The sequence below is a fragment of the Pinus tabuliformis genome, chromosome 8, assembly GCF_031772625.1.
Source record: "Pinus tabuliformis cultivar Carrire ecotype Pingquan chromosome 8, CPIR1, whole genome shotgun sequence".
NCBI lineage: Eukaryota > Viridiplantae > Streptophyta > Pinopsida > Pinales > Pinaceae > Pinus > Pinus tabuliformis.
In genome coordinates, this window is record NC_142294.1 from 1,784,356,701 (window position 1) to 1,784,645,058 (window position 288,358).

The following is a 288,358-nucleotide window of genomic DNA, read 5'->3' on the forward strand; positions in this document are numbered from 1 at the left end:
CCATGAACAGAGATGCCTTTCAGCATTTGGGAGGAGACAGCTGCCTTTAGCAATCTACCCAGCCCCTCGGCCATAAGGACAAAGAGGAAAGGCGACAGAGGGTCCCCTTGCCTTATGCCCCTAGATGGCCGAAAGGGAGAGGAAGGAGAACCATTTAACAGAACTGAAAAGCTCGGAGAGGAGATCAAATTGATAATCCATCTTGTCCAAGTGTGACTGAAGCCAAAAGCTAAAAGCATTTTTTGTATGTAGTTCCAACTGAGCTTGTCAAATGCTTTAGATAAATCTAGTTTTAGAAGCATACCTGGCTTTTTTAGAATCTTGAGAGAGTGAATCATCTCATTTGATAAGATGATGCCATCCATGATCTGCCGCCCTTCAACATAACCTGTTTGTTCCGGCGAAACGAGTAAGGGCAGGAGAGGTTTGAGCCGATTTGCAATGACCTTGGTGATGAGTTTGTAGATTACATTGCATAAAGCGATGGGTCTGTAGTTTTCAGGCTTACTTGGTTCAGCACACTTAGGGACTAATGCTATAAAGGTAGTGTTGAGGGCCAGGAGAATCCAATGCATGCTTCTTGATTCTTCCACCAGTTCCCAGACCTCTTCCTTGATTAGCTCCCAAAATTCATGGTAGAAATTGGCTATAAAGCCGTCTAGCCCAGGGGCTTTACCGTCCTTGAGCTGGTTCATGGCCTCTTCAATTTCTTTTAGAGATGTGGGCTGTAGCAATTTGTTGTTGTGCTCTTCTGTTATTATTCGAGGAATATGCTGAGTGATGGAATATGCTGAGTGATGGCCCTAATTTCCTCTTCCCTGTTTCCTGTCGGCTCTTTAAGGATGTCTTGAAAGTAGTCTGTAAATTCCTTTTCTATGTCTTCGTGGGCTTCGACTCGCTCTCCTTGTTGGTTGTTGATGAAGGTGATGTTGTTGTGCATACGCCTTTGGAGAGCTGTCCTGTGAAAAAATTTGGTGTTCTTCTCTCCTTCTTTTAGCCAGCTGATTCGCGATTTTTGTCGCCAGAGTATTTCTTCTTGTTTCCTCCGTTCTTCTATTTGATGCCAGAGGATTTGCTCTTGTTGGGACTGTTCCTCTGTTCGGCCTTCTTTAATGATATCTTGCTGTAGTGCTTCCATTTGCTTTTCCAACTTTTGTCGATTTTCCTGTATGTTGCCAAATTGTGTTCTATTCCAATTTTTGAGGACTTGTTTTAAATTTTTTAACTTTTGTTGGAATTGATACATTTTGGCTCCTTCTGGTGGCCTGTAGGACTTCCATGCTTCTTCTACGATTTGCTTGAATTTTGGGTTTGTAAGCCAGAAGGCTTCAAATCGGAAAGGCCTATTGCATCGTGTACCAGGCCGAGACCATTGGAGCATTATGGGCCAGTGGTCCGATCCTCCGTGGGGCAAGATGGATGCATTGAAGTCTCCTCCTAGATGGATTGCATTATCTGAGAGGAGGAACCTGTCTAGCCTGGAAGCAATATGATTGGTGCCACTGCGCTTGTTAGTCCAAGTGAAGATCCCATTGGTGGTTGGAATGTCCATTAGGTGGTTGTCCTGAATAAAATCTCTGAGCCCTTTGCTGTCATTTTCTAACCTTGTTCTACCACCTGTCTTCTCCTCCAGCGATTGTATAATGTTGTAGTCTCCTCCACTGATCCAGAGCGGGAACTGTCTGTGCTCATTTAGAATGGAGATTGTTTCCAATAGATCCAATTTCTGCTGTATGTTTTGCGAAAAGTATACATTTGAGAGGTGCCCGTGGATATTTGTTCCTATTAGATGAAAGGATGCTTGAATGAGGAAATGGGTGGCATGGAAGTCATAAAGAGTAAGGATCTGTGGATTCCATAGAATGGCGAGTCCTCTTGAGGCCCCTGAGGCATCTACTGACATTGAGCTGCTGCCTGCCCAAATCTTATTTCGTGCTTTTTCCATAGCGGTTGTGCTGCATTTGGTTTCTTGAAGAAAAACTAGGGAAGGTTTTTCTTGCTGTAACAAGTTCTTGATCATCCTGAGTTTTGAGGGGCTGTTGAGTCCTCTCACATTCCAGGAGATGAGCTTCATGGTAACTGGGATGTGGGTTTGTAGAACTTGGTCAACTTAGGGAATCTCCCTGATTCCATAAGTAATTCTCCCACTGCGATGGTTCGCTGTAGATCCGTTTTGCGTCCCCTCTTCTTGGTTTCTTTGAGGTTCTTTTTTCCATCCCATGGACTTCCTCCCTGTATGCCTAGATTTTTGTTGTGCTGTACCTTGGCTAGGACTCCTTCTAGCCGATCTATTTGCCAGGGAGGAATGGTATTGTATTCTTTTTGCTTGCAGGTTGTTTCAAGTTTTAGGATATCAATACCTTCTAGGATAATGTTCTTCGGATCTTGTTCCATGTTGCTAGGGGCATTTTGCTCCTCCTCCTCTGTGGTTTCCTGTAAGCTTAGCGCCAATGCTGCGTCTAAATCCATGGCAGATGCCTGTTGTTTGGAGTCCAAAACTGATTTCCCTTTGCCCGCAGAAGGGGCGCTGGGATCTGGAGCTACCTTTGAGATGTCTTCAAAAGGTGGGAGAGGAGATTGAAAAGAGCCAAGATTAGCTGAATGCTTGTGGGCTGGGGGATTGAAGGATGAAGAGGGCTGAGAAACAGATTCCAAAGGCTCCACACTAGGAGGGTCTTGGGTAGCCAGAGGAGAAAATTTGTTCCTAGAGTCTAATCTGGTTGAGGTTTCTGGGGCTGCTTGACTTTTCTTGGTATGCCTGCGGTGGTTGGGGATTTTGGTATAGCCTTCCGAATCGATCAGGGTTTCAGTGGGAAAGGCTTTGAATTGCTGATTAAGAGGGCAATCCCTGAAAAGGTGCCCATGCACATGGCATTTGCGGCAACGAAAAGGGATGTGTTCATAATCAAGAGTTTGGTTCCATTCAAAATCATCGTGAAAGAGACTTACCGAGTCTGCCAGAGTCTTGGCGAGGTGCATCTGAACGCAGATCCGAGCATAGGATGTGTATTTGCGTGTTTTTGTTTCCTCTGCTACTTTGATGAAGGTCCCCAGTCTATTGCCAATGTCTGCAAGCGTTTCTTCCTTCCAGTATTCCACTGGGAGGGAGTACATTCTGATCCATACAGGAGCCCAGCTGAAATCTTCTTTATCAGGGTTGAATCGTGGCTTCCATTCTGTGAGGTACAGTCTTGATGAGTTGAAGAAGTATGGGCCACCCTCGAATATCCTGGTTTTGTCCTCTACACAGTTAAATATGGCTGTGAAGAAGCCTTTTGGACCCAGTTGTAGTGTAACTTGTCCCTTGGGTTTCCACTTTGATGCGATCCAACCATTCAAGGCTTTCTCTGTCGGCCAAAAGCCCAGAAATTTTCCAATCAAGGCGTGATCCTGCATGTACTGGATTTCTCCATTGATTCGATGACTGGGCAGTTCTATCTTGATGCGTTCTGCCGCCTTCGGAATGCAGGTAGCCGAAGTCGCCTTTGGCTGTGACGAAGAGGCGTTTTGGCGCTTTTCAGTTTCTGAGTCTGTAGCTGCAGGCTGATCTGCATGGATCTCGTTGTCATTGGTCCTCTGTCCTTCTTGCTCTGTTTCGGGAGTGCTGCTCGGAGGGGTCAGAGGGATTTTGTTCTGCTTCTCGCCGGCGGTTGGGGTATTCAAAGGAGGGGGGGCAGAGCCCGCCCCTCCTGCTGGCTGTGCCATGAAAGGCCTTCAGCAGTGGACTGGCAGCGCAGCGTGATCCGTCAGGTACGAGTAGGGTTGCAGGGTTCGGTTAATGGCTGCAGGTGCGCAGGCATCCGTAATAGGTCAGAGGGTTAGGGGGTCATTGTCCTTCAGCTCCGGGTTGAATAGTTTAATCATCAACTGAACTACTTCCAATGTTGAGTGTGAGTCAAATAAATATTTCAACTTCTTTAATGCATCATAAGCATTTGTAATTGGAATAATATGATGACTCACCTCTTCACTTATAGAAGTAGCAACAAGTGCATAAGGTTGTTATGCTTATTCTCCCAAGTGGCTAGCTCTTTATCTGATGTAGGCTTGGCAAGCACATCATCACCTTCTCCTTCACATACACCTTTCCATAATTCGTTGACAAGAAGGGTGTACCTAATCATTTTTGGACCATTCATGGCAGTTATCCTTACAAGTGAGTACTACTCTAATGATGGAGATGAGGGAATGCATCTTCAATCTACTCCTTATTATCTAATTTGATACCTAGATAACAAGATATCTTATGCAGATAAAAGGTGATGAGAATGGAACTTATAATATAGAAAAATCAACCTCGGATATAACACTTTTTCTAAGGAAAAATAGTCATTCTTTCCATGATCAATTCTAGTAAAACTTCATGAGAACAGGCATCAGGTTTTACGTAATGAGTCATACACTAACAATTAGCATCTAATTGTTAATACCAAATACACAACAAGCTACCAACCAACGCCACAACAACCTTCCTTCTAAAATTATTGTACTCCTACACCTTAAGATTATTGTACTCCTACACCTTACTAGTCAACACCATCTCTGAATGTTTTTTATCCATCACAAGTTTCTCAAGGTGAGTAGACTAATTTTTCTCCACCTATAAATAAACCACTTATAAAAACATTTGTTCCATCTACACCACCAATATTGAGAAATGTTGATCCCATCATGGGGCCCAAACCCACGACCTGTCAGACCTTAACTAGAAGGAATGAGAGGAACATGGCATCAAAAGCAAGGTTCAAATAAGGTGACTTATGTGGGGGGGTCGATGTTTGATAAGAAACGAAAACAAAAACGCGGAGGAGGGATCAACATGCTACTATTTCACTGATACCATTAATATATTTATTACAAAATCATACCTTCTTCTCTACAATAGCCTTAGCTACGGGCTTTGCCTTTGCAAGAGCCTTCATAAACTTGATGGACTTAGTGGTGTAGTGGTCTTTCCTACAACAAGAACCTTCACAACCTTTTTAGCTATCTTCATTTTCGATGCAGGTTTTGCATATTTGGGGGAAACCTTGGGATTCGAGGCTTTCTCATAAACAAGCCAAGTGGGCTCAACAATGCTTAGAAGGAAGGCATTTCTAACACAGATTGTCAGGGCTTAGAACAAGTAATGCACATGGTAGAGAAGGTAATGTTATTGATCATACGAAGCACGAGGTTTGAGATGTGTAGAGAGTTACAAGTCAAACAAAAAAGGGAGAGTGTGTCAGACTCTAGGGTAATGCCTACCCAATCAGCCAGATGCAACAACAAGTTCCTTGGGATTCATGGTTGTATACAGAGAACCAACCATTAAAAAACACAAATACCAACAGGAACGAAGGGAGAGGAGATGACATTCATAATAGAGTTTTGAGGCAACGTTCAAGTAACATTATTCTTCTATGGTCATACCAACATATGCCAAAATTTCTTGAGCAGAATATAGAGAGAAGAAAATGATCTGAGGTGTTTTTTCCAAGACAACGAATGGCATGGAGAGGATGGCAACAGATGGTAGGACAAACATGTAGAGAACCTGAGACCAGTTTTATGATACCATGTCAATCATATGGTAACTCCCTAGGTGTATTTCATTAATGTGAACATCATTATATACATCATAGTGGTGACCTTTGGGATTCCAATTCGAAGGTCTTTTCTAACTGTTCAAATTACCCTATTTACTTTATTTACATATTTCACCCAATCCCTAAGGATTAGAATCTAACAATACAAAAGGGAGCCAATGAGAAGTATGAATAAGAAATATTAGTAGCTAAGTAGATTGCTCGAAGATAAGCCCCTACGAAGAAATTAGAATAAGAAAAGAAGAAGCCAAAGGAAGATGGACAAAAGAAAAGGGTTGAAGCAAAAGCTAAGGCTGAGAGGGGAAAGTGGAAGAAAAAGAGAGACTACAAGGCATCTTATCAATATCAAAGTTTGAGCCAATTCGTGAAGTATACACTCCTTAAAACTTTACAATAGCAAGTTCATCTAGAATGATTATTAAAGGTAATGTGCTTGTACCTACACCTATTGACCAAGTAGATTGTGATGTAGTGAAGAAGGAAAATATATATGGATAAAGAGGTCATGTTGACATATCAAGCTATTGATTTTAATGTTAGCAATAGTGGACTATAATTGGTATCTTTTGCAGGGCTAGAAATTTGAGAAGAAACCATTGATAATATTGGATCCACTTTTAGGCAATTGAGGCAACAATGAGAAATAACACTAAATTGGAAAACATGAAAAGTTATTACAAAATAGTTAATATAACCTAACAATTTAATAAATTATTCTCCTAAAAGTCAAGTTAAGTTGAACCTAAAGGGGAGGCGCTTCTAGGGTTTGAACACCTGCAGCGACGGCAGGCTCTGCATTTCTTCTGCTGCTCTCTCCAAACACTGACGGGTTCAGGTCCTTCTTCTTCACGGACTGAGGGTACACACCCTCATGGAGCACCAGTCAAGGGATGGTGATGAACCTCCCCCACAAAGCGACAATGAAAAGTTCGAGAATACGGCAGGGAAAGGAGCCATAGATCAGAATGGGGAAAATTATGCTCCAGAAAATCAGCGAGCAAAACAAGGGGAAAAGTCACCAGAAGTTCATTCTGCTACATGCAAACCAGTAGCAGCGGTTCGCCCAAGGGTTGAACTGTCGGGACATCGAATTGATGCGAGAATCCAGTTTATGAAAGATCACGCTCTAATAGGGAAGTTCATTGGTCTGTGGCCAACCGAAAGGGCCTTAAGAAGCTGGATAAACGTGAAATGGCACCCCAAGGGGCACATCACCCTACAGCTGGGGCCGAAAGGTTTTTTTACAGCTATCTTCAATTGCCTGGAGGACAGAAATAGGGTTTTGGACGGCGGACCTTACTTCTTCAATGCGGCTGGACTGTTTCTCAAAGGATGGGTGGAAAGATTCAACCCAGATAAGGTGGACCTCAGCTGTGCACCGGTGTGGATACGTCTATTCTCACTCCCTGTGGAATATTGGGAGGAAGATTCCCTGAAGGCGATCGAAAACACCCTGGGTGAGTTTATCAAAATGGCAAAGGAAACGAAAACATGCAAATACACTTCTTATGCTAGAATCTGCATTTACATGAATCTCAATCAGGCTCTTCCAGATGCGGTAAGCATTGCTCACTTTGATATTGAATGGTTACAAGCTATTGACTATGAACATGTGCCCTTTCGATGTCGAAGATGTCATGCCCTCGGGCATTTATACAGGGACTGCCCTTTAACACAGAAACCCTCCTCGGCATCGGATCAGGAGACATCTGAAGCAGATGGATTCATCAAGGTTTCGAACCGTCGGAGAGCACACAAGAAACATGCACCAAAACCAAAGGCTGCGCAAACCAGCCAGCCAGGGCCATCCACAAGCAACAGTTTTGGGGCCCTTGCTAACCAGTCGGAAATACAAACGAATGTGCCGGAGCCAGAACCCATGAACGAAGAACAGTCAAAAGGAGGAAAATCCACAATGTCACCAGCAGGTACTCAAGGTAAGGAGGCTTCGACCTCAGACAAACAGAAAGAAATATTATGGAATACTCAAGCCATGCAACTGGAGAACCCAAACCCAAATGCTCGCTCAGAAGAGGAACCAATGGAAGAACAAGATTACTCTCAATTTATGGAGGAAGAAACAGAAACAATAGACATTGGGGATCTGGACCTTCCCGGTCTCGAAAAAGCCTGCACCACAAATAACTTCGACAATATTCCAGCAGGACAGCTTAAGAACCTGGAAGAAGTCTTATCTCGGGCACAGAGGCAGAAATCTCTAGGTATACAGACAGGAGGCCCTTGGGATGGACGTTTTATTGCCAAAGATATCAAAAAGCGAGGAAGGAAAACCATTCTTCAGAGAACAATCAAGGTTGGGCAAATCTTAGTGGAATCGGGTAGGTATGCCAAGCTAACTAAGTATTATCATCCTGAAAACACTCTTTCTCAATGAAGTTAATCTTTTGGAATATAAGAGGGCTTAATGGCCCAAGGAAAACCCGAATCCTCAAAAACATGTTAAAGCAAGAAAACCCTCAAGTACTATTCTTGCAAGAGACAAAGTGTGATTCCACTGCACTTGATAAACTCGCCGCTAAATTCTGGCCTGGAAGTCATAATATAGCAGTTGATGCAGATGGCGCCTCAGGAGGAATAGCCATTATATGGGACTCCAGAGCCATGATGCTCAACAACTTTCATGCACAAAGGAACTTTCTTCAAGCAACTTTTCATATTATAGGTACAAACCAACATGGAATTTTAACCAATGTTTATTTCCCACAGGAAACACATCGAAAAGAGGAGATCCTAAACTCCATCTCGGCTCTTAACCAAAACAGACCACATCCATTATGGATCGCAGGAGGTGATTTCAACATGGTCACAAGACTGGATGAAAGAAGAGGAGGCAGATGCAGAAGTTCTCATGAAGGATCGTTGTTGAAGGATTTCATCCAGAACAACTGGCTTTTTGACCTCCCTTCTAATAATGGAGTTTTCACCTGGAACAACAGACAAGCTGGGAGCCAACAAATCGCTTCTCGATTGGACAGGTTTCTCCTCTCTGACAATGCCATTCATCTGGGAGGTGATTTTACGGCATCCATCCTGCCCTTCACAGGTTCTGATCACTGGCCCATTTCACTTCACTGGTCTAGACCCGGAAACAACACCCGCAGGCCTTTTCACTTTGAAGCCTTCTGGATGACCCATCCAGGCTTTCATGAAATGATCAACACAGAATGGAAAAACTTCCATCCTCTGCCAGGCTCCAAAATGTTTCAATTCCAACAAAAACTTAAGCACCTAAAAGGTAAGATCAAGCACTGGAATCATACCTCATTTGGCAACATCTTTCAAGGAAAAGCCAATATAGAATTGGAAATGAGGCTGCTACAGCAGAAGATCATCTCTTTTGGCAGATCAGAAGACCTGGTAGAACAGGAGAAAACCTTGGAACTGCAACTAGCCGAAAAGGAAAAGCAGGAAGAAAAGTTGTGCAATGTGGAGGCAAAAATCAAGAATCAAGTGGCTCAAAGATGGTGAGAAAAACACCAAATTCTTCCATAGTACCACAATCCAGCGTAGGATGCACAACAATATTACTCATATTCAAAACGAGCAAGGCATCAGAATGGAAAAGCATGAAGAGATAGAGGCCGAACTCTTAAATTATTTCAAGCACATGCATAAAGAACCAAACATAGACCGATCCCAGGCCATTAAAAAAATAACAGGCAATATCCCCAAACTTATTTCAGCAGAGCATAATCAAATGCTCCTCAAGCCTGTTGATCTTCAAGAAGTGGAAATAGCAGTGCGACAATTAAAAGCCGGCAAAGCCCCAGGACCGGATGGATTCACCTCCAACTTTTTCCATAACTTCTGGGACCTAATTAAGAATGAGGTATGGCAGGTGGTGGAAGAGTATCGCTCTCTTCGATGGATGTTTCCAGGGATAAATGCTACTTTCATAGCTTTGATACCCAAGGTGGAGAAGCCTTGTAAGCCGGACAAGTACAGGCCGATAGCCCTTTGCAACATAATCTATAAGCTTGTCTCTAAAATTATAGCCTCTAGGCTCAAGCTCCTACTGCCTCTCATTATCTCGCCTGAACAGTCCGGATATGTTGAAGGAAGGTAGATCACAGACGGGATCATCCTTACCCATGAAATAATTCATTCTTTGAAGATCTCCAAGAAGCCAGGTATGCTACTCAAACTTGATCTTTCCAAAGCTTTTGACAGTCTAAGTTGGAAGTATATTGAAAAGACTCTTCTAGCATTTGGTTTTGATGCTTCTTGGGTCCGATGGATTATGAGCCTCATCTCATCCTCCTTCTTCTCTGTTCTAATTATTGGTATACCCTTCGAAACCTTTCACCCTACCCGTGGTATCAGGCAAGGCGATCCCCTCTCCCCTTTCCTGTTTATCATTATGGCGGAAGGTCTAGGGCGAAGTATTAAACATGCTCAGCAAGCTGCCCGTCTCAGAGGCCTTTCCTTTCACAACTCCCCTGTTTTTACCCATCAACAATTTGTTGACGATAACATGCTTTATGGGCATCCATCAGTCCAAGAAGCCAGACAACTTAAAACTCTTCTAACCGACTTTTCAGAAGCCTCCGGCACCTCAATAAATCACTCCAAATCTCAAATCTTCTTCTTTCATACTCCCTCTGTTACCCAATCAGCCATCTTACGCATTCTAAGCTTCTCCCCTGCCAAACTCCCCTCCTCTTATCTAGGAGCCCCACTCATAGTCTCTGGCTTAAAGCACTCTTTCTGGCGAACCCTCCTAGATAATCTAGAAGTGCGACTCTCCTCTTGGACGCACAGATCTTTCAACATGGCTAGCCGTCTTGTACTGATTAAAGCTGTCCTTCAAGCCATGCCCTTATACCTCTTTTCTATCCTTGCGGCTCCCAAATGGGTACTCAAAGAACTCAAATCTATCCAAAGAGCGTTTCTCTGGGGCAGCAGCGGACTCCATCGCAAATGGGCTCTTGTCAAATGGGAGACAGCCTGTCTTCCAAAGAAAGGAGGTGGTATTGGATTAAGAGACCCCACTCACAGCAATGTTGTCATGGGAGCTCGAATCTGGTGGAAATGGCTTTCGGGCCCTCCCACCCCTTGGGCCCTTTTATGGACAGCCAAGTATGTTGGAAATTGTCCAAGGGAGGAACTCATCAGAATATCAGAGACTAGTAATGGCTCAATCATATGGAACTCAGCAAAACAGCACAAGAATCTCATACAACAGCACAGTTTTTGGGAAGTGAAGAATGGTGATCAAGCCAGATTTTGGGACGATTCTTGGCAACAGATGCCTAAACTCAGGGACCTTTTCCCTCCTAATGCTCCCCAGGAGCAGGACCTGCGCCCCCAGCTCACGGTAAGCAACTTTTGGCGCAATACCTCTCAGCAAGACTACAGAAAATGGCTCAAAGCGACTCAAGTCATAGCACAGGGGACGAGGCAAGACTAGCAAACTCTGGATACAGAATTAACAAATAGGAAAATACAGTACTCTGAGGAGAAAGACATTCTCAGATGGGGATATGAAGAAAGAGGAATCTATTCCACTAGAGAAGCATATAATATACTTGTCAAAGATCAAATACGGCTCGATCCGCTATGGAGCAAAATATGGGATCCTTCCATCTGGCCAAAAGTATCTACCTTTCTATGGCTCCTCTGTCGCAAAAGGATTCTCACATGGGATAATCTGAGAAAAAGAAATTTCAATGGACCCTCCATATGCCTCAACTGCAAAAAAGAAGTGGAAACCATTGAACACCTTATGTATTATTGTCCATTGGCCCACAAGCTATGGCAAAAAATAAACTTCCGCTGCCAAAAGATGGAGGTGCTAATGGAGACATAATAGCTACAATACGAAACTGGGACCCTCACCCCTTTCAAAGCAAAATTTTGAACTTTCTCTAGAAGCTCATCCCAGGCTTTGTAACATGGGCCATATGGAAGGAGAGAAATGGTAGAATCTTCAAAAACCAAGCCAGACCACTGGATGATATATGGAAAGTCATTACTCAAAATATTGAAGAAACCTTACCTCTTAAAACATGGTACCAAGAGGACCTCCCATCTATCCCTCAGGAACAATCAATATGGAACAACTGGAACTTTAAAAGAAAGCAAGAACAGGTGATCAAAGGAACAAAGCCTCCAAGAGATCCCTCAACGGTGAAATGGCAACCTCCTCCCAGGAATATGTATAAACTCAATTTTGATGGTGCATCAAAGGGTAACCCAGGGATTTCTGGGTTTGGAGGGATCTTCAGAGATCATAAAGGAGCTAATATCATAACCTTCTTGGGCTCACAAGGGTGGGACACCAATAACTCAGCCGAGTTAGAAGGTCTTTGGCAAGGGCTACTTCTAGCGCAAGATAGAAATCTCTTCCCTCTTCTAATAGAGGGAGACTCTCAAATCCTCATCCAAATGGTCTCAAAAATTCTACAGGGATCCCCTTCATCCAAGATCAGTAACAGTTGGAGAATGGCTCAACGGCTACTGCATATTGAGCGCTGGTTTTCTTCCCACAGAGCGATATCCTTAAAACACATACGAAGAGAAGGGAACAAAGTTGCAGACCTCTTGGCTAATATGGGAGTTGATTGTGGGCAGCATCTACACGTCGGATCACCAGCAAACTTCATCTCTAATTCTCAGCTCCTCGACTTCAATAATCTGGTGCAGAAGGAAATGTCTGAGATAGGGAAACTTTTCCCGGATCCGGGTGTCATTACGGATCCCACAGTTCTCCATGCATGAGTTTAATGCCCAGTACTGCCAGCTGCAGAGCAGCGTGGCCTCCCGGGACGTTACCTCATGCGAGCAAGGAATGGATATTAATGCGAGCTCGGGTGGTGGTTTTGCAATTAAGATCTGCGTTGATCGATGCATTATGCCTCTGGTTATAATCATGCCGATCCAAGACTTATTCATCAAGCTTTGGGCTCTGTCGCGCGGTGATAGAACTGGGTGTGCGGGAGTTGTGGGTGCTGGTTTAAATCTGGTGCATTGCTGCGGGCTCAAAGCCATCCTTCTCAAAGGTAATCTCGCCCCTGTTCTTGATTCGCGCTCTCTGTTATTGTCTGCTATTCTCATAGCGGTCCATACGCTCTGTTATATTGTGCTATCGGTCGCTAGCTCTGGCGAGCAACCCTCCTGCCTTACCCGACCCCGTCCTGGTAGTCATCCCACTCATAACCCTTTTGAATCCCACCTTCATACTGTCATCATGGTGCATTCAGGCAAGCGGCAACGCTCTGAGGGACGTCGTGACACCCGTCTGCAACCTCCAGTTGGTTTTGCCATGGAAACAGCGCCAGATTCGTTCAATCCCTCCCCTGTCCATGATGCTGGACCTTCTGTTGGCTCTGGCAGGAAACCCATTCCGAACAGTGCTTTTCAAACAACGCACTTCAAATTTCAGAGCAATCTGCACAGACCCCTGATCACCGCCCACATTACCCTTATACTCTCGGAAGAGGAAAACCTTGTCTCCCCCTTGGCTTGCATCGCCCCTGTACCCTCTCCAGGCAGTGAGAACTCCTCGGGCAAAGATGGCATGAAGAATTGGGAAAAAGAGATAAATGAGCAGGAGGCTTTTCTTAAAAATCCTCCTCCAACCGAAGACACAGGACTTGCAGCCGAGGACCGAACTCAGGGCGAGGCGGAGCATGCCATAGCTATCACTGACAGTGACTTAAGCGGAAGTGAAGGTCTGAAGACTGGAGACACTGATCGGGCTGAGAAGAAGAACAATGCACCAGCAGAGAAGAAGTAACGCCACTTGGGACTATTCCTTTTTGTATCGGCGTCAGTTTTAGGTTTATGTTCAGGTTTATATGCAAATGTCCTATCGTTTTTTTGGCTCCCAGGTGGAATTTGATGACTCTTTATATACTGGGTTGCAAAATCTTTTGTATCTCTGTGTTGGCTCAGTTCTCCTTCACGGCAAAGCATGTCTCTCTCTTTGTTTGATTTCTGGTCTCCTGCACTTTGTAACTGGTTTCCCTAGCTCATGTCTGTAATGGGGTTGTTCTGTTCTGACGAGTGCTGTTACGCCTCGATCCTATGTAAAAATATTTTGCCTTTCAGTTAATAGAAGCTAGTATTTACAAAGAAAAAAAAAAAGTTAAGTTGAACCTCGAAAGAGGAATTTTTATAAGGAGGAACATATATTCCAAAGGAAGATTGACACCATGATGGATCTCTCAAAAACACCTTCTACCCTGGAAGAGTCAATGGGAGAATGTTTATTTATAGTTTGTTTTTGATACATAAGCGGTCTTGATCTAGAGTTGTCTATATGACTAAGGACAAGATCACCGTTATTGATTATGGCTCACACTGCTGGAAGAATCTGGCTCAAGAAGCTTGTAAAATATGGATTTTAAAAGCATGTAACCACTAAAATATGGCACATGATTGAAAGAGCGGTGTCAAATGCAATTACATACCTTAGGTTTTATTAGTGACTCCTTCTTCGAATGAGATCAAGTACATAAGGGATTTTTTAATATTATCTCTCATGACCAATACCCTCTTCTTTCTATTTCTACAATTACCCTAAAACAACTAAAGGAATACAATACATAGAAGTCCTTTCAAGAAATAGTGCTACTCTAAAGGCCACTTTGTCGAAAATAGAAAGATATATTAAAAAGCTAAAGAAAAATATAGCCTTACATTAAGTTCCTCTCTATCAACATCAGTTTCCATAAACCATTTATATCAATGGCATGTTTAAAGCCTTAAAAACCTTTAATGATAGGGGAGGTCAAATTTCAATCACTAATTAATCAAATTGAAAATTCAAGTGATTAGCAAAATAATTGAGATAGTCTGTTACAATTACTTCTATTTTATTATACATATTAATATAAACCATGTAAAAAGGAATTTTTTGGAACTAAACTATATGAAATGATTTTTGCATTTTAAATGAAAATCTTTTTGATGAAATCATATCTATGTGTGTATGGTAGTGTAGAATTTTCTAAATCGCATGCATTCTTGAATTCTTGTAAAGTTTATGCCTAAGACTAATTTTGTGTAATTAATCTATCTTCTTTTTTTTAGTAGTGGCAACCGTGAATTTTATAGCTTTCCATTTTAATGGTAAATTGTCTTTTATTTACATTAAACTATATGATATTTGTGTATGTCTAACCATTTATACTATTTTATAATTATCATTTAATTTATTTTAATTAATTTCATATTCATTATTTTATTTTTTATTATTTTTTATTTCAACCATATATTTTAAATTGCAATTATATTTACATATTAATTAAACTGAGTCAATTATATATATATATATATATATTTTTAAATTACAACTATATTCACATATTACGAAATTAGAACTTAATCTTTTAATTTTTTTAAAACGTATTAAATAATTAAAACTCAATCCTTCTAATTTTTTTAAACTTTCTTCCGACAAAAAAAAACCAAATCCAATAAATTTCCTATTCTAACCAAACTAATCAAAGTCAAATACAATTTTCCTCCCAATAATATCCTACCATTTACAAAGGCGAGTGCCCCCATCAACAAGTGGATAATGCTCACCAATACGATTTATTAATTTGAATTAAAAATTAACACTTGCGTACTCTCATAAAGCTATTAAAGGTGGAGTGTTAAAATGTACATCAAAGTGCTAAAGGGGTCTTCCTCACCCCACGAGAGTCCATCACTATGACCCCTTAGTGACTCATCACAAAGACAAAGGAAATTCCGATGTGAATATAGTCTCATGGTGACTAAGCATAAACACAGAGAAGATAAAAGATGAGTCACCTATTATGACTTAATCTCACATGCATAGATAAGACTTGTTGGGAGCCATAGATATGGGAGTGGAGCGTTGAAATGTACATCAATAGGTGGAGAAGTGAAATATATTGGGAGCCATAAATATGGGAGTGGAGAAGAGAAGTTTTCCAGCCTAGTGTGAAGCAAAGGTGATGTTAGTGAGGGAAAAGATAACATTTTGCATTTGTGAAGTGATGCAAGGTTTTATTAATGTAGAGTGGTGTAAGGTTTTATTAATGATATGGGTTTTTATCATTTTGGAAGAGGATACAGAAATTGTTTTCCAATTTTGGGAAGTGAGGATGTTAGTGAAGTGAGGAGGTTAGTGAGGGAAAAAATAAATTTAACTATGTTTTGTTAATGATATTGGTTAGAGTAATGTAATATTTTTTTGTAAGTTTGGTAGGATTAAACAAGGTCGTATAGTTAGTGTTTTTTGTTACTTAGTTTAATTATTGAAATTTGAAAAGTATGAACTAATTTTCAAATTTAGACAAAGGTTACACAATAGGGTAGCTCAATTGGTGATTACCTGTTCTATTTAAGTCATGAGATTCAAAGCCATATAGGCCAAACCAACAAAGAAAATAAACATTCTTAATTCCTAAAATTCATATATATCATTACTTAGACACATTACTTAGAAAAACAAGTTTAGGATTCCTTATATTGAAAATTTGCTCTAACTCTTTATATATATGAATTAATAATACCTAGTATAATTGTTAGAATAGTGATTTTAATTTTGAGTTAAGAATGTAATTGTTTTTGAAAAAACCAATTTAATTAGTATATAAAAAAATATTTATAGTAATTTTGTGAAGAATAGTGTGGAAAGATGTTTTAATTCATTTCAAACTAAAAAAATATTTTTCTTCATTCAAATTAAAAATAAAAATAAAATAAAATAGGAAATTTCCTTAACATATCAAATAAAATAAAATATAATAAAACTTTTATTTTAAGATTACAATCTAGTTGTATATCAAATTGATGTATAATATTTTTTTATTGGTTGGAAAACAATAATGTTTTCATAAGAATTTCACTACATAAACTTTTTTTTTACAAACATATATAACCACTTTATTACATAATAAGAAATTACACAAACTTTGCAACTCTAACAAAATGCAATTTTTAATACTTAAAATGAAGTCTATATTAGATTCATAAATTTACCAATGGGTAAGGTAGTGCCAAAAATATGTTTCTAAAAAATAGAAAGAAGAAACCAAGATACCAAACTGTTGGTTTCATCCAAGGTCAAATAGCTCTCTAGTCGAGCCACATGTCAAAATCGAGCTAGCTTAGTGGTAGTAAATTGGTGAACTTTAGCCAGTTTACTCCCCATGACAACCTAAAAAGCCTTTTACAAGTAAAAGTAATTTATTTGTAATCTTTGAGATAAAAGTTTTAAATTTGCGTGAATAAATATTATTTTTAAGATATATAATTAATTAGATTTGTTTTGAATAATTAGAAAGAATAATTACCATTTTTTAATTTAAATTTAATTTTCAAATTAAATTTATATCAAATTTGTTTTTTTATTAATTTTAGATTTCATGGTTAAACAACACTACACCATAAAAGTGTGTTTATTTAACTTCATTTTCAATCCAAAAAAATATGTTGTGGCAACTTTTTTGGTTTGGTAGTTGGCCACTTGCTAGTATTTATTTAACTTCATTTTCAATCCAAAAATAATCATGTTGTGGGCACTTTTTTTATTTGGAAGTTGGCCACTTGCTAAGTGGGATTGTTGCACATAAAGGGTAAGAGTATTGTACATGAACTGATTATTTTTAGGGCAGTCGTGTAAGTTTTAAGAAGATGAAGATTTCAAATCAATCCCAATCATTTAAAAACTCAGTTTTTTTAAAACTTGTAACATTTAATGAGTATTATTATGGTGGTAACCAAAGAAAAATTTTAGGATTCTTAAATTGATTGGAGTTGAGTTGAAGATTTTATAAAGTAAGAAGAAGTATATATATTTATTTACAATCCAAAGTAAAAAACAACCTTAATCTATCTGCTATCGTCTCTCTGCAATAATTTCAAGCACGTCTATTATGAAACAAGGTAATTCACCCTATTTATTGAAATTGTTATCAGCGGATTTGATAATAGCAAATAGTTTATGGACATTGAAAACAGCAGATGCATTCATGGCAGTGTACGTTCATGTTAATGTGCTGACAACTAACGATTGTTGATAGCTGACAAAAGTGCAATGATATCACAATAAGAGTCTAACCAATAGAAATTTAAATAAATAAATAAAATTATTAATAAATAAAAATAAAATCAAATATTGTAAGGTTAACTTTGTCGAATTTGATTTAAATTTTTGTCAACTAACAAACTAATTACAAGTCAAAAACAAATATCCAATAGGTTATACGACGGGAATAATAACACGATTAATTATTCTAAACCTAATTAACTTATCCTAAGCATGATTAATATATTCTAAAGGCACATTTTGATGTGTAAGCCTTTATTATTTTCCTAAAGTTGCTTCTAACCTTTTTCTAATGCATATTTAAGCAATTAACCAAGTTTGGACACTTTGGTTAATATTCCTCTAGTCTACCTATTGATTTCAACCAAGATTAGACTTGATGGTTGATTTATTATCTAATCTATGCAACCTTTTAACTTAGTTTAATCATGATTAAACAATATGATCAAACTATACAATTTATTTCTATGTGGCATTTAAACTAGCAATTGCACCATATGTTGCAAAGGAAACGTCGTAAGGCCATAGCATAGAAAATAATAGCTTAGAAGAAATAAGTAAAAATTTTATGCAATTTTGTTTATTTACTGGCATTTCTTTTCTTTTCAATCATATGTTATGTTTCAGGGAGATTCCTACCAAACCAATATTCTAGAATATTTTGAAAATGAAGGTAATGCACAACATCTTAACTCAAAAAGATTTATGAAAATGTTCTTCATGAAGATTCAAGCAATGTTATAAGTAAATGATTTAAATGAAATATTTCATAGCACAAGTACTCGCATATCACCTTTAACTCACAATGCAATGGATAATAGTTTTTGTTAGAAGGGATTCAAGATAATATGTGTACATTTTGAGTCATTTTTATGTCAATTCTAGCATCTTGTCACAATTTTGTTTTTGTGATGAAGAGCATAGAATTTTAGGATGGTGTTCTATGTGCACTAAAATACCTACACTGTGTATGGAGTTTCATTTTCAAGATAAGTGTTTCTAGAGTAAGGAAGATTTCAAAGGTTTTCTACATTAGGCAAAAGACTAGGTTGTTCCACTTTCCATTAGCCATGTCTGTGTTGTTTTTTAACAATGTAAACTTTGAAACGGGAACTATAAACTCAAAACAGGAACTCTAGCCAAAAAACCTCGAAAAAACACCAAAAACAGTGCCAAAAACAAAAAGTGTGTATACTGGAACGATGGTTTTTTTTTTAGGGTCAATTTTGAACATGTTTTAAAAATGGCAGTGAAAACGAAATTTTCATGCAAAAAAAAAACCTTGAAAACGAAAAAGTGTTGATACTAGAACGACGATTTTTTTTTAGGGTCAATTTTCAACATTTTAAAAATGCTAGTAAAATTGAATTTTTATGTGCAAAAAAATAGTTGTTTATGAGGAAAAAATACACTAATGTTTTTGGTGGAATAACATTTTTCTTTCCTAAGTATAAATTCAACATGTTTTCAACCATAACATGCTAGATACAAAAGAAATTGGAATTTTTTCAACGATAAAATTTAAAAACCATGACGTTATGAACAAATTACATGACTAAATGAATCAAAATGTCATTATTTGTATATTGAATGAAACATACATTATATCTCTAATTTAATGTTGCATTGTAAATATTCTAAACAATAAAAATTATCATAATTAAGACATATAATCAAACAACATAAAAATGACTCATAAATTCTGATTTAACACCATATGGAAATCAAAAAATTTATTTCAAGATACGATGCAAAAATCACTTATATAAATTGTCCTAGACAACTATTCAAAATCACTCATATTTTCTTGCACACCATCAAAATTCACATCTTCAGATGAATGACTGGATGCAGACGAAGACGTTCCATATTCTTCTCTTTCTTCAACTAGTGCCCCATCTGAGTCCACATGCATGCCCACCATTTCAGGTTTCAAAATTCTTCTAGATCTATGACTGGTTTTAGCTGACTCCCATCTCAACATTGTTCCTTCTGGTAACAACCTTTTTAGAATCTCTATCGTCATAGCCAAGCCAGACACCAAGTTGGTGTATGAGACCCCTTTGTTTGTGGGACAAGAGACCCACCTCCACGCAACGATTTGATTATTATGTCTACGAAGGCATACCTACTCTAACCACTTCTAGATTTTGAACTTGTGACCTCTTAGGAGGAAAAACATGCTCTTAACCATTAGGCCTATTCATGCTTTAAGAAAGTGGATTTGATTAGCTAAAGATAGTAATATAAAAACTCACAATTATAACACACGATCACAATATATAACACACATGTAACACACCTGTAAGATTACAAATTATGATAATATGTTTGAGAATACAAGCATAACTATTTCCTTTTATGCATCTCCAATGGGAATGTAATTATGAACTAGAATCTAGCCTAGGTTTGGAGGTTGTGTTTTAAAAATTGATGCATTAATAAAGCCTATATGTGTAATCTTAAATGTATAAAATTGTATTTTATGCTATTTCAAAAAAAATGATTTGAACGTTCATTTTGTTAGGTTTAAAGGTTACATAATTTAGCACAAAATTTAACGTTGATTTCCAAGTTATTAATTTGTTTAAGTTTCCAAATATTAAAGTGTCAAAGCTCCATGATTTTTGGTAGTGCAACAAGTTGTTTATTTATCTTATTTTAGTATTGAACCATAATCTACATTACTTGCTAATTTGTAACGAACAATAACTAAGCATTAATGCCTTTCAAAGCATTTAGTGCTACTAAGTCTTCTTGATGAGCAATGCAATGAACACTTATTAAATTTGGCACAAGTTTTTTTTAATAAAATGACAAATCTTGTTTGATTAACAACCATAAAAGAAGTACCATTCGTGGAAACAGATACCTTTTTTTATGTAATATGTTGGCTTCAACTTCTAAACCTTACACTATGGTGGAAATTGTTTTTCCCTTGATATCATCTAGTAATTTTATAAGCTCAACGCCTTATGAGACATGCTCGCAAAGTCTTTAAATCCAAAAATGTAACATGAATATCAATATGTTTTTCTATTGTATGATCTTTTTATTTTTGTTTAACATAAAAAGAGATTAAAGGACTCTAAAGCATATTTCTCAATTGATCTCTTTCAAATATTCAAATTTAAATAATGGATAATCTTATTTTTGGCATATTTGGATACATTAAGAGATGAAAAAGGAACAAAGAGGCTTATGAAGGGAAAAAGATAAATCTTGTTGTGTTAGCTATAGTATGCCTATTGTGATAGCTAACTTTTGGTTATAGCATAACCATGACATTTTCACGGAAGGTTATAGCATATCCTATTATTTTAATTAAAACTTTCTTTGTTGAATCTACTTATGCATGTTTAATGGACTGTCCAATATGATGTTTTTTACAATACAACAATTTTATAGTTTTCATACAAACTATATTTGCATCTTAAGATATGGTAGTAGGTGAGGTTGGAGTGAGACCATTACGAGATGAAGGAAATAGAGGTGGAGTAGAAAAGGAGTTGAACATCCACGTGACTACCACCCAAGAGGAGAGAAGCAATGGATGATCAAGGAGGAAAGGAAATCAAATGCAACAGGTGTTGTTGGAACAAATGTGGATCCTATTTGAAATTTATATTAGTGACATATGGTAGAAAATGTTTTTCTTCTCAAGTATTCAATGCATCCCTCTAAGTGACTATTGTCAATATAGCACCAAAATTGTGGAGTAAGGTGAGGAGTTAAGCATCAATAATTTGCAGGCAAAGCATCAACATTTGTACTAATACGAGAATAGATAACCTTGTAGTGCAATGCAATTAATAGTAGGGAAATGAGATGAGGTAAGTTTCCCTTGGCATGTAAGCAAGGTCAATCTAATGTGATGTGGCTATAAAATTTAATCAATCAATTTTTTTTTAGGGAAAGTAGGGGATAGAGTTAAACAAAGCTTAAAAAAAAAGTGTTCAATATAATATGGATATAAACAATGTGCCATTATATAAATATAATAACATAGATCAATATTCATATTATAATCCCCGAATGCGGGTGGTAGATAGACATTTATGGTGCACAAGCAGGTGGGCAAACAGGCAGCCCATCTGTGCCACCGCTCGTGTGATTACAAAGAAAATAATGGCTCTCAGGCTGGCAGCATTAACCACCTGGGAATTTCAAGACATTCCTGGCAACTCCCAAAATATGGATCAGGAGACTCCACCCAGCTCCATTCAGCCCCTCAATTGTTCCTGTCCTCCCTCCGTCTCTGAACCGAGCCTCCACACTAATACTGGAAGGAGATGTAGATTATTATGTTGTGTAGACCTGGGCAATGGTATTCACCACTCCCAATCCCCTCTCTGCCATCAGCAGTCTGAGTTCCCATCTCCTTCCTCTGCTACGCCTGTGAATTCAGCGGAACCCTGTCTTCTTCCTCCCGCGGAGCCTCTCTCCATCAGCCCCATGAGATATCGCCACAGATTGAGCAGCAGGCGTGGAGGCAATCGCGGTGGTGCTCTGCGGGCCGGCTATCGTCCCCCCTCTGCTTCTTCTTCCCCTTCAGTTTCCCTGTCCCCTACCCTCTCCAATCCCAGCCCCCATGGCAGATATCCGAACACGAGAAGCGGGCAAGGAAGAACTAGCTCCAGTGGGGCACGTCTCTCTGGAAGCATCCCCCTGCACACAGCGACCAACGCCTCCTCCCAGCAAGCTCACTTCCAATTTCAAAGCACCCTGAACAAGCCGAGAATTATGGTCACCATCACCGTGGGCTTCAAGGAATTCTCTGCGTCCAATTCAGAACCTTCGTCCAGCAGGGATTTCAGCCAAGTTCCTTCTTTTAATTTCGAACCAGGGGAGCCAAGCTCCAAACTTCCGACAACAGATAAGGACCTCCCCTCAAGCAGCAATCCGCGAACTATGGAAAACGAAACCCACCGAAAGGATAAGGGCATTCAACTTGAGGACAACGCAGGTGGCGGACATGCAGAATACACAGGCTCTGAAGTCTACGGGTGGTGTCCGATTGTGGAGGAGGAACCTACCGAGGAAACCAAGCAGCTGGCCAACAAATCACGTGGCGAGCAGTAACCGGGTTCTGTTCAGCTTTGTCACCTGTCTTTTGTTGTTTTGCATCCTGTCTAGTCTTTTTACAGTCTTTTTCCTTCTTGGTTGTAATAGCTTGGAATTTTGTCCCCACTGGTCGACTAAACATGGTCAAGTCTGAATCCAGTTTTGATTTACTCAGTCTTAACTCCAATTTTTTGTATATGAGAACTATAGCCCCTGCGTGGGCAGCTGAAACTTTTCAATTTTGGGCTGGGACTGGTTTCCCCTTCTGGGGCAGTCTCATTTTCAAGTTTGGAAGAATAGAATGGTCATTCCATTGACCCAGCACCGCTGAGGCTGGAGCCTCCTTGTACATTTTGCCTATATCAATAGATTAATTTTACTTAGAAAATATATATATATATATATATATATATATATATATATTCATATTATAATAATTAAAAAATAATAATTGAAGCTGCAAAGTGAAAACAACGATAAGAGTACCATAAAGAAAAATAAATAAAATAGTGATATCAGTGACAGGCATGCCAAGCAGACAATGAATTGAATAATTGAGAAGCGGATCACGCATTGCCAATTCATGAATACAACACCCATTTCAAAAGACAGCCCAATGGAAATGGCAACAGTCAGTCTTTGTAGGTGGTAGTGATAAAAAAAACCGATTCAAAATCCGTGCTATGGCCGGAATGTTTTTATAACAGAGTTGCAGTGGCCCACAATCAATGAGTTTCCCGTGGTTTGGTATTCTGGAGGCAACAAATGTGGCACACAATACAGATGGAACTAAAGATATTCTAGGCCAGGATTATTATCTTTTTAGGAATTCGAGAGGAGGATTATTATCTTTTCCAACTTTCACTTTGGCATATTTACAATTTTTAAACATGAAGATTTTGAGACATCAAAGCCATCGGGGAAATTCTCAAAATCGCCCCGCCACCCCTGGTGGCGATTCTGAGAATCGCGGGGTGGCGGGGCGATTCTCAAAATCGCCCTGATGGCTCTGATGTTTCAAAATATACCATTTTTTGAGCCCTTATTGAATATCCCTGGTTCTGTAGAGCCTGATGGCGGGAGGTTCTGTGCACGCAGTGGCACGGGAGTGTCACACGAAAGAGCACAACAATACCATGGCCAAGTAACGCTCTATTGGACACTTTTAAATTTATAAAAGCATTTCAATGATAAGGTCAGTCCTCCATGGTTCTGGTTCCACCTTTTGTCTATATGTACCAAAGATTGAAATCCAAAATTAGTATATTCGATATAAAAAATGAGCTAGTTCTGAATTTAATCAAGGTTTCTTCTGGTGCCACGGAGCTCTAATATCTAATGAAAGCGTGGAAACTATTTGGTACAATCTATTTCAAAGTTATTATGGCATAAATTGATTTGTTTCTAATCTGTTGCGGGAGTTCTGGCTTGTTTTGGTTTCGTTAAATCTACAAAGACTTATTCTCATTTGATTCTAGTCAGGTCAAGTGTTTAGGCTTAATCAAAGACCTTTGTGTCTTTATTCCAATTTCCCAACAAAACGATCCTAATAGACGTGGTGGTTGTTGACATTCCACCAAAGTATGGCATGCTCTTATCAAGATCTTGGGGAGCAAAACTCCAAGGATCTCTCCAACTAGACCTCTCCTATGCCACTATTTCAGTCTTTGGGCAACCAAAGAGACTGTATAGAGAAACACTAATGAAGTATGTGGTAAGTAGTGAGGAAAAACCCCAAAACTTTCCCATTTACTCAATCCATTCTGATATGGATTCCTTTATATTGTTCAATGATGATAATTGCCCTCCCACTGATGAGAAGCCTTTGCCTTTAGAACAAGAAACATGCATCAATCAAGAGTCGGTTGCCCATACCTGTGAAACTGATAAAATAATTAGTGCAGCCAGCATACAAGAAGAACCACATGAAGCACAAAACCTGGGTCCGCCGAATCCTAAAATGACTAAAACTCTTAATACTAACCACAAGCAAGAAATCACATGGTATTTAGAGTTTGATGGTTCTGTTAATAAGCTAGGAGCAGGGGCAGGAATATGGATTCACAATACACATAACAGCCATGCAGAGGGTCATGCTTACAGACTAAACTTCAAATGCACCAACAACATGGCAGAGTATGAGGCTCTCTTTTTAGGCCTTAAACTGCTCAAAGCTCTAGCAGATGCAAAAGTGTCCATTCTAGGTGACTCCGATTTGATCATTCAACAGATGAAAGGTAACTTTGTTACTAATGACAATAGGCTAAGAGCTTATAGGTCTGTTGCCACAGAAATACTCAATTCCTTCACCGAATCCAAGCTTGCTAAAATTTCTAGAAGCCATAACATGCATGCTCATAGTCTAGCTACTTTTGCTAGCACTTGCAAGCTGCCCTTTGAGCCCAATTACCACTTTACTGTTGAGATAAAACACAGGCCTGCTATCCCTAACAATATCAAAGATTGGCAAGTGTTTGAGGATGATGCTCAAATCAACAATTTTCTTACCTTACAGCAAGAATTCTCAAGCTCAAACATTGATGAAGATGCCATGAATGACCCACAACAACAAATGAGCCAAAATGAGCAAACTATAACAGCTGAAGCAGCAAATCAAATGCTGCACCCAACCATTTTTTATGAGAAAAACATGCAAGAGCTGAAGCAAATGCATTTAGATGAAATAGCTGAAGCAGAGGCTGAAGTCATTGATTTAAAGGACAAATTTCTACCTGCTGGCCTCACTCCATTAGAAGACATATTTGATTCAAACGATGTCCCCAAAAAGCCAAAGATGCAGCCCTTAAACGCTGTTGTGGAAGACTGTAATATTGGGACAGCAGAGAAGCCCAAAATGATTAAACTATCCAAGTCTTTGCCTCCCGATCAAAAACCAAAATATGTTGATTTATTTAAAGAGTTTCAAGATGTATTTGCCTGGAGTTATGAGGACCTTAAGTCCTATGACACCTCTGTTATTCAACATACCATTCCCTTAAAGCCAAATGAAAAGCCCTTCAAATAGAAACTAAGGAGAATCAATCCCGTGCTTCTCCCTTTGATTGAGAAAGAAGTGAAAAGAATGTTTGAGGCCGGTATCATAGCACCCATTAGATTTTCAGAATGGGTATCCAATCTTGTTCCCAAAGGAAGAAAACGGGGGAGATTAGACTATGTGTGGACTTAAGAAATCTGAACCAAGTCTCCCTTAAAGATCACTACCCACTGCCAAAAATGGACCACATTCTACAAAGAGTAGTGCGGTCTTCAAGAATTTCTTTGCTAGATGGCTTTTCAGGTTTTAATCAAATACTTGTTCACCCGGATGACCAAGACAAGACAGCCTTTACAACACCGTGGGGAACATTTAAGTATGTGAAGATGCCTTTCGGACTAAAGAATGCAGGTGCTACCTTTCAAAGGGCCATGGACATTGCATTTGCCAAGGAAATCCATGATTTCCTAGTGGTTTACCTTGATGACCTTACTCCTTTCTCAAAATCTGATCAAGAGCACCTAAAACATTTGAGACAAGTGTTCCTAACATGTAGGAAATATGGCATTTCCTTGAACCCCAAGAAGTCTTTATTTGGCCTAGAAGAAGGCAAATTGCTAGGCCATATCATTTCAAAAGATGGAATTAGAATAGATCCGGAAAGAATCCAAGCCATTTTGCAAATCCCTTATCCGAGAAACATCAAAGAATTGCAAGCATTCCTAGGAAAGATCAATTTCCTAAGGAGATTTATCCCAAACTTGGCCGAGCTGATAAGAATGCTAAATAACATGTTAAAGAAGGATTCCAAGGTAAAATGGACGTTAGAGGCCAAGCAAGCCTTTGAGGGCATGAAATCTGCCTTAACCCAAGCCCCAGTCCTCACAAGTCCTCAATTTGATAAATATTTCATCATTTTTTCATTTGCATCTGAACACACCATTGTTGTTGTCCTTTTGCAGAAAGATGATCAGGGAAATGAAAAGCCAATTGCATTTTTCAGCCGAGCCCTTAGAGATGCACCCTTGAAGTACCAAATCATGGAGAAGCAAGCATATGCCCTTGTTAAAGCAATCAAAGATTTCAGAATTTACATTTTATATTCACATGTGATTGCTTATGTGCCAAATGTTGTTGTAAAAGACATATTAACTCAGGAGGGCATAGAAGGCAAAAGAGGCAAATGGATTGCCAATATCCTTGAGTATGACATTGAGATAAAACCCACCAAGCTGATAAAGGGACAAGGTTTAGCCAAACTGATGTCCGAAACCAATTTTCAAGCCTTAGACATTAATCAACTGGACAATGAACAGGAGCTGGCGACTCCACAGATCAGTGAAGCTTTTTTGCAATCCCCATGGTATGCTGATATATGTTATATATTGTTAAACCTGTGTGCTCCTCCAGGGTTTTCCAGAACCAAAAAGAGATTTTTAAAGATGAAAGCATCAAAATTTTGTGTCTTAGATAGTGCCCTGTTTTGGAAAAATCATGAAGGAATATTGCTGAATTGTCTAACTATGAATGAAACTGACAGTGTCATGAAAGAATTCCATGCAAGGGACTGTGGAGGGAACTTATATTGGAAATCCACTGCTGATAAGATACTAAGGGCTGGTTTCTATTGGCCCTCTTTGTTTGCTGATGTGAGAAAGTTTGTTGTTTCATGCCACAAATGCCAAATCTTTGAAGGCAAAAGAAAGCTTCTGCCTTTGCCCCTTAAGCCCATTTCAACCAAGAAGCCTTTTCAACAATGGGGTCTAGACTTCATGGGTGAAATTCACCCTTCATCCTCCAGCCAACATAGGTGGATTTTGTCACACGGAATCAGTCAATAGTGCGGACACAACCGACCTTCCTAGAAGTCTAAGACTTTCTAATGACAAACAAAACAAACTGGAGCTATCCTTCTCTAAACATGCATTATAATATGAGAAATCAAGTGTTTTGTTCTTACCTTTGTCCAAACGCTGTTGTAGAAGTCCAAGCTTTGTTGATCTGGATGAGCTCCTCCTTTTCTCCAAAACCTGCAATCACCAACAGTCAAACAATTAAATAGCACCTGATTATAACATAAAACAAAGCATATTCAACATATAGACCAAGGAGTACATGAAATAACTCATAAACAAGAAGTTATTGAGAAGAATGGACCAATTTGCATTAAAGGTAATCAAAAGGAACCATTACAACCTGAGCCTTGGTGTTGTGCAAGCTCCTTCCAGGGTCCACAAGAGTCTTCCTTTACTTTGACAAAGCTCACCCACTTCCAAATAGAACAAGCAAAGATGGCAATCTCTCCTCACAAGCTTCTAAATGGGAGTCCTAATTCCTGCAGCATTTACCCTTAGAAATGTATAGCTTTCAACCTCCCCTCCTTCTGGCCCAATGCCTGTATTTATAGTGCTCAAGAGGAGGTTAATCAGGTCCACCATCAATGGGATAATCCCCTCTTTGGGTGGGATAGCTCCCTTATTGATGGGATAAGTTCCTCTTTGATAGGAGTGCATGAACCATCTGGAGGCACCCAATACACGTCGAACAACCTTCTAGAATGCTCTAGAAATGACCACAAGTAACTTTTTAAAGATGAAACTTGCGCATTCTAACCTTTACAGGGGGACGCACCTGTCCCTTTACATACAGAGCGTCTTTGGACGCAGCTTTTGTGAACATTGGGAGCGTCCCCGCAGGTAAGGTTGAGAGAACCTGCGTCCCCAGAGATAAATACATTTATACAAGACTTTCTCTCTTTTTTGGAGTTTGACATGGAGAGCAGAGGCATAAGACTTGCCTAAGAGGGTAGCATGACTGTTGATTGAGCCATACTAACTGTAAATAGTCATGGTGACATTTTTTAGTGTAACAGATTGCCCCCTAAAGTGCGAAGCCTGAAATAGATTAGGGTTTTGTATTATCTAGGAAGGGTGAAGCGCTTTATCATTTCAAGGATTATCTCGTGGAGAGCCTGGTCAGAACCTGCAATTTTCAACACAAAATACATGTATAAGATTATATCATCACTGAGGTAGGCATTCCCATACTCAGATCAAAATTTTAACTAACAGACTAACTACTCTGATACAGGAATGATCTTGCAGTACATCACAATCATAGACTTTTGTAGACACAGTATGGACGCAGCCATCTGTTTATGATTAGTCTACTTAGATAATGAATACAAAACTCCTCGCAGCCTGGATGGTGGAAACTAGATCCAGGGTCTTCATTTCTACTTCCCGAATTGGTACGATTCTAGCCATGCGAATAAATGAGTTGATGTCGAACATGGTAGAAACCACTTGATTACAAGTCGATGATGTAAACTGTTAACAAGCGTGAGAGAGACCACCAGTAATGTCAATGGTTCTCAAAGTACCCAGTACAATCCATGAGATGTGAATGAATGAGTTGATGTCGAACATTTCACGGAATCCTTCGATCGAAAGTCATTGATGTAAACTGACGTCAAAGGCGAGAAACCTGCCATTGATGCATGTAGACTTCAAGGTACTGACGATTTCTAAGTCATCTCTCTAGATAATGTGCTGATGTCGATAGAAAGCGACCCGTTGCAGGCAAGCCCGCAACACGAAATCATTGTTCAAGTTGAAGAAATGTTGCTGTAAGGACTGACTCAGGGATGGTCAAATGGATGACAAGTATTTTGCAGATGAAAGTTTTGCTTGCAGACCTCTTGAACACATAACGACACGATAGATGGCTTGGTGACGAATAACTCAAAGTTAATCCCCGGAACCCGGTTAAAGACTTTCAAAGTGGTTTGATCAACTGTGAGGTAAAATATTTCCCAACCCAGGTGAATGAAAAAGTGTCGTGTTCAAGAGTGGTAATAAAGTTTCTTCTGAGACAAAAGGTGACAAATAGGTTCATTCTTCTCTCTTTTCCCCCACCATCTCTGGCAAGTACCTCTTTATTTTTAACAAGCTTGAGGAGGATAACATATGCTTGATTATAAGCTCATCCTTCGGACGAGTCCAACCTAGTTTAAATTCGAACCCTAGGAAGGAGTGGTTCGTTCCTGTTTGTAATTGAACAGGTCCTCTACTGTAAAAGTTTAACTAGCCCAGTATAGGAGAAACTCGGCGTTTTTCAATTTTAGAGAGTCTGAAAAAACTAAAGGAGACTCCACGTTGAACTTTTTCGTACATTTGTGTCCCTCAAGCCCGAAAAAGTATAAAATAATACCTGGGGGAACCGCTTGATCTTGCGACCAAGGAGTACTTTCATAATAGTGTCGTTGACCTGAAAAGTAAAAAGCAATCAAGGACACGTCGTTTTATTTCCGTATCGAGTTTGAAACGACAAAAACACGGCAATCTTTTCCTGATTTTACGGTCAGAAAAGAGCTATAAGGGGACCGTCTTTTAATTCCGTTTTAACAAGTGTAAAAGAAACGCTCGGCAATCTTTTCATGTTTTAGGAGTCAGAAAAGGGCTTAAAAGATGACTCTGAGGTTTCACTTTTTCGTAAGTTTTAACGAGTTCGAAAAAGGGATAAAAATGTACTCATGGTTTTCACTTTTTCGTAAGTTTTAATGAGTTCGAAAAGATGATAAAAATGTACTCATATGGCCGACTTTCAATTTAATTTACGAGCAGGAAAAGATGGAAAGAACTCGGCATTTTCATTTGTTTTACGAGAATGAAAGATAGCAAAATAATCTCGGTATTTTCATGAGTTTAACGAGTCTTGAAAATAACTGAAATTGACTCGAGATAGGTTTCATTTTTACAAAAGCTTGAAACAGAGAAAAACTATGCTTCAAAGTAGTTTCATTTTTTCACAAGCTTGAAACAGAAAGAAACTGTGCTTGATGCCCCCTAAGCATAACTACTAGAGCGCATGCCCCCCAGCTTCACTTCATTCAACCAGCTGGATGAAATGAAGTTTGAGTTACGAGATCATTTGAAAGACTCGACCTAAAACTGTAAGAAAATTATGCAAAAAACTTAAATAACTAACCTAAATATACAACTTAACATCTACGAGATCTAGTCAATCTCTCGACTCAAGTAGAGGAGGATTTGTTTCATTTTTTAACGAGCTTGACACAGGAAAAGAACTATGCTCGGATTTGGTTTCATGTTTATGCAAGCTTGAAACGAAAAAACTATGCTTGATATAAGTTCACATGTCCCCAGCATAATGACACAAAACGAGGTACATGCCCCCCAAGCTTCATTTCATTCAATGGGCTGGATGGAATGAAGCTTTACTTTCAAGATCTTGGAAAGACTTGTGGGAGTTGTTTCATTTTTTAGTGAGCTTGACACAAGACAAGGAACTATGCTCATAACTACTCGCTACAATCTACCTAACAAAAACTCTACTCTAAAAACCTTGATTCATTTTTTAACGAGCTTGACACAAGACAAGGAACTATGCTCTAAAATCCTTGATTCATTTTTTAATGAGCTTGACACAAGACAAGGAACTATGCTCATGACTACGCTCTACAATCTACCTATTTAACCTACCCTTGTTTCATTTTTTAAAGAGCTTGACACAAGACAAGGAACTATGCTCAAAACTCCTTGTTTCATTTTTTAACGAGCTTGACACAAGACAAGGAACTATGCTCCAGAAGTTCGCATGCCCCCAGCATAACGATGCAAAGCGAGGTACATGCCCCCCAGGCTTCATTGCATTCAACCGGCTGGATGAAATGAAGGTTTACTTTCAATATTTAACTTGAAAAGGGAGTTGTTTCATTTTTAAGGAGGTTGACACAAGAAAAGAACTATCCTCATACCTGATTCATTTTTTAACGAGGTTGACTCAGTAACAGGAACTATCTTCAAAACCTTACTTTCTACAATCTACCTACATAGCCTAAAATCTACCTGATTCATTTTTTAATGAGGTTGACTCAGTAAAAGAACTATCCTCATGCTAGCCTGTTTTATTTTTTAATGAGGTTGATATAGGAAAAAACTATCCTCGTACTCACTGATTCATTTTTTAACGAGGTTGACACAGTAAAAGGAACTTTCCTCGTACTCACTGATTCATTTTTTAACGAGGTTGACACAGTAAAAGGAACTTTCCTCGGACCATCCAGTTTCATTTTTTAACGAGGTTGAGAGAGGAACAAACTATCCTCGTAACATTGATCATGGCTTCCAACTGGAAGAAAGACATGTCAATGGACACACCTTGATCATGGCTTCCAAAAGGTCTTCATCCGAAGGAAGAATAGTTTTTTGGAAGGAACACATGTCAAGGGACTCAAAAGGGATAAGAACATCGTGTTCAAGTAATCCCATAGAGTTTTCCATGTCAATTACCGGATTTAAATCAACAGTGAGAGGCTCACTTACATCGGTAACTGAAAACATGGGACCGGTTGCCACATAATTAACCCGTGGCAGGGTAGATACCACTTTAGAATCAGGAACATTTAGGGGTGTCATATTATTGGTAGTTGAAACAAGACTAGGGAACGAAAGCTGGTCTACAATCACAATACTGCCATTGTGAGGGAAAGACATCACGCGAAAGAGTGTCGATACGACAGCTTTCATTGCATAAACATAGTCTCGCCCAAGGAGTAAATTGAAATCCAAGGGACCTCGAACTACCATAAGATCAATACAGACATTTTTACCTTCCAAGGTAATGGAAAAATTAGGAAGGATCCCTAAAGGTTCACTAATGGTTCTGTTAAAAGCTTTCAGATTATGCGTAATAGGCTCAAGCTGAGGGGAACCCAAAGCTTTCCAGACAGTTGAGGATAAAATACTAACAGAAGCACCTTCATCTACCTGAGTACGATGTATGTCCCTACCACCAGCCTTGACAATGATTTGGAAAGGGATGGAGGAAGGAAGACGAGGTTCTGTCAGTCTATTCCAATCAAAGGAAAAGACCTCAGTACTTGGAGGGGGTTCTGTAGAAACAGGTGAAATGCCCCCCGGCATAGAAGAATCTGATGTAACAAGAAGAACATCAGCGGTATGAAATTTACTCTCGAAAGGGAGAGTGTGATCGACCGAATGTGAAATTGAATCGACCACTTGATCAACTAATGGATCATCAACCTGAGTGACATGAGTTTCACTCTCCAATGGAAGAGTGTGATCGACTGTACTTGAATTTAGATCAATCACTCTGTCAGTTGTCGGTAGGTTGGGAGAAAGTTTACGGTAACCAGTTGGAAATTCTTGCTGTGGAACAGTAAGTTTTTCCAATAATGTTGAGGCTTCATCCATGTGAGGGCAAATGTGAGTTTGATGACTCCCTTTGCATAACTTACAAGGAAACCTAACTTTACCCTTTTTCCCAGGAACCTGATTATCACTGGTTGATGGATCAATGGAAAGTTGATGAGGTTTTTCTGACCAAACTTCCAAGACCTTTGGAATACCAAGACAATTGACAAGGAAGTGGTCACCCTTACAAAGCCTGCAAGGGTATTTGGGTTTATGATGCATGTTGGAGTTTTCCTCAACACAACTAACACTTACAGTCGTGGTTGGCTGGTTGACTTCTTTCTTATCTTGCTTCTTCTTCTTCTTCTTCTTCTTCTTCCCTTTCTTCTTCTTCTTAGCCTCCTGGTTACTAGCATCAAGGCTTTTACCAGGCGAAGAGGAAGAAATGGAGGAAGAAAAATTAGGTGAAGAAGGTAAAGGGTCAACAGAAGGTTGGTGATGTTGAGATGGTGAACTCTGTTGAGGTGAAGCATCCGGTTGAGGTGGAACAATTGGAGTACTTTGGGCCAACGAAGTTGAAAATAACCATATCGGTAAACCTATTGTAAATCCTGGTAATGACAAAGTAGCCATATAAGGAGGACCAACATTTCCAAAGTAAGGAAAAGTACTAGGATTCTCATTAGGAGGGGTTCCTAGGTTGATAAATTCCGGAACATTTGCCATTATATTCAACTTCAGTGAATTTTATTAACAATTTAAAACTAAAATTAACAAGTCACAATTCACACCTAACAATTAAAATTCACAATTCACACCTATGGTCTCTAAAAGTAAAAACAAACAAATTAACACGCGCTATCAAATCTAGGAGTCAAACCATACACAAACAGTAGCCTTCCGGACCGAAAACACTAGTTGGTGATGAAGCCCAACATCGCCGAATTCAGTACAGAAGTGGTGGGTGGAACAGTTACCCCGGCAACCTGCTTAATGAATAGACTGGACCAAGTTCCTCCACTTTAACCGTCTCGAGTGAAGTGAACCCCCCGGAAAATCCAAGTGAGTATAACCGACGTCTGCTCCAGGTACAGTGGGATCTTCCCTCCACCGTCACCTTGGGTAGAATCCTAAAGATTATGGTCACTAAGGTTACCAATGGCCACAAGTACATCTGGGGGAACAGTCTAAACTCCGACAGCACGCAAGGGCAGAGTAGCAAGCTCAATCCCCTTACCGGCTCCTTGACAGTAATCCAAGGTTTACCGATAAGTGACCCCTGGCTCCTCGACAATGGTTAATCCGAGGTTTACCGTTTGTAATACGTACTGTCTGGCGTCGTTCCCAACGAGGGAGGATGGATCCCCTCACTGGTTCGGACACGAGCTCGTGCTTCTCCTTTAAGAGGAGCTTTCCCAGAGTGTAAATGTAACAATTGGATTTGATTCTATCACAAGATCAGCTACTTGTTTGGTTTTACTGTCTTGGAGAGTTAAGTACTCACCTACTCCAAGACACTAGCCTAAGCTATGTTGGTGCTTCAGAGCCCTAGAAATGTAAAAATTACTAGATGAATTTTAATTAAGCGCTGTGTTATTAAGGCTGTTATTACTCAAATGGGTAAATGGATACGAAACCAATGGTGTTATGACCCGACTCAACTGAATGCAATCGAATATGATAATGCAATCCTTTCAATTTGATGAATCCTAACTAAAGTAAGGAGAGAGTTTCCATTCACTTCCAACAATGCAAAAAATTGATCACTAAGAGAAAATATAACAAATTCTCTAATGCACTAATTTTATCAAGAAAAACTAATGCAAATCAATTCCAAACCATTTTTTTATTTTTATTTTTGTGTAAATTCAAATCAAAGAAAGCTGATCTAAATCTACTATTGATTTTTCAGAATGTAAACTATGCAATTGTAATCTATGCACAATTCATTTGAAAAGTATGCAAATGTAATCTATGCACATTTTTCATTCATATTCTGAAAATGAGAATTCTAATTACGCAAATGTGATCTATGCAAGAGAATTCTCAAACACAAGATGATTCTAATGTAATCTAAGAACCAATCAAGTGCAAGTCGAGAAAATTGGGTGAGAGTTCCAAAGATCAAATAAAAACACTCAAAGGCGATTAACACTCATACACAATTTAGCCCCCCCCCGGCGAATGAGGGGGAAATTTTTTTTGCAAAAACAGAAGCAAAAAGATGCAAAACTGTGAAAAGACTGAGACAAACCTCCAAGTAATGACCAAAGGAAATCAAATCAAGAATTTCTCAAAAAAGAGACTCAAAACACCCAATTGATGAAAGCTTAAAGTAGAAATGCCAATGGAACAAGTTCAGGTGAAGATTCTTGGCAAGGGACTAATGAATCTGGGCAGAAAAAACTAAGAAAAAACAAAATCTAAAAGCAATTAAAGCAAAAATGGAGTTTTCCTAAATTTTTACAGGAAGACACAGGCAACCCGTTAGAACAGGGGCGGGCCCGCTCTGTGCAAATGGCAACAGCGCGTCCAAAGACGCACTGTGCAGTACTCAGAGGATGCGTCCTTCTGGAAAAGTTAAGAAAAACCAAATCTAACTAAATATAAAGCTAAGCCACCCAAATACTAATTCTCACAGTCAAAAACCAGAAAATAAAAATGATTTTCTCAGAGCAAAGTTCATACAAAGGAAAAGACTTTCACATCAATGGAGTCCCCAGTGGAGTCGCCAATTTGTCATGGCGGAAAAAGTCGTTTGTGCAGACACAACTCACCTCCCTAGGAGTCTAAACTCTCTAGCGACAAACAAGACAAAATGGAGCGATCTTTCTCTAAATACACCTTTTAAAACATGAAAACTACAAGTGTTTAGGCTTACCTTATTCCAAAACGCTGTTGTTGTAGTCCGTCCTTGCCGATCCGGATGAGCTCCTCCTTCACATCAATTCCTGCAACCACAAACAATCAAACAATTACCAAGCACTTGCATCTCATATAATAAAACATATATTCAACATGCAGACCAAGGAACACATGAAATAACTCATTAACACAAGCTATTGAGAAAAATGAACCAGTTTGTATTAATAACGAAACAAAGAAACTCTTACAACCTGGCCTTGGTGTTGTGCAAGTTCCTCCCAGGGTCCATCAAGGGTTTTCCTCTACTTTGACAAAGCTCACCCACTTCCAAGTAGCATCAAGCAAAGACAATCTCTCCTCACAAGCTTCTAAATGGGAGTCCTAATTCCTGCAGCATTTACCCTTAGAAATGTATAGCTTTCAACCTCCCCTCCTTCTGGCCCAATGCCTGTATTTATAGTGCTCAAGAGGAGGTTAATCAGGTCCACCATCAATGGGATAATCCCCTCTTTGGGTGGGATAGCTCCCTTATTAATGGGATAAGTTCCTCTTTGATAGGAGTGCATGAACCATCTGGAGGCGCCCAATACACGTCGAACAACCTTCTAAAATGCTCTAGAAATGACCACAAGTAACTTTTTAAAGATGAAACTTGCGCATTCTAACCTTTACAGGGGGACGCACCTGTCCCTTTACATACAGAGCGTCTTTGGACGCAGCTTTTGTGAACATTGGGAGCGTCCCCGCAGGTAAGGTTGAGAGAACCTGCGTCCCCAGAGATAAATACATTTATACAAGACTTTCTCTCTTTTTTGGAGTTTGACATGGAGAGCAGAGGCATAAGACTTGCCTAAGAGGGTAGCATGACTGTTGATTGAGCCATACTAACTGTAAATAGTCATGGTGACATTTTTTAGTGTAACAAGGAATATTGCTGAATTGTCTAACTATGAATGAAACTGACAGTGTCATGAAAGAATTTCATGCAAGGGACTGTGGAGGGAACTTATATTGGAAATCCACTGCTGATAAGATACTAAGGGCTGGTTTCTATTGGCCCTCTTTGTTTGCTGATGTGAGAAAGTTTGTTGTTTCATGCCACAAATGCCAAATCTTTGAAGGCAAAAGAAAGCTTCTGCCTTTGCCCCTTAAGCCCATTTCAACCAAGAAGCCTTTTCAACAATGGGGTCTAGACTTCATGGGTGAAATTCACCCTTCATCCTCCGGCCAACATAGGTGGATTTTGACTGCCATAGACTACTTTACCAAATGGATTGAAGCCATCCCATGTAGGCAAGCCAATGACTCCACCATCATCCAATTCCTTGAAACCAACATTTTGTCCAGATTTGGTTGTCCTGAGAAGATCATTACAGATAACGTTGCTGCCTTCAAATCCAAGAAAATGATCAGTTTTTGCCACAAATTCCACATTACCTTAGGTCATTCCACAGCCTATTACCCTCAAGGTAATGGCTTGGCCGAATCATCCAACAAGAGTCTGATTAACATCATTAAGAAAGTATTGGAGGAGAACAAGAAGAACTGACACAAAAAGCTTGTAAATGCCCTATGGGCAGACAGATTGTCAACCAAGAGATCCATTGGGATGAGCCAATATGAGTTAGTCTATGGCATGGAGGCCAAGTTCCCCTCTTCTTTGGGAATCCCTGTTATCAAATAGCTGCAAGAGATTCAGGCAGAACCAAATGATATCCAAAGAAGAATAAACCAAACCATCCATTTGCAGCAAACAAGAGAGCAAGTGTACGACAGAGCTCAGATTTTACAAGAGAAGCTCAAGAAAATGTTTGACAAAAGAACCAAGGCTGAAGATTTCTACATAGGCAACAAAGTCTTAAGATGGGATTCAAGAAGAGACGACAAAGGAAAGCATGGCAAGTTTGATTTCCTGTGGAAAGGCCCCTTTATTATTTCTGTTGTTCAAGGCAACAACACATATTTTCTGAAGAGTTTGGATGGCAGCACACCTGAAGAAGGCCCTGTCAATGGCCGAATGCTAAAGCACTATCATGACCCCTTTTGTTGAACGCAACACAGTTCTATATACTATCTATACATTAATATTTGTATTTTCAGCACTTTTTATAGCAGGCCAATAAGAGGGAACAACGCAGCAAATTTTGAAGGAAAGATCAAAGAAAGTTCTATTTCAGATCTCTGTTTTTGAAATAATTACAAAGAAGTGCTCAAGAAGATTTCAATATCATTACAAGCACCCAAAATGCAAGAAGCAGAGTTGTAATTTTTCTGCAATTCAGCTCAAAAGGATACTGCATATCATCTTATAAGAATTCAGTCAAAGGCATTGACAAGAAGGAGAATTTCAGTTTACAGCAACAAGTGAAGGTCAAGGCATTCTGACATGTTGTTCTTGGCTTTTCATCCTGAAAAACCATTCCCCAAGTGGAGCCACTGTTAGTCTCCTATTGCAATAGGTTTCATATTTCATGATTGACTGTTTTACATGCCAAATATGTCATCTTGTCATGCTGCAAGGTTCCATATTTCCAAGAAGTTCCATTTTGAAGAATCATACCATTTTTGAAGAGTTTTACAGTTAAGGGAAAGCCAAACAGCTTAATCTTGGCTTCCCTAGGTTTAAATTGTTTGTTTTAGAAGATAGAGAATGAATATCTGTCCAAACAGCTTAAGTTTGGCAGATGAGTAGCTAGGTAGAGAAATGAAGGAGCCCAACTGCTTAATCTGGGCCCTTGGAAGATATAAGGGTACACTCAGGTAGGAGGGCAGTCAAAAGAAAAGAAGATAATCAGGGTCTGCAAGTCCAAGTGCACCCATGCAAAAAGAAGAAAAAATGCTAGGTAAGTAGGCTGGGTAAGTAGTTTTGTGGTTGCAGAATCAAGCTATGTGATCCATTTCATGTTTTCAATTGTCATATCTATTCAGATCACAATTGTGAGGCAGTTTTTCATCTGGAGGAGCTCAAGCGAGGCATGTCTAACTCCCCCTTTTTCTTATTCCCCAAATCATTCACTAACTTCCCTAAAGAGGTCAAGATCTGCTTGATATCTCTTAGGTTTCATCATTTGTCATATCATTGGCCTAAGTAAAGGTTTGCTTTGCTTGGGAGTACTCTTATTCACTCTATAAGTCATTTTTCCCTTTTAAGTGGCCTAAGATCTCTAAACTTAGTGCTTTCTTGTCATTTTCATATTAACTTCTAACATTATTATGTAAATCCCTATCTATTTCCCCTTCCCCTTACTAAAAAGCACTAAATAGCTCCCTTGTGTACATATTCCCATCCCCTGGCACTATAGCCCTATAACATCAGTTTGGGGGAATGCTGAGTTCATTTGGGGCTTAGCATTAGCCCTTCCGTGTCCTAACCCTGGGATTAACTTAACATTTGGTTAAGTTAATAACCTCTTTCCTCACCCCTTTACCCATAACATTTCATCACTTTTACCTTCCCGCGCTCATCGTTTAAAGTTTAGTGTTAAAATGTTTGAATAAACATTAAACACCACCAGCGCATAACCCAAAAACCCAAAGTTTTGACCCCCCGCACATAAATATATTAATTTAATATTCGGGCGGGCCCCCACACATAAACCTGCCGCCAGCTCCACACTCTGTTAGCCCTCCGATCCGCCCTCCCAGATCCAACGGCCCTCGGCGATTTCGGAGCTGCCCCGACGTCCGACGATTAGCCTCCGATAGGCTAGCGATTTTCTTCACCGTACAAAGGACGCGTGTCTCCACGCGATTGCATCGGAGCCCCTCTGACAAATACCGCTCCCGTACAGAAGGCGGTCCGATAAAACCACAAACCGCCTTCTGTCTCTCCGCCCCGACGTCAGCGCCACGTCGCCTCTTACGTCACTCTTGCGTCGACCCATTGTCGCCCCGTGTCATTGCCACCGCATCTGCCTCCGTCCCTGCCACGTCACCCTGCCACGTCACCCTACCACGTCACCCTGCCGTACCGGGACCCACCACTGACGTCATCACCGAAAAGGTGCAAAAGGCGAAAATCGCAGCAAAGAATGCCCGAAGCCAGAAACTGAGGCAGTTTTTGATGCGCGATTAAAAATTGATCAAAATGGAGGGCTTCTCATGGCTCGGCTACCTGCAAAACCCAAAAATTCGCGGGAGGCAACAGGATTTCTTCATGTATGTTCACATTCAATCGACCAGCGCCGATAGCATTCTAAAGGCCACGAAAAGCATTTGCAGTAGTTACTTTTGCCTAGAAATGGCAGAAAAGGGGCGATTTGACAGTTTCAAGCATATCAGAGGAAAGATAAAGCCCAAATTCAATCAAAGAGTATCAGTGAAGCAGCAAAGACTATCAGTGAAGCGGCAAAGAGTATCAGATCGGCAATATCAAAGCAGGTCAACATTAAAGGCCTCCATCCAAGTCAAAGAAGCAGTAAAGGCCATTCAAAGCTCATCATATCGGGATTAGTGCACATTAAAGCCACCTAAAAGCGGCGGAACCGCCTAAGAGGTGCAGATAAGAGACAAGACGCAGTTATTGCAGAAACATTGTACCGAGCCACCAAAGACACCATATTAACTCATTTTGATACAGCTGCCTCCAGGACAGCTCAAATAAATATCTTCTTGCATTAATTTCAGGACAAGATTAGGTTAAAGAACTCATTTCCCTCAAATCTGTTTAAGATCTGCTGTAATAGATATTTTTGGATATTTTCTCTATATAAACCACCCTAATTCATTGTTTAAAGGGTTGGTTGGTTGATAATCCTCATTCTAGACTTGCGCTGTATATTTTGAGAGCTCTATAATCAAAGACTGCTGGAATGCTTTGGATGAAGAACTGACTGTTGTGTTATTTAATGGCCAAAGAGCGACTGTGGAATTCCCGCGCTACTACATGGCTCAATAAGTGTTTTCCTAACTCTGTTTACAGTTTATATACGTTTATGCCACCGTTGTGTTACCATCTAAATAGCAAGAAAGAAGAATAGCTTAGGTTTTGCTTGACTGCACCCTATGCTCAGTTCTTGTTATTTCTATATGTTTTCTTCGGAAATGGTTATGAATATGCATACTTAAATGATCATGTTTACCCTGTTTCTTTCACATATGACTGTTATTTAGGAATTCTTGACTGCTCCTAGACAAACTTTCATTCACCTTCCCTCTCTGTTAGCTAATGAAATATTCTTAGTTGCCTTTCATCTCTGACCTTCATTCCATCTTTATTCCAGCTTGATATTGTTCTATGTGTAGCTATCCTGCTCTGTATTCCTCTTGTGACCAAGAAAACGCAACAGCAAGCCCTAATCCGTGACTCTATGCCCAATGGTTTGAACTTCTCACTCTATGCATCCTAACTCTGCTTGAAAACATCATCCTTCCCACCAAAATCAAAAACAAAACTCATGTACACCATAACTAGCCTAAAATCAACCCAAAACAAAGTTAAATTTTAAAGAGAGAGCCCTCTCTGACTGCAGGTAGGCTAGGACCCGCAGCCCAAAGATTGGTTTGTGGTTACCTCGGCCGTATCCCTTAAGGAGCCAAGGGACAACCTGAGTGATAACACTATCGGCAACAGATCCAATGGACCAGTGGACACATGGTGAACAGTGCGGAAGTCTATCTATGATGTATTTAAATGATTTGGGAGTGCCAGATGAATGTAGGAAGTTATAATGTCTATGTAAATACACATATCTTTGATATGTAAATGATATGGGGGAGCGAAGCTAAGAGCGTTGTATAGAATATCATGAGTTTTTAATTTTGTTTAAAGAGATTTGCTGGTGTATAAATATAATTTTATGAACATCAGAACCATCGGGGCGATTCTAAGAATCGCCCCGCCACCCCTGATGGCAATTTTGAGAATCGCGGGGTGGCGGGACGATTCTCAAAATCACCTCGATGGCTCTGATGTTTCAAAACCTACCATTGTTTTGAGCCCTTCTTGAATATTCCTGGTTCTGTAGAGCCTGATGGCGGGAGGTTCTATGCACACAGTGGCAGTGGGAGTGTCACACGAAAGAGCACAGCAATACCATGGCCGAGTAACGCTCTATGTCGTTATTGCGAGCATTGTTGTTGCTATTGGCGGATCCATCTTCGGTTATGATGTCGGGATATCTGGTATATATGTAAATAATAATGCCATGAATTGATATTCACTTTCAGTTTAGTAAATAATAATGCCATGAATTGATATTCATCAAAAGACAATAATTGAAACCTGAATGAATGGATTTATTAAATTCTGTGCCTATGCCTGTGCTGTGTTGTGAATTAGTACAGGTGGAGTGACATCCATGGATCCGTTTTTGGAGAAATTCTTCCCCGCATTTTGTATTAAAGAAATATGTTTGTTTATGCGATAAAACAACTTTGACATGGTATTTATATCGAATATACTAATTTGGGATTTCAATCTTTGGTACATATAGACAAAAGGTGGAACCAGAACCATGGAGGACTAACCTTATCATTGAAATGCTTTTATAAATTTAAAAGAGTCCAATAGAGCATTACTCGGCCATGGTATTGTTGTGCTCTTTCGTGTGACACTCCCACTGCCACTGTGTGCACAGAACCTCCCGCCATCAGGCTCTACAGAACCAGGAATATTCAAGAAGGGCTCAAAAAAATGGTAGGTTTTGAAACATCAGAGCCATCGAGGCGATTCTGAGAATCGCCCCACCACCCCGCGATTCTTAGAATTGCCGCAAGGGGTGGCGAGGCGATTCTGAGTCTGATGTTCATAAAATTATATTTATACACCAGCAAATCTCTTTAAACAAAATTAAAAACTCATGATATTCTATACAACACTCTTAGCTTTGCTCCCCCATATCATTTACATATCAAAGATATGTGTATTTGCATAGACATTATAACTTCCTACATTCATCTGGCACTCCCAAATCATTTAAATACATCACAGATAGACTTCCGCACTGTTCACCATGTGTCCACTGGTCCATTGGATCTGTTGCTGACAGATCCAACAATACGATGCATCATATATCACATCCTCGTCATTCAACTTATTGTAGTTAAAAATTTCTGCCAAGACAACGTATTTTGCAAAATAAACCTATCCCGACTGATATCAAAGACTTGACCTTGCTTTTTCTAAATACAAAGAGACAATGTACATGTCATAGTTTGTTTTCAATGCGAGAAAAACTAAAACAATTTTGTTACGAACTGTATCTATGATCAAAATGACATCATCATAATTTCATAACTGAAATATCATAGTCATGCCCAGAACTTATATACCAAGACCCATAACTCGCAAACCCAGAATTAATATGTTAATCCATTGTGCGCGTAGTCAATTAATGATGTGAAGCTTATCTCTGTAGCCCTTGAACCATATCACAAAACTATATTTAACGAAACCAAAACAAGCCAGAATGTGAAGCTTATCTCTGTAGCCCTTGAACCATATCACAAAACTAGATTTAACGAAACCAAAACAAGCCAGAACTCCCGCAACAGATTAGAAACAAATCAATTTATGCCATAATCACTTTGAAATAGATTGTACCAAATAGTTTCCACGCTTTCATTAGATATTAGAGCTCTGTGGCACCAGAAGAAACCTTGATTAAATTCAGAACTAGCTCATTTTTTATATCGAATATACTAATTTGAGATTTCAATCTTTGTTACATATAGACAAAAGGCGGAACCAGAACCATGGAGGACTGACCTTATCATTGAAACGCTTTTATAAATTTAAAAGAGTCCAATAGAGCGTTACTCGGCCATGGTATTGTTGTGCTCTTTCGTGTGACACTCCCACTGCCACTGTATGCACATAACCTCCCGCCATTAGGCTCTACAGAACCAGGAATATTCAAGAAGGGCTCAAAAAAATGGTAGGTTTTGAAACATCAGAGCCATCGAGGCGATTCTGAGAATCGCCCCGCCACCCCACGATTCTCAGAATCGCCCCAATGGCTCTGATGTTTCAAAATCTTCATGTTTAAAAATTGTAAATATGCCAAAGTGAAAGTTGAAAAAGATAATAATCCTCCTCTCGAATTCCTAAAAAGATAATAATCCTGGCCTAGAATATCTTTAGTTCCATCTGTATTGCGCGCCACATTTGTTGCCTCTAGAATACCAAACCACGAGAAACTCATTGATTGTGGGCCACTGCAACTCTGTTATAAAAACATTCTGGCCATAGCACAGATTTTGAATCGGTTTTTTTATCACTACCGCCTACAAAGACTGACTGTTGCCATTTCCATTAGGTTGTCTTTTGAAATGGGTGTTGTATTCATGAATTGGCAACGCGTGATCCGCTTCTCAATTATTCAATTCATTGTCTGCTTGGCATGCCTGTCACTGATATCACTACTTTATTTATTTTTCTTTATGGTACTCTTATCATTGTTTGCACTTTGCAGCTTCAATTATTTTTTTTAATTATTATAATATGAATATTGATCTATGTTATTATATTTATATAATAGCACATTGTTTAAATCGATATTATATTGAACAATTTTTTTTAAGCTTTGTTTAAATCTATCCCCTACTTTCCCTTAAAAAAAATTGATTGATTAAATTTTATAAGATTTGTATTTTACTTATAATCCCGCCACATCACATTAGATTGACCTTGCTTACATGCGAAGGGAAACTTACCTCATCTCATTTCCCTACTATTAATTGCATTGCACTACAAGGTTATCCATTCTCGTCTTAGTAAAAATGTTGATGCTTTACCTGCAAATTATTGATGCTTACCTCCTCACCTTACTCCACAATTTTGGTGCTAAATTGACAATAGTCACTTAGAGGGATGCATTGAATACTTGAGAAGAAAAATATTTTCTACCATATGTCACTAATATAAATTTCAAATAGGATCCACATTTGGTCCAACAACACCTATTGCATTTGATTTCCTTTCCTCCTTGATCATCCATTGCTTCTCTCCTCTTGGGTGGTAGTCATGTGGATGTTCAACTCCTTTTCTACTCCACCTCCATTTCCTTCATCTCGTAATGGTCTCACTCCAACCTCACCTACTACCATATCTTAAGATGCAAACATAGTTTGTATGAAAACTATAAAATTGTTGTATTGTAAAAAACATCATATTGGACAGTCCATTAAACATGCATAAGTAGATTCAACAAAGAAATTTAATTAAAACAATGGGATATGCTATAACCTTCCGTGAAAATGTCATGGTTATGATATAACCAAAAGTTAGCTATCACAATAGGCATACTATAGCTAACACAACAAGATTTATCTTTTTCCCTTCATAAGCCTCTTTGTTCCTTTGGCATCTCTTAATGTATCCAAATATGCCAAAAATAAGATTATCCATTATTTAAATTTGGATATTTGAAAGAGATCAATTGAGAAATATGATTTAAAGTCCTTTAATCTCTTTTATGTTAAACAGAAATAAAAAGATCATACAATAGAAAAACATATTGATATTCATGTTACAATTTTGGATTTAAAGACTTTGGGAGCATGTCTCATAAGGTGTGGAGCTTATAAAATTACTAGATGATATCAAGGGAAAAACAATTTCCACCATAGTGTAAGGTTTAGAAGTTGAAGCCAACATATTACATAAAAAAAAAGGTATTTGTTTCCATGAATGGTACTTCTTTTATGGTTGTTAATCAAACAAGATTTATCATTTTATTAAAAAAAACTTGTGCCAAATTTAATAAGTGTTCATTGCATTGCTCATCAAGAAGACTTAGTAGCACTAAATGCTTTGAAAGGCATTAATGTTTAGTTATTGTTCATTACAAATTAACAAGAAATGTAGATTAGGGTTCAATACTAAAATAAAATAAATAAACAACTTGTTGCACTACCAAAAATCATGGAGCTTTGACACTTTAATATCTTCAAATTCTTGGACTTAGATGGTTATTTTGGGGAATTATGGAAAAAAAATTAGCATTATGTAATTTTTTTGGAAACTGAAACAAATTAATAACTTGGAAATCAAAGTTAAATTTTGTGCTAAATTATGTAACCTTTAAACCTAACAAAATGAACTTTCAAAACATTTTTTTTGAAATAGCATAAAATACAATTTTATACATTTAAGATTACACATATAGGCTTTATTAATGCATCAATTTTTAAAACACAACCTCCAAACCTAGGCTAGATTCTAGTTCATAATTACATTCCCATTGGAGATGCATAAAAGGAAATAGTTATGCTTGTATTCTCAAACATATTATCATAATTTGTAATCTTACAGGTGTGTTACATGTGTGTTATATATTGTGATCGTGAGTTATAATTGTGAGTTTCTAGATTACTATATTTAGCTAATCAAATCCACTTTCTTAGAGCATGAATAGGCCTAATGGTTAAGAGCATGTGTTTCCTCCTAAGAGGTCACAGGTTCAAAAACCAGAAGGGGTTAGAGTAGGTATGCCTTCGTAGACATAATAATCAAATCGTTGCATGGAGGTGGGTCTCTTGTCCCACAAACAAGGGGGTCTCATACACCAATTTGGTGTCTAGCTTGGCTATGACCTTAAAATTGGATAATAATAATAATTAGGATATAGATTGTTAGAAATTCATAATCTATAAGGGTGAAAGCATGGAGCTGGGTTACACTTTTTGGCAAGAGATGGCACATTTGGGTGGAAAAAATGATTGCTCGATTGAGCCCTTTTTAAGTGCTCGATCAAGCCGTTTGGGCACTTAAACAATGTAACCCAATGTTATTAGGAGCTCGATTTAGCCATGTCTTTGTGGTAGTCAAATGAAGGAGATTGGGTTTTAGATTTATTTTCTAGCTCAGCTAAGTTTTATTATATGGAATTGAATTTCAATATGTTATTTATTAATTTATATGTCATTGTATTAATTTACTTCATTATTTCTTTTATGCTTGATAATTAGGTACAACACTAACATTTTGCCTTCAAAAAGGAATAAATTGCATTGCCATTGAAAAAGATCCAATAAAGTGCAATTTTATTTAGCAAAGAATTAATGCTCTTCAATTTCTTCCAGATGCAATGAAAGAAATTGGGTTGAAGAAATGGGACTTTAGTGAATCACGTGTGGCGAAAAAGGCAAAGGAACCCCAACCACCATTACACGGAATGATTGGAAAGGCATACATTGGGAGATTCGCAGACATCAAAGATCCATTAGAGGAGGAAAATGAGCAAAATGAAGCAGAAAATATTGTGGAAGAAGACAATGATGAAACTCGAGAGGACGAAGAGTCTAGATTACGTGACATTGTTGATTAAATTTAAGTTATGCTTGGAAATCAAACTCATTTTTGGAAACTATTAATTAGTTATACTTGTAATGTTTTGACTTTGACATTTTATGAGAAGAATAAGCACTCAATTAAGGTTGTTATGTGTTCAATATTTGTATTATGTGATTTTCACATTCATTTTTATGTTAATCATTATTTTTTGAAAAAAAACAGTGGTTATTATTATTTTTTTACATGAAATCCATAAAAAAAAACAAAAAACAAAAAACAAGAAAACAAAAAAAACTAAAACTATTATTTAACCATTTTTAGTTAAAATTTTCCTATAAAAATTGTGATTTTGATATGTCATCTCTAGCAAAAAATTATCAAAACGTGTATTTTTTTAGTTATATTTATGTTAAAAATAGTTTTTTTGTCAATTGTTAAAAATTATTGTTTTTTAGAGACAATTATTTCATTTGGATTGAAATATTAATTAACGATGTATAAATATGTAGAATATCGAAAATTCAAAATATCGACCTTCTTCTTTAAATATGCAAAACAATAAAAACCTCACTACAAAAAAAAAAAAAAAAAAAAAAAAACCCAAGAAAATATGAAGAAGACCACTTCAAAAATTATTAAATTTAGAAAATAATTATTTACATTTCATACATTAGAAAATTTAAAGTCAAAAAATAGGTCTTTTAAAAAAATGACCTGATGCAAAATTACCACTTTTTTAAATCAGCATGAAAATCACTACCATTCTAAAACGTAATGTACATTAAAAAAAATTAAAGTGCCAAAAACTATGCTCTAAAAAAGGCGTGTGTTTTGCATCACCCCTTTTCAAAATCGGGTCACTTTTTTGTTATCTGTACAAAACGGGTAACAGTGTTAGTTCCCGTTTCAAAGTTTACATTGCTTTTTTTTTGTAAATATATTCTAAACTCTATATAATATTGTGTCTTGATCTTTAAATTGGATCCATCTCTTTGGCATACCTTTTCAACCTTCTTTTACACATTTTGAACTTAAAAATCATTCTTTTTGCATGTATTTAATAACCATCTGTTTGTCATACCTTTTCAACCTTCTTTTACACATTTTGAACTTAAAATTCATTCTTTTTTCACTTATTTAATAAACTTATTTAACACATCATATCCACATTAGTTGGTTAGGCAAATTTTGGAAATTATATTAAGCATCAAGTATTTAATAAAATTAATTAACACATCATATCCACATTAGTTGGTTAGGCCAATTTTGGAAATTATATTGAACGTATCATCTAATATTTACCATTCACCATTTCAAAATATTGATAGTTTATAAAAAAAAAATTGTAAGCATTTGAGATTATCTACCTGATCTATATTGAACATATGATCTAATATTTATCATTCACCATTTCAAAATATTGATAGTTTATAAGTTTTTTTTTTCTTTTGTTTGTAAGTGTTTGAGATGATCTACCTAATCTCTTTCAATCAAGTATATTGTATAATAACAAAACATTTTTTATTTAAAGGACTCTCTGTTGATAAGAAAAATTAAGTCATCTAAACACATTATAAGTTCACATTAACATATTTGCTTATTATAGAGGGAGTCTTTTTGTTGGCCTTCACATTTAATTGAAAATTTTAGTTTTGGTATCACTTATATTTATTGCATGATATTGAATTTGGCACATATTAACAATTAGATGGGGTGATTAAAGTTGATAATTATTCAACCACTCACTTGAAGTTTAATCCACAAGTCCTTTAGGAGTTTGGGATCCTTCATGAGGAAATTCTTCAAACCTCACTTCACTTTATCATTAGTATAAAAATGAATTTGATTTCTTTCATAGAAAATATTGTTTTAGTATAAGTGGGATGTAAAAATGAACCTCATTTATTTCAAGAAAAAAGTTAATATGATGTCCACGATGGTGATTCTTTACTTAATATACAAGCATAAAGTGTCATTGTTTTCTAGTTATCATAGTTGTTTTCTTGATGTGTTGATTCCATCTTGGGCCTACTATGGAATTTGGAGCTTAAAGTGTAATGAAGTTTGATATTTTATTAGGTGTTTACCTAAATTTGACACAAAATGTGAAGTTTATCCAAATTTCACAATAAGAAGTATGAAGTTTGTTATTTATAGACTATGGCTAGTTTGGTTATGGTTTCATTTTGTGTTCAATGGTTCTAAGCCCTTGCTACCATTAATCTAGTTGACTCTGGAATGTATGTGCTTTTGATACATAATAAATTGTTTTTAACTAAAGTAAATGCCTTAAATTAGTTCTTATTTTTTAACATTTCTTTATATAGAATTTTAATTCATATTTTTTTTTTCCTATGACAAAACATAATAAGAAAGAGATTTTTAAAATGTTGTTGTACTTGTTATATTAAGGTAGATACTTTATGCACTTTTCTTATTCACATGTTTAATTATATCACAAATATGTGATATTGCATTACTAACTTGTAATTATTGATATCAATAAGAAAGCAATTTTGGATTTTAACTGTGAATTACACAATATTCATTAAAATAATTTTTTGACATCAAAATCTCTAAGCCATCACATGTCATGTCATTACAAGGGAACCTTGACTTTAAATAGTTACTAATATGTTATTACACAATTTAAATATATACAAAATAAAAGAAATTACTCTTACATGATGTATAATATTTAATATGTATATCATCTCAAAGTATCAAAATGATGTACTATAATATGGGTATTTATACTCTACTTTAAACAAAATATTTTTTTCTAAAATGTCATCACATATTTATAGTAAGGAAATTATATAAATGTATTATCAATTAAATTTTATATTATTATTTAGTAAACAATTTGAGTATAATTATGGATTCTTAAAACTTGATGTGACAAATCATAAAAAGTATTTTTCTTGATGCCAACTTTTTTTATTTAGACTACTTTAATAGCTTAAGATTGAGTATAGTAGTTCAAGATTGGAGCACACAACCCATGTGATGCCCGTCCCTCAAGTGCATGAACCAATATACTTAAAACAAATTATTTTTTCTAAAATGTCATCACATATTTATAGTAAATAAATTATATAAATGTATTATCAATTAAATTCTATATTTATTATTTAATAAACAATTTAAGTATAACTATGGATTTTTAAAACTTGATGTGAAAAATCGTAAAAAGTATTCAAAAGTTTATAAACCTTTGTATATAAAAATATAAAGTAGAAATTTATTTAATATTTAATGATCTTCACTAATCAAATTATAAAATATTTATAAACAATTAAAAAATATTGATAATTTTAATAATTTGTGCTAATCTAATACTATAACATAATTTTTTAATTACTAGAGAAAATATAAATTTATATTTTTGAAAAATGCTTTAAAAAAAATTAAGGCAAAGGTTATACCCTATTTTTTTTCAAAATTAAAAGCAAAGCCTCAAAGTAACCTCGCAATAGTGGGAAACAGGTGAGCCACTCAGATCAAAGTTCAAACACAAGCAGGAGGATCGTAGAGTCTAGAGTGGAGATGGCAGAAACACAAGGATGGCGCCGTGCAGAATTCTGTGAAGGAGTTGGTGTCAGTTGACATGTTCTCAAAGTGTGGATTCACAAAAGGAAACACGCCAAGGCCACCAAAGTTCAAACAACAATACGACCATGGCTAATAGCTGAATTGCGCCCTCCACCTCCCACTGAGTTTTGTTTCTTCCAGCTTCCAAATAGCGGAGCTGCCAGCAATAATTTTATATTTATATATATGGGCATGCTTTGTGATCTTGCAACTCGCTTTGTAATCCTGAGGTTCTCTTTGTGTTTCCCAATTTATGGACTACAACCAGTTTTAGTTTTTACTGGCTAAGTGAAACAAAACCAAACCAGTTCTTTAACTAATCTGGAAGCTTTTAAAAATCTTTTAATGTCAAGATCTTCTTGTCATAATCAAATATTTAAATATAAATTTATTATAATTCTGAAATAGATAATAATTTATAAGTTTTGAATTAGTAGAATAATTTACTTATAAATTTTACCTACCTAGATAACCCAATATTGAGATTGAGCATAGGTGGAAGGCTTAAATCTTCTTGGAATTAAGAGGCCATGTAAAAAAATTTCATGGTTAAATTGGTTTTCAATATAACAAATAATCAAATATTTAAATGTAAATTTATTATAATTTTGAAATAGATAATAATTTATAAGTTTTGGATTAGTAGAATAATTTTCTTATAAGCTTTACCCAGCTCGATAACCCAACATTGAGATTGAGCATAGGTGGAAGGCTTAAATCTTCTTGGAGTTAAGAGGTCATGTGAAAAAATTTCATGGTTAAATTGGTTTTCAAAAGTATATAACAAATATTTAAATATAAATTTATTATAATTTTGAAATAGATAATAATTTATATGTTTTCAATTATTAGAATAATTTTCTATTAGGATAATTATTTGGCAATAATTTTATATTTATATATATGTGCATGCTTTGTGATTTTGCTACTCACATTGTATTCATGAGGTTCTCTTTGTGTTTCTCAATTTAGAGTACAACTAGGTTTAGTTTTTACTGGCGAAGTGAAACAAAACCAAACATGTTCCTTAACTAATCTGGAAGCTTTTAAAAAACTCTTAATGTCAAGATCTTCCTGTCATAATCAAATATTTAAATATAAATTTATTATAATCTTGAAATAGATAATAATATATAAGTTTTGAATTAGTAGAATAATTTTCTTATAAGCTTTACTCAGCTAGATAACCCAATATTGAGATTGAGCATAGGTGGAAGGCTTAAATCTTTTTGGAATTAAGAGGTCATGTGAAAAAATTTCATGGTTAAATTGGTTTTCAAAAGTATATAACAAATAATCAAATATTTAAATGTAAATTTATTATAATTTTGAAATAGATAATAATTTATAAGTTTTGAATTAGTAGAATAATTTTCTTATAAGCTTTACCCAGCTAGATAACCCAACATTGAGATTGAGCATAGGTGGAAGGCTTAAATCTTCTTGGAATTAAGAGGTCATGTGAAAATATTTTATGGTTAAATTGGTTTTCAAAAGTATATAACAAATAATCAAATATTTAAATATAAATTTATTAAAATTTTGAAATAGATAATAATTTATAAGTTTTCAATTATTAGAACAATTTTCTATTAGGATAATTATTTGGCAATAGGCTATGTTCTCTAAAAGTTCATCATTTGGCAATAGGTTATATTCTCTAAAAAAATAAGTGAAAAAAAATTCAAAGCAAATACAATATTAACCAAAATTTAAATAATTTTTTTTCAATTTAAAATTGAAATACATCTATCTTAATCTTATAAGTCCACAACCATAATATAGCTTCCCAATCACACATCACACATATTTGTTACTTAATAGTGTTGTCACTTAAGCACAATCCACCCAAGTGTGAGAGTGGGAAAGCCAAAGGCATTTTCAAAATTCTTGTTTGTATACAACTTGAACACTAGAAGAGTGCCCGACAAAGTGGAGAACAATAACTTGTAAAATTCCATATCAAAGCAATGAATGTTTCTTCTTTCAACCAAGATATGAAAATAAAATGCCATCTTTATACAACACTGGTTTTTGACAAAACCAAATAAAATGTTACAACAAATAGCAGGTCGGAAACATTATTGTCATAAATATCAAGGTAAATTTAAGATCGTGTAAATTTAGTCAGTTTTTTATTAAAACATTATAATTGCAATTCCTCAACGTAAAATTTAGACTGAAAAAAACTCACACAAACAAACTCTATTATTTAAAATTATAACATAAATAGATATCCACGCTGTAAAGTTAAAACATTGGGTAACAAAACCTAGAGGCGAATTAGGTACATCCACAGTTTTTGCCGGTAGAACATGACGAAACAGAGGATGAGCCCAGCGGTTAAAAGAAAAAAAAGGCTGAGGTGTCTAATAAGTTTCCAAAAAATCCAACCATCAATACAGGCGGTGGATTCATGTGCATTCCAGCTGGATCCCCAAATAAAATATCTAAAAATTCCCCAAAACGCATAAATATCTCTTTTCCAAATAGATAAATATGAAAAGTAGAGTAAAAAACTGGTTTACCTCCTTCCTATAGATATATCCCCTACCCTCATTTCATCGATTTCAATTCTTCTGTGCATGCTCCCTTTGTTTCCAAAACTGCTAATACATTTGTTGAAATCTGCAATTTGTTTTTGTGAAGCCCTGCCATTGGAGCAGTTCACCTCATTCATGGCTCCCATAGTGTCAATGTTGTATGTGTTGTATTTTCGTTAAAGGAAACCTAGAGCATTTTCCACGAGCTCAGTCTTGTCCTCCATTACTACAGAAGCAGGAAATGAAGTCCCCAAAATTGAAGCAATGGGCCAATCTTCGCGGCAGTGTCTGCAGACAGTGTACAATTTTCATCTCAGAATAGTTGCAATGAAAATGAAACGAGTGAAGCAGAGAACTCTTGTCGTCTTCCTGTGATCTAGGGACTCTTGTCGTCTTCCTGTAGCGCGTTGAACAAATGCGAGGAAGAGGCTACCAGGGTATGCGCAAGAGCCTCTGTATCATATTTTTTCCTGGCAAAGGTGGATTATCACCGTACCAAATTATAATCGACAATACCAGATTTTAATCGATTATTGTACCAAATTATAACTGAAAATACCAGATTTTAATCTGATGGTAGACGTTATTTCAATCGTCTAACATCAAAATCAACATCCCACCATTGTACACGTGGCATGATACAGACTTCATTTCACAGGGGAACACCTTACGGCGTAATAAGCTGCACACTTTTATTTGAAAAATTTCTAAAGTAATTTTAATGCATTTTTTTATCTTTTTGGAGGCATTTCAACTTGCTCACCTGCATACATTTTTCATGGGGTTTTTTCATTCTTTATTTTTCATTCTATTTTTCTTTTTCTCATATAAATTTTTTATGCCCTCTTTTCATCATTTATATATATATATATATATATATATATATATATATATATCATTTGCAGAATACAATATTATTTACAATTTCATCAACTAAAAGGAAATAGCCAATCATCAATTGAAACTATGAATCATAGGACCCTAACAGTGGCTCCAGCTGGGGATGACATCCTCCCTGTGAGGTGTCAAGGACATTTGGATCAGTAGTCTTGGTCCTTTGCCTTCATTCTTCATTCTGCATCTAAGTTGATTTATTTATTTCTGTAGATATGACAACATCTCATCAGGAGCTCATGGTCTTCTCCTCGGGCTTCAACTTCTGATGGAAACCACCCACACTGACAATAGAAAAATAGAATGGTATTCACAATGACTTGAATGGAAAGTGATTTATTCTTGAGGGAAGTAATGTTTGAGCATTCTGCCATTTACAGGTCCACCAAGCAGCTCTGCTCCAGACATATCTTTCAGAAAAAAGGCATTGTTCCCTCTGTAAGCATCAATTTTGTAAGGTCCCTTCCACAAATTATCAAACTTTCCATGCTTACCCTTGTCCTCATTTCTTGAATCCCATTTCAGTACAGTATCTTCTATTTGGAAATCATCAACTTTGGTTCTCCTATCATAATTTTTCTTGATGTTCTCTTAGATGACTTGGGTTTTATTGTAGACTTCCTCTCTTGATTGTTGCAGTTGTATGTTCTAGTTTATTCTTCTTTGCAGGTCATTAGGTTCAACTTGGGATTCTTGCAGTAATTTCAAAACAGAGATTCCTAAGGATGTGGGGAAAACATCATCTATCCCATAAACTAGTTGGAAAGGGTACATACTAATGGATTTTTTGGTAGTGAGTCTATTAGCCCAAAAAGCATTGATTAATTTGTTATTCCGAGACATTTTATTATCCTGCAACAACTTCTTGATGATATCAACCAAACTTTTATTTGAAGACTCTGCTAGCCCATTTCCCTGTGGGTAGTAGGCAGTAGAGTGGCCCAATCTTATGTTATACTTGTTGCAAAAGTCCACCATATTCTTTGATTCGAATGCAGTTGCATTATCAATAATAATATTTTTTAGGCATCCAAATCTAGCAAGAATGTTTCCTTCTAAAAAATTAATGATTACTGCATTTGTGGCTTGTCTTGTAGGTGTAGCTTCAATCCATTTCGTAAAATAGTCAGTGGTTGTAAGGATCCACTATGTTGGGCTGAGGAACTGGGTTGTATTTCTCCAATGAAATCCAAACCCCAGCGTTGGAAAGGAGTTTCAACTGCATGGGCTTCAAGGGTAGGGGTAACAATTTTCTTTCTCCTTCAAATATTTGGCATTGATTATATGTGGTGACTTTCTTGTGGACATCTGCAAACAAGGTGGGCCAGTAGAACCCAGCCCTCAAAATCTTGTTTGATGTTGTCTTCTAGTACAAGTGTCCTCCACAATCTCCCTCATGGAATTCCTAAAAAATTTTATCCACTTCATCTTTTAGCACACAATTAAGTAAAATTCCACCTGCATATTTCCAATATAGATTATTATCCAAAATGCAAAATCTCACATCCTTTAACTTAAGAAATCTGGCTTTAGTTCTAGTCAAACCTGGAGGAGCTTGTAAACTCTGTAGTACAAAGAGAATATCTTCATACCATGGAGAGGGAACAAAGGCTTTTGATACATGTGGAGTCACCTTCTCTTCCTGTTCGTCCAGTTCAGCTATGAAATTTATATCGAGTGCATGGAAATTAGATTTTGCCATCAGTTTTGCCAATCCCTAGCCTTTGATCAGCTTGGTAGGCTTGATTTCAAGATCATATTCCAACATAAAAACAATCCACTTGCCCATTTTTCCATCAGGATCAGTTTGTGTCAAAATATCTTTTACAATAGCACTAGGGACATATGCAATTATATGGGAGTGTAAAATATAAACTCTGCAGTCCTTTAGTGATTTTACCAAGGCAAAAGCTTGTTTCTCCATTATATTGTATTTCAATGAAGCATCCTTTAAAGCCCTATTAAAGAAAGCTATTGGTTGCTCTTGTCCTTCACTATTCTTCTGCAATAACACAGATGCAATAGTATGATCAGATGCAAATGAAAACAACATAAAATCTTTGGTGAAATCGGGACTAATCAATACAAGAGCAGTTGTTAGAGATAGGTTTACTTCGCTGAAATATTTTATAGCTTCAGAGTTCCATTTTATATCAGAATCCTTTTTCAACATATTTGTGATGGACCTTAATATTTATGCTAAATTAGGAATAAATCTCTTGAGGAAATTTATTCTTCCAATGAAGGACTGAACTTCTTTCTTATTCATGGGGGGTCAATTTTGAGGACAACTTCAACTCTGCTAGGATCAATTCTAATGCCCCCTTTGGAAATGATGTGGCCTATAAGTTTTCCCTATTCCAAACCAAACAGTGTTTTCTTTGGGTTCAGTGAGATGCCAAATTTCCTACATTTCTCAAAGACTTTTCTTAAAAGTACAAGTGTTCTTCCTCGGTCTTTGAAAATACAATGATGTTGTCTAGATAAATGACAATGAACCTACCAATTTCATCCACAAAGGAAAAATCCATTGCCCTTTGGAAGGTAGCTCCAACATTCATCATACCAAAATGCATCTTTACATACATAAAGGTGCCCCATGGTGTCATGAATGTTATCTTTTGTTGGTCATCAGGGTGATTAACCAGGACCTAGTTATAACCTGAAAATCCATATAGTAAAGAGATCCTATTTGACCCAACTACCTTTTGTCATATATGATTCATTTTTAGGAGGGGGTAGTTGTCTTTAAGAGAGGCTTTATTCAAGTTTCAGAAGTCTACACATAGCCTAATTTCTCATTTTTTCTTCCTTGTAGGTACTAGGTTTGAAACCCACTTAGAAAATCTAAGAGGTACAATAATTTTGGCATTGTATAGCTTCTTAACGTCCTTTTCTATTAGAGGCAATAGGAGTGGATTAACCCTTCTTAGCTTTTTTTTAAAAGGTTTTTGTTCTTCTTTAATGGGAATAGTATGTTGAATGATGTTGGTGTCATAGGATTTTAAGTCCTCATAACTCTCGGCAAAAACATCATAAAATTCTTTCAAAAGTGCAATGTATTTATGTTTTTAATGAGGAGGCAAGGATTTGGATAATTTAGTAATCTTAGGGCTCTCTGCAGTCCCTATGTTTCATTCCTCTATCCCAGCCCCTCATGGTTCAATTTTGGGCTTTTTTGCTACATCATTGAAATCAAAAAGATCTTCTAAAGGTGCTAGCCCCTTGGGCAACAAATTATCTTTTAATTGCAACACTTCTAAAGGTTATGAATCCTCATTAGCTTATTTTAACACTACTTCACTCTCTTTTATTTCTACATCATTATCTAAATCTATATGTGTACATTCTAATTCATCTTCTAATTTTAAGAAATTTTCAATTTGTTCATCATTTCCAAAAACGTGTTAGTATCTAATGTTATGAAGCACATATTGCCTTTGTTTGACTTCTACAACATATTTCCTATTTGAGTGGAAAGGCATCTTGCAGGTACTGGCTGAAACAACCAAGGCATCTGCTAAAATGTTATGGTATCGAGGTATCATAGACAAACCCTATTCAGGAAATCACTATAAAAAATCCAAAACTGCATTTCTGTAAGCCGTTAATTTGGCGTGTTTTGCAAAATATTCACCCTTAATTTGTGTTATAATTAGATCAGAATATACATGCACAGAAATCCATTTTGTTCCTAGTTTCTTTAGAATCTGCAACCCTAAAATCAGTGCCTCATATTCTGCAATGTTATTTGTGCATTGAAAATTAATTTTGTAATAATGTACTTCTGCTCTATTTGTTGTTGATTTTAAAACAAATACACCTGCCCCTACTCCATATTTACAGACAACTCCATCAAAATTCATATTCCACAAAGCTTCTCCCTCTGGATTGTCTTCTTTAGTATTAAATTTTATTATTTTTGTATTACTGACTTCGGCTTCTAAGGGTGAAACTTCATTTTCTACACAGTCATCATTGTATAAGACAAAAGAGTCCATGTCTGAATGTACTGAATAAAGGGGATAATTGTTAGGCTTATCTTGACTGTTGACCATGTACTTCATGAGTGTTTCCCTATAAAGTCTTCTAGGTTGGCCAAACACAGGAATGGTGGCATAAGTCATATCCATTTGCAAAGTGCCTTGCAGATTTTTCCCCCATGATCTAGATAGTAGCGTCCCATACTTTGGAGGTATGCCAGCTACTACGATGTCCATGACTAGACTCTTAGCAGGTATCTAAACTAGAGTGACACATAAATATTTTATCAGACCAAGACATCTAACTTTATTTGAATCAAAAGAGTACAAGTCTTTGTACGGTTTGGTGATGTCTAACCCTAATTTCTCCATGATAGCTCTGGGCATCAAATTATGAGAGGCCCCAAAATCAGGCATTGCATTGTGTAGGACTTTATCATGGATGTTCAAGCTTATGTATAAAGGTGGAACAATCCCATCTTGAGGCTTACCCTCATCTTCGGGTCCAAACACGAGTTCAAGACAATCATCAATCAAATTAACTATGTCTAACCCTTCTCCTATTTTTAAGGCTTTCATGACTTGAGACTTGTATATACTTTTGGTCATCAATTATGTTAAAGGGATGGGTATCTTTACCTTAGCCAATTCATTTTCCATATTAAAAGATGTCTGAGATCTATCACTTTCCTTGACATTTACATCAGGTTTCTTAGGAATTTCTTTTTGAGAATTAGGTTTTGGTTGACTAGAGGAAGGGGCATCATTTTGAGTTTTACTCGAAGAAGTTCCAATATATTTTTTGCATCTTAAGTTGTATTGTTTATGCACCTCCATAATGGCATTTTGATATCCTTGTTTATAGTCTTCTGATTCTAATGCGATCTCTTCTAGTTGAGAGATAAAAAAATTGGTCTTGCTCCTCTTTGGTCAGGAATATGTGATCTATCTCACTCTCTTCAAATATATTTATTTGATTTTCTTCTATTTCTTCAGACAATTCAAGTTTTTCATCCATGTAATTTTCCTGAAATGGAGGTCTCACTGGTTGCTGATCACCAGGGACTTTCTGTTCCCTTTGTTTAATCTATGGTGGGTTTCTCCTAAAGTTGGAGTTTCGATTTTGAGGTCCTCCATGGGGTTCTATAGGGGGTGTTCTATCTACCATTGTCATCCTTCGCATCATTTTTTCCATAGTTTTAACTAGATTATCTAGTTTTGAATCTGATGAAGAGGGGGCAAGTTCCTCCTTGATAATGACCTTTCTTTCTATTTTCAATTTAGCTCTTTTGGCTAATAAATTAGCCTCTACCTTAACAGCATTACCATTAGGGACTTTTGAGGTCTAAAATGGGCCTCCTAAGGAAACTATAAAATAATAGTGGAAATAATAAAATAAGATTAGATTACATCATCAAATTTTAGAGGGAAAAAAGAAAAAACTATTTTTTTCAACTCGTATTTTCAACTTATCTCCCTATGGGTTTACTCAATTTTCGAGCAGAAACACTCGTTGGATGCAAAATTTGATTCCTCATCCAATGAGTACCCATTTTACATACTTTCAGTTGACCCTACTACACGAAAAATGATAAATACATGAAAAACATGATTTCAATCACGTTTTTTCATGTATTTCTCATTTTTTATGTAGAAGGATTCATCAAAAGTATGAAACATGGGTACCCCTTGGAGGAGGAATTAAATTTTGCATCTAACGAATTCTCCCGCTCAAAATTTGAGTAAAACAGAGTCTCCAGGTCCTCTCTTTCTTCTTTGCCAATACAATTGGGCTCCCACAAGGTGATGAGATTGGCCTGATGTGCCCTTTCTGCAATAGCTCTTGAATCTGCCTCTTGATCTCATCGTTCTCCAGAACAAAGCTTCGATAGATCGGTCCATTAGGTAGCAGCGCTCCCGGGGTCAGATCGATGGAGTGCTTGACCTAAAAATGCAGAGGTACCCCTGTAGGTGAGGTGAAAATGTCCCTGTACTCCTACACCACCTTGCCCATCTATTGTTGTTGTGTGGAGGAGTCATGTCTAGAAGTCGTGACCACAACCTGCTTCTTTCCCTAAGGGTGAATCATAAGGGAAAAAAAATTTCCTGGTCTAGGAAATGATCTTATTGCATTGCTTTGCATTGATCAAAGAGATGGTGGTAGGTGGGGCTACCTCCGTTATCCTGTACAACTTATTACCCAAAGTAATAATCACAGAGCGAGGTCTAGACTCATATACAACATCTCACTTCCACAAATATGGTTGTCTTGATAATACATCACAAACTTTAAGAGGAGAAACATCACACAATACTTCATCTGTGAAGGGTTTAATGTTGTAGGGAAGGCGACATTGTTGGCTGACGCAAAGATCTCGTCCTTGAGGAAGCCACTCGATGGTGTACGGTTGTAGACATGCTGTTGTCAGAATGCCCAGCCGCTTCATGACCTTTGTTGAAATGAGGTTCTTTTGGCTCCCATTGTCGACAATGAACTATAGTAGAGAACCCTTCACCCACATCTGTGAGTGGAAGATGCGTTCCCCCTCCTATGGACCTTCAAGCTCATTCTTCTGGATCTTGGTGGTGGCCACAGTGGCACTAGGCTCTGCATCAATGATCTACTTCCCTTTATAATTCCCCTTTGTTAGGTCCCTACATTGTCCCTTTTTGACCATATATTTTGCTATGATGTCATCATTTTTCAATCTATATCTAAAGTCCATATTATGACTTTAATCCATTTTTTCTAAGCTATACAATATTTCTTGTCATTTCTATACGTTTAATTTATTTTACATATAATTACATTACCTTCATAGTTAATCATTGAATCGGATAGTTGCTGAAACAGTTATCATTGCAGTCTATGTTGCTGAAACAGCCTGGAGACTGCAGGGTTATCATTACAGGTTATGTTGCTGTAACAGTTAGAATGATGCGCAAATCCCGTTGCTGAAACAGTCGTGATTTGCATTCTAGATTCGACAGCAACAGAAGAAGATCATCAAAGGAGCTGCTACACTGGCTGTAACGATCACATTCCAAAGTCAGCATTACCATAACCATTGTAACAGCATTTTGTTAATGGGAAAACCGATTACCCTATTTTGGTATATTGGGTTAAAGATAGGACTTACAATGTAATCAATTGTAATAGATGTCTCCTCTTTAAAAAGAGGAGACATCTACATTAGAGGGGGACAGACTGCTGGAAAGTTTTGGGGAGCTGAAGAAAAAGAACTGGAATCTTTTTGTAACATGACATATTGATGGATGAATAGAATATTGTTCTGAGCATTTCTTTCTAGTTCTTGTTTCCTGGGGAATCTTGTGAGAAGGACAGGGCCCACCTTCATCACAAGATTCACCCATTATATTTTTGCAGTGTGTTAAGTGTGTTTTCTATCCATACCTTGTTAAAGTTCTGTTTACTGAATGTTGCTCATGCGTTATTGCTGAACTCTGTTTTTCCAATTGATTGTTGCATTACTTTCTTGAACTCATTTACAGTTTATCCGTGAGTGTTTTATTGGCAATTAAGTTTACAGAGTGAGTTGATAAGCATGGTAATCAGAAACAGGTGCTGAAGGTTCCTGCTTGGGGAATAGGGTCTTGTTCTCTGTTACAGCTAGTGCTTTCTTTTGTAGAGTGACTCCTTTTATTAGATTGCTCTTTTCAATGAAATCAATCATTCTTTGATAAATAGATTGTTTTTGTTGTAACTCAGAGTAGAGCTTCAGTTTGCTTAGAACAAGGTGTGACTAGTATACTTATTACTACAACTTTTACTGCTTTTGAGATTGAGTACATATAGTGCGTAGTTTCCTTTGAAATAATAGACTTCCCTAGGTTGACAATTTATGTAGCACTTAGTTGTCTAAATTAATCAACAATTAAAGTGACCAACACCCTTGTTAGGTTCTGACTTGGATTCTGAACATGCATCTGATTCAAAATCCTTTAGCTCGACCACCAATGACTATTTGTCCCGACACTCACTTGTGTTGTGAGTGGAGCTGTTATGGAACTCACACCATTTTCTCATGTCCTTATTTGTTTTCGGGTGTTGTTCTTTTCTTGCGGCTTCAACAGGTTGTCCTGGGTCACCTCGCCTTGGCTTTGGCCTTTTCTCTATGGTTTGGGGGCGCATTTTCCTTGCTTCGGATTCGCAGATCCAAAGTCTCGCTTCTTCTGTTTAAACTTTTTCTCAATCTTGACAATGTATCGGTATGCCATGTCGAGCGAGGAGATGTCCATGAACTCCATCTCGTCCTAGATATACTTGTGCAGGTAGTCGCGGTACTTGAGTTCCAAATTATGCTCATAATCCTTGATATCCAATTTTGTGTGGAGGTTATGGAAAAAATTTGTGAACTCTGACACATCTTGGTCCCTTCCCTGTCGTAAAATGGTCCACTTTATGTATTTATCTTCATAGCTTCCGACTGGGTAATATTGTTCCTTAATGGTGTCTTGGAAAGAATCCCAAGTGGGTGCGGCTAAAAACAATGAGGATTCCCTCTCGTCCTTTTGTTCACAGTAGGTTTCCCACTAGTCCTTGATGTGTGGGGTGGCTTTGAGAAGTGAAAAAGTAATATTTTCCTGATTGGAAAAGTCATGAACTAAAAAATATCCCTCCAACAGATTCAACTATTTATCTACAGTGTCTGCATTTATTTGGCCCTCAAATATGGGAATGTGAAAGTTAGCTTGTACCTTAAAAGGAGTGACGTCTCCAGAGTGGTTGTTGGATAAATATGTGTCGCCTATGGGTAGTCGTCGAAGGGTCTGGGCAAAGGTATCCATCATTGTGTTCCTCTGTTGCTCAAGGGCTTCCTCGAGCAATATTTTGATAGGATATCATGCCCCCTCTTCTTTCTTTTCTTTCACCATAATAGGTCTTCGGGGTTTTTGAGGCTGGTCTTGCAAAGGTTCAACCAAATCAAGCCATAACTCCTTATACCCTGACCTCGTTGGGGACATGCAAAGAAAAATAGAGAAAGAGCAGACTGCTCTGATACCACTGATCCGAACTTAAACATGAACACAAAAAATTACATATATAACCATAAATACAAAGATGCAACAGAAATAACACTTCATTTCATTAATATCATAATATTGAAATATGCTTACAAACAGAATGGAAATAAACTAGTTCGGGCTATGGTAGCTTATCTGTGAGAAGAGATGTTGCGGCTAAATGCCTCTGAACTATGTTACAATGAGGCTCAAGGGCCTATTTATTACTGAACAACAAGGGAAAACCCTAACCCCAGGAGATGGAACACCAAGAGTTTGTGGACCTCGTTTGGCAGCCAAATTCCTGAGGTCGTGACTTGGTCATATTATCTATGTTTTGCGCATATGATACCTTGTTGGAAAGGTCTCTCCGAGCACTACAAGATTTGTGGTAGGACCTCAAAAAAAAGTCATTTAGGGGTTCAAAATTGCTATGGAAGTTCAAGACTCGAAAAACTGCTAAAAATAGTAAATGAGGAAATAAAAAAGGAAACATATGAAATTGACTAGAGGTCTAGGTGGAATAGATAGGTGGTCACTAATATCCACCTAGATCATTATTTTATCTCTGAAATTTGACCCCGAAAAACCCTTGCGCAGGCCTCTGCACAGTGCTTGTGCAATCCCTTCTATGCACTACCCGGATCTAATCTTGAATTAGTCGTTTAGCGTGTTTCTGCCTCTGGAAGCATTTCTCATGCCCTCTGGAAAATATTCCCAACTTCTGGAACCTGAAATGACCTCCTTCCCAGCTGAATCGAATTTCCCTCTTGATATACCTGTGCAGTCCCTGCGCAACCTTCTGGGAAAATAATTTGAACTCCTCTCCTAACTCTTCCAGAACTGGAATCCTCCTTAGGAAATATGGTATTGATTTCTCTCTCGCTCTTGCTTCCTTCTAGAATGAATTCTTCATATTGAATGTTTCTCTCTAGAAAATCAATCTACTAAGGAACTCGCTCTTCCTATGTTTTTGCTCCAACCCCATCAACCTCGACTTATAAGCCCCTGATAGCTCACCAATGACCATGATTAAATCCTCAGCAATGGATAAGATCATTTCTGAGTTGATCCATGTGAGTTTCTCGAGAAATCTCATCTTTATCAATTAATTATTGTTAATTAATAATTTTTCCTAAGTTAGATTTAGGAAAAAATTAATTACTAACTAATTAACTTAATTGAGGCATCTCTAGGTGTTTTCTTTTGAAATTTTTTATGGGTTTTTGAGTTCTAATGTTTCTTAACCTCTCTAACCAAAGTTGAGACTATAACACATGCCCGATGCTACCCAACCATAAAAAACTAACACTCCCTCTTGGCAAGGAAAGTGTTCTAGACGATCACATAACATCCTCCCATATGCATTGTTGATGTTTGTCAATTGTAGAAAACTACCACTACCCACCAAGCCACTGTGCAACTTTGATTCATCTACTACTCTGAGTTGAACCAGCCTGCAACTATGTTTTTGTTGACACTGCACTGTACCCCCTGTATTGTTGCCAACTTTGCATTGCATTGCCATTGATCTCATGTTATTGTTGCTACTACAACTACTGCAATTAGGAACAAAATTCTGAATCAATTGCCATTAGAGTGGCTCTGCATCTGCTTCCTAGGTCTCTAGTTGCTACTAGCCTCTACACTGACCACTAAGTAATTGTCTACTCTGCACCCCTTAGCATCTGACTGCAACTAGCACTGCATCTGTTCATCAAGATCTGAATGTTCCATCCTCAATATTGATCCATTTGCTACATAATATTGTGGGCCTCTGTAGCAAGGGTATTGATCCAAGAGAAAACATGTGTCCTATGCTCTCCTCGAAGGATCTTGCCCATCTTTGCGTAACTCTGGAGTCTAGAGCTCAATGTCTCCCAACCTCTCTCCTAGAGGTATAACTACATAGAAAGCAAAGGCTTCTTCCAATCTAGAGGACAACTAATAAATCTCTGTCGAAGTTGTTTCCTACTCCTACTTCTCTTTCATGTCCTTCTTCCTTTGAGCACATTGGGTACTATAGTGACCAAACTAACCACACCTGAAGCATTTCATCTTCGACAAATCCTTTTTCTTCTTTTCTCCTCCCTGTGATCCTTATCCCTGACTGGGACCTTTCTTTTCATTTCCCTTCAATGCAAGGGCTATGTTCTCCTCCTCCTTCACACTCTTTGGTTCTCTGCTATTTCAATCGAGACTGCTCTTGATTAAAGCAAGTCGCACCTCCTCATACGTGAAATTGCCCACAATTGATCCTAACTTGCTAGTTGATCTCGTCTAGGAATACCTTGGATAAAAGTAGCCCGTTCCTCATTGAAATCATTGATAGCTACATGAACTAGCTCAACTTCTTGAGGTGTCTCTCCAATTGTGGCAAGCTCATTCCAGACATCTTGAATCTTGGTGAGCTAGGGAGAAACTCCTTCTCCCTTCTACATCCTAGTGTTTCTTTGCTTCTCCTTCAGGAACATCTTATGATTCTCAGAAGGATTATGATATAGTGTTATGACAACATCCCATATTTATTTGGTTGTATTCTTGAGAACAATGTGTGAGAATACATGATCTTGAACTCCATTGAGAATCAACCGCTTCACCTTGGCCATCTCCTTATTGTAGTTCTCTAGTTGTTGTGGGTCTATTGGTACAGCTACAATGCTCTTTTTGTATGTCCTCATACTATGCTCATATAGTAGGAAAGTCATGCTCGATTTCTAGATACAATAATTTGAGGCTTCATCTAACCTATCTTGATCTCGAAGTCATGTTGAGGTCATTTTCTGCAAAAATCACAATTGGAAATAAACAGGAATTTCCTCCTTCTTTCTTGGCTGCTAGCACTACTACTCACACTCCCTCGTAGAATGTGTATATTTTCCTATTGCTCCTATAACTGGAAATCACAGATTTCCCCCTTTAAACTAGATATAGAAACCCTCTGATAAATTTTTTCCTTGTGTGTTATTTCTCTTCCACCCGACGTTGATTCTGCTACTCCAAAATTGCTACAAAAACAACTGTGCCTAAATCTGCTCAAAGAAAAAAGTGAATTGTTTGCCGGAAATGCTTCTCGTCTTCACTACTGCCTGCTCGAACTACTACTAGACAAATTAAACTCTTCATGCCACCTGCAATTGGAAAATTGAACCCATGTCCAACAATTTGAATTGCCTGGCTATCCTTGTGCAAACCCAGAAGAAATTTTCTCAGACTCCCTCTGAACTGTGAATTTTCTCCCTCTCCGTCTCCGAGCCTCTGATTTGTCAAACTCGCTCTGATACCATATGAAATTTTCCTTGAAATGAAACAACTAGAATTAATTCTTCTAATTGATTAAATTATGCAGTTTATTTTGTTACAAAAAAATAATGAATTAATCACACAACAATTTCTTCACAATAAAAATGCTACGCAAAATAAAATGTTGGAAACTGAGAAATATAAATCATGCACACAAAACTATGAAGCCATTATTTTTGGAAAATTGTTCCCGAAAAAACCCAATGTGGGAACATTGGTGTAGTTGATGAAGGTTTCATTATTATTATGTAACAAAAATTTGAGTACAATTTGGATGCTTAATCTAGCAATCCAATCTGAGAGAAATATTAGCAAAATTATCAAAGGAAAATTTCCCTTATCCACAAGCAATCTGGCAATTATTTGCTCTCTTATTTCCGGCTCCGGAAAACCCTTGCATAGGCCTCTATGCAATGCTTGCACAGTCCCTTCTACGCACTTCCTGGATTTGCTCCTAAATAAGTCATCTAGCCTGTTTCTACCTCTGGAAGCATTTCTCATGCTCTCTGGAAAATATTCCCAGCTTCTGGAACCTTAAACGACCTCCTTCCGAATTGAATCAAAATTCCCTCTTGAGGAACCTACACAACCTCCTGGAAAATTAATTCGACCTCCTCTCCTGACTCTTCCAGATCAGGAACCCTCCTCTGGAAATATACTATTGATCTCCCTCTTGCTCCTACTTCCTTCTAGCTTGAATTCTTTCGGTTGAATGTTGCTCTCTGGAAAATCAATTTTAAAAGGAAACTCGTTCTTCCTGTGTTTTTGCTCCAACCCCATCGACCTCCTCTTATAATCTCTTGTTGGCTCACCAATGACTATGATTAAATCCTCATCAACGGCTAAGATCATTTCTTAGTTGATCCATGTGAGGTTCTAGAGAAATCACACCTTTCTCATTTAATTCCTATTAATTAATCAATTTTCCTAAGTTAGACTTAGGAAAAATTTAGTTACTAACTAATTAACTTAATTGAGGCATCTCAAGGTGTTTTCTCTTGAAACGTTTTATGGGTTCTGAAGTTCTAGTGTTTCTTAACCTCTCTAACCAAAGTCTAGACTAGAACACATGTCTGATGCTACCCAACCATCAAAAACTAACACTACCACCTCTTCTTCTAAAAGAATCTTATGATTGATTCTTCTATTTCTATGCAAGGCACACAACTTCTTCAAGGGACTGAGAATTTGTCTTCATCTTCCCTAAAGCTTTCTCCTGATATGCAAACTTCTCCAAAAGAGTGTGAAAAGTAATAACTTTGAGTTGGGCACTAGCTTGTAAGGATTCAAGATAGTGAGAATATGTAGGATAGAGGGCCTTAACAAAGGATATGAGAGGGATGTCCATTTTAATTCTAGTGGCTTCCACATCATGCATGGTAGCTTTAATTTATGAGGCTAGGGTCAGGGGGTAATCATCCTTCAACTCCGGGTTGAATAGCTTGATCATCAACTGAACTACTTCGAATGTTGAGTGTGAGTCAAATGAATATTTCAACTTCTTTAATCCATCATAAGAATTTGTAATTGGAATAATATGATGACTCACCTCTTCACTTTTAATAGTAGCAATACTTGCATAAGATTTGTTATGATTATTCTCCCAAGTGGCTATATTTTTATCTGATGTAGGCTTGGCAAGCACATTATCACCTTTTCCTTTATAGACACCTTTCCATAAGTCGTTGACAATAAAGGTGTGCCTAATCTTTTTCGGACCATTCATGTCAGTTATCCTTGCAAGTGAGTACTACTCCAGTGATGGAGATGAGGGAATGCATCTTCAATCTACTCCCTATTCTATAATTTTAGACCTAGATAACAAGATCCCTTAGGAAGATAAAAGGTGATAAGAATGGAACTTATAATATAGAAAAATCAACCTTAGATATAATACTTTTTTTAAGGAAAAATCATCATTCTTTCCATGATCAGTTTTAGTAAAACATTAGGAGAACATGCATCAGATTTTACGTAATGAGTCATACACTAACAATTATCATCTAATTGTTAATATCACATACACAACAAGCTACCAACCAGCACCACAATAACCTTCCTTCCAAAACTATTTTACTCCTACACCTTACCAGCCAACGCCATCTCCAAATGTTTTTTATCCATCAAAAGTTTCTCAAGGTGAGTAGACTAATTTTTCTCCACCTGTAAATAGACCACCAATAAAATCATGTGTTCCATCTACACCACCAATATTGAGAGATGTTGATCCCATCATGAGGCCCAAACCCACGACCTGTCAGACCTCAACTAGAAGGAATGAGAGGAATATGGCATCAAAAGCAGGGTTCAAATAAGGCGACTGATGTGGGGCGATTGATGTTTGATAAGAAACATACACAAAAAACACAGAGGAGTGATCAACATGCTTCTATTACACTGATAACATTAATATATTTATTACAAAATCATACCTTCTTCACCTTCTTCTCTATAGGAGCCTTAGCTATGGGCTTTGCCTTTGCAAGAGCCTTCGTAAATTTGATGGACTTAGTGGCATAGTGGTCTTTCCTACAACAAGAGCCTTCACAACCTTCTTAGCTATCATCAGTTTTGATGCAGGTTCTTCATATTTGGGGGAAACCTTGGGATTAGAGGCTTTCTCAGAAACAAACCAAGTGGGCTCAACAATGTTTAGAAGGAAGTTATTTCTAATGCAAAATGTCAGGGCTTAGAACAAGTAACACACATGGCAGAGCAAGTAATTTTATTGATCATATGAAGCACGTGGTTTGATATGTGTAGATAGTTGGTGACAAGTCAAACAAAAAAATGAGATTGTGTTAGACTCTAGGGTAATGCCTAACTAATCATCCATTTGAAACAACATGTTCCTCGGGATTCATGGTTGTATACAGAGAACTGACCATTAAAAAACACAAATACCAACAAGAACAGAGGGAGAGGAGATGACACTCATAATAGGGTTTTAAGGCAACGTTCAAGTAATGTTATTCCAATATGGTCATACCAGCATATGCCACAATTTTTTGAGCAGAATACAGAGAGAAGGAAATGATTTGAGGTTTTTTTGCCAAGGCAACGAATGACATGGAGAGGATGGCAACATATGGCAGAACAAACATGCAAAGAACCTGAGACCTATGTTATGATACCATGCCAATCATATGAGAACTCCCAATGTGCATTTCATTAATGTGAACATCATTATATGCATCATAGTGGTGACCTTTAAGATTCCAATTCCAAGGTCTTTTCTAACTGTTCAAATTACTCTATTTACTTTATTTACATATTTACATATTTTAGCCAATCTATGATGATTAGAATCTAACAATACAAAAGGGAGCCAATGAGAAGGATGAATAAGAAATATTAGTAGCTAAGTAGATTTCTCAAAGATAAGCCCCTAAGGAGAAATTAGAAGAAGCAAAGAAGAAGCCAAAGGAAGATGGAAAAAAGAAAAGGGTTGAAGCAAAAGCTAAGGCTGAGATGGGAAAGTGGAAGAAAAAGAGAGATTGCAAATCATATTATCAATATCAAAGTTTGAGCCAATTCGTGAAGTATGCACTCCTTAAATCTTTACAAGAATGATTATTAAAGGTAATGTGCTTGTACCTACACCTATTGACCAAGTAGATTGTGATGTAGCGAAGAAGGAAAATATCTATGGATAAAGAGGTCATGTTGACATATCAAGCTATTGATTTTAAAATTAGTAATAGTGGACTATAATTGGTATCTTTTGCAGGGCTAGCAATTCGAGAAGAAACCATTGATAATATTGGATCCACTTTTAGGCAATTGAGGCAACAATAAGAAATAACACTAAATTGGAAAACATGAAAAGTTATTACAAAATAGTTAATATAACCTAACAATTTAATAAATTATTCTTCTAAAATTCAAGTTAAATTGAACCTCGACAAAGGAAGTTTTATAAGGAGGAACATATATTCCAAAGGAAGATTGACACCATGATGGATCTCTCAAAAACACCTTCTACCTTGGAAGAGTCAATGGGAACATGTTTAGTTATAGTTTGTTTTTGACACATAAGTGGTCCTAATCTACAGTTGTCTCTGTGACTAAGGACAAGATCATCGTTATTGATTATGGCTCACATTGTTGGAAGAATTTGGCTCAAGAAGCTTGTGAAAATATGGATTTTAAAAGCATGTAACCACCAAAATACGACATGTGATTGAAAGAGCGGTGTCAAATGCAATTTTCCTACCTTAGGTTTTATTAGTGACTCCTTCATCGAACGAGATCAAGTACATAAGGGATTTTTGAAAATTATCTCTCATGACCAATACCCTCATCTTTCTATTTCTACAATTACCATAAAACAACTTAAGGAATACATAGAAGTCCTTTCAAGAAATAGTGCTATTCTAAAGGCCACTTTGTCGAAAGTGGAAAGATATATTAAAAAGCTAAAGAAGAATATAGCCTTACTCTGAGTTCCTCTCTATCAACATCAGTTTCCACAAACCCTTTATATCAATGTCATGTTTTAAGCCTTAAAGGCCTTCAATGATAGGGGGAGGTCAAATTTCAATCACCAATTAATCAAATCGAAAATCCAAGTGATTAGCAAAATAATTGAGATAGTTTATTGCAATTACTTCTATTTTATTATACATATTAATATAGACAATGTAAAAGGGAATTTTTTGGAACTAAACTATAGGAAATGATTTTTGCATTTTAAATGAAAATAATGTTGGTCACTTTTGATGAAACCAGATCTATGCATGTATGGTAGCATAGAATTTTCTAAATGTTGCGCATTCTTGAATTCTTGTGAGGTTTATGCTTGAGACTAATCTTGTGTGATTAATCTTATCTTATTTTTTAATAGTAACACCAAATTGATAAAAAGTTTCTAATTTCCTATTTTAATAATAAATTGTCCTTCATTTACATAAGCTATATAATATTTGTGTATATATGTTATCATCATTATTATTTAATTTATTTTTTTCTTTATTTCAACCCTATATTTTAAATTGCCATTATATTTACATATTAGTTCTATATTTTAAATTGCCATTATATTTACATATTAGTTAAACTGAGTCAATTTTATATTATTTTTGTTTTCTAAATTTTTTAAATTGCGACTATATTCACATATTACGAAATTAGAACTTAATCCTTTTAATTTTTTTAAATCGTATTACATAATTAAAACTCATTCTTTAAAAAAATAAATAAATAAATAATTCTTCCGACAAAAAATCAAAATCCAATAAATGTCGTATTCTAACCAACTAATCAAAGTCAAATTAAAATTTTCCTCCCAATAATATCCTATCATTGACAAAGGCGAGTGCCCACATCAACAAGTGGATAATGCTCACCAGGACGATTTATTAATTTGAATTAAAAATTAACACTTGCGTACTCTCATAAAGCTATTAATGGTGAAGTGTTAAAATGTACATCAAAGTGCTTAAGGGGTCTTCCTCACCCCACGAGAGTCCATGACTATAATCCCTTAGTGACTCATCACAAAGACAAAGGAAATTCCGATGTGAATATAGTCTCATGGTGACTAAGCATAAACACAGAGAAGATAAAAGATGAGTCACCTATTATGGAGAGTGTTGAAAATAGTGATATAAATAAATTTGTATTTTTATAATTATTGTGGTGTTTTAAGAATGTTGAAAATTTCATGTGTGATATTTGAAAATGTTATATATTTTAAGATTGGAGATTTTAAGATAGTTGGATATATAAATTCAGATTTTGATAAAAAAATGAAATGTTTTATTATGTACAGAATTATAATAAAACATTGCTATTTAATAATAAATAAACGTAATAATTATCAAAAAGACACAAATATCAAATATGTAATAATTAATAAAAAGGGCATGATTAAAGATCATGACTTTTGGTAAAAGGTACCCAAGGCTATATTTAAACTAAGCCTTTCAATGTCAAAATTAACATCATTCAAAAACCCATGTTATTTGTTTATGGTACTTAAAACATAGGATTAAAAAAGGAAAGGAGAGTAATTTTGATTTTACCATTAGTAGTTTATAAGATATAGGGAAAAGAAAAGAAAAAAAAGAAAATTTACAATGATCATTATTTTTAACAATAATAATATTTTCAAAATAAAATAGAAAAAGACAAAGAATAAGTTAATTTAGTATAATAAAAAATAGTAGCCTAACTTATAGAGGAAATAATATTTTTCATCGGAACAAGGGATACAATTTCAAGTAAGATTGTGATTTTTGTTGTTGTTTAAAATGTGTTTTTGAATGCATAAATGGATTCAACACTCTGAAAAACCCTTGGGGCACTCGAATTATATAGATTAAACAACTTAAACTCAAGTTAAAATTAACCAAGAAAAATGGGAAAAAACCATTTCGTCTAAAAGTTAGACTATGCCTAATCAAAATAATTAAAAGACTATATAGTTAGTATAATAATTAAAAATTAGTTTAAAAGTATAGTTAAATCATAATACAGTTTATAATTAAAGTTAGTGTAGTAATAATTAATGCGACAAATATTTTTTAAAAATTGAGTTTAAGTTGTTTAATCTGTAGAATTTGTGTGTCCTGGGGGTTTCCAAGATGTTTAATCCAATTATGCATTCAACAATCTAGTTTAAACAATAAAGAATCGCATTCTTGCTTGAAATTGTATCGTCGGATTCCGGTGAAAAATGTTATTTTGTCTATAAGTTAGACTACGCCTTATAAAAATTTAAAATAAAAATATTAAAATAATTAAAATAAAAAGAATTTAAAAAAGTTATGGAAATTAGTATTTAAAAATAAAATCAAAGTAGATCAAAAAAATGTTGTCAGTCACTAGGACAATGACAATGAGTGAGTTTAGCAAGAAGTTGGCCCAAATTAATGAATGGCAAGATGCACTTGAGAAGGAATTAAGGGAGAAGCATGCATAGTTAGAAGCACATATAACTCAAATCACAATGTAGTGCAATGTGATCAAGAAAAGCTAAAGAGATTGGTCAACAAAAAATATGTCAAATTAAAAAATCGATTCACTATATTAGGAAATATTATAATAAACCTTGCCAAGTCACAAAACATGACCAGTACACAACAAAATTATCTAGATGCCTCAAACCCTCTAAGCTCGCTTGACACTGAAGATAAAAGTGAAGTTAGAGAAGAAATGTTTGACGAGAATGATGACAATGAAAACGAAGATGCAAATGCAATAAATAATGACGAATATGAAGATGATATCAATCATGATGATGAAGAAGACAAATATATAGAAGATTATAATGTTAAAGATGATGATGTTGTACAAAATTGTTGTGAAAATGATCCAAATTATGTAAAAGATGAAAGATGATGATGTTGTACAAAATTGTTGTGAAAATGATCCAAATTATGTAAAAGATGAAATTATAGAATATTATAATTACGAAAGTAAAAGTAATGATCAAAATAAAGTTGTAGAAAAAAATGAATTGAATCAAAGCATAGATAAGATGAAAATAGACATGAGAGGAGAAATTCAAAACCAATTATATCTCGGAATAAAGATACTTGAGAAATATCTCAGGGATAAGGAACCCCTAGTACACACAAAACCATCCTCATCCCTATTGTCTGCGCTTAATCATGAATTGTGTTACCATGAAGAAACAATACTTAACACTACCAACAAGAACAACATAAGTGGGAGTGCTAATGATGTTATAACTCTTTTTGTTGTTTCCAAGTTTCATACTATTACTCCTAATATTTTTCATGAAAAATATGGATCATGCTATGGCATGTTGACTCCACCTATATCTACATTCCTAGAGGGATTTCATTACACTTTTTAATGCTAGAAGGGTGCAGCGTTAAGAAATTTATGGAGGACATATAAAAGACCATGGCAATGATTATCAATATTAATCATGATCCACCTATGAATGATTCTAATTTTAATTTAAAACAGGAGGAGGAGATAGTGAGGATATCTCATTTTTCATTGTATTTAATGGAGATGGTGGTTCATTCAGAACACTTACATTTGATCATAAAGATGGAAGGAATGACGAGCAAGAATGCATAGAGAAGTTGAGTGGATTTGTGTTGAATTTCCAAAGAGTTTTATGACATTGAACATTCAAATTATCCAAGGCAGTAAGTGATGTAAGTGTTTTAAAAGATAAGAAATGTTTAACAATTGAATGGGAAAGTATCCTTCCCACAAGAGAAAATAAATCATGATCACGATTAATTAAAGGATATCTTATTAAGTAGAGGAACCTCTTGTAAGAATAAGCCTCTTAAGAGACATAAAAAATTTATCAACAACATTCCTTGCTACCTATGCTTTAAGGACAAAGCATTTCTTCTGAGGGGAAGACAATGTTATGTGTAAAAAAAAAAATACATTGTTACGTAATAATAAATAAATGTTATAATTATAAAAAGGGGCAAGATCAAAGATCATGACCCCTTGTTAAAAGGAACCCAAGACTATATTTAATCCAAGTACTTCAATGTAAAAGTCGACATCATTCAACTATATATATATATATATATATATATATATATATACACACACACGTTGTTATGTAATATGTATATTACACGATACCTCATGAGTCTTAAATTAACAACTATCTCCTCAAGATCATGTAAATAATTTGTTTCAACATATTCCACAATAGAAGTAGAGTATGTGGTTGTTGCAAAGGCAATAGAGGATATTGTGTGACTCAAGAATATATTAGAGGATTTGCAAGATAAATTGGTTGATGCTACTCCAATTTTGTTTGAAAACACTTTTACAATCAAGTTGGAAAAGATTCCTAGATTCCATGATCAAACAAAGCACATGAACACAAAGTACCATCTAATTAGACATCATGTGGAGGCCAAACCATTGATTTGGTACATTGTTTGAACAGTAAGCAAATTGTATACATATCCGCAAAGTTCTTGGAAGGGAAAAGTTTGAAAACTTCAAAAAGATGCTTGGAATCATAAACACCCATTTAGATTAGGGTGGGGAATGTTAGATACCTAATCCTAGGGAATTATGGTGTTTTAAAAGTATCTTTTTTAGGAGAAATACAAAGATCCATACATGGATAGGAATAATCATCGAACCTATTGAAAGATGAAACCAAAGATCATCTCTCAATGTATTTATGTATGGCTCACATTAATGAAAAAATCATGTGTGGAGTTATTCAGGCCTACCTTGTCAAGACATTTTTTTGTATGATAACTACTAGAGGAATATAATGTTTAAAAAGGGAAGATATGCATTATATTACTTGGGGAGATTGGGTAAGATGAGCTTTTTATTCAAAAATATAATCTTTGTACCTGCATATAGAATTAGTTTTTGTATTGTGAATCCTTTACTTAAATTACCTAGAGTCTAACAATATTTTTTTTATGTCCAATAAGTTAATTATGTAGCAAACATACCCTCCTTTTCATAATAAATCTGTGTTGAATCCTACTAAATTTTTAAGTATGGTCAAAGTTCACCATGATCGAAATTCTATGAAAGGTAGGGTTTTCCCCCTAAGGGTTTTTTCTCATTGTAAAATTTATTCAAATACTTAAAAGATAAATTACAATTTTGGATTAATCAAAACTCTAATTGCTTAGATCACTAGAATTCCACAAATGGAGGGAGGTTGCTACACCTTTAATAAATGCCTTTTTTCTATTATCTTCCTTGACCCACAACACAACAAGTATACCATTTCCTACAACCATGTATGCTCTATGTACACTCCATGTTGAAAATGTTGGTTGTGGAGCCTAATTGTCTTATTGATTCATAGGTCTTGTTTTCTAGCCACGTTTGGACTCCAATTTTGATGGGGGGTGTAGGGGGACTTACCATTCTACTATTGTCACCAATAGGTCTAAGGTGGGTGACGAAATTTCTTTAGAGCCCTCCTTGGCAGTTCAGGGGCAATGCCCCCAAAGAGATTTTTGAAAAATTGCTTTGTAAAATATTGTAATTTCATATTCAATCTAGAGCATTAATCATTATGTCATATATCTAATGCTAGAAGCTATGTTAGGGCCTTTTTCCCTAGAAGGAAACCCTCTTTTTATGAGGGAATTGTATTGCAGTTGTGTAATATTTACAAAGTATTACAATTGAGTGTGAGGAGACTCTAAAAGAGAAAAGAGGAGGTTTCCACAAATATGTTGCAAGTTGCATCCCTTCATCTTGTTGGATGGAAAAAAGGAAGGATTAGTTATTTATCAATGGACATAGCCTAAATCAGGTGAGTCACTTATATTGGTGTCTCCTTTGTATTGTTTTAGTTATGTTTTATTCCCACATTCATTTTAATTTTATTGCTCCAATATTTTATTCCTAATAGAAAAAGAACCAGAGTTGTTAGATCCTCAAGGCAAGTGTGAACATACTCAAGATGGGGTGAGAAAAATGTCATCACCATCACAAGAAATGTGACATTTGTTGCAACATTTGTCGGAAATTTGGGGTTTTTATGTGTATGAGTGGGCTTGGTGGTTTAGGAACACGATGGGAATGCCTAGATGAGTTTACTGAGATGACTTGGGATGATTAGGCGTAACGGAGGGTGTGCACACCCAACCGAGATGACATGACATGTTGAGACGACTTGAAATAAGGTGGCATGTGGGCCTGCAAACCTAAATGGTGGTTGAAACAATTGAAGTGTGGGTGCAAATTTAGGCGTGCACAACTAACAATGGGCAAGATGAGTGACATGAGGGCACACCCAATTGATGGATCAAGCTAACATGTAGAGCGCATGCATGAGACGAGTCGTGCAATGGTGGAATTATATGATAGGTTGGATTGAGACAAAATATCGTGACAATTGGTTGAAAGCCAAGTATTGCAAGCCTTGGAATTCCTTCGACTCATATATAAATGAAATGATGGAGAACCAAATGGACATAATGGAGGAACACAACACATAATGCCACCATAGTTCTCATAACGAGATGAAGGGGAACCACACCACAACAAGGAGAAGGAACATTGATTTAAGATTTGGGGTTTCTCTTGGATGCATGGTTTCTCTTCCAACCGAGATGGTTAGGAGGTGAACTAAAGGGGTTGTGGAACATCCTAAAGCTGAAATCGATGTGCATGACCCATGCTAAGTGAAGGGATGAGTGGAAACATCCTAAGTGTGGTAATTTGGTGTTTTATTTTAATGTCAGATAGTTGACTCAGTTTGAGACCCAAACCCAGTTGTTGTAAACAATATTTTTTGTAGATTTTTATATACATATTTGTGGCAAGGTCATGCCTCACATATCTGGTGTACATTTTCATGTGATGAATAATGTGTTCTGTGATGATGTCAGTATACTTTATATGATGAATTTTAATATTGTAAATGATTTATGAATACACATATATGTGGATGTTATTATGGAAGACAAAGATACACTTAGTTTTAGATTGGTTTGAGACTCTACTATATAGCTTGTCTAGGATGTGTTAAAGCAAGTATTTATTTGTGAAGCATAGTTTGGGTGAAGTATTCCTAAGGTGGTCAGGCCATCGGTGATAAGAACACTAGTGTTGCATGACTAGAGATCACGAGGTGCCTAAAACTGTGTGAAGTCTCTAGAGGTGTAATAGGTGTTATTAGAGAAGATCAAGAATAGAGAAACTATCAAAGCACATAACAAAGCATAGTGTTGCTAGGGTGGAAGAAGTATTTTATCAAGTGTAAGTTACCGCAAAAGTGATAATGTAGTGCAACTGTGGTTGAGATGGTCATTACTAGGTCATGTAGCATTGGGTCCGCAAGTAAGGATGGCTCTAGATTGATAGAGAGGGTTTTCGCTATGGAGGAACATATGGTCTAAGTGATGCATGTTATGCAAGCACTTGGGAATGAGTCTAAAGAGGTAAGAAGAGACATGGGTACTATGAGGGAATATTTCCTTCATGGCATTAGTGAGATTGAGGGGATTACACAAATAGTGGAGCAAACCTAAGATGATGCATCATATTATTTGAAGCACTTAAAAGATGAAGTGGGTTATCTTATAGCCTTGAACTAAGAGAAAGTAGACACAACTATAGTGCTATAGAAGGAAGTATGATTGGGATCGCATATTACTTTAGTGAGAGTGAAGATTAAGGAACCGAAATTGTATGATGGGACTAGAAGTGCCAAGATGCTTGGAAATTTCTATTGGGATGTCGAGTAGTACTTGGATAAGATGAGTGGGTGCTCGGATGAGGCTAAGGTGAATGTTCCTACTATGTATCTAATAGGAACAACAAAGTTGTGGTGGATAACTAGAGTGGAGGATTTGTCATATGGTCATATTATAGAGAGGATTTATACATGAGAAGAGATGAAGGCAACCTTGTATGTGCAGTTTGGTGTAGGGAATCAAGCACAGATTGCTAAGAATTTCCTTATGGAATTCAATTATACATGAATTATTTAGGCATACATCAAGGAGTTCTCAGAACTTATGTTGGAGATTAAATAGATGTCAATTGAAGATCGATTGTACCACTTCATTAATGGATTGTAACTATTGGCACATACTGAGTTGAGGAGACATAACCTCTAGACTCTTGTAGAGGTTATCATTGCAATAGATAAACTTTTTGATTTTTGGTAAGAAGGCAAGTTTGGAAGAAAATATCAAGAGGGAGGCCATGGTGATAAGGGCAAGAAGAAGAAGGACCAAGCCTTCTAAGGAGGAAACTAAGCTAGCATGCACTGTAAGGGAAAATAAACCCCTTTCATGTTGGGTATGGAAAAGGAGAATTTAGTGAAGAGTTGCATGTTGAAGCGAAAGGTGGCTTCTTTGGAGCAAGAGGAAGCACCAATAGTTGGTGTACTACAAGTTCTAGGAGTAGCTTCTATGAATGAGACTACCACAAAACATGATCCAGAGAGGACTCAACTTGATTTTGTGAGTATGGATGCTAATGTTGTTCAGATGGTGGTTATGGTTGACAATGGGGCTATGCATAACTTTATGAGAGAGGATGTGGCTAGAGAGATTGGATTGAAATTCAAGTCAGTGCATGAATCCTTCAAGGTAGTTAATTTGGAAGAGATACGTGTGATTGGGATGGTTAAGGATGTTCCCATTCATATTGGAAATTGCCAGGGAAAGGTGAGCTTCACCATGCATCTAGATGACTATAAATTGGTGTTTGTACAATAGTTATTAATTGTAAAGAGAGAAATGCTAGTTCCACACATGGGATGCTTGTTCTTTTTATCAGGATAGGATCTAATTGTAATGAAGACTTTGAAGGGAGCTACTAGTACAACTGTTAGGATGACTTCTATTCAGATATAGGGTAGATCAAAAGTTGAGCAATGATGTTTGTGAGAAGATGGATGTGATGGATTCTCTTCTCTTCCAGCATGTGCAAATTATGACATTCTTGACTAATAGGATTGAGAGATTGGAGTTGAGAGTAGATCATTTGGAGGAGTGTGGATTGATTCTTGATGTTTCCAATGAAGACATGGTGGCACCTTTAATCTAGGAGTGTGGCCAATGAGATTTTCCTTCTTACAAGCGGGTCAAGGAGGAGATTGGTTCAAACACATGAGGCTTAGGGGTGAGGTTGGCCTTGTGACCCAGAGTTGGAGTTTCTTGTTAAAGAGGCATAAGGCAAGAACAATTCACATTGTTGATGTATCTTATAGAGAAGCATGGAGGTGTAATTATAGTAGGTTATATGGGGATTGGAGATGGAAGTGGTGGTCACCATGACTACCACACCTCACCCTCACATTGAGGAAAAAGGATTTTGGATCATTGTTGTAGTTGGATGACGAGACATACTAGTTGTGTGCCTTTGGAGTACCATACATGGGCAAAGAAGGCAATGATGGGTTACTTGAATTATTTGAGGTTCAAGGATACTGCACTTATGTGAGTGACATGAGTTCTTGTGGAGCTTGGTGTGGTGATCAGATTAGCTACCTGATTAGCAAGGAGTCACTGGAGGATCCAACACATGGAGGACATGCATGAGGAATTTCAGTAGAAGTGGTCAAATACATCATCCATAGGAGTGACACTTCATGATGCAATTATTTACTTTATGACTTAGGGAGTTATAGATTGGAGCACTACCAAGGACGCCATAATTTTTAGTGGGGGAGGATGCTAGGCCCTTAAGGCGAGTATGCACATAATTGAGATGGGGCGAGTGTAAGGACATCACCATCACAAGAAATGTGATGTTTAATGTGACATTTATAGGAAATTTAGAGTTTTGTGTGTATGAGTTGGCTCAATGGATTAGGCGCATAATGGGTGCACCGTGATGAGTTGATCGAGAAATATTGGGACAATTGGGTGCAACATAGGGTGTGCATGCCCAACTGGGATGAAACAACATTTTGAGATGACTTGAGATGGGGTGGCGTGTAGGTGTGCACACTTGAACAATGGTCGACATTATTGAAGTATGGGTGTGGAGTAAGGCACGCATAATTGAACAGTGGGTGAGACAAGTGACATGTGGGCACAATAATGGGCATTCATGCCCAACCAATGGGTCATGCTGACATGTGGAGCACATGCATGAGATGATTCATGTGATAGTGGAACCATATGAGGAGTTAGCTTACGATGAAATGTTGCGAGGAAAAACACTATGTTGCACACCTTAGCATTCCCTCGACTCATATATAAATGAAACGATGGAGAACCAAATGGGAAAAATGGAGGAACACAACCACAACTCGCATAGCGAAACAAAGGGGAGTCACACCGCAACAAAGAGAAGGAAAATTGCTTGAAGGTTTGGGGGTTTTCTTGGATGTGCGGTTGCTCCTCCACTTGGGACAGTTGGGAGGCAAACTGATGGGGATATGGAATAGCTTGAAGCCGTAGTCTGTGTGCACGATTTCTACTGAGTAAAGAGACACGTGGTAGTAATCCAAGTGTGGTAATTAGGTGTATTTTAGTGCCAATCAGGTGACTCAGTTGGATACTTGAATCAAACTATTGTAGAATGTATGTATATATATATATATATATATATATATACCTTTTTGGAGTAAGGTCGCAAACCACTCATCACATACCTTGTGTACATTTTCATGTGATGAATAATGTGTTAAGTGATGATGTTGGAATACTTTCTGTGATTTATCAATGCACATATATTTGAATGTTATTATGGAAGACAAATATACACTTGGTTTTAGACTGGGTTTGAGATTATGCTATATAACTTGTCTAAAAGTAAGTGTTGATTCAATGTGCGACATAGTCTCGGTGATGTATTGTCGAGGTGGTCAAGCCATCAATGCAAAACATGTTTATGTCACATGACTAGAGATCAAAGGTGCGCCAAAAATCATGTGAAGCTTTTAGGGGCATGATAATAATGTAACAAATAAAGAGGGACCATGAAATAAGTGAGAAACACCACTTTCTTGTGGGTCAAATTCAAACATCAAATTATTGCAATGAGAGTAACTTGCATTTACAACTTAGGTAGATATACCACATTTATAGTATTAAGAAATTATTATTATTGTTTAATAAATTCTATAAAAATGAAAATAAAATACAATTACACTGATAGGCATGTTTATATCGAAAAGAGGGTGCCAAATTGAGTTTTTTATTATAAGTATTACATGTATGATCAAGATTTAATCAAAACAATTATTCTTTGTCATCATAGTTTAATGAAGATTGTGAGTAAATTTATTAAGTTACTTTTATTTTATAATTATGCATTTTAGATTATTTGCATTATTAAAAGGTTTTTAGCTATGTAAATAACTTCCAACCCTAAGATTTGAATTCTTTCCAACCTCGTTGCTATAATTGTATTTCATGTTATCTTGTGTCCTAAGTCTATCCTTGTTCATCAACAATTTAACTTATATGGCTAGGCTAGGCTAGTCTAGATAATAATAAATTATTGCTTTCATATAAATTAAATGGTTGGTCAATCTCTATAGGCATCAATCCATAATAAACATTATGATCTCACACTACAAAGCTTAGAAAATATAAGATTGCCTAAATAATAACTTTATATATATATATAAGTAATTAATGGACATGATATCTTTTTAATTAAATTGAAAAGTAAAAATGACAAAACTACCTTTAATATAAATCTCAACCCTCTATCTTAACTACTACTAGAAATATTTATAAAGCTTGAATTTCTTAGATCCACTTCATAATTATTAATGATCAAATTAAAATTATAAACCCTTTATTCCAAAATAGATAAGTTTACCCATCAATCTAAAAGCAACTATAATTAATTATAATAAAATATATATATATATATAATCTAATTTTAATAAATTAAAAATATATATATTACAATTATGTAAAATTATAATAAAATGTTCCACACTGGATGGTTTGAAATGATAAACCACATTGAATGGTTCGAAACATGTCAACAAATAAATTTTGATGTGATTATCGTCAAAAAGATGACTCAAAAATTTAATATAGATAATAGAAACCTAACTTCAAAAATATTCCAACATATTCATTTGAAATTTTAAAATAATTTTTCATTTTATTGATTTTAAAATTAAAATAACTCCTATGAAAAATTTAAAACCCAAAATAATTAAGAAAATAAAATCAAATGTTTCAACCGACTTCTTACAATAGGTTGAAAGAAAAATAAACGACAATGTTAAAAGAAAAATAAACGACAAAATAAAATCAAATGGCTCCACCAAATTTTAATATCTTCAAATGATAAAAATAAAGGACAGACATACTTGATCGGTCGTACTCCGTCAAATAAGACAAATTGAATCCAAGATTCAAAGAGAGGGACTGTCACTCAGACTCTGTAAGTCAGGGATGTACACCATCTACGTGTATATACACCATTCCAGATGAAAGCAAAGAAAGTGTGTCCTCTTCTTGCACTAATTCAATATGAAGATATGCTTTCTTTTGAGGTTGACAAGTCGATGCACCTACCCTTAACCTGCGATTGCTGAATATTTCCCATCTCCCAAGGACGAGTGAGAAGGTTGTATGTCTCCCATGAGAAGAAGGTTGTTGGAGCTCCAGTGCATGCACCTATAACCTGCGATTCCCGAATGTTTCCTATTGTCCAGGAGGAGTGAGAAGGTTGTATATCTCCCAGAACTTAGAAGGAGAAGGTTGTTGGAGCTCCAGTGCAACAACGATGACAATAGCCAGGAGATTTTCTTCACTTATAGTGCGAGGAGTGCGGTCTGCTGGTTCCCGTTCATCTGCTGTTGGATCGCCAGGTATCAGGATGCTGACCATATTCTCTACTTCGTCCTCGTTTGTTTAAGCTTAATACATCAAAAGTTTAACTCAGCATTACGGTTTTTGTTAAGTCTCAGAATATTATTTGTGTCTCTGGTTTGGCTTTAAAGTGTGACAGCAGTAAAGTTACGGAATTCAACTTATTCTGATCTTTTCTTCGATCTCAAATTAATTCAGGCGTCTAATTTTGAGTGAAATTTTCTAAACGTGTTGAAGTATCTGTATCATATTCTTTATTTAAAACTAAATTGTGAAATCTTTAAGCCAGAAATGTCCATATTCAGGTTTTACTAGGAGTAATTTGTCCGTAGCTGCAGAAAGATTGATTTTGAGGGAAAGATTATAGTTTATTGAAATCTAAAGCCAAAATTGTGAAATCTTTAAGCCAGAAATGTCCATATTCAGGTTTTAGTAGGAGTACTTCGTACTTAGCTGCAGAAAGGTTGATTTTGAGGGAAGGTTGTAAATTTATTGAAGCCGCCTTATTGTATTCTTTAGGTTGATTTTGAGGGAAAGATTGTAAATTTATTGAAGCCGCCTTATTGTATTCTTTAGGTTGATTTTGAGGGAAAGATTGTAAATTTATTGAAGCTGCCTTATTGTATTCTTTCCTTCAAATTTTGAAGCAGTACATCTCTAAATACAGGGTCTAGTATAAATGTTGACAACTTCAGTTACAGAGAGGATCATTTTGATGTCCATGCTCAAGTAGGAATGTGCAGTAGCTATAGAGAGAAACATTTAATGTTCAGGCTTTAATGTCCATATTCAGGTTTTAGTAGAAGTACTTCGTACATAACTGCAGAAAGGTTGATTGTGAGGGAAAGATTGTAAATTTATTGAAGCCGCCTTATTGTATTCTTTCCTCCAGATTTGAAGCAGGACATCTCTAAATACAGGGTCTAGTGTAAATGTTGACAACTTTAGTTACAGAGGGTTTCATTTTAACGTCTAGGCTCAATTAGGAATGTGCAGCAGCTAGAGAGAGAATTATTTAATGTTCAGGCTTTAATAAGAGTACTTGTGTACGAGAGATTTATATTGATGTTTAGATTTCAATAAGAATACTCGCGTACAAAGAAATTCTTTTTGAGTGAGGAGACTGTAAATTTATCGATGCGCGTTATTATATTCTTCCCTTTCCTTAAGCTAAAACGGTAAAATTTTGAAGCCAGACATTTAAATTCAAGGTTCTAAGAGGAATGTTTGCTTTAGCTTTGTAGAGGTTCATTTTGAGTTTCTAATAGGAATATTTGGATTAATTACAGAGAGACTCTGTAAATTGATTGAAGTGGCCTAATTTTAATCCTTGTTTGCGCAAATCTGAGGTCGGAAATCTCTAAATTCAGGCTTTAATAGAAATATTCGTCTGTTGAGTCACAAAGAGTTTCGTTTTGTGTGAAAATTTGAAATTTCACTCTAGACATTATAAAGCCAGACATTTAAATTCAGGGTTCTAATAGGAAAATTTTCTTTAGCCATAGAGAGGTTCATTTTGAGGTTCTAACAGGAATATCTATCTGGATTAGTTATAGACCGAGAGTCTGTAAATTTATTGAGATGGCCTAATTATAATATTCTTTTGTGCAAATTTGACGTCGGAAATCTCTAAACTAAGGCAGTAATGGAAATGATTGCCTATTTAGCTACCAAGCATTTGATACCGTGTGAAAATGTGAAAATTTACTTAAGGCATTTTGAAGCCAGATATTTAAATTCGGGGTTTTACTAGGAAAGTTTGCTTTAGCTATAGAGGTACATTTTGAGGTTTAATAGGAATATTTAGATTAGTTACAGAGAGAAACGCTATAAATTTATTGAAGTGGCCTAATTATAATCTTCATTTGTGTCCAAAATCTCTAAATTCAAGATGTAATAGAATGTTTACCCATTTAGCTACCAGCAGTTTTATTTTGTGTGAAATCTTGAAAATTTAGTTAATGCATATTGAAGCCAGACATTTAAATTCAGGTTTCTAATAGAAATGTTTGCTTTAGTTATAGAGATGTTCGTTCTGAAGTTCTAATAGGAATATTTGGATTAGTTACAGAGAGAAAGTCTGTAAATTTATTGAATTTTTTTGGGTAGCCTAATTATAACCTTCCTACGTGCATATTTGACGTTGGAAATCTCTTAATTCAGGCTGTCAGAGAAATATTTACCTAATTTATAACCAAGAGAAAGAGAAAGTGGTCCTTATACTTTTGCACCCCCACCCAATGAAAAGAAACTCATACTTTCTGAAGAAGTTGCTTTGTTCATCAAACTAATTATGTATATTTTCTGAGGAGTTGCTTCATTATAATATAGGGGTATCATACATTACATGGTTGGGTTTTAATGCTTATCCTTAACCTGATTGTAGATCCGAGTTATTAAAGGTCTTAATTAAAAAGTCATGATTGACTTTATGGATAGGCCCTTTAATTGTCTAAATCTACAATTGGGTTATATTTGGTAGGTCCTAGCAAATAACCAATTGTTGGCTTGACATGCAAATCAAGATCCACTTAGGTGTCCAACAAAGGTAGTGTGGTCTAGCTCTAGTGTTTCAATTACTTGCCATAAAGAAGGTTTTACTTGAGGTGCATTGTCATCACTAAAGATATAGCAAGACTATTAATTGAAAGAGGTTATAACCATAAAACATTCAAGACATTAATATTACATCCATTTACTCCATTCCTTAATTATGCACTAATAAAGGTTGGTTGGTGTGTTTTCAATGACCTAGACATGAATTAAATTGGGATGCAAGAGAAGTACGTAGAGCCATGCTACCTTAGAAAACATTACAAGGCAGGAAGGACAAAGAAATTAAAGGGGAAATGGACTATGCTGACAACGACATAAAGATGAGAGAAAATAGAAGGTGGAGGAAAGGAGAGGGGGACTCTCTGTCATTCGATCATAATTCAACATTCAACAACAGAGTAGGAGGAACAACAAAGGAGACTTGTAGGAAGAAAAGAAAGACAGTGATATCAGTGCAATTGGAAAGATTGGTAGGAAGAAGATCTCTCCTAGGTGAGGAACAATGGTCTTTTGATTCCTTGTATATCAAAAGGGTGAAGATGGTCTTCTTCTAGATTCCCTTGATGGCTAGGGTGAAGGGTTGTTCCTTGGATTCTTGAAAGGAGGATATTTGGAGCCTTTCTTGTTGTTTGGTTTTACAATGGATTCTAGACTCCCCAAGGCATGTGGAACCATTGTGTTTTGTTTGAAGAGTGGAGACTTTTTTCTCTAGACTCCCTTGAAATTCTTGGGTGGAGGCAACAAGCCTTTGGATTCCTTGTGTGTTTTGGTTGGCTACCATTGGATACTTAAGGGTGGAAGTTGTTGGCTTCTAGATTCCCTGTACATTTGGTAACTTCTAAGTAGCTGGTGGGCGGAGGAAGGAGGCCTCCGGAGTCCTTGTTTCAGCTAGCAATTGATGTTTTATTCCCTTGAGAAAGACCCCTCAATCTTTGAAATTTGGCTGGGGGTGACATTTGCAAGTGAGGACTGACTGCAACTCTTTATTATTGGGTGGAGAGTCCTTGTCCCAAACTCAATTTCCCATACTTCTATTTTCAATTCAAGATAAATCCATGTACATGTGTATTATAACAATGGATGTATTTGTATATGTTTTAACTATTAAATTTAAGCTACATTGATTGCTTGAAATGTGCATAATTTACAGTGATAATCTGAAAAGAAAGAGACCTTGTTAAATGGTTCTTGTGACTGTGATTTTGCTCCAAATGCTCTGAATGCAAGGAGTCGTATATATATATATATATATATATATATATATATATCAATGATGTAGGCACCGAGAGTGTATAACTATGTAGGTAGTGTGAGTAAGAACTGGGGAGGTAATTTTAACCTTGTTGGTTGATTAAATACTTAACTTAATTGTTAAGCTCAAGTAATGTAAATTATGTGCACACTGGGTTTGTGGAGAAAAAAAAACCAAATTAAACATGCCAAACCAGTCCTTATAAAATCGTGCTTTGCTCAAGAGCAGACATATAAATATGCCATAGTGTTGGGGGACTGGGGTGACGTTTCCCAGAGGTTGACCCCCATAATCCCAAGAGATGTAGGCTAGAAGAGCATTCGGGCCAAGGGACTGGGATGAATTGTACTAGAGGTGCAAGAGGAACAACCAATCAGAGTCATCGAGGTGAAGGGACCGAGACAATGTGTCCCGGAGGTCCCACCCGAAGGTACAAAGGGGAGCAGGCATGGGAAGGGTCGGGATGACGTGGCAAGTCAATATCAATGAGGAGGTCGGAGGAATGGGACCCAACTTGTCATCATGTGCACATCAACAAACCCTGCAAGTGGTTTTGGAAAACTCGAAATTTCCTTCTCTGACACCCCTTGTAGTGGTTTTGGAAAAGGTGATGGACGGTGTTGGAGTGAATATGAGTCGTTGATTAATTGTTTCTTCTTTCCTCCCATTCCGAGGGGTGTGCTCCTTGTAAACATAGTGCACTTTACCTTGTCGGAGTTGCTTATGACAACTTCGTTGTTCAAATGTGCGAGGATCCACCTAGAAACTGCATGTCTTTTATGTGACGGTGGGGACCGCCAAGGCGTACTGGTAGGGCATATATATATATAAGAAAAAATGTAATCCCATTTTTCTAACAGAATAAGAAAGATTGGGTTTATCCTTATGAAATCGTGCTTTTCTCAAGAGAAGACATATAAATATACGATAGTGTCGGGGGGACTGGGATGACGTGTCCCAGAGGTTGACCCCCAGAACCCTGAGAGACGCAGGCTAGAAGAGCGTCCGGGAAACGAGGCTGGGATGAATTGTATTGGAGGTGCAAGAGGGGTGGGCAATCAAAGTCATCGAGGTGAAGGGACCGGGACAATGTGTCCCAAAGGACCCACCCAAAGGTACAAAGGGGAACAGGCATGGGAAGCATCGAGATGACGTGGTAAGCCAATATCAATGATGAGATCGGAGGAATGGGCCCAAACTTGTCATCATGTGCACATCAACAGACCCTGTAGATGGTTTTGGAAAACCTGAAATTGCCTTCTATGATACCCCTTGTAGTGGTTTTGGAAAAGGTAATGGAAGGTGTTGGAGTGAATATGATCCAAGTGGATATTGGTGGCCACTTGCCAAGTCCACTTGGAACCCCACCATTGTTTCTTTCAACTTTTCAAATTCCTTAATTGTAGCACAGTTTACTATTTTCAGCAGTTTTTTGGGTCTTGAACTTCCGGAGCTGTTTTGAGGCCCTAAACGATGTTCTTTGGGAAAACTGGGAGAAACATGGGTCCATGGACCGATGTTTCTTTTCCCAAAGTTGTGGTTCTTGGATAGATCTTTCTAACGAGATACTGTGCACGTCAAACAGAGATCGTATGCCAAAGTTACGACCCCGTGAAGTTGATGTACCAATTTACCCAAATGGGGCCCACAGTTTGGCATTTCATCTTCTAGGGTTAGGTTTTTGGATGTTTAGGGTTTTCCATTATTTCTCAACAATAAATAGGTCTGTGAGCCTTATTGTAACACAGTTCAGAGCCATGTAGCCACCACATCTCTTCTTAGAGATAAGCTACTATCGCCCTAGCTGGTTTATTTCCATTGTTGTTTGTAAGCATATTTCAGTATTTTGCATTAATGAAGTGAAGTATTATTTCCGCTGCATCTTTGTGTTTACGGTTATCTCTGTAATTTGTTGTGTTCCTGTTTAAATCCGGATCAGTGGTATTAGAGCGGTCTGCTTTTTCTCTGTTTTTCTTTGCATGTCCCCAACAAGGTTGGGATATAAGGAGTTAGGGCTTGAACTGGTCAAACCTTTGCAATTCCGGCCTCGCAAATCCCAACGACCTCCCATGGCGGATGAAAAGAAAGACGAGGGGGCAGGAGATCCTATCAAAATCTTGCTCGAAGAAGCCCTCAAGCGAAAAAGGAACGCGATGATGGACAACTTTGCTCAGATCCTTCAACGCTACCCAGGGGTGACACATCAGCTTCCAACGGCTACTCTGGAAACGCCACACCGTTTAAGGTACAAGTTAATTTTGAAATCCCCATATTCGAGGGTCAGATAGACGCAGATGTCGTCGATAAATGGTTAAATCTGCTAGAGGGTTATTTTTCTGTTCATGATTTTTCCAGTCGAGAAAAGATTATTTTTTCTCTTCCCAAAGCAGCCCCCCACGTCAAGGACTGCTGGGAAACCTACTGCGAACAGAAGGATGAAAGTACAGGCTCACTATTTTCAACTGCACCCACTTGGGATTCATTCCAGGATTCCATCAAGGAGCAGCACTACCCTATTGGAAGCTATGAGGATCAATACATAAAGTGGACCACACTGCGGCAGGAAAGGGACCAAGACGTGTTGGAGTTTACTAATATTTTCCATACCCTTCGCACAAAGTTGGGTATCAAGGATTCAGAGTAGCATTTGGTACTCAAGTACCGTGGTTGCTTGCACGAGTACATCCAGGAAGAAATATAATTCCTGAACATCCCCTCACTCGGCACGACAACCCGATATGCCGTCAAGGTCAAGAAAAAGTTTAAACAGAAGAAGCGAGACTTTGGATCTGCGAATCTGAAGCAAGGGAAAGGTGCCCCCAAATCACAGAACAAAGGACAAAGCCAAGGCGGGGCGGCCCAACACAACTCGCCAAAGCTACAAGCAAAGAACAATGCCGTGAAGCTGAAAAGGGACATAGGAAAGTGGTGTGAGTTCCATAAGAGCTCCACTCACAACACAAGTGAGTGTCGGGCCAAACAATCACTGGTGGCCGAGCTAAAGGTTTCATAATCAGATGCATGTTCCGACTTTGAGTCAGAACCCGACAAGGGGAATGACAAAGTGAAGTAGATTATCGATGCGGAGCCCAACGCCACCGTTGCCACCATGAAGATCCAGAAGAAGGAACCTGAAGATCCAGAGGAGGAGGAGCGTCTCTTCCACTCCTAGATGTGGGTAAAGGGCTCTTCGCTACAGTTCATTGTCGACAGCGGGAGCCAAAAGAACCTCATTTCGGCAGAGGTAGTGAAGTGGCTGGGCTTACTGACCACAACACATCCACAACCGTACACCATCGGGTGGCTTCACCAAGGACAGGATCTTTGCATGAGCCAGCAGTGTCGCCTTCCATACAATATCAAGCCCTTCACGGATGAGGTATTGTGTGACATTGCTCCCCTTGAAGTTTGTGATGTATTATTAGGACAACCATACTTGTGGAAGCGACATGCTGTGTATGAATCAAGGCCCTGTGCGGTTATTATTACTTTGGGAGATAATTTGTACAGGATACCAGAGGTAGCACTGCCTACCACCATCTCTTTGATTACTGCAAAACAATGCAGTAATCTCATTTCCAAAACCAGGAAATTTGTTTTCCTGATGATACGCCCTCAAGGAAAGAAAAAGACGGTGGCCACGACCTCCAGACAGGGCCCCTCCACACGACAACTACAGATGGACAAATTCGTGGAGGAGTACGAGGACATCTTCACCTCCCCCACAGGGGTTTCTCTACACTGTCAGGTCAAGCACTCCATCGATCTGACCCCAGGTGTGTCGCTGCCCAATGGACCAATCTATCGGTGCTCCGTTCTAGAGAATGATGAAATCAAGAGGCAGATTCAGGAGCAACTACAGAAAGGTCACATCCGTCCCAGTCCATCACCCTATGGGAGCCCGATCGTGTTGGTACAGAAGAAGGATGGGACTTGGAGACTCTGTATTGACTATCGGGCACTGAACAAGATCATTGTCCTCTTGGACCAACTAAAGGGGGCAAAATATTTCAGCAATATCGATTTGAAGTCAAGATATCACCAGGTACCAATCGAACCCTCCGATGTGTGAAAGATTGCCTTCAAAGCCAAGGAGGGACTTTTCGAATGGTTGGTTATGCCTTTCAGATTGACGAATGCTCCTGCAACTTTCATGAGGCTAATGGATGACATCTTGCAGCCATTTACCAACTCATTTGTAGTGGTATACTTGGATGACATCCTGATCTTCAGCTAGAGTTGGGAAGAGCACCTCCACCACATCCGACAGGTTCTTCAAACACTGCAACAACACAAGTTATGTGCCAATTTGGAGAAATGCACTTTTGGCATGTCCCAGGTTCAGTATCTGGGATACATTATTGATGAAAGGGGGTGCATGTGGATCTAACTAAGATCCAAGTCATTTGAGATTGGCCATCTCCAACCACTCTGACAGAGCTCCACAACTTTCTAGGTCTTACCAACTTCTACCACAGGTTCGTGTTGGGATTTTCTCATATCACTTGGCCCTTGAGTCAAGTCACCAAGGGAGGAGAGAAAGCAAAATTATTTTGGTTTGAATCACAACAGAAGGCATTCACAGAGTTGAAAGATCACCTCTGCACGACACCAATGCTCGCATTAACAGACTTGCAACAACCATTTGAAGTCGAGACAGATGCCTCTGACTATGCTATTGGGGCAGTCCTTACTCAACACGGGCATCCAGTGGCATATCACAGTGAGACACTTTCAGACACCGTCTAGAAGTATCCCACTTATGAAAAAGAGGTGTATTCCATTGTGCAGGCTTGCCGACAATGGAAGCATTACATTTTGGGGAAGGAAACGGTCATCCACACAGACCACCGACCCCTACAGTTCATTGAGACCCAAGGGAAATTGCAGAATGATCACCATCATAAGTGGTCCACATACCTGCAATAGTTCCATTTGAATATCAAGTATAAGAAGGGTAGCACCAATAATGTTGCAGATTGCCTCAGTCGACCACCGATCATGGCATTAACCACTGTGCTCAACTCTTGTGGGCACGAGACTTCTGATTCGCCACTTCTCTACAAAAGCGACCTAGAATTCAGCCACACATACCAAACACTCTTGGAGGGTCAGCATGTTCCAGATTTTCACCTCCAGGATGCCCTGTTATGCCACCTGCGTCACCTTTATGTTCCTTCAAGTGAGCGTTCCAAGATGATTTGGAAAGCACACTACAGTCGGGCTGCTGGACATTTTGGGTTTGAGAAATGGTGGCAGTACTGTAGAAGTATTTCTATTGGTCAAATCTTCGACAGGATGTTGGGAAGTACATCAGAGCATGCACTGCCTGTGCCATTGCCAAACCAACCATCAAGCAGCAAGGTCTTTACACCCCGCTGCCTACCCCTAGTCAACCTTGGGAATCCATCTCCATGGATTACATGTCAGGCCTTCCTTCCACTAAGCATGGAAATGACTGTGTTTTTGCGGTCGTCGATAGGTTCTTGAAGATGGCCATTATGGCTGCCTGCAAGAAGAATATCACAGTAGAAGCCATTGCTAAACTCTTCTTTGAACGAGTGTGGGTACACTTTGGGATCCCACAGTCTATCATCTCAGATCGGGATAACAGGTTCCCCAGTACATTTTGGTCTAGTCTCTGGTCGATGCTCGACACCAAACTCACTAAGTCCACAGCCTTCCATCCTCAAACTGATGGCCAGACAGAGGTTGTCAACAGGATGATCCTACACATTCTGCGCATGTACAACTCAAAGCATCCACGCACGTGGGACGAGAGCCTCCCCCTTATGTTTAGCACAGCTACAACCGGGCTCTCCATAGCTCGACTAGCCACAACCCTTTTCAGGTGGGCTTGGGATTCCAGCCACTATGTCCTATTGATGTGGCCATGCCATTTGCAGCTACTCACGCATGCTCATGTCCAGTCCGAAACAGATAAGGGAAACAAATTCATTGAGCACATCCAACATATTCGCCAATAGGTCCATGACATTCTAGAGAAATAAAATGCCAAGTACAAGCAGCAACATGATCAACATCGGGTGCCACACAAGTTTCAGGTGGGCGACAAAGTCTGGTTGCATTTGCAAAAGGAACGCCTTACCGAAGCCTATTAGAAACTAAGACCACTCCGATATGGTCCTTACACCATTACCAAGGCTATGGGAGACAATGTATTTGAGCTCAGCATTCCCCTATTCCTTGGCCTGCACCCAGTGTTCAATGTGGACCGCCTTTGGCCATACTTTCCACCATTACTAGACACATCCGACATTGCAGAACAACTCAGACCCACATAGTTAAATCCAAATTGCATGGAACAAGCCACAACTGATCAAATCATGGAAACACAGATCAAGCACACTCGCCAGCAGAATATCCAACTGTATCGAGTTGTCAAAGCAGGCCAACTCCTTCACTAGGGCAAGTGGCTCACCAGGGACCAAGTTCAACAGAAGTTTCCTCATCTCATGGAGGAACTCAATGCAAAGGGGACTATTATTTCCTAAGGGGGGGAGGAATTATCTAGGTGGATATTGGTGGCCACCTACCAAGTCCACTTGGAACCCCACCATTGTTTCTTTTAGCTTTTCAGTTTCCTTAATTGTAGCACAGTTTACTATTTTCAGTAGTTTTTCCGGTCCTGAACTTCCGGAAACATTTTGAGGCCCTAAACGACGTTTTTTTGGAAAATTGGGGGTAGCATGGGTCCATGGACCAATGTTTCTCTTCCCAAAGTTGTATTTCTCAGATAGATCTTTCTAACGAGATACTGTGCGCGTCAAACGGAGATCGTATGCCAAAGTTACGACCCCTAGAAGTTGATGTACAAATTTACCCAAACGGGGCCCACAGTTTGATGTTTCATCTTCTAGGGTTAGGTTTTTGGATGTTTAGGGTTTTCCATTGTTTCTCAACAATAAATAGGCTTGTGAGCCTCATTGTAACACAGTTCAGAGGCATGTAGCTGCCACATCTCTTCTTAGAGATAAGCTACCATCGCCTTAGCTGGTTTATTTCCATTGTTGTTTGTAAGCATATTTCAGTATTTTGCATTAATGAAATGAAGTATTATTTCCATTGCATCTTTGTGTTTATGGTTATCTCTGTAATTTGTTGCGTTCCCGTTTAAATCTGGATCAGAATATGAGTCGTTGATTTGGCGATCAATGGTTTCTTCTTTCCTCCCATTCTGAGGGGTGACCTCCTTGTAATCATCGTGCACTTTACCTTGTCAGAGTTTCTTATGATGACTTCGTTGTTCAAATGTGCAGGTATCCGCCTAGAAACTTCATATCTTTTATGCGACGGTGGGGACCGCTCGGGGGTAGTGGTAGGGTACATATATGTATAGATATATAAGAAAAAAAAGTAATCCAATTTTTAAACAAAATAAGAAAGGTTGGATTTATCAGTAGCCACCACCCCACTGGGGTAAGTAGGGTGTTGTTACACCATCTTCATTTTTTACACCCTTTCTAGTTGCACTAGAACCTTTTCCCTGTATGCCATCCTCCTTTGTACATTGGTTCACTTCTACCTTGGCATATTTTTTAAATAACTTATCCCAAATTTATTTCTTCCCTTCAAACTCTTCTTGCAAATTATTCTCCTTTGTGTTTCTCTTGAATTTTTTTTTACCACTTTGTACAACATTTTCTATCTCATGCACAACCTTTTGCAATATTGTGCACGACGCTCTTGCATAGAATGTAATAGTCTCTCCCCCACCACCCTTACAGTATCTCGGGCTACAGGTGGTGTTCCTTATTGAATTGACTCGACCTCCAAGGTGTATCTTGAAGATGGAGTCACAAAATTTCTCTTTTTACAACTTCTTCAAATCTCAAAACAAATTCCATCATCGTGCTTTGCTTGTCGAGAGCTTTTTGACGATATAAATTTTAAACAAAGTCTTTCGGTAGAAATCACATGAGAGAATTTTTTGGTCGACGCGTTTCAAACCAACAAGTGTGGTTCATCATTAGGACCAGATGATGAACCACACTTGTTGGTTCAAAACGCGTCGGCCAAAAAATTCTCTCATGTGATTTATACCGAAAGACTTTGTTTAATTCATTATGGATCACAGAAGCATGAATACAGATATAAATTTTATCTTAATTTGACTCTTGGATTGAAATTTATAACTTCATGAAGTTTGATCAATTGTATAAGGCCACATTAAGATTAGGCTACCATATGGTATCCAAGAAAGATAAATTTGTCTATTAGCAGTGTGTGGAGTTTTTATGTCGAGGAAAGGTCGTCAAGTGACAAAAACCAAAGGTGGCTTACGAGGGGCCAAATATCCAATTTGTAGATTGGAAAAGGAACCCCCACAATAGATCTATGTCGTCCTCATACTATGGTGGTTTACCAGAGTGGTTTTTTTCGCCCCCCCCCCCCCCCATCCCCCTTGCGTTAACCTTTGGAAGGATGTAAGCACTTGTAAATCATCAATCCTGTAGACTTTGCGATTGCACTACAAAAAGGAAGCTGGTAGATAATGAGGGTAGTCCTATTAGTTGGTTGTCCCGACAAATGGCAAGTTTATTGTTAATTGTCACCAGCGCTCTATTGCCACTAGTCCACCATTACCACCATCAACACTCAAGGGTTGAATTATGTTGTTAAGCGGCAGGTGGCGATAAAATCGTGTGGCATCCATGTGGCCTCCTCGTCACCTTGACAAGTCATTACAAAGGGGCTTATTTTCATGTCCAAGTCATGTCACATGGGGTTGTCACCACCCACGATTTTCAAAAATGAGAAAATACAAGGTGTAGTGAACAATGGGTAGCGTAAGGGCTCCACGTCATCGCAGTATTGCCATGTGGCACCAATGTGTAGTCCACATGGCACTGCCATGTCAACATAATGTGGGTCCACATCATCATTAAACTTCTTGTGTGACATCCGAGTAGGTCATCATGGTACTTTTCATATCAACTCTGGTGCATGGGTCCCACCAAGCTTGCCCCCTTCATGTTTGCAGTGATTTCCTAATGTATCTAGTTCATGACTGATCCAACCGCTCACCATTGTATTAGGTTTTCACTTCCCTAGATCTACGAATCCCACTCGCACTTAAAAGTAATCTGACCCCAACTATTATCCAACTATCACAAAAGTGTGCACTTTGATGTCACCCTTGGATACCAAATTCCCTGGATCCAATCCTACCTAAGGGTGATCCAACTCTGACCACATATGTGTCTTCATGTACACATGCACTCTTCACCACCTTGAATCCCAAATTCCCCAGATCTAGTTTCTTTCCACAATAATCCATATCCATCTTTTGGGCAATGCATATGGTGTGGGACCCACCACATATCATCTAGATCTCCACATTGTATTTGGAATATGGCATATCTGGGTCTATGAATAGGTGTGCATCCTCACCATACCCAGATTCCTGGATCGTCGGATATCCTTCCACACTTCAAAATAATCTGGCCTCGAATGTATCTAGGCCTTCATGTTTATATGTGCCATTGTTACTTTCGGATCCCCTGAATGCTCAGATTCATCGAATTTCTGTAGCACTCTTGAAAAATAAGGGAAAAACAAAGGAAATCTGGGTACTTTATTTAGACCAAATCACTTTTCAGGACACTAAATTTTCCGAAGGCTGAGACTAGGGCATGAGAAAAGAATCTCAAAAGTATTATACCAATCCAAAAGAAATGAAGGGGTTCCATCTGAACCCAAATTACAACAAGTCTAGAACTAAGAGAAAGGCATGGCTCTTAAGGCCATTTCAACCAACTTCAACACTATGCAAGATGAGATATGCAAGCCAATGTTATTTTGAGATCTATTGAAAGTTATTTAACTTCATCATTGGGTTAGGATTCCTTCATTGATTAGTAAGAAGACATACATGTTTATATGATTACACAAAAGGACTACAAACAATATATGTAACATCAGGAATCTCAGGCCATTAACCTAATTACAATTCTTAATTACAATAATATATATAAGTATTCATAAACTCATAGGATCATTGCATCATTCATTGTCTAAGTGACTATCATCTCTAACCAAATACTCATTTAACACACAACATATAACTCAAACTCATCACATGTAAGATAAATTAAAAGCATGGGTATGACAGTAAGCTTCCCAATTCATAAACATATAAGATAGTTGAGAACTCATAAAATAATAGGTTAACTGAGTGAACCTCAGAAAATTAGTCATAACCATATAAGTGATCCTACTATTCAAGAATATGGTAACAAGCACACATTTTCAACAATTCAATAAAACCATATATATGTGCGTGAGAGAGAGAGTTAAATTAGTTGGCAACTAAAGGAGGTAATTCGACTCTCCACCCAACCATAGGCTAGGTACCACCCTTGAGCCAAATCCAAAGTTTGAGGGGATGATTATTTAAGGGAATCACACCAAGGAGTCCACTGCCTAGGTGAATTATCTACTTCCCTCTAGTAGTAAGCACCACAACAACTCCCTTACTCTTATGAGCTTATTCATAAGGTTTGAACCAAAGATCCAGTCCAATTCAATCTTTCTGTTTGGCTCCATGAGCTCCTTGCTCTTTCTTTACCCAGCTTTATTACCAACTCCCTCCACTGCTTTCTCCTATGTTTCACATTGTTTGTTTTTGTGAGTTTTTTATTCCCTTCCATACAATCACACTCTTTCATCTATCAGTTGATGGTTTGGTTCCTTACGCCACCTCCTCCCTCTTTGGGTGAGGGCACCGTCTCCACTTCTCCACTTTGTCTTCCTAGGCTTCCATTCTCTTTGTCTCGATCCACTAGGAGGAACAGGATGGTGCCATCCCTCCCCATGTTGCTCACTCTACAACCTTTAAAAGCATGTCATTGTAGGTTGGTGGTTGGTCACATATATGTTAATGAGGCTAAATGTTACCATTGTAGGTATACCCAACAAACATGTCACTAGAAATCAACCTGCATGCCAAAAGAAACCAATATGCACACAACAAGAAAGCGCCTCAAAACCTTGGATCCATGTGTCCCTCCGTTTAGGCTAGCCAATTAAATTCACATTTAATTTATTTCATTTTTACAACATAATTTCTCAACCATCCATGGCCTCCATGTTGGTATTACATAGTCAAAATTTTAACATTACAACAACAAGGGTAACGTGATGGGTGTTACATATAAGTAGAAGAAGCAAAAAATGAGATTGTAGGTTTAGGTTATTCTCTCTTAATGCTTGACAATCAAATGATTTATACGTTTCCAAGATAAGAAATGTAGATTGGATTTATCTTTACACCACGTTTGTAATGTCCCCCAACCAAAATTTACTCTTGGGTTTGTTAGAGCATCAACAATCTTAACATTTCTTAATAATTGAATGTGGATGATCTTGAATTTATGAAGAACAATATTTCTTAAATTATTTGGAGGGTTGAAATCAACTTCCAATTCAATATTCGTTGCTAATAATATTGATTAGCTTATTGGATCTAACTTAGTTTATTTATTATTATTTGAGAATCCCCTTTGTCTTCCAAGCTAGTGACCTTCATGATTTAGAGAACAAAAAGTTTTCTCAATGCGAAGGTTGGATTGTTGTAAAATTATTCGCTGATATACCCAATTTTCCTTATTATTTCACTATATATTTGGCATTACTAATATTTTCTTTTGATGCTCCATCAAAATTTAGCATCAAAAGGGGAGAGGGAGAAAGGTGAAGGGAGCCAAATCATTAGTATATGAGTTCTAGTGTTGTACAAAAGAATGGATTCGAATGCATTTGAATCAAATTTCAACTTGTCTTATAAAATCCCTGTTAAATCCTATGTTAACCAAGTTTTGATAAGAGAGTTTCTTTGATTTAATTTACAATATTCAAATAGGTTTCTTGTAGTTATTTGATCATCTTTTTGAGTTGACAAGGTTGTTTTCATCAAGTAGGTTAACTCATCGTTTCAAGAAAGAGTTCATTGTGATTTCTTTGATTCTAGTTTAGCAAAGTCTTATTAGGTTACCAATTGTTATTGTCATTAGCAATTGATTTGTCCTCCATTTGAATATTCCAGGAAAGAATAAGATATCTTATGAAGTTTTCCTTGAAAATAAAACATGAAATTTTTTTTTTAACTAAATATTTAAAATTTGGAAATTATATCCCATAGTTTGAATCCTAATTTAGATTGAACTAATATATATATATATATATATATATATATATATATATATATATATATATATATATATTTCAAGTGGGAACACTCGTAGTTTAATTCCTCATCCAAGAAGTACCCATCTTGCATACTTTCGATGGACCTTGCTACACGAAAAATGAGAAATGCATGAAAAACGTCATCGCAATATTGCAATGAAGTTTTTCATGCATTTCTAATTTTTCATGTAGTAGGGTCCATCGAAATAATGCAACATGGGTACTTCGACGAAGAATTAAATTATGCATCCAATGAATTCTCTAGCTCAAAATTTGAATAAAACCATAGAGAGATACACTAAAAATACGAGTTGAAAAAGTAGTTTTTCTTTTTTCCCTCTAAAATTTGATGATGTAATCTAATCTTATTTTATTATTTCAACCATTATATTATAATATTCCTTAGGAGGCCCATTTTAGACCCCAAAATTTCTCTTATGGTTAGGAATAGGCATACATGGATCTCTCTCCAATGTCTATGGCCCACAAACTCCCTCCAAGAAACAAGACATGTTTCATCACCTTACCTCCCTGAAGGAGCAACTAGACCCCTCCAAATGGATTATAGGAGGTGACTTCAACATCATCACCTCACTAGGGAGAAAAAAGGTGGTAGAAGACAAATATATCAAGAATCAGAGGATTTGAGAACCTTCATAGATGAGGCAAGCATCGTGGACATGAAGACTACCAACGACCTCTTCACTTTGAACAACAAGAGAGGAGGATCGGCCCAGATTTGGTCGCATCTATATCGCTTCCTTGTGGTAGAACCCCTCCTTGTTAGTGGGAATGAACTCTTAGTAGAGATCCTCCCATCCTTGAGGCCAGACCACTGACCCATATCCCTTTCATGGAGGACCTTTGGGAAATATTTAAAATGTCCCTTTCAGTTTGAACAATTCTAGCTCTCAAACCCCAACCTCATCCCCATGATCGAAGGTCGGTGGAAAGATATGTGACACTTCAAAGGGTCCAAGATGTACATCTTTCATCAAAATCTCATGCAGATCAAAATTCCTATCAAAAGATGGAACACAGAGGAGTTTGACAATGTCTTTCAAGAAAAATAATTCGTTGAGAATGTTATGTCCACTCTCCAATAAGAAATCATACTGAATGATCTCACTAAGGAAACTAATGCCAAGGAGGCAGACCTTTCTAAGCAACTAGAGGAGAACTACAAATAGGAAGAAATTTACTTGAAGTAGAAATCCATAATTCACTTGGTCAAAGGGGGAGAATACAATACATCCTTCTTTCATAAATCAACCATCCAAAATAGGGCCACCAATTGCATCACTATGCTTAGGATAGGGGCTGGAACTATTGTAGAAAAGCAGGAAGGCATTGAACAGGAGTTGTTCAACTACCTCTCTGATGTTCTACAGGAGCCTCCTCTACAGCGAGGGGGAGCCATCAACCAAATCACTACAAACATCCCTCAACTGGTCTCTGAAAACCATAATGCAACCCTCATCAGACTCATCTTAGAATTCGAGATCTTGGAAGTCCTTAACCAGATGGTGGATAGAGAAGCCCTTTATCCCGATGGCTTCACTATTACATCCTTCAAACATTGTTGACATTTCCTAAGTAGCGAAACACATGTAATCGTGGAAGAATCGAAAAGTAATAGATCCATCCTTCCGCCCTTCAATGCCACCTTCCTAGTTAATCCCAAAGGAGAACAATGTCACTTCCCCAAGTAAATACTGACCCATAACTCTTTGCAATGTTATTTACAAAATTATAACCAAAATCATTGCCAATAGGTTGAAGCCCCTTCTTCCTCCCCTCATCTGTCTTGAACAATCATGCTATGTAGAAGGTAGACTTATTCTTGATGGAATTATCTTAGCCCATGAGACCATTCACTTTCTCGAAACCCTCAAGAAGACCGACATGCTTATGAAACTGGACGTGTTCAAAGCCTTTGATAAGCTAAGATGGGAATACATTGAATGTACTCTAAAATCATTTGGCTTCTACACCCATTGGATTCAATGGGTCATGTCACTTATTTCTACTTCCTTTTTCTCTACATTGGTCATTGGCTCCCCCATAGAAACCTTCCTCCCCTCCAAAGGAATTAGACAAAGAGATCCCTTGTACCCGTTCCTCTTCATTCTCATGGCTGAAGATCTTGGCTGAACCATAAAGAATGCTAGACTAAAAGGTTCTATAAAAGGTCTAAGTATCCACAACAACACTACTCACACCCACCAACAGTTTGTGGATGATACCCTCCTCATGAATCATCCCTCTGACCTGAATTGGATCCTAAAACACTCTCTAAGTTTTCATAACTCTGTAAAATTCATGCCAAAAGCTTCAAATTCTTACAAATATCAAGCTTATCAGAAGTATCCTCAAAATAGTTGTAATTTGTGAGCAGCACGAAGCAATGAGGACCCTCGATCAAGCGCGTAGACCATTGGCCCATGGTAACGCACGCTGTCATGAATTGGAAAAATGGGAGGTCTTTTTGAGAAACGGCGGTGGTTTCTAATATAGCGATTTGCCAGGAAAACCCCTCAAAGATGGAAAATCCCTGAGCGACCCGGACCCGAAAAGTTATGTAATGCAATGGATATCGCACCGATTCCATCAAAAGTGGGGTCCCACAAAAACTGGCAGGATATCGGAAGGGCCTCGAGCGGTAAGCGATTTCAACCGAGTCCCACTTGATGCTACACACTGGGTGCCACGCGTTTGGTGGAAGAGAGAGAAAACCGCTCACATCGGACGGGTAAATGTCATGCTACTTACCCAGCCTATATGGATGGAGATTGTAGGATCTGGAGGCTCCAGATCGACGGCGGAAATGTGATCCGATGGATGACCAGATTCAACGAGGAAAAAGACAGAGCTTTATAAAATTTGGAGTCCGAGATAGACGATGCGACGACAAAAGGTCGTGTTCGTGAGCATTCTTGAGTTAACGGTAAAAACGGTCATTTCAAAGACATCTAAGAGAACTGACACCTAGTTCGTTATGAAATAGGTGGCCACCTCCCTGCGAGGCATTACACAGTGATGATGATGTAGAACAGGGGAATTCAAACAGACAAAGGCAGGAGAATCAGATAGTTGGGAAGCTAAAACGAACAGTTGAAGGCAGATTAGCTTTAAAGCCACCAACTAACAGAGAAAGAGAACAGTTAGTTAGACATAGAAAGTTAAGAGTAGAGAGAAGAAGCCGAGCTGACTTCCAGAAGCAAAGGCAGCGTCGAGCCAGACAAAGCTAGAGAGAGAGTCAGAGAGTCGGTGTACTCCAGAGAAGGCTTGAGAGACTCAAGAAAACTCCTCTATATATGCCTATCATGTATGAGTCTCAGATTGGGCTCATATTACTGTGACTAGTAGAGGTCGAGTTTCAGTAAGGCGAGTCTGTGTACTCGGGAGACTGGGAGAATCCAAGTTCAGTCCTGCTGATTTATATTTGTTGTGTGAGGCTCAAACCGAGCTCACTATTGTAAGAAATCTTCTTTGAAAACATAATAGAGAGGCCACCACTGAAGGCTAGACCAGGAGACGTAGCCCAGGAGTGTTGGGTGAACTCCTTATTAAACTTGTTGTGTTTATATGTTTGCCTATTGTGTTTTCTCTAACTACTTCAGTGTCTGTGTATTTCGCAATCTTATCGATTCGTTGCATAAAATAACATAGGAACATCCATGCACATGAGTCTATGATACCTTATTAACTGTCTTCAATCAATTCTAGGTCAAGTGGTATTAGAGCTCTAGGTTGCTAAGGTTAGACAAGCTTGTGTTGGATTGTTGGTGAATGATAACTAGATCAAAGCTTAAATTAGGAAAGGGAGAATTGGTTGAATTTGACCCAAAAATTGGTAGAGTTTATACTAGGAGGAAAATGTCAGAAGAGACTCCTTTGGAATCAGACTCTCAGTTCTTTGATAGTTTCTTGACTATGAAAGCCATGGTAGAGGAAATGTATAGAGAATTTAAGAATGGACGGAGAGAAGATTCTTCAACTTCCCATAACAAAGAAGTAGAAGAATCTCTCGTAAATAACCATTCTAAAGGTAAAGGGAAAGAAGAAAAGATACCCACACCTCTTGATAGTCCTGAAAATAAAAAGAAGCAAGCATCTTTGATTAAATTAGATGTTAAATTTGATTTGCCAATATATGATGGAGAGTTGAATGCAGAGAAGCTGGATAATTGGATTAGGAAAATTGATGTGTATTGCAACGTGCAGAGCATCGACTCAGACAAAAGTAAGATTCAGTTGGCCAATCTACGCCTTGGAGGAACTGCCTTAGTATGGTGGGAACACAAGATGACATGAGGAAGAATGGTAAAATTCTTTCTGTCTAGAGTGAATTTGCTTCTGCGATTAAAAAGCAATTCTATCCACTAGCTTATATGCAACAAGCTATGATGACTTGGCAAACTCTTTGCCAGTTGAAAGGGCAAAGTGTACAGAGTTACACCTGTAGAAATTTTGAATAATATAACACTTATTCACAGAGATTATCCTGATTATACACTATTTTCAAAATGCATGCATAATACATAACCTCCTCTACATTGATAATCAATTTTGCAGAATTAAAAATAATGAAACATCAATCGCATGCGCACATTAACACAGTATGTACTGGGGAAAGCATACAACTAAAAACCCCCAACTATCTGTATATTATAATGATAGAGAACATGTAACAATACATAGTACAATACTCCTCACAAGTACTCAGTACTATCTCCACCTGTTACACACAAACTAGCTCAGATCTAAATCAAGTCACAGGTTCAAATCTCCTCCGCTGTTTGCCTGCCTCTACTGCGCAATCCAATGTGAGAATAGGAATGATCCAAGCTCGTTTTCCTTGGCTTGTACTGCGCAATCCTCATTGGCAATCTCAATCACTGATTGTGCAAATCTCATGCACAACTATAGTCACAACTGATAGTAGTCACCACCTCTAACACCTGTCTCCACTGAACTGTCCATGCACTAAGTTAACTGATGTATTCTTTAGTTGCTTTATGAGTTAATAATTAGTGAATTAATTAACAATTAATTCACATAACTCATCACTAATGTATTCTGCAGTTAGACTAAATACAACTAGTTCAACCAAGTTAAACTGAACACAACTCCATCAACTCCTCAATCAACTCCACCAAACTCAATCACTTGAGTTCTAACAGAAGTCCATCATGCAATAGCTCAACTGACCCATAAGAAAAGCGTATTTCCTTCTGGCAGTTGCATGTGCCACATCCGTAGCTCGAACTGAAGTGCTCTAAGAGGATAAGATAATGTTTATAGTCCAAATATTATTAAGAGCTAATAATATTCAACTATTCTATTTTTAGCCTGGCAGTATAAAAATAGACTCCACCCATATGTCTAAAAATAGAAGTCCATCTATTTTTACCAAAATGACCAATCATCCAAAAATAACATCCTGCAACTCATAGACCATGATCCATATGTCTAAAAATAGACTTTGCGCCAAAAATTACCTGCAGGCTCACTTAGTGAAGGCGACTTCTTTTCACTAAGCTCCATCATCTTGTTGCATTTTCAACACTCCCTCTCAACAAGATATGGATTATCTGCAACCCCTATCCTGCAACTCTGGAATGTTCTGCATGCAACACATTTGCTCGTTCCACTTGCTCCAACAACACTTGGAACAAAAAAAAAAACACTCCCAACTGACCACTCTGTTGGGCTAGGAACATACTCTGATGTTGAAGCTCTACCTTCTGCTGACAAGTGCTCCCTCTCTGACATCTGTGCTGCTGCAACATCTCCATGCATCTGACACCATTGCACACCTCTCTGTGCCACCTAGCACTGTGAAAAACACGTGTGCCTCTCGCATTGCTGCAGCCTGCTATCTATGCGCTGTCATGGGATTCCCTACACTTTCGCTCTCTTTGCCGCTCCATCCACATCTGTCTTTACTCAATCAGTCAGTTCCTGCTACTCCACATTGGGGCTCCCGTAGCAATGTCTCATCCAAGAGGTTGGGTACCTCAAGGATCCTACGCCTCCTCCTTGGGACAATCACTCTATATCGCCCCACCTCCTACTTGGAGGTATGGCTGCATGTGATTCCTCAGCCCACCTGGCTCGAAGTTTCCCCCTACTGGAGGTCTCTGCATGAGTAGATGTCTCTACTCGATCTCCTCTTATCTTCCCTTATTGTGGCCACTCCACAACCTCCTGAAGCTGTTGCACCAATCGTGGCTCCTACACAATCGTCTGAGACTTCTTCTGGCTCTGCATGTTGAGAGGTAATATACGTCCCTCTCAACGACCAAGTCTCCATCAGTTGCCTCGCTTCTCAAGGCTTTGCATGCATCTTGAACCTCAAGCATACAGGTTCTTGACCCGTGAACCAATCTGCTTCACCTGTCTAGTGATGATGTGTCCAAGGAAAACCTTTCCCTTACTGAAGGCTACATCATAGCCTCTATCTTCCAGCATCACGATCGACACCAAGCTTCTCTTCAATCCTGGTACATACTTGACATCGGTCAAGGTAAGGCGAGCTCCATGCTCCCTCTGAAAAATAACCGTGCCTACACCTGAGACACTATACTTTTCATCATTACCCATCGCTATGAGTATCTGGAGATCTTTCTCCACCAAAGTACTGAACAAACTCTTATCACCGGTCATGTGGAAAGAAGCTCCATTGTCAAGAAACCAACCACTTCCCACCATGGGTGAAACCATGCATGCAAAGAGTGTGAAATCCAACTCAAACTGTGAAGCAAGTGCCTCACCTTCAGATCCTTCCCCGGATCCCTTCTTGGATTTCCTCCGTGGACAATTTGAAGCATAATGGCCCACCTCATGACAATGAAAGCATCGCACTTTCGATTTGTCAACCTTCTTCCCATCATTGGAAGAAATAGATTCGAAAAGAGAAACCTTCTCCTTCCCATTCTTTGCTTTGGCAACCAAAGCACAATTTTCTTCATCAAATGCCTTTGATGAAGATCCGTCCCTAGTATTCCGCCTGATCTCCTCTTGCACAAGATTATACCAAAGTCTCTCCCATCCTGGCAATTTCTCCCGACCATTGATAGAGTCCTGATAGGAATGCCAACTCTACGGAAGACCAAGGAGAGCCAAGCTCACCAAGTCCTCATCATCGACAGTCACCCCACACTTCCCAGCTCATCCCGGCATTGGGTGAACTTCGTGAGATACTTGGGCATACTGTCTCTATTCTCACACTTAATGTTTCTGAGTTTATCCTTGAGCACCAACTTCCTCTGGTCACTCTTGCTTTGGAATAAATCTGTCAACGCTTTCCACATCAAGTATGGAGAAGCTTTTCCATGCAGGCTGGATACAATGTGATCCTTCACACCCTCCAACAGAATCCTTCGACACTTTGTTGTCTTCTTTTGCCAAGCCTCAATGTGAGCAACATCAGTAGGCTTTGGGACCTCAGCCTCTATGAAATCCTTCAACCCATTTTCATTTAACACTGCCTCCATCCTGTCTTTCCATGCAATATAATTCGAGCTGCCTTCAAGGGCATACTCCAATCGCAATCCATTGAAAGACATTTCAACTTTGACACCAAGAAAACACTGCTGCAAATTCGAATTCCACCAGCTCAAAACTCAACCGCTTCTGATCTAAAATTCGTGAGAACAAAGTATTTCTTGTACAGAGATTGACTGTATGGGCTTTCACTGGATATCTCACCTTCCAAAAGAAGGATGAATCCAGAGGCTACCTAGCCCGATTACAGACTCTACCTGAAGAAATAAAATGTAATCACTTTCTGAATAATAGATCTGATGATCAACTCTGCTCTGATACCATGTAGAAATTTTGAATAATATAACACTTATTCACAGAGATTATCCTAATTATACACTATTTGCAGAATGCATGCATAATACATAACCTCCTCTACATTGATCATCAATTTTTCGAAATTAAAAACAATGAAACATCAATCGCATGCGCACATTAAAATAGATGTACTGGGGAAAGCATATAGCTGAAAACCCCCAACTATCTATATATTATAATGATAGAGAACATGTAACAAGACATAGTACAATACTCCTCACAAGTACTCAGTACTATCTCCACCTGTTACACACAAACTAGCTCAGATCTGAATCAAGTCACAGGTTCAAATCTCCTCCGTTGTCTGCCTGCCTCTACTGCGGAATCCAATGTGAGAATAGGAATGATCCAAGCTCGTTTTCCTTGGTTGGTACTGCGCAATCCTCATTGGCAATCTCAATCACTGATTGTGAAAATCTCATGCATAACTATAGTCACAACTGATAGTAGTCTCCACCTCTAACACCTGTCTCCGTTGAACTGTCCATGCAGTAAGTTAACTGATGTATTCTTTATTTTCTTTATGAGTTAATAGTTAGTGAATTAATTAACAATTAATTCACATCACTCATCACTAGTGTATTCTACAGTTAGACTAAATACAACTAGTTCAACCAAGTCAAACTAAACACAACTCCATTAACTCCTCAATCAACTCCACCAAATTCAATCACTTGAGTTCTAACTGAAGTCCATCATGCAATAGCTCAACTAACCCATAAGAAAAGCGTATTTCCTTCTGGCAGTTGCATGTGCCACATCCGTAGCTCAAATTGAAGTGCTCCAAGAGGATAAGATAATGTTTATAGTCCAAATATTATTAAGAGCTAATAATATTCGACTATTCTATTTTTAGCCTAGCAGTCTAAAAATAGACTTCGCCCATATGTCTAAAAATAGAAGTCCATCTATTTTTACCAACATGACCAATCATCCACAAATAGCATCCTGCAACTCATAGACCATGATCCATATGTCTAAAAATAGACATAGTCTAAAAATAGACTTTGCGCCAAAAATAGTCTGCGGGCCCACTTAGTGAAGGCGATTTCTTTTCACTAAGCTCCATCATCTTGTTGCATTTTCAACAACACCCAAGAATTTCGAAAAAGAGCTTTGATACCAGGCATTTCGTTAGACTCACCTGAAACTCTGTTGAAGTATCTAGGTGGTCTACATAGTTACTTGAGACATGTTATTCTCATGTTTAACCCTACTAGCATAGATGAGGTATCTGTCCAAGCTACCTATCTAGAGGCTAGAGGCAAGAATGTCGTCCCAGAGATTGGGGGATCATCCAAATCCACTGCAAGTAAGAACAAGGAAAATAGGAAGTAGAAATGGAAAGAGAGGAAGGCTAATGCAGTAGAAAAGACCAAACCTTTCTGCACTCACTGCAAGAAGGATGGGCATGATGATGAACACTGTTGGATTCTGCATCCGGAGCTAAAACCCAAGAAGTTCAATGGCAAGAAGGAGAAAGATGCTACCGCTGTACAAAAATATTTGGGGTCAGACTCAGGTGATGAAACAACCATTGTAGCCACAGGTATACAAGGTAAAAATTCTGAAGCATCTTCTAGTAATTCTATCCAAACTATTGATAGTGAAGAAAATGAGAGAAGAAGACATGAGTTTTTTCATATTAGAGTTATTTCCAAACATCAAAAGATTGATACTTTGTTTGATAGTGGCTCACAAGTAAATTTAATTTCTGAAGCAATTGTAATGACACTGGGATTACTAATCACACCTCACAAGAAGCCATATCCATTAGGTTGGTTATGTGATAAGACAAAGCTACAAGTGACTAGACAATGTAAACTTAGGTTTGCCATTGGTTCATCATTTGTAGATGAGGTTGAGTTAGATGTAATTCCTTTGGATATATGTGGAATTGCTTTAGGAAGTCCTTACTTGTATGATAGAAAAACAATTTTCTATAGAGTGGAAAATAAGTATCAACTCACAAAAGAGGGAATAGAATATACTGTAAGAGCTCATAAACTCAAAAATAATTATACTCTCATAAACTCAGGGCAAATGAAAAGGATTGTAAATTCATGCAAGCAATTTTTATTGATGGTTGTAAAGGAAAAGAAACTTGAATAAACCAATATATTTGAGGGTTGTGATGTTAGACAACAAGTTGATTTAGAAAAATCAAGAAGCAGGTACAAGAGTTGCTCGAGAAAGGGTTCATAAGACCTATCACATCACCATGTGGATCTCCAATCGTGTTGGTGAGAAAGAAGGATGGCTCATCGAGAATGTGCATTGATTACCGAGTACTGAATAAAATAATGATCAAGAATCGTTATCTCCTTCCTCACATAGATGATCTATTGGATCAACTGAAAGAAGCTGTTTACTTTTCCAAGTTGGACCTATGTAGTTGTTATCATCAGGTCAGAGTAGTAGAGCAATATGCATGGAAGACTGCTTTCAAAACAAAGCAAGGGTTGTATGAATGGCTAGTTATGCCTTTTGGCTTGACTAATGCACCTGCCACTTTTATGAGAGTAATGAATGATGTACTCAGGCCTTTCATTGATGATTTTGTAATTGTATATTTGGATGATATTCTTGTATATAGTAAAACATGGGAAGAACATTTGCAGCATGTAAAGCAGACTCTAGATGTTTTGAAAAGGGAAAATCTCTATGTTAAATTATCAAAATGTGAATTTGGAAAAGCATCTTTAAATTATTTGCATCATATAGTAGTGGGTGGTGAATTGAAGATAGATCCCTCTAAAGTTGCAGTCATTGTAAACTGGCCTAAACCCAAGTCTGCTACTGAAGTTAGAAGCTTCCTAGGGGCAACACAATATTGGAGAAAGTTTATTGTTAACTTTTCCTTAATTGCAGCTCCTTTACATGCATTGACAGGATTGAACAGGGTGTTTCAGTGGGGAGGAAAACAGCAGAAAGCCTTCGACACTTTGAAAGAAAAGATTAGTACAACACCTATACTAGCATTACCCGATATTCAAAGACCATTTGAGGTTGAAATAGATGCCAGTGACTATGCCATGGGATCAATGTTGATGCAGTACGGTAAACCCATATGTCATCATTCTGAGACATTTAATTCTGTAGTAGTTAATTATCCCACATATGATAAAGAATTGTATGCATTAGTACAGAGTGTTAAAAAGTGGAAACATTATTTAATGGGAAAAGAGACAATTATACATACTGATAATCAACCACTTCAATATTTACACTCACAAACTAAGTTGCAACAATCAAAACACTATAGATGGATGGGTTTTCTACAACAGTTTCATCTTATCATCAGATATAAAAAGGGCATACACAATAAAGTTGCAGATATGTTGTCCAGACCAATCATAAATGCATCTACTATAATTAAGCATAACTCAGTATTGCATGAAAGCTACATTGAACAATATGCTCAAGATATAGATTTTAAAGATGCATATGCAACTTTAAGTGATGGAAACAAAGTAGAAGAATTGGATTATCATGTTAAGGACCAACTCTTGTATCATTTGGGAAAGCTATGCATTCCTCAAACTGAAAGAGTAAAGATAATTCGAGAAGCACACACTTCTTCAATACCAGGTCACTTTGGTGTAAGTAAAACAGTTGCACAACTACAAAGATTTTGTTATTGGCCAAAAATGAATGAAACAGTTTCTAGATATATAAGAGGGTGTACTATGTGTGCTAAAAGCAAGCCTAGCAATAGAAAACTAGGCTTGTACACTCCACTACCAGTTCCTTCTCATCCTTGGGAAAGTGTTTCCATGGATTTTGTTGGAGGGCTACATAAATCTAGAAAAAGTCATGACTATTTATATGTTATTGTGGATAGGTTCAGCAAAATGTGTATTTTGATACCTTGTAACAAACAAATTACAACTGCACAAACAACAAAGTTGTTCTTTCAGCATGTATGGGTTCATTTTGGATTACCCACTTCCATTGTATCTGATCGGGATTCTCGATTTGTTGGGAAATTTTGGTCGAGTTTGTGGGAATTGATGGACACCAGATTGAAAAAGAGCACAACTTTTCATACGCAAACAGATGGCTAAACAGAGGTAGTCAATAGGATAGTGATCTAGTTGCTCAGAGGATATTGCAGCAAGCATCCCAAGCTTTGGGATGAACATTTATGTTATGTGCAGCATGCTTACAACTGAGCTAAGCATTCTTCTACACAAAGATCTCCTTTTGAGACCTGTTTTGGTTTCACACCAAGGTCTCCCTTGGATTTTGTCTTTGGTAAAGACATAGCAGTTGATGGACACAATGATATGGACAAGGCAACTAGGTTCATTGAACAAATCCAAGAGATTCACTAGGCAGTACAAGAACAACTGGAAAAGAGCCAAGCCAAGTATAAGGCAAGGCATGATAAGCATCGGATTGAGCATAGTTTCCAAGTTGGTGATCAAGTCTGGTTGTATATAAGCAAAGACAGAATGCAAGGTGAAGGTAAAAAGTTGAAGCCAATAAGGTATGAACCTTTCAAGGTACTCGAGAAAATTGGTGAAAATTCTTTTCATCTTGATTTTCCAGCTTACATGCACATCTACTTAGTCGTTAATGCAGACAGCTTGAGACTATTTGAACCTTCATCGATTGAATATCCCGAAGAGCAGAGTCAATTGCCTTCCATTGATGATCTATTGCCTGAATATCTCAATGAGTTACAGGAAGATACAATTCTGGACAAGAAGGTGAGAACTATGCGCAGAGGGGATATTGCGTACCTTAGGATTGGACTCAAAGGTTCAAGACCAAGTAGTGCAAAATGGATAGAAATTGGGTAAGCGAGGAATCTATACCCTCACTTGATTGATTCTTAAAAACCAACTTTTGGTGGTCCAAAATCTTTTTCAGTGGGAAGGTCGTGATCCGAATTGGATCCTAAAACACTCTCTAAGTTTTCATAACTCTGTAAAATTCATGTAAAAAGCTTCAAAGTCTTACAAAGTTCAAGCTTATCAGAAGTATCCTCGAAACAATTGTAATTTGTGAGCAGCACGGATCAACGAGGACCCTTGGTCAAGCGCGCAGACTGTTGGCCCATGGTAACGCGCGTTGTCACGAATTGGAAAAACGAGAGGTCTTTTTGAGAATGGGGGTGGTTTCTGATATGCGATTAGTGACAAGTTGCTAATCGCATATCGCCGGGAAACCCCTCAAAGATGGAAAATCCCTGAGCGACCCAAATCCGAAAAGTTATGTAATGCAACAAATATCGCGCTTACTTCATCAAAAGCGAGGTCCCACAAAAACCGGCAGGATATCAGAAGGGCCTCGAGCGGTAAGCAGTTTCAATCGAGTCTCGCCCGATGCCACACACTGGGTGCCACATGTCTGGCGGAAGAGAGAGAAAACCGTTCACATCGGACGGGTAAATGTCATGCTACTTAACTGCCCGATATGTACGGAGACCATAGGATCTAGAGGCTCCAAATCGACGACGGAAATGCGATCCGATGGATGAACAGATTCAACGGGGAGCTAGACAGAGCTTTATAAGATTTGGAGTCCAAGACAGACGATGTGACCGCAAAAGGTCGTGTTCGTGGGCATTCTTGAGTTAACGGTAAAAACGGTTGTTTCAAAGACGTCCAAGAGAAGTGACACTCAGTTCGTTATGAAACAGGTGGCCACCACCCTGTGAGGCGTTACACAGTGATGATGATGCAGAACAAGGAAATTCAAACGGACAGAGGCAGGAAAACCAGACAGCTGGGAAGCTGAAATAAATAGTTGGAGGCAAATTGGCTTTAAAGCCACCAACTGACATAGAAAGAGAAGTGTTAGTTAGACACAGAAAGTTAAGAGCAGAGAGAAGAAGGCGAGCTGACCTGCAGAAGCAAAGGCAACGTCGAGCCAGACAAAGCTAGAGAGAGAGTCAGAGAGTCGGTGTACTCCAGAGAAGGCTTGAGACACTCAAGCGAACTCCTCTGTATATGTCTGTCATGTATGAGTCTCAGATTGGGCTCATACTACTGTGACAAGTAGAGGTCAAGTTTCAGTAAGGCGAGTCTGTGTACTCGAGAGACTTGGAGAATCCAAGTACAGTCCTACTGATTTATATCTGCCGTGTGAGGCTCAAACCGAGCTCACTGTTGTAAGAAATTTTCTTTGAAAACATAATAGAGAGGCCACCACCGAAGGCTGGACCAGGAAACGTAGCCCAGGAGTGTTAGGTGAACTCCTTATTAAAGTTGTTGTGTTTATATGTTTTCCTATTGTGTTTTCTCTAACTATTTCAGTGTATGTGTATTTCACAATCTTATTGATCCGTTGCATAAAATAACATAGGCACATCCATGCACATGACTCTGTAATACCTTATTAATTGTCTTTGATCAATTCCAGATCACCCTCAGTACAAGAATCCACAACAGTCAAATCTATTCTTGACCTCTTCTTGCTCACCTCCCTCACCTCCAACAACTTAGATAAATCTCAAATATTCTTCTTTAATACCTCCATCGTCACCTAAATGAACATCCAATGCATCCTAGGCTTCACCATTGCTTCCCTCCCAATTAAATACTTAGGCGTTATCCTCACAAACTCTACCATCAATCATTCCTTCTATCTAACCTGCTCGACAAGATCTCATCCAAACTTTAATTGTTGGAAATTTTGGGCTCTCAATATAGCTAGTAGAATGCTCCTCAAATATTTCTTACAAGCTATGCCCATCTACTTTTTTTTGTTTTAGAAACCCCTAAATGGGTTCTTAAAAGCATCAGAAATCTCCAACACTCATTCTTTGGGGGAGGAGTCGATTTGAAGCAAAAATGACCTTTAGTAAAGTGGGAAATTCTCTACCTCCCAAAGGCTCATGGTGGGTTGGGTCTCAGTGATCCGGAAGCAGTCAACAAAGTCTTGGGAGCCAAGATTTGGTGGAAATAGATAAAGCGCAAAAAGGAACCATGGGCCTAGCTTTGGAATATTAAAGATGTCGAGGAAACACCCCAGTAGGACCTCATTCATCTGACCACTCACTCCTCTGGTCCTCTCATATGGAACCTGGCTAGCCAGAACAGAACGTTGATCTAAACACATTTATTTTTGGAGGTTAGGGAGGTCATGGATAGATGAACAACAAAATTTTGGAATGACTTATGGAAAAAAAAAAACCAAGTCTAGCCAACACCCTTCCTATCCCTCTCAGTCAGGCCCTTGCCCTAAGCATTGGTTGCAATATAATTCACCAGTTCTGGTCAAACACTGAAGACAACTTTCACCGCAATTGAGCTCTGGACATCCTTTGTGAAGAGGAAAATATTGAATCCAACATGTCTCTCCTTCAACAAGAGCTAAAAAGAATCATTGGATTTAAAGAAGGAAGTGACATGCTCCGATGGGGCTACCAAAACACTGGAAGGTTCTCAATCAAGGAAGCCCACAACCTCCTAACATGCATGAATCTCCTAGACTCGGGCACCTTTTAGGCTAAGCTCTAGCACATGAATACATGGCCCAAAATCAAAACCTTCTTGTGGCTTCTCACCAAGCACTGAATCATCACTCGGGACAATTGTTGAGACTAATGTATAAATTGTTCAAACCGAACCCTAGATTAGGATTCGTTCTTGTTTTATAGGATTCAGTTCAACTTCCCTAAATGTGTGCTTGTTATATATATTCCTCTTCTAATGAATAAAGAACAGAGCGTGTACTGCAGTGGCCGTCTTACAGGTGGTGTTTCACACCTGTAAGTTGCTCAGTTGATTTAATAAGATTGATTTGTTGTATTTTTGACATGGTATTAGAGTTACAGGGTTGAGGACACATGTACCTTGAGTGGAGAGAGATCAACGTGTTTGAGGTGAAATCAACGCGGACTTTGGCGAGAAAGTCATGCTGATTTCACTTCTACCCTTACGTGATTTTTCATCTTGAGAACGGCACGAGTGCTTGGAGGAAAATCACACCGACCTTGGAGGAAAAAAGAAGTTGTGTGGTTTTCTGTGGTGGGCTGCCCTCTGAGAAGAGGACACATTTTTCTTGCAGCATAATTGGATCCATTTTTTGGATTAATGATGGGATCTGCTTGACCATGGGAGGAAGCCTACAGGTCTGTGAGGATCCAAGTCCACGTGGAGGTGTGCAATGATCAGAGGTTGGCACCTAGGTATCAGCCAAGATCTGCATGTCGATCTACTGATCTGTGTGAGAATTGTTGCAGACAGCCTGAGGGTTGTGATAGTTATTGTTTTTCAGCATAGCCGCTGTTGAAGCCGCCATGGAGCTGCACAGCAGAAGAGGTGGAAGAGGTCGCTACCATCTGGGTAAGGAGGAGGACAAGATCGCAGGAGGCCAGAGACTTGCCCGAAGGTCGCGTGGAGGAGGTCGCAATTTTCTTCGTACATTGTCAATATAGTCGTTGTCTGTCAGTATTCGTATGTCACGAAGGCGCGTAAAGAAATATTTCATCGCCTGGTTGAGGCTCGTATTTTTGACATGGTGTGGAGGTTGAAATGGTATTTTTGATAGCGATTTGTATTGGAGCCATTTTTTTAAATAATTATCGTTTTTGATAATTAAAGTTTTTCAACTCTTTAATTAAAAAAAATATGGAGGGGCGATTATTTTTAGAAAGGGAAGGAATTTGAAGTGTGTATGGGGTTTGTTATTTAAGTTTTTTATTAAAGAATTCAAGATTTTTAATTCTTTAATTAAATAAAAGGAGGGGCGATTGGAGAAAAAAGGGGATTTGGGCTCATTTCTTGGATTAGTCATTTGAGACAGTTGTTTTTTAGAAGATCCGAGGTTGTTTTTTTTAATTGTTGGGGTTGAAGTTTTTTATTCATTCAACATGAATAATCAAGTAGAAGAAGCTTAACTCAATGAAACCAACAAGTTGGATGGATCCAATAACTTTGGTTGGAAATCCAAGTTGTAAACCCTTCTTGAGGCACACAATGCATGGGTGATTGTGAATAATGATGAGGTGAAGCCAAACCTCATTGCAGGAGGAACAACAACAACAATCCAAGACTGGGACAAGCAAGAGACTAAGCCAAGATTGCTCCTGAAATTAACAGTCAAAGATTGCATTATTCCCCATATCTGTGATTGCAAGAATGAACTAGAGATTTGGAAGATGCTCAAGGATCTCTATGAGGTCAAGAACACCAATCGATTGTTGTTCTTGAAGAGCAATATTCTCTCCATCAAGATGGAGGAGAATGAGACAGTTGTAGCATTCATTTCACGGATCAAGGAGCTCAAGAACAAGCTGGGTGATATCGGTGAAGTTATGTCAGATATAGATCTGGTCATGATTACCATGAATGGTATGACTGACGAGTATCAGATGTTCATCACTGGCTTGAATGCAAGAGAAAAATCCCCCGTATTTGAAGAATTGGTAGGGATCCTCATGCAAGAGGAGGAAAGGCGACTGACTCATAAACCTTAGAGTTCAGATCTGGCCTTAATGGTGAAGAAGAAGCCCTTCAGAGGAAAGCCAAATGCAACACAGAAGAGCAGTGCAGCCCCATAGAGAAAGATTCCTTCACCCCAAGGTACATCTTTTAATAGAAATGACTCTGCGACCAAATGTTTTTATTGTCGTAGAACTGGCCATATAGCTAGATATTGCATGAAGAAGAAGTTTGATTAAGGTCGAAAGAGACATAAGCAACATGTAGGTCATTTTGTTGATGAGGAACACAATCAGAACATCAAACTGTTCATATCTGACTCTGCAGTTTTGGCTTAAGGAGGATGAAGCAGATACCTGGCTTTTCGACTCAGGTGCATCCATCCACATGACATGGAATAGACAGTGGTTTGAATACTTCAAAGAAACCAGCAATGGATCAAACATCTACCTTGGCGATGATAGAAGGTACCAAATCAAAGGTTATGGTAATATTCTTGTTGTTTTTCCTGATGGAAATATTAAACATATCCATAGTGTGATGTATGTACCAGGGATCAAAAAGAATTTGATCTTTGTTTCTACTATAACTTAGCAAAATCTGAAGGCAGAGTTTTATAAATCATATTGTGTCATTAAAGCCCTGTTGGATTGTATGAAGCCTATTGCATCAGGTATTCCTGTGGGACGATTGTACAAGCTAAATGTCAAAAGTGCACCACATCAGGTATTGGCATCATTTGCCATGACTACAGTGGACTTATGGCACCAGAGGTTCGGCCATATTAACTTCAATGATCTGTTGCTTTTACAGAAAAAAGGTATGGTCGAAGGTCTTCCTGTTTTAAAATATGCTCATATTGATTTTGATGCATGTGCATTGGGAAAGTTGCACAGAGATGAATTTCATGTGAATCCTGATAGAAAGAAGAGAGATATACTCGATCTGGTACACACAGATCTATGCGGGCATATGCATACAAGATCTTTTGGTGGTGCATACTATTTTTTACTGTTTATTGATGACTGTACTAAATTTACTTGGGTGTATTTCCTCAGGAAGAAGAGAAACACTTTTGAATACTTCAAGGAGTTCAAAAGTATTGTTGAAAAGCAGACAAGTAAATGCATCAAGATTCTTCGCTCGGATCAACGGGGAGAGTACAAGAAAGTTTGTGTACTCAAATACTGCAAAGATAATGGGATACAACAACAGTTTACAGTACCCCACACTTCTCAACAAAACGGGGTTGCAAAGAGGAAAAACAGAGCCCTTGTGGAGTGTGCTCGTAGTATGTTAAAGGGTAAGAATCTTTCTAATGGCTTTTGGGCTGAAGTGATTAATACTGTAGTATATCTAAGGAATAGGAGTCCAACAAGAAGTTTAGATTTTAAAACTCCTTTTGAAGCTTTATTTGCTTATAAGCCTATAGTTAAGCATTTGAGAGTTTTTGGCTGCAAAGCCTTTGCCCATATCCCAAAGGAAGATAGAAAGAAACTTGACCCAAAGGCCATCAAATGTATCTTTGTTGGGTATTATACATAATTTAAGGTTTACAAACTGTTTAATCCCTCGACTCATAAAGTTTTTGTGAGCAGAGATGTAGTGTTTCATGAGCAGGTTAATGATGAAAGCCATGAGAGTGCTCATGAAGAATGGCATGTGCCCTTGCTGGTGGAAGGAGGAAGTAATGAACCAAGTGACTGCAATGATCAACAACAGATGCAAGAGCAACAAGAAGGAAAAGAAAATGATCTAGCTGTCAAGCCAAGTCCAGAGAATGATGATCAAATAAGGTTTGAAGCTACCCCACCACTTAAGAGACCAGGTAGGAAAGATTAGTTGCTAGAAAATATAGGGAAAATGCTTTTATAACTAGTATGATGAATGTCGTTGAACCCTCTAGTTATAAATAAGCTAGTGAATATAGTGAATGGATTGCTATGGAAGAGGAATATGAATCAATTCCCAGAAACAAAACTTGGGATTTAGTTAAACTACCTAAAAAAAAACAACCCATAGGATGCAAATGGTTGTATAAGCCTAAATTTAAGGCAGATGGGAGCATAGATAAGTATAAAGCTAGGTTGGTTACAAAGGGGTATTCGCAGCAAGAAGGCATAGATTATGATGAAACATTTTCCCCTGTAGCTAAACTTAACACAATCAGAATGATAATTGCTTTAGCTACTAAACACCATTGGATGATTCACTAGCTAGATGTTAAATATGCATTTTTAAATGGGGACTTAAAAGAAGAAGTCTACTTAGTGCAACCTAAGGGGTTTGTCAAACAAGGGGAAGAACATTTAGTTTGTAGGTTGAAGAAAGCGTTGTATGGACTAAAACAGGTACCCAGGTCATGGTATGACAAAATTGATTCATTTTTCTTGCATCTTGGTTATAAAAAGAGCAAAAATGACCCTAATCTTTATATTGTGTTTGATAAATAGGGGAGGATTGTTTTGATTTCTTTATATGTAGATGATCTAATCATTACAGGGAATGTTGATGATCTCATTAAAGAAATCAAAGAGTAGATGTCACAAGTTTTTGAGATGAAAGACCTTGGAGAGCTACACTACTGTTTGGGTTTGGAAGTCTGGAGGGATTTTGGACAAACTTTTCTGTCACAAAGTAAGTATGTAAGGAGCTTACTAGAAAAGTTCAGAATGGATCAGTGCAAAGCTACAACAGTACCTTTACAACAGAACTTAAAACTTTAGAATGATGATGGATCTAAGGAGGCAGATGCGACATTATATGGACAACTGGTTCGGAGTCTAATCTACTTGACTACAACTAGGCCTGATTTGGCTTATACAGTCAGTGCATTGAGACAATTTATGTCAAAGCCCCTTGAGAGCCATTGAGTTCCAACAAAAGGTGTTTTAAGGTATCTTGGGAACCTTAGATTTTGGTATTGTTTATACTGAATCATGTGATGTTAGATTGACAGGTTTTTCAGACTCTGATTGGGCTGGAAATGTAGATGACAGACGATCCATAACAGGCTATGCATTCAGCATTGGATCCAGGGTCATTACATAAAGTAGCAAAAATTAGAACACAATATCCTTGTCTTTTGCGAAAGCTGAATATCAAGCTATGTGTGCAGCAACATGTGAAGCAATTTGGCTGAGGAGACTTCTCCTTGATGCTGGAGAAGAACAGAAGGTTGCAGCAGTGATAAAATGCAACAACTAGAGCAACATCAAACTTGCAAATAATATAGTATTTCATAAGAACACAAAGCATATTGATACATAGTTTCATTTTGTTAGGGAGAACGTTCAGTCAAAAGAAATCCATATTGAGTATTGTAATATTTGTGACAATGTTGCTGATATTTTTACCAAACCTCTTCGTATAATGAAATTTGAGTTGTTTAGGGAAGTGTTAGGCATATCTGTGAATCCATTTCTCCATTAAGGGGGAGTGTTGATATTAATGTAGAAACTATTCAAACCGAACCCTAGATTAGGATTTTGTTCTTGTTTTCTAGGATTCAGTTCAACTTCCCTAAATGCGTGCTTGTTATATATATTCCTCTTGTAATGAATGAAGAACAGAGCTTGTACTGCAGTGGCAGTCTTACAGGTGGTGTTTCACACTTGTAAGCTGCTCAGTTGATTTAATAATATTGATTCATAGTATTTTTGACAACAATTTGATCAAGAAAGGATTTCACGACCTGTCCTAATGTTCTCTCTGCCAAAGCCAACAAGAGGCAATGGACCCTCTCTTCATATCATGCCCTTTCACTAACAACCTTTGGCACATACTAGAGCATGGATTCCTCAAATCATCAAGGGAAGAAAATAACATTTCACAAACTCTCAAGTAATCGCCCAATGCCCCATTCATTAACCCCATTCTCAATTGCCTATGGTCCACTACCCCATCATCCTTTTTTTGGAAGTCTGGAAGGAACACAACCAACACATTTTCAATAATTCTCGTAATTCCCTAAATAGCATATGACTACTTTTCCACAAGCATCTTAAGGAATCAATAACTCTCTCTAATTGATCTACCAACAACTATCAAGATCCCTCATATGAAAAAAGAGATTTTGGCTTGGTGGAACCTCAAACCCCCTAATCTACATTGTGCATCTCCATTAAACATAATGAAATATCCTCTCCCCACTATTTGACACCCTTCGCCCCTCGATCACTTCAAGTTGAACTTCGATGGGGCTTCCAAGGGCGATCAGAGAGATTCTGGCATTAGTGGAGTCTTCAAGAATCACTCAGGGAAATCATCATAATATATAGGGGCTACATAGGTCATGAAAGCAACAACGTAGCGGAGCTAGAAGCACTGATAAAAGGCAACAACGTAGCGGAGCTAGAAGCACTGATAAAAGGCATCAACATTATTATGCACTTCCAATTCTTTCCTCTAATCGCGAAGGGGGACTCTCGAGTCATAATTCAAATAGCCCATCAAATCCTAAATGACTCTCCAACATCTAAACATGTAATCAGTTAGCACCTGGACTATCACATATAACATCTAGCTGGCCTCATTTCTCATAGGGAGGCCATCATCTTCTCCCATGTCAACCGTAGAGCAAATTCACTAGCATACTTCATTGCCAACAAAGGAGTCAAAGATTGTCAACATTGCAAGGATTGGCCGCTCTCCTCCCCTACCATTGGAACCTGGTCCCCTCACTGCCAGCATCTCGTTGAGAAGGATATCCACCCCCCAGATCCGGGTGATCGACCAACCTCCGCCACTTGCTCCACTGACAAATGACGACCTCCTCCACTTGGTGACCATCACTTCCTTCGTACCATATATGGCCACCATGCTTCTTAAATATGTCACTTCTGATCTCCCGATCCTGATATTGCATGCCCGACTTAATTTCTCACCTGCCTCCTCTTTGGGTTTATTACACCGCACCATGGACATCACACACAACTTCCCTCTAGTTTTTTTGCTCATAGGAAGGTGGTCTATCCCTCTCACTAACTTCGCTTCAACTCCCTCTGCCTCCTCTACACCAAATTCACTGCCCTCTAAACCTTATAGCTCCATCATGAGCTGTGAGGGTGTTAGAGGCCATTGTGCCAACTGAGGTAGGGGAAGAGGACATCTCCCAACCACCTTCAATGACAATGTGGAATTGGTATTGTTCAACAATGCCATCCCGCCTCATATCCGTTGCTAGGTTCTCAAGCTTGAAGCGAAAGAGGCCGGCCACAAAAGGAACACGCTCTGGGCTCTTCGCAATTTACTTGCCCACTAGCTCAAGGAGTGTGGGAAGGAAAAATCATGTGTTACCTATTGGATAGTCGAGTTTTCTACCTACCACATCCATGCCTCCAAACGTCTCTCACATGACCCTGAAATCAAATTTCCTCCCAACATCCCCTCTCCCTCATCCCCGACACCCTCGACTTCTAATTCGCCTCCCCTCAGTTCAAACTCCCCCCATCTTCATGGCTCCTGCAAGTCATTCCTCTCTTGTTCGCAGATGTCCCGAAACAGCTCCACCGTTGATAACTTCCAAGGTAATAACACTTGCTACATTATAGAGGAAAGGCTAGATGATGCAGACATCACTACCAAGTCCTCTAACATTGTTTGGGCCCATCCCCAGAAGGTTGACTCCTTTATAGGTTCTCGTTAAGTTGCTCATGTCTTTCATTTTTTTCATTACTCTCATTTATTTTGGTACCATGGCACTTTTGCTAAGGGTGGTCAGGGTGGTCAACTTGTAGGTTATATGTGTGTAATATAGCCCCAAGGGCTAGCTTAATTGGTGAAGTCCTTGTCATTTAAGCACCTTTGCTATTAAGAGGCTAGCTTAATTGGTGGAGTCCCTGTCATTAAAGCACTTCTGATTTTGAGAGATTAGCTTAATTGGTGAAGTCCTCGTCATTAAAACACATTTGCTATTGAGAGATCACATGTTCAATTCTATTGATACTCTTGGGGTGAGGCTTCGTGGTTGAGCATGTAAGAAGTGATCATTTTAGGTGGATCTACCTGTTACATATATTCTATGAACATAATAGTCATAAATCTTTTTTTAATGTATTTAACTTTTATATATATATATATATATATATATATATATTAAAATACTTTTTTTAGTGTAGATATGTTTTTTAATATATATTTAACTTTTATATTTTATTAAAATATTATAGTTCTATTATAACTATTTATAAATATATAAATTTATATAATTTAAGTGTGTATGGCATAAATTAAAAATTAACATATCAAATTTTGAAGATAAAGATAAACAATTAAAAATGAAAAATATTTTTAAAAAACTGTTGTATGCAATGTAAATTAATAATATGACTCTCGGTTTCCTCTTAAAGCTAACTCCTATATCAGAGGAAATATATATATATATATATATATCTTAAAATACTTTTTTTAATGTAGATATGTTTTTTAATATATATTTAACTTTTATATTTTATTAAAATATTATAGTTCTATTATAACTATTTATAAATATATAAATTTATATAATTTAAGTGTGTATGGCATAAATTAAAAATTAACATATCAAATTTTGAAGATAAAGATAAACAATTAAAAATGAAAAATATTTTTAAAAAATTGTTGTATGCAATGTAAATTAATAATATGACTCTCGGTTTCCTCTTAAAGCTAACTCCTATATCAGTGTTTCCTCTTAATTTTTTTTAAGCTAGTAAATTTTAGCCTCTAGGGTTTTATTGATTTTTTCTTACGAATCTCTTTGAATTTCTTGTGATTTCACGATGAACTTGAAAAAAAATTCAATAGAATTTTAGACGAATTTTGTGAAATTATTCATATTCATGTTTGAGTTAGTGCCTCACTTGAATGAATTCACCCATAAATGAAATTCAACCAATTTTGAATTTAATCAATTTTACCATCCTTGTTAGTCCAGTCTCTAGGCTATTATTTATAGATTGGTATGCTCCAAGGCCTGTCATCTATTTGCTTTCTAGTCCCTAATGATGGGTGAAGTGTCCACCCGAAACGTAGGACAAGGTAAACGTGTACACATGTCCACCCGAACATCGGGCATAATAAACCTCTACACAATTATCTTTGTAAAAATACAAGTAATTTAATCAATTTTGTTTGTAGAACTAAGTGACTTAACTTATAAGATTTCAAAATTTTAATTATTTAAAATATTCATAATTAAATTGACAAAATGAGATTTATAATGATATATTTTAAATAATATTTTATTTATAACCAAAATTTATTTTCTATTAATCAAATTTTATTTTAAAATTTATTATTTATATTTTAAAATTTGTTTTGTTTTTAATTATTATTTATATTTTAAAATATGTTTTGCTTTTAACTATTATTTATATTTTAAAAATGGATTAAATATAATCAAGATTCTAATTATTTAAATATTTATTAATAAAATAATAAAATGATATTTGTAATTGTACGTTTTTAAATATTTACATCGAAGGTGTTTCTATGATGGGTTTTGCTGAACAGATCTGAACAATCAAAATGCTTGTTTTCACCCTCTCCTTCCTCCAACAATATTTGAGCATGTGGCAATTACAACAATTAGATTTTGATTTTTTGATAGTTGACCACCTTCGTCTCGAACTCAGAGAAGAATTACTACTATTGAATTTAGTATTCTTAAAGGTCATGCAAAGATCGTGATTTTCCAGTGATTTGACGGGAACTCTCAAAGACACAAAACTTTTGTCACTACCGTGTGGGAATTGGTAGTTGGATTTTTGACACTTGATCGCCTTAGCCTCGAACTCGAAGAAGAATTACTACTATTTAATTTAGTATTCGTAAAGGTCATGCAAAGATCATGATATCCCAGTGGTTTGATGAGAACTCTCAAAGACACAAAACTTTTGTCGCTATCGCGTGGCAACTGGTAAATGGATTAAACAAGCGACCAACAAAGAAAGAGGTGAGAGGATAGGGCAGCGTAGAGCAGATGTGTAGAAGTTAATTTTGGCATGATGGACATTAAAGAACTCATAACAAAGGCTATGGCTTCTATGCCCAACTAGAAGAAGAAAAGAAAACAACAGGGATTGAACCCACTCTCCTTTGGCAAGTTTCATTTTACAAATAATTTGTTAGACACAAACGCAACACAACTACAAGTTTCTAGTACACTATCTATTCCACTGTGTGGTAGTAAGGAAAATGATGTCTTCTTATCTAGTTTACAAGATCTACATCCTGCTGCTAGATCCCTTGCAACAAAAGAAAACGATTATAACCTTGTGATTAGATTCTCTGGCGGAGATAGTGATAGTGAGGGTGAAGAACAAAGCCGGAAAGTGGATCAAAGGGAGAAATATGGATCATCGGGAGAAAATACCAGTGGTAATTCTGCAAGCCAATCACTTGCAACTTCGTCACATATGGCAACAAAAACATCACAACAAACCCCTGGGGATGCAAAATCAAATGGCTATGATGAAGAAGCAGTTAACTGCAATTCGTACCACCATGTCAAGTGCAGTGCAAGTCCGTGGGGTGACTGGAAAGGGTCCACCTCGACAATCATCCTGTAACCAATAGGCTCTTGTTGGCCATAATGACTTAATTGGCCAAAACATACTTTCTTTTTGCGTTAAGAGATAAACATAAAGCTTGAAATACTCCACCATGTTGGAAAGTCACGATGTTGTCTTTTTTACTTCAGTGGTCCATGTCGATCGCGTCCTAGAAATTGAATTATGAAGATTGTTTTTGGTGGTTATTTTAAACATATTTGATGGCAAATGATCCTTTCCTGGTCCATTTCATTCACTTCATTGACACTAAAGCAAGGTACAAATATTATTTCAAAATGACTAATAATATATTGTATGTTGAATAAATAAATAAATGATTTAATTGTAATATCAAAACTATCCGTAATTTAGACGATAATCAATCATTCAAATAACTATTAATAATGTTTACATTGAAACTTTTGACAGATTTTAAGCACATCCATTTAGTAATAATAAACTTTATTGGTGAAGAATGATTTTCCAAATATTCTATTCTTTTCATATACTTTTACACTTTTAAGAACAATGATTATTTAAGAACTATTCTATAATCTTTGAAATTGTAATTTTACAATGAGATTGCTTTTCTTTATATTTTAGAATTATTTAAAATTAGATTTTATTTTCTAGTGCAGTATAATGTAGTGAGAATTAATATATATATATATTAATTATTAGCCAATGAGATTTTTTTTTCCTTCCAACTTGGCTGAAAATAACGTATATAACTGTACACAAAACTTGACATGCGAGAGGGATTCCTGTGATCTCCATGTGAGCGCGTCAGTAGCGTACCATGGTGACTTACTAAAAAGACTAGGAAATTATAAAGTAACCTCAGTGTGAGTAAGCATCAGGACGAATTATATAAAGATGACAAAGATGGGCTGGCAGCCATAAATATTGAAATGGATGGTTGAAATGTACATCAAAGTAATTATAGAAATTTGGTTATCCTAATATGTGATATGGAAAGTAATTAAATGAGAAATGATTTATGTCACGTGTAAGACAATGTATATCAAGTTTTTTCCATAAAAATAAATATAAAGAAGATAAGGAAGTTGATTTCGAGATAAATTTTTTTTACATGGTGTGAAGCTTTATCAATGAGATGAGATTGTTGTTGTTTGCGGTTTATTTTATTTAGTGGTGTTGTTTAAATACATATATTTTTTTGAAAAATGTTTTTTTATTTTTTATTTTTAAAGGATTGGTGATTTTTTTGGGTTAAATTTTGATTTTTATTATTTAAAATTGGTTTTTTATCATGTATATTGTTTTAATATTAAGTATGGGGTATTTAAATTGTGAAGAATTTATAATTCAAATTTGTAATTTTAATAAATTTTTGTTAGATTTTGGACAATTTAAATCGAAAAATACCCTAAAACCATACAAAACATATAACAAATAGATTATGACTTTGTTTTAAAAATTTGTGAATAAGTTAGAATTTTAAATTTATTATTATATTTATATATTTTTTAAATGGATAAAATAGTTAAGGTGTATGTGATATGCTATGTGATATGGTAATTTTGGATATGCCAATCTAAATATTGTAAGTAGACATGGTTTATAAGGAAACGGTGGACGTTGATATTGCATTTTATATTCAAGAAAGATTTAGAAATTAAATTGTAGATTTAGTATTTTGAAGAAGATGATTAAATTTACATTGTTGTAATTATTGTGTTGTTTTAGAAATGTTAAAAGTTTTATGTGTGGCATTTTTGAAGTTTATTTTTAGTTTAACTCCTAGAGAATGTGTTGTCTAGAAAAAAGAAATTTATGCATTATATTATTTAGAATATTGCTTGAGATGAGATGCTTTTAGTTGAAAGATTTATGTATCTATATAAAGAATTAGTTTAGTAGGGAAATTTTTAATTTAAATCACACATAGTTTAATAATATTTTTTAATGATATAAATTAGAAATATAGCAAATGGACCCTCATTTCTACATTGTGTTAAATTCAATTGAAATATTAAGCATGGTTAGAGTTCCATCTAAATCCAAATTCCATAAATGTAGATTTTTGTTCAAGAGGGGTTTTCCAATTTGAACTAACCTTGATAATTGTAAATCAATCAAATATTAGACTATAACTTCTTGGATCCATAGATTCTATTAAGTGGAGGGAAGCTTGCTCCACATTTAGTTAACCTCTTTTTAATTAGCTTCTTTTTATAATGATGCAACACGTATACCATTTCTTAGACTGTGACTATTAATTCAGATTACTCCAATTAGACACCACAAGTGGGCTATGTATTTCATCATAGTGGCCTAGATCTTATTTCTAGGCTCAACTGCATGTAATGGTTTACTTGCATATGTTATCAGTCCAAACAAGGTAAAGCATATGTTAACCAATTTGTACAAGACCAAAATAAACATGTCACTTGGGGAACTTGAACACCATCAAACAAAGAACCATAAACAAAATAACAAATGTAATGGTTTACTTGCATATGTTATCGGTCTAAACAAGGTAAAGCATATGTTAACCAATTTGTACAAGACCAAAAATAAACATGTCACTTGGGGAACTTGAACACCATCAAACAAAGAACCAAGCATATGCTTGTACAAGACCAAAATAAACATGTCACTTGGGGAACTTGAACACCATCAAACAAAGAACCATAAACAAAATAACAAACGTAATGGTTTACTTGCATATGTTACTGGTCTAAACAGACAAAAATAAACTTAAAGCATATGTTAACCAATTTGTACAAGACCAAAATAAACATGTCACTTGCGGAACTTGAACACCATCAAACAAATAAACTGGATGTGTCTACAACCTGTCCTCTTCTCCGTAAACTAGATCGCAAACAGGGGGATTTGAACCTTGGATCTCTTAGTTTTCACATTTTTCACATTACTTCGATCACCAATTGAGTTGCCACTAGGAATTGTTAATATCTACTTAACTTATAAAAATTTAGCAATAATAATGGAAAAGACATGTTGGATGCTCAATATATGTTTCAAAGGAAAAACAATTTCATTGTTATTAATTTGAAAAGTATTATAATGAGGTGTAATTGGTTTCCAACACTTATAAAAAAAAATGTTTCCACTAAGTAGTATGGATAAACAATAATTTTTTTTGTTAAGTCTTAGGGATCTAGCCTTTTACATCATTTTTTTAGGATGATCTATTTACATGAATAATGTGGTTAGTAAATATAAACTTCAATAAAGGGATATCACCACCTTCACTTAGAAATAGAATAGAAACGTTTAACATTGGTTGTTATTTTTAAAATGTTTCACATTAAGTCCTTAATCATATGTTGTGTTGCAACATCTTAACTTTATTTACGAAATATTGTTTAATATTAATATTCTTATTATTAAAAACAAAACACTATTAAATGGAAAGAGATTTTGTAATGGTAAAAACTACTCTAAATTGTCACATGATAACCTATAGGCATATTTGACTCATGTTTTATAGGCTCACTTACTCTCTCACACACATATCCTAAAGAGGAGGAGAAGAAGGTTGAACATCAAGCATATTCAATTGTCAACCAATCAACAATTATGTTAGTGGGAGACACCACTCGCTTGCAATTGCACCCATTGGCATAAGGATAAAGCATGGGGGCTTCACTCAATGAACCTGTGACATATCGTTTATGGCATACTAAACAATACACCTAATTTGACTACATATTGAAAAATGCCTCTAAAATTCACATTATTTAACCCCCTACCAATACAAACCCAATACACCTTCCTAATTTGAAAAACCCCTACTTTCACTAGATATGGTAAGTATCCATTTTTTATTAACATTTTTATACCCTTTTATATTTTTTCATTATATTTGAGCTCCTTTTTTATACTTGCCAATGTAAAAACTCTTTACCCGCTAATATATAGTCAATATATTATGTAATTTTTACATCAATATATATACCCCAATATGAATGCACGTGGTATGGTATTGCTCCCCTAGTAAGGCCCCCGTGGGATGATGGTATGTTAAGGGTTATAAACATGATTTTTAAATTGGAGAAACTATTTTTGATTATATATATTCTAGGTTAGTGTGTAGATATTAGTAGCTTTTTTTCCCTTCAAAATTCTAAAGATCACATAAATGTCTTAGAAGAGGGCCCATGGTGTTGCAACACTACCTTCTTTATCAAAATATGGTTTCCATATTTTAACCCATCGACCATGCCTTTCATAACAACCGTCATGTGGGTGAGGCTATCTGATCTCCTCATCTTCATGTAAAATCCCACAAATTCAAGAAAGCCTTGGAAATACTCTTGGTTGACTTTTTAGTCTAATATAAGCCAAGTCCAAAAGGGAATGATACATGAGTTCAAATATATGCGGAGATAAACTTGGGTAGGATTTACTAAATAAGATATTTTTATAATGAGATGATTCTTGTTGAATTTATAAATTGAATTATGAAAATATGTTTTTCAAAGTGCATAGTTGTGAAGATACAAAGCATATGAACAATACTTGTTGGCAAGTTAAAATCTTTCATAAAAGAGAAAAGGCAAAATAACAAACATAGACTTTATAATCACCATTTTATGAGTTTTAAAGCAACTCCAAAAGAGGATGTAGTTTTGCTAAGAACTTAAAAAAATTGAGAAAGGCCTTAACCTTTCTAACCAAAACATGTGATAATTATTTTATCAAATGAAAAGATATCATAAAAATTCAAAGCTTTTAATAAAGAGTAAAGAATATTTTATAGTCATAAAATTCATTCCAAACATCAAATATGGATTATTGTTTTACCCACACAAAACATTTTTTAAAAGATAAAAATGTTGAACAAACACACATACAAACACTATAACATAAAACTTAATACTTACATTTAAATCCCAACATAGAGCTCACTACTTACCGTTATAATCCAACATAGAGCTCACTACTTATAGTTAATACAAACGCTATAACATAAAACTCAATACTTACATTTAAATCTCAACGTAGAACTCACTATTATAATCCAAGCTCACTGCTTATAATTAAAATTAGTTTTTTATACTCCATTAAAAACAAATTAAACATTGAATATACATCATTCAATTTTAACCAACAATATGAGATAATTTGAATATGAAGCCAACGTCATTGTTATTGATAATATAATCTTTATATTAAAAAAAAATTCCTAAAATGACAAATAAGACACGCTGCCTAAAATGAATAGAAAACACCACTGCCTTTGGCATTATTCTAAACATCCACCTCATTAATTATAATTAGCTTTTCAAATTCAATGGAAAGAGTTAAAAAGTGAATGCTCAATGTCCAATTCTGACCCACAATATGAGAAACAAATTATAAGTAGCTTTTCAAACTCAACGGAACATTAAGAGTTAAAAAGTGAATAAGTGAATGTCCAATTCTCACCAACAATATGGGAAAAGAAGTATCAAATAATCATTTTTTTTAAAGGTTGTGGAGTAACTTTCTCATATAATTGTTTTATAGAAATTAAACTCATATGCATTTTTAGGACTTGCTTACTTTGTTTCAACAAGATACCGTGTTTATATTTTATCTTGATGCATATATTTTTTACTCTAATAATATTTTAAAAATTATTATTTTCTAAATGTAATTTATCATAATCAATTTTTTTACATATAACAATTTTTTTTTGCATTGGGTCACATGGTGAGATGCTCCAAAGTCAAGTACCCAATTAATGCTACATTTAGAAGTATATAAACATGCTTCTTCTACTGAAGCAATAAATAAAACATATAAAACACATCACTTTCAGAAGCTACAATGGTAGTCTCACCTTCATTTGCGCTCCTTGATTTTTGTTTATGTTGATTGATTTTTGTTCCTTTTGCTCCTTTTGTTCCTTCTTCCAAAACCAACAATCCTTTTTCTTGCATGATGCTCTTCCACAGTGAAAGCAAGTAAGCATTGTTGTTCTTGATTTCGATTTACCTCTTGGTTTTAAACGCCCATGTTTGCCATGCTCAATTTTCTTTCCACGATAAGCTAATACTAGAGTTTCTCCTCCTTGGTTTTCTGCAATTGATTTGTGTCGCAACTCCTCATTCATTAAACTTCTCCTAACATCATCAAACTTCAGGGTCCCTGTAGGTGTTGAAGCGTTGATAACTACTATCAAATTCTCCCAACTATGCGACATAGAGCACAATAATAAGATGGCTCTAATCTTGTCATCCAAAATAATTTTTGACAGAGGCATGCTGACTTGTAATTATATTAAACTTGTTCAAATGCTCCGCCATTGAAGCACCTTCCTTCATCTTGAGATTATACAACTTTCTCATCATGAAGACTTTGTTCGATACTATGTTTTTCTCATATAGATCATGTAGCTTTTTCCATAGCCCTTCTCCTATCTCTCTCTAATGACATTAAAATATATGTTCTTTGACAAATATTGACGAATTATGGTGATGACTTTTCTATCTAGCTTATTCTAGTCTTCATCCACCATCGATGAGGGCTTTTTCACTACTTACTCAATCCACAAATACTGATCTTGTAAAATTAATATGTCCTCCATCTGCCCCATTCATAGGGCAAAATTAGCCCCATTTAATTTCTTCATATCACTTAAAGTAACTATCTCCATGCTCATAATTCTCCCCAAAAATAACCAAACATACACCAAAAATTAAAAAGAACAACCTTGCTCTGATACCCGTTGTTAATAAAAGACAACCAAAAAAGTTAACCGTAAAATAAAATTTTCACTCACTAAAACAAGGATTAACTTAAAATTTTTACTCACCCAAAATACAAGTCTATGTAGGGAAAAACAATAAAATAAAAATTTAGTAGATTTTTATCATTTCATATTTAATTTTCACTCACCATTTTTTTTACTAACATCCCATATAAAAAATATTCCATTACAATACTATGGGCCCAAATACCATGAATGGTAAATAGCATTACAATACTATGTGCCCAAATACCATAAATTATAAATAGCATTACAATACTATGGACCCAAATACCATGAATGGTAAATAGCATTACAATACTATGTGCCCAAATACCATGAATTGTAAATAGCATTACAATACTATGGGCCCAATACAGCTTTGACTTGATTTGGTTACTGACCTAACAAATATGAGAAAGAATAATGAAAGACAAACATGATCGTTCAAGTACCGTCTACCTATGTCAAAAGAAAGACTAAGGAAATGGAATTCGACAATAGTACCTGTCACTTCATAGCACTCTGAGAGATACAAAAATCTACGGATGCAAGTGCACGTACACCATGCCACATAAAATCAAAGAGAGTGTCGTCTTCTTGCAGTGATGATCATAGTTATCTCTATCAGGTTGACAGCTTGTGACTCCTTGCTCCTGACCTTTCTTGACACCTCAGAGATACGTAGATCACTTAAACCTGCGATTCCCGGAAATTTATATTGCCTAGGAGTCTTCTGAATATTTTCTATTGGCAAGGAGCGAGCTGGTTGGAGCTTTATTGCAACAACAATGACAGTTGCCAGGGAATTTTCTTCACTTATAGTGCGAGCAGTCCGGTCTGCTGGTGCCCGATCATCTGCTGTTGGATCGCCAGGTATCAGGATGCTGATCGTATTCTCCGCGTTATCCTTGTTTGATTAAGCCTAATATGTCAAAAGTTTAACATAGCGTAATAGTATCTGTGAAGTCACAAAATATTTCTCTGGCTTTAAAGACGTTAATATCGGGTGACAAAGCAGTCAATTTACGGTATTCAACTTATTTTGAATTTTCTGTAATCTGTGAGTGAATTCAAGAGTGTTGGAGTATTTCTCACAGTCACCTCACAACATGATCTATCTGGGAACTTGGGATTAATTGGCAGAGTTGGGTTTAAACGGGTGTTGGAGTATTTGTCACAATCAATTCACTGGAATAGATCACCTCGACTAACCACCAGACTTGGATCCACTCTGGGAACTTTGGGATTAATTGCCCACTCTAATGTTAAGGGCTTGGAAGTTTATGAAGGCAACCAAATTTTAGTGAAAGGGAAAACCTCTATAAAGCACACCAAAGGGTATAATTTTGAGTGAAAATTTGTTGAAGTAACGTTCTCATATTCTGTATTTTAAACTAAAATTGAGAATTCCTTAGCCGGAAATCTCCATATTAAAGTTTTAGTAGAATCACCTGCGTACTTAACTGTGGAAAAGTTGATTTTGAGGGAAATCTTGTAAATTTATTGAAGCCGTCTTATTATATTCTTTCCTTCAGACTTTGAAGCAGAACATCTCTAAATTCAGGGTCTGTTAAAAGTGTTTGCATGTTTAGATACAGAAACGTTCATTTTGATGGCTCAAATATGAACGTTTCCAATATTCAAGCGCAGCAAAGAGTATAACTTTGAGTGAAAAGCTGTAAATTTGTTGAAGTAGCCTTATCATATTCTTTATTTTAAACTAAAATTGTGAAATCCTTAGCCAGAAATTTCCATATTCAAGTTTTAAGAGGAGTACTTGTGTACTTGGCTGTAGAAATGTTGATTTTGAGGGAAAGCTTGTAAATTTATTTAAACGTCTATTATATCTTTCCTCCAAACTTTGAAGCAAGACATCTCTAAATTCAATGTCTATTATAAGTGTTTGCATGTTTAGATATAGAAAGGTTCATTTTGATGGCTAAAATAAGAATGTTTGCAATAGCTACAGAGAGGTTCACTTTCATGTTCAGGCTTTAATAGGAACACTTATGTATGATAGATTCGTTTTGATGTTCAGGCTTGTTGCCACAAAATTGAGCAGGCCTTGGAGAGGGGCACCTTACAAGGCTACCACTAGAACAAGAGACAACAATGGGGTAGAGGCTCGCTGTCACTATAGGCAAAAGCCCTTGCTCTTTATGGATTTTCACCGATGGGAGGAGTCCCGGTATGAGATAAAGTCACCTAATGGATGTTTTAGGGTGAAGGTGTAAGGTGACTTGATTAGACCTTCTACAAGAAAGGCACAATTTAGGTTCAAGGCTCCAATAGGAGGCAATTCACTTTCTTAATAGAGTCCTATTTAAGGAGGCACAAGACCTAGGGTTTGGTTGATGAGTTGAGTGTTGGTGTAACCAAAGGTAAAAGATGGGAGAAAAAGTTCCAATAATGTACACAAGCAAGTCCAAGGCTCGTGAAACCTTTAAAGAAGCCCCTAAGTTGAAGCAACACTAAACTAGAGTTCCCCTTGGGGCAGGGAAATTTATGGACAAGATTGAAGTGAATGCTGACCAAAAAGATAGATTTGGTGGCAAATGAAATCTCTTGATGTGTAGGCTCTCCAATACTACAACTCACCTTGCCTAGGGATTCACGTTTGTGAAAATTTCTGAATCTTTACAAATAGAAATCCTACTGCAATTACTGGTTCAGCATCTCCTACTTGTTATTTCAGCGAACAAGTTATTTAATTTATAAACAGTGATGAAAAACACTACTGCAGACTACACTGACATACATATCATAAACTGAAACAATAGATGAGACAAACACATAAGGGACACCGTTATTTTTGGACAACAAGTCCCCGGAAAAACCCAATGCGGGAAAACTGGTGCAGCAGATAGACGGTTTGTATTATTAAGCAAGCAAAATCTGACTACAACAAGTTGCCTCTCACACCGACTAACCTTTCAGAGAAATCTCGGCAGCAAGAAATACATACGAGGGTTTACCTTGTTCTCCAATTCACAATTGATCCACAAAGTGGCCTGACTCCAGTAAGCACTACGAAATCCCATCGCAATCCCTGCTTGGGCCAGTGTCTTGCCCCTAGGAGACTGCATCACCCCTTCTGCTGGATTGATTTGCTAGAGGAAGACTGTTGGTCAGCCCTCCCAGCTCAGAACCTTGCTTCTTCGGAAAAATCTCGAATTTCTGACGAATATCTTGCACTACCACTGTAAGAAACCCGCTTGGCCTACGCCAACATTATGGGAGCCCCTTCCTGGGCTGCATAGGCCTCTGCGTTGCCTCTCTGATGCCATTGCTGCCTCTCTGCCTGGTACTTTTTGGCTCGGAACTTCTTTTCGATCCAAATCTCTACTTCTGCCTCTCTCACTGCAACTCAGATCACTAGTTCGATTTTCTTAGCAAACCATGCCCCAGGAAAATCCAACTGATTTGATTTCTCGGTGTATCTCCAAGTGACCCTCAAGCCTCCTCTTATACTTTTCCTGTTGATGAATCAATGGCCGAGATTAAGTCCCTAATCAATGAAAAATATTAAAACAGATTTGATCCTCGTCTCTTTGAAGCTTCTCACCCGTATTTTTATTTTCCTAAGTTTAGACTTCGGAACCCCATTAAAAATATTAATATTTTAATAACTCTCAATCCGGGTGGAATTTCTCCAAACAATTTCTGGGTCTTGGAGATCTTATGTATTCTAGCTCCTCCACAAAATTTCGGAGCTAGAGCACATCCAATGCTACCCGAAATGAACACTCCATCTTAGCGAGGAATGTGCTCTAGCAATACTTCCCAATAGAAGCATCACACTGATCCACAACATCGGTCCTCTATGTTGCTGATGCTTGGCTTGCTACCCTTCATCCACTGCACTGTTGCATCTTGTACTGCTGCGCATGACACTTCCACTGTCATTGCTACATCTATACTGCAACTCTCTGTCAATATGCTGCATCATGCTGGCCATAACACTGCCACTGCTAACTACTGCACTACAACTCTGTTCCTGAGAAGTAAGCAACTGAAAACTCACCAAAACTGACATGCTAGTCAGTCTGGATACCTCGCAATGCTGAAGCTACCTCTGCTGCTAATCTGTACTGACCCTCTATTGCCACTGCGTTGTTGCAATCTGCTTTGTGCCTCTCGCACTGTTGAAACCTTCACTGTCCTGCTTCAAACTCTGGCACTCTAGCTCTGCCACTGTTGCTCCATCATCCCTCATACCAACTGACTCCTGTCATTCTGCTCTATCATTAAGGGCTCCTGTAGCCGTATGTGATCCAAGAGTTTGGGCACCTCAAGGATCCTGCCCCTATGTAGTCTTCCCGACTACAACTCAATGTCGCCCCACCTCTTCTCCAGAGGTGCATGAACACTCATGGCACAATCCTTGTCATCATCCTCCTTATCAGCTTTCGCTGGAGCAACTTTCGAGTTAGACTTCTCTTCCTTGCCCTTCTTCCGAGGGCACTGAGTGGCGAAATGTCCCAATTCCCCACATCTGAAGCATTTGACTTTGGTTATGTCTTTCTTTTTCCTCTTTTGATGCCCTGTCTGTCTTGTTGATGCGAGAGCTGCATCCTCCTCTTCCTCCTTCTTGACTCCTATTCCTTTACCACTACTTCCTGTCTTGGTTAACTGCCTAATCTCTTCCTGTCGAAGAGCTGCCCACATCTCCTCCCAACTAGGGAGAGAATCCCTGCCCAAGATGCTTTGGAAAAAGGTCTCCCAGTCTTCAGTGACTACATTCAGGGCAGTCTTGATCATGAACTCAAGATCTGGTGTAGACCCCACGGAAGTCAGCTGGTCTCGAATCCTTTGCAACTTGAGAAGGAAGGGATCGATTTCTCCTCCCTTCTACATCTGATACTGTCTCAGCTGGTTCTCAAGCAACATCTTCCTTTGAACAGAAGTTCCCTCATACAAGGTGGTCAAGGCCTCCCACATTTCCCTTACTGTTTCCTTTTCAGCAATATGTGGGATCACATGATCCTTGATCCCTTCCAAGATCATGTACTTCACCTTTGCTTGAGCCTCCTTGTATTTCTTAAGAGGATCAACATCGACCGGTACAACCACCACTTTCAAGACATAACCCTTGATATGATTCTTGTCCAAGACTGCCAGGATCCTAGCCTTCCAGATGACAAAGCTGGATGTGCCATCCAATCTATCTTGATCCCTTAGTCTATTAACTGCCATCCCTGCTCAAAAAAGTATAGAACATGTTTTCTTCTCCCTCTCTCGTTGCTGCCCCAGCAAGACTTGGATCTAGATTTCTTTGGCGCTAGAAATCCTCTAAGGTACAAGTTCCTTCTAGACTCCCTCTGAGTCTTGATTTCCTTCGTGGAAATCCTCTCGCCAAATAATGTCAAATCACCCCATCTCCAATCCTCCTTTGCTGCTGTTCAACAACTCGGACTTAGATTTCTTTTGGCAAGAAATCCGTTAAGGCAGTGACTCCCTCTACCTCGGCTTTGTGTCCATAGACACTATTTTGCAACAACAACAACAACGTCCCACTAGCACCGCAGATGGAATCTGCATTGCTCCTTTTGCCCCGACAACTAGCTGATCTGAGCCCCTCAGGTTATGCGCAGTCACTGCGTGAGCAAGATCAACTCCTCCTGGCCACTACATCACTCCTTCCTGGCTAAGAAAGATGATGTGGCTCTGTGTGAGCCTGATCTGCCCTTCTCTGCTTCTGCGCTGGCCTAGATAGTTGACGCAATCACTGCGTGGGCTCCTCCTAGCTATTGCGTCACCCTCTCCTGGCTTAGAATGCTGATGTAGGAACTATGTGAGCCTCTGCATCACCTCTTCTGCACTGCATAACTCTTCCTCTGCGTCTCTGGCTTTGGAACAACATTGTCACTCGGGACAACTGCGTCTTTGCAGCAGATTTGCTGGATCTCTTGGCTAGTGGCTTCAGTGTCCTATGATCTGCAATGCTCTGATACCATGTGAAAATTTCTGAATCTTTACAAATAGAAATCCTACTGTAGTTACTGGTTTAGCATATCATACTTGTTATTTCATTCAACAAGTTATTTAATTTACAAACAGTGATGAAAAACACTACTGCAGACTACACTGACATACAGATCATAAACTGAAACAATAGATGAAACAAACACATAAGGGACACCGTTTTTTTTGGACCACACATCCCTAGAAAAACCCAATGCAGGAAAACCAGTGCAATAGATAGAGGGTTTGTATTATTAAGCAAGCAAAATAGGTTGCTTCTCACACCGACTAACCTTTCAGAGAAATCTCGGTAGCAAGAAATACATATGAGGGTTTACCTCGTTCTCCAAGTCACAACTAATCCATTGAGTGGCTTGACTCCAGCAAGCATTGCGAAATCCCAATGCAATCCCTGCTTGGGCTCTTGCCTCTCGGAGACTGCGTCACCCCTTTTGCTGGATCAATTTGCTAGAGGAAGACTGTTGTTCAGCCCTCTTGGCTCGGAACCTTGCTTCAGCGGAAAAATCTCGAATTTCTGACGAATATCCTGCACTGCCACTACAAGAGAATGAGACCCTCTTGGCCTGCGTCAGCATTGCGTGAGCCCCTTCCTAGGCTGGTAGGCCTTTGTGCTATCTCTTTGATGCTATTGCTGCCTCTATGCCTGGTACTCTTTGGCTCAGAACTCCTTTCTGATCCAAATCTCTGCTTTTGCCCCTCTCACTGCAACTCAGATCACTAGTTCTATTTTCTCAGCAAACCACGCCCCAGAAAAATCGAACTGATTTGATCTCTCGGTGTATCTCCAACTGACCCTCAAGCCTCCTCTTATACTCTTCCTGTTGATGAATCAATGGTTGATATTAAGTCCCTAATCATCAATTAAGATTAAAACAGACTTGATCCTCGTCTCTTAGAAGCTTTTCACCCATATTTTTACTAATACCCATTAATATTTATATTTTCCTAAGTTTAGACTTGGGAACCCCATTAAAAATATTAATTATTTTAATAACTCTTACTTTGGGTGGAATTTCTCCAAACGATTTCTTGGTCTTGGAGATCTTATGTATTCTATCCCCTCCACAAAATTTCGGAGCTAGAGCACATCCGATGCTACCCAAAATCAACAACATCAAGCCCTAGTTAGCTCACTTGGCCTTAAAGGGGCCGAATTTAGAGAGAGAGAAACTATGGACTAAAAAAGAGTTTGATCACCAACTTAATGAACCAGTCCCTTTTCCCTTGCGAGTATGGAGTCAATTATGCTTCAAATTAACAAATAGTCTCTAAGGAGACCCAAATTTTGATTCCCTAGCAGCAAAATTCCAATAATTTCCTATGCAATGGAATATGGATTTTTCATGGGAGAGCTACGAAAATTTTAACACTAAGGACATTCATTCACATTTTATGTATGAGTAATGCATGCAATAGATAATATAACTCAACATTCAATAGTTTTTCAATAAATTAGGGCACAATTTCAATAACAAGAATCAACAATATTCTATATATTAGACAGGAAGAAGATAGATGTTCAACATTTATATGCAATTACAAAATAACATTCAAAGGTTCCATTCCATTCATCCAAAGAATAGGTCCAAAGCACCACAATCTAGTTCCAAATATCAAAATGCATCAAAGATCCGATTTTCTCCATAAGTTCAAGAGGTCGAAATGCACAAGGCCAAATATCCAAGTGTGATGTGATCATCCGATACAAATGAAGGCCTACTCTATCTATGAGGAGGTCGAGTTCTAATTTAGCTTATTAGCCCCTTAAAAGGATAAAATAATGGGCAAGCAACACTCTAGGTCACAAGTCGACCTAGTAGCAAATAAAACAAACTCAATTTTACCCACACGTGTGAGCCGAAATAGAGAATATGTTGACGTCACGCTAGCATAAGCTCTATAAGGGTTAACGTTAAGGGCTAGGGGTGCCATGAAGTGTGTAGAAGCCCCTCTAAAATCATCCTCGAGGTCTCCGTCAATATCCTTTTGTGAACCCCAATTTTGGTTTTAGGGCACAAAAGTGGTCTCATGGGTCTTTAGGTGGTAAAAGTGCTTGTCTCTGCTCCAACGTTGAAGGCTCTAAAGGTGCTACTAGCCCTCTCATATCTCAAGGTACGAGAACATCCTGCTTTGGGCCCTGGATTCAACGACCGACCCTCATGAAGTGCTAAGTTGGTTAGGGGCATGCCTGGTCCAAGTGCATCATCCCATAAAAGTCATCAATGTAGGGCAAAGTGCTGGAATGCTGTGGGTGTTGGAGGTGCCCATGGCCATGTGTGATGCTCTACTATAGCTTGGAAACCCATGGCTCTCAATGCCTCACCTGTGGGTTCCAATATACTCCTTTGAAGGACTTGGGCCCCAGTTAAGTTGCCCAAGCCATGATGAAACCACCTGACAATTACACACAATATCCAGTGCTAGCATCTACATCATTAGGTACATTTAATCAATTTTTCATCTAAGCAAACCAAGCTAGCAAGTAATGGGCAATGTGACACTTCAAGCAAGGCTTCCCTTCCAAAATTAAGGCTTTTGAACTTGCGATCGACTCCATGAGAGGCCTCTTGGCCTCAATCCTACATGTAGCAGTGGTGTCAATCCCATCCAATGAGATGGCCTCCACATCAGGTGTCCTCTCAAGTTGCCTCACCCACAATCGAAGATTGTAGTAGATGTAGACCATGTCATTAAGTCGCTGGGATCCCAACCTGTACAAGGGTCATAAATTAATAAATTATAAATAATAAAATAATAATTATAAAAAATATTATTTAATGAATTCAAAAAATTAATTGGAAATTTGAAATATTTTAAGTTTTAACCTGTTGCGCTTCTTGGTGTGTAATTTTTCAAATACACTCTAGTTGCGCTCACATCCTAAGGAGCTACGTGTTTGGCTGAGCATTCAAATGGAAAGCCTTTGGAGATTGGGTACTCTACCACCATATCTTCTCCACCATGCGTCTACAACAAATAAGATAAACACAAGAAAAAAATGAAATTTTGAAAGTTGAAGCAAAGTATGAAGTTATGGTCCACAGGGTCTTGGATAGACGGTGATCGGGTGCTCTGTTAAGGCACTCCTTGATGTGAAGTCACTGGTTCAATACCTCGCCTTGATCGGGGTGATATATTAGCCATGATGATGAAGATGTAGTCCTTACCAAGCTTACAACAAAAAGTAAAAAGTATGAAGTTATGAACTTGAAGAGACAATGAAATTTGAAACAAATTAAAACATACCTGGCATTTTAGTCTTCCTATCAACCACAACCATGTTAAACCTAAATGTGCCACCTTCCATCCTATATATCTCCATTTCTTTGGAGATTTTTGCACGTTCTGTTGGAGATGGCACCATCCTCTGAACACAAGTGAAGAATCCATCTATGACCTCAGAATCAAATAAGAAACTATAGAAGTAAGCAAATGCGGGTTCAGGGAGATCCCTGCAGCATGAATGGGACTGTTGTAGCTCCAAATCGCACCAACAACACAAGTGTTGTAGGGGAGATAGAAAGCCTCCTAGAGACAACCTCTGGGTTGATTGTAGACCAGTGCCTAGGACATATTAGAGAGAGGAGTGCTAAAGAGATAATCTGTGAGGTGTTTTCAGTACTCCAGAAGGTAATAGGATGGGCTTGGTTCAATAAGCCTTCATTGAGGTAGTTTCAAGCCAACACATGGATCCAAATGTTGGGGGTATATTGGGGCAATCTCAAAGAGAAATGGCCTCTTCTTCTGGTGGCCGACACGCTACAATGAGACAAATTAAAACTGAAGTTGTAGAAATGGTGGAGAGGAGGGAAGGAAGGAGGGAAGTAGATGCATAGGGCTGTAACAAACATAATCCTAAGCAACAATGTTCCAACAAAAATATGGATTTTGATGTATAGGGCTATAAACAACACAGAATCCTAACTGAAGATTTTCCAATAGAAATATGGAAGAGGGAGGAGGTGGAGTGATAGAAACAACAGAGTACTTATTGAGGTTTCATGCCTATGATGTGGGTACCTCTATCACCAAACAGTGTGAGAAAGGCTGTGCTCATACAGGTACTGCAGGTTAATCTAATAACACAAGTAAATCTGTAGTTACTATGGGTATTGTAGGCTATTGAACAACACAAGTAAATTTGTAATACACACGGGCACTGTTCTCTATTCAGCAACCAGCTAAGTTGCAGGAAACGTGGGCAGGGGGTCCGTTTCCCCAGGGGAAACGAAACGAAACTCGTTTCCCCGTACCGTACGGCCTGGAAACGCGTTTCCGGCCGTACGGCCACGTTTCCTGAAACGGAAACGTGGCCGTACGGCCGGAAACGCGTTTCCAGGCCGTACGTGCCACGTTTCCCCAAAAAAAACACTTGTTTAAAAAAAAAAAAAAATTAATTTGTTTTTAAATTTTTTTAGGGTTTCCAGGTAGTTCTAGAAACCTATTCTAAAGTTATAAAAGAGCAGCTTGGCTCATTCTCTCATCACATCATTCATGCTTTATGATTGCACATATATATAATAATAATTTTTAAATATTTTTAATATATATATATATATATTATTATATATATTCGCGTTTCCCCGTTTCCAAAATTTGGGGAGGTCGCGTTTCGTTTCGCTTCCCGTTTCGGAAACTCGTTTCCGTTTCCCCGTTTCGTGCAACTTAGGCAACCAGGGTAAATCCATGAACCAAGGAGAAACCAACAATCTCATTACACTATTTCAGAGAAGGAAAAACAACTTATGAAATGAGGTTGCAGAAGGGAAAACATACTGCACATCGATCATGCTTGGAATCAACAGGGAAATTCCATTTATATTAAAGGGTCGAAATAACCAGTCCATACATTCAACACGATATCAGTGAACCCCCCATGAAAAACAAATTGAACCAAAATGGCATCTCATAATTCAAACCCTGCGGGTGAAAAATTCTGGAACCAGCCAACCCCCAAGTTAAAGTGTTGCTTCCCCCTTTTTATAAGAAGAGGGGGAGCTGGAATTATAGTTTACAAAATATCTGAGCCAGAGCTCCAGCTGTCTGCTAGACTAGCTGTCTCGGCCCATGTAAGGTGTTGTTGCCCAAAACGATTACAATTGGGATTCGATCCCTTCTTGGAAATAAACAGAAATTAATGAACAGAGAAAGAAAATGGAAAGAGGAAGGAGCAGGTGTCCCTCTGTTGTCCCTGTGAAGGTCTCTGGTCAAGCCACATCTCAGCCATGATGCGCTCCCCCTGTTGCTCGGCTGTTTTTTGTCAATTCTGCCTTCATTGTGTGAACAACTGGTTTTGTGGAATAGGGAGTGGGTTGCTGCGAATGCCTGTCGTGGAGAAGGAATGGAGTGCGTCCAGGCAGTCCTTTGCCGTGTATTGGAGTGGAGCTCCATGTCGAGCCATTAAGTCTTGTTGAGCCTCCCCATACTGGTTCACCGCTGCACCAAGCTTTATTCAATGCTCCAGCTGCTGACCCATACGCCTTTACTATCCTGTATTGTGCTCTAGGGGCCTTGCTGTAATAAGGACCTTTACCCTTACAAACACTACAGAATGGTGGTTTTCAATGTTCCTTAGCCCCCTTAAGTTTGGCCCCTTATACTGTTGTTTTCCTCATATGAACAGGGGCTGCAACTAGGGGCTTAGCCTTCAGGCGCTAAGACCTTTAGACCTGTGTCCGGGGACTGTTTTCGTTTGTTACTGGGAATCCCGCACCTTGGAGATAACCCGCTCTTGCCTTTGATAACACCCATTGATACCTACGATCACCGATCTGCGGGATTGGGCCCACCAACTGTATTGCAATCGCGATACGGGAGAGGGAGGGACTTCACGTCTTTTTTACATCACAGGCCGACAGTCTAGACACGAAGTCCTCATGAGATATGACAAATAAAATATCGCATCTGGGAGGATTCCCCGCATATCTCAATCGCAAGCCTAGAGACTTTGGTGTGGGAGTGCTTTCACTTGTGCGATCGCCGATCGCCAATCTACGAGGGGTGACGTCATCATTGCCATGTGTCACCCTGTGAGTGATGACATGCATCACTCGGAAATGCTGTCGTAGGACCCCTGAAAATGCTGAATTTGGGTGACATGTGTCCTCTGTACTTGCCGCGTCACCTTTCGTACTGCCACGTGGAGGAGAGAGAAAGGGTTCGCCTGGCCTTGGTTTTTTCATGAATTCCTTTGTTAAATAGAATCGGCCCCTCCCCGACAATTTAACACTGAATCGCAAATCGGCAATATCGCAAGTTTTTTAAAGTTAGAACCTTGCTGCCATGCCGATCGCCGATATGCGGGATTTATTGTGAAGTTGCGAGACTGCGGGGTCGCGACACTGCGAGACTGCGGGGTCGCGGTACTGCGGGACTGCAGGATCGCATCACTGCAGGGTCGCAGTACTGTGGGACAGCGAGATTGCGACATTGTGGGACTGCGGGGTTGCGGGATCGCGAGATGGCCGATGTGCGATGAGATTGGCTCCCAGACCTCCTATTTGCGATTTTCTTTAAGTCTCTTCTCCTTGTCTTCTAGCTTTCCATGGGTAACTTCAACAAGACATATCTCATGCTCCAGAAGTCCCTTTTTGGACTTCCATATAACTTTGGAAAGCTCTTTTAGAGCACTATGCAGCGGAGAGGGTCTGATTAAGCTCTGATAGCTTATGTGGCTTGGGAAATGGCTTCAACCTTCACTGCTCTTTCTTACCCTTTTCACAGCTACAAGCATATTTAACAGTGAGTGACAATAGGGACGATGGAGTGTATTTTTCCATCGCTCTTCAATCACTTCCCATAGGAGGAGTTGTTTCTGAAACCCCTCATCCCTCTTATCATCATAGTAGGTCCAAATGGATTCTTTGGCCCTATCCATGGCCTCATACAAGTAGCCCATTGCAGGCTTGTCTCCATCAACTAATCGAAGAACCTTTACCAAAGGTTCAGTAATGCTGCACAACTCCTGCACTCCCGTCCAGAAGCTTTCCTGGTATGAAACTAATCTACATATGGCCTCTCCCTTTGGGTTGTGGTTAAATACCAAAGCACACCACTCATCTAAAAGAAACATTCTCTTCACATTCCACATAGAATTCAAGAGGGATTGAAGAGATATGAAACTGGTGGCAAACCATGTAATGGCAGGGCACACCAACTCCTTGTCGTTGGTGAATGTTCTCATCAAATAAAGCATAAATGTAAGATTATATATAAATTTTGTAATTCGTTTTGATGACTCAACAATATCCTTGACAAAAGGAATTTTTCCTATGTCCTCCAACATCAAATCAATGCAGCGTGCATCACAAGGTGTCCAAAATAACGTAGGATGCCTCTCCATAAGCATTTTTCCAACAACATAATTTGCAGCATTGTCCGTTATGACTTGGACAACATGTTCTGGACCCATCTCCAAAATGAACACATCCAACAAATCACAAAATAACCGTGCATCTTTGAAATGTGCACATGCATCAACATATTTCATAAACATTGTCCCCTTGGGACAGTTAACCAAGAAGTTTATAAGGCTTCTACCCTTTTGATCGATCCAACCATCTGACATCACAGTGCATCCTATGTGTGCCCATGATGCCCTAAACTCCTCCAATCTCCTAGTGCAGTCAACTTTTTCATTTTAAAGAATGCGAGCTCTAAAGTCATCATAAGAAGGGACTTTGTACCCTGGGCCACCAACAACAATAGCATCAACGTGGCTGGAAAATTGGATTGTTCCTTGCAACGCTGAAAGGAATATCACTCCAAAGAAGAAACTTGCCCAACAACTTGTCATCTTCTTCTTTCTCCTTTTCTTTAATAATTGAAGAGATAGATGGTTGTGAATGAGGTGTGGTTCTGGGAACAAAAAATGACGAGGCAACTACAGGGTTGGTTGTAGATACTGGTGCTAAAGTAGAACCAGTACCACTCTCATGTTTACCGCCCAATCTTGACACTCGTCTCCCAGTCCTTGTTAGTTGACTCTTCAGAGTTGCCTTGGACAATTTGGTTTTCTCTATTTCTTCTAATGATTTGAGGGCTCTTGAGATGATTTATGGATTTGTATTTGTGCAAGGCCCTATCTCATGTCCAGGAATTTGTACAAGGTGATACTTCAATTTGTATACCCCCCTATCATATGATGTCCACATAACTTGCAAGTCAAGTTTGATCTATCAAACCCTCCATTAGGTTCACCAAATTTCCACAGAGGGTCCAATTTTCTTGGCATGTTTGTAACTTTGTTGAATTCTTGAGTTTTAATGTAAGATGAAGTTTGAAGTTGAACCTAGGGCACAAGAAGAATTGCAAGTTAAAAAAATAAAATTAAAATTTACATACAACATATTGAATTTTTGACAAAAAAAAACCTCAACTCAATGCAACAATAATGGAAAAAATACACATTCAAACCCAAGCAAAAATGATGGAAAAAAACTAGGGCACAAGAAGAAATTAAACTTATAAATCTAACAATCAAGTTTTTGCATTTTTGACCAAAATAAACCCTCTCCACTATATGCAACAAAAATGAAAAAAAACACAATCAAATCCAATAAAAAATCATTGAAAATAAATGGGTGATAGAAACCCAAGGAAAAACAAGAAAAAAACAAAAAAAGGGGCCAAATTTGATGCCCATACCTGAAAACCACGCTTTGTTGAAGAAACTTGGTCCAAACTTGAATTTTTCTTGCTTGGGATGCTAAATTCCTTCACTTTTCTCCTCTCTTGCCCTTGTAGATGACTTCTCCTCCTCCTTAGCTCTCACTCTTGCCCTCTGTCTGAAAAAAATGACAAAAAAACCTCAAAATTGCATTTGTAAGTAGTTGTTTTCGGCGGTCACGATTTTTAATAACCAGATCTTGATTTTTTTCGCGATTTTTTGAAAATAAAAAAATCACCAAAAAAATCAATGATTATATCGGTGCATCGAAAAAAACATTGGTATCCCATACCATGGGTGGGATGTCGATGATGCTTTTAGTCTATGTGATTGTGGGCTAGTGGTGTCATGTTCAAAGTCACCCTTTGATCTTTTAGATTTGCATTAGGCTTCCTCCTCTTCCCTTATGTATTTGGCTCTTTGTTGTGTTGACACACTTCCACATGTTTTGGTTCCTATCTGCTTATTTCCATCCCATGTCATTTTCCCACAGAGATGTTTTTTGGCACGAGCGTATGAACCCATGAAAGTGATTTTGCAATGGGGACATGTAAATTTAGTGGTTCCACCCCCTTTCCATCCTGAAAGTCTAGTAACATATTTCCACTAGTGAGTTTGGTCAACTTTGGTTTTCTTGCCATCATCATCTCCACTTTCATTATCCTCCTCCTCTTCTTCCTCATGGTACTCCTCTTAAGGGTTTCCTAATCCACCATTACCCACTTCTTCATCATCTTCATCATTTGTCTTCCTTCTGCTCCCCAACACCATCATAACAAAAAAGGGAGGCAACAAGAGAATTCCAAGCCATATACCCATCATGTTTGGTGGAGTTATAGTTTCTTGCCTGTAATAAAATGGAGGAGGAATGGGAATGGGAAAGAGAGAAGAGAACATCTTTCATTCAATAATGAACATATAAAAAATCCAAATTCTATATGGAAAAATAAAAAGAATTGGATTAGACTCTGCCTCTTTGGCTCTCCAATGGTCCTTTAATCCCAAGCTCCAATCTCCCTTGCAAGCTCCTTAAGCTCCTTAAGCAAACCTCTCAATCTTCCTATCACTCACCTCCTCAACTCAAGCTCCAAAATCCCTCTCTTTCTCTCTCAATATGCAAATGATGCATTGTGGGAGGGGAGGAGGCCTTTTATTTCTTTTGGCCTCTCCCCTCCCTCCACCACAAATAAATCGTGCATGCCTCTTTTTTGTGGGGAGTGATATTTTGCAAGCGGGAGCGATCGGGAGTGATGAGTCCCATATCGCTCCGCGATTTAAAAATTCACTCTAGAGCGAACGAGAATGGTATGAGAGCAATCACTGCCCGACTGCTCTCTCTTTCGCTCCTGGAAAGGTAGGGAGCTATGTTTTTTTCAAGGGAGCTCACTCCCGAGGTCGCTTTAGATCTGCTCTTGAGTGGAGCACGCTTCGGGAGCGGATTTTGGGGGGGGGGGTTAGCCCTGAGTATAACAAAAGAAAAATCAATAAAAGGCAAAAGGCAAATGAAGAAGGGTGGGAAAACAAAGGCCAGTGTAACTCATGTACCACGATTGCTCCCTCCTACATTCATACACCCAAGTATGTGGACAACCCTCATCATTACCACCCTTGAACCCATCTCATTTGGCCTTGAGACCCCTGTGTCCCCATCCATCTCATCATTATCCACATGACACCTACCTTTTCAATTGTGTACATTGGACATGTCCTTCGCTTTAGGCGCGGGGAACACCTAATAGGGTTGTTTATTAGCCTGTCCTACCTAGGGAGGTAAAACCATTACACGCTCAAAGCCCCAAATTTGGAAGGGAAACCCACTATGAAATCTCATTTCTGCCCTTGATTAACAAGCTTATTCACTCAATTGCACTAATGAATTATTGTCTGAAGGTGAGGCGACACATTTGATCTTATACAAGATTACAGGTGGGATTTCATCTTGGACTTGGCCTCCCTATACGGGATCCAAGCCCTTCGGAGGATCATGATTGCATTTGTAGGGTGAGCGTTGAGAGCCATGGGCCTCCATTCATGTAGAGCATTGATTGCCACACCAAGGGCTTTTTCAATACCACTATTAGCTTGTTCGTTGCACCAATTATTCGAGAGATGATGCACTTGGACCATAATGCCCTGGTCGGCTACACATTGCACTTGACACTTGGTAGTTGATCCAAGGCCCAGAGGAGGTTGTGTCTTTCCTAGGGAGACATGGGAGGGCATGTGTCATCCTTGAGCCCTCATTGATGGAGCATCAACATTACTTTGAGCCACTTGAAGACCCATGAGACCCATTTTGAAGCGCCAAGACCAAAATAGGGGTCTTGGAGATGTTTTGCAGGATAATGGGGATAACACCTTCTTTAGCATGATTTTTGAGGCCCTCTGCCAAAGTTATAGCACAAGAGGCCTCAATCTCGCCTCTCTAAGCCTCTTCACATGCATGACGTCGACGTTGCATGAGCTAGAGAGAGGGATAAATTATTTTTTAAAAGTTATCATGGTTGGCTTGTAACCATGGGTGGGTTACTTAGCATCTTAGACATGTTACAGGGGCTTGTTCATTTGTAGTTCGACCTCATAGGTCTTGTATATATTTGGGAGACCTCATTTGAGATCTCACCATCACTCTTTGGATTTTTGGCCTATTGGTAAATTCAAACCTACAATTCGTGGAGGATTTTTGGTGATTATAGATGCATTTTGATGTGTGGATCATTCTTGTCTTCTTTTGGAGCTTCTAAATGGCTTTGTTATGGATGGATATATTTTGCGCTATCTTGTAAGTGCTTTTACATGGTGAAATTCTGATTTTATTAATGTCTAATGCATGGAATAATGTCTCATTCTTGTTAATGTGCCCTAATTGTTGAAGTATTGTTTAAAATTGTAACTATTGGGAATTTTTGCATGTGTTACATTTTTGATAGTGAATGAATGAATGAATGTTCCTAGGGGATTATTGCATTTTATCCTTGAAACTCCATTAACAAGTGTCTAAGATGTATGGAAAAAGTTTGCAAAAAATCGGGATTAAATCCTAAAATTGTGATTTTTTCAACAAAACGATTTAATCCACCAATTTTTTGCAAATTTTTCAGAAACGAAAAAATCACGATTTATTCATTATATGCTCGATTTTATTGGGAGTCGACCGAAAAAGTCAGCCATCTCTGCTAAATGTGGGATATGACAGTGGTGTTTAAGGGCTATCATATAGTGATTTGATAAGCAAAATTACTATGAGTTGCCACTACTGTTAGAGCTGTTATATAATGGATTTGACGAGGCAAATTTGCTGTGAGGAGGTTGAACAATAAGGGTTTTGGAAAACTAGTATTCAGTGTCTTGGAAGGGCCAACCCATTGTGAGTTGATGATATACTTTGATGCTGATTGTACAATGATTTGGTGGTCAAATCCACTTGAGAAGTAGATCTAGTTAGGGCTAAGTATATTGTGTATTTTGGAGCAGCAAATACTCAGTGAGCAATTGATGGCAAATGAGGCAAAGGCCCTGCCAAGTGTCAAGGACAAAAAATGCAGAAACGGTTGATCTAGATGGGCTACTTCAACAAGTAAGCTATATGTTTGTTCTTGTCTATTTCTCATTGGTTAGATTGCAGATTTGATGTTGCAGACTACAAGCCCTAATGGACTGTGGATACTCTAGATGTTAAAAAAATAAAAATTAAATGAATATTTTTGTGTTTTTTTTTAAATTTTACCGACTTTTTCAAAAAACTCCAGACTTTAATGAGTTTTTCAACTTTTGGACCCTTGCCGATTTAATCCCAACTTCGACTTTTTCCACATTGGTATAAATATCTAATTGGGTAGTGAAAATTTGTTCCTTTTGATCTCCTTGAAGAGTGAATTTCCCATATCAAGATCATTCATGACTCCAAACCTCCCAAGGGTCTAGGCACTAGTCAAATTTTCTTGATGGTCACCAAAAATTTGAATTATTTCTCTTTTAACCTATATTTTCGTCCTCTTAAGGATAAGGAGGCCATAGCTAGGGCTTGGTGTGAAATTCAAGGAGGGCACTCTTTCAACAATCTAGGAGCCTAAACATCAAGATTAGGTGTAGGACTACCTCCTCACAAAATTTGGTGGGCATCCACCTAGATTTCATCCATAAATTTGAAAGCCCTAGTTTTCACACCAAGAGGGAACCCTAGTAGGCTAATCCTTCAACTTGGGGACTCTTTGAGGCAAAATTTTGGTACTTGGTGATGTAAATATATCATTGCTTCTTCTCTACCCTGTGTTCATATTACCTATACCCTGTGTTCTATCTCAACCCTAGGTTTTGTGTAGCCTTATTATAAAGGGGTTTTTCGTGGAAGGTATTTCTAGCCTCTCCCAAGGCTTGCACCTTTGTTGAAATTTCCATTGAATGAGCTACCTTCCCTCACTCCAAAGCTACCACGAAGACATTTATCACAAATGAATAATACTGGGACTCCTCCCATCGGTGAAAATCCGAGAAGAGTAGAGGACTTGGGCTATGGTGATGTGGGCCTTTGTAGCAAGTGTTGTTGTGCCCTCTAGCTTTTGCCTCTTCACAAGGCATGCTAGTTTGTGCATCAACAGGTCCCATGGCTCATCTAGAGGCTTATGTCAACCAATAAAGGATCAAAGAAGGTCCCCAAACACGCAATCAAGAAATCACCTTTAGCTGATGTAAACTAGCCTGTAAAATAAGAAATTGTAGTAATCGACTAGCTTATAATAGTAGAAAATTTAGCTCCGGAAACTATGATAATAAAGTGAAAATGAAGGCTAAATATAAGAGTAAACATAAGAATTAATTACAACAATTTTTTTTGGTTAAAAGACATAACAACAACTAAAATTCTAGATGTCAACCCTAATTTATGGTCGGAAAATGCACTTAACATGATACTTTTGTTTTTCCAGTATATTTCAAACGATTTCTAATTCTAGTGCAATAACATACAAGACAATAAATGCTGAAAATATATGAATTTACTGTAATTAAGCCTTAATCTCCCTTAAAACAAGTAAATAAAATGAATTTTAGAGTTTAAATGATTGACAAAAGAATATAGAAATGGTGCCTTTCTCAATCTAGAGCTAATGGATTCTAGGAACAAAAAACTTGAAAGATTTGTAGTAGATTCAAGATTCAAAGATTAGAGTAAGTCCACTCACTTATCCCTAGGGTTTGAATTAAGTCTCTCAATCTTCAAAAATGAGATAAAGGAAGGAGCTCAATTCCTACTTTCTTAATGTCTTGGAATAAGGGTTTGTCAAGGAGAGATAATAAAAACAAAATACTATTCCCACTTGTTTAATACTTAATTACCATCATCCATATAGCAATAACCAAGATAAAACAAGTCTACTTACTAGGTTTATCATGCATTCATCCAAGCTTCACCATAAGCCATCTATGAAAAGAGTGCAAAATCCACATTAACAAAACCTTGAACAAATTTGCTGAACTAATGACCTATAACAAACTAGAGAAAAGATATAATCCAAGAGAAGTATGTCTCTTGTGTGCACAATCAAATGAAGGCTAGCACTCCCCTATGTATACTAGGGAAACCAAGAACTTAGCCTAAATTAGGACTAAAAGCCTTAAAAACATAAACTTCAATGATATAAGGTGGGGTCTCAAGCCGACCCCCAAAGTATCCTTGAAAATGAAAATCCAGTGAAAAATACCCTTGGAAAGGCTACACTTGTGAGTGTAGACATGTGACATTATCTCCAAAAGACACGCCTCTCCTCAAAAGGTGCAACAAATCATCGAAATGCATGTCTCCTCATCTAAGGGTCATGTCTCATTATCAAAAAGTTGCCCTCTATAAGCTGAATGTCTTCCATCCAAGTCCCCACATCATGTACAAGGCTCCAATTCACCTCATATATGCGATGTCCTAGCACCAAAAGGCAACATCCGAGGTCTAGAGGATGGACGAGTGTCTTATTAAGTGTGTGTAGTATCATTCATGAAGTGTTAGAGAAACATTATTAATGTCCTTCAAAGGACCATGACCATTTCTGGATCATCATCAAACGTAAGCTCAAGGAATCAAGTAAGATCAACTAACATGAAGACAAGAATCGTTGAAGCATAAAAAGTGGACCACATTTAATGTCAAAGCCATATAAGTATATATCACACTAAGTATTTTCTTCAAACCTCACATGATTTTAAGACCTCATACATGTTGCTAGATATAGGTATGGGAGGGTCATCAATTACCCCTATTAGGTGCTTCCAGCGCTAGGGGGAGGAACAATTTTGAAGCCAACCCTTTTGTCAATAGGTATAAGTGATATGATTACGGGTGGACTTCATGAGAGGTGTCATAAGCAAGAAACATGGGTTATGCAAGACCTTTATCCATGAGTGCCTTTGTAGAGGGAGCGCTTGCATTAAATGAGTTACTATTGCTGAAAAATCTAGTAGGCCTTGAGGAGTGAAACCCTACAAAGCATAAGCTAGACCAAGAAGAACCAATCGGGTAGTGGCTCACTGTCACCACAACCAAAACTCCCTACTCTTTATGGATTTTCATCGATGGGAGGAGTCCCGATAAGAGAGATCACTTATAATAAATGTTCTATGGTTAATGCGTGAAATGATCTCGCTAGGAACTCTTTACAAAAGACACAACTTAGGTTCACAATGAAGCAATTCCCTTTCTATGATGAGACCTAGAAAAGAGGGCACAAGACCTAGGGTTTGATAGATTTGATAAGTGTTGGAGTAGCCAAAGGTCAAGGCTAGGAGAAAATGTTTCTTACAATGTATATCAACCATGCCAAGGCTCATGAAACCTTCAAGGAAGCCCTTAAGTTGAATGAAGGAGAATTCGTCTTGCCTAGGGATTCACACCAAGCCTTAGTTTCCCAACTTAGCCTTGAAAGGGGCGAATTTGAAAGAGAGTAAATATGGAGAAAATTTGAGAGTGATCACCATCAATTTGGACTAGTGCCTTGTCCCTTGGGAAATGGAGTCTAGCATGATAAAGATTAACCAAAATTTTACCTGAGGTTAGAATTTGATGCCCTAGCAATCAAATTTCAATCATTTACCTAGTTAATGGAAAAATAAAATTTATAGGAGAGCTACTAGGAGTTCACCATTAGGACAATTCATCACATGTTATGTATGAGTAAGGCATGCGACATTCATCTAGATAGCATTAAAATTAATCTTCAACAATTAGGGCACAATTTAGCATAACCTAGAATCAATAATTCCATACATTAGACATCAAGAAATAAATATTCAACAATAGAGTGTACTTAACAAATAACATGCAAGATTTCCATCCATTAGACCATAGAATAGCTCCACAAAATATCCAATATTTAGCTCCAAATATCAAAATGCATCCAAATATCGCCAAAAATCCACAAGAAAGCAAGTGCAAGTACCTCTAAGGAGGCTGAAATTCCAATGTGTGATGATGAGAGATCACATTGAAGTGATCTCTAATTTATGTGTTCTACCAAGGTCTATTTTAGTCTACAAACATCTTAAACAATAAAATAATGGGCAAACTACAAGAAAGGTCACAACCCGACCTTGTAGCTCTCATAAAAACATAAATATCTCCACATGTGTGAGTCAAAAAGTAAGGTAATTGTCGATGTCATGCTAGTGGATTTCCCTTCTAGGGCTTGCGTTGGGGGCCTTGAGTGTCGAGACAGGTGGGTAGAAGCCCTCTAAAATCATGCTCTATGGGTTGGCCCCTAAATCTCTAGCAAAATCCTTTTTGTGCCCTGGTTTTGAGCTTGGGACACAAAATTGGGTCTTATCGGTCTCCTGGTAATGAATAAGCTTGATTCTTCTCCAACATCGAGGGCATTGAAGGTGGTGCTAGCCCTCCCATGTCTCATGGCATGAGACAAACCTCATCTGGGCCCTAGATCATTGCCTGACCCTATAATACTACTAAGTCTGCTGGGGGCATGCTGGTCCAGGTGCGTCATCCCATAAATGATATAGGACAAAGTGTAGGAACTTTGTGGGTGTTGAAGGTGCCCATGGATATGAATGATGCTCTATAACTGTCTAGAGTCCCATGGCTCTCAACGCATCACCTATGGGTGTCAATATGTCCCTCTGGAGGACTTGGACCCCAGTTAAGTTGCCCAGACCTATAAATGGAACCACCTGTCAATTACACACAATATCTAGTGTTGCAACTTTTAGCATTAGGTACATCGATCATTATTGCATATAAGTGAACCAAGCTTGAAATAAATATGCAAATTATCACTTCATATAAGGCTTCGCTTCCAAAATTGGGGCCTTAGTCATGTAATGGTGTTACCTCCCTAGGTAGGAGTGGTTAATTGAAACCCTATTTGGTGTTCTCAATGCCAAGGGGAAGTGACATATCCTTGGTCCACCCTTTAATTGATAGGTTCCATGTGAATAATGATGGAATGGAGGGGAAAAGACTTCATGGCCAAGTGCCATGGTCAAATGGACCGATTGTGATGGAGTACGTTGTCTTGAATGTATAGATGTGAGGAGGGAGAAATCGTGGATGCATGAGTTACCTCGGCCTTTATTTTTCAACCCCTCTCTATGCCTTTTACTTTTTCTTAATTCTTCTTAGTATTGCTACTTGTAGCTCAAGGAATGAGAGCTTGCTTTGTATAATGTATGGTAGTTATTACCCCTTTTAGGATGGGGTAGTTTGTCACCCTTCAGGAGTTGGGACATGTAAAGGTTCCTCGTCTTCTATGAGATAGGGCAACATTGGCCCATGAACCAGGTGATGGCCATATGAATGAGGTAGAGCTCATGCTTGGCTTTTGCCCATGTGCTAATTCGTAAGTCCTGACCATCTCTTGCATTTTGATTTTTCTTGTGGCCATAATATGCTCTTTTTGTGTCTTTTAGCTGCATCAACCTCCCAGGTTACATTTCTAGGCCCTACCGAGTTATGAGGATGTGTGGGAGCCAGATCCCAAAAAACCAATAGTCAGTTGAACCCGAAGAAGGGAGGTGGAATAGAGGCTTGTAATGTAAGATGGAAAGTGGTAAGTATGGAATAGGGAGAGATGGGGCTATGCTAACTCAATCATGGTTTCCCAAGTAGTGCCCCTCTTATGCCCATAGGGCCATTATGGAAGGTCCCATTGGACTAGGATTGAAAATTAACCCCTCGTTTGAGGTGAGGGAACAGGATCATGACCAAGACACTTCTCTCTTCCAAGTTACCCCATAATCCATGTCAAAATTCCCAAATACAAACAAGCATAAGCACCCGATTGCAAAATGAATAAAGTACCTTTTGATTGGAAGCCCACCTTCCAACATGTGCTCTTGGAAAATGGGCGAGGAGACATATGACTAATGCAAGTGGCAGAGATAAGGATGGCACATCACATCAACTACAAGGTAGCTGCTAGGGGTTGTTGGCTGTCGATTGGAAGAGATGAATAGGAGAAAAGTTTCTCCTAGGGGTCACCCACTTTTGGTGGGTAATAGTTACCCTTTCCTCAACATTGGTTTTCCACCCTTTACATATCCTTTTACTTTGGTTTAGTTATCTTGCTTTATAAGTTTCATTGAGTTTCTTTGGAAACTCCCTTTTACAATGGGTAGTTCATTGCTCAGTAGGGGTTGGGATGTTTATTCAAGCCCTTTTTACTTTGGTAAATCATGATATGCATGTGACTAGGGTGATGGCCTCACATGAGGGGGTATAACTCAACTTAACTTAGCTTTTAATCATAATTCAACCCTTGCCACATTTTTTCATTTCAACATTTGGCACATGGTCTTTATTTGTTTGTCTTTTTAGCTATGTCAACCTCTTGGATTTTCCAAGCCCCTCTTCTCATAGGATGAGACAAGTAGGGAACCAGCACAAGTGATTTACAACAACCAACCCAAAAGAGAGGACAATAGGGAAACAGTTAGATGGTAGTGTTAAGGATGGAGGGATATGGATACACTATCTCTATTTAGGCCTCGTATTTGTGCCCCTTCCTAAATAATGAAAGAAAAGACCAAGATGGTTACATTGGACTAGAAGGAAAAGATGATGACCAAAGTGAAATAAGACGACAAGTATAATCTCCAAAATCATGATCGATTATCTGACTTCAACCCATTATCGTTACTTGAATGCGTAAAACATTAAATGTAAGCATGTTGTATGAAACAATGGCTATGTACCTCGCAGTTTCTGACCCTTCTTCATTAGACTAGTATGCTAATCAAGAGAATGAGTTAATCAATAATGAGTGAGAGGCATTTGAGGGGTTGCTATCTAAAGGGCACATAAGGCTATTGGCTAGTGTGAAATTTTCAACTGTTGTAGCAATTAGAAATTATTCTTCTAACTAAATATTGTTATGTGTAGCTTATTTTCTCTTATGTCAAACAACGAATAAAATCACTACTGTAATTTTCACCAAAAATAAAATGCACTGCTGAAATAAAACTGGAACTAAGAAAATAGAGCACAAGACATAATAAAAATGACATTTTTATTTTTGGACAAAAGTCCTCGGAAAAAACCAATGCAACAGATGAGTGTTTTATTATTAATATTCAACAACAAAAATATGAGTACAAAATCAGGGTGTCAAACTGGCAATCTCACCTGAGAAATCACTGATAAAATTATCTGAGAGAATTTCCCTCTCTCCACATGCAATCTTGGCCTGATCTAGTCTTAGAATCAACTCCCAGTTTGCCTCTGCGTCAACCTCCGCACAATATCTCACACACTGCTCAAATGTGCCTCTAAATTAGATGTTTTGCCTACTGATGCCTCTGAAAATGATTCGCTTGGTATTCTGGTGAAAATCTCGGCCTTTAGCACTTGAATCGATCTCCTGCTAAGCTAAATTGCACTGCCTTTTTGAGGCTCTACACAAGCCCTTGCGCAACCTCTTGTGGAATAACTCGACCTCCTCTTGCTGACTCTTCAGGGACTAGAAAACTCCTCCAGAATCTCTCTGTTGTTGCTCCTCAATCTTTGCTACTCGATCACTGGCTCAAATTCTTCCCTACTTGAATCTCTGCCCTTTGGGAAATTTGATTTGCCTTGATCTCCCTTTCACTCGATGTGTCTTCTCCATCCCCATCGTCCTACTCTTATAATCTCTCGTTAGTGAACCAAGGACCATGGTTAGATCCCCATAAATGACTAAGATCATCTCAAACTCAATTTGTGTAAGTTTCTAGAGCATTCTCACATTTCCTTAATTAATTGCTATTAATTAAGCAATTTTCCTAAGTTAGACTTAGGAAAAATTCAAATAATGGTTAATTAATTTGATTAAGGTGTTTCGCAAGCTTGTCTCCCGAAATCTTTTATGGGTTTTGAAGATCTCGTGTTCGTAGCCTCTTTGACACAATTCGAGACTAGAACACCTGTTGGATGCTACAAAAACTAACAGCTAGGAATTTGCATTGTGAGAGAAAAAATTTCTCTTATGGTTACCCTTGTACATACATGGGTAATAGGATCTGTTGCCTCAAAATCTAGCAAGTCTTCTGAGGGGAGCTCACAAGACAAGGACTAGACCAAGTGACAACACCACGAGGTGTGGCCCATTGTCACCATAGCCACCACCTCCTGCTCTTTAGCAGATTTTCATCACAAGGGAGGCTTACCTACGTAGGTCACCTAATGAATATCCTAAGTTTAGGGTTTGGAGGTGATCATGATAGGCTAAGGATAGGCAATCGACTTAAGAACAAGGATCAAATTAGCAAGGATAAGGTGAAATGTGCCATCCAAAGACCTATTTTAGGGCTTAAGTGACCTAGGGTTTAGTGAATAAGCAAGGATAACAAGCATATAAAGGTACACAAGAGAAAGGAAAGACTGGATTAGATGAATATGATTAATTATTTGGGACAATAAGCCTTCAAGAAGCCCCAAGTTGAATCCTAGGACTAGATTAAGGTTTGCATAGGGTTTATGATGTCAGCCCTAAAATAGAGATATTTACCACAGGAAAAGTATGATTTTGAGGTGATGAATTATCAATAGTTAATTTTATCATAGGGTTGTACTGTTCTTTGCTTTGATAATTGCATTTCTTCATTAACACATTAAGTTCACCCCATAACATCATAACATTATTCAGATTTACATCATTATTCATCATGATATGCAACTATGTAGAAAGAACAAAATCATCATCATCAATGCAGCGAAACATAAAGGAACAATAGAAGAAAAGTAATCACACATAGAGATACCAGGATTGGTCGGAGAGTAGGGCAAAACCCACTATGGGGAAAACCTTGCAAATTCTTCTTCTTAGATTGTCATCAAATAATTCAGCAATAGGGAGTACAATGATCCATTACTTCATCTATGCAACTAACCAGCAAAGCAACTACAACATCCATGAAATGAACCCAACAATATATATGCTCAAAGCTCTGATTATGAAGACTATGATGAACTGTCATTGTCTGTAGTCAACTGCTGAACCTTGAGGTCACTGACCGAAATCTTCGGAAGACTGAGATTTCATCTTTTAGATGTCGATCGCACGGAGGAGGTGTCATGCGAGCGACTATAGCTTTCCTAGTTGCTCCCTTAAGCCTGGCATGCGAGCGACTGGGGTCAAATTTGGACTGCGGAAACCCTAAACGCCCAGTCGCATGGATGGAGAGTTGACCGTGTGATTGGAAGGCTCCAGTCGCACGGATGAGCTTCTGTGCGTGCAACTACAGTTGAATCCTTCCTATTCTGTCCCTACGTTGGGGCCCAAAACCCTAAATTAGAGATGCGAGCTTTAGACCCTACAATTTCACCTCAGAGCGAACTTGATCCTCCGTGGACGAGCCTCAGACCTGTGCGAGCCAAAATCAAGATAAAAGAGTCTCATCATTGTGTCCAAATGAGGTAGAGGGCACTTGTATTTATAACCTTTCACGATTTTCCACTTTGCTTTAGGGCCGACCTTATCAAATGTGCACATGTGGGTTTTTCTTCATAAGTACACTTTCCCTTATTCGATTTGAGTGATCTTTAGGTCGATTTTGGTCCTCTTGAAAAGAGGAATTCAATGCAATCATTATCTCTATTAGGTGAGCTGTCCAAAGTGGAATTTGACCACAATTGCATATTTTTAACACTCTCTCTCAACTAGGGAGAATTCCACTTGCATCATGTCACGTGTATCCTGTCATCAAATCATATTCAGTGTCAATTATCTCATCATCTCGTATTATCACTAATCATCTCAATTGATCTCTTGCTCATTCATGCTTATCACTTGATTGTCCATGCTCATATGCTGAATACTCTTGAATCTAGAAGAAGAATTTCTCATCGGAGGGGAGCCTAAGCTACCACCTTCTATTCGTCGGGATACTAGCCGTTGTTAGTGGGCTATTGCCCGGAATCTCTGTCAATGGGCTAGTTCCCAAAAATATCTATCAGCAGGCTACTACCTAGAAATATCGGCGGGGAGTCAAATCTATGATCCACATCAACATAGGAGAGCATATGGTCAGGGAGAACATCTCAAATTGGAACCACATCAGGAAGCTACTACTCAACTCAAAATCTCATGAGGGAGCTACTACTATGACCCCATATCGAGCAATAGGTGATATAGGAGAGCTACTACTCGACCCGCCTTATTGTCTATTGATCTTCCCATTAATGACCCTCAATAGTCATGTGGTAGAACACCTGCATCATAATCCGAGCTTGGACGAGATACTCGACTTACCAAGAGTAAGGATCACATGCCTCCAAGCCTCCTCAACCCGTTGGCCAGACGAGGAGGGACAATCCCAACAAGCCCTGCTTGTGGGTATGATGCCAACTAGGGTATACTCTGCAAAGACCAAGATAGGGTGAGATACTACTCCAACCCTATGGGTAACAGATAGGGGTGATACCCTATTGTCCAGAGTTCCCTCAACCCCAGGAGCCCTCTATCTCAATTCCACACCCTAGGAGCTCATAGAGGGGAGGAAGAACCACGGTCAAAGCTCGTGCTTCTTCCAATTTAACCAATAATCCATGCCCAAAATGCCCAAATGAAAAACAAGCATAAGCACCTGATTGCATAATGAAAAACATACCTTTTGGATCGGATTGCCCACCTTCTAAGACATGCTCTCGATAGATGGACGAGGAGACATACAACTGATACAGGGAGAGGAGATAGAAGCGGCACATCACATCGGCTATGAGGTGGCTCTCAGGGCTTGCTAACTAAACAAGATGAATAGGAGCAAAGCTCTCCTAGGGGTACCCACTTTTGGTGTTCAACATCTAGCTCCAGCTGGGACATGAGCTCATTGTAGAGCGCATGATCCGTGTACTCGAATAGGGAGGTCACAGAACTCCAACAATCTCCTGGGACATAGACTTGTGCCCTGCACCATAAACCAAGTATTGGAAGCATGTGCACTGGTGTGCTTGTATCACCCATGTTTTTCATGAAAATAATAAATCCATACATAAAAGTAAATCTATTCTAAGATGCAATACTAATCTACAATGAGAACATGATATGATGATGTTAGCTATGCAAACATGATATGCAATGCATCTACACTACCAAGTAATGCTAGCATACTATGCAGAAGCTAAGTATAATCATATACCCAATGTGACCAACATATTATGAGATCCATATCATTCCTCTTATCCTTATTATCAATCATGAGATAAATCCAAGAGCAGGAATAACATAGTCATATGCAAGATCACAAGGGTGGGAGGTGGGAAAATAATCTGACTATATTCTATGAAAAGAAACCATGAATGCAAGGGAAAAAGGAGAATCATGCATGCACCATCGAATCATTCCCTCAAGTTTGAATATACAAAAGTGAATGATTAAGCTCAAGCACTCCTCCTGAAAATCCTTCTTTGTGATGCAACACTTCATGGTGTCCTTAGGGACACGATAGGAGGGATGAGGGAATGGCTGGCATGGAGGATTACAATAACTAGGTTGTTCATTACAAGGATCATATTGAAAAGATGCAACCAACATAGGCTCATTGTTCACAAGACTAGGGTCCAAGGATGGCTCAAAAATATCAAAGATCATCTCTTCTTGATGACATGGAATATAAGGCAAGACAAGGTTCCTATCAGCATCATCATTGGTATCATAAATTGGATTCTTGTCGAAGGAATGGCCACTGACATCCCATTTCCCTTCTTCTACATGAAAGAACTCGGAAAGATCAATTTCCAGGGGATCAATGGGATTAGCCTATTCAAGGTCTTCAATGAGTGCATTATCATTGATAACATCCTTGAAAAGGGAGGGGCTATTCTCAACTTCATTCTCCAAAGAGCCATATTCATTGGGATCCTTATCACACTTCTTCTTAAAATCACCCTCAATATCTTCACTAATGCTTTCATCTTGATGATCTAGAAAGCATTGTTTCTCATGATGTTCTTCTTCAACTTCTTCAATATGGCAAAGAAGGCCCTCTTCTTGGAGAGCAACAATCAAGTTTTGTATAATATGCTCAACATGACTGCTTGGTCCCTAATACTTAAGGTTTTCTTCAACAAGAACACTAATGGAAGGATACTCTTTGGTCGACATTGTTTAAGCCCAATCCCTTTGATCTTCGCCAAGGGAATCAATGAAAAGCCACATGAGAGCATCTTCATGAATCATGTTGATTTTAGAAGCGTACTTGAGGAAATTGACAACATGGTCCACGAATGAAGAAGGGATCTCCATTGAATTTGGGGGTATTTTTCCTATACTTTGCATCCCATCTATATGGATATCTAGGAATTTCCTCGACATCCAACACAAGGAATATCTTATGTAGACCCCAGTGAACCATTGCCTTGAGTCTCGCATAACATACAAACTAGGTGTCACTAGGGGGAATTTAAGATGCCTTGAGAGATGCTTGCTCCACCCTACAAACATTGACTTTGAGGTTCAATGAAGAACAAGGGCTTTGTTCTTCCAATGGAGTCACCATAAAAGATATATCTTGTCATTAGGGAAAAAGGTAAATACTTCATAAGAGTAGACTTTCTTCTTCCCCAACAAAAACACCATAAATGTTACCACAAAATCTAGTAGGCCTTGGAGAGGGAAACCCTACAAGAAAAGAGCTAGACTAAGTGCTAATAATGGGACAATGGTTCACTGTCACCACAACCGAGGGCCCCTACTCTTTATGAACTTTCACCGATGCGAAGAACCTCGGTAAGTTAATGATAACCAATAATAGATATTCTAGGTTTTTACGTGCAAGGTGATACATGAGGACCTCTCCAAGGCCTGCTAGATTTTGTGGTAACATTCCCTACCTTCATAGAGGTGGCTAATCATCAACCCTATTAGGTGCTTCTAGCCCTCAAGGGGAAGTGATAGTTCCAAGGCCCACCCCTCAATGAATAAGTGTTAGTGGAAATGTATGATAATGGAGTGGAAAAGGCTTCATGGTCAAGTGCCATTGTTAAAGGGACTAATGGGGTGTCCAAATCTTGAGTGTATGAGTGTAAAGGAAGGAGTAATCGTGGAGGCATGATGTACCCCGCTCAACCTTATTTTTCCACCCCTCTTATGTGCCTTTTACTTATTCTTGATAAGGCTATGTATTACCACATATATCTAAAGAGTTAGAGCTTGCTTTTTACGGTGTAGCATTTATATTCCTCCTTAAGATGAGACAATTTATCGCTCATCAAGGTTGGGAAATGCAAGGGTTCCTCTTTTGATGTAAGGAGCATCATGTGCTTAGGAACTAGGTGATGGATAATGATGAGGGCATATCTCATGCTAGGCTTTTGCCCACGTGCTAATCTTATGTTCTAGCCATCTTTTGCATTTTGATTTTCTTCTTTTTCTTTTATTGTTGCCATGATATGCTTTTCCATTAGTTTAGCTGCATCAGCCTCTAAGGCTATAGTTTTTCAGCCCTACTCAAGGAATGTGAACATAAGTGTGCCAACTCCCAAAGAACTAATGACAAGTTAGACCTGAAGAATGGATGTGATATATGGGGCTTGTAATATGTGATGGAAAGTGTTAGTTATGCTATAGTGGATAATGAACACACCATGTCAATTAGGTTTTTCCAACTAGTGCCCCTCCTATAAGGATAAGGCCTCAAGGGAGGTCACATTGGACTAGGGCCAAAGATTAACCCCCTTGGTAAAGTGAAAGAACAAAATTACAGTCAAGATCGGTCAATCTTCCAAATCACCCCTTTATCCATACCAAATGCCCAAAACAAACAATCATAAGCACTCGATTGCAAAATGTAAATGTACCTTTTGAATAGCAACCCACCTTCATCCAAGTGGTAGTTGTCAGATGGGAGAGGCATATGGGTTGATGCAAATGGTGGAGGAACATGGATTTTCAATGTCAAATAGTGGTTGTCAGGCGCTGTTGGCTGGTTGTCTATGGTTGTCAAATGTAGGAGAAAAGTTTTTTCCTATGGGGTTACCCGTTTTGGTGGGTTACAGGACCAATGATGAAATTCGCAATGGAAAGAAACACCCCCACGTAGTAGTGGAATGATGAACTTCTTGCTTTGGTGAGAAGCATTGACATTTGCTCTGAATTCATAAGTGCCTCTCCAGTCATCCAATACAACTCCTATTCCTTGATATGACACAAGGTCGCATGGTAGTTGGAAGGAGTGCTCGAAGAGAGGTGGTCGAGATTTCTATGCAAAGAAGAGGTCATGAGGGAGAGGGAACAACAATCGACAATTAGAGGTACACGATCTATTAGCAATGGTGTGATCTAATCTAGGGAAGTCAATCGTGGAGTTACCAATGACTAATCAGTTCTTCCTATTGTTCAATGGAAATTGGTTGTATCTATTTTGCCAAAGTCACACGCTAGAACAAGTAACAACCACAAGCCTTGGCCTCTTTAGAAGTTGTGTAAGTTCACTAACTAGTTCTTCCTATTGCTAAGTGGAAATTGGTTGTCTACTTTGCCTGAGTCACAAGCTAGAACAACTACAAGCCTCGACCTCTTTGGAAGTTGTGTGTGGTCTGGAGGAACTGATCTAAACAAAAATGACTCATTTCGTGATGCTAGTAAGGTTGATTAAACTAAAGGCTTGAGTCATTATCTTGCTTGTGGGATATTTGAACTTTCTAGGGTTTGATGGAGCGAGTAATAGTTGTTGCTTGACCCTTGTGGATGAAACAAGTCGAGGAAGCCAAGTTGAAAGATGAAGAACAAAAATGTGTAGGTGACATGATGTTGTTGGTTGGTATTACTAAATATTCGGATGGAAGGAAAATACCACATTGTGGCAACCACCTCAAAGTGATTATTGCATTGGCTTTGGAGTTTTGTTGGTTAGGCAATGGTGAAATACCATGGAAATGGGACATATATATTGAATTATGCTATAAGGCAAAAAAAGGTCATGGTGAAGTATAATGTGTCCTTGAAATTTGATGGGGTTTGTAAAACAAACTTATTGAGCCTTGTGAATTCAATTTGTGAGTGCAAAGTTTGTTAGAATTGACTACTCTCACAATTGTTTGGTTAAGTATGGAAGCCCCAAGAAAAATATTGCGCAAGGATGTTGAAGATTGAATAAAGAAACTGAAGATGCAAACGAATATTCCTAGTGTATGGACGTCTCCAAAAAAAATATAGGTAGAAGCATTTGATCATATGTAACATTATATTTTGCTATTCTTTTGTAGTTTCCTTTGTAAGGTGTGTTGTAGCTGAAAAGGAAATTTAGTTACGTGTTTCGTTCACTCTAATTGGTCCTTGATGAAAGACTATACTTCACCAACCAATGGATAGAATAGTTAGGATTTAGGGTGGATATGATTGCTAGGGATTTATGATAACTTCTAGGTTTGAGTTCAAATGGAAAAATCCCCAAACACATGCTATTTAGAAATCAATAGGAGAGTAAAACACACAAAATGTTTTAGATGATTTACAATGAAAGTGGGTGATAGAGGATAGGATATTAGTGCCTTAGCATGCCAATATATTTTTGGGGGCATATGGAGTTAAGGAACAACAATCTTGGAGAGAAATGGAGATGGATGTGGGTTCAAAGAACCAAGGGAGACTAACCAATGTTCCATAAACCTCCAACCCTAGTGTCTTGCAAGCTTCAAGGATGGGATAAGAGAGCGAGCTTATAAAATATTAGTGCCTTAGCATGCCAATATATTTTTGGGGGCATATGGAGTTAAGGAACAACAATCTTGGAGAGAAATGGAGATGGATGTGGGTTCAAAGAACCAAGGGAGACTAACCAATGTTCCATAGACCTCCAACCCTAGTGTCTTGCAAGCTTCAAGGATGGGATAAGAGAGTGAGCTTAGCTTAGGTCATCCCAAAAGAAATTGATGAGAGGTTCAAAGAGGCTTAGAGCATATTTAGCCTCAAGGACTAGGATGGACTAGCTTGTGTATCCTAGAGGCTTGAGCTAAGCGACTTACGATTTTCAAGGATAAATAAGGGAGAGAGATTAACTTAGACCACCTCAAGGGAACTTAATGGAGAACCTTGGTCAAGGAGAAAAAAGAAATAAAAATACCAACAAAACCATAGTCGATGTTAATAACCCTTATCCATCAATAATAAGCATGATTGGAAGAAGATAACTCACTTTGAATAGCTCATATCATCAAAGTTCCCCAATAATCATCCATAAAAAGAAGTTTCTCCACAGAAACTAAGCCTTCTCATTAAAATATATCAATATCCATTAAGAAAAGAGAACCATCCAAATCAACAAAATCCTGCAAAAGGCCACTCTACTCATTCCTCCATAGTCAAATTTAAGAAATAACATAAAATTTCAGAAATTTGAGATTTGTTAAGGGGTTTCTCCCCCAATTTAAGCATGAGAAAATGAGAGGAAGTGCACCTTTATTTATAGAGGAGGTGTTTGACTTCCTTCTCAATGGATTATTAATTTCCTAGACTAAAATCCCCTATTCTAGCCTATGGACAGGAAAAATCTTCAACAATTCAATATTCTAAAATAATACAATTTAGGGGTATTAATGCTACATGTTCAAAAATAAAGGGCCATAAGCCCACAAAAGGTGCTCCGTCTGCACAAAATAAGGGTAACAAAGGGGTCTTCGGTGCACAATTTAGCCTCTAAAGGCCCTTCAACATTCATTTTCCTTTGATTAATCTTCAAAACTGCTATGGAATTATCCAAAGTGGGCACACTAGCCCAAATGAGTGACTTAAACTTGCATACAAATTAGCCCAATGATCTTCAAATACCCCAAGGGTGGAAAAGTGGGCATCCCCATTTCCATGTTGGCATCCAAGACTTCATTTATATGTGGAATGATGGATCCTGAAAGCAAAGTGACCCCTCAAGGGTGTAACATGACATACACCACAAATCTCCTCCTGTTCTTGGACATAGGCTTACAAACAAGAGTCAGCCCTAACTCAAATCAGGTCAACTCTATCAAGTTTTGCATCAGGTCAGCTCAATTAGACCCTTTCGTCCCAGCCACCACTTGTAGGTCTGCTTATTAAAATCCATATTAATATTAATTGAAATGCTGGTTGGCTCTAGAGCCTCTGTTTTAAAATAAGTCACTGCACTTATATCTATAGCATTACCTCCCTTTCTCTTTCCCTTAACAAAAAAAAAAAACTAGTTAGCTGGGCACTCTGTAATATCTGTGGTTTTGTATGCTCTCGATGATATTTCCTAAGCTGCACCTTTCACACAAATTTGTCCTGTAATCCCAGTCCGAGGCCGGTTCCGTTGAGCTGTTCATGCTCCCTCTAAACAGCATTTCCAGAGACACCAAGCCAACATCCAAAATTCTTCGTGTCAAATTTTTGTTCTATTCCAAGGTCAAGTTCTCTGGGGAATCCCTTCAGCCTGTAAACACAGTCCACACCTTATTTACTATACACCCTTGCAGAAATAGGCACTCCAGACGATTCAGCATTCTGGTGAAGAACTTCTGTCTCTGTTCATTAAAGTGTTTGCTGAAACATTTTATCCAGATGGATCGGAATCAGGCATTGCAATGGGCTGCCAACCGCTGCTCCAGGTCATCCATGTCAAAACCTCCAGCTCCTTGGGCTTTCTTTTTAGCAACCTTCCTTTTAGGTGCTGAGGATAAATGGGAAGCAGTATCTATTCCAATTCCATCCAGCATCTGTTTGGTGAGCTCCTTGGTTTCTTGGAAATTCTTGCATCACCTTAGCCTGCATCACTGGCTTCATTTTCTATTCATAGCTGTCCACCTTTGAAATTCTTGCATCACCTTAGCCTGCTTCGCTGGCTCCATTTGCTTATTCATGTCTGCCATTGCCTTACTGGCACCTTTCATCCCTGTAGCAACAGAGGTGTTTGCATACATAGCCTGTGTATGTGTTGCCACTCAATGAAAACATTCCGCTTGAAATATTAAAACTTCCTTCAAATAGTATCTTCAGGGAGCCCCAAAGTTACCCAACAAATTTGTGGGTAACAGCCTACAGGTCTTAACCCCCCTTTTGATTCTTGTCACCTTGTAACGTCTCTATTTTATTTTTCCCCTTGAAATATTAAGACTTCGTTCAAATAGTATCTTGAGGGAGTCCCAAAGTTACCCAACAAGTTTGTGGGTAACAGGTCTTGACTCTTAACCCCCGTTTTTATTCTGGTCTCCTTGTAGCATCTTTATTTTATTTTCATAATCATTTTCATTTATGGGATTTTAATGTTATAATCATTTTCATAATGGCTATTTTAATTTGAAATCATTTTCACAACAACTAGGTTTTTAATTAAATATTTATTCAATTAACTTCCTTTCCTTTTCTTCAATGGTAATTCTTTTGCGCTTTTAGCACTCTTTTTCAAACACTTAACCTTCAGTTGTCCCTGTTGATGGGTGGAGTATACATTTAATATGTGGAAATTTCAAAATTTCCTACATGGTTTACTTCTAGAGGCTCAACAACAACCATTATAATTTATAAGCAACTTGGAATGATTTTGGATGTTGATTTAGTTAAAGAGTTGGAGAATTGCTATGTTGGTATGACACATGGTAGCTTAACAATTACAGAGTTCGACTTAAATGCTTTATCAACAATTAGACATGTTATCAACTGATTTAGTGATCTCGACAAGCTCCTCTCGAGGTGCTAAGGTGGTATTACATAGGATAAGCACCCACTGTCACCTCGGCACAAATACCCACTCTTTAATCCCAACTCCTACTAAATGATATGGGATGTTTCCCTAACATGCATATGAAACTTAACCAAACATGAGTAGACCAGTGCCCAGTATTGATGTCTGAGGTGAAGGTATGAGGTATTTTCTTGTTTTCTTTACTGATCTAGAAATAAAATACACCGCAGAAATAACACGGACCAACAAGCAAAATTTTACTCAAACCTTAATTATTAAGCTCTAATAACTGCAAATGACTGAGTGATGAGTACACTTACCAAGTATAAGATGAATTTGTTGTTTTACCATTGGATAAGTGGCTATAAGTAGACAAATACCTTCTTGTTCTGTATTTTTAGGCTTGATCAAGCCCTTTGTCTGAGGATATTTGTAGGATCTGTGTAATATTGTATTGTAATAATAAAAATCCCAAGGATCTATTAGTTTTCTAAAGATAAAATTCAGTCCAAGCTAGGAGAAAAGAAGAACATAATATTTTTGTATTTTTATTTTTTATTAAAATAGAAAATAAAAGAGGTTTAATTTTTGAAGTAAGATCATTTTTATTAACGAGGCTTACCTCGGCCTTGCTTTTACATTCTAGGGCACCAGATTGTGATCACAACCCTTTCTTTGTCAGTTAAAAATTTTGACTAGATAATGGGATTGGACTCTTTAGTCTAGGTGACTATCACACCCAATCTAGTCTAAAATAGTGGTACAAGCTTCTAAATCCGATCTGGAAATATTTCTCTTTTGGAAATGTCTCCAACCATTGGGTCAATGACAATATACAATGAAATCTTTCCTTTATTGAAGGAACCCTGATAAGGGTTTTTCGAACAATTGGGCTTGATTAGCATTGTACATGGAAAAAGGTGAGATGAGGTCTAGCACCTTGATCCCACCTTACATGTAACTCATTGCCCCTCAATGGATCAACCTAGTAATCTTGCAGTGACCTGGAAATATCTGTCTATTCTAAGAAACACTATTACAGCAAGCTAAGAAGAAAAAGCATAGAACAATCAACCTACAATTTTCACTGGAAAATAATTTTATTAAAATGGTATAAATGTTCTCACAGTTCAACAACAACCTTTTTCGGTAGAGGTTCTAGTCCTGTATAATTTTTCTTGTAATGGCTATTAGATCCCTCTCCCAAAGTAATATTTGTTTACTTGTCATCCACAAGATCGGAGACTAAGTCATTGCATGATAATATTTTTCTGCATTAAAATAATTAATTACCCACAAGGGGCTCGACTTGACTTGGAGAAGCAACATTGTAGCCTAGGATTTGCACATGTGGCTTGATTTGACTTTGATTGAGTTAGATAAGATGAATGATAGCCCAACGACTAGGTTAGGGGGCTCCCAATGACTAGTTTGACTCACTTTTTGACTTCCCACATGTGAGCTTGAGAGTGTGTTGATAGTCCATGAATTGGCTTGAGGAGAGAACACCTTGCATGACGAGGGAAGCATTTTGTTTGAGGAAGGTGGTCCACATTTTGGAGATTCCAACGAGCTCTTGCTTGACTAAGTTTGACCTAAGGTGTTACATCCATGCCACCCTCAATATTCTCATGTGCAAGATGGAATTTGTCATTTTTGCTTGCATGGGTGTTAGAACTCCAATGTTTTATCGATTTTGGTCTCTCAGAGGTTTTCTTGTGTGTTAGGAAGCTCCATGCAATGCAAAACATCTCACATGCAACATAAATATGCTTTGCCACCTTTTGCTTCATGCATTCCTATGCCCACATCCCCCTTTCTGACATAATTTTGGATGAAAAATACTCTCTTTTGCCAAAAAATCAACATGGTATGTCAAGCATGCATCATGCTAAACAAATGAGTTCTTGTTGAATTTTGGACCCGGGAGACTTGTGCATTTGGATTCATGAAGTGACTTGGGAAACATGAATTTTGCTGTGAACTGTGAGACTTTCATGTGGAGAACTAAATTATGTTGTACCATGGTCAAGGAGATACATACAAACTCTTATCACACATGACCATGTGTTAAATACATAGGTGCACTCGAGACATGGGCTGGACAAGCCCTACATAGGTTGATCACCCCTACAAAACCAATGGCTCCTCTAAGCCATGTGTCCCAACAGCTCCATTTCAAAGCCTCCAATCCTATCATGGAAAAAACGAAATTGAGAGTGGAGACTAAAGGGACTGGGTATGGCTGACCATAACAGGCCTAGGATACCATATATATAATCATCACATGGTCTATAGGGCTTTGGACTTGCATCTCTCTGGTCTTACAATGGTGTTGTCTTGAAAATATAGAGTACCTCCCAGAAGGTAACAAGATAAAATATAGTTTTGCAGCTAAGGTCTCCGGAGAAGTATCATCTGTAATGGAGATTGAATCTCTTGATTGCACTGAGTGGGAATGCATTCCTACCAAATCAGTTTTTATATAAATATCAATCTCTTCCATAACATGTGTCTATAAAGTGCCTTTCTTCACATATCTGATATCCCGATTTCATTTTTATTTGTTTTTAATGCTTTACTGTTTTGTTTTGTTTTGGTTCTCGCATATGACAGTGGTGAGTGCTTACTAATTCCCCTAATAAAGTAAATTTTTGTTTGTCATGTAAATTTTGCAGAGGAATTAAATCATGTAAATTGAAAAGCTGCAAATTTCCAATTGTTTGTCACTGACTCGCTATCATATTTTATTATTACTTCTGTTATTTATGTTGTATAAATTTGTATAAAAGAATCACGAGTGCTTATGCAAGGTGTATTTCTGAAATTATCTCTTTACTGTGGTTGATGTAGCTCTATCAAAACAAGCATCCACAAAGAATTCCAGAATTCAGAGATTTGGAACAGCTGCAAGTGCTTTAGAGGAACCTATAGCACCACCTGTCCAAGTGAAGTACACGCATCTTCTTATTGATGGACAATTCGTTAATGCAGCTTCTGGCAAGTTTTTAAGATTAAAGTCTACCTTGTTCATTCAGTTCTGTCTTAATGATTTGGGTAGCTGCTAGAGGCAACACATTCTGTTTTTCTCTCATATAATCTATGTTGAGTTGTTATTGCTTGATGATGATTTATTTTCTTTCCTTGTATTTTCTATCCTGTCTTCCACCATCATGCAGTATGGCAGTGTCCTGTGTTTTCTGCACAGATGTTCTTCGGAGCAAGCATTTCCTTCCCTTTAAACTACGTGTTCTGTTGAAGTTAATTGTAGTATAGTCCAGATTTTTAACGTCACAGCCATGCTATAATGAAGATGCATGGAATGTGTCAAGACAGATTGATTTCAAAGAAGCTAGAGTATTTCTCTTATGCCTATTGCAAAAAAATGGTACTAACAATTTTTTGTTGTGATACCAGGAAAAACATTTCCAACCTTTGATCCCAGAACAGGGGATTTGATTGCTGATGTGGCTGAAGGCGATGCAGAAGATGTGGACAGAGCTGTAAAGGCTGCACGAAAAGCCTTTGATGAAGGCCCATGGCCAAAAATGACTGCTTATGTAATTTCCTATTTTGTTAGTTGAAAAAAGTAAATTTTTTGTGTTTTCACCTGGTTGATGTGAGTGAGAAATGCACACTGTGAAGAACAATAGAGTTTGAAAAAGTCATTTTATAGTGTTTGAGGACTACTATATGTCAAATGCATTCTGTTGCTTCTCCATGAATTTCTTTGATTTCTACCTTGTGCCAATATGGGTGTTTAGGTTTTGAAGAAGGAATAGTGCTTCTGAGTCTTTGACAAAATTATATGACCATGCTTCAGGAAAGATCGTGTATTATGTACCGGTTTGCTGACTTGCTTGAAAAGCATAATGATGAGATTGCAGCTCTGGAAACATGGGACAATGGGAAGCCTTATGAGCAAGCATCCTTGGCCGAAGTGCCAATGGCAATACGGATATTTCGTTACTATGCAGGTAAGATGCTGAAGCATAAAACCTTGTGATGATGAGGTGATTTTAATTTTATTCTGCAATGCATTAGTTTAGACTCCATGAAACTGTAGCAAACTTGATTTACTTGTTTTAGTCAGTTACTGCATTGTTTTCAAGAGGTTTTGTACTAAAAAGGTTTTAATTCTTATCTGTACTATTTGAAATATTTTACAGGTTGGGCAGATAAAATACATGGCCTTACAATTCCAGCTGATGGACCTTATCATGTTCAAACTTTACATGAACCTATTGGAGTTGCAGGTCAAAATGTTCCTTCGAATTTTCCACTGCTTATGTTTCTTTCAAGGTCCTTATCATGTTCAAGCTTTATGTTAACGTATTGGAGTTGCAGGTCAAATCATTCCTTGGAATTTTCCATTGCTTTTGTTTTCTTGGAAAGTGGCTCCAGCACTAGCTTGTGGGAACACTATTGTATTAAAGAGTGCTGAGCAGACATCATTAACAGCTATTTATGCAGCAAAGCTTTTCCATGAGGTATGCTCTAGCAGATAGAATTCTCATGTCATTGGTCAAAATAATGTTATCTCACACTAGTGCAACTTCTGCTTGCTTTAAATTCCTTTTTTGAAGATATTCCAACTCAAGATTCCATGTTTTACTTGAAAATGGTCTCAGTTGTGCTAACTGTACACCATTGCTGTCAGAAAACATTACTCGAAAAGAAAATAGAAACTCTCTGTGAGGCATGGTGTCACAGAAAATTGGAGCATGCTAAGTTGTCAGGTCTTAGGTTCATTGTATTGGAAATACCAAGGGTACATTATGATGTTACTTAGGAGTGAAATTCCAACTTAATATTTATTCTTGGGCATCCTTTGATTCTCTAAAAGCTAGACCCTACTTTCTTGATTTGTATGTGTCCAGAATATAAGCATCATCTTATTTACAAGTCACATTTTCTTTGACTAGTAAGCCCTTTTCTTAGTCAAAGTGAAAACAGTCTGGTATTTTTTCATAATTTGGTAAATTTCTTAGAAAATACTTGTAATTTTATCAAATTTACACTGAAATATTTCATGTTTAGACATGTCTAAATTTTATATACAAGATGTGAGAAATGTCTAAGTTCGTTACTAGTCTCTTAAATATATGATAACGGGCAAGTTTGAATTAAAGGGGCAAGAGATAAGTATATGGTTTGAAAGATGAATATCACAAGCCTAATAATAATGTGGAATCTCAGGATAACCACAATATTGAATCTCTTATAAATGTTATTCTTGTTTTGTTTCAGCTGAAATTGTCTCAGAGATCATGAGACAATTCCTAGCAAATGTTAAATTTTGACCTTCTGTAATGACTTTTAATTCTTTGTGCAGGCTGGACTGCCTTCAGGAGTCCTGAATATCATTCCAGGATATGGTCGAACTGCAGGAGTTGCAATTGCAAAACACATGGATATTGATAAGGTCTGTGAGCATCTTGAATGTATTCTCCCATTTACAAAAATCTAGAATAGCTAAAGAACTGCGATAAATTTATCACATAATTGCATATATCTGCCAAATATGTGTGGCTTAGACTGACTTGTTTAAATACATATTTGTTGATTATCTTTAATTCATCTTGGGTGCTCAATGGATAATATTTCGACCAGGATTTATGTTGGTAGTGGGAAAATTAGGATATTTGTTATTTAGTATATTAGGAAGCCTTTTTGGGTGTTCAGATGGGAAGATTCTGTGGGTGCTAATCCAAGAAGACTATAGGTTGTAGAAGAAGCTTATATGGCATTCTAGAAGAACTATAGGAAAAGCATGGCTATAATGAGTCTCATTGAAGTTGGGGTTGCAAGGTTCATATAATGAGCTCCCATGAGGTGTTAGTTTTTTAGGTTATTTTGGAAGTGTTTACCCCATGTTTGGGGTGCTTCATGATACTTGGGATACATGTGTATGTTCAACCCCTTGATGGTTTGAGATGGATTGGTGCACATGAGATGGTCCGTGATGGATTTGCACAATGGAGATGGCTCGTTCAGTGATTGCTTGACCTTAGTTAGGTATTGGCTGTTAAAGAAAACTATAACTACGCTTGGTATTTGTAAATGTAATTTTAATCTTTGTACTTGTCAAGAAAAAGAAATATTATTTTTGTAAATTATGCGAATGAGTTTCTTGCTCATTCATAGGTCTAGGAAAGTGAAAGAATCAAAGTCATGTTAAAGAGCTCTTCTTGAGCATGAATATGGGTCAACCTTGTTGGGTTGTGTTATATTCTTTCCACGACTAGCCCACGTAGTTAACTGGGGGGTTAGAAGGGGGGCAGAGCCTCCCTTCATTGTGCCGATTGCATAGCAGGGGGTTTGAGGGGTGCAGGTAACCCCACTCTATGGGGTCCAGGGCAGCGCCCCGGTAGATTTTGGTTTTGGACTCTATGTTAGGTTGGGAGGACCTACCTATGGTTTTTTGCACATGGTTTTGGACGCGATGGTTTTCGGTCCATGGTATTAGATGCTTTGGCATGTATAAATATGTATTGTAACATTGAAAGGAAAATAATGAAAAAAATCAAGCTGGTAGTCCCGGTTTTGGGATCCAGGGGAAGATCTCTGTGTATATGTGTTTTATGTGTTATGCTCTCGGATTGTTTATTTTCTGTGTTTTAGAATTCACATGCAAGTAATTTCTGTACCGAGTTAAATCTACATTTGGTATCAGAGCTGTTTTGGCTTCAAGGGAATGCCTTTGTTGCTGAGGGTTTTTGCTCGAGCCTGTGGTAGACCTTGTTCAGTGGGAGATCTGCGAGATCAATTCTGGTGGTGAAAAAAGATGGCGAGCAGTCGAAAGATAGAGATCGAGAAATTTAATGGTCAGAGTTTTGAGTTGTGGAAACTCAAAATGGGGGATCTGTTGGTGGATAAAGATCAGTGGATCGCACTAGATCCGAGTACTAAACCAACAGGAGTGTCCGATGAAGAATGGAAGAAGTTGGATCGGAAGGCAAAGAGCACAATACGATTGTGTGTCTTAGATTCAGTATTGCTGAATGTATCAGGGGGAACTACGACGAAGGCTTTGTGGGACAAGTTAAGGACCTTGTACCAAGTCTCTGGTGAATAAACTGTTCCTGCGGAAAAAGCTGTATAACCTGAGGATGAAAGATGGAGACTCGGTGACAGAGCATCTGAACACATTTAATACTGTGGTAAGTCAATTATCATCTGTTGATATTAAAATTTCAGATGAAGATAAGTGCATCAGTTTGTTGTGTTCTCTACCAGATTTGTGAGATAGTCTGGTTATTGCAATAGGTAACAATGCAACTGCCTTGCATTTTGATGAAGTAGTCTCATCCTTACTGACGGAGGAAATGAGACGGAAAAATATGGAGACCCAGAATGGTGATGCCTTATCTGTACGAGGACGGTCCCAGAACAGAAACAAAAATAAGTCATTGAGTGGGACGTCTAAATCTAGAGGGAGATCTAAATCTCGAGGAAAACTTGTAAAGGTGGTGTGCTGGAAATGCGAAAAGGAAGGGCATTACAAAAGGGACTGTAAATCTAAAGCTCCTGATAAAGGAAAGGGATTTGATGATGCTCCTTCTGCAGAGGCGAAAACCACCTCAAATGAAGGTGGGGATGTGTACTTGGCTTCTTCAAGTACACATGTAGATCATGAGGCATGGTTGATTGACTCAGGTGCATCTTTTCACTTCACTCCTCATAGAGAGTGATTCTGCGAGTATGAGAAATACAATGGTGGTGATGTCTTCTTAGGGGATGATAGGAAGGCTAAAATCATTGGTTGCGGAAAAGTAAAGTTTAAGTTGTAAAGTGAAAGGGTTAGAACACTTTTGGGTGTTCTGGATATTCTTGCATTGGCCAAAAATCTGATTTCTGTAAGCACACTGGATGATGCAGGTGTAAAAACAGTGTTCGAGAAGGATACGTGCAAGATGATTCGGGGGGCACTGGTATTGATGCGGGGAGTTCAAATTGGAACTTTGTACAAGCTGCAAGGTAGCATTGTTGTTGATGGGTGCAACAGTTCCGTGGTTCCTGAAAGTGGAGCAGAAAATCTAGTGGTCTTTGGAGAGAAGACTATGTTGTGGCATCAAAGTCTTGGACATATTGGAGAGAAGGGCCTTCGAATACTTCATGGTAGAGTTATGGTAGAAGGTAATGAGTAATAGCTCTCTGGATTTTGATTTCTGTGAAAATTGTGTATATGGGAAGTAGAATTGGGTGAGTTTCCCTTATGGTAGCAAGAGGGCGAAATAGATATTAAAACTTGTGCACAGTGATGTGTTTAGACCTGTGAAGGTTCCATCACTGGGTAAGTCTGTGTATTATGCATCATTTATAGATGACTTCTCAAGGGATACATGGATATATTTCGTTAAAAAGAAATCTGAAGTCTTTGACAGGTTTAAAGAATTTAAAGCTCTGGTGGAAAACCAAACAAAGAAGAAGATAAAGGTGCTGAGGACAGATAACGATGGAGAGTTTTGCAGTAGAGAACTTGAAGAATTCTGTAAGAAGTGTGGTATAGCACGACAAAAGACTATTCCATATACACCTCAGCAAAATGGAGTTGCAGAAAGAATGAACAAGACGTTGATGGAAAGGGCAAGAAGCATGCTCAGTGGTGCCGGGTTAGGACAGCAATTCTGGGTAGAGGCGGTGGAGGCAACATGTTACCTGGTCAATAGATCACCTTCATCAATGTTGAAGGATAAGACTCCACAGGAGGTATGGACTGGTAAGAAACCCTCTCTTTCACATTTGAAGGTATTTGGATGTGATGCATATGTACATGTTCCAAAGGATAAAAGAACCAAGTTGGATAGTAAATTTGAAAAGTGCATCTTTATTAGGTATAAGGATGGTATAAAGGGTTATAAGTTTTGGAACCCAGTAACAAGGAAGGTTGTGTACAATCGAGATGTGGTGTTCAGAGAGGTGAAAGATGTTATTAAACATGAAGTCCAACCAAAGGAACCTGAGAAGATAGAGTTTGAGCTTAAGGAGGAAGAATCAGACTCTACAGTAGAGGAGGAATCATAAGATGAAAAGCCACAAACTCCGGGTATGAGAAGATTAGTTCGAGAAAGAAGATAGCCAGAAAAGTATAGTCCATCTGCTTTCTGTTCAAATTTTGCTTTATCTGTTACGGATGATGATCCCAGAACTGTGAAGGAAGCAGTAGATTCAGAGGATGGCAAACTCTAGAAAGAGGCCATGGTTGATGAAATTGCATCTTTGCACAAAAATGAGGCTTGGGATCTGGTGGAGTTGCCGGTTGGAAGGAAACCCATTGGCAGCAAATGGGTGTTCAAGAAGAAGACAAATGCGAAAGGAAAGGTGGAGAAATACAAAGCTCGGTTGGTAGCAAAAGGTTATTCCCAGGTGCTAGGAATTGATTTTGGTGATATTTTTTCTCTTGTTGCCAAGGTAACTTCTATTAGATTACTTTTATCTATTGTTGTTGCTTTTTATTTTGAGGTAGAGGAGATGGATGTGAAGACGACATTTCTTCACGAGGATCTAGAAGAGGAAATCTACATGAAGCAACCTGAAGGCTTTGTGGTGAAAGGTAAGAAAGAACTGGTATGCAAGTTAAAGAAGTCTTTGTATGGGTTAAAACAGTCACCAAGGATGTGGTATCAAAAATTTGATACATTTATACGGGGACTTGGCTTCACCAAAAACAAAGCAGATCACTGTGTGTATTTTAAATTAATTGGTGACCGTGTTATTTATCTGGTTTTGTATGTGGATGATATGTTGTTGGTTGGAAATGACAAAAAAATTATCCAGAATTTGAAGACCCAATTGTCCTCCAAATTCGACATGAAAGATCTTGGTGCTGCAAACTATATTTTGGGCATGGAAATGAAAAGAGACCGAGAAAAGAGGAAGCTCTGGTTAAACCAGATGAAGTATGTCGAGGCAATACTGCAGAGGTTTAATATGCAGGATAGTAAACTAGTGAAGGTTCCTATTCCTGTAGGTGCGAGGTTATCTGCTAAACAGTGTCCTAAGACACAAGAGGAGGAAGAGGACATGTCCCGTGTTCCATATGCAAGTGTAGTCGGTAGCCTGATGTATGCAATGGTCTGTACTAGACCAGACATTGCACATGCAGTGGGAGTATTGAGTAGGTTTATGTCAAAACTAGGGAAGGAGCACTGGACAGCAGTGAAGCGGGTTTTCAGGTATTTGCATGGCACTAGTGATTATGGTTTGTGCTACTAGGGAAGACCAGGATTGGACAGAGTGTTGGATATTCATGGCTTTGTTGATGCAGATTCGGCTGGAGATCTGGATCAGAGAAGATCTACAAGTGGGTATGTGTTTAATCTATTTGGAGGTGCAGTTAGTTGGATGAGTAAGAAACAATCTATAGTGGCACTATCAACTATAGAGTCAGAATACATGGCAGCCACTCGTGCAAGCAAGGAAGCAGTTTGGTTGCGGAGATTCTGTTCAAGTATGGGATTAGTACAAGGAGCTATAAGGATAGACTGTGATAGCCAAAGTGAAATTTTCTTGGCAAAGAACTCTGCATATCATTCAAAGACAAAGCACATTGATGTTTAGTATCACTTTGTGAGGGATATGATAGAAGACAAAAAGGTGTTGCTGGTAAAGGTGGACACTTTGAAGAATACTGCAGATGCATTGACAAAATCTGTGAGCTTTGAGAAGTTCTCTTGGTGTAGAGAAACTATGGGCATTGCAGGGTTGGATAAATGACTAAGCTCTCATGTGGCCCCTTGTGGAAAGAAAACAACAAGTGCGAGAATGTTGGGTTGTGTTATATTCTTTCCACGACTAGCCCACATAGTTAACTGGGGGGTTAGAAGGGGGGCGGAGCCCCACTTCGTTGCACCGATTGCATAGCGCGGGGGGTGCGAGGGGGGGGGGGTTCACAAGGGGTTTGAGGGGTGTAGATAACCCCACTCTATGGGGTCCAGGGCAACGCCCCAGAAAATTTTGGTTTTGGACCCTATGTTAGGTTGGGCGGACCTACTTATGGTTTTGTGCATGTTTTTCGCACATGGTTTTGGACGCGATGGTTTTCGGTCCATGGTTTTGGACGCGATGGTTTTCGGTTCATGGTATTGGATGCTTCCGCATGTATAAATATGTATTGTAACATTGAAAGGAAAATAATGAAAAAAATTACGCTGGTAGTCCCGGTTTTGGGATCCAGGGGAAAATCTTTGTGTATATGTGTTTTATGTGTTATGCTCCCGCATTGTTTATTTTCTGTGTTTTAGAATTCATATGCAGGTAATTTCTATACGGGGTTAAACCTACAAATCTAGTGTCAAGTAGCCCTCCAAGACAAGCACCATCCTCCAAAGAAGAAGACTACAAGAAAAACGATGAAGAGAACATCATGTCAGCCTCAAATATATATATATATATATATATATAAATGTCATGTCGGCTCATATAAAAGACACAACGATTCACTTGGTCAAGTTGGCTAAAAAATGGAGACATAACCACTATATATACCTAGTTAGGGTCACCGCAAAAGAAGAGACAAGAACTCGCATTTTCTGAGATGATTCGGTTAAGTACAGGGACTGCAATCCACATTACAGGAGAGTAACAATTCAGACTCATCTACAAACTCGGGTAAGGACAGAGACTCAGATTCACCGTGATTGTTGGATGTTTATAGGATGGGATCCTCGTAGTTAGGGTGGCAAACAGTGAAACAATTTCGGATGTATACCACAGAGGTATAGTCTTGGCATGGGTGTAATGAAGAAGGTCTCGGATCTCTGTCTCGACATACCTTATGAACAATCCTCACAATGACACACACTGTCTCAGCATACAAACTGTCTCGACGCAATACTCAATCAACATACTTAACATAGTCATGTTCTTGACATAATAGTCTTGATCATAATCCTACCGAAGATAAGGTCATAATGAAGAACGATATGATGACCTCATTGATATGGTGAAGGTCTCTATGGAAATACAACAGTGATGACAATAGTAATGAAGATCTCAACAGTACAGTGAAGATGATCTCAGCAGTGATAAATAAGAAGATTGGTGTCTTGGTCTTGGAGTGGCATAGAAGGTCAAGTGTCTGTGAAAATTCCTACACTCTAAGAAATCCCTACTGCCGCAAATTTGAATCTACTTCACCTATGTGATTTTTAATATACATTAACCAAGTATTTCCTCTGAATACTAAAGCAAATTACTTCTGCAACCTACACTAATTAAATATTTGATCTCATGAAACAAAAAACATAGCAAAGAACAAGATACATAGGACACACATATATTTGGACACAATATTCCCCGGAAAAACCCAATGTGGGAAAACCTATGCAACAGTTCTGAGGGTTTATTATTATGCAGGAGAAATACCTGAATACAAATCTAGGATGCTCATCTACCAATCCTTTACAGAAAAAATACTGGCGGAAAATCTGAGCGTGTTTTACCTCACTTCACCCGACAGAATTCCGGCAAATCCGGCACAAGACAGGCTAACCCTGGCTATTTCTGCGTTGGATTTGTGTCACCTTCTCTGCCCTCTGTGTCAACTCTCCCGGCTGTTCCGACAGTTCTCGACAGTTTTAGTTGTTCTGGCAGTTCTGGATTCTGCGTGACAGGCAGCTTTTCTACGTCATCTCTCCCGGCTACTGCGCTACCTCTGCGTCAGCTCTCCCACAGTTTCGACAGTTCCAACGGTTCTGGATTCTGTGTGACAAGCAACTTTTCTGCGTCAGCTCTCCCGGCTTCTGCGCTGCCTCTCTACAATCTCTCTCTGCCTCTTTGCCAGTATTCTCTAGAAAGTAATTCTTCCGAATTCTCTCTGCCCCTCAGCGGCAAGATCTCCCCAATAGCTTTTCCTCCTGAGAACTTCCCACCTCATAAAATCGATTTCCTCAATCTCTCTGTGTGTTTCCAAATGAACCCCAAGCTTCCATTTTATACTTTTTCTGTTGAGATTTCAAAGGTTGAGATTAAGTCTCTAATCAATGGCTAAGATTAAAACATGATTTGATCCGCCTTTTACATCATTCTCACCCATATTTTGATTAATACCCATTAATATTTTAATTTTCCTAGGTTTAGACTTAGGAACCCCATTAAAAATATTAATTATTTTAATAAAATACAATTCAGGTGGAATTTCACCAAACGGTTTCTAGGTTATTTAAAACTCATGTGCCTTAGCCTCTACAACAATTTTCAAGGCTAGAGCACGTCTGATGTTACCAAAAACTAACAGTGTCATGGTCTTGGTGTTCGTTAATTGGAATCTCTATAAGAAGAATTATGTGCGGGTTTTCCTCTCCAAGAGGGAGAGGTTTTGTCCTTGGCAGAATGCCAACTTCTTGTGTTCTTGTCTCTTTGTTTTGGTAGCTATTTGATGAAATAAGAAACACACACTCTAATAATGTCAAAGAGAAGATTGTGCTAATAAGAAAGTAAAATGCCTCACAAATAGTTATCAAGTCAAAGAAGAATCTCATTAACTACATGTGCCCTAGATTCTTCAACATGGTATCAAAGCTAAGGTGTTGGAGTCAAAAGAAGGGCAACAAAAGAGACATACAAGGATCAGTCTTCAAGAAAGTCATGAAAGCAAGAGCTTTGTCAAGATTAAAGGATGAGTCTACAACAAGTAGTCTACAATAGCAAAGACTTTTATCTATATAATCAAGGATACAACCTTCAACGGTCTATACTACTTATAGTCTCGGTGCTATGGTATTGAGATCTTAGTGCCACAATAGGATTAAGCAATCTCAGTCAAAAAATGAAGTTTAGATTACAAGTACTCAAAACTTAGGGTCATGGCAACAGTTTCAATGCCTCTCATAGTCTTAATCTTGTGTCATACCATAGGGATCTCAATATAGAATTGTTGAATTTTTTAAGTCTACCCGTTAGAAAATTAATCTGTATTCTGCTAGTTTATTTCTTCTACTTGTAATTTATGAACAAGTTATTTAAAACATTTAAATACCGAAATAAACACAATACAGTCACAACATCTACAGATCATCAACTGAAAGAAAACAAGCACACAAGTGACACCGTTAATTTTGGACAAATGTCCCCGGAAAAACCCAATGAAGGAATATTGGTGCAACTATTCTGAGGGTTATATTATTATGCAGTCTTTCTGAATACAACAGGGTGCCTAACTAGCTCACTCGACAGAGAAAAATACACAACAGCAATACCTCTATGTTTGGAAATAGGTATTCAGAAAACTTGTCCTATGAAACCCTCTCCAGCAACTCTGAAGCTCAGCGCTGGCCCTTTTGGCCTCTGCGTTAGCCTCCTACTGACTTGCGTCAGCCCTCGGAGGCACTGCGCAACCTCTAGAACCCTCTGCGTCACCCTAGTAGACTCTGTGTGGATGACACAGTCCCTCTGGCCTTTGCATTGTCTCTGCATAGCTTGGAATGGCTGTTGCTATCGTTCTCTTTGCCTTTGTGCTGGTCTCTCAGTACTGTCTTTGCCTCTCTACCTCATACTCACTGCCCTTTGCTGTCGATCACTGATTCAACTTTGCTTAGCAACCCCGCTCTAGCAAAATGAATGACTGATCACTCTGGTGTATCTTCCAACTGACCCTCAAGCCTCTTCTTATACTTTTCTTGTTGGTCCATCAATGACCAAGATTACATCTCTAATAAACGACTAAGATTGGATTTGGCTTGATCCAAGACTTTTGGAACCTTCTAACCTAGTTTTATATTAATACCCATTAATATTTTAATTTTCCTAAGTTTAGACTTAGGAACTCCATTAAAAATATTAATTATTTTAATATCTCCGAAATCGGGTACAATCTGTCCAAACCATTTCCGGGTCTTGGAGATATCATGTGCTTTAGCCTCTCCACCAATTTTCATGGCTAGAGCACATCTGATGCTATCCCAAATCAACACTCCCTCTTATCAAGGACTGTGCTTTAGTAATACTCCTCACTGAGAATCACATTAATTATCTGGCACTGGTACCTATGCTGATGCTAGGCCTCCCCGCCCAACATCCTTTGCATCGTTGCATCCTGTACTATTTCCCGTGGCCGTGCCACTGCCACTGCTGCTTGTAGCCCTGCCATTGCGACTGCTGCATCTGTATGAAAACTCCTTCTGCATCCGTGCTGCTGCTGGTCCATTCTCCCAACACTGCATCTACACTGCAACCCCCTCTCATCATGCTGCATTGCGCTACTGCACACTGTTACTGCACTGCAACTCAATTACTGAGACGTAAGTAATTGATCAACCCAACATCTGGCATCCCTGTTAGGCTAGAAACACTCTCGACGCTGAAGCTCCCTCTATCGCTATCAAGTGCTCCCTCTACTGACCTCTGTGCTGCTGCAACAACTCCTTGCATCTCACACCGTTGCACACCTCTCTGTGCCATCCTGCACCGTTGCAACACTCCTGTGCCTCTTGCACTGTTGCAGCCTGCTAACCTCGCGTTGCCCGGGGACTCCTGTACTGTAGCACTCTTTGCTACTTCATCTACATCTGTTTCTACCGACATCCACCAGTCCTGCTACTCCTCTTCAGGGTTCCCGTAGCAAGGTATAATCCAAGAGGTTGGGTACCTCAAGGATCCTGCCCCTCGTTGCCTGTAGTCCTCTTGACTACAGCTCGATGTCTCCCCACTTCTTCTCAAGTGGTACATGAGCACTCATGGCACAATTGTTATACTCCTCAACTTCTTTCTCCGCCTTCGCTAGTGCTGCCTTAGAGTCAGAAGCCTCTCCCTCACTCTTCTTCCTCGGACATTGGTTCACATAGTGACCCAGTTCCCCACAACGGAAGCACTTGACCTTGGAGAGGTACTTCTTCTTCCTCTTCTTCTGCTTTCCCGCAGATGCCAGAGCCACATCCTCTTCCTCTTCCTTCTTGATCCTGACCCCTTTGCTGCTACTTCCCATCTTGGTCAGCCGTCTGATCTCTTCTTGACGAAGAGCCGCCTCGAGTTCTTCCCAATCTGGAAGACGCGCCCTACCCACTATGCTCTGGAAAAACGTCTCCCACTCCTCAGAGACTACGTTACGTGCGGTCCTCACCATCAACTCTTGATTCGACGTGGCCCCTATGGAAGTCAGTTGGTCATGGATCTCCTTCAATCGATCGAGGAAGAGATCTATCTGCTCTGACCTTAGCTGATTCTCCAGGAGCATCTTCCTCTACACAGAAGTATGCTAGTATAATGTCTTCAAAGTGTCCCACATCTCCTTTGTCGTTTCCTTCTCGGCAATATGTTGGACCACATGATCCTTGACCCCATCAAGGATGATGCACTTTGCCTTAGCCATTGCCTCCTCGTACCTTTCATTAGCTACCGTATTAACTGGGATAGCCATTACTCTCAAGGCGAAGCCCTTGATACAATGTTTGTCTAGAATGGACAAGATCCTGGCCTTCCAGACCACAAAGTTGGACGCTCCGTCTAGCCTATCCTGATCTCTTAGCCCATTCACGACCATCTCTGTGCTCTTCTTTGTCGACTCCTCTGAGTCTCTCTACTCCCCGCCTGTAAGTTCTCAGTTTGACTCCTACTGAGTCTCTCTACTTCCCGTCTGGAAGTTCTCAGTTCGACTTCTGTTGAGTCTCTCTACTTCCCTTCTGGAAGTTCTCGGTTCGACTCCTCTGAGTCTCTCTACTTCCCGTCTAGAAGTTCTCTTCTGGACTCCCTCTGAGTCCTAATTTACCTCTTCGAATTCCTTCTACCAACCGTCAAGTTGCCCCTCCAATTGTCTGTGCAACTGCAACACTGATCCAGATTCCTTGGCTAGAAATTTGCATCGGTAGCAACTCCCTCTACCTTGGTCTTGCCCTGTTAGGTACTGTTCTGATCACAGTACTCCACCAGCTTTGCTCCCGCAAACTGCCCACAGCTACCTTCGTCCCAACAACTGAAGGATTGAGCCTCTTGGCTATGTGAAATCCCGACACTGACAAAACAATTCCCTCAGCCAACTGCGTCAGCCTTCCTGGTCTCTGCATGAGCTTGTTTTTTCCCTCCTCAACCTTTGCGCTGGCCTCTCTCAAGCCTAGACTGATGACACAGTCCCTTTGTGTCAACCCTTCCTCTGTCGCTTTCTGCAAGGATCAACTCCATCACTCGAGATTTCTTTATGTTGATAATTACTTATGATGTCTTTATATTCTTATTAACTTTCTTATGTTCTCTTTTATCTTTGTTCATCAAGCAATTACCAAAACCAAAACGCAACAATCAAGGACACCAGATGTAGGCACTCAACTAGGGCTAAAACCTGTATATGGGGGAAAAACTAGTCAAAGAACTCTTCTTTCAATATTTCAAGATGAGATGGAACAAGACCTTAGACCAATAGACCTTCCTCCTCCACCAAGTCCGCCTTCCAAACTGATTCAACAATATTCAATAGTCTCTTCTTGTCTAGCAACTTCAACCCAACAATAATCCAAAAATTTGACTTCCTAGCTTCAGAACTTTGACCCCCAACAACAAAATTTCGGCCGGGCAACAGAACAAAGGTTTCAACCCTTCTAGCAGTTTAGTAGCATCACATGTGTGTGAGAGAGAGATAATTTCGACTTCTTATGCTTGACATAGACCTCCTTCTCCTTCGCTAGCCCTTTTCACCTTCTTCCTTGAATTTTGCACTTTTTATTGCCCCAACAATTGTAGATCGAACTTGGTGAGTGAGTCCTCCAAATGAGGTTGAGTTGTTGCCTTTATATAGTAGTTTTTGCCCCTCAGTTTAGGCCGACTTGGTGGAGGAGGCCTAGAAGACCTAATTTACATGAAAATAAATTTCTTTCTTGACAAATAAATCCCAAGAAGGGTTCTTTACATTATGACATGGACAAGGACACTTGACATAAACCCTAGAGGCCTACAATGGAGGCTTTGACCTATAAACAATTGACCCAAGCATGAAACCCATGCTTTAATAAGTCAATTTCTTTAATAATAAAATTTCTTTTTTTTCTTTTGATAAATACATTACATCATGACTCAAGTACAATTATGAAGACTGACACTAGTTACATTCTTCAACAAGCCCCAATAGGAAGATCTAGACCTTACGGAAACAAGAGATCAACCATAATTGTCACCTCAATGGCTTTTCTCCAACTGTTTAGTGGTGAATAAAACTATAAGGGAGGCTTCCCTATATATAGCACCTATCCAACAAGAAGGATGTAAGATGATGGAAGGTCTAATGATTGGGATAAGGTACTGGTGGAGCCAAGAAGGCTAATACACTCTTTACCAAGGTTCAAATAATTTATAGACCACTTAAATAGATTAGAGAGCTGTTATAAATTAGGGTTTGATAGATATTTGACAATATATCATGCAATGTCATATAATAATCTGAACAAATAGCCTTACAAGTGTAGAATGACAAAGTAACAAGATATCAAAAAGGCACACAAGGGTTAGGGTATGCAATTGAGTTTTTATGGTTGAAAAATACATAAAACAACAATAATAAGGATGATGTCAGCCCTAGTATTAGGGTTTTGTTATGCAGTTAATTTTAAATTTTGATTTTTTCCAATTATTAAATGAAATCCCTATCAAGAGGAAAATAACACATCAAAAAATTATTATTTAGCACAATTTCAAGAAAACCCTAACCCTAACCCTAGATACCTAGAAATAAGAGAGGAGAAAATAGCTATAGAGGAAAGGTTGATGAACACCTCCTAAACTAGTGCCTTGATCTGAATGGGAAATGGAAATTTTTAGGGAAAATTTCTTGAAGACGACATTGATGAAAAGGGTGTGAGGGCAAGAGCCTCTTCTTACAAATCTAACGGCTGCCTTAAATGGGAGATTTTAAGTTCAAGTGATGCACATATCAGATTTCTCTTGAAGGATTCGAGGAAAACATTCTCACATAACATGAAAAATCAAGATTTCAAGGTAAATATTGCATTTTTAACATGGCTCATATAGAAATCCTAATTCACATATAATAGCATGCAAAAATTGAAAGATAAACAATCAAATTTCCACAAGAATCTCTTCAATCTATCCCAAGAAACTTCCTCATGCAAAAATCCTCCTCAAAAAGCCAACTCTCACCATGAAATTACATTGTGGTCAAGTAAAAGAGAAAACAAGAGCCAGTGCGCACTTTAGAGAAGAAGAAGCGTAATGAATGATGATCAAGAAAATGAAAAGTGACTTCCCTGTATTTATATGAGGGTAAGCAAGGAATTTTTTGATAATTTTACAGACAAATTGGGAATTATCTGAGAGTAGAAAGACAAATTGCACAATATAATTAGTGGATGTTTGATATGACAGTGGAGGAAGGTCATATCATCTGAGTTTTTCGTAAATGCTTCCAAAACCTTCAATTGTTGCTGAATGAAGGTTGTTCTACCCACTTGCAAGTCAGTTGACTTGGTTCCCTCTGCAATAAAATTGAAACAGCTATTTTCTTCCATAACATAATAAAGGCCTTTAGACAGGTAAACTACCCACTCATAATAACCAGATGGCAGAAAGGCAAGCAGTGCCCTTGCTGTATCATTTAGTGCTGTAAATTACCACGATGTTGTCTCTTAAAGTTTTGATTGGTCTTGTACAAAGGGTTTTCACTAGTTCGTCAATGCTATCATTTTTAAGAATACTTTTATGATTTTCAGTTTTAAGAATACTAAATTAGTAATATGATTTTCATATACAATATTAGTTCTTAAGGCAACAGTTACTACTACGCATTCTAAAGTTTTTATAAATTTGAATCCTTCCCTCTGATCTATGAGAATTTTATATGCCTCCATCTATGATATCATTATATGCACTTGTAGGCTAACCCTATTATAGCATTTGAGGATGACTGACTCGGCTCTATTTTGGTCCAGCTTGCCTTCACAGGATCAACCGAAACTGGTAAAGCAGTACTAGAGTTGGCTTCTAAGAGCAACCTTAAGCGAGTGACATTGGAACTCGGAGGGAAGTCTCCATTTATCGTATGTGAAGATGCTGATGTTGACCAGGCTGTTGAGCTTGCACACTCTGCTCTATTTTTCAACCAGGCAAGGATTTACATCTCTCATGAGTATTTTATCTTTGGCATGTTATTCAATATTTTGACATGTTTATCAAGTTAATTCTTTTCTGCAGGGTCAATGCTGCTGTGCTGCATCACGAACCTATGTACATGAGAGTATCCATGATGAATTTGTAGAAAAGGCAAAAGCACGGTGTTTAAGTCGTGTTGTTGGTGATCCCTTTAAAAAAGGTGTTGAACAAGGTCCTCAGGTAGGCTGTTTTTGTAGTTGCTGCTACAAAATTCCCTTTGTTATTATTAATACTTGTATGTTAGCTGCTGCAGGAGCGGGAGGATAAGTCTTAAATTGAGACCTTGACTTATGCTTTGTCCTTGAATTTTCATTGCAATTGTACCATGCTCATGTTCATCAGAACCATTTTCATCATTTATTAGGGGAGAGGGCCTAGAAGTTGAACGGGGTCAAATACTTGTGAGGGAAATTGTGTGGATGGACCCCAAACTTGGGTGTATTTATAACTATTTCTTGAAAAACTTGCTACTATCATAAGTTGCACATGAAGTGCCTTTATGTGCATGCCATTGTTGACGGTATTAATGTTAAAATAATATTTACATGTTTTTGTCTCCCCATGGGACTACCTGGTGGTTGTCTCACTGGGATGTTAGGCCCTCCACCCTGTTTCAAATCCAAGGGGGGACACCATGGCCTGTCATAGTAAGGCTGGAAAGATAGGCATTCTGTTGGATTCTGGTATTCCAGCTCAGCGCCAGTTTCCAGTGATTGCCAGACATCTTGGTCCTAGGCAGAACTATGAGTTTCTGATATATGTGGCTTGTGGGCTGTTGCATATATTTGGGGAGGTTGCTAGTTCCCCATGAACCATTCTAATCTTTGAAAACAATATTTACATGTTTTTGAAAATATTTATCACAAAAAACTTTCTTTCTACATTTTGAAATAAAGTTATTATCTTCACATTTTAAATTTCTTCATTGCTCACACGGCACCATTTTGAACACGTCACACCCCCAAGACAAAATATGGATGTAAGGAACAGGACAATGCATATGTTGGAAGTCTAAAGTGGCTCCGTATAAATGGTACATGTCCCGAAAGTTAGTGTGCTCAAGTACCGGCTCCTCTCCCCTACGTTTTCCAATTGTTCCTTTACAAAATAGCTTGACTGATGAAGTTTTCTTGCTTGTAGAGATACAAAACCGTGACTACTTTACTTACTGCTAGCATGTTGGGAGGTGTTGTATTATAGGTTTTGTTTGCAAGCGTTTACTTCTAAGTTCAAATGTATTTTTCTTGTAGAGAGTGTTCTTGTTTATATCCAAGTGCCATCATACTTCAATGTGCTGGGTGGCCTTGATTTGACATTATTGAGAATTTCTTTTGGAAAACTGCAGATTGACCAGATGCAGTTTAACAAAATTATGAGTTATATTAAGGCTGGGAAAGAGAGTGGTGCAAAACTTGTAACAGGGGGAGAGCAAATTGGTACCAAGGGCTTCTACATTATGCCCACAGTTTTCTCAGAAGTTCAGGTATCGGAAAAACATTTCATGGATAATTGCAAGTCTTTCGGCTATTGTTTTCATACATGATTACATTTTATTGGCTTGATTCTTTTTTTTCAATTCTGAACTGGATTTTAAATCTCAAAGATGATTTAAGTCGATACATAGTCGAGATCAGGTTCTCATGAATTTGTATGCTACTGTTTCCAACCGCTGGAATGAGACCTCATAACGGGAGTGAGGGTGTTTTCAGTTCTAACGCATTTTTTCCTTTACTACTTACGTTACGTGAATGAGGTTGCGGTACTTATGTTGCCTCTATATGTGACAAAAACAGGATGACATGCCCATTGCCACTGAAGAAATATTTGGCCCTATACAATCAATTTTGAAATTCAAGTAAGTAATTATGATGGCTGAAATGACGTTGAACATCTTGATTTCAGAATGTAATGTTCAAAGGTTCAGGCTTCTTTTGAAATGCAATCGTTCTGTAGCGTAGCTCAGCTGCCTACATCTTCAAAAGTTTTCTGAGGGCATATGTGGTAGTAGGTTAAACTTTCATAGCTTGGATGGTAAAGAAAATATTGTTTACATGATGATAACGAAGAATTACCGGGCCAACGAATCTGGAGGAAGCCAATTGAGCTTTATTCGCTTCTATATTCAATAGTCCTCGCGTTCTTTGCTTCTTGCCATCTAAATTTTGATGGGGTTTTATGTGTACTTAGCCATATTTGTGCCTGTTTGTTGTCATGGAACTTTTTATACCCATTCAAGATTTTGACACTAACTATTTTTGGTGGCGTACCATTTACTGCTATCTTTGCAGAGATATAAACGAAGTAATAAAGCGGGCTAATGGTACTGATTATGGCTTGGCAGCGGGAGTCTTTACAAAGAGTATGGATACCGCAAACACCCTCACTCGTGCGTTACGTGCAGGATCAATCTGGATTAATTGCTTTCACATTTTTGATGCCGGTATACCTTTTGGTGGCTATAAAATGAGCGGCACTGGAAGACAAAAGGGAATATATGGTCTCCAAAGTTACTTACAGGTTAAAGCCGTTGTGACTCCTTTGAAGAATCCAGCATGGTTGTAGGCTGTTACGTTCCTTCTAATATATTTGATGTATACAGAACATATTTAATCCCTTGTGCTATTGTCAAGTCAGTCTACTTTGAAATAAACTCTCTATTACTAGAAATGTGTTACCTTCAGAGGGGGGGTGGGATGGTTCGTTTAGCTAGGCATCCTATAGTAACGTCTCTGTAAAACTGTGTAGATTCAGACGTTAGAACTCTGTTTAGCTGTGCATCCTATAGTAACGTCTCTGTAATACGGTGTAGATTCAGACGTTAGAACTCAATTATCTTGTCCATATAAAATGTGAAATAAAGCTTGCCACGGTTTTTGCAACTTCTATGTTTTCTGCACTGACAGGCAATCATGGTTTGAACTTTGGCTTTCCACTAGAGTAAATCAAGTTGTTTGAAATGCCAGTCTTTTATGATTTTGACTTTTTCTGGTAGCTCAAAATAACATGAAAGGAAACTGCATTTTGTCACTAAAATCTGGCATTAATCATTTTGGATTTGATAGAGTTTGCAGATATTAATCATCCACATCGCAAAATCGGGCCATATCTGCAATAAAAAAAGTTTTAACAAACCAAAATTGCAATTACATAAATATTTAATGGTTGGGTTCCAACAAACCAAAATGCAATTCCACAAATATTTCGTTAATGGGTTCCGATGATTGCAAACAGGAAAAGGTCTAAATAGTAAAACTAGCTTCTTTATTTGAAATATTATTGGCTAGTAAATGCTTTGACTTGTTTCATCCTCACTCCTGGACCGAGTATTATTTCAAGCCACTATTGAGGTTTCAATGTCACCTTCATTCCCATTAAAGAAATGAGATATGCAGATTAGGAATTAAAAAGAGCACCGTAACTTATATGCTATTTATATTTAATTAATAATAAGATATACAAATAAATATATAAAGAGTGGATATGATAATGTTATAGAATAACTGAAAAAGTTGGCACATGATATTAATATTAACATGATCTAGCTCATAGTATTATATATCATGATCTAGGTGACAGTATTTTACTAGTGGTAGATCATTTTTCAATAATTGGAAAAATAATAAAAATTAAATGATCATATTATAAGTCTCAACCTAGTTTACAAAAATAATAAAAAATAATGATCATACTATATGGTTAGCCTAGGCATAAACTTAACCTAATTTAAAAAAATAATAAAAAATAAATAATAATATCATGATTTGTCCCTTTTCAAAATTCTTTGGAAATGAATTTTGATGGAAGGAGTTAATATGTCCAGTTTTTAACTTCATAAGATTATCTCGAGAGTTTTCAAAATTCTTTAGAAAGAAAATTTGATGGGAGGAGGGAATATGTCCAGTTTTTAACTTCATAAGATTATCTCGAAAAGTTTTCATTTAACTCCATGTGGCCAATTACTCTATTGAAAGCTTTTCATCATTAAAATACAATGAGCTATCTCAAAAGTTTTCATTTGATTCCATGTGGCCAATTAATCTGTTAATTAAAATACGAGTGGTACCATTTAGTAGTTACCATTGAAAGAAATTATATAGCCCGTCACATTGGAGGATGCTCAACATCCCAATGTTGTTAGGAGAAATCAGCTTTGTAATCTTTGTTGATTTTGGATTTGCTTAGCATGGCACAAATGTTGTAAATTAAGAGCTTTGCACTTCTACTCTAGCACCTAGCCTCGTGGAACAAAGGGGCTTTAAAATTCTCTCATGTTTAGTGTTGTTGTTTTCGATTCCTAACATTTTCCCTTTATGTAGCAGTATGGTAATTAGTTTCTAGGTAGTTTGCAGGCTTATTAAGCGAAAGCCAACTTATTTCATCCAATAGAACGACATCAACTTATTTAATCTAATAAAACTGCATCTACATGAACGCTTATAAGACTTGAGTTTAATATGTCCATTTCAGTGGGAGTTGGTTTTGTAATTTTATGCTTAGATGTAGGAGAAAACTGTGTTCTTGGAAAGGCAATTTAACATGGCCAGAAATCTGTAATTAAAGCTTTTTTAAACAAATTGAAGCTTTCTTAAACAATCTTAAACTAAATCATTCTCAAATGCAATTTAACATTTTCAAAGAATAGTATCTTTCTTTAAATTTCATTTTTTTTTAATCAAAGTAGCATGGGTACTAACCCAGAGAGTTAGGGAGCTTGTACTTATCATATCCTTGGCCTCTTTTGGGAGCTTGTAGGGAGTGCTCCAAAAATGGTGGGTGTAATATTGTTTGTTGGAGATATTTTCAAGAATACGAGTGGTGTTGGGAACTTTAGGGCACTCCTTGTCACTAACTTCCAAGGGCCATTATGACATTCAGTGTTTAAGGTAACATACTCCCCATTTGAAGAACGCTGCGAAAGGTCAATACCTTTTCAGTTTCAAGAATCTAAACGCCCTAAAGACCTAGATAGGGAAATAGGGAAATACAAGAACTAGACTCATCCAAGAAGCACATAGAAAGCCACAACTTCCACTCCTTGTCACTAACTTCAAGGGCCATTATGACATTCAATGGTTAAGGTAACATACTCCCTATTTGAAGAACGTTGCTAAAGGTCAACACTCTAAGACCTAGATAGGGAAATAGGGAAATGTAAGAACTAACTCATCCAAGAAGCTCATAGAAATCCAAAGGCACATCTGAGAAGCATATATATCGTATAACTCAACACTCAACTTCTTCTATGGAAATATATGAAAAAAAAGTGTGTCACCAACTTCGAGGCCCATTGTGTCATATAATGATTAAGGTAACATGTGCCTTAATTGAAGAATGCTACCAAATGTTAATACCTCTAAAGTTTCCAAGAATCTCAAGACTACCTACACTATGAGATCTAAACAGGGAAACTGCAAGATCTAAACTCATCAAGAATTTTATAAACACGTAGAAAGCCAAAGCTACTTCTGAGAACTTGGTTCAGAACTTTTTGAAGAATGGAGAGTAAGTTTCAAAGTTGGGCAAGGCATCGAGAGAGCCACAAGATGTCAAGAAATGATTTCAATACACTTGAGCGACAAGGAAAATGTGAGCTACATGATGTCAAGAAATGGTTGCAATGCACATGGCCAGCAAGGAGATAATTTGATAACGAGGATGATGTTTTCACCTTAAACTTTTTTGTTTGTATGGTAAAATTGTATGTTTTTAACTAGAAAATATAGTTTTACGTGAATGAACTAAATATTTCTACTTGGCTGAGAATATCATAGCTATGTGTATGGTAATGAGTTCATTGAGTATATTAGTTATGATGAGTTCCATGCTATGTTGAGGGATTGGAAGGGAGATTTCCTTAAACTTCTCTAAAATTAAGTATTGCTGCTTGGGTGAGAATATCATAGCTAATTGTTGGGTGGATGGTAATGAGTCCATTGGATATATTAGCTATGATGAGTTCCATGCTATGTTGAAGGATTGGAAGGGAGATTTCCTTAAACTTCTCTAAATCTAAATATTGCTTCTTGGGTGAGAATATTATGGCTAATTGTTGCGTGGATGGTAATGAGTCCATTGAATATATTAATTATGGTGATTCTATGCTATGTTGAGGGATTGAAAGGGATATTTCCTTAAATTTATCTCTGGTTATGTTGTTTATATTTCTCAATATTGAAAATGATACTATGTATAAATGAGTAAGGCATAGTGATGTTGTTGAAATGCAAGATATGCAATTGAACTGGTAAACATGTTGAGGGATAATATGTGGTTGGATGTGCATGAAGATATGCTTCAGTGTATGTGTGGTATGCACAATGTGGTATTGCATGTTGATTAATATTGGCATGTTGTTATATGCATAATTATGGCATGATGTCTTATATGGTTGTTTTGTTATAAAACCATGAATGGTTGATGTTGATGATGTAGCTAACCATGACTATTAGCCTCTTGAAAGTATGGCATGATGTCTTATATGGTTGTTTTGTTATAAAACCATGAATGGTTGATGTTGATGATGTAGCTAACCATGACTATCAACCTCATGAAAAAGGATACGGGTATTCTTATTGAGAGGTCGATGAAGGGATCTTGTAATTTCCCATGAGACATTAACTGGTTACGTAATATCAATGATGATAATGGCAGTCATAAATTTTAAAATTATTGCCAATATTGTGTGTGCTTCCTTTAGGTATGATTCCCTATCTTAATTGATATGTTTGTTTGAGCACCTAAATGCATATATATGATTTATATTTGGGTAAGGGTGTGGTAAAGGTAAGAAGCCTCGTATATGTGAATATCGTCTAGAATCTTTAAATGCATTCATATGATAGTATGTCATTATTAAGCTAGTTAAGAGGTGTTAACCACACTAAATGAATATTTATACTCATGTTATGAATTTGAATGATATGTGAAGTTATGTCATTGTTGGACTTGGGAAGGTCCTATATCACTACATAGGTAAACAATGATATCCCTACTTACATTAATAACTAAAACCTTCTTTTCAACATTGTGAAAATAAAAGAGTAGGACAAGCTTCCCAAGGCATCCTTTATCATAGAAATGAAAGGTTTTCTAGTATTCCTAATGGATTGTTTGACGAAGGAAGGACATATAAATGTGGTGTTTAGGTGAAGAGGTTAGTGTCCATATGGGTAGAAAAAAGTGGTGTTTCAGTGAAGAGGTTATTGTCCATATGACTAAAAAAGTGTAGGGCAAGTGAAAGGGTGATGTGTAAAGGTATTGGTTGAGCCATTCAACTTGTCATGGTAAATCACATTGGATGACATTATGGCATTTTTAGATGATTGCATTGTATGGATACATGCTTATGCTAATGATGAAATCAAGTAATTAAATGTCATAGAAGGGTTTCTTGGGGCACCACTGAGCAGAGAAGGGAAAGGCCTTTTGTTACTCTCGATGGATTGTTAAATAGTGAAAAGAGTGTTCTGAAGCTTGAGCTAGTATTTGATTGTGTTATGTCAATGCTTGTTTATGTTGGTAATTCTTATATAGTGAGTGGTATTCCATTGTAATTAATATTTAACTATGGGGAAAGATTTAATTATTGGTGTGCCATAATTTTATGACCATTTCATGTGGTGGAGTGAATGTTTCAATGAATGAGTATTTGTAATTTTTAAGTTGAATGGAAGATATGTTGAGTAGAACATAGTTGCAAGTAGAATATCTTAGCTCTACTAATGAGCATAAGTCCATAAGAGCATGAGACTAGTGACTTCTAGATGTAAAGTCAAATCATTATGATAAGGAAATTTCATCGTTGTGAAATCCAATTTACACACGAACAAATTAAATTTCTAGTTGGACTCTTTATGGTGGCATCTCATGGTGTTGATTTTTCACAGGATCTTCTCACTGATAATTACTTATGATTTTTTACATCAATCTTTTCTCGTATTCAAATTCATCATAAAACAATTGCACAAAAGATCTCTCAACAGTAGAAACAAAATGCCACTAAGATCATAGAGACAACCAAACAAAAGAGAAAATAATTTTACCCTGGGAAAACCCACATCGGGGAAAAACTCAATAACCTTTTCTTTAGAGAAATTATTAATGTCAAAAGAGATACATCTAATTCTTAAAGTCAAGCATTAAGTCAAACTGACTGGTAACATATCCCTAGTCGCACTTGGTCAAAGTGCACTTGATAGCTTTATAATTTGGTCTTCTTGTGCCTCAAAAATTTCAATCTTTCTTAGATTTTGTCCCTCCGTTTAACCTCAGTTTTTGTCCATGTATTTTTCTTAGATAATTCTTTTAACCTTCGTCCTTCTTGTGATATCAAATAAGCCTCACATGATCCGAAATTAGATGCCAAAATTAGAGAGAATGAATGCCAATATATGGATGTTGAAAGGGTCGAATTGGTGTGTCCCTTCAAGCTGGGCTAACTTGACACTAGGAAGGTTGATTTGATACTTTTGGATAAAAAATTCAAATTTAAAAAATTAAAAATTCTTTCTTTTGAAACTGACATGAAAAATGTATTTTCAATATATATATATATATTGCAACGGCTAAATTATTAATTATGAAGACCAACCATAGCTACGAAATTCAACACTCCCTTTTAGCTAGGGAGGTATTCATAATGACTATCCAAATGTTCTCTTGTTGACAAATTTCTCTTAGAAAAAGTTATGACAATTCGTCATTAGCATTATCATCATTCAATTACCATAATCTTGGTCAAAACTCTAACCCATGGTAAATCAACAACATGAGCCAGTCACCATGATCTGAATCTTGAGGGAAGGCCCCCAAGATCTAAAAGATTTAAGCAGGAACGCAATAGATTACAGAGATAACCATAAATACAGAGATGCGATAACCATAAAAACAGAGATGCAGTGGAAATAATACTTCATTTCATTAATGGAGAATACTGAAATATGCTTACAAATAGAAATAACCCAGCTAGGGCGATGGTAGCTTATCTCTGAGAAGAGATGTGTTGGCTACATGCCTCTGAACTGTTTCGAACTGTGTTACAATGAGGCTTGAGGGCCTATTTATTGTTGAGGAACAATGGAAAACCCTTCACATTCCAAAACCTAACCCTAGAAGATGAAACGCCAAATTGTGGGCCCCGCTTTTGGGTAAGTTGGTACATCAACTTCCCGGGGTTGCGAATTGGTCGTACTATCTCCGTTTGACGTGCATGATAGCCCGTTGGAAAGATCTCTCCGAGGACTACGCTGGCGCTGGATTTCCCAAAAAACGTCGTTTAGGGCCTCAAAACGGCTCCGGAAGTTTAGGACCCAAAAAAATGCTAAAAATAGTAAACTGTACTATAATTAAGGAAACAGAAAAACTGAAAGAGACAGTTGTGGGGGTCCAAATGGGGTAGGTGGGTGGCCACCAACATCCACCTGGATCATTCCTCCCCCCTTAGGAAGCAATGGTCCCCATTGCGTTGAGTTCCTCCCTGAGATGAGGAAGCTTCTGCTGAGCTGGGTCTCTGGTGAGCTGTTCTGCAATCTCTGATGTGTCCAGAAATGATGGGGAGCATGGTCGGCGATGGTCCACTTTGAACACTCGGTGCAAGTTAAGGAATGGAGGAATGTTGTGCTTCAAAGCATTGTTTCCCGTAGCCTTGTTACTGGTGTAAGGACCATGTCGAAGTGGTCTGAGTTTCTGATGGGTTTTGGCAAGGCGCTCCCTCTGCAAATGTAACCAAGCTTTGTCACCCACCTGAAACTTGTGTGGTACCCCTCCGGGTAAGGAGAAGTTGTTCCTGTGTTCTGTCACGACTGTATCCCTCTGTTGCTGCTGCTGCGTGGAGGAACCCTTCGCGGGGTTCATGGATGTAGCAACGATATTCCCCTTACTTTGGGAGCGAACCAGACAGAAAATAAATTTCCTGGTCTGTGAGATGAGCTTGCTGCCTTTCTTAGCAGTGATCAAAGAGGTGGCGGTAGGTGGGGCTGCCTCCGGTATCCTGTATAATGAATTATCCAAAGAAATGATGACAGCGCGAGGCCTTGACTCATACACAGCATGTCGCCTCCACAAGTATGGCTGGCCTAATAATACATCACAAACATCCAGAGGTGTAACATCACACAATACCTCGTCTGTGAAGGGCTTGATGCTGTAGGGAAGGCGGCACTGCTGGCGAACTTTGAGATCTCGTCCTTCGTGAAGCCAACCGATACTGTACGGCTGTGGGTGTGGTGTAGTTGGTAGGCCCAACCGCTTCACGACCTCTGCTGAAATGAGGTTCTTTTGGCTGCCACTGTCGACAATGAATTGCAGCGGCGAACCCTTCACCCACATCTGTGAGTGGAAAAGACGTTCCCCCTCCTCTGGATCTTCGGGCTCATTTTTCTGGATCTTGGCAGTAGCAATAGTGGCGCTGGGATCCGCATCAATGATCTGCTTCCCTTTGTCATTCCCCTTGTCGGGTTCTGACTCAGAGTCGGAACATGCATCTGATTCGGAAGCCTTCAACTCGGCCACCAACGACTGCTTGGTCCGACACTCACTTGTGTTATGAGTGGGACTCTTGTGGAACTCACACCACTTTCCTATGTCCTTCTTTGGCTTCGTGGTGTTGTTCTTTTCTTGCGGCTTTGACGGGTTGTCTTGGGTCACCCCGCCTTGGCTTTGTCCTTTGGGCTTTGGATTTGCAGATCCAAAGTCTCGCTTCTTCTGTTTGAACTTTTGCTCGATTTTGACAGCGTATCGGTATGTTGTGCCGAGTGAGGAGATGTTCAAGAACTCCATCTCTTCCTGGATGTATCTGTGTAGGCAGCCGCAGTATTTGAGTACCAGATGCAGCTCAGAATCTTTGATACCCAATTGTGTGCGAAGGGTATGAAAAATGTTTGTGAACTCCGGCACATCTTGGTCTCGTCCCTGCCGCAGTGTGGTCCATTTGATGTATTTGTCCTCATAGCTTTTGACAGGGTAGTACTGCTCCTTGATGGCATCCCGGAAGTCATTCCAAGTGGGTGCGGCTGAAAACAGTGAGCCTGTACTTTCATCCTTCTGTTCGCAGTAGGTTTCCCACCAGTCCTTGACGTGGGGGGCTGCTTTGAGAAGAGCGAAAACAATCTTTTCCCGACTTGAAAATTCATGAACAAAAAAATACTCATCGAGCAGATTTAACCATTTATCTACGACATCTGCGTCTATTTGACCCTCAAAGATGGGGATTTCAAAATTAACTTGTACCTTAAACAGTGTGGCATTTCCAGAGTAACTGTTGGAAGTCGATGCATCGCCTCTAGGTATCTGCTGAAGGATCTGCGCAAAGCTATCCATCATCGCGTTCCTTTGCCGCTCGAGGGCTTCTTCGAGCAAGATTCTGATAGGATCTCCTGCCCCCTCGTCTTTCTTCTCATCCGCCATGGGAGGTCGTCGAGATTTGTGAGGCTGGTCTTGCAAAGGTTCGACCAATTCAAGCCCTAACTCCTTATATCCCGACCTCGTTGGGGACATGCAAAGAAAAACAGAGAAAAAGCAGACCGCTCTGATACCACTGATCCGAATCTTGAGGGAAGGCCCCCAAGATCTAAAAGATTTAAGCAGGAACGCAATAGATTACAGAGATAACCATAAATATAGAGATGCGATAACCATAAAAACAAAGATGCAGCGGAAATAATACTTCATTTCATTAATGGAGAATACTGAAATATGCTTACAAATAGAAATAACCCAGCTAGGGCGATGGTAGCTTATCTCTCAGAAGAGATGTGTCGGCTACATGCCTCTGAATTGTTTCGAACTGTGTTACAATGAGGCTCGAGGGCCTATTTATTGTTGAGGAACAATGGAAAACCCTTCACATTCCAAAACCTAACCCTAGAAGATGAAACACCAAATTGTGGGCCCCGCTTTTGGGTAAGTTGGTACATCAACTTCCCGGGGTCGCGAATTGGTCGTACTATCTCCGTTTGACGTGCATGATAGCCCGTTGGAAAGATCTCTCCGAGGACTACGACGGAGAAGATGATTTTTATCAAAAAAATCATTGCGGTGGATTTCCCAAAAAATGTCGTTTAGGGCCTCAAAACGGCTCCGGAAGTTTAGGACCTGAAAAACTGCTAAAAATAGTAAACTGTGCTATAATTAAGGAAACAAAAAAACTGAAAGAGACAGTTGTGGGGGTCCAAATGGGGTAGGTGGGTGGCCACCAACATCCACCTGGATCACACCATAACTCTGGTTAGTACCTTTGACCATAATTCAGGTCGATACTTTTGACCTACGGTGCATCATTAACATCAACTAGAAACAATGAATCTGGTTAGAGCCTCTGACACATGGTATACTGATTAGTCTTAGTTCACCATCATCCTAGTAAATCTCTTTGACTTGTGGTGAAACCCCAGGGACACGCTCAATCCATTGAGTAATATGGTCCCAAATCCAAAGGCCTCACTCTAGGTCATGATGTTCAAAGGGTCACTCAACCTATTTGGAGAGTACTTAGAGCTTGACGCTGAAAGACACCCACTCAACTAAGTGTTTGGGCCTCTAGGACCATTCTTTCTGATTTTGGTCAACATGCTTGACGCGGGAAGAATGACTGTCCTCTATCAGACCATTCTGCCTAATTCCAGTCAACATACTTGACACAGGGAGAATTTTTGTCCCTGAATGAGCTAGCTATGTTGATGTGTCATTCCACTACCTATGGAAAGCATCGTGCATCAACATCATGCTCAACAAGTTGTGACTTGGAACCTAGTGAACACCTGTGACCTATGGTGAAAACCTAGGCTATTACCATTCCTTCATGCTAATTGAATAGTAACTCTCATGTCTGATGCTAAATGCACTCACTGACCCACCTAGGGATCACTCCAGGTCTTGATGATCTCTGAGCTATTCTCCCTAACCACATTTTGTGGTCCCCGATCAATACTTTGACTTGTCTATATTCTAACGTAGGGAGAATGTCTGCCCCTTGATGCAACAACATCAACACTCCCTATGATTGAGCGAAGCATTCTCAAGCCTTACCACTTTCTTTCTTTCTCCCCCATGTTCTCCATTGATCTTTGCCTATTGTACGTTTTCTACCTTAATGTGTTCTTGCTGATGCTCTTCTATGTGTATCTAGGCAATCTATTGTCCCATTTTATGGAAACAATAAGGGAATAATATTCATTATGCCGGATCGGATGGCCCCTAATGTGTGGAATCGTAGGTATAGGTATTATTTCAATCCCCCAATAAAGAAAGAAAGGCTTTCTCCTTGAAGTATACAAACTTCACCTTGGGACTAAGGCTTTGTTAGCAATCTGCTTGACTATGGAATAGTACAAGAGCCACACTACTTCCTTCTATACCATGTCTTGGTATTATATCTCACTATGCTTTGACCTGTTATCATGGTCGTCTCCTACGTTTGATCAAACAATCCTGTAAGTAGTTTCTGAAGCCATACTACTCAACTCGCCAACCAAGCTGTAATATATGTGATATATATTTGGCCTCTGTAATCTTCCTTCTTACCTAAAAAGTCATAACGGAGCTCAAACTGAAGCAATATCCTGATGAATTCTTTTTGTCTTCTACACTCTCTGCCTAATTTGAATTTGTGTGTCCCTAGAGATATACTTCATTGTTTGAGTCATATCTCAAACCATAATTGGCTATGCCATAACCAATTGTACCATGTTGGTACTTTAACATATGTTAAGTCACATGTCTTGGCTCAAACATAAGTTGATTGACTACTTTCCGGTTACCCTAATTGGGTGCTCTTTCTTAAATATATTATGTTGTGGCAATCCTAGTTGCTCCCTCTGCCACTACTTCTTTTCAGATATTGCAGCATATCAACGATCTATCCTTACAACCTCAATGATAGTGCATCATCCCAAAAATCTTTGAAGGATCTCATTAGTATGATTCATGGAGGTAATGCATCAAATCTAAGACTTTCATCTCGCACTGAGAGGTCAACTCCCTCTGAATCTAAAGCAACACTCCTTGACTGCTTCTTTGTTATGGAAGAAAACCTTTCTAACACAACTGCTCCCTCTAACAAATCAGCCCTTCTGCTCTTGTCATAAACAAATCATATAGGATCAACCTTGATCCATCAATCCAAATCCAAGGTACAATCTTCTATTTGCAAGCAATAGACTCCTTCATGATATTCAAAGCCTTTCATGTACACTTCTTCCTCAATTTTTGGCAATTGAAGAAAATGTCTTTTCATGGTCATATCCCTCTTACTAGGAGAACCTTCTAGTCTTAAGACTCACTTTGTACATGCCTACATTGTCATTTGTTGTATGCTAGATCTTGCAGATCCATTTGGAAGTCACCACTGATTTCCATTCGGCATAATCAAGGTATACTTCAAACTTGTTGATATGCCCATTCCTTTTGAGCTTGGATTTCATCTATTACCATATCTATCAACAAAAATCAATGATTATGGGAGAGTCCTCTTGTCACAATCTTGTTTTGTTCTTCCATTACTTCCATCTGTTGCCAAATCCTTGGCAACATTCACTATGTACCTACAATCCTTGCTAGGAGGCCATGGAAGAACACTTACAACCTAGCAAAAGAAACAAAGAAAAGAGGGTAACTAATAGTAAAACAATAAAAGTAATAATAATCAAGTAAAAGAAAATATAAAGTACTTATCTTTAGAGGATTATAGGGAAATGTCAGCCCGCTCTTGATCTTGGTCTTCTTGCATCCATCTTGTAAATTTATCAACCTGGTCCTCATCATTAGCATGATGCCATTCCTTCCTTGCATAAGCTAGGGTTTCTTCTTTCAGCGAAAACATTAATCTAGGCCTAGCTCTAGGGTTTTATCCACAAATCCTAGGGCTTTAACATTCAAGACTTCCAGTCTTCTAGGATTTACAAACCCTAGCTTTTATAATACTCATCTTTTGTAAGTCCAAAAAAAAATTTCATGTGCAAATTCGCATATTGAAATGTCCAAAAATGAATTCGATTGTGTCATTAGGATATTTCATCTTGATATTAACAAAAGTGAAGAAACAACATCCTCCATCAATCATAAAGGACAAATATAGTAAGTAGAATCAAGAAATGATATTCCAATTAGCATCTTATAGGAGAACTAGCTTCATTAAGAACAAACTTTGAGAGGTGTGAGCTTTAGAGTTATTAGCAAATATTCTATCCATATAATTTGTTCACAGAGATGATTGCTCTTTAACCTTTCCAAACTAGGTATCTCGGTCTCTTCAAAACAATTAGTAAGGACAATCTTCAATTCTGGAAATGAGGTAGCCTGTCAAGTACCATGGCTTTTTCAAGTACATTGTAACAGTGGTAATAATTCATCTTCGATATTTAAGAAAAATATAGTCTCCGAGACTGATGAGGAACTTTAGCATTTTTAGCATTTTGAGTTCCCTTTTCCAAAATTGAACTCAAGACACTTGAACCAAGATGATTCAATGTATAATTTGTCTCAACAAGTGACCTTAAAAGGTTCCTCTTCAGAATTAGTACGGTTAATGGCTAAGCTTTTCAAAGGGTCCATAACTTCTTTAGAAATATTATCATGGAAACTATTTATCTTCTTGGCTTGAGTAGCCCTATGTTCATACACATGTCCTTTCTTAAACCCCTTTGACTCAAAGAGGAACTTCATTAGAGAATTAGTAGGAGATTAAATCAAAATTACAATATTTCTAAAGTTCTGCATCATATCTTAGTTAATCATAATCCTTGTAGTATTAAGACACCACTTTATAGGACTCAAAGAAAATGTCCATATCATCAACCATAGACATCTGGTTCATTATCATTTCATCTTCCAATGCCAAGGTGGTTTACATGCTACTAATTAGTAGGTGTATACAATCCTTTGGAATGAGAAGTTTTCAATCTCTCAAGGTATATTTTGTGCAAATTAATTTTCATCCTTCAGGGAATACTGAGATCAACTCTTTATCAAACTAGACATCAATACAAACTTTTCAACTAGACCTCTACTTGGTCTTCATTGATAAAGTTATTTATTGATTATAAGTGTTCATTGAAGTCTAAGAATGTTTCCAAGGAAAAATTTGAACAAAATCATGGTGATGATACATACCTCACATTCCAAAGATTCATGAAGGCATCAAACTTCAGATTTAATATCCAAAAATCCTAGCATTATAGTGCGCTTTGCATGAAAACCTTTTCAAGCTAGGAGCCAAACAATATGTCTTGTTGAAACACTTAAATCTTATCAAATGTGAGATTCCATTGATACCCAAGTATTTAGAGAGAGGTTCCTTTTTGACATCAAAATGTATAATTCATTCACCAATGAACTTTAGTAGGCTTTAAGCAGAAGAGACACCATTTTGGACTTGCCATAGAGGTATTTCAGACTTTCTAGGTTTCAACCTTGCCACAAAATTCCAGTGAACCAACTGAGGACATTTCAGCCTTCCACAATAGATTGAATATGAGGCTTGTTAGGTCTCTTTCAGGGGTTCGTCCTCCTTTACACATAACATAACTCACTCTTTCAAATAGAATTTCGATGGTCCCTCCTTATTACAGCCTGGACAGAACACAAATTATCCACAATAATTCAACTTTGCTTCTAATTAGACTCGACATTCGTCTCATCATAGATCAAACCATAAAGTGTTGCTTTCCTTTTAGCTGCAACCTAACTTTGAGGATACTCCAACAAATAGTCTTTCAAAAACCATCCTTCTCCTTTGGGTTTCTCTTATACCATATCTCTGAAACCATGTTGATTTTTCATAGGATATTCTAACTAATAATTACTTATGATTTCTTACATTAATCTTTCCTCGTATTCAAATTTATCATAAAGAAATTATCCCGAAAATCTCAACAACTGAAACAAAATGCCAGTAGGATCATAAAGAGACAGACAAACAAAAGACACAAGAATTTTACCCTGGGAAAATCCACATGGCGGAAAAACACATCAACATTTTCCTTAGAAAAAATATTAATTTCAACAGAGATACATCTAATTCTTTAAGTCAAACTAATGGGTAACATAGCCCTAGTCACATCTAGTCAAACTGCCCTTAATAGCCTCAACAATTTGTTCTTCTCGTGCCTCAAAAATTTTGGTCTTCCTTAGATTTCATCCCTCCATTTAACTTCATATTTCATCCTTGTATTTTCCTCAGAGAATGCCTCTGAACTTTGTCCTTCTTGTGATTTGAAATAAGCCTTATATGATCCAAAATTAGATGCCAAAATTGGAGAGTAAACCCCAATAGATAGATGTTAAAAGGGACGAATGGGTGTGTCCCTTCAAGCTTGACTGACTTGACACTGGGAGGGTGTTGGCATTATGATACAAGTATGACACAAGTGTTGTCCTTGATGGCAACTCTCTCAGATGAAAGATCATAGTATAACAGGTAAACAACAAGAATGAAGAAAGAAAGGTATACGTAGGTTCACCATTGACCAAGCCGAGTATACATGCAGGTTCACTGTATACAAAATCGCGTATATGAAAAGGTATACACAGGTTTACTATATACCAAGTCGCATATAGACGCAGGTTCACTATATACAAAGGTGCATATAACGTACACATGCACTTTCATAGAAGGAAAGGCACGTACATGTTGGAAAACTAAGTTTTGGTCCGTGGTATTTTGGTATTGGTCCATGGTATTTGGTTCGAGGTATTGACCCCAGGTATTGGGTCCAAGGTATCTTTCCTACGTGGTTTTGGACCATGCTATTGAGAGAGGCCTAAATCTATATAAGGAGAAGAAGATCATTAGGCCAAAGTGCAAGTGTGAAAGTGATGAATATATGATGAAGTGTGAGATCTAGTATGCAGGTTATGGGTATGTGATGCTTTGTTAAGGATGCACCTATGTGGCGAATGAAGGTTGATGGATCGGGATCATGAAGACTAAAATGCATTATCATTATATGGTATGATCATGAATAGTTTAGATATGAATACTGATGCATGTCTTATCCTTTATATCTGATGATCTGGGTATATCTGAAGTAGAAAATTGCAGCGAAGGTATAAGTAATTATTTTTAGATCTGTACGCTGGTTCCCTTTGGTGAAAGGGTGTATACACGCTGGTTCGACACAACCAAGTAGCGTATACATTATGATATTTGATATTTGAGGTCGCTGTTGGTTGTAGTGGTTGTTTCAGGGTTCTGGGTTCTGCTCAGTGTTCTGTTGACTGTGTTTTGACGACAGGGTTTTAGTGATTCATTAGTTGGGTGATTCAGACATTGATGATGCAGATATAGTTGATGGTCATATTGTAGTGGTGATTGATTTTGTATTGATGGATCCAGCCTGAAAATTTATGAAACGTGGTCCCTAGAAGAAAAGAGAAGGTCGTAGCCTTTTGTAGGTCAGTGCCTACGTACTAGTAAATATATCGGTTAGTACAAGAGCTAGGGGGTTGTAGCTCCCTTCCAGTATAAGCTTGAGAACAAGAGAAGGTTTTAGCCTTCTATAGGTGGGTGCCTGCATACTGGTATGAGTCTGCACCAGTACAAGATTGTAAACATGTTTTTCTTATCTTAAAGAAAACAACAGCAGGTGGTTTTTGTCCCACATTGGGTTTCCACCTTATATCATGGTGTTCATGTGTGTGTCTTATGTGTGATGATCTGTTATGTTTTTACTGCACCTGGTTATTGTTTATATGGTTAATGAAGTTTTGATGCACTGATTAAAGATCAACATATGATGAATTAACTGAATCATAAGTTTGCTAAATATACGCTAGTTGCATTAAACACAATTGCATGTACACAAGGGTTCCCTTAACTGAAGTAGTGTATATGAATCTAATTATGGAAATGAAAAAGCTACTGATTTGCTAATACTGATTCACCACCCCGCACCCCCCCCCCCCCACCCCTTCTCAGTATTATTTCCAACAATTGGAATCAGAGTAGGTCCTTCAGAAGAAGCTTGATCGCTTGAAGGAAGATCCATCATCATGAGTAATCAAGAAAGAGAGGGATCCATCAGACCACCAATATTTGATGGGAGAAATTTTGTTTATTGGAAGATAAGAACCACAACTTATCTACAATCGCTTGGAACGGATATTTGGGAAATCGTGGAAGGAGGATATACATTTCTGTCAGCGATTCCTACAGATACGACAGGTAGAAAGCAATATGAAATCAATGCCAAAGTTGTTACTATCTTATTGGCAAGTTTGTCAAAATCAGAGTTTGTCAAGGTCATGCAACTCAAATCAGCCAAAGAAATATGGGACAAAATCATTCTAAGCTACGAAGGAGATGCTCAGGTAAAATGTGCTAAGCTTCAAACTCTCAGAATTAGTATGAAACTCTTAAGATGCATAGTGATGAAAGCATAGCTAATTTCTTCCTACATATAGATGAGACTGTCAATTGTATGAAGAATTTGGGTGAAGAAATTAAGGAAGTTGTCTAAGTTGAGAAAGCTTTGAGATCCTTGTCTGCTAAATTTGAACCCAAAGTGTCTGCCATAGAAGAAAAGCATGATCTGTAGAATATCACTATGACACAGCTTCATGGAATCTTAACTGCTTTTGAAATGAGAAAAGGAGGACCATCAGATATGAGAGAAGCTGCATTTAAAGTATCAACAAAGGGAAAAGAAAAACTCAATGAATCAGGATACATTTCAGAAGAAGAATATGAGGTAAATTTTGTCAAGAAGCTTCAACGAGGATCTGGAAGGTTCAAAGGTAAGCTACCTTTCAAATGTTTTTCTTGTGGTAGAGTTGGTCATTACGCTGCTAGATGCCCTCATAACAAAGGAAAGATGTCTGAAGAAGGTAATAGAAGTTATTATACTCATGATAATAGTGATGACTCATCCAATAGTGATGAAGATAATCAAGAAATTAAACTTCTCATGGCATATGAAAATAATGACGTAGAAAAAGAAGAAGTTACTAGATTAAAATTTCAGTTGGAGACAGTAACCAGAGTAAGGGAGCAGCTGCAGGATGTAGTAAAAGATCAGAGCATAAAAATCTAGAGACTTGAATCTAAGATCCTCTCTCTAAAATAAGATCTTGAAGAATCAAAGAAGCAGAATGAAGAAGCTCTTGAAGAACAAGAACATGAAGTGCTCGAATTAAGGCAACAAGTGGAAAAAGGAAGAAAAGCTGAAGAAAACATAAAGAAGCAATATCTGGAAAAGGAAGAACAACATCAGGTTGAGGTAAATATCTTAAAAGGTAAATTAGAAGAAAATGATAAACTGTTATGATTTCAAGACAGTACTAAGATTTTGGATGATATTCTTAGTAGTCAAAGATCCCCTGCTATCAAAACTGGTCTTGGTTTTTATGAAACTGTTGAAGGTGAATCTAGCTCACAGGTGTTGTTGGGAAAAGTATCTATTCAGAATGCCCCTATCCCACTCTAAGGTGTGACAGTGCCTTAGCACCAAAAAAGGAAAACTACTTGAGTATTCTTCTTTATGAAATGTAAATGAAGAGGAAGGATAAACTAACTTGTGTCTTGCGCTAGTTTGTTGATCCAATCACTCCTCCCTTCAATAGCTCCCAGCTCCCAGCTCCCTGCTCCCTTACCTACCCAGCTTCACCAAATTCCTGCAAGATCACAGAAGAGAGAAACTACATGAAGATATAGATTTACATTCATAAAAAGCTTAGGATCAGATTAAGCTAAACATGCAAATATAACAAAACATCATTGATACACAACATGTAGGAGAAACTCAAATAGTTTTATTGATATGATAAGAAAGTCCAAGAGGAGATACAACCAAGTGAGTCTCGATCCAGCATCTACCTCCCAGCAAAGGAATCCCTTCCTCACCTCCAACAAAGCATAAATCACCCAATGCACTAATCTCAATCTCAAACCAACATCAATTCTCTGCAAAGTACAAAATTCCAGCCTCCGGATCTCTGGGATGAGGGATCCATATATAGATGTAAGCAGAGAGGATGAGTCAGCTTATGTTTTGACTTGTGGCTTCTCTCTGTCAGTTCTTGCTTCCACTTGGAGGCTGAGAGCCTCTTACTCATCCTTGGTCGAACTCAGTGAGGCAAGTGTCATTGAGGAAGATTCTGGAAGCTTCCATTGTCTGTACACCTCGCGGAATGACACTGCCATTTGGTATTTCTCGCTCAGCGCACCCTCGTAGTGCATTTAGGTGCATTGCAACACACCTAGCTAGTGTATTGGGGTGCTTTGCAACACAGGAAGCTAGTGGAGCACTTGAATTGATCCTGATTTGACTGATTCTGAGTAGTTTTTGGTGGAGAACTTCTGGGAGAAGCTGTCATTGGTTGAACTTGTTCCTTTAGGGGCAGAACAACACTTTTAGGGACTTTGGATCCCTTGGATCATGGACATTTCATGCTCAAAGCTGTAAGGCACAAAAATGTCTATAACAGTTGCCCCCTAAAGTATGAGGCCGTTTATCAGGTGAAATGCTTTATTAGGAGGATCCGAAGTTCTTTCAATGCTGGGAGGAGACCTGTAATAAGATACAATACAATACATTATTTTTCATACTGTTTTCATGATCTAGCTGAGGCGGGCATTCCCATGCTCAACTTTATAAATCCATTTTTATGTGCATAGGATAGACAATCGTCTGATTGTAGACTGATGATCCTGCTGAAATCATCATCCTTGTGGTAGGATGATTATCTGTGCTGCAATGCTGTACATGTCAATGTCTTTATTTTTCCTGAATATATATCGCAGCCCGGATGGATGAAACTAGATCCGGGGTCTTCAATCTCGTCCGATCTTCACTCGAAGTACAAGTCGATCCATGTGAGAAATGTTTTGAGTCGAACATGGAAAGACATCGCTTGATTACCAGTCAATGATGTAAACTGTTAACAAGCGCGAGAGGAATCACCGATAATGACAATGACCCTCAAGGTACTGCAGTACAATTCACGTGGTGTGAATAAAGGACTTGGCGTCGAACACCACGCAAAATCTTTCGGTCGAAGGTCATTGATGTATACCTGTCGCCGGAAGTGAGAAACTTGCCATTGAGGCATGCAAGCTTCAAAGTACTGAAGGGGGTGTTCCTAGATCAACTTCTTGGATAATGAGCTGATGTCGACAAGAAGCGATCCGTCAAAGGAGGGCCTTGATGTATCCCACATCAATGACATGGAACGGAGCAAATGATTTTGATGGAGGTGAAAACAATCTGATGATATATGGTTCAGTGTGGCGGTCATGAAAGAATGAAGTATAATGTATGGTAGTGGATGGGACACGGGTGACTTCTCTGGATGACTTCTCTTGAACATATCGGCGACACTTATATGATGGATTGGTAGCATTTACCCCAAAGGTGGATGGTATGGCGAGACCATGGTGATGTGACCGGTGAATGAAACAACCCAACCCGACTCAGGCACGGAGTGGAAGTGTCATGTTCAAGAGCGACTTGCTACCAATAAAGGTTCTTTGAGTTTCTTCCCAATTTTTCCCCAGTCATTGCTGACCAGTACCTCTTTATTTTTTTCAAGCTTGAGGAGGATAACATATGCTTGTTCTATAATTTGCCCTTCGGGCAAACCCATCGCTATGTTTTAACGAGCCTAGCGATCAACTCGTTCTCGTCTAAAGACAAGTTTGTCGCTATTAATGCTTTTAACGAGTTTAACGACAAAGATAAGTCGGTACTTTTCCTTTTTAGGGAGTCTGAAAAGGAACGTAAAGGTAACTCCAGAAGTCCTTTTTCGTCATCTAATCCCTTAAGTCCGAAAAAGTATAAAACAATACAGAAGGGATGAAATTTCGATAGTTTTAACGAGCCGAACAAAACAAGCACTTGATCTTTTTGTGCAATAATCCCTCACGTCCAAAAAGATTAAAATCTAGAGGAGGGATAACACTTCCGGTCGCTTTTACGAGCTGGAAGGCCAAAACTCGACAATCTTTTCATATTTTACGAGTCAGATGAAAAGAGCTTAAAGAAGACTCGTCTTTTGAGGAACGAGTGATAAAACGGGTAGCAGCTGATTCCAGGTAAGGGTTGGAATTTTCCAATCACGGCAGGGTCACAAGGATGGCTAGTGAAATCACTCTTCACAATTGTTCCTCAAAATGGGTAAACAATCAAATGGAGGTGAATGATCGGCCAATGGAAAAGTGGAGGTGACGGTGCAAACATGACCAAGGCTTTAATGGCTGATAATGTTACATTCACGGGGGTTATTTACCGGAAGATAGTTCATTTTTTAACGAGCTTAAACGCGGATTGAAACACTTGCTCGGTCTTATGTCTATTTTTTAACGAGCATGAACTATGTGCTAAAACTGCTCGATTATCCAGTCATATGATAAGAATGTCTCATATAAGATGCCATTTTTTATGGAGCTTGCACCTTACAAAGCTTTGCTCCGCATCCTTTCTTTATGCAAGTTCAGAAACGACTAATCCTACGAGTTTAAAGGGTTAGAGGTCCTAAAAATTTAAAAAATAAATAGCGCCCCTTGCTTGCACTCCAAAAGGTTTGCATGCCCCCAGGTATAAAGTATGATTTCAAGGTTACCCCTCAATTTGCAGATAAAACATTTCTTCTACCAGGAAAGGCCTACCTCTTTCAGGTTATTCAAAGTCTGTTTTATTTGTGGTGCAAAAAAAACACTTCTTCGACGATGTCTACCGAGATAAACAAAGGTAAGTGGCACCGACCTAGCTTTCATAACTTTGACAAGAGAATCTTATTCTAGAATAACCCTCTTCCAGCATGGGCGGGGTACAGACTAGTCATATTCTCCCGCGGAAACCTACCCTATACCCAAAGTTTTCCTGCCGAAGCAGACCAGGACGCATGCCCCCTGGGTTCCAGTGATATCCTTCCGAATTACTCGCGCTCATCGGGAGGACGGACCGTGGGTTGAGACATTTCTTGCGTGAAGAGACCATTTAGGGATGGTATATGACTATTTGCGATGCGTGATCTGGGAAATGCAAGCTGGTCTACGAGCTTGACCACTCTTCCTTCGTGCGGAAAACACATTACTCTAAAGAGTGAGGAGACGATGGCTCCCATGCAATATATATAGTCTCGTCCAAGGAGTAGGTTATAATCCAAGGGTCCTTGAACGACCATCACGTTCATTTGAACAATCTTCCCTTTCAATGTTATGGGCACATTGGGGAGGATCCCTAAAGGTCGACTGGTTCCTTTATCGAAGCTTGCCAGATTTCTCATTTCAGGCACAAGCGATGGGGAACCAAGCGATTTCCAAGCAATAGAGGAAAGGATACTCACAGATGCCCCCTCATCAATGATGGTGCCAGCCATGACCATTCTGTATATTTGAACGATAATTCAGAATGGTATGCTTGCTGGCAAACGGGGTCTGCCTAGTTGGTTCCAGTCGAAGGATACAACTAGGTTGCTTGGTGGTGGGACCGAGTAGACGGCCGGGTATGACTCTGACGAACTTCCTTCCTGCGATAAAGGAATGGGTGGATTGCCCCCGTGTTCGTCGGAGTCTGTGTTGATGAAGAGAATTTGGATGGTGTCATCCTTATCCTCTTCAGTGACTGTATCATTCGAAGATAAAACCTCTGAAGGCAAGACCGGGTCAACTGCCGCCTCGACCTTTTGACTTTCGTCTGGTATGGATTCAGTTGGTTTATCTTCAATGATAGACGCTTCAGTTGACCGCTTGAGCGGGCCAACTGGATTCTCAACTAACGAGGGACTCGGCAAGAGTTTTTTATATCCAGGAGGAAGTCGTAACGGTGAAACCGGACGATCATCCAAGACTCTTTTAGCCTCGTCTAAGAAGGGACAACGGTGGAGGGCATGGTTGCCTTCGCACAGTCTACAGGGAGGTCTAGCCCTCCCTTTTTGTCCTGGAACTTCACTTTCGCTAGTTGACGGTGTGCTTTCAACATGGCCATCAGAGGTTGATGACACCGGATTGTGCAAATGAGGAGACCAGTCCCTTAGTATCCGAGGGATGCAAGGACAATCTCTGTGAAAGTGGTCTCCTCTACAAATGACACATGGCGATTTAGGCATGGTCGGTGCTGTGTGTGGATTTTCATCAGACGACACTTGTTTTCCCTTATTTGCCTTTGGCTCCTTCTTCTTTTTCTCTTTCTTCTTCTTTTCCTTTTTCTCCTTAGGAACTTGGTTTTTAGCTTTACCAGTCTCGTCACGCGAAGAGGAAGGAAGAGAGGAAGAATTAGAGGAAGTAGAAGGCTGGTGGGAAATTCTGGACTCGTCTAACTGCTGATTCGACCGTTCAGGAATAGTGGTGTTCTGAATGACATTGGTTGAGAAGAGCCAGACCGGCAAGCCAATTGTTAGTCCTGGAAGCGACAATGTGGCCATATGGGGCGCACCAACATCTCCCCAAGAGGAGAAGGGACTAGGATTTCCACCAAGGGGAATTCCTTGGTTGGTAGGCTCCATTTTCTCAACCTAAAGATCAACGCAGGAAAAAGGGTATGAATATTCCGTTTAAAATAAATTTTAACGACGCTTGGACACAACTTGCTTTTTCAATTTTAAAGAGTCGAGAAAAAGCAAAAGATGACTCTAGTCTCCTTCGATTTTTAATGAGCCTGAAGTGACAAGTGCTCAGATGGACCTTTTCTGTTAAGGAGTCTGAAAAGGAACGAAAGGGACTGCTTTGGAAATCTAGGTAGAGGGTGTGCTAAACCAATCACAAAACCGCATAATACTTTTTAGGGTATGGGCAGTCAATCTTCCCGAATGCTATGTTCAGTGCATTGCGATCAGTAGGGCGGCCGACACGGCTTCCTATGGATAAAGGTTTTATTCCTATAGGGGTCTCCCAATATATACTCGACGGTACGTGGGAGCACAATCCGTACTGGCACTTATCGTCTCATAGTGGAGGAATCACCCAACCAACAGTGAGGACAACAGTTACCAGGCTTTACGACGCCGAAACACGTCTCTAGCCTAGACCACTATGTTGTGCGTTAAGTTCCAATGCATTGTTAAGTTCATTCAATTTATTTTAGGTTGATCTTTCTTAGAAGTTTGGCTTTTTGGATCACCACGAGATGTAGATACAATTCCTAAATGCAGTCTAAAGATGATAAGCAAGCTTTTATCTCTTTTCAACAATGAAAATCCTAGCTACAAGGGGAAAAGAAAGACACAATCTTTTCTCAAAGAGCATAGAGCACATTGTAAATGCACTTTTCCTAAATCAAACCATACAAACTGTCAAAATGCAAATGCACATATGCATGTATTTGTTTTCACTTTCTTAATATTGATGCCTAAAAAGAAAGTTGTTGTACAAATTTGAATTCGATTTCAAGTGAAAACACAAACAAGTTTCTTTTTGAAATCAAAAAGACGATTACGACACTTTATGATTTTGAAGTAAACACTTGTTTCGACACTAGAAATTCACAAATTCAAACCAAAAGACAAAAGTAAAAGCGCAATCAACTGTCAACAGCAAACAAATTTACTCCTAAGATCAAAACGGCACTTACGACAGGTCTAGATCTAAGGGTGACAGTATTGTTATAGACATTTTTGTGCCTAACAGCATGAAGCATGCAATGTCAATAATCTAAGGGATCCAAAGTCCCTAAACATGTTGTTCCTACCCCTAGAGGAACAAGGTCAGCAAACCACAGCACTGAAAATCAGTTCTCCACCTGAAAACACTCAAAAACAAGCTATTTCTGGATCATGTCAGCTGCTCCACTGAGCATCTGCGCTGAATGTCAACTGCTCCACTCTGTACCTGCGCTGAATGTCAAAAGCAATGAAGGCTACCTGCGCTGGGCGAGATTGGCCAAGTGGCACAGTCATTCTGCAAGGTGTCAAATGCCCAGGAAGCTTCCAAAATGACACTTGGATCAAGGAATTCGCCTTGTGATGAGTAAGAGGATCTAGATCTCCAAGTGGAAGCAAGAAACTCCAAGTGGACTCAAGAACTGAAGTATAACTGAAGTGGGAGAGGACACTAGTCAGCTTCATGCCAGCCTCAAGCTGACTCATCCTTTCTCCAAAACTCCTATATATAGAGCTCTCTCATGAGGTCTAAGGAGGCTGGAATTTTGTGCAAGTAAGGAAGTGCTGTTGGTTTGAGTATAGAACTATTGGGTGACTTGTTTGAAGGAGGTGAAGAGGAGATTTCTTTCTGCTGGGAGGTGTTGCTGGATTGGGCCTATTATGGTTGTAACACTCTCAGAACTTTACTTCTTCTATTAATAAAGTATTTGAGGTTCTTCTATATACATGTGTCTCAATGGTGAATTGATGCTTGTATATTTGATTTATGCTAATCCCTGAATCGATTATGGATGTATGCTTCTTGTAGTTTCCTTTTCTTGTGCTTTTACAGGATCTTTGTGTAGCTGGGCCGGTGAAAGAGCGAGGAGCTAGGAGCAAGCGGCAAAGAGGGAAGATTGGATCAACCATTAGCGGAAGATAACAGTTAGTGGATCCCCTTTCTCTTCTCTCTCTCATCTCATAAAGAAGTAATCTTGAATAACTTTGCATTCAGTTGTTGCTGAGGTACTATCACCCTTAGAGTGGGATAGGGTTATTACGTATTGGATACTTTTCCCAACAACAAATTGGTGACTCCGCTGGGGATCGTATCTTGTTGGTTGTTTGTGTTTTTGCTATTCATTTCATAAACAAAGGGAGTACCGAATCGAACTGTGTTTGAATCTTTCAAATACAAAGTAGAGGGCAGCTACTCTAGCTCAGTTTCTGGGCAAGTTTATGATTTGAAGAGCTGATCCACAAGGACTCTAATAAGCTCTTAGTGATAGCTTTTCATCCTCCTTGTCATCCCTTAGTGTGTCCTTGACTGATAGCTTCTGATTTGAGCAAAAACTGTGAATTTTTTGAGCAATCTGTGACCCGGAAACTGAGAGAAACGAAAGTTTCATTCTTCAGTGCAGGCTGTACAAAGGTTGTTTGCATTTCAGCGTAGTTCCCGAAGGGTCTACCTGCACTGAAGGTCAAACAGACAGTGTCTCACCTGCGCTGGACCAGTCTTGCCTTGTGCTACTGGGGTTTCCTGCTGTTTCTTGCCCTGTTTTCACTCTTGTTTTTGCTGTTTGTTACCAGTCAATGTGCCTATCTGAAATCAACTTTCCTTACCACTATTCCGCCTCGGTTGTATAAATAAACTGTGTTTGTTCTTTGTGTATTTCTTGTATCATTTACAGTTTCCCATAACGAAAGTGAACTAGTCTTGCTGTGACCTCTTAGATCTAGACCTGTGATAAAGTGTCGTTTTGATCTTAAGAGTTAGTTTGTTTGTTGTTCATAGCTGATTGAGCTTTTGCTTTCGTCATATGGTTTGAATTTATATATTTCTAGTGTCGAAACAAGTAAATCTTAAGGTGTCTTTTGATTTTGGACAAGCTTGTTTGCTTTCACTTGAAATTGAATTCAAAGTTATACAACAACTTTCTTTTTGTATTGCACCAACATTAAGAAAGAGAAAAGAAATACTTGCATTGTGCATGTGCATTATGACAGTTTGCATGTTGATTTAGGGAAAATGCATTAGTGTGTGCTCTATGATCTGTGTGAAAAGGTGTTATCTTTCTTTTCCCTTAGTAGTTAAGATTTTCAAAGTTGAAAGATTGAAAATCTTGCTTATCATCTTAGACTGCATTTAGGAGTGTTATCATACATCTCGTGGTGATCCATAAAGGCAAACTGCTAAACAAGATCAACCTTAAAATAAATTGAATTTACATAACAACGCATTGAAACATAACGCAAACACATAGAGGTCTAAGCTAGAGACGTGTTCCGGCGTCGTTAAACGTGATATCTTAGCGTTGAGTGGTTGGGTGATTCCTCCACGGTGAAGCGATAAGTATCAATATGGACTTGTGCTCCCACGTACCGTCGCGTATATATTGGGAGACCCCTATAGGATCAAAGCCTTTATCCATAGGAAACCGTGTCGGCCGCCCTATTGATCGCAATGCAGTGAACACAGCATTCACGAAGATCGACCACTCGTACCGTAAAACGTATTCTGTGGTTTTGCGAAAAGTTTGGCACACCCTCTGCCTAGAACTCCAGAGCAGTTTCTTTTGGCCTTTTTCAAACTCTATAACTGAAAAAGTCCATCCGAGCATTTGTCACTTCGGGCTCGTTAAAACATCGAAGGAGACTAGAGTCATCTTTAGCTTTTTCTCGACTCTTAAAAAGTGAAAAAGCAAGTTGTGTCAAAGCGTCGTTATAAAATTTATTTTAAACGGAACATAATCACCTCCTATTCCCGCGTTGATCTTAGGTTGAGAACATGGAACGCCCCAACCAAGGAATTCCACATGATGGAAATCCTAGTCCTTTCTCCTCTTGGGGAGAAGTTGGTGCACCCCACATGGCCACATTGTCGCTTCCAGGACTGAAAATTGGCCTGCCTATTTGGCTATTCTCAACCAATGTAGTTCAGAACACCATGGTTCCTGAACAGTCGAGTCAACAGTTAGATCAGTCTAGAACTGCCCACCAGCCTTCTACTTCCTATAACTCTTCCTCTAATCCTTCATCTTCGCAAGGTAGAGCCGGCAAAAGCCAAGCTCCCATGGAGAAGAAGGAGAAGAAGAAGAAGGAGAAGAAGAAGAAGGAGCCTAAGGCGACTGGGGGCAAGCAAAAGACATCTGACAAAAATCCACACACAGCACAGACCGGGCCTAAATTGCCGTGTGTCATATGTAGAGGAGACCACTTCCATAGAGATTGTCCCTGTATTCCCCGGATACTAAGGGACTGGTCACCTCGTTTGCACAATTCGGGAGCATCAACCTCTGATAGCCACGTTGAATGCTTACCGTCAACCAGCGAAAGTGAAGGTTCAAGACAAAGAGGGGGAGCAAGATCCCCCTGCAGACTGTGTGAAGGCGATCACGCCATCCACCGTTGTCCCTTCTTAGACGAAGCGAAGAGAGTTTTGGAAGATCGCCCGGTTTCACCGTTGGGACTTCCTCCTGGATACAAAAAACTCGTGCCAAGTCCTTCGTTGGTTGAAAATACAGCTGGCCCGCTCAAGTGGTCAGCTGAAGCGTCAGTCATTGAAAATGAACCTACTGAATCCAGACCAGACGAAAGTCTAAAGGTCGATACGGCAGTTGACCCAGTTCTTCCTTCAGAAGTTTCATCCTCAAATGACACCGTCACTGAAGATTCATCTTCAAGTGACACCCTCACTGAAGAGAATAAGGATGACACCATCCAGATTCTTTTCATCAACACAGATTCTGATGAGCATCAGGGCAATGCGCCCATTCCTTTATCGCAGGAAGGAACATCGTCAGGGTCACATCCGGCCGTTTATTCGGTCCCACCACCAAGCAACCTGGTTGTGTCCTTTGATTGGAACCAACTAGGCAGACCCCGGTTACCAGCCAGTATACCATTCAGAATCATAGTCCAAATTTACAGGATGGTAATGGCTAGAACTATCATTGATGAGGGGGCATCTGTGAGTATCCTTTCCTCTATTGCTTGGAAAGCACTGGGTTCCCCAGAGCTTTTGCCCGAGATAAGAAATCTCTCGGGTTTTGATAAAGGAACCAGTCGACCATTAGGGATCCTCCCCAATGTACCTGTTACATTGAAAGGGAAGACCGTTCAAATGAACGTGATGGTTGTTCAAGGACCCTTGGATTATAACCTACTCCTTGGACAAGACTATATATATTGCATGGGAGCTATAGTCTCCTCACTCTTTAGAGTAATGTGTTTTCCACACGAAGGAAGAATGGTCAAGCTCGTAGACCAACTTTCATTTCCGGGATCACGCATCGCAAATAGTCAAATACCAACCCTGAATGGTCTATTCACCCAAGAAATGTCTCCACCCCCAGTCCTCCTTCTCGATGAGTGCGAGTGATTCAGAAAGATGGGACTGGAACCCAGGGGGCATGCATCCTGGTCTGCTTTGGGCAGAGGAAACCTTGGGTATAAGGTAGAATTTCCGCGAAAGAATGTGACTAGTCCATACCCCGTCCGTGGATGGAAGAGGGGTTGTTCTAGAACAAAATTCTTTTGATAAGGTTACTTGTCTGACAAAGGTCATTCACCATTGTCTACTTCGGTAGACAGTGCCAAAGAAAGAGATTGATTTGCGACAGCAAATAGAACCATCTTTGGGTAACCAGGAAGAGGCAAGCCTCACCCTTTAAAACAAATGTTTTATCGGATAAGTAGGGGCAGCCTTGAAATTATACTTTATACCTGGGGGCATGCAAACCTTTTGGAGTGCAAGCTAGGGGCGGTTATTTATCTGTTTTTGAGATTAACCGTTTCCGAACTTGCATAAAGAAAGGATGAGATGGAGCACAACTTATGTGAGGTGCAAGCTCTATAAAAATTGGAATCTTGCAGGAGACATTTCTTATCTTATGACTGGTATATCGAGCAGTTTTACCGCGGAATTTATGCTCGTTAAAAAATAGAAAAGCGAGATCCGAGCAGTTTTAGCGTCATAGTTCATGCTCGTTAAAAAATAAACATAAGCTTTTGAGCAAGTTTAAGCTCATTAAAAAAGGAACCTATACTGGTAAATAACCATTGTGATTGTAAATTTATTAGCCATAAAAGCCTTGGTTGTGTTTGCACCCGCCACCTCCATTCCATTTGGCCTACCGTTCACCTCCATATGATTGTTTACCCATTTTGAGGAACAGCTGTGAAGAGTGATTTCACTTAGCCATCCTTGTGACACTGCCGTGATTGGAAAATTCCAACCTGTACCTGGAATCTGCTGCTATCCCTGTTTATCACTCGTTTCTCAAAAGACGAGTCTTCTTTGAGCTCTTTTCTCCTGACTCGTAAAATATGAAAAGTTTGCCGAGTTTTGGCCTTCCAGCTCGTTAAAATGACAGGAAGAGCTATCCCTCCTCTAGATTTTAATCTTTTTTGACCTGAGGGATTATTACACAAAAAGGTCGAGCGCTTGTTTTATTCGGCTTGTTAAAGTGATCGAAAACTCATCCCTTCTGTATTGTTTTATACTTTTTCGGACTTAAGGGATTAGATGACGAAAAAGGAATTTTGGAGTTAAATTTCTGTACCTTTTCAGACTCTCTAAAAATGAAAAGGACCGAGTTTTCCTTGTCGTTAGACTCGTTAAAATGATTAAATAGTGACAAACTTGTCTTTAGACGAGAACGAGTTTCCCTATCGCTAAGCTCGTTAAAACATAGCGATGGGCTTGCCCGAAGGGCAGGTTATAGAACAAGCATATGTTATCCTCCTCAAGCTTGACAAACATAAAGAGGTACTGGTCAGAAATGATTGGGGAAAAATTGGGAGAACTTCAAAGCTTTAATGGTAGCAAGTCACTCTTGAACATGACACTTTGTCCTCCGTATCACATCGGGTTGGGTTGTTTCATTCACCAGTCTCATCACCATGGTCCTCGCCAAACCATCCACATTTGGGGTAATGCTACCGATCCATCACATCAGTGTCATTATATGTTCAAGAGATGTTGTTCAGAAAGAGTCAACCGTATCCCATCCACTGCCATACATTATCCTTCATCCACCCATGATCGCCACCCTGAATCATATCTCACAGATTGTTTTCACCTCCACTAAAATCATTAGCTCCGTTCCGCGTCACCGATGTGGGATTCATTAAGGCCCTCCTTTGACGGATCGCTTCTTGTCGACTTCAGCTCATTATCCAAGAAGTTGATCTAGGAACAACCCCCTCAGTACTTTGAAGCTTGCATGCCTTAATGGCAAGTTTCTCACTTCCGGCGATAGGTATACATCAATGACCTTCGACCAGAAGATTTTGCGTGGTGTTCGACGCCAAGTCCTTTATTCACACCACGTGAATTGTACTACAGTACCTTGAGGGTCATTGTCATTATTGGTGATTCCTCTCGCGCTTGTTAATGGTTTACATTATTGACCGGTAATCAAGCGATGTCTTTCCATGTTCGACTTCAGCGCAATTCTCACATGGATCGACTTGTACTTAGAGTGAAGATCGAACGAGTTGAGACCCCGGATCTAGTTTCATCCATCCAGGCTGCGATATATATTCAGGAAATATAAAGACATTTGATATGTACATTATTGCAGCAGATGATCATCCTACTCAAAGGATGATAATTTCAGCAGAGAATTATCAGTCTATCATCAGACGGTCGTCTGTTATATGTACCAAAATGAATTTATAAAGCTAAGCATGGGAATGCCCGCCTCAGCTAGATCATGAAAGCAGAATGAAAAATAATGTATTGTATTGTATTTTATTACAGGGCACCTCTCAGCGATTGAATGAACTTCGGATCCTCCTGATAAAGCATTTCACCCGATAAACGACCTCATACTTTAGGGGGCAACTGTTGTAGACATTTTTGTGCCTAACAGCATGAAGCATGAAATGTCAATAATCTAAGGGATCCAAAGTCCCTAAACATGTTGTTCCTACCCCTAGAGGAACAAGGTCAGCAAACCACAACACTGAAAATCAGTTCTCCACCTGAAAACACTCAAAAACAAGCTATTTCTGGATCATGTCAGCTGCTCCACTGAGCATCTGCGCTGAATGTCAACTGCTCCACTCTGTACCTACGCTGAATGTCAAAAGAAATGAAGGCTACCTGCGCTGGGCGAGATTGGCCAAGTGGCACAGTCATTCTGCAAGGTGTCAAATGCCTAGGAAGCTTCCAAAATGACACTTGGATCAAGGAATTCGCCTTGTGATGAGTAAGAGGATCTAGATCTCCAAGTGGAAGCAAGAAACTCCAAGTGGACTCAAGAACTGAAGTATAACTGAAGTGGGAGAGGACACTAGTCAGCTTCATGCTAGCCTCAAGCTGACTCATCCTTTCTCCAAAACTCCTATATATAGAGCTCTCTCATGAGGTCTAAGGAGGCTGGAATTTTGTGCAAGTAAGGAAGTGTTGTTGGTTTGAGTATAGAACTATTGGGTGACTTGTTTGAAGGAGGTGAAGAGGAGATTTCTTTCTGCTGGGAGGTGTTGCTGGATTGGGCCTATTATGGTTGTAACACTCTCAGAACTTTACTTCTTCTATTAATAAAGTATTTGAGGTTCTTCTATATACATGTGTCTCAATGGTGAATTGATGCTTGTATATTTGATTTATGCTAATCCCTGAATCGATTATGGATGTATGCTTCTTGTAGTTTCCTTTTCTTGTGCTTTTACAGGATCTTTGTGTAGATGGGCTGGTGAAAGAGCGAGGAGCTAGGAGCAAGCGACAAAGAGGGAAGATTGGATCAACCATTAGCAGAAGATAACGGTTAGTGGATCCCCTTTCTCTTCTCTCTCTCATCTCATAAAGAAGTAATCTTGAATAACTTTGCATTCAGTTGTTGCTGAGGTACTATCACCCTTAGAGTGGGATAGGGTCATTCCGTATTGGATACTTTTCCCAACAACAAGTATGACTAGTTTACTTTTGTAATGGGAAACTGCAAATGATGTAACAAATACACAAAAACAAATACAATTTCTTTTATACAACTGAGGCGGAATTAAGGCAAAGAAAAGGGGTTTTCAGATAGGTACACACACTGATAACAGGCTGCAAAAATCAGAGATAAAACTGAACAAAATGAAGCAAAGAACCACAGCTGCACAGGGCAAAGGCTGATCAGCGCACCTGTTGCACAGAGAAACTGAATTGCAGCGCAGGTAGCCCTTTCGGGACCTGCATTGAAATGCAGAACCTCTTCACAGAGCCTGCGCTGAAGCAGAAACAAGAATTTTCTCTGGGTTCTGGGTCACGGTTTGTAGTTTAATCTATGGTTTTTGGACGGATAAAAGCTATCAGTAAGGTACAATTAGAGGGATGATTTAAAGGAGGACTAAGAGCTATCACAAAGGGAAATTAGAGCATTTGTGGATCAGTTGTTCAGATCATAAACAGGCCCAGTGAATGGACTAGAGTAGCAGATCTCTACTTTGCATTTGTAAATGGCAAATGCAGTTCGATTCGCCACTCCTAAGTTTATGAGAAGAACAACAATAGAAACGCAAATAAACTAACTAGATACGATCCCCAGTGGAGTCACCATTCTGTTTTTGGGAAAAGTATCTATTCAGAACGCCCCTATCCCACTCTAAGGTGTGACAGTGCCTTAGCAACAAACAAGGAAAACTACTTGAGTATTCTTCTTTATGAAATGTAAACGAAGAGGAAGGATAAACTAACCTGTGTCTTGCGCTAGTTTTTTGATCCAATCGCTCCTCTCTTCAATAGCTCCCAGCTCCCTTACCGGCCCAGCTTCACTAAATTCCTGCAAGATCACAGAAGAGAGAAACTACACGAAGATATAGATTTACATTCATAAAAATCTTAGGATCAGATTAAGCTAAACATGAAAATATAAACATCATTGATACACAACATGTAGGAGAAACTCAAATAGTTTTATTGATATGATAAGAAAGTACAAGAGGAGATACAACCAAGTGAGTCCCGATCCAGCATCTACCTCCCAACAAAGGAATCCCTTCCTCACCTCCAACAAAGCATAAATCACCCAATGCACTAATCTCAATCTCAAACCAACAGCAATTCTCTGCAAAGTACAAAATTCCAGCCTCCAGATCTCTGGGATGAGGGATCCATATATAGATGTAAGCAGAGAGGATGAGTCAGCTTATGTTTTGACTTGTGGCTTCTCTCTGTCAGTTCTTGCTTCCACTTGGAGGCTGAGAGCCTCTTACTCATCCTTGGTCGAACTCAGTGAGGCAAGTGTCATTGAGGAAGATTCTGGAAGCTTCCATTGTCTGTACACCTCACGGAATGACACTGCCATTTGGCATTTCTCGCTCATCGCACCCTGGTAGTGCATATAGGTGCATTGCAACACACCTAGCTAGTGTACTGGGGTGCTTTGCAACGCAGGCAGCTAGTGGAGCACTTGAATTGATCCTGATTTGACTGATTCTGAGTAGTTTTTGGTGGAGAACTTCTGGGAGAAGCTGTCATTGGTTGACCTTGTTCCTTTAGGGGCAGGAACAACACTTTTAGGGAATTTGGATCCCTTGGATCATGGACATTTCATGCTCAAATCTGTAAGGCACAAAAATGTCTATAACAACAGGGTGAGACAAGGAACTCTAATGCAAAACCTGGAATGCTCAACAAGGAGATAAGAGGTCAACCCCAGCAACAACCAAGGAAAGAAATTCTTCAAAGAAAACATTTTGTTCCTAACCGTGGAAGTGATAGACGGTTGTTTCCTCCGATGAATAATGTTGAATGTTATGAATGTCATAATCTTGAACATGTTGCAGCCAGATGCAAAAGTAGAATGGTTCAAGACCATCACACAGAAAGATCATCACGTTCCAGGTACTTTAAGGGATATTGTTTTGCTTGCAATATGTTTTGTCACAAAGCTATTGATTGTAATAAAAGGAATATGAAACATGTAAGAGGTTATGCATGTAACAAGTTTGGACATAAAGTAAAGGAATGCAGGAGTAAAATTCGGACACCAAAGCAAAAGGAGCATACATCATCTCAATCCCAGGTATTGAAGAAGATATAATTAGTGTCAGAAAGATGTCGCATAACTCAGTTAGTAGACATAACATACCAAGGGGAAGCTGAAAGTGTAAACCTTCAGTGTTCCAATTTTCATATGCAGCTATTATGAAGAGAAGTTGCGTATCCCACTTTGCATATGTAGCTATTATGAAGAGAAGTAGAATGGTTCAAGACCATCATACAAAAATATCATCACGTTCCAGGTACTTTAAAGGATATTGTTTTGATTGCAATATGTTTGGTCACAAAGCTATTGATTGCAATAAAAGGAAGATGAAACATGTAAGATGTTATGCATGTAACAAGTTTGGACATAAAGTAAAGGAATGCAGGAGCAAAATTCAGACACCAAAGAAAAAGGAGCATACATCATCTCAATCCCAGGTATTGAAGAAGACAAAATTAGTGTCAGAAAGATGTGGCATAACTTAGTTAGCAGACATAATAGACCCAGGGGAAGTTGAAAGTGTAAACCTTCAGTATTCCAATTTGCATACACAACTATTATGAAGATAATTCGCGTATATACGCGAGTTAAAGGTTGCAAATTCGCGTATATGGAGCTCTAAAGAAAAAGCAGCAGAACAGATTCAGGAAAGGAAGTCTGATATGGTTTGGTCATGGTATATGTTGGTTGGCACAGGTTTAGGGGGAGCATATGCTTCGAATAATGCAATGTTGGCATTATGGTTAGAAGTCTTTGGTGATGATGCTTATGTGGCTAAATGATACATCTTGCTACTTATTGTTGGTTAGCGAAGAGAATGGTATTGTAGGTTATAGGTCTAGATGCTGGTGACAAATGATTATGATGCAGATCATATATGGTGTACGATAGTTGCTGATGACTATCATGGTCTTGTTTATATTGTTGGTATTTGTTATAAAAGTCATGAATATCATTTGGTGTAAAGGTCTTGCAAATACCTAATTTGTACCTCCACTATGCATGGGAAGGATGATGTAATAATTTCTATTTTCAGTCATGTAAAAACATTTGGTATACCCCCACTTGGTTTGGTGGATGAGTCAAAGTGGTGTATCGCCACCTAGTTGGGAGATTGATGTATGTATTTTTCATTGGTGATAGGAAGGTCATACTCACTTAGTTGAGTTGTAGAGTCATGTTATTCTTTTGAGCAATATTTTGTAGACTCGGCATGTGCTCAAGAGGAGCATGGACGGATTGATACATCTTAGCATGTACAAAGGGGGAGCTCAATTAGATATTTCAGCATGTACTTAGGGGGAGTATGGACAACAGAATGTATATCAAGGGAGAGAATATCTTGGTCAACCCTTTGCCCTTAATGTCAAAGGGGGAGAGTGACTTAGTGTGGTTGTTGCCATCAAGTCCAAAGGGGGAGATTGTTGGCATTATGATATAGGTATGACACAAGTGTTGTCCTTGATGGCAACTCTCTCAGATGAAAGATCACAAGAATGAAAGGTAAACAACAAGAATGAAGAAAGAAAGGTATACGCAGGTTGACATTTGACCAAGTCGCGTATACACGCAGGTTCACTGTATACAAAGTCGCAAATATGAAAAGGTATAGGCAGGTTCACTATATACCAAGTCGCATATACATGCAGGTTCACTATATACAAAGGCGCGTATAATGTACACACACACTTTCACAGAAGGACAGGCACGTACATGTTGTAAAACTAAGTTTTGATCCGTGGTATTTGGACCATGGTATTTTGGTATTGGTCCATGGTATTTGGTCCGAGGTATTGACCCCAGGTATTGGGTCCAAGGTATCAGTCCTACGTGGTTTTGGACCATGGTATTGAGATAGGTCTAAACCTATATAAGGAGAAGAAGATCATTAGGCCAAAGTGCAAGTGTGCGAGTGATGAATATCTGATGAAGTGTGAGATCTAGTATGCAGGTTATGGGTATGCGATGCTTTGTTAAGGATGCACCTATGTGGCAAATGAAGGTTGATGGACCAGGATCATGAATACTAAAATGGATTATCATTATATGGTATGATCATGAATAGTTCAGATCTGAATACTGACACATGTCTTATCCTTTATATCTGATGATCTGGGTATATCTGAAGTAGAAAATTGCAGCAAAGGTATAAGTAATTATTTTTAGATCTGTACGCTGGTTCCCTTTGGTGAAAGCGTGTATACACGCTGGTTTGACACAACCAAGTAGTGTATACATTATGAGATTTGATATTTGAGGTTGCTATTGGTTGTAGTGGTTGTTGCAGGGTTCTGGGTTTTGCTCAGTGTTCTAGTGACTGTGTTTTGACGACAGGGTTGCAGTGATTCAGTAGTTGGGCGATTTAGAGATTGATGATGCAGATATAGTTGTTGTTCGTATTACAGTGGTGATTGATTTTGTATTGATGGATCTAGTTTGAAAATTTATGAAACATGGTCCCTGGAAGAAAAGAGAAGGTCGTAGCCTTCTGTAGGTCGACGCCTACATACTAGTAAATATATCGGCTAGTACAAGAGCTAGGGGGTTGTAGCTCCCTTCCAGTAGAAGCTGGAGAATAAGAGAAGGTTGTAGCCTTCTACAGGTGGGTGCCTGCATTCTGGCATGAGTCTGCGGCAATACAACATTGTAAACAGGTTTTTCTTATCTTAAAGAAAACAACAGCAGGTGGTTTTTGTCCCGCATTGGGTTTCCACCTTATATCATGGTGTTCATGTGTGTGTCTTATGTGTGATGATCTATTCTGTTTTTACTGCACCTAGTTACTGTTTATATGGTTAATGAAGTTCTGATGCACTAATTAAAGATCAACATATGATGAATTAACTGAATCATAAGTTTGCTAAATATACGCTAGTTGCATTAAACACAGTTGCGTGTACACGCGGGTTCCCTTAACTGAAGTAGCGTATATGAGTCTAATTATGGAAATGAAAAATCTATTGATTTGCTAATACTAATTCACCCCCACAACACCCACCCCTCCTTCTCAGTATTTTTTCCAACAATTGGAATCAGAGCAGGTCCTTCAAAAGAAGCTTGATCGCTTGAATGAAGATCCATCATCATGAGTAATCAAGAAAGAGAGCAATCCATCAAACCACCAATCTTCGATGGGAGCAATTTTTTTTACTGGAAGATAAGAACCACAACATATCTACAATCGTTTGGAATGGATATTTGGGAAATCGTGGAAGGAGGATATACATTTCAGTCATCAATTCCTACAGATACAACAGGTAGAAAGCAATATGAAATCAATGCCAAAGCTGTTACTATCTTATTGGAAAGTTTGTCAAAATCAGAGTTTGTCAAGGTCATGCAGCTCAAATCAGGCAAAGAAATATGGGACAAAATCATTCTAAGCTACGAAGGAAACGCTCAGGTAAAACGTGCTAAGATTCAAACTCTTAGAATTCAGTATGAAACTCTTAAGATGCATAGTGATGAAAGCATAGCTAATTACTTCCTACGTATAGATGAGATTGTCAGTTGTATGAAGAATATGGGTGAAGAAATTAAGGAAGTTGTCTTAGTTGAGAAAGTTTTGAGATCCTTGTCTGCCTTGTCTGCTAAATTTGAACCCAAAGTGTCTGCCATAGAAGAAAAGCAGGATCTGCAGAATATCAATATGACCCAGCTTCACGAAATCTTAACTGCTTTTGAAATGAGAAAAGGAGGACCATCAGATATGAGAGAAGCCGCATTTAAAGTATCAAGAAATGGAAAAGAAAAACTCAATGAATCAGGATACATTTCAGAAGAAGAATATGAGGTAAAATTTTTCAAGAAGCTTCAACGGGGATATGGAAGGTTCAAATGTAAGCTACCTTTCAAATGTTTTTCTTGTGGTAGAGTTGGTCATTACGCTGCTAGATGCCCTCATAAAAAAAGAAAGAGGTCTGAAGAAGGTAATAGAAGTTATTATACTCAAGATAATAGTGATGACTCATCCAATAGTGATGAAGATAATCAAGAAATTAAACTTCTCATGGCATATGAAAATAATGACGTAGAAAAAGAAGAAGTTACCAGATTAAAAGTTCAGCTGGAGACAATAACTAGAGTAAGGGAGCAGCTGCAGGATGTAGTAAAAGATCAGAGCATAAAAATCCAGAGACTTGAATCTAATATCCTCTCTCTAAAAGAAGATCTTGAAGAATCAAAGAAGCAGAATGAAGAAGCTCTTGAAGAACAAGAACATGAAGTGCTCAAATTAAGGCAACAAGTGGAAAAGGGAACAAAAGCTGAATAAAACATAAAGAAGAAATATCTGGAAAAGGAAGAACAACATCAGGTTGAGGTAAATATCTTAAAAGGTAAATTAGAAGAAAAGGATAAACTGTTACAATTTCAAGACAATACTAAGATTTTGGATGATATTCTTAGTAGTCAAAGATCCCCTGCTATCAAAATTGGTCTTAGTTTTTATGAATCTGTTGAAGGTGAATCTAGCTCACAAGGTGAGGCAAGGAACTCTAATGAAAAACCTGAAATGCTCAACAAGGAGATAAGAGGTCAACCCCAACAACAACCAAGGAAAGAAATTCTTCAAAGAAAATCTTTTGCTCCTAACTGTGGAAGTGATAGACGATTATTTCCTTCGATGAATAATGTTGAATGTTATGAATGTCATAGTCTTGGACATGTTGCATCCAAATGCAGAAGTAGAATTGTTCAAGACCATCACACAAAAAGATCATCAAGTTCCAGGTACTTTAAGGGATATTGTTATGATTGTAATATGTTTGGTCACAAAGCTATTGATTGCAATAAAAGGAAGATGAAACATGTAAGATGCTATGCATGTAACAAGTTTGGACATAAAGTAAAGGAATGTAGGAGCAAAATTCGGACACCAAAGCAAAAGGAGCATACATCATCTCAATCCTAGGTATTGAAGAAGACAAAATTAGTGTCAGAAAGATGTGGCATAACTTAGTTAGTAGACATAACAGACCCAGGGGAAGCTGAAAGTGTAAACCTTCAGTATTCCAATTTGCATACACAACTATTATGAAGAGAAGTCACATATATACGCGAGTTAAAGGCTGCAAATTCGCGTATATGGAGCTCTAAAGAAAAAGCAGTAGAACAGATTTAGGAAAGGAAGCTTGATATGGTTCGGTCATGGTATATGTTGGTTGGCACAGGTTCAGGGGGAGCATATGCTTTGAATAATGCAATGTTAGCATTATGGTTAGAAGTCTTTGGTGATGATGCTTATGTGGCTAAATGATACATCTTGCTACTTATTGTTGGTTGGTGAAGAGAATGGTATTGCAGGCTACAAGTCTGGATTTTGGTGACAGATGCTTATGGTGCAGATCATATATGGTGTACGATATGTTGGCATTATGATACAGGTGTTGTCCTTGATGGCAACTCACTCAGAGGTTGATATAGGTGATGGCAACTCAATCAGAGGATAGATCTTAGTACAGCAGGTCAAGAAAGATATATACGCAGGTTCATTGTGACAAAGCAGTGTATACACGCGGGTTGGACGTGCTGAAGTCGCGTATGCGTGTACACGCACTTTCACGCAAGGAAAAGCGAGTACATGTCGGAAAGCTTACTTTTGGTCCATGGTAGTTAGTCCTCGGTATTTGAACCTATGGTTTTGGACCATGGTATCTCGACAAGTGTGTTGATCCAAAGTATTGGGCTCTTGGTATTGTTTCTACATGGTTTTGGACCATGGTATTGAGAAAAGCATAAACCTATATAAGGAGAAGATCTTTAGGCCAAAGAGGAGGGTGTGCAAGTGATGAATATCTGATGAAGGGTGAGATCCAGATGCTGATTATGGGTTGGTGATGCCTTGCTTGATCTGAACCAAGGTTGCACTCATGTGGAGGATGATGAATGATGGAACGGGATCTCAAGGCTTGGAATGATTATATGGTTTGTGGATAGACTAGATCTATTGACGCATGTTTATGAATGTTATGTTCTGGGTATGCTTTGATGTCTGAAATAGCTGCAAAGTTATAAGTTAGAATTTGCAGATCTGTACGCGGGTTGTATTTGGTAAAAGCGCGTATAGACGTAGGTTGGGTTCGTCCGAGTAGCGTATACAGTATGAAGTATGATATTTGAATGTGGAGTTGGATCTAGTTGTTATTGCAGAGTTATGTTGTCTGGTGACTGTGTTGTGGACAGGGTTTCAGTATTGGGTGATTCAGAAATTGATGATTCAGGTTATATTGTAATGATGATTGTTTTATGGATCCAGTTTGAAAATGTATGAAACGTGGTCCCGGGAAGATTGTAGAGTTCAGTAGGTCGGTGCCTACGTACTGGTAAACATATCAACCAATACAAGAGCCAGGGGGTTGTAGCTCCCTTCCAGGAGTAGCTGGAAAACGAGTGAAGGTTGGAGCCTTCTGTAGGCTGGCGCCTACGTACTAGTAAATGGATCGGCTAGTACAAGAGCTAAGAGGGTTGTATCCCTCTGCAGGTTGCAGCCTGCGTGCTGGTAAAGGATTGCACCAGTACATTGTAAAAGAAGTTTCTTATTAAAGGAAGATAGAAACAAATTGCAGTAGGTGGTGTTCACCCACATTGGGTTTCCACCTTATATCATGGTGTTCATGTGTGTGACTTATGTGTGATGATCTGTTCTGTTATACTGCTCATGTTTACTATTAATATGGTTAATAATGTTCTGATGCATTCACTGAGGATAAACCAACTGAATCATAAGATTACTGAATATACGCTAGTTGCAATTAACACAGTCGCGTATATACGCTGATATACTGAACTGAAGTCGCGTATATGAATCTGAGTATGAAATTGAAAAGTTTTATTGATCTGATAATACTGATTCACCCCCCCTCTCAGTATTATTTCCAACAATTGGTATCAGAGCAGGTCCTTCGGTAGAAGCTTGATCGCTTGAAGGAGATCCGTAGAACAATGGGAAAGAAAGCGCGTCAAAAGAAGACAGCTCAAAGGAACAATGACAGCCTGCTATTGAGTGGAAGCAAGCATTCAGATCCTGAATCACCTCAGATTGAAGATGGACAAGCAAATGAAGCATCAGATAAAATCATAGATCAACAAGATCTACCTAGCAAACGAGAGAGTGCCCTCAAAGAAGAAATTATCAGCTTAAAGGCTCAGTTGGAATATGCCTCCAGAATACGACAAATGCTGCAGGTGCTGAATGAAGAGCAAGAAAATGAGATTCTCAAACTAAGGCAACAAGTGGAAGAAGGAAGAAAGTCTGAAGAGACTTTGACAAAGCAATGTCTGGAAAAGGAAGAACAACATCAAGTTGAGGTAAATATCTTGAAAGGTAAATTAGAAGAAAAGGATAAACTATTGCGATTTCAAGATAGTACTAAGATTTTGGATGATATTCTTAGTAGTCAACGATCTCCTGCTATCAAAACTGGCCTTGGTTTTTATGAATCTGTTGAAGATGAATCTAGCTCACAAGGAAAGGCAAGGAACTCTAATGAAAAATCTAAAATAATCAACAAGGATCAACATCCAAGGAAAGAAATTCTTCAAATGAAATCTTGTACTCCTCCGATAAATAATATTGAGTGTTATGTATGTCATAATCTTGGACATGTTGCAGCCAGATGCATAAGTAGAATGGTCCAAGACCGTCAAACAGAAAGATCATCACGTTCCAGGTACTTTAAGGGATATTGTTTTGCTTGCAATATGTTTGGTCACAAAGCTGCTGATTGCTACAGAAGGAATATAAAACATGTAAGATGTTATGTATGCAACAAGCTGGGACACATAGCGAAAGAATGCAGGAGAAGATTGTGGACACCAAACCAAAAGAAGAAAACATCATCACAGTTGAAAATTTGGAAGAAAAAGGAAGTACAGCCAGAAAGATGTGGCATAGCAGAGTATACAGACATGACCGATTCAGAGGAAGCTGGAAGTGTGGAACATCAGTGTTCCAAATCTCATACGCGGGTTTCATGAAGACAAGTCGCGTATATACGCGAGTTATATGCTGCACAATCGCGTATATGATGTTCTGAAGAAAAGCAGCAGTACAAAAGTCTGATATGGTTCAGTCACTATTTGATGATGGCATGGCACAGGTTCAGGGGGAGCATATACTTCAAATAATGCATTGTTGGCATTATGGTTAGAAGTCCTTGGTAATAATGCTTATTGACATATCTTGCTTGACCAAAAGGATGGATGATGTAATGAGTCATGTATAAACATTTGGTATATCCCCACTTTGTTGGGTGGATGAGTCAAAAATGGTGTATTCCCACTTGATTGGGAGATTGATGTATGTATAGAGTCATGTTATGTTTTTGCAGACCTTGCATGTGCTCAGGGGGAGCATGGACGGATTGGTACATCTTGGCATGTACAAAGGGGGAGCTCAATCAGAGATTCCAGCAGGTACTCAGGGGGAGTATGGACAACAGATGGAGATCAAGAAGAGAATATCTTGGTCCGCCCTTTGCCCTTGATGTCAAAGGGGGAGAGTGACTTGGTGTGGTGGTTGCCATCAAGTCGAAAGGGGGAGATTGTTGGCATTATGATACAGGTGTTGTCCTTGATGGCAACTCACTCAGAGGTTGATACAGGTGATGGCAACTCAATCAGAGGACAGATCTTAGTACAACAGGTCAAGAAAGATATATACGCAGGTTCATTGTGACAAAGCAGCGTATACACGCGGGTTGGACGTGCCGAAGTCGCGTATGCGTATACACGCACTTTCACGCAAGGAAAAGCGAGTACATGTCGGAAAGCTTACTTTTGGTCCATGGTAGTTAGTCCTCGGTATTTGAACCTATGGTTTTGGACCATGGTATCTCGACAAGTGTGTTGATCCCAAGTATTGGGCTCTTGGTATTGTTTCTACATGGTTTTGGACCATGGTATTGAGAAAAGCATAAACCTATATAAGGAGAAGATCTTTAGGCCAAAGAGGAGGGTGTGCAAGTGATGAATATCTGATGAAGGGTGAGATCCAGATGTTGATTATGGGTTGGTGATGCCTTGCTTGATCTGAACCAAGGTTGCACTCATGTGGAGGATGATGAATGATGGAACGGGATCTCAAGGCTTGGAATGATTATATGGTTTGTGGATAGACTAGATCTATTGACGCATGTTTATGAATGTTATGTTCTGGGTACGCTTTGATGTCTGAAATAGCTGCAAAGTTATAAGTTAGAATTTGCATATCTGTACGCGGGTTGTATTTGGTAAAAGCGTGTATAGACGCAGGTTGGGTTCGTCCGAGTAGCGTATATAGTATGAAGTATGATATTTGAATGTGGAGTTGGATCTAGTTGTTATTGCAGAGTTATGTTGTCTGGTGACTGTGTTGTGGACAGGGTTTCAGTATTGGGTGATTCAGAAATTGATGATTCAGGTTGTATTGCAATGATGATTGTTTTATGGATCTAGTATGAAAATGTATGAAACGTGGTCCCGGGAAGATCGTAGAGTTCAGTAGGTCGGCGCCTACGTATTGGTAAACATATCAGCCAGTACAAGAGCCAGGGGGTTGTAGCTCCCTTCCAGGAGCAGCTGGAAAACGAGTGAAGGTTGGAGCCTTCTGTAGGCTGGCGCCTACGTACTAGTAAATGGATCGGCTAGTACAAGAGCTAAGAGGGTTGTAGCCCTCTGCAGGTTGCAGCCTGCGTGCTGGTAAAGGATTGCACCAGTACATTGTAAAAGAAGTTTCTTATTAAAGGAAGATAGAAACAAATTGCAGCAGGTGGTTTTCACCCACATTGGGTTTCCACCTTATATCATGGTGTTCATGTGTGTGACTTATGTGTGATGATCTATTCTGTTATACTGCTCATGTTTACTGTTAATATGGTTAATAATGTTCTGATGCATTCACTGAGGATAAACCAACTGAATCATAAGATTACTGAATATACGCTAGTTGCAATTAACACAGTTGCGTATATACGCTGATATACTGAACTGAAGTCGCGTATATGAATCTGAGTATGAAATTGAAAAGTTTTATTGATCTGATAATACTGATTCACCCCCCCCCTCTTAGTATTATTTCCAACACGATAGTTGCTTATGACTATCATGGTATTGTTTAGATTGCTGGTCTTTGTTATAAAAGTCATGAATATCATTTGGTGTAAAGGTCTTGCAAAGACCTAATTTGTACCCCCACTATGTATGGGAAGGATGATGTAATAATTTCTATTTTCAGTCATGTATAAACATTTGGTATGCCCCCACTTGGTTGGGTGGATGAGTCAATGTGGTGTATCCCCACTTAGTTGGGAGATTGATGTATGTATGAGTCATTGGTGATAGGAAGGTCATACTCACTTAGTTGAGTTGTAGAGTCATGTTATTCTTTTGAAAAATATTTTTGAGACTTGGCATGTGCTCAAGAGGAGCATGGACGTATTGATACATCTTAGCATGCACAAAGGGGGAGCTCAATCAGATTTTTCAGCATGTACTTAGGGGGAGTATGGACATCAGAATGTATATCAAGGGAGAGATTATCTTGGTCCACCCTTTGCCCTTGATTTCAAAAGGGAAGAGTGACTTAGTGTGGTTGTTGCCATCAAGTCCAACGGGGGAGATTGTTGGAATTATGATACAGGTATGACAAAAGTGTTGTCCTTGATGGCAACTCTCTCAGATGAAAGATCACAGTATAGCAGGTAAACAACAAGAATGAAGAAAGAAAGGTATACGCAGGTTCACCATTGACCAAGCCGTGTATACATGCAGGTTCACTGCATACAAAGTCGCAAATACGAAAAGGTATACACAGGTTCACTATATACCAAGTCGCGTATACACATAGGTTCACTATATACAAAGGCGTGTATAACATACACACGTACTTTCATAGAAGGAAAGGCACGTACATGTTGGAAAAATAAGTTTTGGTCTGTGGTATTTTGACCATGGTATTGAGAGAGGCATAAACCTATATAAGGAGAAGAAGATCATTAGGCCAAAGTGCAAGTGTGCAAGTGATGAATATCTGATGAAGTGTGAGATCTAGTATGCAGGTTATGGGTATGTGATGCTTTTTTAAGGATGCACCTATGTGGTGAATGAAGGTTGATGGACCGGGATCATGAAGACTAAAATTCATTATCATTATATGGTATGATCATGAATAGTTCATATCTTAATACTAACGCACGTCTTATCCTTTATATCTGATGATTTGGGTATATCTGAAGTAAAAAAGTGCAGCGAAGGTATAAGTAATTATTTTCAGATTTGTACGTTGGTTCCCTTTGGTGAAAGGGCATATACACGCTGGTTTGAAACAGCCAAGTAGCGTATACATTATGAGATTTGATATTTGAGGTTGATGTTGGTTGTAGTGGTTGTTGCAGGGTTCTGGGTTTTGCTCAATGTTCTAGTGACTATGTTTTGACGACAAGGTTTCAATGATTCAATAGTTGGGTGATTCAGAGATTGATGATGCAGATATAGTTGATGGTCGTATTGCAGTTGTGATTGACTTTGTATTGATGGATCCAGTTTGAAAATTTATGAAACGTGGTCCCTAGAAGAAAAGAGAAGGTTGTAGCCTTCTACAGGTCGGCGCTTACGTACTAGTAAATATATCGGCTAGTACAAGAGCTAGGGGGTTGTAGCTCCCTTCCAGTAGAAGCTGAAGAACGGGAGAAGGTTGTACCCTTCTGTAGGTGGGTGCTTACGTACTGGTATGAGTCTGCACCAATACAAGATTGTAAACAGGTTTTTCTTATCTTAAAGAAAACATCAGCAGGTGGTTTTTGTCCTGCATTGGGTTTCCACCTTATATCATGGTGTTCATGTGTGTGTCTTACGTGTGATGATCTATTCTGTTTTTGCTGCACTTGGTTACTCTTTATATGGTTAATGAAGTTCTAATGCATTGATTAAAGATCAACATATGATGAATTAACTGAATCATAAGTTCGCTGAATATATGCTAGTTGCATTAAACACAGTTGCATGTACACGCGGGTTCCCTTAACTGAAGTAGCGTATATGAATCTAATTATGGAAATGAAAAAGCTATTGATTTACTAACACTGATTCACCCCCCCTCTCAGTATTATTTCCAACAGAGCACTGACTTGATCATTTTGGATCCAAAATTCAAATTTCAAAAATTAAAAATTGTTTCTTTTGAAACCAACATGAAGAACATATATTTTAATTATATATATTTCAAGGGCTAAACTATTAGTTATGAAGACTGACCATAACTAGAAAATTTAACACATGGTAACCACATGTTTATGATACACATTAGATGTTGGATTTTCTTACTAAAGATAAATGAAGACTATTGTAAGTTGGAAAACATGGGTGGTGATGCTATTATGAAGACACTAGATCACTATGATATGCCTTGATCACCCTAATATTATCGTATGTATAAGTTGATATTGTGATCATGCTATGTTGGAGACTTATGCTTAAATCAAATCATGCATGGAAACAACTAGAAAATTGGGAGCGTTGATTATAACTTCATGACCAAGAAGCATGGTGCATTAAACATATGAGGAAGAAATACAAATACAAAAGATGAGAAAATGGAAAAGGTAGGGGTGGCATTGTTAGCTAAGCAATTACATTTCCATAATTGTATATTTTCAATCATAATCACTAAAAATCTCTAAACTAACTAGTGATATAGTCCAAAAGGAATTGTAGTGCCTAATTGGAATTAAAATTACAACCAAAGATTTCCTCGGAGAGTGTTGTAAATTTTCTTTAAAAATAAATAATTAGGTGGATCATATCAAATACATCAAAATCATCTTCAACAATAAAGTAGAAAGTTTACAAATGATTGAATATAATCATTCCCAGGAAATGTTTTTTCCAACAAACTACATTCAAGGTATCATCTATGGGTGAGGAAAATGAAGTGGGACATCATTGATTTTCTAACAAGGATAGGCTAAAGAAAATCAAATCTAGGTTCCTATATATTTGATAAAGTTAAGTAGTGAAAGACAAACTGAGGATAACAACTCATCGTTAAAAAAAAAGAATAAATAAATAAACAACTGAGCAATAATCAAAATAGAAATTAAGTAGAGAAAATCACATTAAGGTACTACACATATATTTTGCATAATCAACAACATGAACAAAAAGAAAGATAAACAAAGGTGGGATTACATATAAATAGATTGTCCTCAATGCATGAATTTAGGAAGATCTCTCATAAAATGCACAATAAATGAAAGTAATATTGTCAACACTAAGAATGCATGTGCCATTAATAGGACAATTCACGAGAATACTCAAATAAATGTTGTATGAATCCATTATAGGTTGGCCAAATCCAAATATGAAGAGAGCATAAACGCTAAGAATAAATTTTTAAAAATGAGGGCATAGTGGTCTACAAAATATACAAAATGGATCATTATATAAATCGCCATATATCTTGGTAATTTTTGGATGGAAAAATGGAGGAATTGGCTTGTAGGATTCATTTTAATGGTAGGGAATCTTAGTTTGGAGATTTGGGCTCTAGAACCTTCCAAAGTGATTTTAAGTCCTCAAATGAATTTTTTTGGGATATAATATGTGTAAGCATAGCTCACAAACTATTGAAATTATTATATCCATTGAGACCTCTATAACACCGTGGAAATCATTGTAGTAAGAGCTTGTATTTATAAGTTATGCCTCTCGCAAATTGGCCTGGCTTGTTGACCATTAGAGTACCAAGTGGATGCAAGTGACCTTATAACTCATGTGGACTTTCAAGAAGATTTTATAAGGTCCAAAACCTTATAATTAATTGAGGGTTGAGAATGAAAAACTATAACCCTAGATGACTATCAAGGTATTTTAAATATTGGGTCACAAGGGGGAAAAGTCCAAATTTTAGCATTGTTCTTGTTCCATAGTTGAGTAGATCATCTAGGAATGGGACTTGAGAGCATAATATAGGTGGAAAAATATTCTATTGCAGGTATTCAAGCCACATTGTCAAAGGAAATTCCATAGTGAGTGCCCATTTCTTTGTACTTGCATTTCATAACTAAAGAATTGAGAACAAGGCATAAACTTCACCTTCTATATGGGTTTTCTCACATTTTAAGTTTCCCATGATACATTGTATGTTCATTTGTGTCAATGATGTGTTTGTTTCTTTTTCCTTTCAGTTTCCTATTTCATTTATTTTCATAAATTCAAGTAACAAGCTAGTGCTGAAAAATTTAATATCTAGGGAAATAAAACTAGATAATAAATATTTCAGCACAATACAAATATCTATTGGAATGATATATTCTACTGGAAAATCCATGGAAATATGTAGATCATAATGGTATTAGAGCAATTTTCTTTAGGGCATTAGTGGTGGGGGGTTGTAGGATTTAAGAATGATCCAAATCGGATCCATAAACGACTGTCATAGAACCATGACTGTATCGGGATGAAACAAATCCTTGAAGAATCCAAAACAGCAATCGAAAACACCCTGAACCAGTGGCCATGGCAGTCAGCGCGGAATGACGAGGACCTCGGCCAAAGCGCGCTGACCGAGGCCCATGGAGACTGCGCAGGATGTCGATGTAGCCCTTGGGAGCCCCGGAATGGGAAAATGAGCTGATTTTCGATGCGCTGGGCGAACAGGGCTGAAATGGTAGAGCCTTAAGCACTCAATCACGTTGGGAGCTAGAGGACTATGGGCAGAGAAATGAAAAGTGCCATCGTACGAAGGTGGGACCCACAACCTAGAAACCGGCGGTTTGATCGGGGCACCCTTGAACGGTAAGCGGTTTTGGAGAAAACAGAGCGATCACACTCAGCAATCGATGCGTGGCAGTAGAGGTGAGAGAAAAACCGCCGTGATCGCGCGTTATCGGTCGAGCAAGTCAATCGCGCTCGGTGTGCGTATGATGTTGGATCTGGAGGAGCCCAGATCAGATGGCTAAGATTGCGTCCGATAGACAGAGTGGAATTGACAGGGAATTAAGCCGCGATTTAAGGGGATTTGGAATCCGTTGACCGCCACGGTGGAGAAAGAAACAAATCGACGAACAGGCTGGCGTTGTTCCGATGGAGACACGTGGCTACTTCCCGAGCGTTCATGCTGACGCCGAACAGGGAACTCCCAGCACACAGGCGGAAGGAGAATTGACGCAGGAAGGAGAGGAACTGAACATGCATGGAGGTCGAATGGCTAAAGCCATGAACAGAGACAGTCGAAGGGGATCAAGAGAGAGAAAGAGCGAAGAGTCCAAGCGACCAAGAGAGATGGTGAATAGTGAACCCTGAGAGGAGGACTGAGCATAGAGAGCAGTAAAGCCAAGCAGAGGAGACAGAGGGCCAAGCTGACCATAGGCAGCATCGAGCACCAGAGAGCTTGAAGAATCAAGCCTTCCCATAGAGGAATTTGTCCGGATTGAGCATCACAGTTGGCTCTTTCCACTGTAGACCGAGGGTCACAGAGCTGGTAGGAAGAACAAGAGTCTGTGTACTCCAAGTGGCTTGGGGAATCCAAGAACCACCCTGCCAAGAAAAATCTGCTTCAGGAGAACTCATATTGAGTCCCTGCATTGTAATTTCTCTACTGAAAGACACAATAAAACAAGGCCACCACTGAAGCTGGACTGGAGACGTAGCCCTGGAGAATAGGGTGAACTCCTTATTAAAAACTATTTGTTTCTTTGTGTTGCTTACTATATTTCTCTGCTGTCTTTCTATTTATTTTCTGTGTATTGGCAATCTGATTGATCCGTTGCTTCAATAACACAGAACACACACCAGCACATGGGTCTATAATACCTTTTTGTTTAATAAATCTTCAACTGAGGTCACTCATAGGGTGATTTTCAGATCAAGTGGTATCAGAGCTCTAGGCTGTAAGGTTGGACAAGCTTGCGTTGGTTTAGCTGTGAGTGCTCACTAGATCAAAGCTCAAATTAGGAGAAGGAGAGTTGGTGGAAACTAATCCTGAAATTGGGAGAGTCTATTCTCGAAAGGCAATGTCAGAAGAAAGTTCTATAGGGCTAGAACCTCAATTCATAGAAAGTTTCCTAGCTATAAAGTCCATGGTAGAAGAAATGTATAGGGACTTTAGAAAGCATAAGGGTGAAGATTCATCAGGCTCTAAGCAAGATAAAGAAGAAGATGAATCTCATTCCCATGACCACTCCAAAGGAAAGGGGAAAGAAGAAAGCTTCCCTACACCTCCTAGTAGCCCTGTGCATAGTAAGAAAGCATCTTTGATTAAGTTAGATGTTAAATTTGATCTGCCTATATGTGATGGAGAGATAAATGCTGAAAATTTGGAAAATTGGATTAGACAAATTGATGTGTATTGCAGAGTACAAAATATAGACTCAGACAAGAGCAAGATTCAGCTGGCAAGCCTTCACCTAGGGGGCACTGCCTTGGTTTGGTGGGAAGGCAGAACCCAAGCTGATATGAGGAAGCATGGTAAGACCATCTCTGTCTGGAGTGAATTTGTTATTGCAATCAAAAAGCAGTTCTATCCATTGGCCTACATGCAACAAGCCATGATGAGTTGGCAAACTCTTCGGCAGTTGAAAGGGAAAAGTGTACAAGGGTATACTTAAGAGTTCTGAAAGAGAGCATTGATGTTGGGTATTTCATTAGACTCACTAGAAACTCTTTTGAAGTACATTGGTGGTCTACACAGCTACATGAGGCATACCATCCTCATGTTTAATCCCACTAGTATAGATGAGGTATCTGTACAAGCTACTCATCTAGAAGCTAGAGGAAAGAATGGAAATCCAGAAGTTGGGAGACCATCCCAACCCATTGTAAGCAAGAGAAAGGAGAAAAGAAAGCAGAAGTGGAAAGCAAGGAAGGCTAACACTGCACAAAAAGGTAAAGCCTCATGCACCCACTGTAAAAAGGAGGGGCATGATGATGAGCACTGTTGGATTCTGCATCCAGAGCTGAGACCTAAGAAGTCCGAGGGCAAGAAGAAGAAGACTGCTGCAGCTATTCAGAAATATTTGGGGTCAAAATCGGGAGATGAAACAATCATTGCAGCCACAGGTATAAGAGGTAAGAATTCTGAAGCATCTACTAGTAATTCTACTCAATCTGTTATTGATGAAGAACATGAGAGAAAAAGGCATGAGCTTTTCCATATTCAATTTGTTTCCAAAAATCAAAAGATTGATACTTTGTTTGATAGTGGCTCACAAGTAAATCTGATTTTTGAAGCAATTGTCAAGAGATTGGGAATAGCACCTACACCTCATAAGAAGCCATACCCATTAGGATGGTTGAATGATAAAGCACAACTACAAGTGACTAGACAGTGCAAACTCAAGTTTTCTTTTGGGTTAGCATTTGTAGATGAGGTTGAGTTAGATGTAATTCCTTTGGATATATGTGGAATTGTTTTTAGGAAGTCCTTACTTGTATGATGGAAAGGCTATTTTCTATAGAGCCGAGAACGAGTATCTAATTGTTAAAGATGGAATCGAATACTTTGTAAGAGCTCATAAGCTCAAGAATAATTATACTCTCATAAACTCAGGACAAATGAAAAGAATGATAAATTCATGCAAACAGTTCTTACTGACAGTTGTAAAGGAAAAGAAAATTGATAAAACCAATGTATTTGAGGGCTGTAATTCTGATCAATAAGCTGATATAGAAAAGATTGTTTCAGAGTATGATGTCTTGTTTCAAGAACCTCAAGGTCTGCCACCCAAAAAGGGAATAGTACATGATATTATTTTGCAGCAAGATGTTTCTTTGCCTAACATTGGGATGTACAGGTTATTTGCTTTAGATAATGCTAAAATCAAGAAGTAGGTGCAGGAGTTGCTCGAGAAAGGGTTCATCAAGCCTAGCACATCACCATGTGGGTCACCAATCGTTTTGGTGAGAAAGAAAGATGGCTCTTGGATATTGTGCATTGATTACTGAGCACTGAATAAGATAACAATAAAAAATCGTTATTCCCTTCCTCGCATAGATGATCTTTTAGATCAATTGAAGGAAGTTGTTTATTTCACCAAGCTGGATTTGCACAGTGGATACCATCAGGTCAGAGTTGCAGAGCAAGATGCATGGAAGAATGCTTTCAAAACAAAGCAGGGATTGTATGAATGGCTGGTTATGCCTTTTGGCTTGACCAATGCCCCTGCTACTTTCACGAGATTAATGAATGATGTACTCAGACCTTTTCTTGATGATTTTGTTATTGTGTGTCTGGATGACATTCCGAGTTTTAGTAAAACGTGGGAAGAACATTTAAAGCATGTTAAGCAGACATTAGATGTTTTGAAAAGAGAAAAAATTTATGTTAAACTCTCCAAATGTGAATTTGGCAAAACCTCTCTAAATTATTTGGGTCATATAGTAGGGGGAGGTGAATTGAAAATAGATCCCTCTAAAGTGGTAGTCATTGTAAACTGGCCTAAACCCAAGTCTGCTACAGAAATGAGAAGCTTCTTAGGAGCAGCACAATATTGGAGGAAGTTCATTTCAAAATTTTCCTCATATGCAACTCCCTTACATGCTTTGACAGGATTGAACAAGGTGTTTCAGTGGGGAGGCAAACAGCAGAAAGCCTTCGACACCTTGAAAGAAAAAATTATTACAGCGCCTATACTAGCACTACCAGATATACAAAGACCATTTGAGATCCAAACTAATGCCAGTGACTATGCCATGGGAGCAGTGTTGACACAACACGGTAAACCCATATGTTATCATTCTGAGACTTTTAATCCTGCAGTAGTTAACTATCCTACCTATGATAAAGAATTGTATGCATTAGTTCAGAGTTTGAAAAAGTGGAAACATTACTTAATGGGCAAAGAAATAGTAATACATACTGATCATCAACCACTTCAATACCTACACTCCCAAACTAAGTTTCAACAATCAAGACATTACAGATGGATGGGTTTTCTACAACAGTTTCATTTAGTCATCAGATATAAAAAGGGCATACATAACAAGGTTGCGGACATGTTATCTAGACCCATTATAAATGCATCTACCATACTTAAACATAACTCTGTGCTGCATGAAAGCTACATAGAACAATATGCTCAGGATATGGACTTTAAAGATGTATATGCAACTTTGAGTCAAGGCAAAAGAGTAGAAGAATTGGACTATCATGTGAAGGACCGACTCTTATATCATTGTGGGAAACTCTGCATTCCACAAACTGAGAGAGCAAAGTTAATTAGGGAAGCACACACTTCTATGATATCAGGTCACTTTGGGGTAAGTAAAATAGTTGCACAGCTGCAAAGGTTCTGCTATTGGCCAAGAATGAGTGAGACAGTTTCTAGATATGTAAAGGGGTGTGCTAAAAGGAAGCCCAGAAATAGAAAACTAGGCTTATACACTCCCTTGCCAGTTCCTTCTCACCCTTGGGAAAGCATTTCCATGGATTTCATGGGAGGATTGCCTAAATCTAGGAAAGGTCGTGATTATCTATATGTTGTTGTGGATAGGTTCAGAAAAATGTGTATTTTGATATCCTGTAGTAAACAGATTATAGATGAACAAACTACAAAATTATTCTTTGAACATGTATGGGTTCATTTTAGATTACCCACTACTATTATATCTGATCGAGACACCCGATTTGTGGGAAAGTTTTGGTCCAGTCTGTGGGAACTAATGGACACCAAATTAAAGAAAAGCACAACTTTTCATCCACAAACAGATGGCTAGACAGAAGTAGTTAACAGGACAATGATCCAGTTACTGAGAGGATATTGCAGCAAACACCCTAAGCTTTGGGATGAGCACTTGTGTTATGTGCAGCATGCTTACAATAGAGCCAAACAATCCTCTACCCAGAGATCTCCTTTTGAGACTTGCTTTGGTTTCATACCAAGGTCTCCCTTGGATTTTGTTTTTGGTAAAGATACCATGGTTGATGGACACAGTGATGTGAACAAGGCAACTAGGTTCATTGAACAGATCCAGGAGATCCACTAGGCAGTACAGGAACAGCTAGAAAAGAGCTAGGCCAAGTACAAGGCTAGGCATGATAAGCATCAAATGGAGCATAGTTTTCAAGTTGGAGATCAAGTCTGGCTGTATATCAGCAAGGATAGGATGCAAGGTGAAGGCAAGAAGCTAAAACCTATCAGGTATGGACCCTTCAGGATACTTGAGAAGATTGGTGAGAATGCTTTTCGCCTTGATCTGCTAGCTTACATGCACATCTACTCAGTCATGAACGCAGATTGCTTGAGGTTGTTTGAACCTTCAATGATTGAGGACCCTGAAGAGTAGAGTCAATTGCCTTTTGTTGATGACCTACTACCTAAATATCTTAATGAGTTGCAGGAAGATACAATGTTGGATGGGAAGGTAAGGACGACGCACAATGGACAGGTGGAATACCTCAGAATTGGGCTTAAAGGTTCGAAGCCGAGTAGTGCAAAGTGGATTGAGATTGGAAAAGTGAGACAGCAGTTTCCTCACTTAGTCGATGCATGAAGAAAAAAAAAAAAACCAACTTTTGGTGGTCCAAAAGCTTTTCAGTAGGGAGGCTGTGATCCAAATCGGATCCATAAACGACTGTCATAGAACCATGACTATATCAGGACGAAACAAATCCTTGAAGAATCCAAAACAACAATCGAAAACACCCTGAACTAGTGGCCATGGCAGCCGGCACAGAACGACGAGGACCTCGGTCAAAGCGCGCTGACCGAGGCCCATGGAGACTATGCAGGAGGTTGATGTAGCCCCTGGGAGCCCCAGAATGGGAAAAGGAGCTGATTTTCGATGCGCGATTAGCGCCTAGTGCTAATCACGCATCGCTAGGCGAACAGGGCTGAAATGGTAGAGCCTTAAGCACTCGGTCACGTTGGGAGCCAGAGGACCGTGGGCGGAGAAACAAAAAGCGCCATCGTACGAAGGTGGGACCCACAACCTGGAAACCGGTAGTTTGATCAGGGTGCCCTTGAACGGTAAGCGGTTTTGGAGAAAACGGAGCGATCACACTCAGCTATCGACGCGTGGCAGCAGAGGTGAGAGAAAAACCATTGTGATCGCGCATTATCAGTTAAGCAAGTCAACTGCGCTCAGCGTGCGTATGACGTTGGATCTAAAGGAGCCCAGATCGGATGGCTGAGATTGTGTCCGATAGACAGAGCGGAATTGACAAGGAATTAAGCTGAGATTTAAGGGGATTTGGAATTAGTTGACTGCCACGGTGAAGAAAGAAACGAATTGACGAATAGGCTGGCACTGTTCCGATGGAGACACGTGGCTACTTCCTGAGCGTTCATGATGACGCCGAACAGGGAACTCCCAACACACATGTGGAAGGAGAATCGACGTAGGAAGGAGAGGAACCGAATAGGCATGGAGGTCAAATGGCTAAAGCCATGAACAGAGACAACTGAAGGGGATCAAGAGAGAGAAAGAGCGAAGAGTCCAAGCGACCAAGAGAGACGGTGAACAGTGAACCCTGAGAGGAGGACTGAGCATAGAGAGAAGTAAATCCAAGCAGAGGAGACAGAGGGCCGAGCTGACCACAGGAAGCATTGAGCACCAGAAAGCTTGAAGAATCAAGCCTTCCCATAGAGGAATCTGTCCGGAATGAGCATCACAGTTGGCTCTTTCCACTGTAGACCGAGGGTCACAGAGTTGGTAGGAAGAACAAGAGTCTATGTACTCCAAGTGGCTTGGGGAATCTAAGAACCACCTTGCCAAGCAAAATCTGCTTCAGGAGAACTCATATTGAGTCCTTGTATTGTAATTTCTCTGCTGAAAGACACAATAAAACAAGGCCACCACTGAAGCTGGACCGGAGATGTAGCCCTAGAGAATAGGGTGAACTCCTTATTAAAAAGTGTTTGTGTCTTTGTGTTGCTTACTGTATTTCTCTGCTGTCTTTCTATTTATTTTCTGTGTATTGGCAATCTGATCGATCTGTTGCTTCAATAACATAGAACACACACACCAGCACATGGGTCTGTAATACCTTTTTGTTTAATAAATCTTCAACTGAGGTCACTCATAGGGTGATTTTCAGATCAAAGAAAGTCATAGAACCATGTCCATGGTGAATGAGTATGTTCATAACAATCCCTATGATGCCACAATAAATAAGTTTATGAGGACGTAAGAGTAAGTATCTAATATCACCAACACCATGGTTGTCCTCATGGTGGATTTGGTGAATAAGTTTGGAATTTTCAGGGACATTGGTGGCTCTAATTCAAACATTGGATCATATGAGAAATAGGAAAATAGTGATAACCTAGAAAAGGAGTAAAAAAAGGGATGTAACAAAGACCAACCAAGTTCCAGTTCCATCACACCTTTACAACCTCTATTTAAATTGAAATCAAAATTGGTAAAGCCTTATCAATGCGATATTAATGCTATTATCATTGGTTGCAATAGTGAAAAGTGTATTTTAATGACCATAATATAAATGAAAAGAAAAAAAATCTAATTGACTGACTAAAACTAGAGGGCAATGCACTAACCTAGTGGGAAAGCCACAGGACACATATCATGGGGGGTGATCTACCAGTAACTAGGTGGAAGGATTTTAAAAGCCTCTTCAAGTCCTAGTGCTACCCTTTTGGATATGTAGAGGACCAATGGATCCATTGGTGTCACTTTAGCTAGAGGCAAGGGTAGAGTGTGTAAAATGACATCATCGAATTCAGGAAGATTGTGATCAATTGGGTTATTTTTCTAAGAAGCCAGATGTGTTCCTTAATTATCTTGGAGTAGGGGGGAGGTCTACATAATCATTTTTAAAGGAAAGTGATTCTCTTCAAACCTATCACCATTGATGATTCTTGTATGTAGGTACAATACTTAGAGAACATAGGCCATAAGAAATGACAATGAAGTGGTTCTTAATTGAAATACCACCAAGAAGCTTAAAATGAGGGGAAGAAGAAGTGGAAAGTAAAATACCAGAAAATGACAATTATTGAACATTGGTGCAAGGATTCAAACAACCACCATAACCATTTCAATATCGATAGTAAAATTAAATATTAGTGTTGGAAGCTACATTGAGAGCAAAATTTAGAGAATCTATGAAGGATGCCAAGGAGAACCTCCTAAAAATGAATTTGGGCAACTAGATAGAGCGAATTTTAGATACAATGGATGAAAACATTGTATATGCTTCATTACAAAAGGAGGTAATATAAGTAGCTCTGATCACAAAGAAGAGTAGATGGCTAAACTCTTCCACATTAACATCCATGTCAAAAGGACCAAGGTAGATGCTCTATTAGATTTTGGTTCATAGATTAACCTCATAGAAAACAATCTAGTCAAAAAGCTTGGGCTAGAGGTTCATAATCATCCAAACTCATATATATTGAGATGGTTCAATGATTATGCATAGTAAAAGTCATTAAGTAGTGTAAGATCAAGTTTTCTATAAGTTCAGATTTCATTGATGGAGTGGAGTTAACAAAAATACACCTTAACATGTGGGGTGTATTGTTTGAAGCCTTGGAATGTTTGTTGTCACCTATCATACCATCTTATATTTGTGTCAAATGGTTCTATTTTTCATCCCTGGTGTAGAGAAGGACAGGTGCATTCTTGATTGACTAAAGGAAGAGCCAAAATTTGGAGGTTGAAAGCCAAGAGGAAGTGCCAAAATTCGAAGGTTGAAATTAGAAAGGAAGGCGACGATTAAGATTCAATATCGCCATTAGAGCAGAAGGCACTTCGGGATTTTAGAGGTCAGAACATAAGAGACCTTTGCAATTTATGTAAAAGCGACCCCAAAATAGAATATCAGAGCAGGAGTTTAGAATTATGGATTTCAGAGACAACTAGGAATATCGAATGTTGGACCTCGAAGCAAAGTGATATCAGAATCTCGAAGTTTCGTAACTCCTTAAAAATTGAAATTCTTTGAAAATCACTGAGGTTGCCGAGAAGGGAAAATACAAAGGAAATCATCAAAAAACCAAGGACCCCAGGGATGCTTTCTCTCTCCTCCAAGAAGACACATGGCAACAAATTATTAGCTCCAAGAAGCAGACATGGTAGATGATGTCAGCATGATGTGGTAGTACAGAAGACACGTGGTAGTTTATTTTAGCGTTTTTAGGTAGCATAGTGGGTAAAATCCGTGTGACATGTGTCACCACTCGAGAGGTTCCATTTGGATATGATGACCTTATCATGATGTCATCTCAGAGCTCGACATTTCAGAAGGAAGAGATTTCAGAACTCTAGTGTATTTGCAAATCTAAAAAAGGTTCTGATGAGAGGGGATTTCTATGTGTTGTTGGAATTTGGTTACGAGGACCCAAAGAACTAAGGGCATGGACCAGGGCCGAGCATCCAAGTGCTATGGAGCTCATCAGAAGAGGGAGACATCATAACTTTTCTTTAAATTTCAAATTCGAAGAACTTTTAATGGAAAGAACTCTAGTGCGTTGATGGCTCGTGCTTGTGGGAGACTTAAAGTAACCAAGGGCGGAAGATAAAATACAAAGGGATATAAGCCCTTGACAGAATGCCACAGGCTTTTAGCACCCAAGAATTGAGCCTATAGTCATGAAATCTGGTTCCATAGAGGAGAAATGGTAAGGAGGCTAAGTAAAAGGAGCTAGGGGCATAATTTTTTTCGATTTCATAACATTGTTTTTCAATAAAGTTATGATGGATGAAGGCTCCGATACTGCAGCCTCTAAGCGATATATCAGTGGTCATAGGCAATGGTTCTATGGTGTATGAGAAATAAGGAGCTAAGCATAGAGGGGGTAAAGGCATTAGAACTTTTTGTTTTCATAATGTCATTTAAAATAAAGTTACGATGAGTGGCAGCTCCAAAGTTTTACTATGATAATGTTACAGGATGTATTGGGCTATGATACTGCAATACATAAAGTATAGAGGATGAATAGGTTGACATATAATTAAATGTGTACAAAAGGTTGGTGTTGTAGGAGTAATGACGACTACAGAGATTGTTGGGTCAAGGCGAGGAGGACCATGATTTGTAGAGAAAAGTTTGGTCTTGTCTTGTGTTGAGAAGTAAGTTGTCCCTGATATTTCATGCATGTTACAAGGGATTAAATAAAGAACAGTGCCATCAGTTCAAAGAAGCCATGTTATTTTGCATTTTGATCTTTGTGTAGTATGACTGAAAATTAATTCTCAGTATGGAGATCACTCGAAGGCCCATTCTCAGTGGTTAATGATGCATAAAAGTGATCGATTCCTTAATGCCACCACTCTTGTGCACGTCCTGCTCCAGAAAGAGGAAATTAAAGTAGTTAAAGGGAGAAAGGGACAGGCGTATTGGCAAGTAACTGTGGAGGAATATTATGGCAGAGGCGTGGCTAGATCAGAGGCAATCAAAGGAATTGACATGATATATATTTTTCTTTGTCAATCATGACACCTCTTGTTTCTCATGTTTTGGTTAATATTGCATTTTCAAGAAAAGAATAAGATTTGTTATGTAATCATTAGGACAACTAGAACATCTGCATGCTCAGACAACTGGTATTTCAGATATTTGTAGCACTTTCAATATATTTTGTAATGTTTGTTTGGACTATCTCCCTATAAATAGGGAGGAAAAACTCATTCAAAGGGTGCTGGATTTTCCGGTTTCAAGCGTTTTATTTTCCTGTCCCTATGGCTGTAATTGTTTTTCATATTTCACAAGTTTGGGCCATGTGATGTGTATTTCATTCTCAAATATCAATGAATAATTTTTGGTGATTCCAAGAGTTTGGGATATGAATTATGTGTTCTTCCTCTGTCTATCATTTCATGTGTGTTTTTCTTCTTAAGAAATTATGTAATTGTAGCCACTAGATTCACTCTTAAATCCTAGATTTACTTATGTTATGTTGTGGCAGACGATACTTGTGAAATTACAGATTTACGTATGTTATGTGATATCATACGATACTTTTGGAATCACATATTTACTAATTTTATGTGATATCATATTGTACCTATGAAATTACATATTTATCTATGTTGTGTGATAGTAGATAGTACCTGGAAGACATTGACTTGAAATCCTTAAAATTTGCTCCATAATTTCTGCACTTCATTCCTTTTATCCTCTCATAATTCTACCAGGATTTGTTGCATAAGGTTACTTGTTTATCCAACCCTCTACACTATGTTCCTCCCTTACATTTCTCATTTCCATCTTTACTGCAACAAAAAATGTAGCTTTCATTCTTTGTGTGTCGGCTACCAGACCTGAAACATTTATTCTTGGGAATGATACATTGTTTATGTGCATACTGGATATGCCTCTGGAAAGGAAATTGAACCAAAATCTAAATCATTTTACATTCATCTCTTGAGTTGCATCGAATTATCTTCAAGAGAGACTAAGATGTCCTAGGCATCGACCTCTCCTTAAACTGGGGGTTGTCTCTAGGAGCTACAATAGCTTTTGGCATCGTTGTTGGGGAAAAAATCAAAATATGTTTCCCTGGGTATGACCCTTATACACCCATCAGTTAGGTGAGCAAGAGGGGGTGTTAATTGAATATTTCTCACCTTGTCGAATCCATTGTTTAAATCTTCGTTTCATCATCCCAACTTTCAAAAGGCCCCATACTCGCTCTGACACTTCTTGACAGAAAACTCCCCTTGAATTCGACCCTGAGGTATCTAACCTAAAGGGGTTTTCAAAATGACTCTTTATGCTTTCTTGGCCAACAGATTTGCCCCATTAGATTTTTCTTCCATTGTTGGTTACCCCCATTATGTTCCTCCATTTCAAGAATGGTCTGCCTATTTGCCTAGATTCAATGGAAGCACAGATGGAAGCCCGAACCAACACCTTAAGGACTTTCATGAATGCATGGAGCAACATGGTATTGTTCATGAAGATGTGAAAATGAAATTGTTCATGTATTCTTTGGATACATATGCTAGGGTTTGGTAAAAAACATTACCTCATGGCAACATATCTTCTTTGAAGAGATTTCACATAGCATATAATGAATTTTACAAAAGATTATATCCACCAGCTTTTATGTTTAAAGATTGTTGTGAATATTTTGATGTTGAAAATCTTCCAAGACTAATGATGCTATTGAAGATATTTGTGGAGCTCAACTCCAAGAAGACATATACTTGCATCAAGAAGTATTGCCCAACAATCAAGAAAAGGAAGAAGGAGACACTATTACGTTTCAATTAAACCCTCAAAGATCATATTTTTTTGAATTTGATGGTTCCCCTTTATATGATTTGTATAACTGAGATGGAGAGTTGGGTGTTGCAGAACCACAACAGTCCCAGTCATGGGAGGTTGTTACAGGGAAAAGTGTCTACACGGAATTGCTTATCCCACTAAGGTGTGGTAGCTACCTTAGAAACAAACAAAGTAAAGCTACTTTCGTTTTTCCTTTATGAAATATAGATGAGAGAAGAACAAAGAAGACCAACCTCTGTCTTGCGCTAATCTCCTAGTTCGATTCCTCTCTCTCTTGATAGTCTTTCGCTACTTGATCCCTTGTACGCCTAGCTTCACAGAGTACCTATAGGATCACAGTAGCATAACACTATACAAGAACATGGATCTATAATCATAAACAATCTAGGATCAGATGTAAATTGACCATACAAATGCATAAAACATAAATGACACAAGAGTATGGAGGAAAACTTGAATAGCTTTTATTGATAAACAAGAAAGAGCGAAGGGAGTTACAACCAGTTGTTCTGACCCAACATCATCCTCTCAGCAAGTAAGCCCTTCTTCACCTCATACAAAGCTTAGATCACCCAATCACTATGATGTTGTCTCAAGAAACCAACAACAATTCCTTACAATATGCAAAATTCCAGCCTTTAGATCTCTGGGATGAGGGATCCATATATAGATATCTGTAAGGGAGATGAGTCAGCTTGTGATTTGATTAGTGTCTTCCCTCTGATATTTCTTGCTTCCACTTGGAGATTGATGATCTCTTACTCATCCTTGGTCGAATTCAGAGAGGCAAGTGTCACAGGAGAAGTTTCTGGAAGATTCCATGCCTCTCCACCTCGCGGAATGACACTTCCATTTGTCACTTCTCGCCCATCGCACCCCATAGAAGGGATTTTTGAAATGCAACGCACCCACAGAGTGTACTTAGGTGACATGCAACGCACTTTGTCCATGGAGCAGTTGAAATGATCCTGTTTTGACCAGTTTTGAGCAGTTTTTCATGGAGAATTTCTGGGAGAAGCTGTAATCAGTTGACCTTGTTCCTTTAGGGGTTAGAACAACACTTTTAGGGACTTAGGAGCCCTTGGTTTATGGACATTTCATGCTTGGGGTTGTAGTGCCCAAAAATGTCTATAACAGTTGCCCCCTAAAGCATGAGGTCGTTAATCTTTTGATGTCGGGTGAAATGCTTTATTATGAGGGTCCGAAGTTCTTTCAAGTTGAGAGGAGACCTGTAATAAGATACAATACAATACATTATCTTCATAATATTTTCATGATCTAGCTGAGGTGAGCATTCCCATGCTCAGATTTATAAATTCATTTTCATGTACATAGGACAGACAATCGTCTGAGTGTAGATTGATGATTCTGATAGAGCCATCATCCCTTTGATTGGATGATTTTCTGTGCAGCAATAATGTACATTTGATGTCTTTATTTCCCTGAATATATATCGCAGCCCGGATGGATGAAACTAGATCCGGGGCCTTCAATCTCGTTCGATCTTCACTCGAAGTACAAGTCTATCCATGTGAGAGATGTTCTGGAGTCGAACATGGAAAGACATCGCCTGATTACCAGCCAATGATGTAAGCTGTTAACAGGCGCGAGAGGAATCACCGATAATGATAATGACCCTCAAGGTACTGCAGTACAATTCACATGGTGTGAATAAAGGACTTGGAGTCGAACACCAATCAAAATCTTTCGGTCTAAGGCCATTGATGTAAATCTGTCGCCGGAAGTGAGAAACTTGCCATTGAGGCATGCAAGCTTCAAAGTACTGAACGGGGTGTTCCTAGATCAACTTCCTAGATAATGAGCTGATGTCGACAAGAAGCGATCTGTCACAGGAGGGCCTTAATGAATCCCACATCAATGACATGGAATGGAGCAAATGATTTTAATGGAGGTGAAAACAATTTGGTGATATAAGGTTTAGGGTGGCGGTCATGAAAGAATGGAGTGTAAATGTATTGTAGCAGGTGAGACATAGGTGAATTCTCTGAATGACTTCTCTTGAACATATCGGTGACACTGACATGATGGATTGGTAGCATTAACCCCAAATGTGGATGGTGTGATGGGACCATGGTGATGTGACCGGTGAATGAAACAACCCAACCCGACTTGGATGCGGAGTGAAAGTGTCATGTTCAAGAGCGACTTGCTACCAACAAAGTTTCTTCAAGTTTTCTTCCCAATTTTTCCCCAATCATTGCTGACCAGTACCTCTTTATTTTTGTCAAGCTTGAGGAGGATAACATATGCTTGTTCTATAATTTTCCCTTCGGGCAAACCCATCGCTATGTTTTAACGAGCCTAGCGATAGTGAAACTCGTTCTTGTCTGCTATGGACAAGTTTATTGCTATTAAGTTTTAATGAGTTTAACGACAAAGATAACTCGGTCCTTTTCAATTTTAGAGAGTCTGAAAAAGGAACGTAAATGAAACTCCAAAATTCCTTTTTCGTCATCTAATCCCTTAAGTCCGAAAAAGTATAAAACAATACAGAAGGGATGAATTTTCGATACTTTTAACGAGCCAAACAAAACAAGCGCTCGATCTTTTTGTGTAATAATCCCTCAGGTCCAAAAAGATTAAAATCTAAAGGAGGGATAGCACTTCCAGTCCCTTTAACGAGCTGGAGAGGCCAATGGCTCGGCAATCTTTTCATATTTTACAAGTCAGTTGAAAAGAGCCTAAAGAAGACTCGTCTTTTGAGGAACGAGTGATAAAATTGGGTAGCAGCTGATTCCAGGTAAGGTTTGGAATTTTCCAATCACGACAGTGTTACAAGGATGGCTAGTGGGATCACTCTTCGCAGCTGTTCCTCAAAAGGGGTAAACAATCAAATGGAGGTGAATGATCGGCCAATACAGAATGGAGGTGATGATGAGAACACGACCAAGGATTTAAAGGCTGAAGTACTACATTCACGACGGTTATTTACCGGAAATCGGTTCATTTTTTTGATTGAGCTTAAACATTGGGGAAACATTTGCTCATGACTTATGTTTATTTTTTAACGAGCTTGAACTATGTGCTAAAACTGCTCGATTAATCCAGTCGTAAAATAAGAATGTCTCATATATGAAAATGGCAATTTTTTGAGTTTTGCCCCACATCCTTTCTTTATGTAAGTTAGGAAATGACCAATCCAAAAAACAGATAAATGATCGCTCTTCGCTTGCACGCCAAAAGGTTCGCATGCCCCCAGGTATAAAACAGAGTTTCAAGGTCACCCTTCAAATCACCAACAAAACATTTGTTTTATCAGGAAAGGTATACCTCTTTCAGGTTACCAAAGATTGTTCTATTCACACCACAAACAAAACACTTCTTCGGCGATGTCTACCGAAATAGACAAAGGTGTCCACTCACATAACTTTGACGAGAGAATCTTATTCCAGTCTAACCCCCTCTTCCAATCACGGACGGGAGTACAATCCAGTCATATATCTCTCGCGGAAACCTACCCTATACCCGAAGTTTTCCTGCCGAAGCAGACCAGGGTGCATGCCCCCTAGGTTTCAGTCACGTCCCTCGAATCACTCGCGCTCATCAGGTGGACGGATTGGAGATTAATGAGACATTCCTTGCGTGAAAAGACCATTCAGGGTTGGTATATGACTATTTGCTATGTGTGAACCGGGAAATGAAAGCTAGTCTACGAGCTTGACCATTCTTCCTTCGTGCGAAAAACACATTACTCTAAAGAGTGAGGAGACAATCGCTCCCATGCAATAAATATAGTCTCATCCAAGGAGTAGATTATAATCCAGGGGTACTTGGACTACCATTACGTTCATTTGAACGGTTTTCCCTCTCAATGTTATGGGCACATTGGGAAGGATCCCTAACGGTCGACTGGTTCCTTTGTCAAAGCCTGTTAGATTTCTCATCTCAGGCAAAAGCGATGGCGAACCAAGCGCTTTCCAAGCAGTCGAGGAAAGGATACTCACAAAAGCCCCTTCATCTATGATGGTACCGGCCGTAACCATTCTATATATTTGAGCAATGATTCAGAATGCTACACTAGCCGGTAAACGGGGTCTGCCTAGTTGATTCCAGTCAAAGGAGACAACTAGGTTGCTTGGAGGTGGGACCGAATAGACGGCCGGGTACGACTCTGATGAACTTCCTTCCTGTGGTAAAGGAATGGGTAAATTGCCCCCATGTTCATCGGAGTCTGTGCTTACGAAAAGAATTTGGACAGTGTCATCCTTGTTCTCTTTGGTGACTGTATCATCTGAAGATGGAACCTCTAAAGGCAAGACCGGGTAAACTGCCGCCTCGACCTTTTGACTTTCGTCTGGTATGGGTTTAGAAGGTTCGTCTTCAATGATAGATGCTTCGGCCGACCACCTGGGCGGGTCAGCCGGATTTTCAACTAGTGACGGACTCGGCAAGAGTTTTTTATATCCAGGAGGAAGTCGTAACGGTGAAACCGGACGATCGTCCAAAAATATTTTAGCCTCGTCTAAGAAGGGACAACGGTGGATGGCATGATCGCCTTCGCACAGTTTACAAGGAAATCTGTATTTTCCTTTTTGTCCAGGGGCTTCACTTTCACTAGTCGACGGTGTGTTTTCAACATTACCATCAGAGGTTGACGACACCGGGTTGTGCAAACAAGGAGACCAGTCCCTTAAGATCCGAGGGATGCAAGGACAATCTCTATGATAGTGGTATCCTTTGCAAATGACACATGGTGATTTAGGCCTGGTCAGTGCAGTGTGTGGATTTTCGCTAGACAATGCTTGGTTGCCCCTTTTCGCTTTTGGCTCCTTCTTCTTCTTCTCTTTCTTCTTCTTTTCCTTCTTCTTCTCAGATACTTGATTTTTGGCTTTACCAACCCCATCAAGCGAAGAGGAAGGAGGAGAGGAAGAATTGGAGGAAGTAGAGGGTTGGAGGGTAACTCTGGATTCGTTTAGTTGCTGATTCAATTGTTCAGGAATTGCGGTGTTCTGAACGACAGAGGTTGAGAAGAGCCATAAGGGCAAGCTGATTGTCAATCTTGGAAGCGACAATGTGGCCATCTGGGGTGCACCAACATATCCCCAAGAGGAGAAGGGACTAGGATTTCCTCCAAGGGGAACTCCTTGGTTGGTGGACTCCATTTTCTTCAACCTAAGACCAGCGTAGGAAAAGTGACGATTATTCCCTTTAAAATAAATTTTAGACGCTTTGGCACAACTTGTTTTTTCAATTTTAAAGAGTCGAGAAAAAACAAAAGATGACTCTAGTCGCCTTCGATTTTTAATGAGCCTGAAGTGACAAGTGCTCAGATGGACCTTTTCTGTTAAGGAGTCTGAAAAGGAACGAAAGGGACTGCTCTGGAAATATAGGTAGAGGGATTACCAAACCAACCGCAAAACTGCAGAATACTTTTTACGGCACGGCAGTCAATCTTCCCGAATGCTGTGTTCAGTGCATTTTGGTCGATAGGGCGGCAGACACGGCTTCCTATGGATAAAGGATTAAGCCTATTGTGGTCTCCCAAAATATACTCGACGGTACGTGGGAGCACAAGTCCGTATTGGCACTTATCGTCTCAAAGTGGAGGAATCACCCAACCATCAGTGAGAACAACAGTTACCAGGCTTTACGACGCCGAAATACGTCTCTAGCCTAGACTTCTAGATGTTGTGCGTTAGGTTCCAAAGCGTTGTTAGATTCATTAAATTTATTTTATAGTTGATCTTGCTTAAGAAATTTTCCTTTCAGGTTCACTGCGAGATGTAGATGTATAATTCCTAAAATGCAATCTAAGATGATAAACAACCTTTTATCTTCTTTGTGCAATGAAAATCCTAGCTACTAAGGAAAGAGACATAGTATTCTTTCACAAAGAGCAAAGAGCACACACTAGATGCATTGTCCTAAATCAAACCAATCAAACAGTCTAAATGCAAATGCACATGCATGTATTTGTTTTCGGCTTTCTTAGTATGTGAATGGTAAAAAGAAAGCTAATGCACAAATCTGAATTACTTTTAAAGCGACAATTACTAACAAGTTTTTCAAAATAAAAAATGGAGACAATCACAACACTTTACGATTTGGAAATGAATACTTGCTTTCGACACTAGAAAAACTACAAATTCAGACCAAATACAATAGTAACAGGGTAATCGACTATCAATAGCAACCAAACTCTTTCCTATGACTGAAAACGACACTTGCGACACTTTCAAATCAAAGGACGATAGTACAATTACGTTACTTTTTGCAAAGGAGAACTGAAAATGACTCCACAAATACACAAAAACATTTGTAGTTCTTTGCACATTGGAGGCGGAATAACAACAAGGGAAAGGGGTTTCAAATAGAGATATATTAATTACAGGCAGCAAAATTTATGAATAAAGCTGAAAAGAATGAATCACAGAAACCAAAACTGAACAATGCCTAGTTTGATCAGCGCACCTGTAACACAGTGAACTTGAAATGCAGCGCACCTACTACACTCGGGAAGTGCGCTGAATTTCAGATTCACAGAACAGCACCTGCGCTGGTCTAGAGAGGAGACTTTTCTTTGGTTTCGGGTCACAGTTTGCAGTTCAGTTCATGGGTTTTGGCCGAGCAAATGGTAATCAGTAATGCAACAATCAGGGGTAGATCTAAGGAGGCTCTAAGAGCTACCACGAGGGCAATCAGAGAGCTTGTGAATCAGTTGTTTAATTTATAAACAAAACCCAGAGATTGATTGAAGTGGAATTTATCTACTTTGCATTTGCATAGCAAATGCAGTTCGAAAGCTACTTGGCTCGACTTCAGGCTCCGTCTGTATGTTCATAAAATAAACAACAAGGAAGATAAACAAACAACCTAATTCGTCCCCAGCGGAGTCGCCATTTTGTTATAGGGAAAAGTGTCTACACAGAACTGCTTATCCCACTAAGGTGTGGTAGCTACCTTAGAAACAAACAAAGTAAAGCTACTTTCGTTTTTCCTTTATGAAATATAGATGAGAGAAGAACAAAGAAGACCAGCCTCTGTCTTGCGCTAATCTCCTAGTTCGATTCCTCTCTCTCTTGATAGCCTTTCGCTACTTGCTCCCTTGTACGCCCAGCTTCACAGAGTACCTGTAGGATCACAGTAGCATAACACTATACAAGAACATGGATCTATAATCATAAACAATCTAGGATTAGATGTAAATTGACCATACAAATGCATAAAACATAAATGACACAAGAGTATGGAGGAAAACTTGAATAGCTTTTATTGATAAACAAGAAAGAGCCAAGGGACTTACAACCAGTTGTTCTGACCCAGCATCATCCTCTCAGCAAGTAAGCCCTTCTTTACCTCATACAAAGCTTAGATCACCCAATCACTATGATGTTGTCTCAAGAAACCAACAACAATTCCTTACAATATGCAAAATTCCAGCCTCTGGATCTCTGGGATGAGGGATCCATATATAGATATCTGTAAGGGAGATGAGTCAGATTGTGATTTAATTAGTGTCTTCCCTCTGATAGTTCTTGCTTCCACTTGGAGATTGATGATCTCTTACTCATCCTTGGTCGAATTCAGAGAGGCAAGTGTCACAGGAGAAGTTTCTGGAAGATTCCATGCCTCTCCACCTCGCGGAATGACACTGCCATTTGTCACTTCTCGCCCATCGCACCCCATAGAAGGGATTTTTGAAATGCAACGCACCCACAGAGTGTACTTAGGTGAGATGCAACGCACTTTGTCCATGGAGCAGCTGAAATGATCCTGTTTTGACCAGTTTTGAGCAGTTTTTCATGGAGAACTTCTGGGAGAAGCTGTAATCAGTTGACCTTGTTCCTTTAGGGGTTAGAACAACACTTTTAGGGACTTAGAAGCCCTTGGTTTATGGACATTTCATGCTTGGGGTTGTAGTGCCCAAAAATGTCTATAACAGAGGTTGTGCAAAAAGAGAAATCTGACAATGGGGTTAACAAAGAGGCTCCATTTTATGATATACATCCTTTAGATGAAGAAAAAGGTATTAGCATATGCCCAAGACAACGACAAGAAGAAAATTATTCCTAAAAAATAAAGACAACCTCTTCTTCTGAGTATATATCAACAATTGAAGATTAGTTTCATATGATTCAAAGGAGGATCATTTTGTTGCAAATTTTCGGAGGGACTTGCTTACTAGCAAGTGGGGAGAAAATTACTAGCAACAAATCTTTCAAGAAGAGCCCAAAGTTGAAGAGCTAAGTAGCGTCTATTGTTTCCTTTTGCAAAAATATTCCTACCTCGAAACTTTTCAAGAAAGATAGGTGGATATAAATTGTTCTCATCAGTTGTATGGTCTAGTAACCGACTATATGGCCTCTTTCTTTAGTTAGCAACATGTCTCAATTATGGGGTATGTATCAAATGTTTTACCTGAAAATTCCACATGGTGCATGCGTGTTTTAGTTGCTAACTTCCTAGAGAACAATGGCATAAGGTCCAATACTCATATGTTGGGCTGGTATCATTGGAAGGTTGACTTAACTTGGGTGAATTGAGCCTTGTACATATCTAGGAGTTGTACATAAATAAGCTCACTATGTGAGTGTTTAATTTCACGTTTGAGAAGTTGTAGTTCTTCATTTCAAGTATTATGAGGAGAGGACTCCAAACAAATAAAATTCGAGGGATATTTTCTAGTTTACAGGTTCAATATATTTTTGACCCCATGCCCAATGGTGAAGGCTACTAGTCTGCATGTTCTCATCACCTTGGAAGAAAGGCACTATCCCCAATTGGAGCTGATGTTGTCACCTATCATACCATCTTATATTTGTGTCAAATGGTCCTATTTTTCATCCCTGGTGCAGAGAAGGAGACTAAAGGAAGAGTCGAAATTCAAAGGCTGTGTTATCACTCAGGTTATTCCCCAAAAGATCTGAAAAAAGGGAATATGGTCGAGGTAACCACTAACCAGTCTTTCAGCTGCAGATTCTAGCCAATCTAAAACCAGAGAGGGCTCTCTCTTTATGATTTAGATTTGCTTTGTTATATGTTAGGCTAGTTATGAAGCACAAGTATTTGTTGGTGTTTGGAAGGTGACATTCAATAGAACAGGGCTACAAACTAAGAAAAGTTCAGACCATTGGGTTAATGGAGTCAGTGAAAATGAATTTTTGGATATGGTTTCTTAGGCAAAAGGAGGAACTACAGAGCAAGATAGTTAAACATAGAACAATTTTCAAACTGGAATAAGATGAAATGAAGTCAGGGAATGAAAGGTAGTTGAGAATCTTTCATTATGCTAACAGAGAGAAATTGAATAAATATTACCAAGGAGCATTTAAGAATTCCCTAGTTATATTTAGAGTGCAAGAACCATGGAGATAGGAGCAGTCAAGAATTCCTACCTATGCTAGTCCTGAAGAAAACATAAAAGTTGACAGGAATTGAACACAGAGTACAGTCAAGTAAATTCTGGGTTATCCTTTTTTCCTGCAATTAGAACATGATATATATATGATAAATAAACAGAGGAACAATAAAACAAGGGTAAAACGACTTATTGATCCATGAGGTAACACGAGAATTCTGCAACATATTCTTCTGCCATTAATTCCACAACCAGGAAATTCACCAGCAAAGCATTCCAGCAATCTTTATTCAGAAAGGTTCTCAAAATTACAGCGCAGGTCCAGAATGATATTCACCAACCAACCCCCAATACATCTCTAGGGGAGGTATATATACAAAAAGAGTTTACAAAATATCTCATAGGGAAAATATCAGGCAATAAATTTTATCCATCTACTTCTTCAAAGGCAATAAATGACATTGAAAACAGAGCGTAATCAATGTAGAAGTAACTTCTGTTGTACTGGCTGCCTTAGGTGGTCTGCTGTATTTGACTTTTTGACTGAATAAGTCGGCTGGTAGCTGTCTCTTCAATTTGCGTTCCTGTATTGCTGTCACGGTCCTGTCATCTGTGCTTGATTTTGCCTTAACGCATTCAGCGTGAATTCCTTCCTTGGTTATTTTCATTTTCTGACAGGTGGCCCGTATATTTGAATTTTGATTCTATGCAGATGATCAAAAAAGAACAAGCACCAAAACTACCTTGGTAAAACCTCCAACATACTCTGCCACCATTGGTCTGTTGGCAACTGGTGTCTTTGTAGTTTTATCAATATTTCATCAGCTTCAGTGTACCTGTAGAAATTGGGTGGGACTTCAAAAAGATGTGTTATTTCATGTTCAATATAGAACATATTTTCCAATTTGTCATACAAGCTTTGTCCAGTAGGAGGTACTATGTCTTCTGAAGTGCTTGATGATGTTGTGATCTGATTTGCAACATATGTGTTTACCCTGTGAGCATACTGTTCATGTGTCAACAGTCTCTGATTGCTGGTTAACAAGCTGGGTAGACCCCTTTGCTGTAGGGCTGTAAACTTGTCTGTAAATGCATTTATTTCCATCTGCATTTCTTGACATTTTCTCTCCAGATTTTGCACAAAACTCTTCATAGTCAGCACCTTTTTAACTGTCAAAATTGTACCTGTTCTGTCCTGAATGTCTAGAGCTGCTAATTGCTCTCTGGTATGAGTATTCAAAAAATGGATTAATCTATTGGCCTGTTCTGGCATGTTTCTTAATAATGCTTTGGCCTTTTGAACCTCCACTCGAGCTATTTCTATCAATTCAATCTGCTCATGGATAGTCTGTATTGATCTCCATTGATCAGTGATAGATTGGCTGATTTTGGTCCACAAAATTGTCTTGATTTCAGACAGAGTTTTATGAAGAGTAAGCTCTTTTTCCAAGGATTTTACTTTGTTTTCCAAGGCCTTTATTTCTCTTGTTTTTTCAGCCACTGTTATCTTTGATTTATCATAGCTTACCTCCAATTTGGTTAGTTTTTCTTTGGCTTCCTTTAACTCTACCATTTGGAGCTCCAAGGTCTTTATTTCCTCCATCATCTTCTCCATGCTCATGCTGGTATCTGGCACTGTTGTTGCTGCTGCTGTTGAAGGATCTGTGGCTGAGGTACCTGTTGTTGATGCTGGGGTAGTGGGAGGCATTGATGTTGGTTCTGTAGGAGGAGCAGTTGTAGCTATTGGGGCTGTTTGAGCTGGCTGAGAGGCCAACTCTCCCTGTTTTTCCTGCAATGCTCTCTCCAAAGCCTTCTCGGTTTCTGCCAGTCTTTCATTCATTTTAATTAACAGCTCCATCATGTCTTCTTCTTCTTTTTCTTTCACCATCTCTGTGGTCTGCGGATGCATAGTAACTGGCAGTCTTAACTGCTTTTTGAGGGCAGCTATGTCATCCTCCTTTTTCTTTATGAGTGCTTTTATTGCCTTGGGGTCCTTGGGATTATGTCCCAGCTCAATGATGATTTCTTCCAAGGACTTTATTCTGTTGTCCTTGGCCAGAGAGGATACCCTTTCCAATTCTAATTGAGCAGATGTATTGTTCAGTGAATTCTGCAATTGCTGAGCTTGTATGGCCTTGTCTGCCAAAGTGGAATAAACCATTTCACCTGTTTGTTTGTGCAACTCAACCTGGTCCAAAGGGTGAATGTCTTTGGCCAGAGCCTCTAGATTTGTTCTAATATAATCAGCAGCTGACTGTGGCTGCTGCACTGTGGGTTTGAAATGACTCAAGATTAATTTCCCTTCCTTGATGTCATAGGCAGACATCAATCTCTGCTGCTTGGCCAGAGTCATTTTGAGGAACTGATCATAAAGCTGCATTCTTATTGGCTCATTTTGTGCCTTGATCTCCATGAATGGCCTCTTGATATCTGAACTTTGTTTGCTTTGTGGCCGTGCTGATGAAATCTCCATAATGGGCTGTTTTCCCGATTGCTGTCCATGAGAACTGGTAGGTGATTCTGTCTCTAGGGAAATTAATGGGCTGGCTGCCCTTTCACTTCTTGGACTCTCAATAATCTCCTCAATAACTTCCTCTTCAGGTAGAGGATCCACTCTCTGCCTCTTTGCTTCTGGCTGTTCTGCTGGCCCACTTACTGGTGTATCCTCTTCCCGGTCCCTTTTTCTGCCCTTCTCCTCATTGAGAGGAGTCTGCAATGCTGGAATCTCTGGTGCATGGGTTTGGGCAGGAGGAATTTTCCCTTGGCCTTGCTGTTGTGATGATGTAGGCTGATCTGTGACCTCTTGTTGTTGTGAATGCATCACTTCTTTGCCTTTGGATGTGCCTGCAGGAGGAATATCTTCTTGGGCAGTTTGTTGTGAAGTTGTAGCAGTTGATGTGCCCGCTCCAATGTGTTGAGGCAATTTGAACGAGACCTGTCCAAAAGAGTCCAGGTCAAGAGTTTTCTCAAGATTTTTCATTGCCTGCTCCATTTTCTCTTCCTCAGTAACCTCTTCTACCAATGTGCCTTCTATCCATTCATCTTGGTTAGCATATTGTTCTATATCAGGGATTTTACAATGTTCATAGCCTGATAGCCTATATTTTGTCTTTCTATCATTGATAAATCCCTGTGGGTCATAGGGAACCCACCAAAAACTCCTCTTTAGTTTCAGCTGCTCACTTAATATCTGTTCAGCATCTTTCCACCCTTCCTTTTTGTTAATGATGAGGGGGCCTAGTTGGTTTCTTAGCTTCAGCCGAGCCTTTTTCTTGGCTTCATAGAAATGAGTCAAATCTGAGCTAATAAACTGCCTAAAGTATTCAAGGGAAAATAATCTCATAGGCACATATCTTGGCAGCTTGTAGGGGCACAATTCACAGCCATAAATCCTGATTTCTGTGTGATTTTGGTAAAAGTACCAATCACCTATTTTATAGCTTTTGGACAGCTGCAAGATTTTCTGCATTTCAGCTGTGAGTCTGGGAGGGGGGCTTGTCATCAGCAGTGATGAGACTGGATATATGAATAGGTCAATGAACTCACAATAAGTATAAGGAGATTTATGGACTACATGGAAGACTGGGGTCCACAATATAACAGATCTCCTTTCTCCTTTTGCATCCAATTTCTTGACAGGGAACTGAAAATTATCTGTTTGATAGTATAAAAACAGATGATAGATATAGGCTGTATACTTGAAAACCCCTTCCCTATTTAGGCTCATGAATTGCTCATGGATTTTGTTGCTAATGAAGGTAGCAAAGTCATACTTGATGGCAGGAGGGTGTCCTAGAATAAATATAGACATCACAGCTAGAATGGTTTCATCAACATACTCACTGGTTCTAAAGCCGAGGACATATGATATCATGTCAATAACAGTTCTGCCAACTTCATTGAAATAGACCTGGTGATAAGGAGGTGAGTCTCTGGGCTGGGAGTCTGGTCTCATGAATAAATTGGCAATTCGGCCTATTTCTGCAGAGGATAGCTTGGAGCCTTGGTCCAGCAACTGTTTCATAGACAGAGGAGTCAGAGGATGATTAGGCTTGAAATGCAACATCTCATTGATTGAGTCAGGGGTGATATAGAACAGAACAATGCCATTTGGAGACATGATTGCCCTTTGAGTAGGCTCATAGTTAGCACAACACAGTCGGATTATATCAGGAAACACATTGACTGATGGAAGATAATATCTGGGTAGATTGGACTCCCAGATGCCATAGAGGTCAGTCTTGTTTAGATAGTTGTTTCTGATTTCACAAAAGGTTTGCAGGTGGTCTTTGATACCCCTTAGGTCTTGTATTTGGAAGTCCCTATCAGCTAAGGGCAACCATTCCAACTCCTTGTGTGGTGCATTCAAGGGGGCAACATTAAGGGCAACAGGAGTCTCCATTTTTCAATTTTTTGTGACCTTTTAATTCAAAATTTGAGCTTCCACAGTAATAGTAGGTAAAATGTGAGTTTCTGGGGTCTTCTGTGGGAATTGCAAGTCGAATTAAGCTAGAATTTCAGCTTGATGGGCTAATTTGTAGAGGGAGCACAGTTCACAGGTGTTCTCTGGGAAAAATGGGCCGAACAGAGGTTAAATTGCAGAGGTTAGGGGCGGCACTGTGTTTTTAATTTAAAATTCGGTTCTACGGGCAATTTTTGGAGAAAAACTTGGAAAAACAGGTTTTGGGAGAAGAATTCGGGTAAATACCTATTTTTCGGGCGCCGGGTGCACAATGTGGGTGGCAGAGCGAGTTGAGGGACCGAGCAATGGAGTTGAAATGCCTGGTTGGTGGACTGTGCAGTAACAATGGCGTTTTGGTCGTCGCAAACCATGCAAATAGCGCGCAGAACAAACAAAGTAAAATGGGCAAAAACGACGTTTTAACGGCTTTTTTAACGAAAATTCGGATTTTGGCGGGTTTTTGGCGCGCTTTGGTTGGCTGACGTCAGCATGACGTCATCTTTGTCGGGTAGCGGGGGTACGGAGGTCGACTTGGCAGTGACGTGGCGGACACAGTGGATGATACAGAGGCGGGGTGGCGGGTGACCTGTTTGCTGACGTGAGCGTGACGAACGGGTGACGTCAGCGGGACGGGGGCATAGGCGGTAAGTGGTTTGGCCCCCGCACCGCCTTTGGGCGACAGTGGTTTTGTCAGAGGGGGCAGCGATCACACCGGGCGCTTGACGCGTGTCTTGCGTACGGCAGAAATACCGCCCATCCCCCGGACGCTATCGTTCGGCATATGGGGGCTCGCGATATGGATGAGGACCATCCGATCTGGGGGATCAGATCCGACGGCTGGCGGCACGGTAAGCTGGCGGAAGGGTAATGTACGGGGCCCGCCATAATATTCCATCGCTTTTTAATGTTTTTGCGAAGTTTTATAGTGTATTGCAATTTCGGGTTTGCGGGTTGGTTATTTAATTAACCAAGTGTTAATTAAATTCCATAGGATATGTACGCGCGGGGAGGGTTGTTATAAGGTTCCAAGTGAACCTATAACTCCCGAAACTTTATGGTGTATGGCTATATTAAGCCGGGGGTCGGGATATTTAGTTTTTTAGGGATTTTATGGGTTTTATGTATAATAGGGGCGGGGAAAGTTTTTTAAATAGGAGCTATATAATAAAGTTAAAATGTTAATATGGTTTTATGGGTAGTAAACGCTAAGTTTATAAGGTAACAACTTAGGTTTTTAGGGAAATGAAAGTGTAATGGAATGATTATTTTTACACAAGAAATGTGGCTTGTTTTGACTAAGTAAACACAGAGTTCCACTTAGTATTTCTCATAAAATGAAATGAATTAGGACCATTGAGCAGATCCCAATGTCCTTGAGGGGATGTTAGTAAGTGTTGTTGGGAAAATGAGAGGGGAAATTAGTCATGCTCCACCTGAATTGCAAACACCTTGCTATGGTATTTGTGACATTCATGAGATAAATCAATTTCAACAAGACAAGACTGATCACCAGCCTGCTTCTGCAACATCCACCTGCCTACCCAGCCTAATACACCTAACATTTTTTCTTCCTTTGATTGGGTGCATTTGAACTAGCAAACCCTTTCTCTTTTGTTTTTCTTTTGACTGCCCTCCTATCTAAGTCTGCCCTTATCTCTTCCAGGGCTCAGATTTAGCTGTTGAGCACCCTTGCTTCTCTGCCTAACTAATGATCTGCCAAGCTTGAACTGTTGGAACAGATCTTATTCTCTAATGCTAAAACAAGAAATTTAAACATGGAGTGGCCAAGATTGAACTGTTTGGCCATCCATCAAGGGTGACAGAAGTCACTGATTGCATCATCTTGAACCTGTTTCCAAAAATAGGATAGTAGTGGCATTTTGACTAGCCACTTTCCTGGACTTTTCTTTTGGGGTTCATTTTCTTTGTCTTTTCTGACCAATTCATTCTTTTTTCCCTTTGATTTTTCTTTTAGGGCATACCCTCTTTACATTTTTAAAATTTTTTGATTTTTGAAAATATGGAACCTTTGCAGCATGGGAAGGATGATCATATTTGGCATTTCCACAATCAATCATGAAACATGACACTTATTGGTATAGGAACCTAACAGGCTGAAATGAGAAAGGAAGGCCGAGCATCGATATCACAACATCAGAGCAAAAGGCACATTGGGATTTCAAAGTTCAGAACATAAGAGACCTGGGCGGTCTATGTAAAACTGGAACTAAAATGGAATATTGGAGCAGATAATCAGAACGATGGATTTCAGACACGACTAGGAATATCAGAACCCAATATCAGAAGGTTGGACCTCAGAGCAAAGTGATATCAGAACCTCAGAGTTTTGTAACTCCTTAAAAATTGAAATTCTTTGAAAAGTGTTGAGGTTGCCGAGAAGGGGAAATACAAAGGAAATCATCACAAAACCAAGGACCCCAGGGACCCTTTCTTTCTCCTCCAGGAAGACACATGAAAGCAGATGATTAGCTTCGAGAAGCAGACATGGTAGATGACGTTGACATGATGTGGAAGTATGGAAGACATGTGGTAGTTCATTTTAGCATTTTTAGGTAGCCTAGTGGGGTAAGTATGTGTGACACATGTCACCACTTGGGAGGTGCCACGTGGAGATGATGACCTTAGCATGACATCATCTCAGAGGTTAGCATTTCAGAAGGAAGAGATTTCAGAACTCTTGTGTATTTGCAAATATAAAAATGGTTAAGATGAGAGGGGAATTCAATGTGTTGTTGGAGTTTGGTTACGAGGACCCAAAGAACCAAGGGTGCGGACCATGGCCAAGCACCCAAGTTCTATGGAGCTCATCGAGAGAGGGAGACATTGTAACTTTGCTTTAAATTTCAAATTTGAAGAACTTCTGGTGAAAATAACTTTGATGCATTGATGGCTCATGGTTGTGGGAGACTTAAAGGAACCAAGGGAGGAAGAGAAAATACAAAGGGAGATAGGCCCCCGACAGAAGCCCAAAGGCTTTAGCACCCAAGTGCTAAGCCTACGGTCATGTCACCTGGTTCCATAGAGGAGAAATGGTAAGGAGGCTAAGAAAAATGAGCTAGGGGCATTAGAACTTTTCAATTTTGTAACATTTATTTTCAATAAATTTATCATGGACGAAGGCTCTGATACTGCAACCCCTAAGCGCTATACCGGTGGTCATAGGCGATGGTTCTATGGTGTAAGAGAAATAAGGAGCTAAGAATAGAGGGGGTAAAGGCATCAAAACTTTGTGTTTTTGTAATGTCATTTTAAATAAAGTTACGTTGAGTCACGGATATGAAGTTGTGCTATGGTAATGTTACAGGATGTATTGGGCTCTGATACTGTGATACAGAAAGTATGGGGGATGAATGGGTCGAAAGCTAATTAAATGTGTACATAAGGTTGTTGTCGCAGGAGTAATGGCAATTGTAGAGATCACTAGGTCAAGGCGAGGATGACTGCGATCTGCAGAGAAACGTTTGGTCTTGTCTTGTGCTAATAAGTAAGTCGTCCCTGATATTGTGTGCACGTTACAGGGGACCAAATAAAGAACAATGCCATTAGTTCACAAAATCCATGTTGTTGTACATTTTTATCTTTGTGCAGTATGACTGAGAATTGATTCTTAGTATGGAGATCACTCAAAGGCCCATTATCAGTGGTTAATGATGCATAAATGTGATCAATTCCTTAACGCCACCACTCCTGTCCACGTCCCACTCTAGAAAGAGGAAATTCAAGCAGTTAAAGGGAGAAAGCGACAGGCGTATTGGTGGGTAACCATGGAGAAATCTTATGGCAGAGGCGTGGCCATATTAGAGGCAATCAAAGGAATCAGATCAGAGGATATTTTGTTGTGTCAATCATGACACCTTGTTTCTCATGTTTTAGTTAATATTGCAGTTTCAAGAAAATAATAAGATATGTTATGTAATCATTAGGAGAACTAGAACATCTGCATGCTTAGGAAACTAGTAGTTTAGACAATTGTAGCACTTTCAAGATATTTTGTAATGTTTTCTTGGACTCTCTCCCTATAAAGAGGGAGGAAAAACTCATTAGAAGGGTGAAGGATTTTCTGGTTTCGAGGATTCTATTTTTCTGCCCTTGTGGTTGTAATTGTTTTGTATATTTCACAAGTTTGGGCCATGTGACATGTATTTCATTCTAAAAGATCAATGAATAAGTTCTGGTGATTCTAAGAATTTTGGATATGCAGTATGTGTTCTTCCTCTGTATGCCATTTCATGTGTATCCAAAGGAACCAACCAATATTTTCCATGCACTTCCTTATTCAAACAACATTGATCCACCGGGTCGGGAATAATATAGCTATAATTTGATTCAGGGTCAATCAAAATAGAAACAAATTGATCACAAAGCTTACATTCCATATCCATAATATATTCTTGGTGGTTTGTATGTCTGTTATCAATTATTGCATAGATCCAAGGAATGTTCTGACTTGCATCCCCAAATGGTTGCACCTCCTGATCACTATAGATATGAGGTTTGTCACTCTGATACAATGGACAATCCTTCTTGCGATGGTCTCTACCATAAATCCAACACTTCAAAATTCTCTGCCATTGCCTTTATTTTGCTGCTCCATAGGCTAAGATCCATGTCCTTTCTTAGATGCATTAAACTTCTTATGCTGGGCCATATTTTCCTTCTCACATGCATCTTGAGATCTTCCTTGCTCTTGGGTCATATTCCTTTAGTCTTCTCATTACCCTTCCAACCATGCTTGAAATGAGGCTTGCGCTTAGAATTCTCATAAAAATGATTTAACATCTTGATGGCTTCCTCTAATGACTGAGGCTCATCTAAATCAATTTGGTCTTTGAATGATAATGGAAATCCACTGATGAACCTTTGGATATTTGCTTTCTCATTCTTGAGGTAAGGCGCATATCTCAAAAAATATAGAAATATGGTTGTATACTATTCATATGTCATGGAACCCATCATGAGCTCATAGAATTCTTCGGCCTTTCCATCATAATATCTCTCAAACAGGTACTTCTTCCTAAAGGGTCTTTCAAATCCTTCCCAAATCATCTCCTCTTCCTTGATGCCTCTGACATGCTTGACATTTTCACACCAGATATTTTCTTCTCCTTTGAGATTGAAGGTAGCTATCTTAGCTTTCATATTCCTCTAGAAAATACCTCTTCTCCCTCCTCCTATAATGATGTTGGCAGTGATGGTGATGATGTATCTTGAAAGACCTTCCTCCATATGAACTAATAGTATTTTCTTTCTATCTATCTCCATGACTGGTGCCCAACTGCCTCTACTTTTGTAAATATGAAAAACTTTGAAGATTAGCTACATTGACCTCAACTTGATTTTCTTGAGCTTTCACAGGCCTTTCCTGTGGTTCAATCAACCTCTCATTATCAGATTTACAACTTATGATATCTACCTTTAGACTTATTAATGTATCTTCTAGATCAAGAGAGCCTCCCTCTCCCTGTTTCTTAAATGAGTTCTCCCATCCCACTAATTTCTCTTCTAGCCTGTACGGAGAGTCATATGAATTGTATTCAACTCTTCCTCTCTTGACCTTCCATTTTACTACAATATATCACTGTTAGATAAAATAAATGTTGGGTTGTGTTATATTCTTTCCACGACTAGCCGACGTAGTTAACCGGGGGTTTAGAAGGGGGACGGAGCCCCCCCTTCGTTGCGCCAATTGCGTAGCAAGGGGGGGGTCACAAGGGGTTTGAGGGGTGCATGTAACCCCACTCTATGGGGTTCGGGGCAGCGCCCCAGAAAATTTTGTTTCTGGACCCTATATTAGGTTGGGTGTATCTACCTATGGTTTTGTGCATGATTTTTCGCACATGGTTTTGGACGCGATGGTTTTCGGTCCATGGTATTGGACGCGATGGTTTTTGGTCCATGGTATTGGATGCTTCGGCATGTATAAATATGTATTGTAACATTGAAAGGAACATAATGAAAAATCAAGCTGGTAGTCCCAGTTTTGGGATCCAGGGGAAAATCTCTGTGTATATGTGTTTTATGTGTTATGCTCTCACATTGTTTATTTTCTGTGTTTTATAGTTGTATGCAGGTAATTTATGTACGGGATTAAAACCTACATTTGGTATTAGAGCTGTTTTGGCTTCAAGGGGACGCCTTTGTTGTTGAGGGGTTTCGCTAGGGCTTGTGGTAGACCCTGTTCAGTGGGAGATCTTTGATATCGATTCTCGTGGTAAAAGAAGATGGCGAGTAGTGGAAAGATAGAGATCAAGAAATTTAATGGTCAAAGTTTTGAGTTGTGGAAACTCAAGATGGAGGATCTGTTGGTGGATAAAGATCAGTGGATCATGGTAGATCCTGGTACTAAACCAACGAGAGTGTTTGATGAAGAATGGAAGAAGTTGGATCAAAAGGCAAAGAGCACAATATGATTGTGTGTCTCAGATTCAGTATTGCTGAATGTATCAGGGGAAGCTATGACAGAGGCTTTGTGGGACAAGTTAAGAACTTTGTACCCATCTAAGTCTCTGGCGAATAAACTATTCCTACGGAAAAAGTTGTATAACCTGAGGATGAAATATGGAGACACGATGACAGAGCATCTGAATGCATTTAATACGGTGGTAGTTCAATTATTGTCTGTTGATATTAAAATTTCAGATGAAGATAAATGCATCAGTTTGTTGTGTTCTCTACCAGATTCATGGGATAGTCTGGTTATTGCAATAGGTAGCAATGCAACTGCCTTGCAGTTTGATGAAATAGTCTCATCCTTGCTGATGGAGGAGATGAGATGGAAAAATATGGAGAGCCAGAATGGTGATGCCTTGTCTGTACGAGGACGGCCCCAAAACAGAAACAAAAATAAGTCATTGAGTGGGAGATCTAAATCTAGAGGGAGATCTAAATCTCCAGGAAAAATTGTAAAGGTGGTGTGCTAGAAATGCGGAAAGGAAGGGCACTACAAAAGGGATTGTAAATATAAAGCTCCTGATAAAGGAAAGGGATCTAATGATGCTCCTTCTGCAGAGGTGAAAACCACCTCAGATGAAGGTGGGGATGTGTACTTGGCTTCTTCAAGTACACATGTAGATCATGAGGCATGGTTGATTGACTCAGGTGCATCCTTTCACTTCATTCCCCATAGAGAGTGGTTCTGCGAGTATGAGAAATATGATGGTGGTGATGTCTTCTTGGGGGATGACAGGAAGTCTAGAATTGTTGGTCGCAGAAAAGTAAAGTTGAAGTTGCAAGGTGGAAGGTTTAGAACACTTCCGGGTGTTTTGCATATTCCTGCATTAGCCAGAAATATGATTTCTGTAAGCAAGCTGGATGATTCAAGTGTAAAAACATTGTTCGAGAAGGATACCTGCAAGATGGTTCGGGGGGCACTGGTATTGATGCGGGGAGTTTGAAGTGGAACTCTGTACAAGCTGCAAGGTAGCATTGTTGTTGATGGGTGTAACAATTCTGTGGTTCCTGAAAGTGGAGCAAAATATCTATTGGTCTCTGGAGAGAAGACCATGCTATGGCATCAAAGGCTTGGACATATTGGAGAGAAGGGCCTTCGAATACTTCATGGTAAAGGTATGGTAGAAGGTATGAGTAATAGCTCTCTAAATTTTGATTTCTGTGAAAATTGTGTATATGGGAAGCAGAATCTAGTGAGTTTCCCCTCTGGTGGTAAGGGGGCGAAACATATATTAGAGCTTGTGCACAGTGATGTGTTTGGATCTGTGAAGGTTCCATCACTGGGTAAGTCTGTGTACTATGTATCATTTATAGATGACTTCTCAAGGAATACATGGATATATTTTCTTAAGAATAAATCTGAAGTCTTTGACAGGTTTAAAGAATTTAAGGCTCTTGTGGAAAACCAGACAGAGAAGAAGATAAAGGTGTTGAGAACAGATAACGGTGGAGAGTTTTGTAGTAAGGAATTTGAAGAATTCTATAAGAAGTGTGGTATAGCATGGTAGAAGACTACTCCATATACACCTCAACAAAATGGAGTTGCAGAAAGAATGAAAAAGACGTTGATGGAAAGGGCAAGAAGCATGCTCAGTGGTGCCGGGTTAGGATAGGAATTCTCGGCAGAGGCAGTGGAAACAACATGTTACCTGGTCAACAGATCACCTTCATCAGCGTTGGAGTATAAGACTCCACAAGAGGTATGGACTGGTAAAAAACCCTCTCTTTCACATCTGAGGGTATTTGGATGTGATGCATATGTACATGTTCCAAAGGAGAAACGAACCAAGTTGGATAATAAATCTGAAAAGTGCATCTTTATTGGGTATAAGGATGGTTTAAAGGGTTATAAGCTTTGGAACCCAGTAACAAGGAAGGTTGTGTACAACCCATATGTGGTGTTCAGAGAGGTGAAAGATGTTATTAAAAATGAAGTCCAACCCAAGGAACCTGAGAAGACAGAGTTTGAGCTAAAGGAGGAAGAATCAGAATCTATAGTAGAGGAGGAATCAGAAGATTAAGAGCCACAAACTCCGAGTGTGAGAAGATCAGTTCGAGAAAGAAGGAAACTAGAAAGGTATAGTCCATCTAATTTCTGTTCAAATTTTGCTTTATCTATTACTGATGATGATCCTAGAACTGTGAAGGAAGCAGTAGATTCAGAGGATGGAAAACTCTAGAAAGAGGCCATGGTTGATGAAATGGCATCTTTACACAAAAATGAGGCTTGGGATCTGGTGGAGTTGCCGGCTGGAAGGAAACCCATTGGCAGCAAATGGGTGTTCGAGAAGAAGACAAATGTAGAAGGAAAGGTGGAGAAATAAAAGCTCAGTTGGTAGCAAAAGGTTATTCGCAGGTGCCGGGAATTGATTTTGGTGATATTTTTTCTCCTGTTGCCAAGGTAACTTCTATTAGATTACTTTTATCTGTTGTTGCTGCTTTTGATTTTGAGGTAGAACATATGGATGTGAAGACAACATTTCTTCACAGGGATCTGGAAGAGGAGATCTACATGAAGCAACCTGAAGGCTTTGCGGTGAAGGGTAAGAAAGAACTGGTATGCAAGTTAAAGAAGTCTTTGTATGGGTTAAAACAGTCACCAAGGATGTGGTATCAGAAATTTGATACATTTATACGGGGATTTGGCTTCACTAGAAGCAAAGCAGATCACTGTGTGTATTTTAAATTAATTGGTGACCGTGTTATTTATCTGGTCTTGTATGTGGATGATATGTTGTTGGTTGGAAATGACAAAGAAATTATCCAGGATTTGAAGACCCATTTGTGCTCCAAATTCGACATGAAAGATCTTGGTGCTACAAACTATATTTTGGGCATGGAAATTAAAAGAGATCGGACAAAGAGGAAGCTTTGGTTAAACCAGAGGAATTTTGTTGAGACAATATTGCAGAGGTTTAATATGCAGGATAGTAAACCGACAAAGGTTCCTATTCCTGTAGGTGTAAATTTATCTTCTGAACAGTGTCCCAAGACACAAGAAGAGGAAGAGGACATGTCCCGTGTTCCATATGCAAGTGTAGTGGGTAGCCTGATGTATGCGATGGTCGATACTAGACCAGAAATTGCACATGCAGTGGGAGTATTGAGCAGGTTTATGTCAAAGCCAGGGAAGGAGCACTGGACAACAGTGAAGTGGGTTTTTAGGTATTTGCGTGGAACTAATGATTATGGTTTGTGCTACCAAGGAAGACCAGGATTGGACAAAGTTTTGGATATTCGTGGCTTTGTTGATGCAGACTGGGCTGGAGATCTGGATCAGAGAAGATCTACAAGTGGGTATGTGTTTAACCTATTTGGAGGTGCAGTCAGTTGGATGAGTAAGAAACAATCTTTAGTGGCACTATCAACTACAGAGGTAGAATATATGGTAGCCACTCATGCAAGCAAGGAAGCAGTTTGGTTGCAGATATTGTGTTCAAGTATGGGGTTAGTACAGGGAGCTATAAGGATAGACTGTGACATCCAAAGTGCAAGTTTCTTGGCAAGGAATCCTGCAAATCATTCAAATACAAAGCACATTGATGTTCAGTATCACTTTGTGAGGGATATGATAGAAGACAAAAAAGTGTTGCTGGTAAAGGTGGACATTTTGAAGAATACTGTAGATGCATTGACAAAAGCTGTGATCTCTGAGAAGTTATCTTGGTGTAGAGAAACAATGGGCATTGCAGGGCTAGATAAATGACTAAGCTCTCCCGTGGCCCCCTATGGAAAGAAAACAACAAGTGGGAGAATGTTGGGTTGTGTTATATCCCCTGTAGAAAAACACAATCACTTGCCCTTCGGGTAATACCACCGCCCTGAGTAGAATCACTTGCTATTCGGGCAAGACCACCAAATATATACTGCTATTTTTTGTCAAAAAGAGCATAGGGTGGGTACAATAAACACTCCTAATAACACACTCATTTTCATGGATATCCATCCTCAAGAAAAACAAGCTCAGGCACTGTTCTCCCAGCCCTTGCAAGGATGGGTGTACCTCCTTTACAGAATCGGTACCTAAACTTGACACTGACCTTCCTCGCTCGGCTAAGGCACAAAGCCCTGTGGAAGTCACACCCAATATAGGTATTTCATAGAAATCCATCCTCAACAAATAGACAAGCTCAGGCAGGGTCTCCTTACATCCTCTACTAGAGCTTTCATAGATATCCATCCTCTACAGACAAACAAGCTCAGGCAGGGTCTCCTTACATCATCTACTAGAGCTTTCATAGATATCCATCCTCTACATACACACAAGCTCAGGTAGGGTCTCCTTACATCCTCTATAGGTATTTCATAGAAATCCATCCTCAACAGACAAACAAGCTCAGGCACTACAGACAAACAAGCTCAGGCACTGTTATCCCAGCCCATATCTCTGTTGGCCCTAAGCTTAACTAATGTGGTTAGGGAGCAAGGCAGCCTTACTGGAGGTAAAAGGTTACCACCCGTCTGGTGACGAACGAGTGGGCCAACAGGGGCTACCAGGATCTGTCTCCCAGCCCATATATTGGGTGTGACTTCAATATATCAACTTATATATTGGGTGTGACTTCAATATATGGGGTGTCCCATCTCTCTAGGATACCATCACAGGTTAGGCGCTAGGATACCATCACAGGTTAGGCGGATGTTAGGGAGCCAGGGGACTGCCTTGCCTCACCAGAATGGTACCACCCGATTGTCCGGTGAGTGGGCCTGAGGGGGCAGACATGACTCTCAACCTCACTGCTGCATTGGAGGCTGTCCATCATGGGTCCATCATTAGGCGTAGGATACCCAACAGATTCACAGATGACGTTAGGGAGCCAAGGTGATTCTATCCTTGCCTCAAGCAAATGATACCACCAGTTGTTATGGACGAGTGGACCTGAGGGGCAGACATGACTCTCAACCTCACTGCTACATTAGAGGTTGTCCATCATTTGGTTAGGGAGCAAGGTAGCTTACTGGAGCAACAGGTTACCACTAGCTGTAGTGGGCCTACAGGCTACCAGGCATGACCTCCCAGCCTCCTAGTGTTGGTAGTGGTTGTCCCTTTGGCGATCATCTATTTATCCATCTTGCCTATCTATCTGGCCTACCATCCTATGCCACTGACTTGTCTAGCTTTATGTTGGTGTCTAACTTGTTGTTTGTTGGTGTCTGACTTGTTGGTTGTCTAGCTTTATCTTGGTGTCTTACTTTATGTTGGTTGTCTTGCCTTCATTTTCTAGATTTGGCTAAGGCACAAAGCCCTGTTTGGCTAACCCGGGCACCTAGCCCATTGTATTCACGATGAGCTAGGGTAGAGACCCTCGTTAATGATAGCCCCACATCGACTCAGTGCCTTAGTGATTCCAGGACAAGGCATAGGGGTCTTGAGGCCCTTTTTAAAGGTGTGACGTACTATTCTTTGCACCCAATGGATTACGGCTCGGTGTTGCTTCAAGCTCAATATTGCTTGCACAGAGTGAGCCGCATACGAGTATGGTCAATTTCATTCCTGAGATGGCGACAAACCCAGGAACACCATGCCTTGTAGGAATCCATCCTCATTGCTTGTTAGTGTCTGACTTCTATCTAGCTTGTGTTCTAAAGGGTGCATATTTGATTGGTTCTAAAGGGTGGTTTACCACCCTATGTTAACTGGGGGTTAGAAGGGGGTGGAGCCCCCCCTTCGTTGTGCCAATTGCGTAGAGGGGGCGGGTCACAGGGGGTTTGAGGGGTTCAGGTAGCCCCACTCTATGGGGTCCGGGGCAGTGCCTCATAAAATTTTGTTTTTGGACCCTATATTAGGTTGGGCGGACCTACCTATGGTTTTGTGCATGATTTTTCGCACATGGTTTTGGACGCGATGGTTTTCGATCCATGGTTTTGGATGCGATGGTTTTCGGTCCATGGTATTCGATGCTTCATCATGTATAAATATGTATTGTAACATTGAAAGGAACATAATGAAAAATCAAGCTGGTAATCTCAGTTTCGGGATCCAGGGGAAAATATATGTGTATATGTGTTTTATGTGTTATGCTCTCGCATTGTTTTTTTCTGTGTTTTAGAATTTGTATGCAGGTGATTTCTATACGGGGTTAAAACCTACAATAAAATGCATAATCAATAAACATTACCTCAACTTACTATTGGTGAGGCTATTCAATCTACACAAGCCAATTCATATTAGCATGACACATAATAATATCAAGAAGGCATGCATGAATGAAGATACTTTACTAGCGTTAACAATGAAATAAATGTCATGTATGCATGATAATCATATAGACATGTAGATTTATATGCATAAAAATCTGCTTTTACCCTGAGGCCTATTGTTATGAACTTACTCTGATACCACCCTGTAACACCCCACCCCACACTTACCCACTTTAACCTGCTCACAAGGGTAAACATGACAAGAGAGTTACTATGCATGACCTGATTTCCAATATGCACTTACGGAAAATGGGGTCCCCAAGTCCAGAACAGACTATAAACACACAGTGACACATGATCACATTGTTATTAGCCTAACTTGACCTAACATTATTTCCTTTTAGTTTAGTTTCCTTAAAATTTAACACAACTTTCTATTTTTCACAATTTTTCGGGTCCTAAACTTTCGAGACGATTCTAAGGGCCTAAACAACATTTTTAAGGGAAAATGGAGAGACTAGAAAAGTGCCAAATTTTTTTTCATGAATTAATTTTTTGGCCTCATGGACATCTTCAAAACAAGTTATTATGATAGTCAAACGAAGATCATATGCCAAAGTTACGACCTCGGGAAGTTGGCAATCCAAATTATCAATTTATACAAACACTTTGTGACTATGGTACTTGTAGGTCATGAATGCATAGTTTGTTCACAATTTTCATTATTTCATCATATATTCATCAAGAAGGCATGTTTTCTTCTTGCAATAGTTGTAATAAAACACATATTAGCACATGCATTCATATAAATCTGTTAGAAAATTATAAATTATAGAGCAATGGAACACATAAAATATTGCAAAAACACAAATAAAGAAAACACATAAAACAAGAGAGACACAGATATACATGGTTCACACAATTTGGGCTACATCCATAGAGAAACAACTAGTCATTCCTTTTATATTATCCAACAAAATGAAGAGATACAACCTACAACAGATCCACTGTAATTTCCTCTTCACTCTCAAACAATCTCCTCTCTCTTTCTCGCTCAGAATACACACGTACACAACTGTAATACAATTCCCTCATATTCAGTGAGGGTTTCCTTCTAGGGAAAAAACCCTAAATTAAACGTAACTTCTACCATCAGATCATCCGCCTAATGAACGACCTAGATTGACTACGAAATTACAATATTTTACAACGAAATTTTACATCTATTTTTAGCTTCGGGGGCACTGGTCCCGAACCCCTGCCAGAGGGGGCTCATAAAATTTCTGTTGCCCCCCTTATATCCTCTTGATGACGATTAAACGAGTGGCATTGCATCCATGTTAGGAATTGGGGTCCAATGCGGTGATACCTCTTAATAAAGAAGATAATCAGGCTCCACACACAACAATCTCCCACTTGGAGACTGATTATAGCAACCGCATTGCTAATCCATTTGTTGGACAATGCTTCCACTTTAGCACTGGTTGTGTCTCATCTTCGTCATCATACTTGAAGACCAATTGAAACGGACTAGAATCTTAGTTTCTCCCTGGTTACAAATTTTGTTAACATATTTGCAAGATTCTGGGCAGTGTGTATCTTTTCCAGCTTTAATTGTTAACCTTCCAACACTGATTGTATTAAATGCTATTTGAGCTGTATATGTTTAGTATTTGAATGGAATTTTGATTTATTTGCAAGATGAATGGCACTCTGGCTATCACTATATAACATGCCAAACTCCTGCTTCTTACCTAGTTCATCCATAAACCTTTGCAACCAAATCATTTCTTTACTAGCCTCTGTAGAAACAACATAATCTGCTTCCGTCTTTGAAAGTGAAACAACACTTTGCATTTTTGAAACCCAACTGATAGTTTTTCCACCTAAAGTAAACACATAACCTATGGTACTCCTCCTATTATCTCTATCTCCTGCCATATCTGCATCAACATATCCTTGTAGAGTAATGTTCGAACCACCAAAGCACAATTCTTGATTTGTGGTACCTCTCAAATACCTGAAAATCCACTTCACTACCATCTAATGTTATTTTCATGGATTGTTCATGTACTTGCTTACAACTACCACTACATGTGAAATATCAGGCCTTGTGCAGACCACTGCATACATTAAGCTTCCAATGACTGATGCATATGGAAATCTCTTCCTAAGTCTTGGGACATGTCTCCTTAGTTTGAAATGGCTAGCCAAAGGTGTAGTAACTGGTTTTTCATTCTGCATATTAAATCTTTCCAACACCTTTTTTATGTACTCACTCTAAGCAATGTTAATTTTTGATTTTCCCTATCTCTAGTTATTTTCATATCAAGGATTTTTTTTGTAATGCCCCCTCCTCCTAGGTCCACCTAAGCAGCCAAGCAGCAGGGAAAACATGTGATGAGAGAGGTTACTATAAGGGATTCAATCTCCTTGATGACCTTAAGGAAATGGAATCAGTAGAACTCATCAAATAAACCCATCCACATCATCAATTACAGCCCTAGGAGACATGTCAACCACTCAAACATCCTATCCCTATGTCCCACTGATGTTTTAAGCCTCTTAACCTAAATTCACTCTCATGCTATAGGAAAGAAAATGATCAACAATTCAAAGTCTCTCTTATAGGCCTATGTGCCAGCGACTGCTGGCTTTTCTCAGCAGACCTATGCCAGTGATCTCGAGATTTGAGTCACTTTTCTAGCCCAGAATATAGACCTTTGCCCAAAACTTGCTACAACCTTTAAAATCCATCAAAGACATGATAAAAATGCTGATAAATAAAAAATCAACCTCAGGACTAGGCTTGAGCATCCCCAACCGAGACTGGCATTATGTCAAACACTTGGCATCAATGCAACCTATAGGTCTAGGATATAAGACAAAGCATAAATGACTGAAAGAACTTATGAAACATAACCAGAAGGATCACCTCCTTCTCCATTGGACTATTATATCATCAATTATGTCTTGCATCCATCCATTTAACAATTACAAGTAAATACATGAAATAACCATGAGATGAATCAATCACATAACCATGCTTATAACTAATATTAAACAATATAAATATAACATATATGACAAACATTAAATCTACATATAAACAAGTACAAAATTAAGAGAACTTAGCTTTTATTAATCACAGGCAAATCCGAGCAGGTTCGGGACTTCCATGTACCACCCGATCATAAACATGGCTGAACCAAATCTCTCCTTCAGCCAGTCACCCCCGTGCCATATTCCAAGCATGAATGTGGGATCTCATAGAACAACCAAGGGAATACAGAGGTTAAACTGCCTCTTCCCTCATCAAACCATGATCACACCAAAACAGTTGCTCTGATCACAACCAAACCAAATTTGGAATGCCATCCGGAATCCATCACTATCCTTGAGGAATTTTCCATCTCCTTGCCTCTCAAGATTTACCACAATAATATCCCAGATCACTAGGCCTTAAACAGAGACAAGTCTCCCAGGCTTTATTGCATTCCAAACCACAATCACTAGGCCCTAAACCGAAACTTATCCCTTAGGCGTTACCTTGTATCCTGCCAAAACTGATCAAGGGATTCCTAGGCCTTTGGGAATGAACCTTGAGACCACCTCCACCCTAGATTCCAAAATCCATTTGACAAACCAAAGCTCAAAAACCAAAATAAACATCCCAATACCATGGCATCCAGAAAAAGGAAAGGCTATGTTGAAAACCACTATTATAACCCTAGAAAACCATGCCACCGACAACAGGAAAACCATACATCAACATGCAAAGCCATGCATGTCCAAACCATCTAGGAAATCACACATGCAAAAGGTTACCTACAAGTATTCTTGCTAAATCTGCTTGATCCTTCTCTTCTTCCTTGATCCTTTCTTTCTGTTAGCACAGTTCTAGGCTAAGTCATGAGTAGGTTTTAAATTTTTTATTTTTTAGGATTAATTTTGTAAATTTAAAAAAAAAATAAAATGCTACCGTAATCTTTGGTAGCGATCGATTTTCTTGTTCAGACAAGTCTCCCCTATTTTTCAGACAATCTTTTCATTCCTGTTTTTTAAATTTTCCGATGTTACTGGAATTTCCGGTAGTGTCTCCCATTTCAAAAACATAAATCCGAGAACGCAACTGTTTTCGATTGTCCACTTGTCATAATGGCGAACTATTTAATCCAAATCATGAGATTTCGTTATTGGCTAGGTCACAAACTTCAAGTCAAGTCAAGTGGTAGTGGTTAATCGATTTGGTTGATCGGATTAGCTAGGTGTAAGTCAAAGCCATATCCAACCATTGCCTACCCTACTGATCTTAAATAAATCTGTTTTTCCAAAATTAAAACGTGTCTGTAGCATCAATCTTCGCCATATGTTTATATTCTGACAGCTATTCTTTCTGTTCCATGTAATACACTGCCAGAATTTCTAGTTAGTCCGAATTAGAGCAGGAAAATTGCCAGATTTGCAAAAAATCTCATACAGCCACCTGTAGCAGATTAGTTGGACTCTCCAAAGCAACTTGACTTCATCAATACTATTACATGTTGTCTATTATGACATGAAATCTCATGTAATCGTGAAGGATCATATGCATAGGATATTGAACCAAAAAAATTATATCAAATATTCGAAAATGGAGGAAATTTCACCATTTCGAATTTCTAAAGTGCAGCAAAGGAGACAATGATTAAGGTGGTTAAGAACATATCCCAATTTTTCAGGCAGCCTAATTCAATCTAATTGCAACATCTTTTGGGTAATATTCCATACTTTGACACATATTCTTCATAACAAGCAAGCAAATATCCATGGCACCAAAGTCTAGGAAAGATGGAAAGCTTAAGAGAATCGAACCTTAAGGAGCTGAACTAGTTGATGCTAATCCAAGTGTTAGAAGATTGTTTATTTAGGAAGGTTGGTATCCACTCTGCACCAGGTTAGGAGGCTCACATCAAGGTGTATCTTAGGAGTTTTCTCAAACTTTGAATGGACAGGAAGCTACCATATTTGGTTTCAAATTGCAGGTTTCAGAACAGTCAATTGTAGAAGATTTTAACCTTCCTCGGGAAGGAGAAAAGTGGTTTAAGGGACAACTCATTATAGGAGGAGATCTCAATACTTTTATTAGAGATGAATACAGAGATCCTAACTGGGCCAAAGAAATTCCCAGCAATTATCTTAAGAAGGAATGGAAAGAAACAGTCAAACTAGTTAAGATTTTTCTCACTTGTGAGAGAAGGTATACAATAGTATTTCTTTACCATATGAGGTTTCTTTTTCATTTTTCATTTATGAGGATTCTTAATCTGCCCTATTTCATATTGAAGAGTCTGAAAAAAATGGCAACCAGAATTCAAACACACCAGGAAGCATCAGAATACAGCTTGTATCATCAGGAAATTATCAAGGTTTTGGTTGAAGAAGAACTGAAAAAGAGAAACCAAACTTGGGAACATTTCTTATTTTATAGGGCAGGCCAACCTGCACCAAAACCCCAAGAAACTGCTAAATATTCTTCAACACAGGTTCAGACATAAAGGACATCAACTACATCAGTTGAAGGAAGTTCGAAAAGAAAGCAAAAGAAGGAAAGTGTAAGCAGAGGTACCAAAAGCAACAAAGAGAAGCCTTTAGTTGTTGAATTTGAAAAGAAAAAGGAGTAAGATGAAAGCTCTTCTTCTTAGAAAACAAAAAGCATGAAAATGGTTCCTCCTGTTAGACCTTTTCCTAAGGTTTACACAATAACTTGGAGAGGAAAACTTGCAGCTGAAGAGAAATCTAAAGCGCAGGTGCTTCTTGAAATTTTGGAAGCACGTGAACAACAACAAGAAAAACAACCTATTGATTCTGTTGAGGAATTGTTGAGAGAAGCAGGGTATAAAACGACCAGTAAAAACAAGAAAGAAGAAATAAAACCAATTGCCGGAGCTAGGAAGAGACATACTAGGGAAAGAAACAAATACATACTGAAATCAAAAACCCTAAATAATCCTAGTTTACAGACTGAAGTAATATTCATAGGAGAATATCATACAAAGTTGCAGATTGAGAATCCTTCAATTGCAGAAATCAAAAGATATTTGAGGAAGCAAAGAGGTAAATCTCCCATGGACTAGCCATTAGAGCCTTCCAAAAGAAGAAAGGTCCAAAAAGAAGCAGAAAAGAAAGAGACCATCATCAAAGAAGAAACAACCAAAATCACAAGGTCAAAATCTGCTGCCAGAAATAAAACAAATTGGGATAAGTTTGCAGTGGCTACAACTCACATGAAATGAAAGGGTAATTTTCAAAAAAATACCTTTTTGCATATTAAGTCAAAGTTTTGAATGTGAAGTTTAAAGCTCAGAATATCCAAGCATATACAGGTGTTTCGAAGTATTTTCTATTCAAATGTTGAAGTGAAAACATTATCCTATCAGAAATTCTGGAAGTGTTTCCAGCTTTTTCGCTATTACAGGTATTACTGGAATTTCCGGTAGCACCTGTTTCAACAGAAATATACAATTATTAGCAGAAAACCTCCGGGTTAGTTTTGGAAAGACAACAACCCATAACAATATGGATAAGGAAAATGATGGATATGAGATAGTTATGAGGTTGTTGAAAGTTGTATTGAATGAAGCCATATGGTCTTTTAATAGTCAAGACCATTAAGAGAAAAATTCGTAGCGAAAGGGATAGCCAGTCAGTTTTTCCAGCAGCAAAGTATCATTTTTCCTCTTTTTCTCATCTACACTTGTACTTTCTGTTGCAATTCGATGGGAGATGTTTTAATATCTAAAAGACACATATGTAACAAGGAAATAGTGGAACCATGAATTTAGGAGAGTTGGAGTTGGTGCCTCTCTCTCTCTATGTATATCTTTTGTAAATATCATTTCAGGGTTGGATTTTGGTTCACCTGAAGAATCAACTTAATAATTTTTAAAATAGATTTTTCTGCACTTCATACTAGAGGATTTTGTGATTCAAGCTATATCTAATGTGTGGTTTGTCTATTTCCTTGTTTCAATTTTCTGTATTATAAATTTGTAGTAGCTAGTATAGTATGAGTGAGAATCATTAAGAGGATCTGATGATGACTTATCTACTATCCAATTTTCTATAAATCATAATATATGTTCAGGTAGAACTTGTCAGTGAAGGTTTCACAAAGGATTTGTGGGATACTTTATACATGTTATGCTTTCCACAACTTTCCAAATGCATGAAAGTTAAAGAGGAACATAATCATTTCAAAACTCCTTCAGAAGCCATCCTACCACTCAAAAAACCCTTTTAAATTTTGAAATGAAATGATAATGTGTAAAGCTTACTCCTTTTGCAGTCTAGGAGTAACTCCTTGCGCTAACACATCATGATTTAATGAGATAAATAATAATGAGAGAGCTCCAAACTTGAATTGAAAAAAAGTATCAATTGGTCCCCAGAAGCCTTTTTATTAATGAGGCCTCTAATTTCTTGTTTTTCAATTATTTTCCTTCAATTTCCTCCTCAAATGAAACATGTGACCTTTCACCTTACTTTTCTCCTAATTTCTGTTATTTTCATAAATAAATGTGCCAAAAATGCCTTTTTACCTTTTAATGCCTTTGCCTTAGCCTTTTCCAAATTTCCTTAGCCAAAACACACATGCAGTGATGCCCACTAGGATATCTTTGCCCAACATTAAGCTTGGAATAAGTGTCCCTTAACAATGGTCTTATTTTTCCTTTATTAAGTTTTATTACATGAAATTTGCACCAGGGCTGTTACAGAACCCTCACCCTTGGGGAACATCGTCCTCAGTGTTAAAGCACACCATGACCTCAACAAAATAGGTGAAAAACAAACATACTACCCATAGAGCTTTATAACTTAGCTCGTTGCAGTATTTACAATGGAAGACCCGCTCAAAGAAAAACATCATGACAACAAGACAATATAACAACCATAATAATATGACACCCATACCGCTTATTGGATATTTATAACTTATCTCATGGCGGTATTTACATCCATATACATATATATACATATACCAAAACATCAGCAAAACATATGCCAACATCAAACCAAAACGACTTTGCCTCAACCGACAAACAATGAAGGATATAGGGTTTGCATCTGATCTGCCATTTCCGATGTAGCTTCTTCAGGCCCAAAGTTCTTCCACTACACTTTAACTTGATCTATGGCTCTGTTCTTGAGCATGAGATGTTTTTGCTGCAATATGTACTTAGGCTTCGACTGGAACTCTCCTTCTTGCTCCACCTGCAATACAGACCAATCAATAACATGATCAACATCCTTTATATACTTCTTAAGAAATGAAATATGGAAACATAATGGATTTTCACTGTTAGAGGCAGTGAAAGTTCATATACCACTGATCCAATCCTCTCAAGGATCTCGAAAGGCCTACAATACCGCGGTGCCAACTTGGCACATGAACGAATCCTAAAATATATTTTCTTGGGTTTGATGCACAAATACACATGCTCCCTAACCGAAAACTCCTTGAATACCCTGTGATGATCTTCATAGCTCTTCTGTCTATCCTTTACTACCTTTAGATTCTTCTTTATAACCTGCATTTCCTGCTCCATGTCCACCAACATATCTGGTCCAATAAGTACCCTGTTCACTGGATCACTCTATCTAATAGGAGTCTTACAACTTCGTCCATACAATGCCTCAAAAGGACTCATCCTCAATGACTCCTGATAACCATTTTTGTATGAAAACTCAACCAATGGAAGATACTCCCATTTTCTCTACTGGTGCGTCATGTACATCCTCAACATATCTTCCAAGATCTTATTAACCCTCTCTATCCGTCCATCTATCTGCGGATGATAAGTTTCATTGAAAACCAACTCTGTACCCAAGCCTACAAATAGTTCCTTCCAAAACATGGAAGTGAACTTTACATCCCTATTCGACACAATTTTCTTTGGAACACCATTCAATCTCACTATCTCTCTGATGAACACCTGTGCTACCTCACTAGCTGAATATGTAGTCTTTACTGGAATGAAGTGAGCTACCTTGCTCAATTTGTCAACCACAACCATAATAGAGTCATGTTGCTTTACTTTCCTCGGAAGACTTGTGATGAAATCCATGGAAATGATCTCCCATTTCTGTTTCGGAATTGTTATAGGTTGTAGTAAACCACCTGGATGCTTACATTCTGACTTTACCTGCTGACAATCTAGGAATCTAGCCATGAACTTTGCCACTTCCTTCTTTAGATTCATCCCATAATAGAACTTCTTCACCATCGTCAACGCCTTCTGATATCCTGGATGACCCAAGTATGGCTTGGCGTGAAACTCCCTCAAGATAAGCTTCTTGAGCTCACTGCAA

The 288,358-nt window shown here is 38.6% G+C and overlaps 1 protein-coding gene across 1 annotated transcript; it reads left to right on the forward strand.

The window, feature by feature from the left end:
• The first annotated feature begins 83,197 nt into the window (after positions 1–83,197).
• Positions 83,198–191,836, forward strand: LOC149243341 (benzaldehyde dehydrogenase, mitochondrial-like). The gene is made up of 12 exons (XM_089374486.1): positions 83,198–83,565; positions 171,723–171,869; positions 172,287–172,429; positions 172,693–172,846; positions 173,039–173,125; positions 173,217–173,359; positions 174,205–174,294; positions 188,738–188,911; positions 189,000–189,137; positions 190,303–190,440; positions 190,751–190,812; positions 191,246–191,836. Exons 1-12 carry the CDS (start codon positions 83,481–83,483, stop codon positions 191,517–191,519), a joined length of 1,635 nt encoding a protein of 544 aa, XP_089230612.1. The 5' UTR covers positions 83,198–83,480; the 3' UTR covers positions 191,520–191,836.
• Positions 191,837–288,358: the final 96,522 nt, after the last annotated feature.

Coding starts and splice junctions, on each gene's coding strand:
- LOC149243341 (XM_089374486.1), top strand. CDS start 83,481: ATGACAATAGCCAGGAGATTTTCTTCACTTATAGTGCGAGGAGTGCGG. Junction 173,126..173,216: donor TGAACCTATTGGAGTTGCAG/GTCAAAATGTTC, acceptor TTGGAGTTGCAG/GTCAAATCATTCCTTGGAAT. Junction 190,441..190,750: donor CAGTTTTCTCAGAAGTTCAG/GTATCGGAAAAA, acceptor TGACAAAAACAG/GATGACATGCCCATTGCCAC.